The sequence below is a fragment of the Tamandua tetradactyla genome, chromosome 14, assembly GCF_023851605.1.
Source record: "Tamandua tetradactyla isolate mTamTet1 chromosome 14, mTamTet1.pri, whole genome shotgun sequence".
Lineage (NCBI taxonomy): Eukaryota > Metazoa > Chordata > Mammalia > Pilosa > Myrmecophagidae > Tamandua > Tamandua tetradactyla.
In genome coordinates this window covers 48,817,341-49,039,880 of record NC_135340.1, presented here as the reverse complement: position 1 = coordinate 49,039,880, position 222,540 = coordinate 48,817,341, and the positions used below count along the sequence as shown (strand labels likewise).

The window sequence follows — 222,540 nt, the reverse complement described above, 5'->3', positions numbered from 1 at the left end:
ATGGAAGGACAGAATTCAGGGATTAGAGCACAAATTTGGGGCATATAATTGCAGAGGTGAAGCATTTTCAGGTGTTGATAAAATTTTGGGTGTGCTCACTGGCTAAGCTGACATTAACTGCACAGGCACTGCTCCACTGGATGCTGGAGTAAAATCTTTGTGTTCCTCTACTCAGGACCAGGCTTCAAGTCTTTAGCTGCAGGATTTGGATAATCACAAGGGACTCCAAGGAAGTATAAGGATGATGAGAAACATGGGCAAATGGGGGTAGCTTCTGGGCCATTAGTATTCAGCAACCAGAACACAATATGTTTTTAACAGCAGTGTGCATTGGTTGATACCAGTTATAAACATGAACTGGATCATGAAGAGGAAAGAAAATGAGGATCATTGGACGGAAGAGGTTCAGGGAAGGTGATGGATTTGTCATCCACATAAATGTGGAAATCATCCAGGATGATGAATAGAATTGATGTGCGAAAGAAGCTAAGAGTATGACACTCGAAGGAACAAGAGCTTTCAAGTAAATGTAGAAAACTAATGATCTGGAAACAGCAAATAGAAATTAGGAAGTTGATGAAGTTTAACCTGCTTAGAAATATGGGAGTTATGAGAGTATCCAAGATGTTTTACTTCTCCCCCCTACCAACCACCACTTGAGCATGGGTCCAAATCTGAAGTTGACTTTTTGCCTTAGCCTGAAATATTGGGCTATTGTTCAGTTGTTCATGCTAACCTCCATTTCATATAAACTTCAACTCTGGACTGTGTCTATACTGGTAGACATAAATATTTTATGATACTGAAGACAAAGACGATTATGAAACCATTTATTTAATTGTCATCAGAAGACTTTCTACTTGCCTTTTATCTAAATGGAGTCATGTGAGTGGATTTTCCCCTGAGAAGGATTGTTGGAACTCTAGCACTCCCAGACACAGACAACTCTTTCTTTGTTTTCTTCCTTCTTTCGTTGCTGCCTCACTATTGCCCCAGTTGCCACTTCCTTTCATCTTTCTCTTTTATTGGTTCTTCCTTGACCCTGTCTAAATTTAGGATCATTCTTAGATATTCTGAAATCGCCTAGATGTGCCTCCCACCACCATCTCCAAACCAAGAACCTCTTAAAGTTGGTAGAAAATAAAGACTTGTATATAAAAATCAGCTTATTTGGGCACCAGGCACCCAAATCTATTTGTATCATTAATTTGCTCTTGTAAAATCACATATAGGGCGGGCCACAGTGGCTCGGCAGTGCCAGAGACCCGGTTTGGTTTCCTGGTGCCTGCCCACGTAAAAAAAAAAAGTCAAATGTAATTATTTACTCCCTAAATTTTGGAAATGGCCTCTAATGAAATATGATATCCCTTGGTTTCACTATCTGGAAAAAATCTGCCATTTAGCCTATCTTTTTCTTTAAACCTTTAGCAGGTATAACAGTTTCAGCAAGTATGTAAAAAAGAAAATATATTTTTCAAGTCAAAATAAAACTGGTATCATAAGATTGACATTATTAAAAGCATCTTATGCAAGTGTGTAAGCTGTATGCTAAACATAAGTGGTGAAAACAACTTAAAATATTTTTTATTGTAAACTATAAATAAGAATATGTAAACACATAAACCCTGTCTTTGGGTGAAAATTAAACTATTTGAATGATTTTCTAGTTCGGCAAATGTCTTATTTTCTACAACATAAAAATAAAAAGGAGTATTTGTATTTAGGCTAAAAATATGTAGATTCGATGCATATATATGTTCTCAGTAAAAAGTAAGCCTTCTTTATATTAAATAAAATAAAAACTAATAATTCTGGATGTTCCATTTAAAAATATGTAAGAAAAGTTACAGTATTTCTAAACGCTTCGTTTTAGCTGTGTGTGTGTGTGTGTGTGTGTTTTCCTTTTTGAATAACTCAGGCAGGAAACCTCAACATTTTATTTGATTATTTAAGAGTTCCCTCTGGAGTAGAAGTAGATAGAACTTGATATTACTATGTATAAATAAATAATTTGAAGGTTTCTATGTCCAGATAAAATTCTACAATCAGATAAGTGGGTTTCATTTTATCTCTTAGTATTTTAGTGGTGGGAGACCTAGTTTTTCTCTCCACTCAAGGGCTATAGGCCTCTAAGATTGCTCCTTGGGGCTCTCCCTTGGCCTGAGAGCTGTACTTAGGAACTCATCAACCCTTCTAATCTGATCTCCATTCTGCATTTTGATCTCTGTCGCTCTCGCCTTGGTCTCTCATAAACCCGGAAGTACCGCATTGCCTCCCCTTTCCTACCATCTCCCAAACCACACTTTGTCCACAACAGCTCAGGAGTTATAAATACCAGATTATAGAATTGTTCATTATGAAAATGTGTTTGGTGACACTTTCCTTCCGACAGTCAACAATGTAAGATTCAGTAAACACGCATATAATTTTTATGTCATTTAATATTGTGATGTTTGCTAGTGATGGCTGTATGGTTTATAAAAAAAAAAAGGTAAATGAAATTCATCAGTTCAGTTCTTAAATTTTTTAAACAAATATTTGCTTAACACCTAAAATATGCCAGGAATTGGACTAGGCATGAAGAATACAAAGATGAATAAACATGTTTGCTGCCTTCAAAAACTCAGTCAAGTAAAAAGACAGTCATGCAAATATGTTGTTATAAAAGAGTATGATAAAAATAATTAAAATATAGAATTCCATTTGGGAACATAGAGTGGATGAACTACCCAGACTGAGAGGAAGGGTCAGGAATGGCCAGGTTGGGTACTACACAGAAGATAATATTTATCAGCCTGTGAGAAAGCATATGAGATAACAGAAGGAAGTCACTTCAGGCAAAGGCTCATACAAGGACCCAGAAGAAAACAACATGACAAGTTACATACCTGTAAATTGTTGGGTAAATAGAGAGCATAAGATGCCAGTTGGTATAGCACTGAAATTGGACATTATAAATTCCTTTGAGGAATATAATATTTTTATATATATATATATTATATTTATATATTTTATATTTTATAATATATATAAAAAATAAATATAATTTGTTTTCAGAACCAGGATTTCCCTAACTTGGAATGTCCCTGAAGTTCCAAGGTAATGTGGAAGGATGGCTCCCAGAACCTCAGGAAATTACAATGGATTCCTGAGTCCTTCTGCAATTCAATTAGACAATTCAACCTAACTCTAAGGAGCAACTTTGATAAATAAGGAAAAGGTAAAAGCAAGTGTTCTAAGACATAATAAGGTGTGTGTTATCACTGTGCATCCCTGCCACTGGATAGAACAGAATTTGCAGGAATTTAGAGAATTATCATACCTAACAGTTCATCGACAAGAACTACTCCACAAGCAAAATCATTCATTCAAAGATTCTCCTTTCTTATCACACCTCTTATCCTTCCAGCTCACTTGCTGGAGCATTCCCACTGGGACAATGTTTTCACCTCATAAAATTACTTCTTTATGCTTCTTACTTATTTTCTGTTTACCAACCACCTCAGGAATCTACTTCCCCCTTCAATCGCTCACGTATCACGGTCCCTTTTTAGAATCACTCTTTTGCAAATATCAATTCCCTGAGTTTTTCCTCCTTCCATCATATCCACTTTTAAAATGATAAAGCCCACAGTGTTTCTTCTCTTCTCCAGCATCCATGGGACTGAGGATTGCTGGAGAAACACAGCAGACTGAGACCATGATTAATTGATGTTCACCAGCCTCAAAATGTCACTCAACACTGAGAGACTAATTTGATTTTCCAGTCACCACAAAGGACTATTTGAAACTTTCTACATGCTCCTCAAACTGCCAGACCCTTCTTTATATCTCAGCAGATAACCTGACCTCAAGATTCACTGAGAATATAGAAACCACAAAATAGGTACTACATAATCTTCTCAGTACTAAATCTACATATGCAGTTATCTCCTACTTCCCTCTTACAAAAAACACGTCTTTCAAAATTCTTTCTCTGCATTTCAGGTAACTTTTTTTTTTAATCACCTTTCCTATTTCAGTCTCTCACTGGTGGATTATTTCTATTAGAATTCAAATGCTCTCTAATATTTCTCACTATGAAACAATATGAACACTCGCTTGTCAAGCCAAAGACCCAGGTTGGATTCTCAGTGCCTGCCTATGTGAAAAAAAAAATAAATAAATAAATAAATATATATATATATATATATATATATATGAACAACAAAATAAAATCTTCCACTTGGCTCCACATTCCCATCCAACTATATCTTATTTCCCAGCTCCTCTTCAAAGCCAAGACCAGCTTCATTATCTCCCAAAGAAATCTTTCTTAAACTCCCATCATTTTGCTCTTTCTCAGGTTACCAATGACTTCACAATCATCAAATAGGTTCTTACCTTAATTAGCCTCTCAGCAGCCTTCAAAATTCTTTCCCTTTCTTCCTTCTCAAGACCAAAGCAGGGCCTAAGTTGAGGATTTGTGCACAAATAGTTGATTTGAGAAGTGATGCAATGAGTCAGATGTTGTGGACCCGGGAAGAATGAGATAGGCAAGGAGAACAAGAAAAGAGTGTGTTACCAAGGTCACTGCTATAGGCTAGGAGTGGGATAAAGAGGTTAATTATTCCTGGGCCTCCTGAGAAAGGTTCAGAATACTTTCCTATAATTGGCCCAAAGGACTTTGTTGTTTCTTTCTTTCCTATCTTAAGTTTTCTATCACTTAGGTTTTGTGTCCTCAGAACTCAGTCCTGCCTCATCTACTTTTATCACTTAAATATCCCTTTCTTGTAATCTCATGCATTCTGATGCTTTAAATGACATCTATACAATTACAAGCCCTAGATGTTTGTCTATATAAAAGATAGGTCTGACTTTTGGGAAGATGGTGGAGTAGGATAGACCGAGTTCACTCCTGCTCCAAGAAACAGCTAGAGAAGTGACAGAAAAATGACTAGGACACTGATTCCAGGGTACAAATGATCTGAGAGGGTATTCTACACTATATAGGGAGGTCCTGGATGAAAAAATTGAGGAATTGAGGCAGCAGTAAATTGGAGACCCTCTAGCTAGTGCAAGGAGCTTAATGTGCCCCATTCCAAACAGAGGCCTGGAGCCCTCAGGAGTGCACCAACAGGGAAGCAGAGACTTGGAAGTAAGCCAAGCCACATTCCTTGAATGTGCCACACCCATGCACACCGCCACCCCCCTCAATCCCTTCTGGTGCCCCAAGCACCCCTGCCACATCCCCCCACCAGACCTGAGCATCCTCACTCTGCCCGCTCCATCCCATGTGTGCACACCCACATCCTGCCTGCTCCCACATCCACACTTCCATGCCCCACCATCCTGAACCCTGTGCCCAATCTGCTCTACCCCAGGCATGTGCACACCACTGTCGAGACCTGCCCCGCCACCCCACGCATGCACACACCTTCGCCCAGCCCCCTGCACCTGCACTCATTTGCCCTACCTCCCAGCATCTTCCCCACAGTTGCTTACATGTGCATCCCTGCCACAGCATTTCTCCTGCACTGCACAATTGCACACCTGTGCCCCAAACCCCATTCCCTGCAGATGCACACCTACATCTTGCTTGACCCCACACACAAGCGCCCATATCTCTCTCTCGACCCCTGCACTGCCCCTCACTTTGTGTACAAACACACACAACCTTGCCCCACCTGGCTGCCTCCACCTGTGCATGCATACACACTCACCCCTACCTTCCCTATACCTGTGCATAAGCACAGACACACCCATGTCCTGCCCTTTGCCCCATGCACAAGTGTTCCTGTCCTGATCTCACCACTAGTGCCATGCCTCCCCCCCATGACCTATACATATGCTCTAGTCCCTGTACACCACCCCTCTGCCCCAAGAATGCACACTTGTGTATCTACATCCTGGTTGCCTCCAGCACAAGCATGCACCTGCAACCTGCTCCTTCATCACAGAACACCCTACCTTCTGCCCCCTGACCTCCGTGCTCTGAACCCAGCATGCCAACCCCCATAGCCCTCATGTTCCATGTGCACACCAGTGCCCTGCCACATACCCGTCTCCGTACACCAATGTCATACCCTCCCAGTCCCTGTGTCCCACCCTTCTGCACACCACACCCTACACACTGTGCACCTGCGCAGGCCTCCTTACCAGCCTCCCGCCATGCCCTGCCTCTGTGGCCCCCATGCCATGCCTTGATCCTGAGCTGCAAGGCCTTCTTGAGTTGTACCCCACCCCTATGTGCCTCATGCTGCTGCCCCCCAATGACATGCTCCCCTGCCCCATGCCTAGGCACCTCACCATCATGACACTACACCCACCTCAAGCCCTGCATCTTGCCCTACACTCATTCCACAAACATAAATTTTTTTTAGACTAATGAGGGAAATTGACTTCCAAAGTAACCTTATTAAGATAATTACCTGCCTTGAAGGCAAAAGAAAATCACAGAGCATATGAAGATACAAACAGTATAACCCAACCTAATGATCAAATTGAAACATCAGATGAGACACAGAGTTTGGAACAACTAATGGTAGATGTTCAGGCAACTGTTGGCTAATGACATAAAAGAATTCAGGAAGACACTAGAAATGCATAAAGAAGAATTTTAAAGAATAAATAGAAAAATAGCAAATAGCATAGAGATGAAGGACACTGTACTCCAAATTAAAAATATACTAGAGACACACAAGAATACATAAACTAGAGGACAGGACAGTTGATTTCAAATGCACAAAAGAACAAATGGCAAAAAAAAGATGGAGAAATTTGAATTGGATCTCAGGGAAATGATGGGCAACGTGACGTGCACAACAAGAATCACTGGTGTCCAAGAAGGAGAAGAGTAAAGGACTAGGAAGACTAATTGAGGAGATAATGGGGGAAAACTTCTCAATCCTTATAAAAGATATAAATATGCAAATCAAAGAAGCCAAACAAACCCCAAATAGAATAAATCTAAATAAACCTATTCCAAGACACATAATAATCAGCCTATCAAATCTTGCATAGAAACAAAAAATCCTGAAAGCAGCAAGAGAAAAGCAATCTAGTACATACAAGGGAAACCACATAAGACTGAGTTCAGACTAGTCAACAGGCACCATGGAATCGAAAAGGCAGTGGTATAATATAATTAAGATCCTGAAAGAGAAAGAATTCCAGCCAAGAATTCTATACCCAGTCAAATTGTCCTTCAAAAGTGAGGGAGAGATTAAAATTTTTCACAAACAAATGCTGAGAGAATTTGTCAACAAAAAACAGGAAAGGGAGGTCTGGGGGGGAGAAAGAACTAATGAGTACCAGTGGGAGTAGCTTAATGGGTAACAAGAGAAAGAGGGGAAAATATATAGATCTGAAAAGCAAAATGTAAGGGATAAGATGGTAGATTTTAGAAATGCCTTTACAGTAGTAACTTTGAATGTTAATGGACCAAACTCACCAATTAAAAGATACAGATTGGCAGAATAGATTAAGAAATATGATCCAACTATATGCTGCTTACAAGAGACTCATATTAGACCCAAGGATACAAATTGATTGAAAGTATAAGGATGGAAAAAGATCTTTCATGCAAGCTGTAACCAGGAGATACTAGATTAATATCAGATAAAATAAACTTTAAATGTAAGAACATCACAAGAGATAAAGAAGGACATTGCATATTAATAAAAGGGACAATTCACCAAGAAGAAATAGCAATCATAAATGTTTATGCTCCCAATCAGGGAGTGCCAAAGTACATGAGACAAGCATTCGCAAAACTGAAGAGATTGTTGGACATTTCAGCTATAATAGTGGAAGACTGCAATACATAACTCTTGTCTGTAGATAGAACACCCAGGCAAAGGATCAACAAGGAAATAGAGAACTTAATCTGATACATGAATTAGACCTAACATATAAGTAATTCAGATGTATATAGATCATTAGACCCAAAAACACCAGGATATAAATTCTTCTACAGTTCACATGGAACTTTCTCCAGGATAGATCGAATGCTAGGGCACAAAACAGGTCTTTATAAATTTAAAAAGACTGAAATTATTCAAAGCACTTTCTCTGATCACAATGGAATGAAACTGGAAATCATCAACCACCAAAAGTGTATGAAAATTAAATAACACATTCTTAAGCAACCAGTGAATCAAAAGAAATTGCTAGAGAACTCAGTGACTATCTGCAGATGAATGAAAGTGAGAATATGACACATCAGAACTTATGAGATGCTGAGAAGGCAGTGTGTTTAGGGGAAATTTATTGTCCTTAATGCTTATACTTGAAAATAAGAAAGAGCAAAAATTGAAGACTTAACTGCTCACCTGGAGGAACTAGAGAAAGAGCAGCAAACTAACCTGAAAGCTAATAGAAGAAGAGAAATAACAAAAGATTAAAACAGGATTAAGTGAATTGGAGAAGAAAAGAACAATAGAAGGACTCAATAAAATGAAAACTTGATTCTTTGAGAAAATCAATAAAATTGATGGCCCTCTAGCTAGGTTGGCAAAGAAAAAAGAAAGAGGATACAAATAAACAAAATCAGAAATGAGAGAGGAGTCGAGATCCCAGGCCATGAAGTAGTAAAAAAAATCGTATGAGGATACTATGAACAACTATGTGCCAACAAACTAGACAATTTAGATGAAATGATGAATTCCTACAAACACATGAACAACCTACACTGACTCAAAAAGAAATCAAAGATCTCAACAAACCCACCACAAGTGAAGAAATGCAATCAGTCATCAAAAATCTTCCTATAAAGAAAAGTCCAGGGCCAGATAGCTTCAAAGGGGAATTTTATCAAACATTGCAAAAAAAACTAACTCCAATTCTTCTCAAACTCTTTCAAAAAATTGAGGAAAAAGGAACACTACCTAATACATTTTATGAGGCTAACATCAATCTAATACCCAAATCAGGTGCTGTTATAAGAAAGGAAAACTACAAGCCAATCTTCCTGATGAACCCAGTTGCAAAAATTCTCAATAAATACTAACAAACCAAATCCAATTGCACACTGAAAGCATTATACACCATGACTAAGTGGGGTTTATATCAGGAATGAAAGGTTGGTTCAATGAAAGAAAATAAATCATTGTAACACAGCACATTAAGAAATCAAAAGGGAAAAATCACATGATCATCTTGATTGATGCTGTAAAAGCATTTGACAAAATTCAACATCCTTTTCTGATAAAAACACTTCAAAAGGTAAGAATCAAGAGTAACTTCCCCAATATGATAAAGGGCATATAAGAAAAACCCATAGCCAGCATCATATGCAATGGTGAGAGAATGAAAACCTTCCCCCTAAGATTGGGAATGAGACAAGGATGTGCTCTGTTGCCACTATTATTCAACATTGAACTAGAAGTTCCAGCTAGAGCAATCAAGCAGGAAAAGAAATAACAGGCATCCTTAAAACTTTCATTATTGGCAGATGACATGATACTACACTTAGAAAATCCTGAGAAATCTGTGACAAAGTTTATTAAACTAATAAACAAATTCAACAAGCTGACAGTATATAAGATTAATGTGCAAAAATCAGTAATTTTCTATACATAAGCAATGACTTAACTGAGGAGGCAATTAATGAAAAATTCCATTCAACATAACAACTAAAAGAATCAAGTTTTAAAGAATAAACCTAACAAGGGATGTAAAAGTCCTATACAAAGCAAACTACATAAAATTGACAAAAGAAATCAAAGAGGATCTAAAGAGGTATAAAGACATTCCCTGTTCATGGATAGGAAGGTCAAATGTAGTTAAGATGTCAATTCTATCCAAATTTATCTTAAGATTGAACACAATACCAATCAAAATTCCAATGGCCTTCTTCAAAGATTTGGAAAAAGTAATTATCAAATTCATTTGAAAGAGAAAGAGACTTCAAATAGATAAAAATAGCCTAAAAAAAAAAAAAAAAAAGAACAAAGTGGGAAGATTTACACCTCCTGATTTTAAAGCTTACTATAAAGCTACAGTGGTCAAAAGAGCATGCCACAGGCAGAAAGGCAGAAGTACTGACCAATGGAATAGAATCAAGAGTGCAGAAATAGACTACCAAATCTATGATCAACTGATCTTCAACAAGGCCTCCAAATCCACTGAACTGGGACAAAATAGTCTTTTCAATAAATAGGCATGGGAAAACTGAATATCAAAAGTCAAAAGAATGAAAGAGGACCCTAACTTACACCTTATGCAAAAGTTAACTCAAAATGGATAAAAAACCTAAATATAAAAACAAGTACCAAAACTGCTAGAAGAAAATATAGGGAAACACCTCTGAGACCAAGTGATAGAATGCAAGTTCCTAAACTTTACACCCAAAGCACAAGCAACAAGAGAAAAAACCCAGATAAGTGGGAACTCCTTGAGATCAAATGTTTTTGCACTTTGAAAGACTTTGGCAAAAAAAGGGGAAGAGGCAACCAACTCAGTGGAAGATGATATTTAAAAATCACGTATTGGATAAAGGTTTGGTATCCTGTATACATAAAGAAATCATACAACTCAACAACAAGAGAGCAAACAACCCAATTATAAAATGGGCTAAAGATATGAATAGACATTTTTCCAAAGAGCAAATACAGATTGCTCAAAAGCAATAAAGAGATGTTCGTTTTCATTAACAATAAGGGAAATGAAGATCAAGACTACAGTGAGATACCACCTTCGTTCCTATAAGAATGGCTGCAATCAAACAAACAAGAAACTACAAATGTAGGCAAGGACATGGAAAAATTGGGGCACTTATTCACTGCTTGTGGGAATGTAGATTGTTATAGTCACTATGGAAGTCACTTTGGCAGTTCCTTAGAAAACTAAATATTGAGTTGCCTCATGACCCAACAATACCAGTGTTTGATATATATCCAGAAGAGCTGAAAGCAGTGACACGGAAATTTACACACCAATGTTCCTAGCAGCATTATTCACAATTGCCAAAAGGTAGAAACAATCCAAGTGCTCATCAACAGATAAGTGGATAAATAATATGTACCATATACATATAATGGAATATTATGCAGCAGTAAGATAAAATGATGTCCTGAAGCATATGACAATATGGATCATCTGTGAGGACGTAATACTGATTGAAATAAGCCAGACACAGAAGGATAGATATTGTATGATTTTACTTTTATGTTGTCGGTAAAGGTAAACTCGGAGTCTTATAATACAGAATTTAGGAAACCTAGAGATACACAGAAGCTAGAGATAGGAGATATGTTAGCTAATGAGGTTGAGATTAAATTTAAGGAAATGGATAGAAGCGAAGGCAGTTCATTAGCAGGTCTATAAGTAATATTGCCATATTGAAGGTGAACATGATTGAAACGGGCAGTATAAGGCCATATATATTACCGATTAACATAAAAATATAAATAGGTTCTTGTATGAACAACTGAAAGGTATGAATCTTGTACAAAGAGTTATAATATCATGGAAAACTACTATTGCAGCTGTGGGCCATGTTTAATAGGAAGACATCACCAGTACCACTGCAATACCAGGGGTAGATAATTGGTGATAAGGTGAAGGGGCGGGGGGAGGACAAGAGTTAAGAGCAGTTTTAGATTTTCTATTTGGGGAAGGTATGTGTTTATTGGTTATTTTTCTGTGGGGGCAATGAAAATTATCTGAAATTGAGAGTGTTGATGATAATATCACTAAGAGAGGACAATGTGAGAGCATGGACTGTTGACTTTGGACATTATACATGATGCCCAATGGATGGAGGTGACCGAAGGGAGACACTGACTGAGAAGTAGAATGGCGAAGTGTGGTGTATACGTATGATTGATTATTGTGCTACTATAGAAAGGAACAAAGTCAGGAGGGATGCAAGAAGGTGAATGAACCTGTGGGATGTTATGTGATACACAATAAGCCAAGAACAAAATAGCAAATAGTGCATAGTTTCACTTAGAAAATAGTTATAAAATTGGGGCCTAGATTGTAAGCTGTTATAGCAGTCACAGTCCAGAACTGTAACTGTTATTTCTAGATTTTGAGAGGCTGTGCTGTATATGTATCACCTGGTGTTTCCCTGGAACTTTGGGTACCTGTGTGTCACCTAAGGCTCAGAGTAGAAGTTCTGAAGTTTTGAAGGTTAAAATTGCCATGTGCAATAACTCTTAAGGGAATTGAAAAAGAGATCAGGCTTTAATTAGAGGTAAGAACAAAGATGATTGGGTCGGGACTGAAGTAACTCAAATAACAGGAGTAAAGAGGACATAGTTTAGATTTTAGAATTTCACCTACTCTCTGAGACCAAAGGAAAAGAGGTTCATTTTGTCCAAATCGTAAATTTTCTGTAGCACATAATCTAACTCAACCTGTCTAGATAGGTCATTTCAACAACCCAAACACAGAGAGGCCAGGATGGAAATCAGGGTCTGTAGGTCTGTATAGCTTAATATAGTGCCCAGATAAATTCCAGAGTATGTTGAGCAGACAATTAAAAAATACTGGCAAAGTGACTTGAGGAATGGGAGAAAAATATGCAACTATTAAACTTTAGCATTGGGGAAACCCCTGATACTGTATCAAAATTAGAGACTCCCAAGTCAATAGGTCAAGCCCTTAATCTTGAGAATTGCTCTTGTGAAGCTTATTTATGAAGTGGAGAAGCTAAGCCTACCTATAGTTATGCCTAAGAGTTACTTCCAGAGGATCTTTTAGTTGCTCATATGTGGCCTCTCTCTCTAAGCCCATCTCTGCAAGTAAAATCATTACCGTACCCTCTCGTAGAACATGACATCTAGGGGTACAAGTCTCCCTGGCAACCGTGAGATATGACTCCGAGGGATGAGCCTGACCCCGGGAACATGGGATCAACAATCCCATCCTGACCAAAAGGGGGAAAACAATTGTAAGAAATAAGGTATAAGTGAATGTGAGAGCTCAAACAGAGTGGAGAGGCTAGCCTGGAAGCTACTCTTATATACAAGCTTCAGCTAGACATTGCTACTTATCACGGTTTGCCAAACTCCAACCAAAACCATTCCTGCCAACCCTAAAGAACACCTAGGGTTCTGAGATTCTGCAAAGTTCCCGTGTACTATGATTACTTTCAGAAACCTACAATATCGTGATGTGTTCCTAGGCCACATAAATCCTGAAACCCAGTGGGGCTAGCCTCTACAGAGCATCAGCTTGATCCCCTATCCCATAGTATCGACAGCCCCTTCCAAGACAAAAAACTTAGAATGGGTATAACCCAAATAACCCTAAAGATTGGGAGAAAGATCAAAGGAGAAGATGGAGTTATAACAGAGAAGATAAGATTTAATGAAAAAGTATGACTGCTAAATCATTATATTGATGTTTCTTTTAGCCTTCAGTCTCTTGGAGTGGCCAGAAGGAAAAACCTAAAATTGTGGAACTGTAACCCATACAAACTCTGAAATCTGTTCTATAACTAATTGTTGTGGTGTAATTTGAAATTTATTGCTTTTTTAAATATGTTGTTTTTCACAATAAAAAATAGAGATCTCTATTCTAGGCATAAATTTCTCATCATTTCCATTTGGAGGAACTTTAGGCATATCATATTTAGCGTTCACAAACTAATCTCTTGATCTTTCTCCACCCCCACCCCAAATCTGCTTTTTCCTTAATTTTCCATATCTTAAAAAAAAAGACACTTTCATTCACCCAGTTATATAAATAGAAACCTGGGAGTCACTACAACAACCCCTTCTCCCTACCTATGTCTAAGCCATCACCAACTTCTATCAATGTTATTTCCAAAACATACCTCAGATTTGACTAATTTTTCCCCCACCTCATTCCTCATTTATACTATCTCAAGTATATGCTTCCATTTCTGTTCTCCTCCAAGCTATTCTGCACGTGATAGCTAGAATATCTCCAAAACATTAATCAAATGCTATTAATTACTCCCCTGCCTAAAAGATTGCATCATCTTCAAATGATCTTAAGTGGGTAACAATGTGTACTGGTTTTCTTGGGACAGTCCTGGTTTATGCCTGCTGTCCCAGCTTAATTATTGTTAGTGTCCTTTCATTCTTGAAAGTGCCATATTTTGTATTAAAAAAAATCATATGATCACGCTACCCTTAAGATAATATATAATATTTCTGGATGAACTATTCCAAACTCATCTTATACCACTACATACTATCCAACTTAAAATCTCCAACTATTTTCTGCTTCAGGGTTCTGGCACATGCTCTTCTTTCTGAGTAGAATTCACCCCATCTGAACCCTTCACCTGGCCAGCTCCTACTCTTTCTTTAAGACTTTACTTGAAGCTACTTTCTAAAGCAGGCATTTCTCAGTTCCATCATATAAACCCTAGGAATTTTATTTTTGTTGCAGCCTTTCCTTTTCCTTCACAATGCAACATAATCAACTTATCTGTATTTGCATTCCTTCCTTACTAGATCATTTTCATGAAAGCAAAAATCACATCTCTTTCATTGAGGAATTCATATTCAGCTCCTAGCAGTGTACTGAACAACATTGTGGGTGTTCGCTAATATCGTTGAAAGAATGGAAAACTGAGGAGAGAAAAACATCAGTCAAAGCAGTGTACTGTACCCACCTTCTAAATCTAAATCAATGCATTTTACCTCTCATCATTTTTTCCTCTAAAAGTATGATGCAGATGTAAAAGAAAATGCCAATGTGAGAGGCATATGTAAATTTTTCTAGTACTCTGTGAAAATGAACAAAACCATCTAAACTCCATAGAAAATGAGACACAATCCACAGAGGCAATATTTTTAAATGTCTCACAAAGGAGGGGGAGCTTTATTAGCCCTCTCTCAAAAGAGTACAATAAACAAAAGGATAAAATACTTAATGAAAAAATTTATCTTAGAACAAAAAGGCATCATATGAGAATGTACATCAAATTAGTTCTCTGATTAAGGATCATTGGTTGTTAAAATTTTAGAAACGGAATACCCTGGGCATGAACTAGTTCAGTTCTGTAGAAGGAGACTGAAGCGAAGTAGTTGAGGTGAAGTTAAAATGTCTAGACTAATGAATCGTCTCCCATGTTTCTGCCTACTGAGACAGGTCTACAGCAAAAATATTTATTTCACCAGTGACTAATACAAAAACTAGTTAACATGTACTACTTTAGAAACTAAAGTACACTAGATCCAAAAGAAGTTGGCCTCTAGATAATCTTCCACACCAAGATTGTTTCCATGTCACATCAATCTCTTATCAGGAAGAGATTAAGATGTCATGGTAGAAAATACACATTCAAATTTTTAGAACCTAGTTGCAAAACTGAATTATTAAACTATGTTTCAAGACCTTCTTTATGAATGAAGCCAACTGTCAACAATTGTCATATCATTACTGAAGTACTTTATTTTCTTTAATCAAAATCGGTTCTTATCATAGGTTGCCCCCTTTGATGAATTTTATTTTTCAATTTTTGAAGAGGCTATCTCTGTGTAAGTGATTCTGATAGTGCACTCATAAATTCTTTACTAAGTTTTCAGCCTTCCAACACAGACATACATTCCACAGAGTAGTACTTGCTTTACAGAGTTAGGCTCTAGCCTCCACAAACTGGGTGTCTTTTTTGCCATGTGGGAGGCACATATATTTTTACAGAAGGCTCACACCATTCATTGCTCAAATCAACAAAAACACTCATCTATTCTTCTCCTGATCCTGGAAGGAAAGGTAATATCATGAGAAAAATGCCTTCCATGGAGGGCCCTGACTCCATTATGAAAGGTTACGATGGTGGGACCACACAATGGCAGGAAAACAAAATGGCATAGGTGGTTCTGCTCAATGCCAAGATACATACCCTATTGTAGCCCCCCAAAATGAAAGGCCATCCAGAACTTCTCTGCCCTCAGGAATTCTTCCTCAAATTTTTCTGACCAAGTCCAGATTGAGCAACTCAGAATTCTTACACATAGAATAATATGTGTCTAACTCCAAAATGTGAATATGGCCTGCTAATTTTCTGCTGAATCCTAGTTTTAATAACAGTGAAATGTCTTTATATGGTTAAATATGACTATTAAAGAATGTAGCCACTTTAGGACGTATTCCCAAAAACATAATTTCTATACAACAAGAATGTTCGTCCAAGAGCCTCAGTACTACAACGACTGAACAGAATGAAGAGATTGATAGAGTAGAAATTATTTAATCAAGACTGCCCAATATATAACATTTTTTTCAAACTGGAAAACTTACTATACAGAATTATGCCCCACTCCAGAAGTGTAAGCCAGTACTTAGCAATTATGTGAACAGTGACTTTGAAGGCTGGTAAGAGTCACACATGAGGTTTTCATTACAAAGACCAGACCTTATTTCAGATATGTCAGATCTAACTTGGAAATTGTAATTATTTTTATAAAAGTTCCGGGCGTGGCTTCTTTTCTTGGATATTTTGAGTTCTCTTGTTTGGAGGGAAAAAAGGCAACTAATGATGCCTTAGAAACTATTAACTTAAAAAGAAACAGCTACGAGTATTTGATCCTCCTTTGATGAAGACCCTTCCTTCCAAAGGGAACTGGACTAGGTCTGAAGGAAGAAAAAGAGTGTGAAGTAGTGAGAGTAGGAGGAATAAATTTGTTACTGTTCCTTTATCTTGGAGAAGCTATTTCAAGTGATCACTGGTGGAAACTGCTGATAGTCAATCTCTTATTTTCACTCAGCATTTGACATCAATGTTGTCAATACGACATAATCGTCTCTGTCAAAAGCATCATTCATTTCCAAACTGCAGAGTTATTTACGGTCCTGTCTTCACTCAATGTAACAGTACCACTCAACGCTCAGCTGTCCCTTCTCTGTTTTAAGTAAACATTCGGCAGACTTTTAAAGAAGCTCTATTTTAGGTTAGGCTAACAACCTGAAAATGAACCCAAAGAGAAAAACTTCTTCTCTTGTCCAAATACCATTTGGACAAATGGATAAAGTTTTTCACAAAAACTGACATTTCAAAATGAGTTGTATTTCGTAAGAGACATGGTGCTGAAAAGTGACACTTAGAATGACAGAAATATGCATTCCCAATAAAGAAGATTGGGTTGCATTTTGTACGAATTATAATGGGTTTAAGTTTGTATTTTACTTAACTTGGAAATCAGTTAATAATATAGGTTCCAGTTAGGTACCTCCTATAAGTCTCTGTTTATGAAAACATTGTTGACCTGGGGCTTTGATTACAGAGGCATAGAAAATAGCTTGGGAAAAAAAAAACTGTCTTATGCTTCTAAGAACTCAAATGAATCACTAACAATTTATTTCATGGCTTCTACACACTCAGCAGGATGCAAGAAACTGTAGACATATGAAAGAATGATGGTGATATGAAGGAAATAAGGGCTAACGAAAAAAAGAATGTTTTTGAAATAAAAAGTTAATTTGTCTCTTTCTTTTACTCTTTCAGAGGAAAATCTTGGAGCTCAGTATGCCCAAACTCTGAATTTTCCAGAGGCAGCTATTTATGTCTTATTATTAATAGAAGACACGATAACGGCTGGAAAAGGGTGGGTGAATTTTTGAAAATTGAAAACAGGTTTAAAGTTAATTTGAAAGCCAGAATTTTGGTGGTCTAATGACTTTCAGAAGCTATTTATCTTCAGTGCTTTTCTGAAGAATATAAATATCACTAACAATCTGTGTGGGATTCCTTCCTCTTGATATGAAATGCATCAAGTATATAAACTAAAAGGAAATCAGGCATTCCAAATAAAATACTTTTCGACTGCGCAAATCAAAACTCAGGTGATATTAAAACCTGTGCATTTTTAAGAAATCATAGCTGCTATTTATTGTGAGCCTACTGTATACCAGACATTTTACAAAAATAGTCTCATTTGGGCCTTTCTCCAGACATTGTGTCTGTTATCACTGCTCCCATTTTACAAATCAGGCAACAAAGATGGTCAGAGGTTCAGGGATTTTCTGAGAGTTCTGTAACCAGCCTAGTCATCAGCATCAATATTATGAATTTTCCTTGGATTTTCTCTTTTAATTCTCTCAACAATCTTACAGTAGTGTCAAGATTCTCATTTTACAAATGAAAAACGAATAAAATCTTAGCATTTCCACAACTTATAATGTAAAAAAATCCTACTTCTGTACACAGTTGCCCTGGAACTTTAACAAAAGTAGTTTGACTCCCAAACTACTGTCCATCCCAGCTAGTGGTCCCGATCACTCCAAGGCCAAAACCAGGATTTGATCCACCTCTTTTCTTTTCAATAAGTGTACAAATTCCATTTCGGCTGTCCATCCCAACAGAAGTCTAAGAGGGTCGAAATGATTGGCATTGTCTCCATTTCCCTGTACTGCAGTTTCCTTTCACCTCCTTCTTCCTTTCCCGGTGCCTCTCCCAGCTGAGCCAGGACTCCTGGACTCTCTGTTTCATGAGAAATCTCCATTTCACTTTTAGTATCAGATGGTTTCCATGGCCAAAGCCCAGTGCTTGTTTTTTCATTTTGTGTTCTCCTATCTCTGCCCAGCGTTTCCTCTTGTGCCTTTAGCAGCTGTAGGACAAGGGACCTAGCTCCTAGGAACGGAGGCCCTGCTGAGAAACTGCACCATAATTTCCTCCAGTTTCTTCTATAGTATCTTGGATTATTCATCAATCTTATGACTATGGCACCAACTTCTTTCCTCTCAACCTTTTGAAATTTTCCAAGCCATTTTTTTCTGCATCTCATTCTGTTTTCCATATTTACATGTGCGTTTGCCACTACTGCAGTTTGTTTCACTCAACCCGCATTCGTCCTCTTCACCATCTCCATCTCCTGCCACCCCCACTATCTTCCTACCCCCTCAACGTGAAAAAGACTTTGAGTCTCCTTTTTAGTTATATACCCACAGTCAAGACTAATAGAAACAACATCTTCAACTATGGAGTCATGAATTGAAACATAACAATGATCATTACTGTCTTCATGCTTGTGTCTATGATTATATGTTTTATGCTTTTGCTTCACCTTCTTACTTCATATTTTCTTTATTAAAATAAAAAAGCCCAGTTTATAAGCATTAGGTATTGAATTGTCACCTCTTCATTCTACTTATTGACAGTAATTTGGAAAAGGCAAAAATCCCCCTGCCCGATTTATTAGTCCATCCATTTACCAAGACCTGAGGCCACTTCTAAGTGATGAATGATGTCTGAGCTTATTGCAATATTAAAAAGATCAACCTGAGCCTTAACTATAAGCAAAAAAAACTCTCCAGAGGTTTATGACAGCCTTGATTATTTTAATTTGTAGATGTCTGCAATGAAATAGGTAAATCTCTATTATGTCTTTGTTGTGAAAAAAAATGCTTAAATTATTTATCTAAAATTCAATACCCTTAGCTATTGTGAAAATCAGTACGTCTTCTGAGATTTGTTAACAAGTGGTGAGCAGCTTGAGGTAAAAACACAGACATACAGACATACAATACACACACATGCATAGTTCCAAAGGACAAAAATGAAAGAATTCCTTTTGGGGATATTTTACCTACAGGTTTTATGATTTTATGGAATATTTCAGTATCTCAGAATCCTTAAATTATGCCTTTCTTTTAATTAGCAAAGTATTTTTTTTTAATGTATTGCATCTTACCTGTTTCCAGTAAGGTCGCTAGAGCAAGCAGTGTTCGAAATGAAATGTAAAACTGAAAAAATATTAAATGATTTTCCAAGGTCATCTACTAATCTGGGGGTTTAAATCAGGGCTTATACCTAGCTCACATGTTTTTTTTCCTGTTCTATTATGCTTGCTTAAAGATTACGTCAGATGTGTATTATTTAAAGCAAAAATTAAACTGCAGTCCTTTACACAGAAAATTTTTTAAAATTTATTCTGTATATTTGATCTGATGTTATGAGAAAAGGAAATATTTTGATTAAGTTTATTTTTTGGCTCCTAATTTTCCTGAAATTTAAACCTGGAAAAATATATACAACATCAGCAGAGAATTTAAGCTTTTATACAAAGAGCACGTCAAAATCTTATAGCTCTTTAGAGTTATTAATTTTTCCATTAACTTTTACTGTTTCATAGAGAGTTTTACCCACGATATTTCTAATTGGAACAGAAAACCGAAGCACCTTTTTTTTCCTCTATGGCATTACTCTTGACTGTGTCTATACAAAAAAAATCATATAGTGGTTTGTTTGTTTTATTCAGGGTGGAAATATTTTAAATACTTGCAAATTTCAACATAAAAGTTTTTAATTATGTGAAGGCATTTTAAGTTTTCCATGTAAGGGCTTACTTTTCATTAAAATAATGGCCACAGATATTTGAAAATACATTTTCTTATGCCTACAGATGAAATATTTATTTTAGATATACTCAGTAATCATCAGTTCCACTTTGAACATCAGGACCGTGAGCATATTTTTTTCTGAATGCCCTTAGAGAGACATTGAGTAAGGGAGGTGGAGGCTAAAATGCATCATAAGATAGGTGAATGAAGCTAACCCCCCAAAAATTGTCTTGTATGTGCATTAGTCTCTCTACTGCTGCTGTAACAAATTAGTACAAACTTAGTGCCTTAAATCACTACAAATTTATATTACAGTTCTGGAGGCCAGGAGCTTGAAACAGGTCTCAAGGGGCTACAATTAAGATGCTGGCAGGGTTATAGTCCAGGGGGATCCAGGGAAAAACATGTTCCTTGTTTCTCCCAGCTTCTAGAGTTTTCTGCATTCCTTAGCTCATGGCCACATCACAATGACCTCTGCTTCTACCACATCTCCTTCTCTGATGCTACCTCCATCTTAAAAAGCCCCGTGTGATCATGTTGGCCTCACCAGGAAAATCCACGATACTCACCTCATCACAAGATCCTTAACTTAACTATATTTCACAATGTAAGGCAATTTATCCATAGATTTCTGGAATTAGGACATGGAAATCTTTGGGGAGTGATTCTGTATATCATAGGACGCATAAAATAGCATAAGTTTCAAATCAAGATAGCGATAATGCGGATTTGAAAAAAAATATTCTTATATGGGATCAACTTTTATATGAACATTGAGAGCTGGCTAGAAAGAATTTTTAAAAATTGTCTGCCAGTTGTTTTTCAAAATATATGTCATATTTGAATAGTAAATCAAATACTTGAAAACAGTCCTTATGTGGGAGGGTGTGGACATAAAGGATAGTATATAAGAATGTAATTTGTGAAAAAGCATTTTAAGCCAAATGTTCAAAATAAGGTTTTCAATTAAAATAGGCATTTTCAAGTCTCCTGCTAAGTGGCTACTATGATCACCTGTGTCCTCACTACTTAAAAAGAGCAGCAAAAGAGGCAACAGTGCTTTTTTTGTTTTTTTTTAACATGGGCAGGCACCGGGAATCGAACCCGGGTCCTCTGGCATGGCAGGTAAACATCCTTGCCTGCTGAGCCACCGTGGCCCACCTGCAACAGTGTTTTATAACTGGCTTCCAATCTAATAGTATCCTGGTGAATGAAGGGTTAAAGAAATCTTATACCACCAAAATTATCTAAGTTAAGGCTGAGGATGGTTATTTGCCTCTTATTCAAGCGCCATCTCATCCCATGTGCCTGAAGTTACTTTCAATAACATCTAGAAATCCAGCAACTTGAAAAAGACTTTGAATCAATAGCTCTACTATTTAAAGACAAGGCAAATAAAAGAGTTTAAAAAAAAAACATTGTATCTTAATTCTTCATTATGACAGTCTAGAAATGATCATATTTATCTTCTAAGGTAATTCTGTTCTTGAACATTTAAAATTTGCCTTGGCCTGTTAACTGTACCCTAGAATCAAGAAATCATTATACATACATTTACACACTTTACCAATGGTTTCTTGGAGCCAACCTGCATTAGCTCCCGAGAGCTGATGGGGCACATTCCTTCCAGCTCTGCATTCAGGGACATCACGTGGGTTGTTTGAAATTGTCGGTGGCGGGAGTATTTGTGCCACAGAATCAGCAAGCATACAAATAAGGACGTTTTTCCTGAGACCTGACTGTTAAACCCTTGCCAGGTCCCCATTGCACACACACCTGCAGACTCACAGCTGATTGTGTCAAGGATTGAAAGCATCACCTAATTAACCATGGCTAGTTGGAAGGCGATGTGAATTCCGTTATAATGACATAATAGGGTGTATTTTGAGTTGTTTATTCTTTCTCACCTCTAAGGTCGCTGATGGTAGATTATATTTTTTATCATGTAATTGAAACATAATGATGATGTAAGGAATTAAATTTCTGCTCTATTATACATGGTATTGATAGCACGTAGCTCCTGATGTCATTGATTCACTGAGAAGTGCACATCACTCCTGGGCCAAAAAGGCGTAGCGTTAATCTAATCAAGAGAAAACATCAGACAGACAAGAACACACTGATGCACATTCTCCAATAAAAGAAACTTATCAGTACTCTGTAAAAGTATCAAGGCATTGAAAAACAATGAAAAACTGAGAATTGGTCACACTGGAGGGGAATAAGGGGACGTGATACTAAATACAAGGTGGGACTCTGCATTAGCTCTCAGACCAGTAAAAAGACATTCCTGGGAAAATGGGCAAAATTAAAAACAGGCTTACAGATAAATAGCATTGTATGAATGTTAATTTTCTGGTTTTGACCATTATTCTACAGTTATGTGAGTTATCAACAGTAGGGGAATCTGAGGGAAGGGTATATAAAACTTTTCATACTCAAAAAAAAAAAAGGGCGGGCCACCACGGTGGCTCAGCAGATAAGAATGCTTGCCTGTCATGCCCGAGGACCCGGGTTCAATTCCCGGTGCCTGCCCATGAAAAAGAAAAAAAAAAAAAAAAAAAGAAAGACTTTCCATACTCTTCTCACAGCTTTTCCTTATGCCTAAAATTATTTCAAAATAAAAAAGATGAAATATAAAAACTGTTTATTTTTTAAAGAGAATGCATACTTTGGAAACAGGTAAATTCTTGGATTTGAATCCTGGGTTTTACAAGCCAGGGGACTTCAGACAAAGTATTTAAATTTTCTTGAGTTTCATTTTTCTTACCTATGAAATAATTGAATTTACTTTGTAGAGTTGTAGCAATTAAATGAGATAATGTCTTTTAAACCTCCTAATGTCTTTTAAACACATACTATACATTGACTGTCATAATGAAGCTTTACTGATGTTGAAGAAATGATTTAAAACCTATTTTACTATTTTGGCAACTCAACCTCTGAATGCCCTTACATTCTTTACCAAGTCCTTTGACAGACATAACTGCAAAGAGTTAAAAATATGCATTATTATTTCCAAAAGATCCAATTAAAAGCTTCCTTGGAACTTTTATTGCATAAGGGTCTCAGTATTATGCTTAAAAGAAAGAGAAAGCTATGAAATTTCTAAGGCCAGATGGAACTGGCCTAATGCAGTGCAAGCCGTATTCTGAGATTTAGTAATGTAAACAGTGTTATGCTCTTGTCATTAAACTCTGCAGATTTATAGAGTTCATGGTTTCCGAATTAAATAATAACAGTTGCCTGCAAACTCTTATAAGCAATTTTCCAATGTCATGCAATCATATCTTCTTGCATAAATGCCAATTATATAGCAGCTTAATTTTAATCATATAAATTCGGAAATGAGATGAGCTTCTAGGTTTACCAGGGTTTTTCCCTCATGGCAAATAATATACAGTTCCTAATAAGTTTTGACCCTGTGGTCTAAAGGCCAAATATTCAAAGAAATGCATATATGCAAATCTCATACTAAAACATTTATATATGTATATATATGTGCATATGTGCATGCATATATATACATATATATACATATTGCTCAGTCCTGTCTAAGACATAAGCAGCCACTGACGGAAGCTAAGCAAAAGCCACATTTAAAGAGAATGCCATCATCAACGCATATGTCAGAACTTCTCTTGTAAAGAATAAAAACATCTTAAGAAAGGTCACCTCTGTTTTATGATGCTAAGTTCTGTATCCTATTCATTTTCCTTATTTGGATTGACCAACAGCTCCAAATATTATGACTACCCAGATTGAAGATGTATACTACTCCAGAAATGCTTATAAATTAAGACAAATTTTGCCTCCAGACAAAACTATCTCCTCCCATCCTCTCTAACCTCATTCTGAAAGCAAAACCTATATCTGAAAAGCAATACTTAGGTAGCAACCTAAAGACAGAACAACAACCAAATCGCCTAACCACATCAGGAATATGGAAATGTAAAATTATAATCTTTTCACAACTGCCAGAATGACACTTAGCAGCAGCACTCAGTGATTTGTTTTAATTCTGTCATCAAACTCCATGCATGTGGATAGGTCCAAAGCCGCAGGTCGCTAATTCTCAATTCAGGATATTTTTCACTAAGTTGTACCCTATGCAGATATTTAGAAAGCACTCTTTGAAAGGAATAGCTAGATGCTTCAAGAACAGCCTTCAGCTATGGATTCCAGGTATCACTATTCATCTTTGTGTGGCTTGGAAGGAAGGAAAATGCTCAGATTCCTGCAGGAGGTTTATAGGAACCCTTGCTTCAAACTTAGTACTTGTAGTTGTCATAAAACAAGAGCAATGACATATGAAGTAGTCAGTTTATTCCAAATGCTGAATTGCTTACTCTACCTTAAATTTTACAAGTTTACAATTTTGGAGTCATTTGAACTACTCGTTGGCTCGGTGGTGCAATATATTTTTAAAGTTATTTCTGACCGTAACAGACACTTTTAGACCTGCAGTGATGAGCAAGCCCCAGAGGCAAATACAATAAAGATTTAAGGGGTTATTCAGTGAAGCACTGCAGCCTGTTTGTGGAGGAGTTGAAGACAGTGGGAGGGGCTGGTCTAGCACATAGATTATTTCTCACAGTGCTGTAGTTTGTTTTATTTTCAATTTATGCCAGCTTTTGGAGACGCTAGAAAGTGTGATCCAAAGAAAGATAAACTTTCATCTAAGATGTGAAAGTTTTCTGCTTTTGTGCTGTTGTTGTGCTTTTCTGATTTGATAAGCCCTGTGTCTATTATATTTGAGGCAGATAAGATATCCAGAAATGCAGAAATGGGATTCAGATCACCTGTGTATGCCCCATATCTGCCCCTGGTGATTGGATTTCTGTCCATATGGAAAAACATGCAATACATTAAATTCTATAGTTCAATTATTTTAGTTGAATAAAGGAAACCCAGTTTTTTATTGCCCATTGTTTATTCTATATGATAAAGGAAATGTAATCTATTTCTTGTCATAAAACTCTGAATTTACTTCAATATCAACAGAGGCATGTTTGCTATCTCAGAAGACTTCTATCATAAAAGTGCTAGTGTTATCCTTGTTGGTATTTTACTTTACTTTACTAGATATATAAACTGGAAGTATAAACAATTGAATTTAGCTTTCATTTGAGAACCATAGAATTTTAGCGGATTCTAGAATCAACCAACTATTCTTTTACAGATATGTTTAACAGATCCCTTTCCTACTGAAAGCCTTTAATATAATCTTCCTCTACTCTTTCATTCAAAATAATAGTTTAAAAAAAAGAAAAGAAAGAAAAATAATATATTTTACTATTTTAAATATACTCTATAGTGCATACTCTCTATATTATATATAAATATATACATTTATATGTGCATATGCATACCTTTGGCACCATTCTTTATTGATGTGTCTACATATACACATACACATCCACTTTAGGCACACTGTCTGGTGTCCACATGGCCTGTGACTCTCTGACAATCGGCTGTGTCCATCAGTCCAGTGAAGAATTTGTTACATGACAATCCACTGGCAAATGTGAATGTGAGGTGAGGAACTAAAGGAACCCTAACATCACTCAGGAATCTTTGCCCACCACGCCCTCTCTCTTCTCTAAATCATCAACCTTTTCTTGTCCCCTAGCTTCTCCCCATTGTCAGCCCAAAGAAATGTTAACGTCTTTAATAAAGACTTTTCAAAACAGCTGTCTTCACTACAATATATTTTTCTTCTTGACATGTTAGTGTCCCATTAATCCCAAACATTTCTGGCTCCTTTTTTTGACTTTGCTCAATAGTCAAGCTTCTGGAAAGAAGTCCACGTTTGTTGGTCTTTAACAACCTGTAATCTGACTCTTGATCCCATCAATCTTTTGAAACTACCTAAGTTTTAAACTGGCATCTGTTATCATTTCTTTACCAATGACTCCCCTCAAAATTCACATTGATAAATCCAAAGGTCAATGATCATTCTCATCTCACGTGACCTATCAGTAGCATTTGACAAAGTGATCATTTCACCTTTCTTGGAATACTTTCTTTTCTTTACTTTCAGGAAGTTATACTCTCCTGGATTTCCTCCTTCCTTTAGTTATTTAGTTGTTTCTTCTCGGTCTCCTTCCCAGGATCACCTTTATCCACCAAACTTAGCAACTGTTAAATGTCCCAGGGCTCCGCCAATGGACATCATCTCTTTTCTACTTACACCACACTTGGTGATGTCATCCTGTAACAATGCTTTAAATATCTTCTAAAACACTGGTGACTCCAAGTTTTTATCTCTAGTTTGCATCACTCACCTGAACTCCAGATTCATATCTCAACTATTACACATCTCTATTTAGATCTATAATAATCATCCCTAACTTAACATTTTCAAAACAATTTATCTTTTCCACTCCTCACCCCACCTCAGATGACGGAACTCCAGATCTTCTTTTGCTCATGCTGCAAACCTCAGTCATCCTTAGCTTCTTCTCTTGCTCTCACACCCCACATTCAATCTATCAGCAAACATTGTTAGTTCTCATTAAAATACATCCAGAATCTGAAAACTTCTCTCTTTCACTTCTACCACACTGTACAACCTCCATCATCTCTCTCCAGTGTTATCACAATGGCTTTCCAACTGATTTTCAATCTTCCACCCTTGATGCATTCAGTCAATTCTCAGCTCTGTAGTGGTTTTCCTACAATGATATACCATGTCACACCTACTAGGATAACAATAATAATTTAAAACCTAAAAATAACAAGTGTTGGTGAAAATATTGAAAAACTGGAACCCTCAGATACTGCTGGTGGGGATGTAAAATGGTGTAGCCACTATGGAAAGCAGTTTTATGATTCTCCAAAAGTTAAACACAATTGCCATGTGGCCTAGCAATGCCACTCTTAGATATACACTGAAAAGAACTAAAAACTGTCTCAAATAGATACTTTTACACAAATGTTTATGGCAGCACTATTCTCAATAGCCAAAAGGTTGAAACAAAAATGTCCATCAGTGAATGAACGGTCATGCAAAATGTATATCCATACAATGGAGTATTCTTCAGCTATAAAAAGGAGTGAAGTATTGATACATGTTAAACCTTGAAAACATATTAAGTGAAAGAGGCCAGAGAAAAAAGATGACATATTTTATGATTCCATTTATAAGTATCCAGAATAGGAAAATCCATAGAGACAGAAGGCAGATCAGTGCTTGCCAGGGGCTGGGGGTAGGAGGAAATGAGAAGTGACAGTTTAAGGAGTTTGAGGCCTCTCCTACAGGTGATGAAAATGTTTTGCAACTATATAGAGGTGTTAGTTGTGCAACATGATAAATACACCGAATGCAACTGAGTTATATACTTTCAAATGTAACTTCATATGTGAATTTTAACTCTATTTCAAAAAGGGAAAAAAAATGCATTCCAAAGGTTTCCCCGAACAAAGGCCAAAGCATGTACAGTGATCTACAAGATCCTACATAATTCGGCCACTCATATTATCTCCTAATAATTTCTCACTTAATTCCTCTACTGTAGCCTCACATGCTTCTTTTTCTCAAAACAGCCAGGCATAGCACAGGTTCAGGACCTTCGTATTTGCTGTTCCCTCATCTTACAAGTCTTTCCTTAGCTTTCCATATGACTTACTCAAAGTAGCACTCAAAAACTTTTACACTCCCCCACCTTCTGTATACAAATCTTCTCTCCTTGAGGCCTTTATTGGCCAGCTGTTCAAAACTGCAATGCTACCACCCTGATTGCCCGCTTTATTCTCTTATTAACAGAGCCCACCATTCACACTCTCTATATTTTAACATATTTGTTTGTTGTCTGTCTCTCCACCTCATCCCATCCCCATTAGAATGTAAGCACCATGAGGGCAGAGATTTTAAGCTTTCTCCAATCTTCACTGTTGTTACCTCTATTACAATGCCTGTCATATAAATGAATAAACAAATATAGGAATGATATCTGTATCTCTCAGACGTATTATTTCAACCGGATACATGACCTAACAGCCTCAGACATAAATCCACAGCTAAACTCACCATCTCAGACCTGAGCTCAAGACCAGCTCTACCAATTGACATTATTGAACATCAGTGGGCATTCACTATTTTTTCTTGCAAAACAGGAATCAAAATGCACTCAGAATTTGTTGCTTTCTTGCCTCCAGTCTCTCCTCTGGCTTTCTTCCTATTTCTCATTCAGTTTCTTTCTGCTGGCTCTTCCTCTTCTGAGTGTCCACTAAATGATCGTATTTCCCATTCTTCCTTGAAAACTCTGTTCAGACTTCCCGTCTGGTACTCCTTCCCTGCTGACTCCTTTCTCACCCTGCTACCCCACTCTCAAGTACACACGCATACAGCAGTTGCACGCCCTAGGTAAGTCATACCTTGTATTTACTACAATGTATAGAGAATATCATCTTTTTACCCTTCTGTCTTTCTCATAGACTAAAAACTACTCAAGGGTAAGCACCACATCTTCATCACCTTGGAGTCCCAAGGTCCTAGCAGGGGACCAGGATCACACTGGGTCTCAAAAAATTATTGCTGAATAATGGGTGAGGAAGTGAATGAATGAGGTAAGATCATGAGGAATAGTAGAAGCAACAGCTTAATGAGTTCCTACATACCCTGAGAGCTTTGCATGTTTTCCAGAGAGAATTTAGTGACACGGCTTACAGTTGAAAGTCAAAGAATCTTGATCACATAAAACATGTCTTCACCACTTAAGCCAGCTGGAAAGTGAATATACTAACTTATGTTGATCTGAACGTATCCAGTGAAATTCTTATGTCTAATTTATGCAATTTTCTGGATAAAGTGGTGGCCTCATGGCTTTTTAGCAAATTGATAATGAATGTAGAAATGTAATACAAGCCAAGATGTAGTCTTTGGTGTTTCAGCCATTAAAGGGAATTTAAGGTAGTCTTGAATCCTGGCCAATGCCATAGAATCATTTCCTCTTTCTTACGTGCTTTTTTCTCCTTTATATTTCTCTTGAGAAAGTCCAGCATTTAATCAAATTTTCTCCATTAGCTGTATTTTCATTTAAATGACAAGGGGAAAGAAAGAGATCATAGTTCTAGAAACATGCTTCCAGTCCATAATCTGTATTGCCACCTGTGGAAATCTAACAGAAAACTATTAATAATTGAGTCTGACACTGCGGCACTAACACTCACAGTTTGTTTTTATTAGGTTTGTTATTCCTGCCGCTCCTGAGCACTACATTCCATTCTCTGTGAACATTATTATTAACTTCCATAATGCACAGTGCTCATATATGAACGGTTTTAAGGAATAATATAAAAAATACTGAACTATAAATCAAGGGCAAAAAGAAATGTTAATGGGAATTTCATTATTAAACTAGAGGACAAGAGAGAGGAAAGGTTTTCTATTATTTTATTTAAATAGCATATCAGTATGATTTAGGGAACGCTCACATTTATTGACCATAATTATCATTATATTAATTAAGTGCTGGTGTGATTAGCCATTTCCCTCTCCTTGGTGTAAGGTGCCTAGTTTTCATCTTGACTTTGTTCTTTGGATTTTGGGTTTTCTTTTTGTCTACTTGGTTTAGTAAACTTTTTTAAAGAAAAAAAAATGTAGAATAAAGAATCTTAAGGTGCTGCTATATATCATTGCTTGGAAACTCAAACTTAAGTTGCTTTAAGAATCCAAAGATGTCTTTTTTAAAAAATCTTCTCTCTGTATTGTGTGAAAAATGAGTTGGATGAAAAATAAAGAAATTCTAATGTACCATTTCTAGCAGGATGGCTTATAGCATGATGGCTTATTTCCAAAGGTATTTTTTCTAATTGTTGAGTCATCAACTGTCTTGGCAAGGCCAAGGGCATCGACTATAGAGAAGATGCTAGGGTGCAAACTTATGCACCTTTCATTGTTGCAGAACCTCATTTGGAGTTCATATAAGTGCTATCTCAAATACCATTCATCTGGCACTTGATAAATGAGTTGTCAGTAAAGGTGAAAAATATTAACAGTTCTGATGAGTTGAAATGGGTGTTCTTATGTGTTTAACCAGGAAATTCTCCCTTTGGCTAACTCCATATCTTTTCAGACACATTTTTGTTGCACTATGGTGTCTTTTATAGTGTGTCAGAGTTATGAATACTGATGGACCCTCTCCTAAAGTGCCCCTCAAGTTCACTGCCATTTGCTCATTAGGTTTGCTTTTTATTGCATGTCTGAAAGTGCCTCTTTTTAAGTACCTACTAATAAATGGGAATTGATGAGAGCCACATCTGCAGTACAAGCGCTAAATTCAAAGTTCTTAAATGAGGGAGTCTGTGAGGCATCTAAGACCAGGAGATGTGCCGGCGGATCTTGATCTGGCTTACAGGAAAAAGTTTATTTGATGTTAAGATTGCAGAGGCACATGTTCCTAAGCAGTACCTGAAGTTCAGAAACGGAAACAATTCATTTCTGCATTGATAAAAGGACATCACAAGCTATCTTTTTAAACGTATCTCCAGAATCATTTTCAAAGTGCGATTTATTTGTATCTATCATATGAATTGTGACTTTACAGGAAGTGAAAATACACTATTTCCAACTTTAACATAAATTATCTAAGGTGAAGTGGTAGGAAGTAGACAAAGATGGTGAGACAAAGAAAATGGTTGAGCAGGTGGAGTGGGTCATCTGCTGAATTAAGGATTAGGCTGAAGCAGGGAAGGCAAAGGGGAGAGAGAAGAAAGCCATACCTTTGTCTTAAGCATAGCCTTCCTGCGCTGAGCCTGGCCTGGAAATCCTGCCTTGTCCTACCCAGCTCTGGGAAACAGGCTAGGGCATCTCTGGAGAGCAGCTCTTTAGTTCAGGGAGACATTATTGAACAGGCTGATGAAATAAGTTGCAGAAAAATGTTGGTTCTGCGAGTTTCAACCATGGCAGATATTAGTTGTTGAAACAAAGAGGAGATAGGAAATTAATAATCCAGAAAGATACAACTACTCAGCAACAAATCATTGGAAAGAAAAGGAGTATCGGAAATTCTGAAGGCTTTTCAGAAATTCTGAATCAGTGCTTCCTAATTATTTACCTAACACCTTCATGGTTTAGCTGTAGCTAAAAAGTAAGATTAATCAAAAATTTTTATTTAAATCAACTCACCTTTTTTTTTTTTACTTAGCCTTGCCTTGTGAAATAACATATGTGATGCTAGTTTTGTCTTTTCTAATATACATTAAAATAAATATGAAGTTATTCAAATTAAAAATTTAGTAATACCTGGTCTGCCTTAAATCTTCTCATTTTCCACCACTGGTAAAAGCCCTGAACTTCAGGGAACACTGCTCTAAATGAGAAGAGCAAAAGGTCTCTCAGATTTTGGAGAGGGCCTGAGCACCAGGGGTGGGGGAAAGGACCTAATATTATTTCATTGTAATTTAAACCCTGCATGCTTCCTGGAGGATTTATAGGCAACTTAAAATTAAGACTTGTATACAAATAAGGTTGTTAAATTAAAAAACATAAATACCAAAACTTTGTAGAAGGTAGAAGCAAATATGCTGTTTCTCTAGGTTAAAGTAGTTAATATGGTTGACGATTAAACTTAGTTCTATGCTTTCTGGAAAGGCCAGCATTATATCCAACTCATTCATGGACTCTATGACCTCCGTTGACCCTTATTTCCAAACAGAGGTGCCTATCTGGAAAAATAAAATATTCTTCTTCTCTGTTCTTTAAGAAACTTCAAAGTTTCCTAGAATTTTTATTGAGAATTCCACAAGACCCAGACATCAGTTTCAAACCTGACATGTCTCACTAACAGGAAGAGTATGAGTGCTGGACCTGTCAAGGGGAGCAGTAGGCATGGAAGTCAGTGAGGTTTGCAGAGGTGAGAATACATCTGAAGTTTGATATCGTGGATGTGTGGGCAACCAGGACTGCAGACTTCTATGCCAGCCACTGCTTCAGTTGTCGATTTTTGCATAACAAAGAACCCCTTAAATCCAGTGGGAGTAAAACCAACATTTATGAATATTTCTTTAGCTCTGTGAATTGCCTGGGAGGCTTTCACTTGGGGTCTCCTGTGAACTTACAGGTGGCTATCAGCTGGGGCTGGAGTTATCTGAAAGTTTGACAGGCCGGATTCCCAAGATGATGCCCTCACTTGGCTTTCAGTTGATGCTTGGTCAGCTTGAAGTTGAAGTCATCTGGAGTGTCTGTAGATGGGCTCTCTATATGACTCCAGCTTCTCACAGCAGGGTTACTGGATTCTTAGAGGAAGTGTTCCAAGAGCAAGCATTCCAAAAGACAGGAAGCAAAAGCTTCCAAGCTACTCAAGGGCTATGCTTGGAACTGGCATAGTATCACTTCTGCTTTATTCCATCAAATAGAGCAATCACAGGACCCTCCTGGATTCAAAGGCATTGGAGAAATGAACTCAGAGCAATGCCAAGGTCACAATGCAGAAAAGCATGTGAAATGGGAAATACTCTTATGACTGCTTTTGGTGAATATACTCTAACACATCTTCTGAGAGTCCTCTTCACTCTGGAGTTAAGGCAGATATAAAGAAGATAAAAACACAGGGTAGTCCAGGGATAGGGGGTAGTATTTTAGGCATGGGATAAAGTCATGTAGACAATGAACTCTAAGTTGTGGTAAAGTTGGCATGGAAAGAAATTGATTATGAAATTGTATTTACAAGAAAGAGCTTCAGAGTAAAATTATCCTCTGGCCTTACACTTATATTGCTGGGTAGCCTTGGGATAGGAATTGGCCCTTATAAACTCTGCAAAAGAAGAGGCTAGGGTTGGATGAACCATCCTAAGCCTTTTTTATCCTTAACAATTAAGAAGCTGTGAACAGAATACTCATTTGTCTTCGGTGAATCAAGGGGAATGATATTTTGAATTAGTTGCTTATAAATTAAAAGAACACATTTTGAGCAGGGTTAGCATTTCTGAGGATCAATAGCTGACATTAAACATTGTGGAGAAGGCAATTGACAGCAACTGATTGTTAGATTAGTCCTTTGGCTATAAAGTCCTAGAAAGGTATCTCCTAATGGTCTTCTGTAATGTGCAAACTGTAAATTGTTTTTCTACTTTCTATTTTTTTCACTCTAATTTGAACGTTTTCATAAGTAATTTCTGACCTGCTAACAGATATGGGGGTTGATGAATTTAATTATAATCAGAATAATCATCTGTTGATACTGGTTTGTAAATCCATAGTTCCGTTCATTGGGTTTCTTCAAATAGGAACAAGATATACCCAAGTTTGTGGCTGTGGATTGCTACCTGTGAATCCCTACTTCATCTTATATCTGTCTCAACTAATATGTAATAGCTGCATCTAATTGCATGTGAAAGGGTATTAAAAGGAGTCCACATTTCTTTGCTCTCAAGGAAAACTGTAAGCAGCATATAGACATGTGTCCTGTGCCTTGGAAACTTGTGTTCTGTGCTAAATGTGATGTGCTCCTTCTACTCAGCAACCCAAGCAGGGGCTCAGAAACAAATGTATGATGGTTGGACATTTGGATAAATGTTCAGAGCAGCTTAGCATAGGCGGTAAGCTTTGCTGACTTTTTTTTTTTCTGTATTTTTTTTGCATAATAGCAAGTTTAAACAAAAGGGTCAACCTACATTTTTTTTCTTAATTTTTAAAAAATCTTTTTCAACGTACTTTTTTTTTGTTTTAGAAATAGCAACTATTTCCTGGACTACTTCGGTTTCCCTGCTAAAATCCCTAAATATCAGTCCTCCTTCCTGCAATCGAAGATAACTGCTCCATCTCTGAATATTCATCTAAAGGAAAATGCCAGACAGTTTGCAGCTTATTCCAAATTCTCTACTTAAATTGTGCCACAAGACAATTGCACACTATTGACCATTTGTTGACTATTAGATACAAGGTACTGTACTTGAAGACTAGTTGAGGGAAGGTTCATTTATTCATTCATTCATTCTTCTTGCTTGCTTATTCAACAGATACTTTTGAATACTTAGTGCCAGGCTATGTGTGCATGACACACACACACACACTTCCACAGAGGCAGGTTGTATTAGGCTTAAGAGCACCAACTCTGGGGCAGAAGTACCTGAGTCAAGTTACAATGCTGGTGTTGTCATTGACTTATTGTATGATCTAATTTGATTTATTTAATCTCTGTGTAAATCACGGATAAGACTGATAGCCACGTCCTATGCCTGTTGTGACAATTAAAGGAGTTAATGTATTGTCACTCTTGGAACAGCCTCTAGCCCATTGTGAGTGCCACATAAAAGTTAGCTACTTCTATTGCTGCTACTCCTAACACCACTAATGGACTCTGATTTCACTCAAGTATTGGGTGGCTATATCCTTCAAAGGAGGCTATGCCCCTTGTCAGCCTGAAGGCACATACTGGCATTGGTGAAATCAGTCACATGAATTCCATTCCTCTTGCCAGAGGTTCTTGATGACATTCTGTGCAGTAAAATGTGAGAGGAAGCCTAATGTGGATTTCTGGGAATGCCTTTCTCACTTTTAGGAAAGGGCATAAGGAAGAAATGGCCTCTGTGCTTGCCTCTGAATATTATTGTTTGAGGAGGTAAGCTTATAACTATTGGGAATATGATGGGAGTAGACTAAGGGACCATCTGAGGATGGAAGAATAAAAAAATGGAAAGAAGTTGGGTCCTTGAGGATTTCACTGAACCTCTGAATCAGCCAGCTGTGTAATATTTATATCAGGACTAATTGTTAGAAAATAAAGGTAGCAAACTCTTTATTATGTAAGTCATTTTTGGTTTGATTTTCTGTTACTTGTTGCTAAGAGAGAGCATCAAGTGAATTAATATGTCACTCCTGATTGCTAGTATTTAAGACATCTTTAAAATTCCTTATTTATTTAAGCAAATAGGAGAAACATGTCCAAGACTTTCTAATAACAAAGAATGAAAGACTACTGCCAGAGGGCAAAATAAGGCTATTTCTCCTAAGATTATGTGATATTTATTTTAATGTGTATAAAAATCATGGTCATATAAGTGTGAGAAGATGTGAGGTAGATTCTATTGGTCTCTTCACAAGCTAAAAATAAATGCTCAGAGTCACTTTCATTCTGCACAGAGACATAATATATAGAAACATCACCATGGCATCTTCTCTATAAGAGATGTGATAGTTGATTAAATGTAATTAATCCACTAGTATGTACTAGTAGCAAGAGGGGTTAATTTGAGACTGAGGTTCTCAGGTTACACAAGAACCACTTAGCCTCCCTGACAGCCTCTTTTAAAGATTCTGACTCGATAGAATAAATGAAAGTCTATGTGCTGCTCTCGTAGAAAACATTAGTTTAAGAAATGTCTTTCAGTGTCAGAAGAACATCAGTTCAATAATAAGTGAAAATAGGTTAGTGGTCTGCAATTTAAACAAATACCATTTGCAATAGAAGACAGAAATATCTCTAAATGAATGTTTTAATTCTTTAGCCAGATCATCTTAATACATATTCTAAATTAATCATAGTTTGTTAGAATTTGATTTTGGTTAAAAAGAGCGCAATGACTTTCACTGACTAGATTTCTATCATCTCCAACCCAATGCCCCAAGTGCTTTACTGATGAGAGTTTTGATATCCAATAGCTCCTTCTTGAGAAACCATCTAGGTTCACAGAGGAAAAATTGCACAGAGGTAATTATCATGCTTGGAGACAGAAAATACACATTGAATGGCACAATCACTCATTTAGCATCCAACAGTGTCTTTAAGAGCTCAACGTACAATAAACCGATAGAGACAGGACCATTTAAAAGTTGTACTCCATTTGAATGAAACTATCCTTCTGAATTAATCAGATTTTGCAGGCAACTGCTTCCTGGGGTCTTATCCCACCCCCCTGACCTTCATAATGGACTTATCCAAGCTGATTCATCTGCCTGTTTGCCTTTGGACACGTTCCCCACTACTCTTCCTTTCAATCCAGTTGTATCCTAGGGAATTACTTTTCCATTTTCTCTTACCAATTGCTCACAGCTAGATAGAGCTGGTAGAAGGCACTGCCAGGAATTTGGAGGATGGGCAGAAGGCTAAAGAAGGAATGTCTCTCTCTCTCTTTCCCTCCCTCCTTCACTCTTTCTCTTTCTTGTTTTCTCTCTGCTGTACAAGAATTATAAACAGGAGTTCTGCAAGTTGAAAAGAAAGGCAGGAGAGCATGGCTTGGAATAGTGTGAAGTGGTATCTTTTAAAATTATTTTTTCATGGACAGGCACCGGGAAATAAACCAGGTCTCTGGCATGGCAGGCAAAAATTCTGCCATTGAGCCACCATTGCACTGCCCAAGTGGTACCTTTTTAAATTAGTGGGTTATAAATCTTAGTTGTGTAATATAAATCCCAGGGTAACCCCAAAGAAAGTATTTTAAAAATGTGCAGACACAGAAATGAGAAAACAACCAATCATATACAAAACAAAAGATCAAATATAGAGAAGAGGATATTGATAAAAGAAAAGAGAAACAACAACAAAATCAAAGGACAAAATGACTGAAGTAAGGTTTACCTTCACAGTAATAACATGAAAGGTTGGTGGGTTAAACACCCAAATCAAAACATACAGATTGACAGAATGCACGTAAAAGCATGGTCCAACTATACGTTATTTACACAAGACTCAAAGATACAGCAAATAGGTTGAAAGTGAAAGGATAGTGTCATGGTCAGGTTGACATGTCAACTTGGCCAGGTGTTAATGCCCAGTTGCCTGGTTGGGCAAGTGCTGGCCTATCTGTTGCTATGAGGACATTTCATGGACTTAAATCATGACCACATTGGCTGCATACACAGCTGATTGCAAATCAAGGAATGTCTTCAGCAATGAGTGACACTTAATCTGATCAATGGAAGGCTTTTAAGTACGATTCAGAAGAGACAATCACTCTTCCTGCTTCAACCAGACAGTTTCTCCTGAGAGTTCATTGAGAACCTTCATTGGAGCCGCAAGTTTGTGGCCTGCCCTACAGATCCTGAGTCTTACATCCCCACAGTTTCCAAGCCAGCCTCTCCTGGAAGTACTTTGAGACCTTCATTAGAGCTGCCTGCTCATGGTCTGTCCTACAGACCTTGAACTCTACTTCCCCATGGTTATGTGAGACACTTTCATAAATTTTATATTTACAGATATCTCCTGCTTATTCTGTTTTTCTAGAGAACCCTAGCTAATACAGATGGGAAAAGATAATCCATGGAAATAGTAACCAATTAAGAGCTGGGGTAGCTATACTAATATAAGGCAAAATAGATATTAAGCCAAAAACTATTATAGGAGACAAAGAAAGACACTGTTTCAGACAAGGTTTTCTAGGGAAACAGAACTGAGAGGAGATATATGTAAATATTATGAGATTTCATGAAAACTGTCTTATGTGACTGTGAGAATGCTCAAGTCCAAATTCCACAAAGTAAGGGCAAGCTGGGAATGCTGATGAAGTTTTTCAAGGAATTCCCCAGAGAAGCTGGCTGGCTGAAGTAAAGATGAAAATTCTCTCTTCTGACTGCTGAAATCATCACTTCTCCTTAAAAGCCTTCAGCTTTTTTGATAAGCCTCTCATGATTACATGTTGGGTAGATGTAATCTGCATAGATGCGATCAATTTACTGATGATTTAAGTCCACAGATTGTCCTCGAAGTAAAAATCAGGCCAGTGTTGCTCAACCAACTGGACACCATCACTGTGATGGTTAGGTCCATGTGTCATGCCCAGGTAATGGTGTCTGGTTGTTTGAACTGACTGTTAATGTGAGACCATCTCATGGACTTAAATCATCAGTGAGTTGATTGTGGGGGACTGATGATATCTACAAACAAGTGAGGGAATCATCTTCAGTGATGGGAAAAGTTTCATCCAATCAGATGAAGTTTCTAAAAGGAAAAGTGATTATTTCAACAGTCAGAAGAGAATTTCCATCTTTACTTCAACCTGCAAGCTTCTCCAGGGAGATTCACTGAAACCCTTCAACAGAGGCACCAGCATGTGGCCTGCTGTATGGAATTTGGACTTATCCATCCCCACAGTCAAGTGAGACAATTCTTACAAAAATCTCATAACATTTATAGATCTCTCCTGTCAGTTCAGTTTCCCTAGAGAACCCTGATCAATAGAACTAGTACCAAGTAAAGGTGATTATTGCAGCTTTAATGATCTCCCTGTATGCATTTTTACATCATATATGTTGCTGCCTATCTATGCATTAGACTGGCTGTGAATAAATAGATGTGTATATCATTGAGGTTTTCTTTAGGCCTGATCTTCCTGATATATGTCTCATAGGCTAAACTTAGATAAATAAATTAATGATCAGGGCTGACTATAGATGTGTGGATGGCTGTAGCCTATTGCATCTTGGGGTACTGGGTTGCAGGTTTGTTGACTAATAAGAGAAGAATTCAACTACTAATTTAGTGTGAAAATTAATGTTTGGTTTTAAGGTTAGAATCTCTAAACTTCAGACCCAATAGTTCTTTTTTTTTTTCTTCAACTTTTTTATTGTGTAATATAACACACATAGGATGGGCAACAGCAGCTCAGTGGCAGAGTTCTTACCCGCCATGCCAGAGACCTGGGTTCGATTTCTGGTGCTTGCCCATGTTAATATATATATATATATATATATATATATATATGCATGCATATATACATATATACATAATATACAAAGCAAGGAAATAAAAAAGCAATAGTTTCCAAAGCACTCTTCAATAAATAGTCACAGAACAGATTCCAGAGTTTATCATAGACTACCATATGATACTCTTAGATTTTTCTTTCTAACTGCTCCAGAATATAGGAAGCTAGAAGACTTAAATATTTTTTTTATCATCACAATCGACTTTTTTTTCTTTTTTTGTGAAAAATAACATATACACAAAAAAGCAATAAATTTCAAAGCACAGCACCACAATTACTTGTAGAACATATTTCAGAGTTTGACAAGGGTTATAATTCTACTATTTTAGGTTTTTACTTCTAGTTGCTCTAAGATACTGGAGACTAAAACACATCAATTTAATGATTCAGCAATCATATTCATTTGTTAAATCCTATCTTCTCTGTATAACTGCACTATCACCTTTGATCTTTCTATTTACCTCTCTTTAGGAGTGTTTGGGCTCTGGCCATTATAACTTTTTCATGTTGGAAGGGGCTGTAATATTATGGGGTAGGGAGATGGAACTAGCTGATGCTCTAGAGAGGCTGGGGCCTCTAGGTTTCAGGATTGATTTGGTCCAAGGACCCATCTGGAGGTCGTAGGCTTCTGGAAAGTTACACTTTCTAGTGGAACCCTTGTGGAATCTTATATACTGCCCTAGGTGTTCCTTAGGATTGGCTGGAATGGTCCTGGTTGAGGTTTGGCAGGTTATGATAGGCAGCAATGTCTAATGGAAGTTTGCATAAGAGCAACCCCCAGAGGAGGTTCTAGACTCTGTTTGAACTCTCTATGTCTTAGATACTTCATTAGTTACACTTATTTTTCCCCTTTTGGTCAGGATGGAATTGTTGATCCTATGGTGCCAGGGTCGCATTCATCCCTGGGAGTCATCTTCCATATCACCAGGGAGACTTTCACCCCTGGATGTCATGTCCCACACAGGGGGGAGATCAATGATTTCACTTGTAGAGTTGGGCTTAGAGAGAGTGAGGCCACATCTGAGCAACAAAAGAGGTCCTCCAGAAGTAATTCTTAGGCATATCCATGTAGGCTAAGCTTCTCTCCTACCACATAAGTTTCACAAGAGTAAGCCTCAATATCAAGGGCATGGCTTATTGATTTGGATGTCCCTAATTTTTGACACAGTATCAGGGGATTCCTTGAGGTAAAATTTAATAGTTCCTTATTTTTTCTCCCATCCTTCAAGGGACTTTGCCAATACTCTTTAATTATCTGCTGAACATACTCTGAGATGTATTCAGGTATTACATTAATCTATTGAGGCTTAAAGGACCTCTTTCTTATTCTGGGTTCCCTGTGTTTTAATTGTTCACATGAACTGTATAGATAGTTTGAGTTAGATTATGAGCTACAGAAAATTTCAGTTCCAGAACAAATAAATCTTTCTTCCTTTGGTCTTAAAGAGTACGTGTGGTTCTAAAATATAGACACTGTCTTCTTTACCTCTGTGCTCTGAATTACTTTAGCCCCAACCTGATCAGCTTCATTCTTATCTCTAAATATCAGGCCAATAGTTCTTGTTATTTATAATTCAAAATGAGTGCTGTGTCTTTGTTAGTACTTGAACAAGTATGAAAATGAGGAGACAGATGAAAAGAAATGGACTTTTAGAACCATTCTGTATTTTTCAGGGCTCTCCCTAGCATGAATGGCTTTATTCCTTATCCATAGAACAGACATCCTCTTGCAGATGTTGCATCTCTCCAGTGTTCTAACCAAAAACCATGAGTCATAATTAAGGCCTTAACCATTGACTATTGCCCTTTGGTTTTGTTGTTGTTTTTGTTGACTTAAATTTCCAAGGTAGAATTGAAAAACACAACTCTAGAGCTTTCGTTCTTAGAATTCCAAGGAAATATTGGAAAATTGTACTGCTATTCCTGGGATGTAGTAAAAGTACTGATCTGGTCACCATGAAGAGAATCATTTAATGACAAATTATGGCAGGCACTAAGAGATGTTGAGCTTACCTCTATCTCATCCGAAAGGGAGAGCTTCATGATGGCAATATTATTAAAACATGAAAATATTGTTCAACGTTTTTGTTTTGCTAATATACACATGTGTGTGTGTGTGTGTTTGTTTTACTGGGGGTGGGATACAGAGAGCGGGTGATTTTGGAGAAAAGAGTCTGCTGGTTAAGGACATATACTTGATAGCAAATAAGCGGTATACTTGTCTTCTCTTTCTACTCCCCATACGCCGAGTTAACCAGTTGCCATGGTATTGCTAGACATAGAGATATCAAAGTTTTCCCATTGGTCTGCCCCTATAATGAATTCATGTTTCTCCAGATCGTATTTTACTATCCAAATTCAGACAAAAGCAATAAAGGAAATTGTACTGCGATTTAATAAAAGAAATCAAGCTGAATGAAAAGAAATGGTTAAAATAACAAAATTACCTTAACATAAACCTATAGGGCAGGGAATCTGGGTAGGACAGCTGCAAAAACTCACCAATTGCACACAAAAACCCACTAGTTTACCTGCTGTTTGCTGACTCTGCAGAAGACACCCACGTGTCATAACTGGTAGGCAGAACAGAGCTGAAGGCAGACCCCTGAAATGCAAATTTTATTAAAGAAGGGCTTTTCATGAAGCATATTTACCTCTCAGTCTTCTGTCAGATCTTTACCTTTCATTAAGCAAAATTTGAAATTTTAGACACAGGAGCAGGAGATGGTGAAGCTATTCATTACTTTTGATATGGATCAGTCTGTTCCTAGAAAAATTTCAACTTGTCATTGAGTTTAAAACTTTTTCAGCTTAAAAACCTATATTTATGTAAATTAGATGTGCCTTTTGTACTTCTGCATTCTATTCCAAATAGCCACAAAAGTCAACTTTTGACAAAAATTGTTTAAATTCAGCAAAATACCAAATAAGATTTGCTAGATCTCATTATTCATTTATTTATTGCAATTTAATCCTCTGTTCATTCTAAGGAAAAGACAAGCCACGTGTCTCTAATGCATGCATACTTAATATGGTGAAAATATTTTGTCAAGGGCCTGCTATCCAAAAATTTTTTGAGTTTCTTGAATAGTTTCTTTTCTCCTTGTCTTCCATATCTCTACTGATCTGGATTGAAGTGACCAAATCCAACTACTGCAATAGCTTCTTTTTCTGTTAGCAGCAACCAAACCATGGTCTGCCTTTTCCCATATTAAATATTGATACATATGATTTAATATGGAAGAGTTTGCTTTTCTCAATCACTTATCCCACCACAATTATAGTCATCAATCCCTATTATCCATTTCTGATTTATTTTGGAAATAATTTAATACATCTGTTGCCTTCCTGGAAAGAAAAAGATGCAAATTCTGATGAGAGGTGGACATGTTGATGACAGTCTGCAGTCCATCACGTTTGAGAATATTGTGCAACATGCAAAGAAAATTTCATGAAATGATAACCCACAAGAGACCCATATGTGAAGAGCAGCCATGGAGTTATAGAGTCTAAGAGCTGAAGCAATGTGAAAGAGACTATTTTCCAGCTCCAACCTCGATCTTTATGTCAAATGAATTGAACCCATGTTGGAAAATTTTTCACCTTAAACTAAATTTCTCATATTGTGGCCTAGATCTATTTTTTTCCTCAGGTCATCTGTGAACATTCAATGAGATGGATACTGACCTCTCTGATAGCAATATGCTGTGTTCTTGAAAACTGTTAATAGATCATAGGAGCTTAGGGAAGGCGTGTACAGATGGAACATTGAGAACTTCTTCATAATGGAATTGACTGAAGAGCATAGCACAGCTTATTGGGTGATTATGTGGACACTGGAGCTGGGAAACCTGGGTTTGAAACAGTTCACTCTGCCATTTACTAAGCATTTGCTTTGGGTAAGCTATCTAATATTTTTGTGGCTCCGATTACTCAGAAATGTAATAGAGATTATAAGTATAAGACACTGGGGATACAAAGATCAACAAGAGGTGGTCTCCAGCCTTGGGAATCTCATGTGATTTCAACTTCATGTCATTTAAATAATGACAAAGGGTAAAAGCACATATAGGTCCTAAGAAGGGAAGAAAGGCTATGGACAGGAGGTCCCTTTGAGCTGTCACTTAGGTAATAAATAGAAATTCACCAGGTAGAGGACAAGAGAGCAGAGTTCTGGAAAAGAGAAACAAGTACAAGAACGCAAGTTGTAGAACAGAATTATATACTGAGGGAGGTGCAAGGTCAGTGAAACTAGAACAAAGATGATGTGGTGGCAACTAGAGACAGAAGACCAAGGATGAGTCCAGACATAAGTGATTCCAAAGGGCACTGCACAACAAAATAAATTCAAAATTTAACTTCTAGGCAAAGGACTCCAAAGTGGTCTCTTAGGGAAAAATACTGATTTAAATTGCTTCTGGGAAGATCAAGAGTGGGCAGTAGGGAAGATTGGTGCCAGGGATAGTAGATAAGAGGCCCTCGAAAGAGCACATGCAAGAGATAACCAGGGTCATCCATTCATTTGATTATTTGGTAAAAGTAACTACTGAAATGGGCTTGGAGGCCAAAAAACCAGACTGAATCCTTGCTTTCCACTTACAAGCTGTCATTTAACCTCCCCGAGCTTTAGGATTCTATCTATAAAATGCAAACAATAATACCCAGAAAATTATGAGGATTTAGTAAAACGATGCCTATGCATGTGCTTTGTAAACTGCCACATTCTGTGCAAATATAAAGTGATATCAATATTATCATTATATTCCTATCAATCTGATAATTTATTCAAAACAGTACATTATTTTCAATGTAATTTCCCACTAACAAGGTATCTTATTTTCAGTAATAACAAAAGGCTGAATAAATCAAACCTCATTAACTAGAAGTCAATTTTTCCAGACACTTACATTTAAAATTAATGATGTAAAATAAGACGGTAGAAAGGAAAATGGTACTGAGTAGTCATTTCTGATCTACTTGGATCCATTTTGTGTCCATGTTTTCTCCAAGTTACATGACTAGCAAAGACTGTAGTGTATATATATATATATATATAAACATACCAAAAAAGTTCTTGCATAACTTGCAAGTTTTCTCAGCCACTCACACACATAGGAAAAGATGAAAAAATGGAATATTTGTCAAGATGATTTGATACTTTGCAGACGGGCATTATAAAAATACAGATACTGTAGGGATATTTAAAGTATTGTGAATGCAAAAGAGGACATTTTAGTTTTTAACTGACATATATTCTAGACACAATGATGATAATAGGAGTTAGCAAGTCCACTTTTTCCCTGCATTAGCAGCCCTGAGTTGTGCATTCCTTAGCTACACCATGAAAGGAAGATATGGCAGCTCTTGAAGTATTTTTTTAAAAAAGAGATAGAAAGAAAATAGCGATTTTTTTTTACTTTAGAATAAATTTGCTAAGAATTGGACTTGTAAAAGTAGAAGTGGGATTATGAATACTCTTTCTCTCATACCTAAAGAATAAGGAGGATAATCATTAGAATTTGGAGAGAAATTTTTACATAAGCAAAAGAATTGCATGCCAGTCAGAAAGTAATAGGTTATTTGTATTGATTGGGTTATGTGTCAATATTATTGGCACATACAATTTGAACAAGAGATTAATCCTTGATCTATAGGGTAAATGGCTTAGTATTTCAAATACCTCTTCAGTTATGGGGATTAGGTGGTGATAAAGTTCAAAGGCGGCAAGTTGTACCTGACATTCACATATGGCCGCAAGCGTGTACTTATTGGTTCACAGTTAGAATCCTGGATGAGATTCTTTGGCCAGCTCGTTCTCTGGTTTAGTAAAACTGCCACCTAGTATGTCATCTACTTCAAGTCAAAACAATCCTGCAGCCTCAGTTTCCCTTTCCAAAACTATCATTTCTTTTATTTTAAACACTGTAAGTTACTGTCAATTTTATCTTCAAATAATAATTGATATTTTAGTTATAACTTATAACCCCACCTAAGAGTTGGTGCCCACCACCTTTGACAGAAGCTGAGGTATCTAGATCGTACTCTCCATGATTCAACACAGCCAGGGAGAGGCAAATCTATAGACCCTAGAATCATCTGCAGTCATCTTATTCATATCAAGTTCCTAAGAAAACTTAGCAAATCAAATATCCTTTCCTGGAAGTTTGATTTGAAGAGATAATACAGCCATGTAGACCAGTCTGTTCTTGCTGCAGAATCTTTGCCCCTGTTCCTGGTTTGCAACCCTCCAGGGTTCCTTTTCTTGCTGGCTTTTCTGGCCTCATCCTCTATATTCCTACTGATTTAACATACACCCCACTGCTTTCCAGACTATGCAGGAATTTCCATGAGGGGTCAAGATAGAGTTTGTGCAGCCAAGAACTCTGACTGATACTAGTATAGTCAAAAGAATGGGAATCTTGCCTGAAGCAATATTTGGCCACCCCCAACTCCTTATTCTAAATATGGTGTGAACTCAACTTGGGAGGATTCTCTTGGCAGTGGGTGAGTGAACTTTTTACTCCACTGAATGATATACTATAGAATTACGTCTGAGAATCAGGAAACAAGTACTAGGAAGTCACATACATAACACCAGGGGCACACCACTAAAGAAAGTGCTAAAATAAAAGATGGATTCCACTGATAACCCAGGGGATAGAGTAACCCACTATTATCCCCTGCACTAGGGATAGGGTAGGCATGTAGAAGACGTTCAAACCTCAGGAAACATAGGAATCATTTTGGAAGTTTGCTTGTAAATGCAGAGTCCTGGTCTTCAATTCTAGGTATGTTGATGCTGGTTTTCTTCAGATCACCTTTTCAGAAATACTAATCTAAGTGATATGAGTTCCATTTGATTCAAATTATCAACCTTATTCATTTTCCAAGTTTCCAAAATTTCTGTCAAACTTTTCTTGGAAAGGTATAATAGATATTATCACTAAGAGGAATCTATTAGTAAATCTAACAAATTGACATAGAGTAGTGTTCTATCATTTGTACATTTAGCTTGATAGAATTCAATTATATAGGTTTAATGAAAGAAAATTTTTAAAAATGGAAAGGAAAACTATTCTGCTTGCCAATTATAAAAAAGGACACAAGTCCTTGCATTGTTTTGCCTTATACTAGTGGTCATTTCACCAGACTACAAATGATTCTAGGGTCTATAGATTTGCACATTTCTAATTTCATGACCCCACAGCATGCATCAACTACTTTATCAGGTATTCAACTAAACAGTAATCTGATCCACGGTTGTCCAGAAAAGTACCACATTAGATTTATTAAGGGAACTTCTTAAAAATCCTAGGTAATTTTGTTAACAATGATTTTCAGCTATGTGCCAACTTCAGAACTTGATATGAATAAGATGACTCTGTTCTGTTAGCATCCAGCATTCAGAGTGGCGGGATAAGTGAAAACGCCTGATGTGGTTCAAATTCTTGCTGTGCCGTTAATTAGCTATGTAACTTTGGGCAAATTGCTTATCTCTCCATGTCTTGGCTCCTTCATTTGTAAAATAATAGTCTCTCCTTTATAGGGAAAGACTCTGGGTTCTAGAGTGTCAAAATCCCATGCACAGACTTCCAGGAAGATGGCCAGCTAGAGCAGCTTGAGATTAGCCCTGGTCAGGGACCGGAGGGTGACTAAGGCAATGATTCAGTAGTGTGGCTAATTTGGGAGCACCTGGTTGTAGAGGCTGAGGAACTGAGAGGCAGAAAGCTGGAGTCTGGGGTGGAGGCATGGAGCCCACAGGAGGGCATGGATGGGAGCTCGAGACTAGGAAGAAACCAGGCCATGTTACTTTGGTGCACTACCCTCACCAGTGCAGCCCCATAACTGGTAACTCACCCCACACCTCACACGCCTGAACCCTGTCACCCACCCTAATTCTCCACACTCTGGGCACCCCCAACCCACCAGCCTCCACCGTATGTACCTGCCCCATGCCCCCACCCTAAGTGCAGCCCATCACTTTTCCTGCACCCTCCAGAGCACTACTTCCCCTCCCTGTTCCCTCTAGGCTGTTGCCAGAGCATGAAGGCTGAGGGCACTAACCTCCATACCTGGGCTACCCCTGCCTCTCTGCCCATAGTGTCACACAGCCTCACTCCACTTCCCATGAATACTGCACATCACTTTATGGCACTCCCAAGCCCACACATGTGCATGGGCCCCTGATCACGTCATTCAGCTCTGGGAGCCACACTTTACAGTAGTCCTAGAACTGCACAAGTGCACAGCCCTCAGGCTCACTTCCCAGCTCTAAGAAAGTGCCGACCTGTGAAGCCAGGTCACATCTGCCCCCAATTCATAAAGTTATAATGCTGACCTGCTGCCACAGCTCTACACACGTGTTCAAAGAGCCCCATGCCTTAGGCCAGCACACATCAAGGTCATGTCCCCCAGACCAGTGCAACCACACAGCTAAATCCTCCCTGGATGTTGGATGCCCACATTCACAAGCATCAATGTAATATCCCCAACCTGTGCCTATACCTGCCTTGAAACAAATCGCCACCAAGTGCCCCCCCCGTTCCATGCTCCTTGCTGTACAACCTTCCCACAAACACAAGGCCTTAGGCTACTGAAAGAAATTCACTCCCAAAATAAATCAATCAAGATACTTACATGCCATGAAGACAGCAGAAGATCACTAAGCATATTACAATGCAGACAGATATAGCCCTGCCTTATGACCAGATTAAAACACCAGAAGAGACATAGATGTTGGAACAACTAATCAAAGATGTTCATACAACTCTATTTAATAAAATAAGCAGGATAGAAAATGATATGAAGGAGATCAAGAAAACATCAGAAAAAGCATAAAGAAGAATTTAAAAGAATAGATAGAAAAATAGCAGATATCACAGAGGAAAGATTCTGTTGATCAAATAAAAAACATACCAGAAGCACACAGTGCAACATTTGAAGAGACAGAAGAAAGAATAAGTGATATAGAGAATAAGATAACTGAATTTGAAGACTCAAAATAGCAAATGACAAAAAATTATGGAAAAAATGGAATTTGAACTCAGGGAAATGATAGACAAAACAAAGCGCACAAATATAAGAATCATTGGCATCCCAGAAGAAGAGAGAAGTAAAGGGCTAGGAAGAGTAGTTGAGGATATAGTGGGGGAAAACTTCCCAACTCTCATAAAGGACATAAATAGACAAGTGAAAGAAGCACAATGAACTCCAAGCAGAATAAATTCAAATAGGGCTTCTCCAAGACACATATTAATCAGTCTGTCAAATTTTGAAGAGAAGCAGAAAATCCTGAAAGTGGCAAAAGAAAAACAATCTATTACATACAAGGGAAATCAAATAAGACTGAGTTCAAACTACTCAATTAGCACTCTGGAGGTGAGAAGGCAGTGGTATGATATATTTAAGATACTGAAAGAGAAAGATTTCCAGCCAAGAATTCTGAACCCGGCCAAATTGTCCTTCAAAATTGAAGGAGAGATTAAAATTTTCACAAAGAAGTCCTGAAATAATTTTTCAACAAGAGACTGGCCCTACATGAAATACTAAAAGGAATTCTGCCAGAAGAAAAAAAGTCAGGACAGAGAGATCTGGAGGAGGGCACAGAATTGAAGAGTACCACTAAGGGTAATTTAAAAAATACAAAGAGAAAGAGAGAAAAAATATATAGATCTGACAAATGCACTTAAAAAGGTGATGGAATCAAGAAACACCTTTTCAGTAATGTTCAGTAATGTTAATGGACTAAACTTACCAATAAAAAGATATAGATTGGCAGAATGGATTAAGAAACATAATCCAGGTATATGTTGTTTATAAAAGACTCATCTTAGACACAAGAATACAAATAGATTGAAAGTGAAAGGATGGAAAAAGATTATCCATGCAAGTTATAAGCAAAAAAAAAGCAGGAGTAGCTATACTAATATTAGACAAAATAGACTTTAAATGTAAAGACATCATATGAGACAAAGGACACTATATACTAACTAAAGGGTCAATTCACGAAGAAGATATAGCAATCATAAATGTTTATGCTCCCAATCAAGGGGCTCCAAAGTACATGAGACAGACATTGGTGAAATTGAAGGGAGCAATAGATGCTTCAACAATCATAGTAGGAGGCTTCAATACACCACTCTCCTCTATAAATAGAAGAATCAGACAGAAGATCAAGAGAGAAATAGAGAAGTTAAAGAACTTGATAAATGAATTAGACTTAACAGACATAAATAGGTTACTGCACCCCAAAGCACAAGGATATACATTCTTTTCTAATGCTCATGGAACATTCTCCAGGATAGATCATATGCTGGGGCACAAAACAGGTCTTTATAAATTGAAAAACATTGAAATTATTCAAAGCACTCTCTCTGATCAGAATGTGATAAAGCTGGATCTCAAAAACCACCAAAGAACGAGAACATTCACAAATACATGGAGATTAAATAACACACTCTTAAACAGGTGGTGGGTCAAAGAAGAAATTGCTAGAGGAATCAGTAGCTATCTGGAGATCATTGAAAATGAGAATATAACTTATTAGAACTTATGGGTTACAGCGAAGGCTATGCTGAGAGGGAAATTTATTGCCCTGAATGTCTATCTTAAAAAAACAAGAAAGAGCAAAAATCAAAGACATTACAGCACATCTGGAGGAACTTCAGAAAGAACAGCAAACTAAACCCAAAGTAAATAGAAGAACAGAAATAACAAAGATTAAGGCAGAAATAAAAGAATGGGAGAACAAAAGAACAATAGATGGAATCAATAAAACTAAAATTTGGTTCTTTCAGAAAATCAATAAAATTGATGGACCATTAGCAAGACTGACAAAGGAAGAAAGAGAGAGAATGCAAATAAACAAAATCAGAAATGAGAAGGGGTGTGTTACCACAGACTCTAAAGAAATAAAAGAAATCATAAGAGGATACTATGAACAACTATATGCCAACAAACCAGGCAACTTAGATGAAAAGGACAAATTCCTGGATACACAAACAAGTTATACTGACTCAGGAAGAAATAGAAGATCTCAACAAACCAATCACAAGTAAAGAGATTCAGTTAGCCATCAAAAATCTTCTTATAAAGAAAAGCCCAGGGCCAGATGGTGTCAGAGGGGAATTTTATCAAACATTCCAGAAAGAACTAACACCAATTCTGTTCAAACCTATCCAAAAAATTGAAGGAAAAGGAACTCTGCCTAACTCATTTTAGGAAGCCAATATCATTTTAATACCAAATCTGGCTAAAGATGCAATAAGAAAGGAAAACTACAGACCAATCTCCCTAATGGACATAGATGCAAAAATTCTCAGTAAAATATTAGCAAACCAAATCTAACAGTGCATTAAAAAGAATTATACATCATGACCAAGTGGGGTTTATACCAGGAATGCAAGGATGGTTTAACACAAGAAAATCAATTAATGTGATACAGCACATTAGCAAATCAAAAGGGAAAAATCACATGATCATCTCAATTGATGCTGAAAAATCATTCAACAAAATTCAGTATCCTTTTCAGATAAAAACACTCCAAAAGATAGGAATCAAAGGTAACTACCTCAATATGATAACGGGAATATATGAAAAACTGATACCCAGCATTGTACTTAATGAAGTGAGACTGAAAGCTCTTCCACTAAGATCAGGTACAAGACAAGAATGCCCACTGTCACTACTATTATTCAACATTGTGCTAGAAATTCTAGCTTGAGCCATCAGGTGGGACAAAGAAATAAAGGGCATCTAAATTGGAAAGGAAGAAGTAAAACTGTCATTATTTGCAGATGATATGATACTATACATGGAAGATTCTGAGAAATCTACAGTAAAGTTACTTGAGCTAATAAATAAATTCAGTGAGGTGGTGGAATATAAAATTAATGTGACCTAGCTGAGGAGTCAATTAAGGAAAAAATTCCATTCAAAATAGCAACTAAAAGAATCAAATACTTAGGAATGAACTTAAATAGGGATATAAAGGACTTGTACTCAGAAAACTACATAACGTTGCTAAAAGAAATCAAAAGAGATCTAAACAGGTGAAAAAACATTCCATGCTCATACATAGGAAAGCTAAATATAATTAAGATGTCAATTCTCCCCAAATTAATCTACGGATTCAAGACAGTATCAATCAAAGTTCCAACAATCTACACTGAAGATTTTGAAAAGCTAATTACCAAATCTATCTGGAAGGGAAAGAGACCCTGAATAGGTAAAAGCATCCTAAAAAAGAAGAACAAAGTGAGCAGACAAATATTTCCTGACTTTAAAAGCTATATTATAAAGCCACAATGGTCAAAACAGCATGGTTCTGGCACAAAGATAGAAGCATTGACCAATGGTATTGAATCAAGAGTGCAGAAATGGACCACCAAATCTATGGTCAACTGATTTTTGACAAGGCCCCCAAATCCTCTGAGCTGGGGAAACAGTCTCTTCAATAATTAGGCATGGAAGAACTGGATATCAACAGCCAAAGAATGAAAGAGGACCCCTATCTTCACCCTACACAAAAATTAACTCAAAATGGATGAAACACTTAAATATAAGAACTAGTGCCATAAAGCTTCTAGAAGAAAATGTAGGGAAACATCTTCAAGACCTAGTAATAGGAGGTAGCTTCCTAAACTTTATACCCAAAGCAGAAGCAACAAAAGAAAAAATACATAAATGGGAACTCCTCAAAATCAAATGCTCCTGCACTTCAAAAGACTCTGTCAAGTGGGTGAAGAGACAGCTAACTCAATGGGAGAAAATATTTGAAAATCACATATCGGACAAAGGTTTGATTTCCTGTATATACAAAGAAATCATACAACTCAACAACAAAAGAACAAATAACCCAATTATAAAATGGGCTAAAGATTTGAATAGGCATTTTTCTGAAGAGCAAATTCAGAAACTCAAAAGCACCTGAAAAGATGCTCATTTTCATTGACTATAAGGGAAAAGTAGATCAAATGCAGACTACAAATGAAATACCACCTCACACCCATAAGAATGGCTGCTGTTAAACAAACAGGAAACTATAAATGTTGGAGAGGATGTGGAGAAACTGGAACACTTATGCACTGCTAGTGGGGATGTATAATGGTGCAACCATTATGGAAGACTGTTTGGCAGTTCCTTAGGAAACTAAATATCGAGTTGCTGTATTACCTAGCAAGAGCACTACGTGGTATATACCCAGAAGAGCTGAAAGCAACAACACAAACAGACATTTGTACACCGATGTTCATAGCAGCATTATTAACAATTGCCAAAAGATGGAAACAAACCAAATGCCCATCAACAGATGAGTGGATTAACAAAATGTGGTATATATATATATAAGATGGAATATTATGTATCAGTAAGACAAAATGATGTCCTGAAGCACATGACAAGATCGATGAGCTCCACAAGATTGGAGGACATAATGCTGAGTGAAGTTAGCCAGACACAAAAGGTTAGATACTATATGATTCCACTTTTATGACCAGCATAATCAGAGGCTTAAAATATAGAATATAGGAGACTTAGAGATACACAGAAGCTAGAACTAGGCCAACCATTAGCTAATGAGGTTAAACTCCAAAGTAAGGGAATAGGAGTGAACTTGGTTTTCTAGTGGGTCTGTACATCGTATTACTATATTGAAGATAAACTATATTGAAAGGGGTTGTATGAGACCTATGGGTCCCACTGATTAACACTAGAAATATGAATTAGTTCTTGCAAGAATTACTTCAAAATATGATTCTTGTATAAAGAGTGTTTAAGTACAGGGTACGGGGGAAAACTGCTATTGCATGCTATGAGCTATGTTCAAACTACCACAGCAACAACAGAAGTAAATAATGGGGTGAGGGACAAGAGGTAAGAGGAGGTTTAGATTTCTTACTTGCCGAGGGTATGTTTATTGGTTTTCTTTCTCTTGGGAACAATGAAATTATCTAAAATTGAGAATGTTGATGGACTGTGGACTTCGGGCCCTCTACTTGATACCCAATGAATGTATGTAAGTGGCTGAAGGATGCACTGATGGAGAAGTAGATTCGTGAACAATGGTGTATACTTGTGAATGAAGGTTGTGCTGCCACAAAAAGGAACAAAGTCGTGAGGCATGCAACGATGTGAATGAACATGTGGAACATTTGGTGAGATAAAATAAGCCAGAGACCAAAGAACAAAAATGGTGTGGTCACCTTTAGAAGATGCTTATAAGAAAATAGGGGCCTAGATTTTAAGCTTTTAGAGCATACACATTAAGTCAGGAGTGATGATTGTTATTTCTGGATTTTGAGAGGCTGTTTTGTATATATAACCTAATATTTAGTGATATGAATGAAGCCTAACAAGTTGGGGTTAAACTAATTCAGAACATAGAGATAAGTAAGACAGTATCTATATTTTAAAACCACACATACTCTTTGAGACCAAGGGAAGAAAGGTTTATTTGGTCTGGAACTGAAATTTTCTGTAGTGCATAATCTAATTCAACTTATCTGTATAGTGCATTTGAACAATTGAAACACAGGGAACACAGAATAAGAAAGAGGTCTTTTAATCCTGTAGATTATTGTAATGCCTGGATGCATCAACGAGTATATTAAGCAGATAATTAAAAAGTATTGCAAAGTCCCTTAGGGAAGGGAGAAGAATATGGAACTATTAAAACATACCATCAGGGAATCCCCTGACACTGTGTCACTTTAGGGACACCCAAATCAATAGGCCATGCCCTCGATCAAGAAGCTTATTCTTGTGAAGCTTATGTAGGTAGGAGAGAAGCTTAGCTTACCTATAGGGATGCCTAAGAGTTACTTCTGGAGGACCTCTGTTGTTGCTCAGATGTGGCCTCATTCTCTCTAAGCCCAACTCTGCAAGTGAAATCATTGTCCTCCCCCCTTTGTGGGATATGGCATCCAGGGGTGAAAGCCTCCCTGCTGATGTGGGAGATGACTCCCAGGGATGAATCCAGACCTGGCACCATGTGATCAACAATTCCATCCTGACCAAAAGGGGGAAAAGAAGTGTAATTAATAAAGTATCAGTGGCAGAAAGAGTTCAAATAGAGCTGAGAGGCTACTCTGGAGGTTGTTCTTACGCAAGCTTCAGTTAGACATTGCTACCTATCATAACCTGCCAACCCCTGTGCCAGTTTGAATCTGTCATGGACCCCAGAAAAGCCATGTCCTTTAATCCTTATTCAATATTGTTGGGTGGGAGCATTTTGATTGTTTCCAGGGAGATATGACCCGCCCAATTGTGGGTGGTAACTTTTGATTAGATGATTTCCATGGAGGTATATCTTCACCCATTGAAGGTGGAGTTGCTTACTGGAATCCTTTAAAAGAGGAAACATTTTGGAGAGAGTTCCTTTTTGTAGAGCCACAAGAAAGCCAGCAGACACCATGTTTGCCATGTGCCCTTCCAGCTGAGAGAGAAATATTGAACGTCATCGATCTTCTTGAACCAAGGTATATTTCCCTGGGTGTCTTAAATTGGCCATTTCTATAAACTTGCTTTAATTGGGACATTTTCTCAGTCTTAGAACTGTAAACTTGTTGAAGTTAAAAGGGGAATTTAACTTATTAATTTCCCCTTTTTAAAAGCCATTCTGTTTCTGGTATATTGCATTCTGGCAGTTAGCAAACTAGAACAACCCCCAACCAGGACCATTCCAGTCAATCCTAAAGAATACCTAGGGCAATATATAAGATTCCACAAGGGTTGCAGGCACTACAGTAACTTTCCAGAAACCTATAACCTCCAGATGGGTCCCTGGTCCAGATAAGTCCTGAAACCTAGCCCAGCCTCTCCAGAATATCAGATAGTTTCATCTTCCTACCCCATATTAGTGACCGACCCTTCCAATATGAAAAATTTAGAATTGCCATAGCCCAAACACCCCTAAAGAGAGGTATGGAAAGATCAAAGGTGATGGTGGAATTACACAGAGAAGATAGGATTTAACAAATGAATATGAATGCTGATTCATTACATTGATATATCTTTTAGTCTCCAGTATTTTAAAACAGCTAGAAGTAAAAACCTAAAATTGTGAAATTGTAACCCATTTCAAGCTCTGAAATGTATTCTACAACTAATTGTGGTGCTGTGCTTTGAAACTCATAGCTTTTTTTGTATATATGCTATTTTTCACCAAAAAAAAGAAGGAAAAAAGTCAATTGTGATGATAAAAAAAATATTTAAGCCTTCCAGCCTCCTATATTGTGGAGCAGCTAGAAGGAAACACATGTGAGGATCATATGGTAGCCCATGACAAACTCTGAGATCTGTTCTGTAATTACTTGCTGAAGAGTGTTTTGAAAACTATTGTTTTTTTTTCTTTGCTTTGTACATATTTTATACTATACAATAAAAAGGTTAAAAAAATCACTTGCAACTGTTGGTATAGAAAAAGAAGAATAGAATCCCACACTGACGTTCCTCCATTTCCCAAGGATAGATTCCTGCAAATTCTAGTGTGTTTGACTAATGAAATTCAAGCAATGCTTTGCATTCCCTTTGGCAAGCACTGTGGTTGTAAGCAATGCCACCGTTGTAGGATTCCACACATGGGCTGAAAAATTCAGCAAAGCCTTTTGGTTCCCGAATTATCTGGTAGGAACCATGACTTGTTTTAAAGCTGGAATCTTTCCTAGATCACAGCACTCTGTAATTCTCTTTGGTGACACTTAAAACAATTTTCCTTAAGTTCTTTTTTTATTCAATCATCCCACTGATCCTGCCCTCACTCTGCTCTCACACCCCACGTGTCAACTCCATGATAGCAGTAATTTGGTCTTCCCCAGTTCTACTTCACCAGTGTTTAATATAGTCCCTTGAGAAAAGGAGACGTTCAGTATATATTTACTGAAAGAGTGAATGTGTGAATGAAGCCATATACATGTATAGATTTTTGTTATTTTCCCTTCCTAAACCGGTGGCACTTAGTAAGGAATGGGACCGATATCCATTGCTACGTTGTCAGTTTTAAAGTCAACCATATGCTTCACCATACCAAGTGTTCACTCAATTCGTCTGAATTCATCAAACAGTTCTTGAGCACCACCACGTGCTGCAGTGCTCAGGATACTAGATGCTCTCAACTACTTCACACTCCCCTGCATCCTCTTTTCCCATCTGAACCACAGGTGGGGGAACAACATTAGTCTTTCATTAAACAAGCATTTGCGGAGTGACTGCCGAGCGCTCTGCTAAGCATCTCTAGCTCTGTGTTTCTTCCTCACACCTTCTTTCAATGATTCAGCCAGAGACATTTGCTCTCTTTGAATGTGTTGTGTGACTTTGAAATGAAAAGTTATTCATTTGCCACATGTGTGTATATGGGTCCTTCTGGATGAGCCATCTGGGTCTAGGGGAATGATATGTTCTTGTTTGTATTAGTCAGGAGAGACCAGGCAATATTGCAGGTAATGCCCTCAAAATTTCAGTTACTTGAATTTATTTCAACTCTCCCAAGTGCTATGCAAGTACAATGGCCCTCCAAAGATAGCTCTCTTCTGAGTATCAGGGATCTAGCCATTTCCATCTTGTGGCTCTGTCATCTCAACATTTAGCTTTCTGAGTTGCCAGCAGGGGAATAGACACAATGGAGAACTCCCACTGTTTTTCTATTCTTTGGCCAAGAAGTGATATTTTTACCTTTCAGTCCATTGGTTCAAAAAAGTCACATGGCACTGCCCAATTTCAATGGAACCAGGAAAGAGAGGAGAACTGACACAGGAAAGGATTAAAAGCCTTACCACACTGGGATGATGTACTTCAGTCCTAAGTCAGTAGAGTAAACTGTGAGACAATCATAAAGGTGGAATAGATATTAGAGATCATCTCCCATTCCCCTAATTTACACTCAAGGCAAGTGAGGTTAACTGACCATCCAGTATCTCAGACCTAGTTAAAGGCAATATCAGAATTAGAAACTAGGTGTCTGTCCAGATATCCAGTGATTCCATGTGGTCTCCCCCATCAGTAGGACAGCAGGAGCAGATGAAAGCAGATCTTATATGGTTAACCAGAGCCAAGCATCTCATTTCAATTGATGATTAAATGGAACAAGAGACTTCTATCTAATTTCAGTAGAAATTCCAGTTCCCTGGACTTTCCATTTTCAATGCAATATGCTATTTTCAATGAGGAAATTCAATAGGCAGGAACTGGATATTGTTGAGCCCTGAGGCCTGGACTTTACATTTTTATTAAGTGTGTATGTTGCCTTCCTTTATCAAATACAGATAGTTAAAGTCTGGTTTAGAAAATCTGATGGCATTTATTGGACATATATGAACTGAATTGGATCCTTTAACATAGTGAACTTGATTTATAGATTGTTCTCCTCTATTTATAAGTTTCAGAGACATTAAAATAGAGTAAATATTTAGCAGTTTAATTTCCCATAATAGTAGAAAACATATTTGTAGAGGGAACTTTTTTTAAAGAATATATTTTAAATTACCTAACTTGGGGTTCAGATTATTGGAGACAAAAATCTACCCAACTGTCTGTCCCTCTTCTTCATACGCCCTTTCTTTTACACATCTAGACTAAACATGCTTCTCCATTCAGGGGCCCTTTGCACACTGACATCAGAGGTGACAAATGGAGGTGATGATGGTAAACAGCTTCTTGGCAGGAGAAAGGTTATGAGACATTTCAGACTCGAAATCAACCAAACATCAAGGTGTCTTTTGATGATATATGCACAAGACTTCATGCTTACCCAGCTCCTTTATGGGGCTGTGCCCAAAATCATCTCTTCAGGCCATTTCAAATGCCCATCACAGCCACTTCAAGGAGTTTCCTAGGAAACTTACTTCTGTTCTCAGGCACTCTCTCAGTGCATCCTCTCCCACCCTGCCTTGCAGGCTGAACAGTTCTTACACCATTCCATTTTCTCTGTCTCTCCAATAATAGCAAAAATAAAAATAAAAATTTAAAATAGAGTTAGGTTTTAGCTTCTTCTTCCTTTTCAAACTCTATTCCTTTAGCCCAGTGCCCTCCAGCTGTGCATGGAAATAAGTGACTCTTTCAGATCTGAGGCCCACATCAGTCTGCAAATTGGCTGGCAAACAGCACCAAAAGACCAGGAAATTGGCTGGTACCCTCTGTTGAATGTGTACTTCCCCCTTCTTTCTCTGTAAACCACTCAGCTTCTTGAGTTGGCATGACTCTTGACAGTCTGAGCCAAGACCCAAAGTGAACATTCTAGCAGATAACTCAATAGGCTGCTGCTTAGCAATAGGGCTGCTATTTATAGAATTTTTATCAAAATGTTATGTGAGTTAGATGGGAGTGGAACAGGTAAAGTTTGCCAGAGTAACGAGATCACATTCAAGAGAATGTCTCTTTAGCTTGAGTCCACAGAAGCACAACATTGCTGTGAGACACCGTATTTATCCCTAATGACTTTTACCCATCACCAGCTCCTAAGTTACTGGAATATTGGTCAAGTCATTGCATGTCCCTGCACCCCACTTCTCTGAGCTACACAGAGGGAATCCAAACTGACTTATTTTTCTTTCTCTTATGACTCGGTATACGAGGATAAATGTAGGACATAGTTATAAGAACGCTTGGAACACGTGAAATGATGTATGGAATTATAACCTCATTAGTTACTTGTGGGGGTATAAAATGGCACAACCAACTGAAAACTGATTTGGAATATTACTACACTAGTAAGGAATAAGTTTGTCTGTCTAAAACAGAAAATCTAAACCAACAGGGATTTATACAAGTCAGAGTTTATATCTCTCCAATAAACCTCAAAAAGTCTATTGATAGTAAGGTAACTCCAGAAGGTGCCCAGTTTGGCATCTTAGAGTGGAGACTTCATTCTTATACTCAGATGTCTCTAGATTTCTAGTTATAACATTTATAATTCTACCAGCAAAAAACAAAAGAACAAAGAATAAGAAGGGGCAAAGGGTGTATGTCAACTATCTTTTGAGATAATACCCTGAAAACTACCTACAAATCACTGGCCAGAATCTAATCATATGATCACACTCCATGATAAGGGAAGTTGAGAAATGTCTCATAGAAGAATGGATTTTGGGATTGGCAACTAGAAGTTTCTGGCCCACTTTATAAAATTGAAAATGCACATACCTTATGACTCAGAAACTCCACATTTAGGTATATGCCTTAGAGAAACACTTTCACACGGCTAGAAAGAAAAATGTACAGGCAATACATCTGCCTATCGGGGGGGAATGGGTACATAAACTGCAGTTTATTCTTAGTATAGAACACCATTCTTCGATCTACATGCGCTAAAATAGTTCGTCTTATTTACAAAAATAAACCTAGATACATCTCAAACGATTTTGTATGAAAAATAGCAACTTACAAAAATATGTAAGTATAATACTATTTATGCAAATTTTAAAAATACATAGAGCAATAAATACTATGTATTGTTTATGGATACAAATATATACAGCAATCATTTACAACATGTCTGGAAATGGTACCTACCAACTTCAGAAGATTTATCTCACCAGAGAAAGGGAAGGCAAAGAGATGGTAGCAGAAGCTTTAAGAATATTCTATAACATTTCATTTTAAAACAAAAACAAAGAAAGCTCTGAAGCAAAAATAGCAAGCTGTTAACTTTGATCAAATCTGGACTATGGGTACTTTGACATATGTTGTATTATTTTCATCACGTTTGAAACACTTCATGATTATGAATGAAACATTTAATTTTAAAATATTAAGCAAAAATTCAAGCTGACCATGTTGGTGGTAGTTGGTGTTTCTTACTGCATTACTTCGGAAACCTTGGGTTAAGTGTGAGCTGAATACATAGAAGAGAGTGAATATTCACCCAGATGAGTGGTATATGCACCCAGCTTTTCAAAAGTCATCTGAAGGAGTTTGGGGATGATTTATTCTCAATGCTTTCCTGAACAAAAGGAAGGAAGAAGCAATAGGATGTGGGGCCAGCCAGCACATTGCTCCAACCTCATCTCCTGCCACTCATTACCTCATTCTCTTTTTGAAGCCTCAATCATCCCAAATGAATTCTCATTTTAGGACTTTAAATTTGCTATTTCCCTTGCCTAGTACACTTTTCCCCATGGTGGCCTCCTTCAAATAAAGACTCAGCTTATAACACCTCACCTTTCCAGGGAGGTCCCCCCAAGTCACCCTAGCTAAAATTGAATGCCTGCAATCCCTACACCCCTCATTGCATTCCCTTATATTTTTACAAATCAATTATAACTATCAGAAATTATTCTAATGATTTGTTTAATTTGTCTGTCTTTCCCCATTAAAAATGTAAGCTCTATGGGGATAAGTACTTGTGCTAGTTTGAAAATATTATGTACCCCAGAAAAGTCATGTTTTAACCCTGATTCAGTCTTGTAGGAGCAGTCATTTCTTTTAATCCTGATTCAATACTGTAAATTGGAATCTTCAGATTAGATTATCTCCATGGAGATGTGACACACCCCCAATTGTGAGCATGACCTTTGATTAGCTGGAGATGTGAAAACACCCATTCCAGGTGGGTCTTGATTAGTTTACTGGAGTCCTTTTAAAGAGGAAATATTTTGGAGAAACCTCATAAATGACAGAAACCTCAGAGCTGTCAGAGGCATACTGATAGAAATGACAGAGCTGGCAGACAGAGAGAGAGCTGACACAGATGCTTGGAGCCTAGCAGACGATGCCATGAAATGTTAAGCAAGCCAGAAACTGGAGAGAGCCAAGGGAAGCCCTGAGATGAAAGCCAGTCCCGGAGAAGCAAATTGAGGAACCCCCACAGGAACAGAGACTGAAAGCAACGGAGTCCAGGAGCAAGGGACCAGCAGATGCCAGCCACATGAATACCCAGCCAACAGAGTTGTTCCTGACTATTGACCTTCCTTGAGTTAAGATGTCTTTCCCTGGATGTCTTAGTTTGGACATTTTATAGGTTTAGAACTGTAAACTTGTTACTTATTAAATTCCCCCTCTTTAAAAGTCATTCCAGCTCTGGAATATTGTATTCCAGCAGCTTGCAAACTAACATAATATTTGAACTAGAATGTTTACTGCTGTGCCTCCAGAATCTAGAACAATGCTTGGCATCAGTAAGTGCTGCATATATTCAAAACTGCCTCCTCTTATTTGCCTCGACATGCCCTGACGTGTCCAAACATCTCTCGATCTTGCAAGCCCTGCTAATCTAACCCTCCACCTAGCAACTGCTGACCTCACATCGCACCACTGTCTTCTCACTCTCCGATTGGCCCAACCTTCGTCCTCTCGCTCTCTGCCTAGCAACATCTTCAAGCTATTTCATTGGACCATGTACACACCCCCTTAACCAATCCACATATCCATACTAGCCGTCTGTCAAAGTTTCCCAGCCTATGTTACCGCCCCTTCACCAACCCTATATATACCCTGTGCTTCCCCCTCTCGTGAGCCTAGCCTGTAAGCCTTGCCAGCCAGCTGGGCTCTGCGAGCTACCCCTGCAATAAACTGCTGCAAGTACTTCTTTGCTCTCGGTTTATTGTGCTCCCGCGCCCTCCAGACCTTCAAGCCCCTTGGTTTCGGCTGACTCCAGCCGAACCGCATCCGAGGACGAGACCCCAGTGCGGTCGGGCAAGGCAAGCCCCACGCGGCAACAAGTAAGTTTTGAATGAATAAGAAATGTCAGAAGATGGTATGACCCCTAGAAGTCAGGGAGATGATCTTGTAGATTCTTCTGAGTGAGTTAAGGGAATTAATGGTCCTGGAGCCAACAATTTCAAGAAAGCACTAGTTTTTATGCATACAGAGGTTTTATAGAGGCAGGTGCCTCAATAACTTTATTTGGAATATTCTTATATCTTATGAAAGCCTGAGAGTGTCTTATCCTTCAGTTGTTTCCAAAACCTGATTCCTGGCACCATCCTCTATTTTGCTTCATGGGCAGACACTAAGAGTATGGATGGGAGATCAAACACTGAGATTATACACATTTCAATGTGTGCATCATATGAAAGATAATGCATTTTAAATCATCTGGTGGTTAACCAAAGGCTCTGTGCACATCTCTATTCCAGAGGAGAGGGTGGGGGCCTGCGCCTACAAAGAGATTAAGCAAACATTATGTTTATCTGTTTTATATTAAATTAAAAGCTTCTGAGTCTACTACCAGAGAGTATTTCTTCTGGCAATTCTATGCCACCCCTTTCTATCCTTCAGAAAAGTTGGGGACGGGTAGTTACAGAAGGACTATAATTTCATTTACTTTTCACTAGGAGAGCACAAACCAAATGTAGGTTTAGCTCATGGAAAAAATTCACCAATAATTATTATTAAAGAAATCGCTTATGCTCATTTCTGTTGAGGATTATTGAGTTGCATGCATCATTTATTGACATAAAGCCTCATGCATAAAGAGACAAATTGCTTTCCTTAAAAGTCCTGGCAATCAACCATCCTCTGACTGAATCCTAAATAAAAAACCTTTCCACTCATTACTAGCCTGCTTATAAATTTCAACTTCCAAATGCCGTGGGACTGTGTTTTTGGTCTCTCGTGTATTGTTTTTCCCAACAGACTCCTATATGTACAAAAGAGATCCCATTAAAGATCCAAAAAGAGGTGCTCATTCCCTTTCTTTTTTTTTTTTCTTGCTTTCATGTACAGTAAACTACAGTTCACAGGAGACATGTCATCCCTAGTCTAAAATTTGAAATGGCAGCTTCTATTTTAGCTGGTATGAGCATTAGTTATTTTAAAAGGACAAAGAAAGAAATGCTACTTTTAAAAGGGAAAAAAACTAGTAAAAAATTATAAATATCATTTAGTTTCATGATTTTTGGAGTCATACACAGAGGAAAATATGGCTTTATTTATATATCATGCAAGTGTCCAGAGTTGACCCCTCCATGGCTTATTTGGAGGAGTTTCAGAACAGCCTCATAACCAAAATTATTTGCTCCATCAACTTGCCCCCATGCCTGAAATCCCTACCACTTAGGTTGTTCTTCGGTGTTTCTGCACTCCTCATCAGAATGCTACCACTTCTTGCTCCCCACCAAGCAGCAAAGGGGATAACCTGCCATCACATTATAGTATTGGGACAAATAAGTTATCAGATTATCAATAGTCAGTCCTTTATATTGCTGAACTAATTGATGGCTGTTTGGGATATTTCCACTGCAAGCTTTTATGAACATTCATATGCAAGTCTTTGTATGGACATAAGCTTTAATTTCTCTTGTTGAAATGCCTAGAAGTAAGATTGTTGGGTGATATAGTAAGTGTATGTTTAACTTTATAAGAAACGGCTAAACTGTTTTTGCTATTGTACATTTCCACCAACAATATATGAGGGATTTCGTTGTTCTGCATCCTTAAGGCAAGTCTTTTAATGGATAGAAAAGAGTAATAGGAAGAGAGAGAGAGAGGAATTTTGTAAGCTATGAAAACTTTGTCAGAATCTTCCTGTGTTGGGAGAAGCCTCCCATCAACTGTGCGTTTCTCTAGTCTGCCTCACTCACCTCTACCTACCCATACTTAGAGCTGGGTGCCTCCCTATGAGGAAGTGCATCAATACTTCTGACTGAGACAAACAACTATCTCAATTTTCACCTCTTTTGGAGGCTGTTACCATGTTTGCTTTCCCTGGCCTTTTCTGATTCCTTCAGTTCTCCCAACTTCTGCTTGCTTTCATTTGAGGCCTTATACCTCTTTTGACCTCGGTTATGCCTTCTCTTCTTGTTTGTCATCAGCCCAGTGAAACTGTTGTTGCCTTCTGTTTTCATTAGTGCAAGGACTTAAAGCCTTTTGGCTCTTATTGCAATCAGTGCAAGCCAATTTGGTCTCACCAAATATGTACTTTCAGATAGCCACGAGTGATTCACATTCTTTACAATAAAGCAAGTCTCAGACCAAATTCTCCAAATATAAAGGCATTTATTAAACAAATTTTTACTTTCTGGCAGAGACAGTCCGGTTTTTACAACTTTTCCTATAGGCTTAATGGTGCCCTATTCACATCTTTAGAAAAGTGTGTCTACGACCTCTTACATAGGGGATTCACTAGAGGTAGAATGATCAATATCTAGATGCAAGATTTTGTCCCTCTTATAATCTGCACCTGCACCCGTGGCTAGACACAGAATGGAGTCGCAAGCTCCACTCTTGTAGGCACAGGTTACACCAGGCCTGCTAGATTCTTAATCCCTATTTATGGAAGGGTCAGGAGCATCTCTAAAATATTGTAGTCAGCCACTCACTTCACCAATGGCTGTCTACTTCTACAACCTATTAGCCTAATTAATAAAACACCAATATCTTCAGTGAAGGCTTGTTTCTAGCTTACACTCTAGCATCTGTTGCTAAACAAAGATAAATATAACCAAACACATGTGGTAGGAAATTTAGAGTGTGAATCTTCTGGTAATATTATGTGGTCAACCTTGGAATGTGAATTTCTGATTGTATAGTATGTGACTCTAACTAGTCAGTACCTACATCTGTTATATGTGATGCTTGATTTTTTTGTGAAAAAATTTTAAACTGAATTACAGATTATCATAACAACCTTGGAATCTTGCTTTGGAAATAATACTGACTGAGCACGTACTATTTAACAGATTCCTCATCTAAAAAAATATAACTCAATGAGGGTAAGTATCATTATGCATGTCTGTTTTAGAAAGAAGAATTCTAATTTTCAAAGGTCACCTGAAGAGCTACAGCTAGAGTTCAAATCTGTATCTACCTGCCTTCAAAATAATATTTCAGATATATTTCAATTTGAGTGATAGAAACACTTTTTAGCATCCACTAAAAGACATTTAAAAATTACTGTTTACTTTAATCTTTCCTGTACAGTTTTGATTAATAGATTCCTTTGAGAATCTAATAAACACACTTGCTTCTCTCCCAATCAAAGTGGACCTATATATCCAACTTTGCCAGTAACTCCAAGAGGTTTAAGAAGACTTTACTTTCCTCCTATGCCTAGCATGAATCCCAAATTAAGAATCCCTGTCATAAGGAGTGTTAAATGTTTCTCAACTTAAGGTTGGTAATGTGTGCTGTCTTCTCTGGTCCCACATTGCACTTTTCAATGCAAAAAAAAATGTTTCTGTTTTTCCTAAGATGGAGCTATTATTTCTCTCTCTAATGGTGCCTCCTATTTCCTCATTTGAAAATGCCCATGGACACAGGCAGTTGATTTGCAGAGACCAACAGGAGAATCCCCTACCTGGTGACTATACTTGGTGACTACACTTGCAGGGTGTGGGTCACACTGGTTACTTTTTATTTATACTGCACAAACTGTATTTAATATGGAAATAAGATCTCTAACTCAGGACTGCACCTATGCAGTAGTCAATTTTCTGCTGGCCCACGGATTACTCCAGATAACAGGCTATAAGTGTCCTCACTATGTTCAGCTGAACACAGCAGTACACCTACCTTTTTTCTCCGTCCTTCCTGGTTTTTCAATGCTGTTGACACCATTTGAACCTTTCTAAGCTTGGCATGCAGCCAGGCATTCATATCATGTGACCAGGGACCCTCTCTAAAGAGAATGCATGATCCACTTGTTAGCATGATTTAACCATTAATTATGAAAACAATTCCCCAAATGTCATGAAAACATATAAACCACTGAGCCACTACTGAGCAAACTACCTTACTGCTGAGGCTCAGATAAACAATAGGATTATTAGCAAAAATGCATTACTGGGTTCATTATAATTCACACAGCATTTGACAACCCATAGGTCCCACTTCTGTTTTCCCATCAATAAGATATACAATTTAATGGAAAATCTTTTATCTCAGACATCGTCGTGAATCTATGAGAACATCATTTTACCTTTTCAATCCATCTTTCAACTATTGTATACTTACAGATTTGAATGAACAGAAACATTCTGTTTAATTTTAGTTTATGAATATGTACTTTTGTGTTGCCTCTGATAATCTGAAGAATGTAGTCAAATATAGAAATATTGTCATTGCTGTGTATTTAGAATGATTCTGAAGCTTGTGAAAGACAATCAGCTCTGCAATTCTGCATTTTTGGCCCATGTTGAGTCCGGTCGAAAGTACTTCATAGTTAGGGATTAGGACCTAATCACAACCAAACTTTTCCAATGAGGTGACCCTGAAGCATGCATGGAGAGAATAGTATGAAAATCAAACTACAATGCAAACTGAGCATATAGAAGTTATATCCCAAACAGAATTTAATAAAAGTATCCTAGAGTTATTCCTAGACTCTGCCAAAAATGAACCTGCATTTTAATCTATTCAAGACTGAGTTTTAAAAGAGACTATCAGCTCAAAGATAATCAGATGTGTTTTGATAACATAGGTAACACTTGAGAATTTGCGTTGTCATAAGAAACTTTTTTCTTTCCTCTAACATTTCAAAGGATGTTGCTCTAGTTTTAATCTCATTTACAAAATTTAGGATTCAGTGGGCCAATAAAATTTTCTAAGTGTGTTTGTGACCTGGTCAGGTGGTGCCATAAGGTCCTGCCGAGTTGAGGCAAGAGTTCATGCCTTGGTCAGCCAAGAACTTGTACAAATGAAAGGCATTCATGGTAGAAATTATGGGCAAAGAGAGGAAGATGGTCTGAAGATATATACCAATAGTAACAGAGATTTGACACTGTTGGGCCACAGAGAAAAAGAAATATCAGAATCTAGGTTCTGGATTATTGAAACTGAACAGTTTCAATATTCACCCCACAAGTTTGGGCTGTGTTTTATGCAAATAGATTTCATGATATTTTATTTGAGCTATACTCTGTGGGTTTCTATTCACTTGTGGGGTGAATATTGAAACTGAACAATCAAGAGCCTAGTTTATGATTTTTTTTCTCTGTGGTCCAATAGTCTCAAATCTCTGTTACTCTTGGAATATATCTTCAAAGTGTGTCTTAATCCTTTCATTGGAGTCCTCTTTGAAGAAAATAAAATAGAAAACACAAAGAGACAGCTACAGACAGCAAAGAGATGAAACCAAGTGAAGGATGCAGAGAAAAACACCCCAGAAATGCTAAGGAAAGACCCGCAAGGCACAGAGAACTCAGAGAGGTGTCCCCAGAGAAGCAAGCAAGGACACATGGAACCTAAGAGCAATGGAACTTGGGAGCAGAAGGCCAGCAGATGCCTTCCCATGTGACAGAGGAATCTTGGATATCATCAGCCTTTCTTTAGTGAAGGTGTCCTCTTGTCAATGCCTTAATTTGGACAATTCCATAGTCTTAGAATTGTGACTTGTAACTTAATAAAACTCCATTGTTAAAAGCCAACTCATTTCTGGTTTATTGCATTTTGGCAGCTTTAGCAAACTGAAACAGCTCTGTATGTCTCAATACTCTCATCTATAAAACAAGGATTTTGATAGTAACAACATAATTGTTTTATTTAATTCTTTGTGAGAATTAAATAAAATAATGCACGTTAAGAGCCTGGATGGAAGATTATAATTTCAGTTCTGACCTGGAAAGAGTTTGGAATTCATCACTCCTGTTCTCACACTAAGAAAAAAAAATTGGACAAACTGAAGCTCAATAACTTTTCCTGGACCCATCAGAAAACTGAAGTCACAAGGCAAACCACACCCCCAAATATGGGGAGAGAAGTACATTCAGGGAGACATTGCCAAGATCTGCTTATCTGAAGCAGAAGCCATAGGAGTTATAAATTAGAAAGAGTAATAAAATGATAATTTTGACAAATTGTTGGAGGTTGAGTGGAGACTAGTGTGAGAGTGAGAGTCTTTTGAAGTCTTCGATTTTAGGAATATTCACATACTTTTATGAACTTTACCTCCAGGAACCCATAAGATTCTCATTGTGAAGATAAACAAGCAAGCAAACAACAACAACAAAAAACAAAAACAAAAAAACACCCTCCTTGTTGCTCTGGAAGGAGAAGGGAATGAATAATCATTGTGAAATAAGTTTAGTGCCTTTTCTATAACAAATGCCTACCCTCCAGAGGAAAGACTGCCAAAGTCTTATTCCAGCTGGAGGAGGAACATTTCTTCCGTAGAATCTCCCAAAGGCTTAACCTAATGTCAAAATATGAAACAAAACTAAACAAATAAACAAACAAACAAAACCCCAAAACATAGTCTACTGGGATCCAGGCTTCAAGAAAATAAATTGGGAATACTGTATCCAGAGAAGGGAATAGGGGGTAGGGAGAAAATATCTATATTCATGGAGAAATACTTGTCAATGTCGGAGTGCAGAGACACAGGGCCACTAAAAGACTGAGATTTAATCACAAGATTATAGAACATTTCCCTTCTCCACACCAGTCTACTATACCACAGGGCTCTTTCTAAGCAGGAATACTTAGGGAAGCCCAAAGTAAAGAGGAAAGACAAAAACTAAGACACTTGAGAAATTTGATGTCTCTGGCAACTATAGGTACAGCAAACATTAAACACAAACCAATACCTGAGAGATTAACATAACATTTCACACTAAAGACCTATTTACCTCAATTCCATTACCCAGTACACTATGTGCGACTTTCAATAAAAATTACAAGGCCAAAAGATGAGGCACACAGTTTGAAGACACAAATCAAGCATCAGAGTCAGATATAGATACTTCACAGATATTGGAAATCTCCTACAGGAAATCCAAAATAAATGTGATTAATATGTCAAGAACTCTAATGAGAAAAGTAAACAACATACAAGAACTGATAAGTAATGTGAACTGAGAGATGGAATCTCTAAGATAAAGAATCAAAAGGAAGTGCTAGAAATCAAAAGCACTGTTGAAGAAATAAAGAATGTCTTTTGGTGGGCTAATCAGTGGACTTGGCACAGTTGAGTTAAAAATTAGTGAGCTTGAAGATAGGTCGATAGAAACTTCTCACACTGAAATGAAAAGAAAAAGAAAGAATTAAAAATAGAGAATAGAGCATCAAAGAACCAAGGGGAAATTTCAAAAGGCATAATACACATGTAGTTGGAATGCCAGAAAGAAAAGAAAGAGAGCAGAGAAGAAGTATTTGAAGTAATAATGATTAAGAACTTTCCAAAATTAACGGAAATACCAAATCAAAAGTCCAGGAAGCTAAGAGCTCAGAGACACCAAGCAAGATAAATACCAGAAAAAAAGATACCCAGGTTTATTGTATTTAAGCAATAGAAAAATAAAGACAGAGAGAAAAACTTGAAAGAAACCAGAAGGAAAAACATTCCTTATCTATAGAGTAACATGCCACAAAAATTACAGCATTGCAGCAGACTTCTTATCAGAAATAAGCAAGAAAAGAGTGGAGCAAAATATTTAAAGTGCTGAAAGAAAAGCAAAAACATCAAACTAGAAATTTATATTTATTTAAATTATTCTTCAAAAGTGAAAAGGAAATAGACTTTCTCAAACAAACAAAAACTGAGGGAATTCATCACCAATAGATGAGCCCTGCATGATATTTAAAAAAAAAGTTCTTGAGGCACAAGGGAAAGTATATCATTCAAAAAATTGAATCTACATACTAAAAGAAAGGTCCTGTGAAATGGACTAAATGAAGGTAAAATATGATACTTTATTTTTCTTTTGTCAATTAATCTAAATGATATTTGCTTAAAGTAATAAAACAATGTATTGGCTGACTACATAATATGATATAGCATATAGAATAATTGAATGACAGCAGTATTACAAGGGACAGAAGGAAGAATTAGAAATACTTATGTAAAGTACCTGTATTACATGTGAAACAGTATAGTGTTATTTGAAGGGAGACATGGATTAGTTTAAAGTGTATATTGTAAACTCTTTGGCAACCACTAAACATTTTTTAAAAGAAAGATGATTTATACACTGATAGGGTATAAAATGGAATAATAAAATGCTCAATTAAAACCAGGAAAGGTAGACTAATGGCAGGGAGGCAGACAAAAAACAGAAAATCATTACAACCTGGTAGCTAATTTAACTATATCACTAATCACTTAATGTGAATGCTCCAAATACACCAATTAAAAGTGACATAGCCAGTGTTGACAAAAAATAATATGCAAGAATATGTTGTCTACAAGAAACCCACTTTAAATGTAAAGAACCAAAGAGGTGAAAACTAAAGGCACAGAGCAATAGAAAACTCCACTAACATCATCGGAGACATCAAAATGTCTGTGCCAGTGATGGTAGACCAGCAGGAAGAAACACCATAAGGGTAAAGATGACTTGAAGAGCGCTACCAATCAACTTGATCAAATTGGCATTTACCAAATATTCCGTCTAAAAACAATAGTGTACATATTCTTCCCAACCTCACGTAGAACACTCACTAAGACAGATCATATTCTGTGTCATAAAACACATCTTAAGAAGTTTAAAAGAATACAAAACATAAAAAGTGTGTTTCTATTACACATTGGATTAAACTAGAAATCAATAACATGAAAATACCTTGAAATGACCTGGAAAATATTTGGAAATTAAAATGCATGCTTCTTAATTACATATAAGTCAAAGAAGAAGCCTTAAGATAAATTTTTAAATTTTTTGAATTAAATGAAAAGGAAAATACAAATGTACAAAATGTGTCAGATGCAACAAAAGCAGCACTGAAACGGAAATATACAGCATTTTTTTTCAAGTGTTCATGATTCATTCTCCAGGATAGTCCCACATGGTGATTACAAAGCAAGTCTCAATAAATTAAATAAGACTGAAGTTATACAAAACACATTCTCAGATCATAATGGAATGAAGTTGGAAATCAATAACTGGCAGAGGGCAGGAAAACTCACAAATCTATGGAGGCTAAACAACACACTGTTAAACAACCAGAGGGTCAAGGAAGAAATTACAGGAGAAATCAGTAAATATCTTGAGGCAAATGAAAATGAGAACACAATATATCAAAGCTTATGGGAGGTAACAAAGGCAATGCTGAGAGAGAAATTTATTGCCCTAAATGCCTGCATTAAAAAAAAGAAAGAGCAAAAATCAAAGACTCAACCGATCACCTGGAGGAACTAGAGAAAGAACAGCAAACTAAACCCAAAGCAAACAGAATGAAAGAAATAACAAAAATTGAGCAAAAATAAATTAAATTGAGAACAGGAAAACAATAGAGAGAATCAATAAAACTAGAAGTTGGTTCTTTGAGAAAATCAATAAAATAGTTGGACACTTAGCTAGGCTGACAAAAAAAAAAGAAAGAAGATGCAAATAAATAAAACCAGAAATGAAAGAGGGGTTGACCCCACAGAAATAAAGGCGATAATGAGAGGATACTATGAGCAATTATATGTGAACAACTAGAAAACTTAGACTAAATGGACAACTTTCTAGAAAACCATTAACTACCAACATTGACTCAGGAAGAAATAGAAAACCTCAAAAAACCAATCCAAGTAGAGATTGAACCGGTTATCCAAAAACTTCCAAAAAGGAAAAGTCCAGGAGCAGATGGCTTCACATATGAATTCTACCATGCATTCAAGAAAGAAACAGTTCTGATCCTGCTCAAACTCTTCAAAAATTTTGAAGAGGAGGGAACGCTATCTAACTCATTCTGTGAAGCCAACATCACCCTAATACCAAAGCCAGACAAAGCTAGTACAAGAAAAGAAAATCTCAAGCCAATCTTTTAAGTGAATATAGATGCAAAAATACTCAACAAAATATTTCAAATCTAATTCAGCAGCACATTAAAAAAAGTATACACCATGACCAAGTGTGTTTTATTCCAGGTACACAAGGCTGGTTCAACAGAAGAAAATCAAATAATGTAATACACCACATGAATAAAGAAAAGAGGCAAAAACACATGATCGTCTCGATTGATGCAGAAGAGGCATTTGACAAAATTCATCATCCTTTCTTGATGAAAACACTTCAAAGGGTAGGAATAGAGGAAACTTCCTCAACATGATAATGGGAATATATGAAAAGCACACAACTAACATCATACTCAGTGGGGAAAGACTGAAACTTTCACTCTAAGATCAGGAATAAGTCAAAGATGCTCACTGCAACCACTGTTATTCAACATTGTGGTGGAAGTTCTAGTTAGAGCAATTAGGCAAAATAGGAAATAAAAAGGCATCCAAGTTGAAAAGGAAGAAGTAAAACTTCTACTGCTTGCCGATGACATGATCCTATATGTGGAAAATCCTGAAAAATCTATAGCAAATCTAATAGAGCTAATAAATGAGTAGCAAAATGGCAGGGTATAAGATCAACAAACAAAAATCAGTACTGTTTCTATACAATAGTAAAGAGGAATCTGAAGAAGAAATCAAGACTAAAATTTCCATTTACAATAGCAATTTAAAAATCAAATATTTAGGAATAAGTTTAACCAATGACATAAAAGACCTATAAACAGAAAATTACAACAATACTAAATGAAATCAAGGAAGTCCTAAATAAATGAAGGACATACCATGTTCATTGATTGGAAAACTAAATATAGTTAAGTTGTCAATTATACCTAAATTGATTTATAGATCCAATGCAATACCAATTAAAATCCCGAAAACATATTTTGCAGAAATAGAAAAATACTCAAATTTATTTGGAAGGGCAGGATAACCTGAATATCTAAAAATATCTTGAGAAAGAGAAATGAAGTGGGAGGTGTCACACAATGTGACTTTAAATCATATTACAAAAGTACAGTGGTCATAAAAGCATGGTACCGGTACAAAGATAAGTATCTGACCAATGAAATCAAATTGAGTGTTCAGAAATAGACCCTCTCACCTAAGAAATTTTGTTTTTTTTTAGTTACATGGGCTGGGAATTGAACCAGGTCTCCTACATGGCAGGAAGGAGCTTTACCACTTGAAACAATTTGTTTTTCGATAAGGCAGCCAAGTCCACTCAACTGGGACTGACCAGCCTCTTCAACAAATGGGGTGCTTGGAGAACTAGATATTCATATCCAAAAGAATGAAAGAGGATCCCTATTTCACATCTTACACTAAAATTAACTCAAAATTAACTCAAAATGGAACAAAAACCTAAACTTAGAGCTAAGACCATAAAACTTTTAGAAGAAATTGTAGGGAAATATATTAAAAATATTGTGGATTGTGGTAGGAGGTGTTTCCTAGACCTTACACCCAAAGCACAAGAAATAGGAAAAAGATAAATGGTATCTACTCAAAATTGAATGCTTTTGCCCATCAAAAAACTTTTTTAGGAAAGTACAAAGGCAGTTTCCTCAATAGGAGACAGTATTTGGAAGCCATTTGGTTTATAATATAAAATAATATAAATGTTATTATAATATAAAATATATTTATATTATATCCAGAATATATAAAGAAATCATACAACTCAACAGCAATAACAACAAAACAAACATCCCAATTGAAAAATGGGCACAAGACATGGATAGACACTTTCCCAAAGAGGAGAAACAAATGACTCAAAGCATATGAAAAGATATTCAACTTCACTAGCTACTGGGGAAATGCAAACCAAAACCACAATGAGATATCGTCTCACGCCTGCTAGAATAGTCATTATAAAAAAAAATTAGAAAACCACAAGTGCTGAAAAGGATATGGAGAAAGTGGAACACTTACCGTTACTGGGAATACAGACTGGTGCAGCCACTCTGAAAAGCAGTTTGGTAGTTTCTGGAAGGCAGAAATGGATGGCACAGTACTATGCCATCCATAGTACTGTGATAGTAGGACAATATTGTAAGTATAATGAGTGCAGCTGAGTATGAGTATGGGTGAAAAAAAGAAGACTGGGGGCATTTATAATCCCAGAAGGAAAGATAGGGGATAAGCCTGGGATTGTATAACTTAACAAAACCTAGAGTGGACAATGTTGGTGATTCAATGGAGAAATATAAGAAAAATTTTACTTAAGGGAGAATAAATGAATGTCATGATTGCAAGCTGTTAAAATGGGATGGTATATGGAGGAAATACAGTTAATCCAAACTAGGGTCTATAGTTAACAGTACCATTGTAATATTCTGTTATTATTTATAACAAAGACAATATACCAAAGTTAAATACCAATAAGAGGGGGGTATAAGAGAGGGGTGTGGGATTTGTGTTGTTGTTTCTCCCTTTTTTCTGTCTCTTTCTTCTTCTTTCTTTGCAGAATAAATGGAAATATTCACATAAAAAATTGTGGTAGTGAATTAATAGCTATGTGATTACACCAGGATCCATTGATTATACACGTAGGATGGATTATATGGTATGTGAATAAAACTGTTTAAAAATAAACAAAAAGATACAAGTGCTGGGGAAGTTATGGAGAAAAAGATATGCCAATTCACTGCAAGTAGAGAATTAGAATAGTGCGGCCCCTTTGGAGGGCACTGTGATGGTTCCACAGGAGGCTAAGTATAGAGTTGCCATATGATTCTGCAACCCCATTATTAGGTATATACTTGGAAGAACTGAAAGCAGGGATATGAATAGAAATTTGCACACTGGTGTTTATGGCAAAATTATTCATGATTGTCAATGGATGCAGGTAGTTTTAGAGTACATTGACTGAGGAGCAGAAGGGCGAAATGTGGTGCATATATATGATGGAATATTGCATGGTTGCAGAGGGAATGGAGTAGTGTGACAGTGTTTGGGTTGATAAGTAATAAAATAAGGACATGCATGAAAAAAATAATAGGTCAGGAATATGGAGATAAATACTTCTATGTTTCTTATAGACAATAGTTTTAGTACTACTTTAATATAATCTTTCATTAATTGTAACAAATGTATCTACTGTTAAAAAAATAGTAGAATTAATGGGTAGGCCACAGTGGCTCAGCAGGCAGAGTTCTCGCCTGCCATGCTGGAGACCCAGGTTTGATTCCTGGTGCCTGCCCATGGAAAAAAAAAAATGGAATTACCAAAAAAAAAAAAAAAATATATATATATATATATATATATATATATTACCATCAATTGTAACAAATTTCCTACACCAATGCAAGTGTTGGTGGTGGGGTGGTGTATGGGCACCCTGTATTTTATGCTTGATTGTTCTGTAAACCCACAACTTCTCTAATAAAAAAAAAAGAAATGTAACAGCCCTCTCAACACTGAGATAATCAGAAGAAACAATACATAAGGAAATCTGTACACCCATGCAGTATATTATAGCTATACTGATTCTGCAGAGATGTAAAGTAAAAGCCACTTGATTGTATTTTTTGCTGAAGAAACATATGACATGCATCAGTATAATTTTATGAAGGCTAATTTTAAGAAGCCCACGTTCTTAAAGAAACCTGTGGTAATTGCTTTTTATTTATTCTAAAGTACGAGAGGAGAATTTATTACCAATTCCTCAATTATTTCATTATACAGCACTAATAAACACATTTGACGTCTCAATTATGTTTGGTGAAGAATCATGGAATTTAATAAATAATTTTTGACTGAAGTGATTACTTACTTAAGCATAGAATATGCAGGAGGAACCTCGAATAATATTTTTTCTGGTGCCATATAATAAAATAATTGTGCAATTAGTAATAAACAGTGTGCAAGAATGACAAATGTTTTATTTAAACTTGGGGAACAAAGGTACATCACTTGTGCTTTTTCCAAGTGAACAAAACCTTATGGTATATTCATCAAAGAGGCTTTTTTATGCCTCTGGCAGCAGTGTTTTAAAGTAAACCCTTAATATCAGATCCCAATCCCCAGTTTCAATTTGCTTTCAATGGAAAGGACATTAGAGTTTATAAAATACTCCTTGATTACTTTTTTTGAAGGCCTGAAATCTTGACACGTCCGTGACTTGCTCACACGGCATCAATATACAGCGGTTGAAAGAGAAATACCCACCGTGGGCAGTGCCACGGTGACTTATGGAATCATGCCCTTGAGAAAAAGCCAGAGAGAAAAAAGGAGCACCAGACAGTGACAAAAATGAAATAGAACTGTCATCAGGTCGTTCTTCATAGTCCGTCAGGGAAACTATTAAAGATGTACAAAGAGCCAGAGAGCGCTTGGGCAAAGGTTGTTAAACCACCACTTTCAAGGGCAGGTCACCGCAGGCTGCTGGGGACTGCGCGTGGAAAGACAAGCCAGCGCTCACCGAGCATCCTGCTGCCTCTTACGTCCAGCCCACGCCGCGGACGACAGGCCGGGCTGCAGAGGCATCCGAGGTTTCCCATTCGGAGACAATATTGAAATGAAGGATTTAAAATAAACTGTAACGTAATTCTTAAGGACATCCTTTTCTAGTCGCGGATATTGTGGAGATTGTTTTTTGTCTGCTTCTGGAATTTGTTAGCAACCTGTCTGAAGTCCTTTGGGTCAGGCTCAAGCATTAGCTCTGGTTGTTGCTAGCCTGTGGTGCCTTGGTCAAATGGCTTAACTTCTCTGAGCCTCGGTCTCCTTATTTTTCACGCAGGGAAATTGTGAAGTCAGAACCTCCCCCCCCCGCTTTGTGCCTGCTATGTTTTCCTTATCCAATATTTCTGCCATCTATTCTCTATTCTCCTGATTTGAGAGTTTCTTAAATCCATTGGGTCAGATATGCTCTCCTGTTCAACACAGTGATTAGTTGGTCTGAAAGAAAGTTTCTGGTCTTTATGGGGATGTGGGTGATTTTCAGGAAGCTGCTTTCCTTGGGCCCCATCGCACACTCAGGCACACACATGCACACGCACACACGCATTCGGCACTGGGGTCATTCATAAAGCGTTTTCTAGAGGAAATGTCACTGTTCCTGGGGCTTTTGTCTACCCTTCAAATATTTTAGTAGTGAGACTATTACATGGAATGGGAAGAGTAGTTGATACCACACGTGGACATTTATAGGAGCTATTTGGGAAGGTAAGACCTTTTCCTTCTCTTCAGATCATACAACATAGATAGACCCTGTCATTCTGAAAAGACTTGGGGAAATTATCTAAAACTGAAATGAGTTCAAATATAACAGCGTATAAAACATGACCGACAAACACATTTTGTCGCTAAATCTCTTTATGATTTGAGGTTGAAAATAAAAGGAAAAGAAACGAATTGCAAAGAATTACTGTCAACTGCAAATGGGTAATAAAAAGACATCTTGGACGTAGAAGGCAATAGAGAAATATAATTCAACTTAGCACTGTCAAAAAGTTAGATTCAGTAATTAAATTTCTAAAGTTAACATGAGAATAATAGAATGAAATTCAAGTTTTATTGTGTTTTGTGTAAAAATGATGGTGATTTAAGTTCAAATTCTTTTTTGTTCATCTGCTTGTTTGAAAAAACCACTCATTACAGAGCTCTTCAAAAGATATTTTGCTACTAGATGCAGTTTAGAGGGTCTGCATAATCTGAGGAAAGAGGAAACCCTTCAAAGCTATTTGAGTGGATGGGAGACTTAGTAAGGTTTTCACACTAATGATTATAATAGTCTCCCTTTACCATCTGTCAGCTGATAACCATTTTAATTCTATCATGCTCTTATTTATCCTAGATTTTTTTTTCAAAGAGAGAGTACCACGTCTAAAATAATTTTTGTGTTCTATTCTAATGGACTTTCCAGCTTTAACTACACTATAGTTTAAGGGGGCATTTCAGAGGTATTTCTTTCATGATTCTCATATTGAAAATGTGCACTATAGACTTAAAATAATATAAGTATGCTATAGACTTACAGCAATAATGATAGTAATGATTTTTTTTTTCAGTTTCACTAATCTCTGATGCAGATGGGATATGTTACTTTATACCAGGCTTCCCCGCTATTTTTTTGGCAACCCAAAGATACGCTACTTCAAACAAAAAGATCCTATTACTCATAGCATTGGAAGACATGTTGTAAAATTCCATTTACAAACCTGGCTGCAAGCATAGCTACCACAAATAATATAATGCCAAAAACATCAATTTAAAAAGCATAATATAAAATGAGTAATTTCCTACTGAAGGGTGGTTTCAAAGCCTGCTGTAGAATCCAATTTTTCTTCGAAAGATCATCAGGGTTTCCTTCACCATGGCTGTCACTAAATACTTTTACAAGTGACTCAGAGGTTGTGTACTAAAAAAAAAAAGATATTTTATGGAGGAAACAGATTCTCACCTTTAGAAATTTCTATTCCAAAGGACATGTGAGATTAGGCATAAATAGCACTTAATTCATATGTTATAATTTCATTTGGTTTGGTTTTAGAGGAGAAGTGCTTTCAAATGTGTCCCTCTTTTTCATTTCCTAGTTAATAAAATGAATTCTTCTTTCTGCTAAAATAATTCAAGACAGATTGTTTTTCACTGCTCATTATGACCAAAAAGAGGGCCAGATACATTTAAGAAATTAGAAGAACTGTATAAGTCATTTCTCATTTCAATGATCGCTTAATATTGAAGTTTTATGTTGGTTAATAATATTGTCCAATCCTTTAGTATGCCAGAAATTGTATGGAAATGATAATAATAATGAAGAGGAAGAGAAGGAGGAGATGGCTGAGGAGTAGGAGGGGGAGTAGGGGAACTAATGTACTTTGAACAGGCATTTCTACATATATAACGTGTAAGTACTCTAGGAGGTTGCTACTATTGCTTTCCCCTTTTTTGCAAATGAAGAAATTGAGGACCAGCAAGTAACTTCTATGAGGTCCCACAATCAGTAAGCAACAGAATCAGGATTTGAACCCAGGACTTTTTGCCATTGGAACCTTTGCTCTTGATTCCTACATTTACAAATTGAAGTTACGAGGTGCTTTTTGTTTTTGAGTATATATTTATTTAACTCCAAGGTTAACTTTGTTTAGCAAGCAAGAAAGGATGGAAAGAGAAATTTAAGATTGAGTTGGGAAATGAGGGTTTGGATATAGAGAGACAATCAGTGTTCAAATATAAAACCCAAGTGAACTAAAAAGGAGAAACTGCAGCAACACATGTGGAGGGGCACTGGAAAAGAGGAAGAAGAGGAGAAACAGGAGAAGAAGGAGGGGCAGACAACCATCTACCTGGGATGGAAAGGGAGAAAAAAGAACAGAGTTGTACTGACAAAGATAGGAAAAGATGAGGACAGCAACATCAATTTGTTTTAATAATTTTAATGAAATAGGCAATGCAAAACCCTTGCACAATTTTGGTTAAGGACTACAATAAAAAAAGAAAGACATTTTAAACTGCTATGGAGCCTGAGATAGATTTTAAAAAATGGCATGAGTTGCAACAGATATTCTCCTTATAGTTCATTTTTCAAAATACCAAGATGGATTATAAATGTGCAAAACAAAAGAGTTTAACTCCAAATTCTTCTAGTTCTCTAACTGCAGTAACAGGGCTGTAACCAATTTCATAATTTTTGTTTAGTTTAAAAAAAGGGAAATAATTTTATCCAGATTAGTATTTCCATCTTTCAGCCCATGAAATATATGCTGTAGAGTCATTCTTAACTGAAAAGTCAAATTTCATTTGGGTGCACTGAAAAGCTATTTAAACAGTGATTCTGATAGATAGATTTAGGAGTTCCCCCACCAAAATGTAATAATACAGACTTTTCAGAATTCATTAGTTTAAAAAGATCAGAATTTCTTTAAATTATTTCTCTTCAAGGTTTTTTCTTATATATTTGGCACCCATCATACCTCTTCTATAGAAGAATCTAGCATAAGATGGCATCTGATTTAGCACAAAATGGTACATTACATAATTTTAGGCTTCATATGTCAATATTTTACGATGTTCAGTAAATGTCATCATGATTTCCAGATGCTTCACCACCTGAATCAAATTTAAATCATGGCAAAATCTTTGATACAGATGCTTGAGAAATAGAAAGGGGACACGTTCAAATATATCACTGCAGCCCAAACTCAGAGACTAACTTCTCTCCAGCCAGGCTGTCGAGTTGGAGGCTCACCTGAAAAATCTTCCCCAATAAGAGTATGTTCTATTCTCTTCTGTTTGTTTTGTTCAGCAACATTTATCTCTCTCTTCCCAGGGGCTCGCCATTTGGGATTTGAAATGCCCATGTCATACTCTGTACTGGGAGACAGAAGTGACAACTCGATTAAACCAAATAATTATTGGACAGCTAGTTTGTGCAAGGTAAAGTGCTCTGAAGTTTGCAAGGAAGTGATAAACACAATCAGTTTATAGCCAAGAAGACAAAATGCAATGCAGTGTAAAAATGACCAGGTTAACTTATAATATTCAATTACGTATAATGTTTAATAAGGGAATATCAGTTCAAGGGATAGTGAAAAGATATGCATATATGCATTTTGACAACAAATTGAGGCAGAAATATAGAGAGGAATAAAAGGGCTAAGTAATGAAAGAATAGTTGAAGGGAACATAGAGGGAAAAAGACAAGAGCAATGAAACAAGAAAACAAGTGCATAAGATTTGCACTTGACAAGGAAGGAAAGAACGAACACGTGACACCCCTTCCTGCCTTCCTTCCCATATGAGAATTTTCACTGCCTCATTACAAGTTTGGGTGCCTTTATTTTTTGGATTTCAAATTGAAATGCATCTCTCCATTTTCTTCTTGCTTTGGGCCAGCACTACCTAATCAGAACTAGTTTATATATTTAAAAAAGAAAAAATAAGTTATAAAGAATAGCAAGACCATATTTGTGTCATCTTTCCCTGCAAAGAGTTAGGAACCAAGTAGATCCTCAATGAACCTTGAATGAGTTAATTCGTTAACCAAATGGCTAAATATTGGGTCAGGCAAAAGGCTATGGTTTAGATATAAATATGTTAGAAAGAATTTTCCAAAGTGCATTCTGTAAAATATCAATTCTGTTATATGTACTGCTGGGTGGGACAGAAGCAGTTTCTGAGTTGAAATATATTGGAAAACATACCTACTAACTCCCTCTTAGACAGGCACTGTGCATGTTAGAGTTGCAGGTTTGCATTGTGGTTTTTCTAGTTTCAAAGAGGAAAAAGTTGTTTTGCATTAAGATGCCTCCATGTGAAAAAAACTGCGTTTTTATGACTGAAGTAGAAAAAGGAGGAATTTCATAAAACATAAATCTGATTTACAAATAATTATTTGATTAGTACATAGTTTATGGGTAAAATTATCACTCTATAACATTTAAGGAACACAGAAATCATGGAAATGAAGACTCTAGATCAGTCTTTATTTGCTTTAAAACATTCTATTTAATACCTAAAATGAATGTCTGAATTAATAAAATAATTTAAAATGATAATAAAATATATAAAGGATATGTCAAATACTATACATATAACCAGAAGATCATCCTCTTAACATGTGGAAGAGATCAAATACACAACATTCAATCCATCTTACACACCTGGCTAATTTGGACAATGACAATAAAATATCAAATTCACATCCTTTTCATCTAGCATAAGTGTATGTAGGGCACACTCAATGTTATAGAAACTTATGTGTGAATGTACTATCTGGAAACCGTCAGTTATCTTTTCGATTCTTGAAAACTGGGTGCATTTTGGTTGACAACAGAACACAGGTATTTCAACAAATTAAAAATTAACAGATGAATGTTCGATGGTAAGTAATGGGGGTCATTGGTCTCGATGCTTCAGTGGATAAGGTCAGAAGGCAATTTCTTCCAGCTTCCACTGTCTGTAGTACACTCCTAGCTGGTGAGATAACCATACTTTTTATTTTTGTAGTCCCCACTCCCTGGTTCAGTACCTGTCATAAATTCTTTTGAGAGTTTTTGTAAAGACGTAATTCTTTTGATTTTTTTTAACCAAAAACAAAAGATGTGTTTTGATTTTGTGTCTGCAGTGTATTTGGTATACACTCGGCGCTCAATAACTAATTGAATTCAACAATTACTTTCAATAGACCAAACAGAAGCTTGTTCAGACTATCCATCCCTTAATATTAGAGAGTACTGGTAAAAGTTCTTTGTGATTGTGCATTTCTGAAAATGTCATCACAGTGTCCTTCTGTGTTAATTAGGCACATCAGGAGACCCTATTTCTAGTTGCTAATTTGAGATATTTAAGAATTACAGGAAATGTTTGTGGAGCCCCCATAAAATCCAACTGCAAGTCCTTTCCTCTCCTTGATTACTTAGAAAGACTTGGAACACGATATGACATAACACCACAGTACCTTAAGACAGTGTTTACCAAACTTCAATCATTTGTGGGTCAATGTCATGATGATCAAATCCCCGAATGAACTTATAATTCATATGGCTTAGATGAATTGCCAGGTGTCAATAACTACTTTGTATTTATTCTAAGCAGCATTATCCATAAAATGCATTGAGTTCATCAAAATTTTTATGAATAAATATCTTTATATGCCAAACTTTATTCTCTAAAAGTTAATATAACAAGCAGAGCATTTCGTCTTGGTAACTTATATTCTGGAATAGATAAATTTTAAAAGTGTAATATGTCATAGGGGATATATGATATGTTTTGCTATAATAATTCTGCATAACAAAGCCCTTCAGAGCTGAGCGTGCAAAAATAATAAGCATTTATTTCTTCCATGAATCTGTGGGTCATTTATGTAGGCTGGAGTAGGCTGTTGACTGTCCTCAGATGCTATGACTGGGAGAATCAGGGTGACCTAGTCCTGCTCCAAGAGCCTCATCCTCCAACATGTACTCATGGAAATTACTAAAAGCGAGAGCCAAACAGAAATAAGCACAAGCTTTTTCATGCCTCTACTTGTATCACAACTGCTAACACCCCACTGGCCAAAGCGAGACACATGGCGAAACCCTGAGTCAGAGCGAGAGAGATTAAAGTCACATGGAAAGAGTGTGGATACAGACTGGGATAACAAATTGGGTTATTTTTCCAAATGACCTAATGTCTATGAAGAAACACAAAGTCGAGTACGTTTATAGAAAATGAAAGCACTAGTGAAGTGGCCAAATCAAGTCACATTTTGAGCAGAGACTAGAACTAAGGGACAGAGCTATGTGTTTAGTTAGGGAAAGAATATTCCAGAAGAGGGAATAAAATCAAGTCCAAAACCCTGAAGCCAATCTGTTTGGAATATTTGAGTAACAATGAGGAAGCCAACATGGCTGGAGTGGTGATAAGAGATGTAGTCACACAGGCGGTCAAAGGGAAGACCAAGCAGGGGGCTTGTGCACTGCGGCGAGGACATTGGCTTTAATTATGAGTGATGTGCGGAGCCATCCAGGGTTCTGAGCAGAGGACTGACACAGCCAAAACTTAGGTTTTCAACGCACCTCTCTGCTTCCCATGAGGAGAGTCAGTTGCAGGGAGACAATGGTAGTAGCAGAGAGGTCAGTCAGGAGACCATAGTTGAAATTTAGTAGCGACATGATGGGAGACAGATCACAAATGCAGTGTGAAGCTGCTGAGATTGGATGATATTTTGGATATATCTGAGAAGGTGATAACAGGGATTGCTGAAGCTTCAGGTTAAAATACTAATTGACTTTACACACAGTCAACATAGAAAGATGATAATAGATAATGGATAGATTTAATTTCAAATTAAGGCAGCTAGATGGAGAGATAGATTTAGGTAGATTCAATTACATGTTAAAATATATATATAATTAAAATGAAAATGATCTTTGTATCTCTTAAAATTATCTAACATACCTCAAGAATACGGCCAGCCAGATTAAAATTTTTGATGGAGCAAAAAGCTACAGACTCTTGAATTTTCTTGGTGACCCAAAATATAAACTATGATAGATTTATTTGTTTAGAACATTGGAAAATGAAAGTTCTCATCTTTTTCTTCCTTAGTGAGAAAGCGAATGTCTTCTATATCTTGATGATTTTCCTAGTATCCTAGTTTTTGCTGGCATTTATTCCTCGTATCAGGGAATTTTGTTCAGAGTGTTTAATAACCTAGATTTTGCTTCCTTGGTTTGTTATGTTCATAACTTTTGTAGCTGTCCAAGAGTTCTCCCTCGAACTGATACAAGCACACACCAGTCTCAAAATGATGAGCATCTACTACCATAATGAAAGGCATTATGTATATATGTAAAGAGAACAGAGTACCACCACCCCAGAAATGATAAGAATCTAAATATGTTTGGTTCTTACTGTCACTTTATTTTATGAAAATGAAAAGCAGTTTCACAGGTATTAAATTTTCATTTTTTGCCCCAGAAAACGTGAAATTTTCTATAAAACTTATAAATTTCCACAGGAACAACTTCATAAAAATGTATGGTCTTGCCCCTCAGGGTGCCTGCCTCCTCACTTACTTGAAATGAAAAGCCTGTGGTATTCATTGTTGGAAATACAGACAACAAGACAAATTAATCATGAAAATATTTGCAAAGTGAAAACAGTAAATGTTAGGACGTCAGCAGTGAGTGGCTGCTCAGCACCGCAGGGGGAAGTGCTGGTGGAGAGCTCCAACTGATGACTCACTTGGACTAAGCCAGAACTGATGCCCCACCTTCTGGACTAGCATAAACTATTCTCTGAAGGAATTAATTTTGACAGTCACATCGCCAAATATTTTCGGAATTAAAATAATTTTCCTTAAACATCTGCAAATGGCCTTGTGGTAGATAAGATTTTAAAAGTAGAACTGACATTTCTAGCCGGGCAGGGGGAGAGCTATTCGTTCTGGCGATGCTCTTCTCATCGGCATCCAAGGGATATTAACACCAGGCTTCGGTTTTACTTTACTGCACAGTTTTCAAATGAGACAAGGCATTTTCCTTTATTTTTTGTGAGTCATTTATAATGTCAATGGGAAGTCTAGGTATAATTTATAATGAAAGGTGATAATTGTTCCATTGAAGGATACGAAGTTAACTGGTTCTCTTGGAAAAGCATTGGGAAGGGACTTTGATGAGCCAAGCAATGGTTTCCGTGGGTGGCTTGGAGCCTGATGGCAGATTCTTCTGACCCCCGGACCTGAGAGCTGAAGTTGGAGGTACTTCAAGTCCAAACACCTCCCAACTTGTATCTCTACCATTCTTCTGCTCATTTGGGGTGGAAAGAGGAAGAAAACAATTTAGTGTGATGGCAAATCAAAGGCTCCTGATAGGACGAACAACATGTGTGGGGCCCAGTGTAAAAAGAAAACACGAGGCCCCTTTGGCAAATATGAAAAATTTTAAGATGGCAAGAGAATTAAGCCAAGCACAGGGCCCTGTGTGACGGCACAGGTTACACACCCGTGAAGCTGGACCAGGTCCTGGATATAAGAAGCGTAGTTTTCAAAGTAAGAATTTTATAACATGTTTCGGGTCAAATTGCCAACAAGATACGTCTTCTCCGGAGGGAGGGTACTGGGCAACCAATTCATTTAGATGGGTCTAGAAATGTATTTAATGGGCCTTTCTGAATTGGATGGTTTGAGAACTATAAAATGTTTATGCTGTCCTTTCATTTCCCGTTTAAAATGGCATCTATGGCATAGAATTAAAACCAAAATTAAATTCTCTAAATGTTAGAAGTCTTATTTCTCAAATGTCAAAGGTCATCAACAACACTAAGTTATACAACAGCCTCAACTGCACCTGTGATTATGACAGCAAGAAATACCCCGCCAAGAGAATCTGGCTAAATCCCCTCCCCTGCCTCATCTTCAATCATTCCCACATTTTCTGATCTTCAATAATTATTTTTAAGCATCTATTATATAACCATTTAAGATAGAAATTAACATAAACCAACAATAAAATTCAAACTCTCAAGAAGTAAATAAAATTACAAAATAGACAAAAGGAAAACAATACTTTTAGCTATGGAATTTGTTGCTTTGTTGTGAGATGGCTAAACTTCCACTGGTGTTTTTGCTTGCCCCAGGACACTGTGGCACTGAACTGATTTAAACAACAACAGGATTTATTCCATCACATTTTTGGAAGCTCAAAACCAAGGTATCTGCCTGCCATGCTTTCTCTTAAGTCTGCAGCATTGTGATGGTGGCTTACAGGCAATCAATCTCTGCCTCTGTCACATGGCCACCTGCCCCTTTGGGTCTCTCCTCCTTTAGCTTTTACTTCAGAGTCCAAATTTCCTTTGCTTATGTGAATCCAGAAATCCAACAGTACTCAATTAAGGCCTCGTTTCAATAGAATTTTTGAGGATCCTACTTACAAGTGGTTCATACTCACAACAGAACCAGGGTTTAGGACTTGAACATCCCTGCGGGACACATGATTCAACCCTCACTGACTGGATTTCTGATTTTCATTTAGTGATGACATATGATGATCTCTTGAGCATTCAAACCACTGAACACCACCAAGTAAAATATTTCAATAATTGCGGCTCTCTCACTATTTACAGTGATCAAGATCTTTTGGTGTGAAGAAAGATACTAATTTGTGAAGAGGAAGAGGAAATTTTTATTTCGCTCTTTTGTAATGAACTAGCAGTAAAAAAAAAAAAAAATGAGGCATAATTTCTCAATCAGATGCCCCTTCGCATATACAATCAGCTCAACACCATCAATATTTTCACTGGAATCCAAGATGGGCAGAACCCTTAAGTTGCTCACCTCTTCCTCCTCTTCCTTGTTATTTAGTTTTCAAGGCTGATGCTCATGACCATATTATCCTGTTTTCACCCAAATGAAAGGCTTCAGGAAGGAGGAAGAGGAGACAGTACGATATTTCCTCGTTCTCTCCTCTAACGACTCCTCTGATTAAGGCCTGCATTATGGGTTCTCGGCAGTCAGTTCTTCATTGCCTGCATTCTAAATCCTCTGGGGTAAATCTTGTTTTCAAGTTCTGCTGGAATGATTAAGCTTTACATACTGAGACAATTACCTATCTCTTGTTTACTTTTCCTCCCCATGCAGCCTGCCACCCAACAGGAGACTTTTCAAACCCCCTAGATCACATTCTCCAACCAATAGAAAATGCGAAAAGTGAAAAAAAAAAAAAACCTAATCAGTTCAGTAAATTCGAGTTTTATTTGAGCTGATTCATCATATGAACTGTCGGTGTGCTTCAGCACACAACAGGGAGCAGGAAAGGACTTTGTGTAAGGAGGTGGATGAGGAAGTTGCACAACTTTCAGCTTCTCCAGCATAAGTGCATCACTGAATGGTTTCATAATGGAGTATGTTATACTACTGCCAAAAAAAGACCTACCAATTAAAGAATGATAGAAAGCAGGAAAAAAGTCACAATATCTGGAACTATCCTAATTCACAAAGCAGCATTATCAGGAAACTCTGAGACATTGTATACAAAATTTTACTTACATTAAGCTTGTAAAAGTTCCTTTTCTGCTGAAGATTACTTATGTTAGCTTTCTCTAACTCCTCATGAGATGTTTGTCTGAGTAGAAAAATGTGTAAAAGCCAAAGGGAGAAATCAGCAGTCAGAACAAAGGAAGCAGTCTCTGTCAACAGTCTCATTTTTACAATTGCATAAGTTTAAATATCATGCAAGTAGATCAAAGACCGCAATATAAGAACCAGGACTATAAAGCTCCCAGATGAAAATGAAGGGAAGTATATTCAGGATCTTGTGTTAGGCAATGATTTCTTGAACTTTACTCCCAAAGCACAAGCAACAAAATAAAAAATACATAAATGGGACCTCAACAAGATTAAAAACTGTGCAAAATTTATCATGAAAATATAAAGACAACCAAATCAATTAGAGAAAAGATTTGGAAACCACATATCTGAAAAGGGTTTAATATCCTGAAATATAAAGAAATCCTACAACTCGACAATAAAAAGACAAACAATGGAATTGAAAAAAAAAGGGCAAAAAACTTGAATAGAGGATATAGAAATGGCTGAAAAGCACATGAAAAGATGCTCAACATCATTATTTATTAGAGAAATAATAACCACAATGAGATACCATTTCATACTCACTAGAATGGCTACTATTAAAAAATCAGAAAACTAGTAGGGTTGGAGAGGGTATCATGGGAATATAAAATGGTGCAGCTGTTGTGGAAAACAGTTTAGCATTTCTGCAGTAAGCTAAATATAGAACTACCATATGACCTGGAAATCCCCTACTAGGTATATATCCTAAATAATTGAAAGCAGGGACTCAAACAGATATCTGCACATTGATATCATAGTGGCATTATTCACAATTGTCAAAAGATGAAAGTAACCCAAGTTTCCATCAGCAAATGAAGGCTGAGCAAAGTGCGGCATATACACACAATGGAATATTGTTCAGCATTAAAAAGGAATGAAGTTCTGGTTCATGCCACCACGTGGATGAACTGTGAAGACATATTGAGTGAAAGAAGCTGGACTCAAAAGAACAACTATTATAGGATCTGATGTGAAAAAATTAGAATAAGCAAACTCGTAGAGTTAGAATCTGGAATATAAATTACCAGGGGCTGGATTGGGGGTAGGGAATGGACATTTAAATGTTTAATTTGTGCAGAATTTCTAGGTAGATTGATTGTAAAGTTTTAGAAATGGATGGTGATAATGGTAGCGCAACAGTGAGAGCATGAACAACACTGAATTATATACGTGAATGTGTCTAAAAAGGGGAAATTTTAGGTCATCTTTTTTCTGTACTAGAATAACAATTAAAAGATAAGATATAGGACTACACAATGCAGTGAACTTTATTTTGATGATGGACTGTGGTTAATACCTCAATTATAAAAATGTTCTTTCATGAATTGTAATAAATATACCAAACTAATGCAAGTTGTTAATCATAGGGTGGTATATTGGGGGAAAAAAATAATACACCGTAATGTAAAGCATGTACTATAGTTAATCACAGTTGTAATATTCTTGCATCAGTTGTAAGAAAGACACTGCACTAATGCAGTGTTATTAATGGGGGGGGCATATGGGAATGTTATATTCTTTACATGATATTTTTCTGTAAACCGACAACTTCCACAATTAAAGAAAAAATTAAGTGAGACAAGCACAAGACCCTTGTCTAATTTGTTTCCTGTCCTGAACTCCTTGAGGGGATTATACTGGAGAAGTAGAGAGAAGGAAGAGCCTTTAGAGGGGATGGCACAGGAGCGTTGCCACAGTGAGCTTGAAGGGTGAGGGACATTTCCCCACGTGAGGAAGGCAGCAGTGGTTTGGGATACATTGAGGGTGGTGCTTCCTCCCTTCACAGAACCTTAAAGAGGGGACAGAACTTCAGAGGGAAACGACTGTGTGATTGAGGCTCCGCAGAGATTTCCTGCCTGGGGAAGTAGTCGCAGCCCGCCCGTCAGGGACCACGTGCGGTTGGACCTAGACTGTGTCAGTGGTGACCAGAGACCAGAGAGGTCACCACCCATGTCTGCTCTGCATAGATATCCAGAACACTGTCAGCATCCTGGGTTGGCTAGGCAGATCCCACCATGATTAGATTTGGTAGGACAGGACTATCTTCAGACTTAATTTAGTTTAAGGACTTAAGTTTGTTAAGTAAAATGTAAATGTATTAAAGTGGGGAGTCCAGCATTGCCAATTCTGTTGTCTTTCCACAGCACTTACTGCTCACAAAGTTTGCATTTAGTTGGATCTCATTTGGGAATATTGAGTAGAGACATTGCTCTGTTCACTTGTCGCAAAAGCAAACTCCAGCCCCTGTCTCTTAGTATTTGATTCTATAGCCACGGAGTACAAAATGTTTCTAGATTACTAGATCAGCCAGCTAATAACAGAGGTCTATAATGCCCATATGGCCAGGGCTGAAAGCACAAATGGCTCTCATGAAGCAGGAAGTTGACAGCTTTCTTTGATGGGGATAATGGCTTATAAAGTACACCAGAGGAGGCTGCAGAAATTGTTTAAAAGTCCAAGTGCTTATTAGATTTTCTAACTCCTTGAACAACTTCTAATATTTTCTAGACACACATACCCTCTGCCTTTTGATGGTGAAACATAGCAATTTTATTGTGTTGCTTCAGAGCAGGAAAATTTTCATGAACTGTGTTTCAGTAAAAATCTTTGATCCCCAACTTAAATTAAGCTGAAGCTAAGAAATAGCTTACATATTTACATATGGTATTTCAACATTACATTTAAAAAAAAAAAAAAACCAAGTAGGTGTCAAACAGAAAAAATCCCTCTTGCTAATTTCTCATCTCCTTTTCATCCTCTTCTCTCTTCAGTACATAGACCTCAAAGGAACACCGTAAAACAACAAATTACTGTGGGGTGCAACTCCTACTTAATAATGACATCCTGTAAGTTAGCAAGAATCTGCCAACATCTGCAAGCTCCTCTACAGAGTTGTGAGCCAAAGTTAAAAATCATGTGTGACAGTGCTGTGGAAAATACAATTGATTCCAGTCTGACTGTGTCAGTTACAAACAGAGACAGTATTGATGATGCTGAGCAGTAATCTTATTGGGCTTGGACCCAACTGAACATTGGTCTTTGTCAACTCATTATTCCTCTATCTGAGGGAGTTCTGCAGATTGATCCTGCCAGCACCTCTTGATGTGTCTCACAAATCATGGTTCTCCTGTTGGCAGGCAGATTTGAGTATTGCACGGTAATTGCTGGGGCATTTTTCCCTTCTCTTCCCACCTTATTTCTTGCCAGAAGACAGTAACTACATATTGCAAGTTATTATCATATGAAAGATCAAAAAGGTCGTGACAAGACAAAGTAGCTGAGTCTGCAATCACCATAATGCCAAGAGCTATGGACACTGAACAGATGGTTTTGGATTGGCAAAATAGAGTACTAAATCATTTTTTCCCTAAAAATGATTAATTAGAGGAATTCCCTGAACTTTTCAGTAGTTCTGCAATGTTGCTAGTATGAGAGTTCTGTTCTGCGGTCAAAGAGTCTAGTTTGGATGATTAGTGTTGTCTCCGCATTTTTAGCAAGTTTACAAAGTATATTGTCTGTTAAATAGTTAGGCTCTGGAGAGGGTGAGGGACATGACACTGGACATAAAATTGGGGGACTAATGCCATTGTCTTCTGTAATCTGATTTGCCCTCGCAGGGCTAATTTGAGATTACCCCATAGACATGAAAAGTCTTCAGAAATCGAAACAGTTAATTCACTAAAGCAATAAGATACCAAAGCCTACATGAACTCTGTTCCTATGTGAATTGGTCAGGATAAAGTCAGGCATTTATAACTGCCATAGTTAGCTTCCTTTTGGGATCAGAGCCTATTCCAGGCAATGTGTATCCATGGGTTTATGAGATTACCTAGCTAATTGAAGGGAAACAGCGCCAAAGATGATCTAGAATCATGTGGTTTCAGATGTGTGTTTGGCATCATATAGTCCTTATGAATAGGACTACTCATAAGGATTTTTACAAAGTTCAAGGAATTCTTATTTTTACCCAAGGAATTCTTAACACTTTGAATAGATAATAAACATTTAAACTCCAAACTTCTAAATAATCAGTAAAGGAAGTTTCACAAGCCTATGCCTTCTGTAGTTTAATTATTGGTGTGATATTTACACTTGTGCAATATTTACACTCCTGTCTTTTCCTTTCAACCTGCGCAACTCCCTTTGGGAATTCTTGTAGGGTAGGTCTTTTGGTGTCAGACTTTCTCAGTTTCTGTTTAATCTGTGAATATTTTAACTCTCCAACATTTGTGAAGGACAGTTTTGCTGGATAAGGAATTTGGGGCTGACAGTTTGTCTTTTTCAGTACCTTAAATATATCATACCCCTGATTTCCCAGTTCCATGGTTTCTGATAAGAAATCTGAACTAAGTGTCACTGAGGATTCCTTGAATGTGCCAAATCACTTTTCTCTTTCTGTTTTCAGAATTCTCTCTTTGTCTTTGGCATTTGACGTTCTGCTTAGTATGTGTCCTACAGTGGATCTATTAGGGTGTATTCTATTTGGAGTACGTTGAGCTTCTCGGAAATGTATATTTATGTCTTTCATAAGAACTGGTAAATCTTCTGCCATTATTTCCTCAAATATTTTTTCTGTCTTTTTTCCTTTTTCTTCCCCTTCTGGAATATCTATGACACATATCTTTGTACACTTCATGCTGTCACTTAAATCCCTGAGGCACTTCTCACTTTTGTTCTATTCTTTTCTCTATTTGTTCTTCTGACTGTATGATTTTAATAACCCTCTCTTCTAGTTCACTGATTTTCCCCTCCCTGTTCAAATCTGTTATTGTATGCTTCTAGTGTACTTTTAATGTCCATTATTTTCCTTTCATACTCATAATTTCTGTTATGTTTCTTTTTAAACTTTCAAACTCTTCTTCATGGACTCACATATTATCTTTTTAATATCCTTTAGTTCTACATACATATTTTCCTTCACCTCCTGAATTGCCTTAGGAGATTTGTTTGAACTTCTTTGATTAGCTCTTCTAAATTCTGTATCCCCTTTGAAGTTTTAATTTGTTCCCTTAACTGACATATCTTCAAGCTTCTTAGTATGGCTTGTAATTTTTTGCTGATGTCTGGGCTGGACATCTGACTGTATGTGCTAACTCTGAAGGTCAGTTTTTCCCTTTCATCTAGGATTTTACTGTTGACTGGTTTTGTGTTAAAGTTCTTCTTTGATATTAGGTCCAACTTATTCTAGCCTGTACTCAATTGTTTAGATTATCTCAGCTCTTCTTTATCTGTTTTTTTCCCCTGGATCTGTGGTACTGTTTTTATGATTGCACTTTTAGTGAAATCGTTTCACCTCCAGGAGAAACTTCCTTTGCTCTGTCCCTTCTCTGGGAATCTTGATGTGTTGTGTTTGTTTTTGGGTTAAATTTTCTCCCCAGCTCCTATGATTTCTTTAAATACCCCCTCTCACCAATATCCCCTTTTTCTTACACTTTTCCATTCTGGGACCTATCCTGTCTTACAGCTACTTGGTTCCCCATCACATATTTTTTTCTCTGTGAGGCTTTCCTGCCTCTAGTTTCTTCCACATTAGAGCACCCCACCCAGATGGGGTCAATCTAGAAATGTGGATCAAGGTTTGTTTTGCAGTTAGGTAGTCTAGCTAGCAGAGAGTAGATTGAATATGTGAACCTCTTGCCAATAATTCTGTAGCAGTCTCTCATTTTCTCTCTCTCTCTCTCTCTCTCTCACCATTTTGTATGTAGCATGCCTCAGTGGCCCTGGATCTCTGCAGACTTGAGTCTCTGTGCCTGGATATGCATGAGGTTCTAACACTGCTGAGTGGCTCTGCATCCATGGCAGGAGAACCCCAGGCCATGGTGCCTCTGTGACTCCCAAACTGTGTGGGTCTAGTGAGGGGGAGAGGTCCAGGCTAGGTGGTATGGGAAGAAAAGTTCCTATCTGATTCTTCTTCTTTTTCTTCAATTCAGCATTTTTGGCATTCTTCTTCAGTTTATAGTGTCCTTCAGAGTCCTAAGCAAGTAGGATTTTCCTTTCATTAGTTGATTTTGAGGGGGAATTTTTCCAGGGAATGTTTTATTTTGCCACGTTGATGACATCACTTGGCTTGCTTTTATTTTGACTTCATCACAAAGGGCTCAAAAACAAAATGTCACACTACTGTCTCAAAATGGGGTTCAAAAAATAGAACAAAGCACAAATTAAAATATTAATAAACTAGTCCATTCCAGCTGCAGCTAGGTGGGCTTGGAAGAGTCATGGTCCCTTTGAGCCTCAGTGTAATCCAAAATCTAAAATAGAAAAGATATTTCTAAACGGTAGAAAAATAATACCTGTGAGGATCAATGTAGGGCTGGTATATGAACTAGTTTGTTGCTGCTAAAATATTAGTGGTTATCATATCAATTACAGTGATTGTTTAATTTTCATTATTAATTGCTTAATGTTCCTTGCAAAGCAGATAGGAATTTGTAATTTGGGCAGCAAAAATAGTAAAGAGTTTCTTTTTATTCATACACTTTATGTCTCACAGATTTAAATATAGTCTGGACAGTTTTCTACATTGGAAGATAATGGGGTTGTGGGTCCCATGCTAACTAAAATCCCTGGAGACATTCCCAAGTCCTTATTTTCAGCACTCCCTTGGTAGCCTATGAAATACTAGTGGCTTCATTAGGCAAACTCCAGAGGAGCAGCCCCATTCCTAGGGGTCTCCCTACATCATCCTAGCCTTAAATATTAAAGCACCCAGGGAAATGTAGGGGTTGACAGGAATCTGTGCTCATGTGTTTAAATCTCTGTAGATTCAGTGTTGAAGACTTAAATGACCCTGGATGGTGTGTGAATAAATGCCAATATTTGGGGTTAGCTTTATATATATTCATTTAGTTTTAAACATACTAACGCATCCCTCAGTGAAAATGAAGCACCTGTCAGGTACAGCACCAACCGTGGAAGTGCTTCCATAAGGAAACACTTACTTTAAATTCGTTAATATATAGTTTGATACCAATTTGGTCATGTTTATGTGTCAACTTGGCCAGGTAGTGGTACCCGTTTGTCGGGTTGGGTAAGTAGTGGCCTGTCTGTTGCTATGAGGACAGTTCATGAACTTAAATTATGATCACGTGGGCTGCATCCACAGCTGAATGCATTTGTAATGAGCCAAGGGGAGTGTTTTCTGCAATAAGTGATGATCAGTCTAATCACTGGAAGGCTTTTAAGGAGGATTCAGAAGAGACAGACTCTCTTCCTGCTTCAGCCAGTGAGCATTCCCTGTGGAGTCTGTTCAGACCCTTCATCGGAGTCATCAGTATCACAGCCTGCCCTATGGATTTTGGATTCTATGTTTCCATGGTTACATGTGACATTATCTATGGATATTTCCTGCTGATTCTGTTTCTCTAGAGAACCCTAGCTAAGACAGATGCCTGATTGGATAGATAGCACCAAGTCTTGGTTTGTTTGACTATCACACAGCAGGATTTTATGGTTTAAGAGTACCAAACAGAGGAGGAATATATCATCATATGAAGGGGAAAGGAAGTCACAGTATAGATGGGGTCCAGAGGGTTGGGGTAGCATTGCTGACTGGAACAGGTAGACACCAAAGCAGAAGGTTTTGCATATGTAGGAGACAGAGGCTGGTCCCAGGCACCAGGTAGAATTGCAACTAAAGAGAGGAAATGATAGAAAAGGAAAAACAAAAATTTTGCCACAAAATTCTTGCCAGAGACTTTCTCCAATTCTCACTCAATTCAACAAAAATTAATGAAGCATAGGCTTTGCAGACATATTTTCTACCCATAAAAGGGGGACTACCTTGTCTGGACTAAGTATTCAAACACTAGGAATTATCTACCTAGTCTGTAGCCAAAATCCACCATTTATTGGCTATAAACTCACATTATTTACATCCTCTAAGCCTTAGTTTCTTCATCTGCAAATGAATAATAGTATCTATTGTGTAGATAGAATAGTTTTAAGTACATACCTTATGTTATCAGGTCCACTGATAACATAAAGGAAAGAAGCAACAATCTTCCTTCCACTATTCTTGTGATGATAGGATATAGGAAGATGGGTTAGCAAAGGGCACCATGCAGGAGATACCAGACCCAGGCTCACTGCCAAGTCTGTCTCTTGATGGAAGAGCCCAAAGTGGAAATCGTATTTTAAGAGCTCCGCTTGCCTGTGAGGTTGTTTCCATGATCCTTAAATGTTTTTCCCTATAAAATTCCACTAATGGGCCACTGTAATAAGGAGTACAAAGAGGATACAACTCTTACTCATGAACTGACATTTACAAATGTTCCCTTCCTTTCCACTTTTTCCTGCTTTTCCAGATCATGAGAGCATGGATTAGAAACAAGATTATTCCGTGACTCACTCAGTCTCTTGTTAGGCTGAGAGAATGACCTGCTGCAGCAGTAGTTCTTAAACTATAAAGAGTCACAAGACACATCTGGAATTTTTTTTTTTAATGCAGATTCTAATGCCTCTCAACTCTAATCTTTCAGGTCTTATTTTCCCCTGTGAAGTTTCCAGAAACTACTCCAGATCCTAGGATTAAGAATTATTGCCTCTTCATCCTTGTCTTGCTGCTACTTAAACTTCATCATTTCCTACATGATTTGCCAAATATCATGACCTGGTTAGGTAGAGTTTTCCTGAGGATAAATAACATTCCAGAACCTCAGGTTTACCAGACACTATGAATATTATAATAGAACAGAGATCTGCACATTATAAAAACTTAATGTTATTGAAAAGTAAAATAATGAATACCATATTGTTTATATGCACTTTTGTATTTTTCTGAATAACAAAAAAGGAATCAAATTTTGTAACATTTTGTCTTTTGTTACATGTTTTACTTAAGTAAATTTACTACTCCTTCTCCAATTTCCTATATCTGCTCTATACCCTACCTGTTTGATATTGTCACAACTGGGAAAAAGCTAGAAAGGGAAGAGAGAGTAAAGTAGTCTATTTATTTCTTATTTTCTGTGTAGTTCAATAGTCTCTATCCAGCCAGTCTGCCCTTCCTCCAACTCCCCCTGGGTCTGAGAGGGAAACTTTCGGCCTGTATGTCCCTCAGTTCTCTTCTGCATTGCATGAACTGCCAATATTAACAATTAGAGAATGTGAACTTTCCTGTAGATAGTAGCTCTGTGTTTCATTTTAGGATGGGAGAGTTTAAGAGCATGGCTCTGGAGCCAGTGTGTCCAGATTCAAATCATCACCTTGCTATTTATTAGCTGCTGGAGACCCTTCTTTATCTGATTCCTCATTTTATAAACTGGAGAAGATAATAATAGTGCAGGTCTCACAGGAATCTGTAGCATTAAGTGAATGCAGAGCACCCGGAACAATATCGGGACGTGGACAGCCACAATTAATGTTAGTCATTTTATGAGAAAATATAAGTGCTGGGTTAAGAAATTAAATATTTTATATATGGTGAAGCCTCATTATGGATATTAAATGTTATTATTTATTAAAATGCTAAATTATGCTTTAAAATTAAAACCACTAACAAATTACATTTAAATAATTTAGAGCTCAATAATATGGAAAAAGGATTTCAAGGAGGAATGTATTTAAAATATATTTTTTAATTCAACAGGAAAAATACTGAGTTATTTCAGTTAATTGGGACAGACTAAAAGCAATTGGGAGGAGAATGAAGCAGACTCAGAACCACAGACAAGAAAGAATTCCAAGCTGTGAGATAAAATATACCATTTAAAGAAGTTGATAAATGGGTATGAGGATGGGCATCTTTGGATCTAATACCTCACAATGGGGAATGTAGGGTGGAGCTTCAAGACCCATGATCAGTGAGATGGGAAAATCGAGGTAATGGCAGTAGAGTTATTATCTTAGACAGATGGGCATTGAAGAGATCTGTGAACAGGCAATGGAGAGCCTACAACAGGGATATAAGATCAAACTCTTGTCATTGGAAGGGAAAGCTCACAAGAAGGAAGGGTCCAAATCTGTTTTATGATACTGAGGCAGGAACTTGAGTCTAAGGGAGAGTAGAGATGCAGCCATGAGAACTGGAGCATAATTTTGTGTCTAGTCTAAATAGCAGTGATTTAATAACTGGCTCCCTGGGGAAAGCCTTAATTTGTAGAGTTTGCTCATTTCTGTAGCTCAAGTACTCCCAATGTGGCTGATTCCAAGCTATCTATGTGATATCAACAGCTTGCAAAATTCCTAAAAATTCAATCTTCAGCTCTCATGGCCAGTACAAATCATCTACCAGCACTCCACTGGAGGCTGATTTTCAGAAGGCACTGGAAGCAAGAGGTCAAAGAGAGATAAGGAGTCAGCATAGAGGCTGAAACCCCAAATGGTGAGCTGGCCTATTATCCGTTATCCTGAAGGTCAAGTTTGATCCAGGGACATTGGGCAAGGCTGAGATGACCTGAAGGACAAAAGTCTAGGCCCCGTGAAGAGAAGAGAAACGTGCAAACTTGACACAGCTAGGCTGACTACACTACGGTCTCTGCCATACTACTTTATCAGCGCAGCCTGAATTGGAAAACATGAAACTATGCAATCTTCTGCCACCAACAGTGGATGGCCCACCAGTTCAGAATCAACACAGGGAGTGAGTCCCAGCAACCCAGACTCCCCAGTGGAGACTTCCGTGACAGAGATTATGAACTGATAAATGCTCTTCCAAGAAAGGAAAAGTTACCTCATTTTCTCTTCTAGTAAATTAATGCACTCTCTTCCACAGTGAAATCTAAAAACAATAGCAACATAAATGGTTAACGACATTTGAGTAAATGGTACATGACTATGTGACTGGCACTGCTCCAGATGCATTACTTTTGTGTTCTTTATTAATCCTTACCTGTGAGGGTTGCAAGCATTATTCACTGGGCTGCAGTGCTCCATGGAGATGCCTGAGAAAGAATCACCTGGGAAGGGAAGATCAGATCTAGTGGTTGGGGCTCTGCATCCTCTTCTCTACTTCCAGAGATCAGTCCATGCACATCCATTTATACATTGAAGTTCCATTTTCGATTCCTCGTCAAAAAGGGGTTCGTTCCATTGATCAAAAAGAAATGTCAAGAACAACCAAATCTTAAAATAATTCTCTTTGTTATAATTTTTAAAACAGCTTCTAGGTTTTTGCTCCCATTATTTAAAATTCATAAAATCTATCTCAAGCAAAATAAAAATCACCCATAAACGTACTTCCCCAAGATAACTACTGTTAGACTTTTGTTGTATACCCTTCCATATGTTTTTTCCTATATGTGCATATTAACTAGGTTTTATTTTGTACGTTAAATAGCAGAGAAAATTTATATTCACCCAGCGTCGTGCAGCTGAGCAGGGATTCTAACCCAGATCTGTCTCCAATGTTCCTGTCAGGAAAATAGACAGTAACTTCATTCCCGGGTACAATGTCCATATAAGTTGGTGCCTTTGTCTTCCTGTGAAATCCAGTGGTACAACTGGCTGTGGCATTCAAGTCTGCCTAGCTCATCACTTATATCCAGACAATTGTCCCTTAGAAGAAGAGGCCCCTCACTAAATTCCAAAAATATATAGTACAAATTCATGGGGAGGGAGTAGACCAGGTAAATAGCTTACACCCAGCCCATGGGTTCTGATGGTTCTTAAATGTTAGCTCTTCTTTAGGCCAGGCTTTTATCATTAAAAAGGGATAAGAACTTGCCATAAACTGAAAGATTTCACGAGCAAATAAGTGCTAGCTTACAATTTCAGAGTCAAAGAATATTACAATTAAATTAAAATAGACAATTAACCTAATACATTTCGAATTTGGTTAATTGTTTGAAATTCAAAAGGACCCCAGGATATTTTTCACTTGAAACACAGAAATTAAAAATTCATACTAAACAGGCAGAGTTTGCCCTCAAGGTTGAAAGCATTAATCATCATGCATCTAACTGTTAGCTGTAAAAAATCGTTTTTTCTTCTTATTTAAAGGGAATTATTTAGTGAAAGAATTTTTAACTTCTCGGCTTTCTGGAGCAGAGGCGGGGCAGAGGTAACATGTGGTGGCAGATGCCTGGTTCCTCTGTCCCCACTGCTGCCTTATCTGCAAGCAGCTGCCTTCGATATACAGGGGAGCTCCCGGCCCAAAAGAAGAAGCACAAAGCTCAGAGTCTCCTAGGAATGTAATTGAAGTTAGTTACTAATTCATGAAGTGCTTGGACTTTAACAGTCTTCCTAAAAAGAAGGCTCATGTAACCCAAGTAAACAGAAGCTCAGGTGAATCAGCAAAGATGAGTCTTCATAGAACTCTAAAACTTCTGTGACTCCATAGTATCCAAAAGACCATTAAGCTGGAAGTAAAAGCTTTAGGAAAAAAAATGTATCTTTTCATGGGAGGGACTGGATTATTTAATAACAGAAAGGAAATGAAATAAACCAAGTATATTTTATAGCCTATTTATGTTGCTTTCTGATGTTAGGTGACCAGCCTATTACACTGTTACATCTGGGCTCTTAAGTTCTGAAATTTTCTTAGGTGGGCTCAAAAAGTGTTCATCGTCTCAGAATTTGGGGTTAAAATTTGGCTTACACCAGACAAGGGACAGTCCAGATTCTCTTTAAAACTTTCTGGCTCTGGACAACATCGTTTTCCTACAGTGTTGTGAATGATAGTCTCTCCCTAGAGAAGTATTTGGAAAAATGCCCACTGTTAGTTGGATTTTATGTTTTTATGTTTGCCTTAGAAGCTGTAACCCAAGAAGTGACTGAAAGTGCTTGATTATACATCAAAGCAAATGTTTAAGGTGAGTCTTCTTTCATTCATTACCTAAATATTTGGAACCATGGAGTTTTCTATTAAATCTAGGGAATTTTAAAGAGGCTTAAAGCCACTGTCATCCATCCATCTGTAGTGAAAATGGAGAATGGGGTTATAAGCGAATAATGCAGAAATTTTTGTGTATAATTATTATAAAGATTATATTTCATGCTAGTGATGAAGTCTTTATATAACATTATCCAAAATTCTGGATAGATGTTCCTTACTGGATTTAATGCTGATCGTATCCTTGAGTAATGAAATATCTGGTACATAATATATGAAAAAAGAATAGTAGAAGATGGAATCAGAGAAATAATCAGAGAGCAGATAATTTAAGGCATGTAGTTCCTTATCTTTTCTGTGTCATGGGCCCTTAGAGAGTCTAGTGAAGCCTGTGAACCACTTCCCAGAAACGTGTCTCAATATATAAGATGATATAGATAGGATTTAAAAAGAAACCAATTATACTGTGGAATATTTATATATAGGTACTTTATTTATCATTTTATATAATAAAATCTACAGCATGCTTTGATAGCCGCCATAATTTTAGGTAAAAATAAACCAAACTGATATTCCAAGATATATGCAGCAATTTAGTTTTAATGTGTTATGAATAGATCTGTAATTTTTATTAATGGCAAATCTAAAGGCATTGGGAAAGACAGAGCCTCAGGGAGATGAGCACATTTTGGCCACTGTTTTTCTCCTGTGAGCGCTTGTTAATTCAGGAAGGGAAAGCCTCTTAATCTCCGGGACAAGTATCAGAGTTCAAGGGCCTCCAAGGAAAAGATCTCACTGAACTCTCTCTGCTTTGAGTTATGATCTTAAATACCTCTTAAGAGCAAGGGTAAACCAGAAGTAGATAAGGGGGCTGCAGGCCAGCTTTAACTTATCCCAATGCCAGACACTGGATTAACTTTCATAAATGCAAATGCATCCATAATATATTCCAGGCACCTGAAAGAGATAAATAAAAAGCTTATCAAAAAGAAGATGACATCATCCTAAACTTCATATTCTTCCTATAAACAATTTTTTTCCTATATCACATTCAGCACACAATAAAAAATAATCAGAGATAACAAACAGAACAAAAAAAAGACAATCAAAACAGAAAACAGAAACAGACTTACAAGAGCTCACTATAGACTCTGCCGATATATTTGAAAATATTGCATTATCAGACATTAACTTTAAAATAACTATACTTATTCTATTCAATTAAATAAGAGATCAGATTTAAGACTTTTAGTATGAAATTAAAACTATTATAAGGAACCAGATGGAAATTTGAAAACTGAAAAAAACCCACCAAAACTAAGAACTCTCAGTGGGTGTATTTAACTGTAGATTAGACAAAGCTGAAAAAAGACTTAATAAATTGGAAAATAGGTTCAAAAAATTACTCAAAACAAGACACAAAGAGATGAAAGAAAGGAAAATACAAACATGGAAGGAAAGATACATAGATAATACAGTTAAAAGTCTAAAATACATATTCAAAGGTCTCAAAAAGAGAAAAAAGGAGAATTGAGGCAGGGGCAACATTTGGAGATACAACAGCTCAGAATGTTCTAGAACTGATGGAAGTCATATATTCAAGAAGTCTATGAATCCCATGTAAATTTTAAACAAGGAAAACAGTTCTGAGATATAGAATAGTAAGGCCACTAAAAAGAAGCAGATAATATCTTTGAAATGGCCTCAAGTAGAAGACAAATTATATGTAGTAACAACAATTGAAAGGCAGCTGATTTCTCAGCAGAAACCATGGACTCCAGGAGATGCTGCAATGATGTCCTTAGGTGTATATATAAGTAGGAACGGTTAACCTAGAACTTAGATTTGTAGAATTATTCTTCTAGCATAAAATCTAAATAAAAATATTTTCAGACAAACAGAGAATTTGTCACCAGCAGACATAAACTAAAGAAATACTATAGAATTTTCTAATATGGGATGAAATAATCTCAGATGGAAGGCTGGAAATATTGGAAAGATTGAAAAGCAGCAATATAGGCAAATATCATAGGAAATATTAATGAATATTGACTGCATAAAACAATAACACAACAACAATAAAACAATTATACGTATATTTTCGCACAAAAAGAGGGAGGGGATAAATGAAGCTAAAATATTCTAAGATTTTTGTATTATTTAGGAAGAGGACGAAAGTGCTAATTAATATTGGACATTTGTAAATTGAAGATGCATTCTGTAATTTCTAGTATAACCATTGTAAGGACAATAAATGAGCATAGAACTTCCAAACAAGGAGAAAAATAAAATTATGAAAAATAATGTCTGCAAAAGAAAACAAGAGGAAAAAAGGAACCCAGAGTTGGTGGCATAGCTAGAGATCAGACTGTGTTCTGATCACAATTCAAATAAGCTAGAAGTCAGTAAAAAAGATAATTAGAAAATAGGCCCCTCACTTTTTTCACCTCTGTCTTTGCAAGAGTGCCTGCATATTCTCAAATGCGTTCTCAATAAATTTTCTACCTGCTTACACTAAAAAAAAGAGATAACTAAAAATCCCCATATGTTTGAAAATTCAGTAACATCCTTCTAAATCACTCATGGGTCAAAAAAAAAGTAGAAATTGGAAAATATTTTGAACTAATTGATAATGAAAATATGACCTATGAAATTGGTGAAATGCTGCTGAAATAATCTGTAAAGGGAATGCATAGCTTTAAATGTATATTTTAGAAAAGAAAGAAAACTAGAAGTCAATGAAGTAAGCGTCCATTTTAAACATTAGAAAACATATAGAACCTAAAACCCAAAGAGAATAGACGGGAGATGTGAAGAAAAGAGCAAACGTTGATCAAATAAAGCAAACATACAATAGAGAAAATCAACAAAATCACATTTGTTTTTTAACTGATAACCATCCAAGACTGACTAAAACAGAATGAATAGAAGGCATAAATAACTAATATCAGTATTAAAGAGGAACAACACTATAATCCTGCAGATATTAGCAATAGTTATGCCAATAAATTTGAAAATTAGATGAAATATGCAAAAATGTCTAGAAAAATTCAGCTTAAAATTGACTCAAAAGTAATAAAAAGATTGAAAAAATTACCTGTTAAGCACAATATGCCATTAAGATGGGAAAAAGCAAACCACACCATGGAAGAAACTCTGGAGCACATATCACTAATGAAGGAATGCATACCACTAAAATTAAAGGTTCTGCTACATAATGCAGAAAAAATTAAAACTCCTACAAATCAATAAGAAAAGAGAGGAACTCACAAAAGACAGACAAATAAACACAGGAAAAAAGTGCTAAAAACAATTAGTAATAAGGGAAATGGAAATTAAAACCACAATGAGACACCACCAGAATGACTATAATTTTAAAGATTAAAAATAACTAATATGGTGAGGAAATGGAGAAACAAGGAGTCTCTAATACTCCTAATTTAAATATAAATTGATACGACTATTTTGGAAAACAGGTGTCATTATCTCCTGAAGTTGAACATACATATACCCTATCTCTCAGCAATTCTTCTCTTAGATACACAGCCCCCACCCCCAAAATACATGCATATGTGTACCAAGAGACATGTAAGATATTTTTCATGGCAACGTGCTTTAAAAGAGTTCCAAACTGAAAACAACCCAAATATCCATCTGTGCCAGTTTGAAGCTATTATGTACCCCAGAAAAGCCGTGTCCTTTAATCCTCATTCAGTATTGCTGGGTGAAATACTTTTTATTGTTTCCATGGAGATATTACCCACCCAACTGTGGGTAGCAACTTTTTTTATTGTGACTATAACATATATACAAAAAAGCAATACATTTCCAAGTACATGTTAACAACGTAGTTATAGAACAGAATTTCAAATTTGGAATGGACTACAGTACCACAATTTTTTGTTTTTTCTTCTCGCTGATCCAAGACACTGGAGGGGTGGTAACTTTTGATTAGATGGTTTCATGGAGATGTCTCCTTCATCCACTCAAGATTGGGTTGCTTCCCGGAGCCCTTTCAGTGCGAACCATTTTTAAAAAGCTTTAGAGCCCATGCAGCCTGGGACCTTTGGAGATGAAGAAGAAAAACACCCCTGGGGAGCTTCATGAAACAAGAAGCCAGGAAAGAAAGCTGGCAGATGTCACCAGGTGCCCTCCCAGCTGAGAGAAACCCCAAACTTCATTGGCCTTTCTTGAGTGAAGGTAACCTCCTGTTGTTGCCTTAATCTGGACATTTTAATGGCCTTAGAACTGTAAACTTGCAACTTAATAAATTCCCCTTTTTAAAAACTGTTTCATTTCTAGTATATCGCATTCTGGCAGCTTTTACAAATTAGAACACCATGCATTCAGAGAAATACTGTACAGTTTCTTCAACAACATGGTCGAATCTCATAAAGAAGTCAGGCGCAAAAGAATGCATACTGTATGATTTAATCTATACAAAGTTTAAAAAGCAGATAAAACTAAACTTCAAGTTTAGGGGATGTATGCTCAGGTGGTAACACTATAGAGATATCAGAAAGTTAGGGAAGTGGTTTCCTGGAATGGGAGCGATGCTTCCTGACCTGAGGCCACCTGGGCATTTCTTCTGTAGTAAATCATTGAACTGTATATTTTTGCTTCATGTTTTTTTTTCATATATACATCATATTTTAATGAGGTTAAAACAAAATTTTTAAAAATTTTTAAAAAGAAAAAATAAGTTAATTTTGACCAAATTGGAAACATGAGTTTTACTGTCTTTGTTTTTATTGTTGCCTTTTGAATGCCCACATTCCATTTTATAAATTCAGAACATTTGAATATTGATCAACTAACACAAAACTTGTAATTTATATTTCTAAATACAAATAAATAGAAGTTTAACAAAACTTTTAATAAATGCAGCTCCATTTATGTATGGCCTGAATCCTTTGCCAAACACAGAGCAGGGTGTTTCTGTTTAATCAAATATTCTGAATAGTAGAGTTACTGTCTATTTCGTACATAGATGGTACATTTTAAACATATTAGTATCCATTTAAAAATCATTTTATATAAACAATACTGAGCATAACCGTGATTCAAAAAGCAAAAATTGCCTTGAGTACCTTTTGGATTATCATAATGAACATCAATTATCATTGTATTGTTGATGAGCAGAAGGGCCAGTAAACAGAAGTTTTGGGTGATACAATTTCAGGTAAGAACATTTCTAGTTAGGGTCCCCAAGCACAATTGTAGTATCTCCTTACCTGGAAATTTGGGGTTTAAATTAGAAAATATTCAAAACACATTTTGCATTGAGTTTAGTAAAAAAAATTATTGTCTTTCTTCTAGGGTTATTCAGATTATTTGCCTCTGTTCTCTGCCACTACAGTAATCTGCTCCGAACTATGTTTTGAAACCTTCTGACTGTGAGTGTGTACACATCTATGGATGGTTTTGGTTTATATTTATATAGATCTTTAGAGTCTATAACTGTTTTCTGTCTTTCTCAAAGATTTTACAAGGTTTCCTTTTAGAGACCATATGAGCCATATGCAGAAAAATAATGAATAGCATGGTATATAGTCTACAAAATAAATATCATGGTTCTCTGAATGCAAAACTAGGGCTATTGTGTGTCCAAGACATCACAGTCCTAATATTAAAGAGATAAAGGTAATCCAAATTACTCTAGGGATGAACCTATCTATTATAACCTCTGGCTGCAAGTTTTATACAAACTCTGAAGGCTGTCTAGGATTTCTAAATTCTGTGCACAATTTGAAATGCAAAAAGCTTTTTATGTTGCTCTTTACACTTGATTTCAAAAGCAAGGGACTTAAAAAATTAATACAGTTTAATCTTTAAAATTGTGGAGCTATTCCCTCCCCAACATCAGCACATAAACCTCCACCCCCCACCCCCACCAGCCCATCCGTGCACATACACACACACACACACACACAGTCTATCATGAAGAAAAATCTATACCTAACCGAACTTACCATATTTTTATTACACAACTAAAGTTTACCCAGGATTTTCAGCCATCTTGTAAAATTGCAATGACAGTAAAAATAAGTAACGTAGTTCAAATGCAAAGTGAATTGACTCTTCAAGAGCCCTGTCTCAGAGAACAATAGTAAATGGTGTCCATCCCAGTTCAGAGACTAAAGAAAGTTGGAGCTAAATCCAGATGATTCAGATTTCTCTCGTGGCGAGAAAAGTGAATTTCCTCTACCTGTAGTGTTCTATTCCTGTAAATTCGACATGGTTCTAGTTTAAATACAACAGAAACAAAGAGAGGAAGTTATGCTTGGTGTCCTTTACATTATGTCCTCAAGGTTGTTTGGAAATCTTTAGGCAGTTTTCCTTTCCCCAAATATTCCCTTCCGCCGTTTCCTTAACTGGAAGTGGTTATTCATTTTATATATTGTACATCTCCAGAGTATATAGGGTTCTTGGTATGCTTTCCTTAGAGATATGAATCGCTTTTGTTCATTTACCTTCTTTGAAATTCATTTCTAGTAGCTGCAGAGCTGCTGCTATGGAGTGTTAATAGGCTTCTAACATAGCTGTCATTTCAAGTAATAGGTGCCAAGCTTTCAGCAGCTTATTAACACATTATAACAGCAACCCCTATACCAAACAAACAAATTGCACAGAGGAGGACACAAGCAAAATAAGTGTGTATAAATATATATATTTATATGTGTACATACATACAGTATATACTTAGGACTCATCAACATATTTGGTTCCATACATGATTAGCTCAGAATTGGCACTTTGTTTTTTTATGAATATTCACAGGGAGGAGAAGTGGATCGGATTTGTATTTGGTCCCAAATGTGAGACGAATACAAACTGGTATAATTACCGAAAGATTTCCATCCTCTTAGCCCAGCGACACTCTCAGGACCGAAAAATTGCCGACTTGTGGCATTTCACGTGATGGAACTGTGCTAACGTGATCTTTCAGCGCCACATCATGGGGGATGCTGCAGAGGAAGAAAAAGTGGAAATAAGCAAAGAAATACACCAACTGGTAAAACCACTGAAAAAGGAAGAGATGCAAATATGAAAATGTGCTTCTAAGAGTCAAAATTTGCATTTGGATAGGAACACTGGACCAGCTCTCTACAAACACAAATATATTCTCCCAGTTGCAGGGGCAGACATATATACAGATAAATATGAGAATGCATATTTACACATGCTTTATATAAATAGGTATAAATACACACATACACACACAAGCACACACACATGCATATGTATGTATATAGAGACATTGTCGTTGGTAAGTTTTTATATATTTTACAAATTTATAAAATTTATATATTGTATAAATTGCATATTTAATAGTTGCATAAAAATTCCTAGCAGCTTTCTTGAAGACATATTTCAATAAAGGTTCTGAATTTTACATTGTAGTAAAAGTTGACCTTTTATGAGTATTAAAAAAATCCCAAAGCAATTTATAATCATGTTGTAATATATTTGAAGGTTGTAAATATGTTAAACTCAACTTTCAAATGGCCTGGATAATTTTATAAAATTTACTAAAATGTGTGGAATTAGGGAAGATCACTTTCTGGTCTCTAGCTACCTCACCAGGTTTAGTATGTGCTACTTTTATAGTTACTAATAATGACAGGTGGCATTATTAATTATTTAGTAAGTACCAGTGCTAAGCAAGAAACTTTATAAATTGCTCATATATCTGTATTTCTTTATAAATTGCAAATAAGCCTACTATCTACAGACTATGTTAAAGTCTGGGGAAATAAAAGAAATGCAAAATAAAAGGCCACATTTAGTGATAGAATTAAAGTTAATTGAATGATGATAGAGGTTTCCAATGCAATCACTTCTTTCCCAGTTCTCCTCTGGCTGGACTAGATGCAATTCCACATCATAGTTGGAAAGATAATTATTTTGAATCCTGTGATTAAAGGACAAAATTTGATTTCCAGAAACTCTGTAACATAAATTGCTCAAACCCAGGAACAACTCATAGAACTTCTTGGCTCTCACTTGCCATAATGGCACAATTCAGAGGAATAATCAATGCCCCTCAGTCAAAGAATAGTTTTCTCATCAGGATGGAGACACTAGCATGTAGATAGCAAATTCCCAAATTTTGAGCTCTAGTCCAAGGCTCTCCCTACCTCATTCTTTACATTAGCGCCTACTAGATCCTTGTCTAGCAAGGAATTTGTACCTCCACCTTCAATGTACTCTTCTTGTTTTAAATACTTCAAGTTGTTTTTTTTTTTTATGCCTCAAAAGACTTTGCAAACTAAGGCATCCCTTTTATTTGATACTCTGGAAGCTGCTTACTGAATTATACTCCTCACCACTTCACTCGTTTCTAGATGCCTCTTGCACTATCCATGCATGCTACCTACAGCATTACACAGTAAGCTATTTGAGGCCCACACCTCCTAGACTGCAAGCTCCTTGAGAGAGGTCTTTGTCTTATTTATCTGGGTTTCCCCAATGCCATGTACAGTATCTGGTGCCTGAGCGCTGCTCCACAAATGTTAAATTAATGAACAAATTACCGATTGAAGACCAGGCCTTTTACATATTTCCTAATCTGTTTTAGCTCTCACTGCTTAGTCAATCCCCATTTCTTTTTTTCCGTAAATGTCTGCTGCTAATCCTGACAATGACCTTAAGTTAGAGCTAGAAAAAGTAATGTGAGTCAGGACTCCATCCTTCCCTACGAGCGCCTCCTGTTTCTTTGCCTGAGTAAATTGATGCGTACAAAAAATAAATAGGCAGTGGGGTTGGGCCCGAGAGTCCTTTTGTAGGATTTTAGTAAAAACATATTTTTATAGGAAAGAATCTGCAATAGCCTCCCAAGAGTTTAGTCAAATCACTCCAGAATTTGGTTTTCAATGACAGTTATATGATATACGTGTGAAAATAATGGGCAGTGGTTTCAGATTATGAATGTTATTTTGGTTGACATTCCCAATAACTACCATGATTTTACAATGGGAAGGCAGAGAGTAAAGTAAATAAACAAATAAATAAACAAATAAATAAACAAAGGCGGGGGAACAAAAACAGTAAAAACTTCTAGCTGTATATATTTTTTTACAGAAACTACGCTAACCTGTTTGGTAAGGCTGAATGCCACATGACCGATATGACCCATAAAATATGAACTTCCAGTTTCCAATCAAATTATAAGAGAAAGTTCTGCGTTTCTACCAGAATATTTTTAATAATGAATAACATCCCTTATAAATATATGTACATAGAGAGAGATACACACACATATGCACACACCCGCACAGACACACACACGTACCGAAGGCCTCTGTGATTACAACACCATAAGAAAGGTTTGTAGCAAACCTGTTTTCCACCTCAACATTGTTTATGCTATTTTAATAAGTTGAATAAACTCAGGAGACTAAGAAAATGTCACTTCCCCAACTCTGCTAGGAAAGAATCTGACAACTGCTACATAATCCCTGAAATGCTACAATTTGTTCAAATGTTCCTAATCATTTTTTTCCTGACGTTTATTCAAAGGCCCATAAGAAATAGAGAATTAGGCTAGTGATGATTACCATATTGCTGGGGGAAGGTTATCGTGATGTTTAATTTCCAGGTCAAAGTGCTGGGAGGTGGCACCCTCACAGAATCTATGATCATGGGAGAGAGCAGGAGTTTGAAAGGAGTGCAGAATAACACAGGCTTTAAAATAATAAACAGCTCCCCAAGTCCCATACAAACACCCATACACTGCACATGCATACAATTCCCAGGGGCTCATAAATTAATTTAGTGATAAACGATTGTACCCCAAGTGATAAAGGTCCCATATTACGATTATCTTTATGGATAATTGGGGCCGTGAAATGGCTCCAAAGCACCTTTTATTTGTCATTTGTTGACAATTCAACCAATTCTCCTGTCTGCCATCCTCCATATTTAATGGGTCCCTATCGAAGTATGCAACACACTCATTTGTATGGGGAGGATGTCTTCATATTGTTATGCCATTGCATATCCTTTACTTCCTTATGTTGTTCATCAGTCTACCTCCTGCTCTTTTTCTCCATGACACCTCTGAGATGGTACCCATAGCAACACCCCTGAGAAGGAGGTGAAAGTAAAGATGCTGCAGTCATCCCCTGCAAACGGTGCTGACAATGCCAGTCATTAATGCAGCAGCTTCTGCCTACTCAGATGTCCCTCGCTCCTCTCTGGTCTTGTTTCCTTCCAGCAGCAGCCACTGAGCTCACTCACGGAGATCCAGAGACTTGCTGTTAATGATTTGTCACTTGTTTAGAAAACCTCAGGATGGCAGCGCTGTATAATCTGCCCTCAATGGCACTGCCAGTTTGTATTAGGAAACAATTACCTAGTTTACAACTAGCAAAGTAGGCACCAGAATTTCCAATTAAACTCGCATGTTTCCAAAGGAGCCTGGATGCCCCCATATTTGAGGAAAAGAAGACACACCACTATTAAGAATAGTTGTAGTCTCTCTTGCTTCAGAGCAAGCCATGTGAGAATCAGTGCCTTCCAGATTAATAAACTAAGAGCAAAATAATATGGAGAATGATTTTATGTGAACTCAGTCCTTGCTATTTATTAGGGTCGTACCATTTGTGAGGATCTGGATAAAATGAAACATTGGACGCACTTGTCTAAAAGCTTTCATAGTAGGAAACAAAAAAAGAGGCTGATGCGTGGTTTTATTATTTCAATGACTGCCCTCATTCCCTGTGTTTGTGTGTGCACATATGTACACATGCATGCTAAGCAAAAAAGAAAGCAATGATTGTGAAAACAAACCAAAAAAAAACCAGTGATTGTGGATTCTTTCCTCTTCCTTTATGTTCTGAATAGATGCTAGAGTCTGTAAATTTTCCTCAAACTTAAAAGTAAATCTTATTCTAAAATGTATTTACTATTGAATGTGTAAGGTTAAATAGAAATATAAGCTTGTATAAAATCACTAATTTAAAATGTTATTACACTGAACAGATCCTGCCTTAAATACACCCTACGGATTTGAAATCATTATATTTGAGACAGAATACTTTTTGTTTTCATAGCTAGGGAAGGTCAAATGTTATTGAACTTCAACTCCAAAAAGTTACAGCCTGGAGTTTTCATGCAATGGCTCTCATAATATCATATAATAATAACAATAATAACCTTTAAAACTTCTCGTTAAAAATTCCCAGAAAAAGAGGCTATAGGTATTTAATCAAAAGTCCTCATGCACAAATATCTCATACTCCCATATTCCTATTCTTCCCCCTTTCAAATAGAGGAAGAAAACTAACCATTTATCAGTAGCAGTGTGAAAGGAGAAGATTTATCATTTTAAATTTTTCATTGCAGATGGTTTTCATTTTAAAAGGCAGGGAAGCGATTTTTTTTTTGAAATCATTTTTTTTCCTAATGCAATTGAGCCAGACGTCTCTCGTAAATCTTGTTGCTTTAGTAGACAATACTCAATTCTCTAAACTTTATATGCAATACCCAGCTTTTTAAAAAAGATGACCGACTTCCAGGCATGAAAATGAAAGCCAGGTGAAAATTGGCATAATATTCAAAGTGAGCCACCCTGTCCATTCCCCTGTGCCTTGGTTTACAGCTCATCTAAGATATTCCTTGATGTGCACAAACAGAATGATGGGTTTCAATGAGCTGTTTTTTTTTTTTTTATGCTGTAGGGCGGGGGTCACATTTCGTTATTTTTCCATGTAAGTATCCCATTATTGCAGCACGATTTGTTGAATTTTTTGTTTGTTTGCTTGTTTGTTTGTTTGTTTACCTGTTTGTTTGTTTGGGAAGGGAATCGAACCCGAGTCTCCCACATGACAGGCGAGAATTCCACCACTGAACTACCCTTGCATTCCCTTCAATGAGTTTTTAAAAGATTACTTTCTCCCCTCTTCTTTCTCTCTTTTTTAATTAATAGAAGGGGGAAGTGAGTCTGCAAGTCAATATATTTTTTAAATCACATAGCGACTTCATTTAGTGATGCACTGGGTTCATCCAGTCAGAGAGCCAAGACAATAAGTGAGTTATTGCGGACAGAGCAGGTGGAAATGCTGCCTTTTTAATTTAAAAAAAAATCATTTAAAACTTGATTCAAATTTCCTGTGTGATGTCACTCCCTTTAAGGAAGTTTGGCATTGGATATCCCCACTGAGCAAATGATACACTGGTTTTGCTGACCAGTTTCATTGTTATTCATCAAGTATATATAGGTTTTTCTACTGTCAGTTTCGTGGCTATCACTTTTTGAGGCCACAGGATGCCTAAAATCAAAATGCTCATTAAAATACGATCAATTGTCTTTATATGAAAAGTTTAATCTATGGTGCCTTAATATACAGACCTCTATAACATAACTTCTAATAGGATATTTTCCCCATCTGTCCAGAGTCTGAAGTTGGGTCTTGTGAACACTTATGTTCCTTCCTTTAAGAATAAAAGGTATTGAAAAAAATACAACCACTAGTGAGCATGTATTTTATAAGTTTTAATTGAGCAGTTCTAAGAGTGAATTCTACTTATGGCTTTAATAAGCCAATATTCATATTTTCAAATATGTAAAAGAAAAGCAACCAAAAATTAATAAATATCTGCAGAATATCCTTCCTTTGAAAGAAAACAGAGAAGGCCAGGGCAATGAATGGTGGCTCAACTCTCCCAAGTGGGAAGTGGCAGAAGAGATTCTGGACATGCAGATTCCTAATATTTCATTCAGTGCCCTTCATATATTACAACACACAGTTTCATAAAGAAGTGAGTAAATACTGAACATATTAGCAATACTAAGATGATTTTCAATCAGACAGGAGTTCTTAGAAGAAGTTCGTTTGAAAGAGCATCTCTTTTGCCATTGGTTTGCTGCAGCATTGGCTACTTTTCCACAGCCATCTCCTACCCTCTTCCCATAACTAGCTTTCTAAGTCAAGCATCATATTTTCAAAATGTGAAAATTACTGGGAGAAAATTAATTACATTTTTCAAGACTTCTATTTCCCTACAGCTCAATTTTATAATGTTTATTTGAAAGAAGTTTCTCTTCAACCCCGGTTGATGTGCTAATGTGATAAACCTAGATACAAAAATACTTTTCTCCAAGAACACATTCTTAGATATAATGCCAACAAGTGTAAACAGGAAAATGGAAATCATATCTAATCCTATCACTAAGATATTATACATCCTGTGTGGTATTTATATTTCTAAATTAAACCACATTGGTCTAAGGCCCCACCCATTAAGGTTTGATAGAAATCCAAAATTAAGTCATTTTTTATTTCCCCTACTTTACAATCTTACACAGACCCCTAGCGCTTGTGCAATCCAGAAAATTTGGAGGGGACAGGGAGAGACCTGTGACCTTGAGTCCACTGTATTCACCATTGCAGTATTCCTGTTCAACTCAAAGGCCTGTGCCTGGTGCTCTCTCTGCTATACCAGCCTCAGCCACACGGACCCATGATTGTAGCTCCAAGGCCAGTCGAAATGTTCTTTAACAGCATAATTTTCATATTTTCATAATATTCCATCCTGAGACTGTGCCATGATTTCTTTAACTATCACCATATTGCTTGGCATTTACATTCTTTCAATAGTTTTTGTTTATTATCGATAATAGTACAAAATGCCATTGTCCACAGCTCTTTTTCGTAAGGATAGATTCTTCGCAACAAGATTCCTCCTGTATGATGGAGTATGGACAGTTTTAAGATTCTTTACTTGAACTTTGAAATTACTTTCCAAAAATGATGTTAAATATATTATTGTTTTAGTCATTTTAAAGTATTGGTTGCAAATTTCCTCAACTGTCTATCTTTCAAGTTATTATTATAAACAGGTGGAAATTTTAAGTCTTTATGTAGTAAAACTACCCATATTTTCCTTTGTCATTTTTTCCTTTGTTTTATGCTTAGGAATTATTTCCCTATCCTGAGATCTATGTAATCTATTCTATTTTCACTTTATTTATTTAACTTTTCAAATGAAATGTATGCGCTACAAGAGGATGAATTTAGGATTTCTTTTTTCAACATAGCTAATAACTTGCCCGGTCACCATTTTCTCTCCTCAGTTATTTTTAATACTATCTTTCTCATATGGGTGCACTCCAATAACTCTACACCAGGAAGGGCTTTGACTAGGTGCAAAATGTAAGGAGGCACCAAAAAAGTGAGAAAAAAAAAAAAGCCGTCCATGTTTTAGTTTCCTGGGCTGCTCAAACAAACACCATGAAAAGGATTCCAGTTTTGAGGATAAAAGAAAGTCCAAATCAAGACGTCCTCAAATCGATACTTCCTTCCTGAAGGCTGGAGTTCTGGAAGTGATCCCTGATCCTTGGCTCTTCTGTCTCCTGGCAAGGCACATGGTGGCCTTGCCTGGCCATTCCATTCTCTTCTGAGTTCTGTTGAATTTCATGCTTATATTGCTTCCATGGCTTTCTCTTTTTCTGTCTGAACTTCATTCTGCTTATAAAGGACTCCAGTATTAGGTTTAAGGCCCATCCCCAATGGGGCTGAGCCACACCCCATTAAAAGTTCCTATTTACAGTGAGTTCATACCAATTCAGGGATGGATTAGATTTTAGAATATGTTTTTTTTTTTTCTGCAACACATACAGTTTCAAACCACCACACTCAGTAATCAAGATAAATGATATTTTAAAGCAATATTTTAAAAATCAAAAGTAATGCAAAAATTTCATGATGAGTAATATATTGAAAACATAAGTAGAGACAGGCCAAGTCTTAGAACCTCCTGAGATTATTCTTTAAAATGAAATCCAAATAAAGTTACATTATTACTAGCAGTCTTCCCAATATATCTAGGGATTCCTGTGGGGATTGACATTTCGTAGGTACTCACTTCTCATTCCAAACTCTTGCTCAATTGTCAAACATTTCTGTCACATCAACCCTCTGTGCAGCTTCATTCTTAGCATGGACACAATCCCTTCATGTTTATTTTCCAAGGCACTGCTAACAAAAAGCTATTGTGCATAACATATTTTTATTGAAAGTTTGGGGATAATTAAGGGAGAATATAAAGCCAAAAGAAAAACATCTCAAAATTCATTAGGAAACATCACTGGGTCTAAAATTCCACAGTAGCACCCCATTTGCCATGCTGTTATGACAAATACCACACAATGGGTTTTTTAAACAATGGGAATTTATTGACTCAGTTTTTTGTTTATTTGTTTAACATGAGCAGGCATCAGGAATCAAACACAGGTCTCTTGTGTGGCGGGCGAGAATTCTGCCACTGAGCCACCGTGGCACTGCCCTTTGACTCAGTTTTGAATCTAGGAGAAGTCCAAACTCAAGGAATCAGCTTATGCTTTCTCATCAAAGTCTGTAACATTCTGGTGTTAACTGCCATCCTTGGGTTCCTTGGCTTTCCTCTCACATGGTGACGTCCTTTCCATTCTCTTTTGGCGATTCTAATCTCCAAAATTAAAAGATTCTAATTAACACAATCCTAATTAAAACCCACCCTCATTCATATGGGCCATACCTTAGCTAAAATAACATCTTCAAGAGATCCAGTTTACAATGGGTTCACAGCCACAGGAATACGGATTGAGATTAAGAACATGCCTAAACCAAGGAACATAATTTGGTGCACTAGACACCCCATATCATACTCATGATGCCTGCTCCTTAGATGGCCAGATACCAAGTTGCTTTCCCCCTACTACATTCACGATCCATTAAATGCCTTTCCTGAGCTCAGTAACTATTACCCTTCCCCACCTTTTTTCAGCTCAGTTTATCCCAGAATACTGAAAAGTCTTATTTCTTTACTTCACAAAGTAAGCATTTGAGTATTAGCGGTCATATCAGATACTTCCAGTTCTTCATCTCTATCCCCTCATTCTCAGCACTTCACAGCAGGCTGGTTTGATTTCCTACTGCCAACACTGCATTTATGGCTTGAGTCTTTATCTGGTCAAAGTTTGCTTTATCCACTGGAGCGGTAGATTGGAAATGCCAGAGATTAACATTCGCTTCCACCACTTCACTCCACACCCCAACAACCCTCAACCAGTACTAAAAAGAAGGTGTGGTGAAAATACTCAAGTTTGCTCTTTCCTGGTGGGTGCAGGGGGTGGGGTAGACTGGATGACGTATGGTGCATGTTTTAGGTTGGCTCCTGGGTTTCCCCAGAAGGACCAGGTTCCATTTGCCCACATTAGTAAACTGCTTAAAAACCTAAACTTTCTTGGCTGCCTTTCCTCCCTATCTCGCTTCTCTACTCCTCTGCCAATGTTTCCTGGGATCCCCTCCTAAATCAACTACTTGCCCACAAATCCTTATCTCAGGGTCTGCTTCCTAAGACAGTACTCATAGCCAAAGGTTTTTTCCCTTTATTTTCCAAAAATAACAGCAGCCTAAGCAAGCCTTCAAATTTAGTTTTAGAAAGAACAGGCAGAGCTTTGGAATCGGAGTTTGTCTTAAATGGCTCCAAAGTTTGCAGATTAAATCCTTTGGTTGAATTCATTCCCAACAGCATCCGTAAGCAAAAGAGGAAAAGATGTCAGGTCGGGTCTGAAAAGAGATATTTATTCTTCTCCTATTCAAGGAAAACTCCAGAAGTTATAGTTCTTTTTATCATTACATTTCATTTAAATTCTAGAGCATATTTACAAGAGTCTTTTTTTTCTTTCTGTTCATGTTCATTAACCCACCTGTCCTTTTTCATGCCAGTACCAAACTTTTTTTAAATGTGGCTTTTTCAATTTGTAAAATTGTATATGTGGTTCCTGGTGCCTGCCCATGAAAAAAAATGGAATATATAAAATTGTATATGAATTTATCTATAATTTCCACTCCTCCTTTTAAATTATTTATCTAGAGCTATGCTTTGTCTTGGATTAACTTAAAAATAATTGCCAAACTTAAGAAAAAATTCCCTGCTAAGACTTGGGATAAAACTGAATTAAATCTAGAAATTACGAACAAGTTAAGTCTTTATACAAATCTCTTTCTATATAGAAACATAGTGTATCTTCATTAACTTCAGTCTTCTTTTATGTGTCTCAGTAAAACATGGGTTATTGTTTCAAATAATGAAGCACATCTTTCTTATTGTTGCAAATATGAAGCTAATTTGGCTGCAAATATGAAGTATGTATCTCTTAAAATGAAATTAGACCACCTAGAGCTTAAAATAAATAAAGGTTAAAAAAGACTGCTTCTTTTTATAAGGAATTCAATTGCAATATGGTGCAATGAAATAGATACTTGCTCCAAGTGCCATGATCTCTTTTAATTTACAGATACAAGTTCAAATAGTTTTTATTCAAAAACAACCTCTAGCATAAAAGCAGTTTTTACCAACCGTCAACTCAAACTTAATAACATTTATATTACAGAACCTTTGTCTTTGAATACAGAGAGAATCAACAGGGTAGAAAATGTAACATCAGGGTTATAAACATCAGACCAGTATTTTTGATGTTTGCAATTTCATATATGCTTCATATTCTCTTCCAGCATGATTTGAAATAGCTTGAAACAAATGGTATAAGCGATAAACTTAATTAAAGAAGAATAAAGAAAGATGAAATGAAAAATTTATTTAGGCCCATCCCTAATTCAGTTAAGTATTTTTAGGTACTTAGGGACCAGTATCAAGTGATCTTTTTAAATCATTATACTATATTATGTCTAAGAAATCACTAACTTTGGAAAAAATATTGACCCAGAAATACAGAGGGCAATGCAATGAACTCATGAAAATTTCAGGTGGCAAATTTAGCTCTTCTGTGCTCAGGAGAATGGATTTTTAAACCTGATTTTGCCTTCAACCCATTGTTGGGTAGGTTTGGACAAATCACTTAGTTTCTCTGGACCGCTAATTTTTGCAACTAGAAGAGTTATAAAGCCTCTTTCAGCTTTTTGGACTTTTGATCTAAAATGACCCATACTCTGAATAGTTAAATCTGCAAAACTTTTCAAACCGTTTATGTAGACTCACTTAGGTCGCTGTAGCCCTCTCGCGAATGTACTGAAAAAAAAAAAGTACCAATGATCCTTTTAATCAATATCTTAATCATATCCATAATTCAGGTAAAGTAGGAGGGCTTGTTTAGACTATAAATTCCTCTTACTATGTGGTTGGCAAATTGAGTTCAGAAAACTTGTTGGTAGAATGAGAAAGTCACCGAAGTCAGATTTTCTCAATGTGTTTTCATTACATTATTTGAACCATTTCAAATCCCCATGATGTCAGACATGATATTCAAGATAAGTCTAAAACACTTTATAGGTGAATGAAAAATTGGAGGACATATTCAGGGTCCTGCTTCAAACATTCAAATAATATAGACTCCCAAGTTTGTATGGTTCAACCATCGAATGGTGGAAAAAAAAAATGAGTACCCGACACTACCCTATCTCCATCCAGCTGTGTGATCCTTGGCAATCTCTATGCTTTTGCTCTCTAATCTGTGATAAAATGTGATCAGTTACAATACAATCTCTCTCTACTATTTGGAAGATGATAGACATGTGTATTAATTTCATGTCAACATGAAACTAAAATGAACTAATCTTCAAAGTTCAGCATGATTCCTAACATAGAGTTTTTGTGTTTGATAGGACACAGCGGCTATGGTTGGAATTTTATGTTATTGTGATTATACAAAAGGGATAGAAAAAATGTGCCTGGTCAAATTACAAAGTAAAAGATTTATGTTCTTAATTTTAGAATAATCTAGAAATGAACACACATTTTCTTCTTTTAATATTTTTATTGAGAAATTTTCACACACATACAGTCCATACGTGGCGTACAATCAGTGACTCACAATATCATCACAGAGTTGTGTGTTCATCACCATGATCATTTTTTAGAACATTTGCATCACTCCAGAAAAAGAAAAAAGAAAAAACTCATACATCCCATACCCCCTACCCCTCCCTCTCATTGACCACCAGTATTTCAATCTACCCATTTTTTTACACTTTACCCCCCCCAATTATTTATTTACTTTTTATCTATATTTTTTTACTCATCTGTCCATACCCTGGATAAACAGAGCATCAAACACAAGGCTTTCACAATCAAACAGTCACATTGTAAAAGCTATGTAGTTATAGAATTATCTTTAAGAATCAAAGCTACTGGAACATGCTCAACAGTTTCACATATTTCCCTCCAGCCACTTCAATATACCATAAACTAAAAAGTGATATCTATATAATGCATAAGCATAACCTCCAGGATAACCTCTAGAATATGTTTGAAATCTCTCAACCACTGAGACTTTATTTTGTCTCATTTCTCTCTTTACCCTATTGGTCAAGAAGGCCTTCTCAATCCTTGGGTGCTGGGTTCCGGTGAATCTTGTGAGTTCTGTCCCACATTGCCACCTCTGGGAGTCATGTCCCACATAGAGGGGAGGGCAGTGAGTTCACCTGCCTTGTTGGCTTAGAGAGAGAGAGAGAGGCCACATATGAGCAACAAAGGAGGTTCTCTGGGGGGTGACTCTTAGACCTGACTTTAAGTAGGCTTAGCTTCTCCTTTGAAGGGATAAGTTTCATAGGGGCGAAACCCAAGGTTGAGGGCTAGGACTATTGAATTGGTTGTCCCCACTGCTTACAAAAATATCAAGAATTCCCCAAATGGAGAAGTTGAATATTTCCTCCTTTCTCCCCAGTCCCCCAAGGGGATTTTGCGAATACTTTTTTATTCACTGTCCAAATTACTCTGGGATATATCAGGGCATCACACTAACCTGTACAAACCAATAGAAAACACTCATTTTTGTGTTGAATAACTCTTTATTTAATTTATTTGAACCTTCCTAGTTCCCTATCAAGAAGATTCTGATATGACCCACCATATTGAGAAAGTTTCACTCTCTGAAACAGCTCATATTTAATTTCATTGTTGATCTGAATCGTCTGCTAAATTCCATGTTCAATTGCTTTCCACTTATGGTGCAAAATATTAATTTAACATGACTTTTGGCCAGTGTGAATCCTGCTTTCCAAACCAGAATCCTTGGTCTGAATCTAGACTGATAGAGATATCAGTGGAAAAGGGTGGCGGTGGCCATATGGACCGTAGGCTGGTGGTTATTTCAATATGGTTGCCCATTTGATCACCGCACTCTGAATACCACACTGAATGAAGAAATTCTAATGTGTACACTCTAAATAAATACGTTCCAAAAACCATGTGGTCTAACTAAAATAAACAGCTGCTCACAATAAAGGACCATTAATGATTATTAAAATATATGTTGGTTAGGCACTAGTATAGGAAAAACCCTGTTCTAAGTGCTGTGACAAATGCTAAGATGAATAACTGACTTACAGGAGGGTGGCACACAAGCATAAAGGGCCCTAATACAAGGCGGCCCATGAGGGGTGCTGCAATAAGCAGGAGGGCAAAGAGACTGAGGGTTTTGGGAAGCATCTTGAAAGAGTAAAGATTCGAGCCAGGCCTTAAAGGTAGAGCTTAATCACCTACTTTAATCCAAATTAAGTCACCGTGACCAAACAAATTTTAATTAAAGGCATTAATTATCAGCAAAAGATTTGCCAAATCCTCTATGGTGAGACAGCAGAATATTAAACCACATGATGTATATACTGTATTTGTGGAATACCCTGTAATATGAATGTTAGAAAAATTAAAGTATAATGGTGAATGTAGACTCAAGAGTAACCCACTCACACATGCATAAAATATAATCCCCAAGTTTAACTATCCAGGTACAAAATACCATCCTCTGGTTTCCAGCAGATAGGCTCTAGGAATGGGAGGCTTACTAAAAACAAACAAACAAACAATAGTTTCTCAAATAATAAATTACTCCATGTGAAAATTGCAAAGGCATACTCAAGAGCAGGAAGCTTTAACTTGGACTTTAATGCACTGGAAATCGTTGTGACTGTGATTGGCTGTGGGCTTCTCTCCTAGCCACTCGGGCCTTCGTGGCACCGTCCCTGGCCCTGGGTCAGTAGGCAAACCGCCCTCCAGGCCACCTCTCCACCGCCTCCAGCTCAGGATGCCACTGATGGATGATGCAAAATCATCATGTCATGAAGAACCAAGTACTCAGGCTTTTCTAATTTTCACAGAAAATGAACTTTAATTCAAAACTATGCCTGGCTAATTAAACTTTCCTGTGATCTAATTTGCTCTAATTATTTCCATAAATTGAGATATAACAGGGGTTATATAAAATTATCCTAACAGAAAATTGGGTTTTGATCCGAGTTTTAAGCTAAAGATGGGGTTTATGAATCGTCGTTGCCATTGCTGGATACCTGCTATACAAAATTCAGACCCTACAAAATAAAATGGAATAACCCCTTCTCTTCCTCTCCAGCACCTTAAAGTTTCATTCTCTGAAAATACTGAAGAATGAGGTCATACCACGTAACTGAAGCTGAACACTGAGGTAGATCTGATCAGAATCTAAATTCAACACACTGGCCATCAAATGCTAACTATAAGCCAAGCCACCTCCTACGTCCTAAAGGGTGTAAAATCATATTACATTTTGTTACCGGAAAGGATTAATAGCATTCTCGATCAAATTTTAGTTTCACATCTCAGTGACACAAGGATGGCAACTTTTGCAAAAGTCCCCACACTCCTTTTTTTGTTGGAGGGAAAGAAAGGAAAGGGCAAGGGCCTATGGGAGCACCGAACAGGCTATCACAGATGCAAACATATTAACGTGAACCAAAGAAACTTTCCCAAAATAACAGCAAACACTCAGAAGATGACCTGAATGGAATGGGCTCACAGCCCAAGCTATTGAAATAAGCAATTCTTCAGATCTTAGGGTATCCTTCGTTTAAGCCACCAGAAGAGTTTCTACTAAGACTGGTATAAACTGTAATAACAGAGCCTGGGTGCCACAATGGGAAAAATTGCCATCCTTAGAAATCTTATGAAACTGCCTTATAAAAGTTTTTTAAAAATCAATTAAAAATATATAAAATTAAACTCATCTATATTTTTAATGCACCTCATTGTAGTTCATTATGTAAGCCCCCCATATGTTCTGTATCATTAGTGAAACATTCTCAGTGGTGTAATGATGTAGTACATACACACGGGGTAAAGTAATGCGTTTTTCATTTCTTCGGCACATTTCATTACAGGGAGGAGATGCTGCAATTTTTCACTTATGATTCCATTTTGGTGCGGGAAAAGGGAAATAGACCTGGAGCCCAGGCTACGTCCAGTTTCTCTAATTACATAATTCAGCAACCGATAATTTGCTGAGGATAACCTTTCCTATCAGTCCTCTTCCAGGAAAAGCAGGGCAGAGGCTGCAGTTCCCAGCATTTTTTTTCAAACCCACCAGGATGTTCGTTTTTGAGGAAAATGAATCCATCTTAACTGTCATCAGCCATTTTTGCCAATGATAATTGTACCTTGTGCTCTGATTTCTTAGAGGGAAATTCCAGTGTATGAAAGATAGGAAATGGAGGATCCCACACTTTCTAAATACAGCTTCCTTAACATTTGCTTTACGGTTGACTCTTAGAGTTTACATTTTCTTTTGCTTGATTGTCTAACTAGAGCTTTCTGGTAACCTCATTCTAGGCCACTTCGATGTAATTACCCAATCTTGTGAACATTTTGGGCTCTGACACCCCAGAGTGGTCTATAATTCTCTTCTGATGATATGAAAGGCTGTTGTATCACAGCTTATAAATAGCTGCAAACTGATCCCATACAATTATTAATTTTTTTAATGAAAGGTTACAAGCCACAAAGAGATACAAATTAAATATTTTCATGGCATATTCCAGGGTCCCTGGTATTTATAGCTGCTTCTTCGCCATCGTGCTGTACTTTCTTGCCCTCTCCTTTTTCATGTAACTAAGCAATGAAAGGGCATCTGGCTTCTCGTACTTTGAGGACTAACCTGTCTGTGATGTGTCCATCCCCTTGTCTTCTAGCCCCTCCTCACCTTGGCCTAGGTATGACATGCAGTAGCAACATGAGCTCCCAACTCTGCCCTCCCTATGACCCTAACAAACTCTGACCTGCACAGAGTTTCCTTCAAGAAGGAAGGGATGTTATCACACATTATTTCATTACAAGAATCCTGCTGAGCAGAGGAGACCAAGTGAGCTCAGTTACATGTTTCTTGGGATATATGTGGCTGTCTATCATGGGTTGCTTGCAGATGACAAGCTTCATTTTCACTGGAGTCGACCCAGTGACATGCCGCATACACTCCCACCATTTGCAATGTTTGATCTGGAACATATTTTCTGTTCCTTCATTTCATGTGGATTTTCATACCAGCTACATTCACCTCCTTTGAAGTGTCTCTGTGAGGATCGGGGGCCTGGGTTGGGGAGAGAGGAAGAAAGAAGGAAAGGGAAGGGACAGAAGAGACCCCCATGAGTTGGTGGGAAGAAAAGAAACGAAGATAGCCAACAAGCCGCCAAGTCCCAGTTGTCTACCAAGTGCCTCTTTAATAATAAGGCAGGGAGACAATTGATGTTAAACAGGTGCTGTTTTCTGCTCAGCATCACCTCCTTATTTGACATTAACCTTGATGTCAACCAAGGCCACGGCAGACCCAGTTCCGGCTGCAAAGCTCAAGCTGGAATACTTGCAGGGAAGCCAGAGCTCAGATGACGCAATGGCTGCAGCTTTTCGTTTTAACAAGAGTGATGAAGAGCAAACAAGCTGGCAAGTGAATGACCCAGCTTCCCCAATGCCCACACTCCTGCTCTGTTTTCTAAATTTGTAATCTGTGGTGAGGAATGGGCACTCAAAGATAATGATAAAGGCCAAGCAGAAATGCAAGGCTGTGTTTGGTGCCTCCTCGGTGTAGATTTCCTTTCCATTCTTCCTGAGTGCACAGCATCCAGGGTACGATATTCTGTTCCTAGACAAACAACACCCCTCCTACAGATGTGTACAGTATCTTGCAGACAGATGTGGGCTTGAGGCGGCAGTTGTTACAGTTCATGTGCAGAAAGAAAGAGAAGAGTCCATTAGTGCTAATTCTCCTCTTACTTAACAAATTCACTCTTTGAACCCTCCACTCGGTTTCTCTGTTAAACTCTGTAGATTCAGCCTCTTCCCTTACTATCTTCTTGCTTCAGAGAGGAGCTAATCGGGTTAAAGGTTTTGGCCTTTTGCCGAAACCTCTGATTCCAGTCCTTAAAACGGACTGCTCTCACTTTCCCCCGTCTCCATAACAACATTCTCGGGGGACTGAAGAGTTTAAACTGAAATTGGATGGCTCCAAGCGCTAACACCTGCTGCAAGTTCATCCGTTTTTGCTGACTTTACAGCAGCATCTGGTATTTTAACCATTTCTTCAGGAAAAGATGGAGAAGGGAGCAGTGGCCCTGTCGTGGGTGGCCATTTTTTTCTCTGTGGCTTTTCTCATTTCGGCTGAGCTAACAGCCACTCTGCTTCTCTGCCGTGACCACACCTAGCTGTCCTCCTCTAGCTTCCATCTCCTCATGAACACCTGCAGGGGTAGGGCGAGTGCCTTACTCACCTGAGGGGGCTGGAAGCAGATGAAGGTGACTTCAAGTTATTTCTAGATTTTTCCTTTACATCAGCACATACAGACTGGAGGAGTGAGGGAGCTCGCCCATACCCCATCTCGCGGAGAAAGAACTCTCCACATGTGGAAAATGGGAAACAGATGAAGATGTCTTAAGAGCCACTCTCCAAACAGAGCACAAACGAATGGGAATGCATCTCAGCCGGGAATTGCTTGCCGTAAGGGACTAGGGGAGGTGGAAGGAGGAGAGGGAGACTGTGGGAAGGAAAGAGTTTTCCTATCTGACAGATCATCCTCTCCCTTCTCCCCTCCTTTCCTTCACCGTGACTAAGACGCTCCTGGTAGGGAGGTGAGCATTCTAAAATGTCAGCCCGACAGGGGGAGACCATATTGGACAAATGTTAGGAACCTGCACCCCGTGCCTTGTTCTGTGTCCGTCCAGTTGTGCAACTTCCCAAAGATTTCCAACATTAAATAGACTCTTCCATGGGTTCTAAGCTGCTTCCCTTTCATTCTTACTCTTACTTGCCAATTCTTCCTTCTTATTTATTCTACCACTTAAAGACAAGTTATGCCCTTCTGTTTTCTAGAAAAACAAAGGCTTTTTTTTTTAGTACCCACAGGAGTGCTCTCCTGTTTAGTACCCTGCTTTAAATTGCTGTTTATAAAGTCATCTCTAGCCCCAACTCTGCTGGCATTCCTGGGATACTCCCCCATAAATCTGTTTTTCTCTTGTCTATTTCATTTCTAGCAACTAGTTTCCTCATCCCAGCAAGGTTTGGCTCCACCTCTTTCTCCTTTCTGTATTTGAAATGCACCTAGGAACAACTGTAAGTGATCCTCACAGGTCCACTTGAGGCTGGCTGGGGGGGTCCCTAATACAGAGATACCTAATACACGTTTGCATTCTCTGTCCTTTCCCTAAAAGTCCCACTGACTCAGAATCCTGTGTTCAAACAACCAGCAGTCTTAAAAAGATAGTAATTACCTTCAACTTCTTCATTCTGCTAGGATAGAAACAAGCCCAGGAAGAGTAAATACTCTGCCTAACTTAGTGTTTCTCCCTTAAAATGTTTTAAAAAACTTCACATTTGCATTATACACATTAAAACAAATCTCTGGGCCCTTCATTTAAGGGAAACGCAAACAGCCGGAGGGTATGAGATGGATCTTTCTTCCTTTTAGCTCCATCTTAAATTGCCAGACTATCCTCACCTGGGGGCTGAAGCTTTGATGGGCAAACCCATCGGTGCCAGAGGTCGGCTGAGAGCACACGTTTAATTTGCACCCGCTGCAATTTTGGGAGTCCTGCGTGGTGGTAACAGACTGCAGGGCTTTGTACATAGATTATGCCCTTTGAAATGCTGCTGCAGATGGAAGCACAGCAAGGGCTTGTGGGCAGGCAGTGCATGTTCATCTCCAGTGACTGGTTAGCACCACAGGGTGGACGATCACTTCCAAGTGGATACCCTATTAGGGTAGCCTAGGAAACACAATGGGTTATTCACCTTTCATCTCTGGGTTCTGAGCCTGACTGAGTTCACCGCTGTACAGGCTTTGGGTGGCAGCACATGGCTCGGCCTCTTCTTCGGAGTCCCCAGGTGTCTGGTTTGAGTGGCGGGCTGTGATCCACACCAACTGAGAGTGTGAACAGGGGGCGTGTGGCGGGCGAGGACAGAAGTATGAGGAAGGTGGCTGACACCGCCAGGCCTGTCTGTTCAACTATGTCCGTTAGCCTCTCCCCACTCAGATAACATTCGCCCAAATTATTAAAGAGCAGAGACATAAAAAATTCCCATCACAATCACATAGATGTTCTGTCAACAGCAGTAACAGTAGCAGTTACAGAATAACTACAGATAATTACAATCATTTAATTCAAAGTACCGAGTCACTTCATGCAGAACGTGATTCATTTATCATTATTGACCTCAGAAGAAGCAAATTTACCCAAATCAATAAAGGTTCCAAATATCCATTAGAGCAGACAGAGATTGGTTACAAGTCTTAGGAGCTTCTATATACCTGGATTAATAGGGGGAAGTAGACCTGGATGCTTTTGATTAATGAAGAGATTTTTTTTTTCCTTTTGATTCAGTCATTTGAAACAAAATTGACCTTAATTTCTCCTTTAATTCATGTTATGGAAAGTCAGTTGTTTTTGTTAAGAAGTTTCATTCCCATTAGTTGCCGAAACACAGTGTAATTACAAAGAGAAGTAATCTATACCAGGTGAAGTTCAACTTTGTTTTTAATGGACTCTTTGGAGCTTCCCTGAATATTCATGTGGTAGAGCTCAGTCTGGTCGGACGGGACCAGAGGGCATAGTGGGAGTAGACCAGACCCCTTAGTGTTCACCTTTTAAACTCTGCCATGAGCTTCTTCACACTCAGAAAATAGTCACCCAAATTACTAAAAAGGAGCAAAAATAATGTCATTACAATTACACAGATGTTCTGTCAATAACAGTAACATCATTGTTTCAGAATAGCTCCAGATAATTGCAATTTCCTTGTTGATGAAATGAAAAGGTTTAGGCTATTTTTGAGAGTGCTGTGTCAAAAAATAAAATTGAGTGAAGATGGAAATTATTATAATAAAAGGTCACTTCAGTCACTTAATGTCAAATAGTTCAAATTAATTCCCAAGTATTTACAAACATTATCTCATTTCATCCTAAAGCTCAGGGACTGGGAGCGTAGGATCATTGGAATCGGAGGGAACAACCTCCTACCTTCCTTAAATACACAGATGCCCCCGCCAGCACACCAATCCAAGGACAAGGACCAAGGGTGAAGAATTTGGACAGCTCACTGTCAAAAACATGATAGATCATAAAATTCATTAGCAAGAAATCAATTATTGTCTGAAAACAAGTTACAGGTCTCATTGTTCTGAAATTGTCAAAATTGTAAGATTTCCTTCAAGACAGAAACAAAAAATTAAGACTATGAATGTCAACCCATGGGAAGACCTATCATTACTATCGCCAGACCATTCTTCCCTCCCTCCCTCCAAACTCTTAGTCATGCCTCTGGATCCCCATTGACAGGGAGGGGAACTGAGGCTGTACTCTTCAAAGGTCACCCAGTCAGTAAGAGATGGAGCTGGCATCTGAGCCCACATCTGTCTGGCTGCCAAGCATCCTGTTCTTGCCATGCAATGCTGTCTCCAGTGGGGAACGGTGATGAGCATCAGGCCACAAATTCCAGAAAGAAATCATCTGGAAGGACTAAATGAGCATTCTTAAATGGGCTTGAGATGCTCCATGCCCCCAAGAAGAATAAACGATCTTTCCTACTCTTGTGGTAGTTTCTCAAGATCAGGTGTAGCAGAGCCCATGCTTCACATTGATTAGTTCTTGTAAAGATGCCAAATCCCACAGCCTTCTTGTTGAATATGGAGTTTAAATCCTTACTTGAGGAACTGAGAAAATTCTCCCCAGCTCAAAAATCCAGCATAACAGGAAATCCAGGTACTGGCAGGGAAGGAATCAGCTGGAATCACTAAAGAATCAATTGCTTCCTTAACACCATCTGGGGAAGAGAAGCTAAGAGTGGCGACTGAGAACATGGAAGGAAGCTCTGAAGGAAGGGGGGGAAATGCACAAGAAGCATAAGTCCCTGGGTCTGAAAATTTGTTCCATTTGTGTTTCTCTGCAGGAAGAAATAAAGAAATGCTGACAAGGCATGCCAGTCTGAATCCCCTGAGCAGTTGGCCTGTTTGACTTTGTGTGATGGTGGGCCAACCTGTGTGCCTGCCGGCTCGCACCACTGTAGCTCTTCAAACACATTCTATAGATCTCGCTAATAAATTCCATTTGGCTGCAACCCTTTCCCAGTTCCAGGCAGTTGCCTCTGAAGTGTAAGTGCAGCCTGTCTTTAAGCCAGGCTACTGCCACTTACTGGTGATCTGTACCTCTTTGGAAAACTAATCTATGCTGCATTTAAAGGCAGGAGGCAGAGTTTGAATGAAAATGCGGTACCATGGCTAGAGGACACAGCTCTCACACCTTCTGCAGCTCCAGAATAAGTGCTATGTTTTAAAAATATATATGTATGTGTTGGCAACATTGAAAAGGGGGCTAAAAAAACATCCCCCAAAGAAGTGAGAGCAGCAGCAAAAGAAACGTTAGCGCCCTGCTGACGGGAACAATAGAGCATATGGACATCACACTGCGCTTGCCAAGCAGACGAGGGCAGGATGATCAAAATGGAGTCAATCTGCTTCTCTAATAGCAGAAGAATCGCCCGGGTGAACACTGTCTCCAAGTGTACAACAAGGCTCTTTAATTGCCTGAGAAAGGAAAGAGGGTTTGGTTCACATATTAGCCACGCGTATTCCTTCCACTGGGTTTCTCTGCTGCAGAGAACTTCCTGGGATGAGTTTAAGGTGGCCACCGATTGTGGGTCCCCACACCTAGGATCTGGCACTAAAAGCAGAACATCATCCGGCAAGGGGTCTCATCTGAGACAACATTCCTGATTGCCCATGGGGATGGAACTGGTTCAACCACAACACAGAACCTGGCCTCCAAAGCTCAGCTCAGGCAGAGGGTTATCACTGCCTCCCAAGCAGCTTCCTGGTTCCCACCTATTTCCTTTAGCATCCAATCCCCTTCTGCTCTTTGTTAAAGCTATTCTTAGAGAAAAAAGAAGAGGGACATTTAAGTATGAGGGAGGGTAATCCAGCCACTTTAAAGTTGCCTTTGTGTGTACATTATTTGAAAACAGTTTTGGATAATAGCATTGTTGAGTATTGAGCTGACTTGCAGAAGTAGGGCATCGATGTGTCTAAGGTTGTGGGTTTAGCATTGAAGTGAGTCCAACACCTTCTCATAGAGAGAAGTTCTACAAATATCAGAATCAGATGGCAGGATGGGCCAGACCAGAGAAGTTCTGGACCAAATGTCTAGTGTGCACGTAGGTATAAGACTGGCCTCGGGTACTATGAATGGAGGTAGAGAAGTGGGTGTGAGTATAATGTGCTGGAATCATACTTAACCAAGAAAGACAAACTGAGGGGTCATAAGCACTTACCAAAATGTGGCCCCTGAATCTGGGCCAGTAGATTCTGTCTCTCCAATAGATTCAGGGTAAGAGGTGGTTAAAGGCCAGGCAATGGAACGAGAACACCCACACTCATCCATTCATTCCACAGATCTTGGAAGACTTGCTAAGTTTCAGAAACTGTGCAGATAAGATCTTAAAGGTCTGAATGTGGGTTTTAAACACTCAACTAGGAGAATATGGACTAGGCTTGAGGAGATAGAAAATACTGCCACTGGGGACCTAGGAGGCCACTAGAGAAATTAGCCTTGGAAATACCAGGGATGACAATCAGGGATCTGATGACAACTAGCATGGGGTACCGTAAGAGTAGAGTTCTTTTCCTTCTTTTGCTTTGATGTATTCCGGTGCTTAGAAAAGGTCTGGAAAATAATAATATTCAATAACTAAAAGAAAAAAAAACAATACTGGAAAATTAGTATATAGATAAGGGAATTCAGATGCAATGTTAAAATTCAGTCACTTCAGTCTATATACAAAGTTACATTTGGTAGTGTTTATTTGAGTGAAAATTCCTCAAACTGCATACTGGTGATTTGTGGACTTTCCCATATAGATATGTGTACTTTCAATACAAAGTTCAAAAAAGTAAAAATAAGAAACTGAAAAAGTTCAACCGTTGAGAATCAAGTGAAGATACATCAGAATGATTGTCATGGAGCAATGCTTAGTCTGTATCGATTTGTACAAGAGTTAGAGTGTGAAAAATGAAATTATCAGAATTACTGAAATAACCTGGAGACTGAAAGACTCAAGGTTCCATGGGTGCAGCGAAGGAAACCAGGTAGCCTACTAGCCTGAAAGGCTACAAACCCAAGACGAACTTTCTTTATTGTGTGTTGGGGACAGGAGTATCATAAATGTTGTATCTTTCATTATATCAGTGATTGAAAAGGATATGTAAATAGCTTGATGCAGCTCCACACCATTTCTGGAGATCAAATTGAAATATATTTCCCGTTGTTGTGGGTTGATTAGTAAATTGCCCTCCTTACAGTCATGTTTGATTGGTATCTTAGTGTCCTGTTGCTGTGCATAAGGACCTTTCAATCCAGAAAGTACTCTGTGAGCCAAAGTAGAACACATTGGGTCTTTTACTCTTTGTGGATTAAAATATTGTACCTTAATATTACACCTGAATTTATGTTTGCAGGTATGTATCTCACCACTTGTTCAACCTCTCAACTTGGATATCACATAGGCATTTAAAATTGTGCCACAAATATATCCACACACCTTAAGCCTCATGACCTCCCCTTCAATCCAAGCCATCCTCATGTTTCACCTTGACTTCCTCATCCTTCCAACCTGGTTTCCTTACCATCTACTTTCCACGCAAAAGGTAGAGCAGTTTCAAAACATTAATTGGATAACTTTACTTTGCAGCTTAAAACATGTCAATAACTTCTCATTGCACTTCCATTAGAAGCTAAACTCCTTCCCCTGACATTTTCTGCCCTGGATAACTCCATCTACCTGTCTTTTCTGTGAGGTTCCCCTCATCATCCATGGAGCTGCAGTCACAGTGACCTCCTTCCAATTTCTGAAGGCTGCCAAACACTCTCCCACCTCAATGCTGTTGTACAAGCTAAAATGCCCCCCCACACACACACACGCACACTCCTTCCATGGTTCACTTTCCCTCTTTCTTTGGCTCACACCCTAAACACTACCTTCTCAGAGAGGTTAATCCTCTCTAACTTAGAGAGGCTAATCCTCTCTAAGTACCGGCGCCTGAGCCCCTCCCTCCTTATTATCTACCCCTGGACCCGATTCATTTCCTTCATAGTGCTCTTCATGATGTATTATATAAACATATCTGTGCATTTACTTGTTTGTTATCTATTTTTCATATCCTACCAATAACTTCATGAAGTCAGAGACAAGTTTGTTTCATTTACTACTGTCTACTCAGCACCTGGAAAGTAACTGGCACATAAGAGCAGACAATAAATACTAGTTGAAGGAGTGAACATGCCAAATGAGGTGAAGGAGCAAAAACTGTTGAGAAAAGAAAAGTAAAAGCAAAGGAGGAAAGTGTAAAATGGATAAGGCAAATAGGCATCAGTATGAGCTTAGAAAATGTTGGTATATTATGTGACAGGTCTGAAAGAAGGAAAAGACCCCCAAACCAATGTAATTTAACACGCCAAAAAGAGTGCTATCCCTACTGAAAATCATTCAATATAAATAATGGCATTCAAGACAATTAATATGATCCCAATTGTATTGGTTAAGGCAACGCTAACCACACTAACAGATAAACCCCCAAATCTCAGTGGCTTAACACATTTAAAAGTTTATGTCTTATTCTCAAAGCAGTTCAGCGTAGGCATTCCTATGTGGGTAGCTCTCCTGGAAGAGATGAATCAGAGACCTAGGCTCTGCCACCTTCAACATGTGGCTTCCACGTTCACACTGGGGGTTGGCTCCATTCCAGCTAACTGGAAGGGGAAAAAAAAGAACATAAACTGTCCTAAGAGGAGATGCTTTTACAGGCCAGGTCTACAAGTGAGGTATGGTATTTCTGATCTCATTCTATTGGCTAGATCTGTTGCAGCCCTCCCTTAAAGAATGCAAAGGATGCTGGGGAAACAGAGTTTAACTTTCTGTCCAGGATGTAGTAGAAATGGGTTGGTGATTGGCTAGTAGTCTGCATCACACAATTCTTCATCTTTGGAGTGCCTTCCTAGTACTTTATTCAAGTTGTCAGTTATGAGGGAAAAAAGGATGTTTATACCATGTGACTGGCAACCCTAAAAATGGACTGAGCCCATTTAGCAAACAAGATGTGATAAAAATTTCCTCAGGTGCCATAAGGCACCAGCCTTGAAGTCCTAATCAGTCTCCTTCCTTCACCAGTGAGCTGTGGGAGACAGTGAAATGTGCTCTCTGCTGAGGTCCCTAAAGCGTTAATGTGCAAGGTCTGTGTGCAGAAGGCAAGTTGCCATAGATCTCACTGCCTTTGGCAGCAAATCAAGGGTTATATTTTTCTCAGGGATGAAATATTCTTGGATAATTGTTCCAACATGTGAGACTCAAGAAATGTTTTTTTGTAGAAGAGATCTCAGGAAATAGAGACAGACAAAAAACCCTACTGAGTTATCTGGTCCATCTCTTGGGAATCCAAACAGATTTATATACTTCAAGGTATTTCATAGGATAATCCAGTTGTATGTGGAGCAGCTAGCCACAGATCAGACCTCCCTGTCAGCCCGCCTTTATGGTGCATGACACAGAAGCCCATGCACATGCCCAATCACAATCTCTCTCAAACACAGGCTGCATTGGTTTTATGGGAGTGCATAGATTAAACAGATGCCTAGGTAACACAGCATGAGAAACACTGGAAAAAGACTCCTGTCCGAAAATAGCTCCCTACCTCGCATGTAATACTTTCCTAAAACTTAATGAATATATAACATGAACCTCTCAACTTTGTGTGAATTAGGTTACAAGATTCTTCTCCTTCAGGACACCTTGCCAAGATCAGGACACTTATATTTTCAGGATAAAAGATGGAAAAAGATAATTATAGAATATCTACCCCTGCCCAGGGACTGGAAGCCAAGAAGGCAGGTCTGGGCACCTGCAAATGGAAGCTAATTGTGCAGTAAAGACATTTGTGATATTACCAGATGCTCATGTGGATATTCAACTTTTCACTTATGTTTAATTTAATGATGGCAAATCAGTTCTACAAGATCAGTGATAAACTATATATTATTCCATTTTAAACACTGACTAGATTCCCATAATTTATTCCTGTAATCTACTTTAACCACATCTATGGGTCATGGCCCTGATGGCTCCCTCCTTGATTGTACCCTCTTCCAGTCTCCTCTATTGTACAGATAAGAACTGAGGTCTGAAGGTGTTTCAATCTCACAGTGGCTGAACTAAGACTATAACTCAAGTCTTCAGACCTCTCTTTCATTATTCTTTATATTGCATGATGGTATTTAGTATTAATTAAGTCTTTACTCAGTGCTGGACTCTTTGGGTTACATATAAGAAAAGTAAAGTTAAGTCCCTACTCTCAAACATCCTCTTAACTTTGGGAGAAATCAGACCCACACAGGTAAAATAATTAGGGAGAATAAAACACTGAGATTAATGGGAAACATTATTTCCCATTCCTGATGTTTCATTTCTTTGAAGGGCATTCAAAAGCGTAACTCTAAGCTTTCACCTTGACTTTGGGAAGAAGAGCTCCATGTGCATATTTCTTCTCTGTCCTTCTTACCCTTATGAGCCACCTAACTGAAGAGAGCTCAAGATCTCCTCTTTACCTCCATGCCCTAAGACTCACTGCCTAAGACAAAGTGGATAAGTCTTCTCAGTTTGGAGCTTCAGTTAAAATGCCCAACTAATTCTCATCCTAAACTAGGTCCTCCAATGTAGTATCTCTTCTTTGTTTTATTCCTCAAATTGTTTAGTTACCTATTGGTGAAAGGAAATATGCTATTTATTGATGGGCCCTTGGACAATTATCAAGTTCCAGAAGACGTGGAACTTAAATTAAGGATGAGTTCCTATAGAATGTGGATCTTATGGTATCACTTTAAAAATAGATGGGGAGGGAAGGGAAATGTCACAGGTGAGAAAAACTACTATGGATCAGTGAAGACACTGGGCCGTACATTCAGAGAAGAGAATTTATGTTGAGAAAGAGAAGCCTAACATCTCACAACTGGAAGCGATCTTCTTAATAAGATATTGCAAACTCAAAGGTCTTCAAGAATTAGGCAGGTGAAAACAGAAGTGTGTGCAGTGAGCAATGATAGGACAATAAAATACAGCGGCTCTGTGGCACCTAACAAGGTGGCGCTCCATCTAAATATGTATATAATGCTTTTCTTTTCCTTAATTCTTGAAAGTATTCGATGCATCAGCCAAATAAAAATTACATCTATGAGAATATCTCATTGATCCTCTCTGTAATATCCCTGCCAAGCAAATTTTCACCTATGTTTGAATACCTCCAAATGACAGGGCATTCACCACCTCCTGAAGTGAACATGTACCCAGATACTGCTCTAATGATCAGAAACTATTCATCCACATAATCCAAATTTACCTCCTTGAAGCTTATACCTTTCCTCAATAGTTTCATCACTGAGCCTCACAGTATTAGCCTAATTCCATCTATACATTTAAAATTCATGGGGCCATTAGCAATCGGTATTGTCTCCTTCTGAGAGAGCCCTTTCTCCTCTTAGAATTTTTATTCCCTTCACCTTTCTTGTAGTTCATTGTTGAAAAAATATTCCGTTCTTGGGTGGGCAATGGTGACTCAGTGGCAGAGTTTTCACTTGCCATGCTGGAGACCCAAGTTCACATCCTGGTGCCTGCCCATGTCAAAAAAAAAAAAAAAAAAATCCATTCTCTCTGAATTCCTTTTAAACTATGGTGCACAACAATATTACAGGCATTTTCACACCAAAGCAGGAGAATATGGATCTATCACCTCTCTTGTTCTACATGGAGGTATAGATCATTTGTTCCTATTGATGCCACCTAAAATTATATAGCTTCAAAATAAGGTTACTTTCCACTAAAATGTCCAGGTCACCGTTATTTATATTGCTGCTAAGCCACCTAGCCCAACCTTAACTAAAACAGTACAAAGCAGGCTATTTTTCCATGTAAAATTTCACCTGGTTGGGGCTGGCCATATATTCAAATTAACAATGTGCAACAAATATTTATTGAATATTCAATGGGCATTGCTCATTCCATTGGGTGATAATTTAGAGATAAATAAGATAAAATTCCCTGTCATCAAAAAGCTCATGGCTGCAGGGACAAAAATTAAACAAACCATACTATGATAAACACTACGATGGAAGGCTTACGGAAAATGACTTGAGAACAAAGAAGATGGAGAATTTAACCCTATTAGAAGGAATGAGGACTGTGAAGCAAGCTTTGGAGAGAGGGTAGCATTCGAATTAGTCCTTGAAAGATAAGTAGGAGTTTCTTAGGAGCAGAAAGACACGTCATAGAAAGTTCTTTCCAGATGATTGAATACCTTGAGGAAAGCTATAAGAGCTGAAAAGGTCAAACACATGAAGGAATTGTTGGACAGGCTAGAACATAAGGCACATGGAACGTATTGGCCAGAAATAAAGGCTGGTCTGCCAGGCTGAGAAATATGGACTACATTTCCAAGGCAATGGAGAACCATCAGGAAGTTATAAAGCCATGATTTGTGGATTCTTACTGTATCAAGCAACTTATTCACAATTCCTTTCAAACCCCTACCATCTGCCTATTTGATAGTGATTTGTGCATTCTAACCAAGTCATCGATTAAAATTTTGAAAAGGACAGCCAGTCAGGAGAAAGCTGACTTTCTCACATTTGGTTAGCCCATTCATTTGATTATAATGGATGTAATGAAAGTAAAACGAAAGGTGTTTAAGGAAACATGTGCCCTGCTCTGTACATGAAAAAAAAAAGTGTTACGATTTGATGGTGATCTGGTTAGGGAAGACGATGAGAAGCAGAATCAAGTATAATGACAAGACCTTTAGCCTAATTCAATGGGAGAAGCATAGTTCCAGAAACAGAGTGAATTTTGGAAAGAGGAGAGAGATTAGGAGAAATGTGCTGAGTCTGTTTTGGAAGCTATTGAATATCAGGAGTTGGCAGGACCACAAAATGTAAAGATCACGAAGTCTACAATAAATTCAAGACTGAAATTTGGGTGAAATATCAGTGTTGAAAATGAAAATTTGGAAGTTATCCATGTGAGTAGATGTCTGCAACCCTGAGGGTGGAGAAGGTTTTGGAAGGAATGAAAATTGAAAAAGTTTAAAGTAATTAACATAATTTATTTTGCTCACATCTATTACACTACTGGATGAGTGAGTGGGTGATACAGACATTATTTATGAATTTCTTTGATCCATCTTAATGATCTAGAAAGATGTGAAGACGAATACTAGATAAGTTGAAGACCATTTCAAACATCTACGGATTACCATTCGTAGATTGATTTTTCTCTTGCGTACTGGGGAGTCAAAGAAATGCATCTGAATTCATGTTTTACTGGATGCCCTGAATTTTAAAAAGACCCATCTGAAAAAAATGGGTCTTTTTCCTTGAAATGTTTACCATTACAGCTCAAGAAAAAAATGGTGCTGATAAAAAACACAGCCTAGAAACAAAGTGATGCTATTTACATTTAATAAGATGTGCTTTTATTATTTACCACTCAGTCATAGAAAAACTAAAGTTTTATTTATTATTCTGTCATTGAGTTTTTGTTAGTCTGCCTTGAACCTAGCTTTAATCCTTGCTTCTGACTGAGTGGGAGATGTGCGTGTGTACGTGCGTATTTTCATGCGCACACACTATGTACTTTATTTTGTTATGAAAGCAGTTCCTCTGTTCAAAATCATTTTTCAAGTCAATGTTTCTTTATTCCTAGCATCTTCCAACAGCCACACACATGTGTGGAATCTCTTTCTTTAATTAATTTGCTGGGGCAAGGTTCCTACTAACGCTATTATTCTTTAACAGAGGTCAGTTCTCCTGAGATCACCTTCAAAATAGCTTGACCATAGACTAAATTTACGAATTTCTAAAATATTTTCAGTCAGCATTGAATGCATTTATCCATTTAAAATGAGTTTTGTTTCAACACACGTTGCCTGCCATCTGTGGTAATTGGAAAGTCAGTTTGAGGTATCTTCAAATGTGCTTTTTAAAATTGACCATGCCTGCAGAAGCAGCTTCTTAAACCAAATATAATTAATATCTGTCTGTCCAACCTGATCACTGCAGGCTGACAGTCCCTCGGTATTCTCTATTTTAATGTGTATTTTTCCCAAAAATAGGCACTTAATCCTTTCATCTCTTTCTTTTCCTCCTGCACATTGGCACTTTCTGTCTTCTAGGAGTCTCATTAAGTATCCAGTGATTGCTTTCCATTTCATAATAAAAATGCTAAACTGGGGCACGTACCAGAAAACACACCCACCTACCTTTATATCACATTTTCTTTCTTTTACCCCAGTCTTTCTCTTGTGGTATTTATGGTTTCAATAGCTTTCAAGAATCAAGAGATGCCTGAGACTTTTCAACTGTTCGCTGTCCATCTCATTGGCTCTACCTCCCCTACCAGCAGCATCTTCAACAGAATGGGGTATTGAACTCCTGATTGGCTCATGAACAGAGCATTCATTCTCTAGGAATGCCCTGTAGATACCAATTGAAACTGCGTCATCCATAAAAGTAATCCATAGACCCATTTGCTTTTCATTTTTGGCTTATGATAGCAATAATGACTATAACACAGAGCCCAGGAATTGATGACCAGCTGGGGTTAATGGCCCTTGGCTGCACTGTGGGCTATCAACTCCCCCAGCTGGTCATTAATCCCCAGGAAATGCCCCATACCTTGATCGTTATTACTTAATTAATGCCTCTTTCACTTTCAGCCTAAGTGGTCAGAGCACTGTAACCCTAACAGCAGCTTGCAGTTGGAATTGCGTGTTTCCACTCAAATAGTGGAATTCCCTATGACTGCATACATATTTTCAATTTTTCCTAGAAGAGTTGATTATATCTGCCTTGAGCTTATTCTTTTTTTCCCTTGCAAGAGAGTGGGGAAGAGATTCACGAGGCTTTCGTTTGCAAGTGAAAACTTGCTACTTGCGTATGAGAAGTACAAGGTCAAAAAGAAACTTGAATGTGTCCATCTTGCCTTTTGTTTTCAGATAATCTGGATTGTTTGATTTTTGTTTTTCTTCCAAAGATCTAAATGTAGAAATAAAAGACAAAGAAGGAAGGAAGCTTCTCTTCTCACAGTTGCTTAGAACAGACTTCTCAGTCCTTGAAATAACAGAATTTATTTGGCTGTTGTAAAACTCCAAGTGCTTTCATAACTAGTTAAATAACACCTGAAATAAATATTCTCAAAGAATTAATATTACTGTGTATCATATTCTCAGAGACTGCCATAAACTATCACCAAAGAATAAGTTACCAGGCTGACAAAGAAGGTAGATTCTGTTCTGTTTAGTTGTGGCTGGCACATGTGACTAAGGGAACAAAATAAGAAGAATTTTGTCAACACACAAAATCAACACAAGAAAGTAGACAGATGCAGCTTTGGATCTGCTGGGATTGTATACAGAGAAATTCTTGCTTATGAATCAGATATTGACCCAAGCGATTTTAACTTCTTCTGTCTCAAGCAAATGTCTACATTTATTCTCAGCAGGAGTATGGAAGAAACGCAGCCCTTTCCTCTCTGTATTCTGAGAGAAACTGATGTTATCTGGAGAAATATGTTTCTAAGAGATTAGCGGTGATTCATGACCATCAGAGGCTCAAGCGTGTAGAACAACTTAGAGGAGGTCATTTGGGAAGATCCAAAGTGTAATACTTTATCTTAAAGTTTACTTTGAGAATCACACAACCCTAGGATGAATGTTGTAAGTAGAAATGTACTCTCACCGCTGAAATCATTGAATCTTAGGGCTGAGCAGACCTTTTTGCAGCCATTTAGCTCCCTGATTCAACTTCATACAGGATTAAGCATAAACTAAGTCTGGTAGATAAAAAATCTATGCTAACTATAGGTGTATGACCACTACCATAAATTTATCTTAATGATAAGCAGTTGTAACTCATGGATAATTTTTCCTTATATTCAAGTTTGAGCTCATTTTCTCATCTTCCATCTTCTGTGCGCACTGAAGATCCTTGCATATAGCCTTGCAGCTGTTGATTACATTACCTTTCCTGCTAGACGCCTCAAAAAACCAAGGGCCAATTTCTTTATCCTTTCTGCTAAGGCCTTATTTCCCTACAATTTCTCTTTTTGAGTCACTAATTCCTTTCACTTCCCTAAGAACTTGCTTTCAGCTGTGTGGCTGCAGTATGTGTGTAGGCCAAGAGCTAGGATCTGAACAAAGCAAGGTGTTAATGGAACATTGCGCCTCATGGTGTTTACACTGAGTCGCATACAGTAGAGTCCAGGTACTTCTCTGTTGACAACTAGCCAGATAGTTGAGTGGCGTCAAGATCGGCACCCTTCCTCATTTTTGCCAGCCCTTCCATTCTGCAAACACAGAACTGTGGTTACACGCTGCGCTGGGCAAACAACACGCAGATATTCAAACAACAAAAAAATAGAGCCCATGCCATGAAGAATTTACAAACTAGCTCAGGAGGCACACCAAATAACAGGCACAGATAAGGTCAACAGATCTATCTCTCTAACTGATAGGAAGTTCAGGGAGCCATGCAGGCATGCAGGAGGAGGGTTGGGTACAGTTTAAGTTTCCTAGCTGCTAAAACAAATATCATACAGTGGGTTAGCTTAACCAAAGGAATTTTTGGCTTATGATTTCAAAAGCTAGAAGGCTTGTTTCCTCCCAGAGTCAGTATCTCCTGGCTGGAGGGCAAATTTTTGAGGTTCTTTCGCTCTTCCATCACATGGCAATGCACTTGGGGGCATCTCCTTTCTTTTCTGGGCTCCATTGACTTCCAGCTTCTTGCTTCTCCCATGGATTCTCTCTCCCTCTCACTTTCACTCCGTTTATAAAGGACTCCTGCAATCAGACGTAAGGCCAAACCCGATTCAGTGGGGCTGCAACTTAACTGAAGTAACATCTTGAAGAGATTTTATTTACAATGGGTCCACACCCGCCAGAATGAAACCCAAGACCACGCACATGTCCAAACTGGGAAACGCAATTCAATCCACTGCAGAAACCTTGACCCCAACATGCAAAACTGAAACTAAATTATAAAGAAAGACAGAGAGTAAATGGAAAAGGGAAAGTAAGGTGTTCTGGTTGAGGGAGCAGCATGTGTAAAGGCACAGAGATGTGAAAAAATAGATATCGACATCCCAGTTGGGCCTATATCCTCTTCTACCCACTTACTGAGCTATCAAGCTAATTCTTGTTGAACCTCCCCAAACCTGATTCTTTTCCTCTCTCTGGATACCATTTTCCACCTAATCACTATACATCCTCACCCTTCTGCAGCTAGCTCCTGAGACAATTCTGATATCTAGGGCTGGCTCTGTCCTTGTCTGACCATCCAGCCTGATCAGCTCCATTATCCTCTTCAGAACCATCCTCGCCCCACCCTGGTTATCTGATGCTAGTCCAACAGTTACACATCCCAGACTTACAGCTTGTACTATACTATGTATCATGGTTGATTGGGGATCAAATTATATCCAGTAATGCATATCTAATCCTATAGCTAAGCTTAAATCCAGTCAACTTTTTCAAATACATATTATATACGTCTCTTTGTATTATATATAAACCTTTTGTGACTTTAACCTGTTATACAGGCTTAAGATCCAGAATAAAGTATAGGAGAACTGCATATAAGGCATTTCATCATTGATAAAAATATTAAGCACAGGGTAGTCTGAATTCAGAGTAGTCTGGGCTGTGGAAATTATTCATATTTTATTTTCTAATAAATGATACAGTATTGCTCATACTTCTTTAGTTATTAGGATATAGAATTGAAGATAGTTAAGAGAACAGCTGAGTCTAGAGAGTCTTCCTGAATATCCCATACATTCCATTCAAATTATAATTTATTTCCAAAAGTAAAATAATTAGCTAAAATGTATAAATTCTTATAGCTAGTTAGTTGTCATGGTAAACAACTATATAAATGCAACCCTAAACAATGCGTCCTTTAAAAAAATTTGGTGAACTTCTTATTTTAGAATAAGTTTAGAATTACAGGAAATGTGCAAGACTATTATAGAGCATTCCCAGATACCCCACACCAAAACTTGTCACAATGAATACCAGTAGGATGCATTATTGATAACTGAGGTCCAGTCTTTATTTACATGATGCCCTTCTTCTGTCCCAGGGTCCCAACCGAGAACACACCTTACATTTAGTCATATTGTCCCCTTAGGAGTTTCTAGACTGTGACAGTTTTCAGACTTCCCTTGTTTATGATGGCCTTGACAGCTCTGAGGAGTACTGGTCAGATATTTTGTGCAATGTCCTTCAATTTAGATTTGTCTGCTGTTTTTCTCATCATTAGCAGGGGTTTGGGGATTTGGGGAGGAACATTGTGATGGTAAATTGTCATTTTTAACCACATGATAACAAGAGTGCATGCTATCAACATGACATCACCTGTGCCCTATCAACACGCTTTATCACTTAACCTTGATTACTTGGCTGAAATAGTGTTTGTCAGGTTTCTCCACTGCAAAATCCTTCCCCCCTTTCCATACTGTACTACTTAGAACAAATTCCTTATAAGTAGCTTACACTTATGGAGTGGGGAGTTAGGCTCCACCTTTTTTGAAGGAATTCGTCAATGGATACTTTTTAATGTACAAAATTCATTTAGCAAAAATATATATAATCTGTCACTTGTAAATGATTATATATGTAATATGGAAGAACATATAAGAAATCAAGAACGACTGTTTGTCTTTTGGAGGAGAAACTAATATGAGGTGGGAAGACATCTCATTTACAATTGAATGCAATTTCAATTTTGTCTTTCTTGAATCATTTACTGTGTACATCTATTTTTTAAATCCTTAAAATGTAAAAAAATTCATGTATGGGTCTAGTTAAAGACAATGGAAAAGAGATAAATACTCACACTGGTTTATGGATACTGTTTTGAGACCAATCAGTGATCTCAATGATCATTTTCAGCAACTTAAGATCCCAGAGTGTTTCAATGGGTAAAGTGAAAAGTCAATTTGATAATGAATAGTATATGCCAGAAAGGTCTGCTTGTGACTGGTAGCAGCAGCAATTGGGCAAAGAATCAATAGTCTGAATAAAAAAAGAAAGCCCAAGAGTCTTCTGAACCTAAAAAGCTGATTTGCTATTTTAGTACACGCCATCAAAAGTACAAACTACACTGGTCACTTGATTTTCTAGATTACCCTCCCTGTAGGTTTCAGTGAAAATTAATATTGGCATTGATAAGGAGAAACGCCTGTGTTAGGTTATTCCTTTGAAACGTCCTTTCCTTTATGTGGTACAACCAGTGATTCTCAAAGGATAATTAATTTAAATTGTGTCTCATAGCTGCATTACAGAATGAATATCTGTTTGTGTGTTTTGCTTTTGTCCTGGAACAAGCTTTCATTATTCCACAGAAGCTATGACTTTACCACTTTATTTATGAGACAGGGATTACATGTTTAAACTGATCATTAAAATAAAGCATAAAGTAAATGATTTAAAATAAAAAGGAACTCTCCTAAAATTGGGAGCAAAATATTAATGAGGTAAGAATTAATAAAGATATGTTAAGAAATATCATCAAAAAGAATCCTAAATGAAAGTGCCTAAATGAAATATAAACAAGAAAAGAGGGGTCGTTCAAACCAAAAAAAAAGATCAAAATGGACCATTTCTTACTGGGTAGAGGAAGAAATAGACATCGAGAAAAAAACAAAAGTGTTAGATCCTTGCGAGCAGGACTTTCCTTGGATTTTATATAGCCTTCCACAGAGGGCCTTGCATAGATTTTAGGCACTGATTTGATATTGATTGCTTGGTTTTATATAGACAGTGATAATGTCTAAAGATGCTGATTTTTACATGATACATAAATAAAGAAAAAGGAAAAATTGTAATCTGACCAAGGAAAGTAGGCCAGAGAAGCAAGCATAGAGTAACATGTTTTCAGAAAATTGGTCTGTGGAGTGCATATTTTAGACTTTTCAGTTGTTTCGGGAAGGCAAAGCTTCTTTTTTCAGTTTTATGTGTAGAATCCTCAACATCTTTTTAAAATTATATCCAGGATCATTAGTTGAACAAAGCTCCCATTACATAAAAGTGTATGCCAAATTTCAACCAATATTAAATGAGCCACCTCTCCTTTCCCTACCATAACACAGTAAAATAAACTGGCAGTTCTTTAATTAAGAGGGAACTATAACTTAATCCTTATACCGCCCCACTATAAAATTTTATCAGTGCTGCTCCAGCAAGGATGGATGCAGAAGTAATGTTGCTTCCTCCCATTTTACTTCAGATCAGTGTTAGATTCACAAATGAAACTAAGAGTCTTTTAAGTTGAGGCCCTTACTTTATAAATTTACCAATAATCGCAACAAAGTCAGCATTTATAAAATGGTAAAGTCTACCAAATTATCCCTAAAATCTAAATTGGATAACATGTACAGAGGATGAATGGCTTGTCTGATTGAAAAGAGCAATGCCATTTTAAGTTCTAGTCAAAGTGTTGATTACTAGGATGTACAGTGAATGACATACAAAAGTTTCTGTCATATTATCTTTTGAGATTCGCAATAAATATTTTATTGCAATTGTGCCTTCAGAGAGTATTTCATCATAAAGATCTTGGACTAAAAACATAATGTATTCCATCCAGTGTTTCAGTATTTTTAATAGATAAGATTATGTCGTTAGCAAGTACATATTGATTTTAATTAGAATGGGTACTCCACCATTAATATGAATTGTGATGCCACTAAGGCAGCTGTCAAGGGGGATTAATTAATTAATTGTAAATTAATTAATTGAGAGTGAATCAAATCAGGCTAGGAAGATGAATGTAGAACTTGGGCAGGGGAGATTAAACTCACAAAACAGACTGAAAACCCAAGGCAATCTAAATTGTTAATCAAGACTGGAGAAAATTAAGCAACTCATTAAAAGAAAGTACCTGTTGTTATTGAGAGAGCAAATTACTAATAACAAAAGCAACAAATTAAATTCAAACAGTTCCTTTTAGACATAGGATATGAAATTCAAGAAAATACTAAGATTTTGCCACTCTATGCTCTAGAGACATAGATTTGTAGTATGGGGGATTTAATGACACTCATCTCAAATTTAATCATTTTATTTTTCATTCATGCTTAAAGAAGAAGCTTAGATGCTCAAAAGGAAATGAATGCACTAAATTGGAAGAAAAGTCTATTATAAGAAGAGTGTGTCTTTTTTATGGACTTCCCTCTGGTGACTGGATTTCAGTGTTTCACAAACCGAGCAACGTAGATGGTTGGTTAACAAGTAAAGGTAATACGTGGGGGAAAAAACATTAAAATTAAACAAACTTTATGGGGTGCCCAAGTGGTTCAGTGGTAGGATGCTCGCCTTCCATGCAGGAGACCTGGGTTCGATTCCTGGACCATGCACCTTAAAAAAAAAATTAAACAAGCTCTACAAATTAAGCAATGAAGAATATGCCTATAAGTAGATAAAAGTTTATAATAATCTATGAAGGTGAAATATTTATAGTGAGGGTGATGTTTTTCTAAAAAATGCGTTTAATATTTCTGGGCCTGCACAAAAAAAAGAGGATTATCAGCAGGTTTCTTAATGGCCAATGAAGGATCATGTGTCAGTTATAACTTATGGGGTAGGATGGAGATAAAACCTCCCAAAGTGAACATTAAAGTCAGATGTAGGTGACACTCCGATTCCTAAGAAATGCATGTCTGGGTCGTCCTCACTTTTAGACAATGCCACACCAGAGGCAAAGCATTGGAAATGAATGTCTGGAAAAGGAATGTGTTTGCTCTGGGTCCATTCTGCCTGCAGACAGGCATCGCCTCTGCTAAAGCATAAGCAAAACCATCTGTAATAAGCAGTGCTACATTTCATTAGGTCTTTTTAGATCATTTCCAATTAATAGACTGACAAAATCTCAAGTGGCTCAAAGAGGGCATGCCTGTATGCGGATTTGACAGGTTTAGGGAACTATTTAGTCAATTATAGTACAGACTTCTTCTCTGAGGCAAGCTTAAATTCATAGGATATGAAATGGGCCTGCCCATAATAACTTCTATATTACAAAAAGTCAGTTGCAATTTGTCCCAGAATAGTTGACAATGAATCTGTAGTAACTGCAAAGAGATATTATATCTTATATAGAAATTAATCTCGTTAATTTAACAACGATTTATTGTGTGCCTACTGTGTCTTATTTAGTATTCTAGGAGCTTGAATTATATAAACAAATAAAACTGAGAACTATCTTGGCTTTTATGGAGTTTATATTCTAAAAGGTCGACACACACAAAATGAACAAAATACATAAGTATAGTATGTATTGTGTTAGAAAAGTACTTACTTCTTTGTAAGCAAAGAAGTAGGTCAGGGTACGGAGTATTAGGAGAAATGGGGCAGTCAGGTTAGGCCTGATTAAGAAGGTCATATTTGGAATGTTCTCATTCCAGGCAGAAGAGACAGCCAGCATATTTGAAGAGACACCATATTCAGAGAACAGTAAGGAGGGTGCAAGTAGTGAAAAGAGAAAAAGAGAAAAAATGGAGGGCTAGTTCACACACAATCTTACAGTCCATTGTCCCCAATGGACAATGAAAAAGACTGGCTTTTTCCCAGAGTGAAATAAGGGAAAGGTTTGGGGCAGAGAATTAATGTGATGCTACTTATGTTTCAAAAGGATCACTATCTGCTTATATGTTGACTGTAAGTATTAAGGGAAGAAGCAGGGGACCAGTTAGGAGGCCACTGTGATGATACAGAAGAGAAATAATGGAGGCTCAAACCAGGGTGGTAGTAAAATAGACAATAAGAATTGATCCAATTCTAGATATATTAGAAGGTTGTACGAATAGGATTGGTTAATGTAGTGGATGTGGGATATGAAAAAGGCAGAAGTCAAGGATGACTCCAAATTTTTCAACCTGAGCCCTAAGAGGGAACAAGGTTTTTGGCCTAAGCACTGAGATAGATCAAGTTTAGGAGGAAAGATAGGATGTTCACATTTGGACATGTTGAGTTTGAGATGCCTAGAAGGTCTCTGTTCTAGTTTGCTGGATGCCAGAATGTAATTTACCAGAAACAGAATGGCTTTTAAGAAGGAGAATTTAATAAGTTGCTAGTTTACAGTTCTAAGCCCATGAAAATGCCCCAATTAAAGCAAGTCTATAGAAATGTCCAATCTAAGGCATCCATGGAAAGATACCTTGGTTCAAGAAGGCCGATGAAGTCCAGGGCTTCTCTCTCAAGTGACAAGGCACATGCTGAACATGATCAGGGTTTCTTTCCATCTGGAAAGGCACGTGGCGAATGTGGAGTCATCTACCAGCTTTCTCTCCTGGCTTCCTGTTCATGAAGCCCTGAGAGACATTTTCCTTCTTCATCTCCAAAGGTCACCAGCTGGTAGAGTCTGCTTCTCATGGCTATGTCATTCTTCTTTGCTCTCTCTGAATCTCTTACTTTCTCCAAAATGTTTCCTCTTTTATAGGATTGCAGTATAGTAATAAAGATCCACCTAGAATGGGTCTAGACACGTCTCCACTTAATCCAGTTTATTACTATCACTCGGTGAGTCACATCTCCGTGGAGATAATCTAATTAAAGTTTCCAACATGGAGTATAACTAGGGATTAGAAGAAATGGCTGCCTTTACAAAATGGGATTAGGATTAAAACATGACTTTTCTAGGGTACATGCATCCTGGCACAGCAACCAAGGGCAAATGTAAACTAGGCAGTTGAATCTATGGTAGAGGAGGTTAGGAAAGGATGCTAGGTTGGGTATATAAATAAATACCATAAAAATGGTTTTTGATGCCTTGCTACTATGGTAAGTGAATGTAGACAGTAATTAAGAAGACTAAAGACTAATCCTGGGGCACACTGACATTCTGCTCCATGAAGAAAAGAGTTGGAATCAACAAAGGAAACAGAGAAAGAAGGGCCAGCGAGGTACAAAGAAACCTGAAAGTGTGTAGGGTCCTGAGAGCCAAGTGAAAAAACTGTCTCAGGAAGGAAAGAGTCAATTGAAGTTGATATGAAGCTGCGAGCTAGTGGAGTAAACGACAAAATGTGGAACCCACTCATTAGAATCTTGGAAAGCAATAAAATAAAGATCATTATCTGTAGAGTTTTGGGTGATCATGAGCTCTAGAGTTAGGCATGGATTCAAATCCTATTGCCACCACTCATCATCTTCAGCTAGTTATTTCCTGATATTTCTGAGTCCAGTATCCCAAATATGTAACTCTAGATCTTCTGTGATAATCCAGTGAAATTATTTATAGAGAGTCACCTAAGAAATGCTTATGAAATAGGAGCCACTTATCACTTTGAATATACTGTATAATACAAATAACACAATATAAATACAAACCCAAATAACATCATTATATAATTATTATATTATTTTATATAATAGTCATTGTAAAGTTATATTGTCCATTATATTACATAACATGCTATTCATTTCATTACTCATAATACAACTAAACGTTTGTTCTTTCAGTTATTTATCAAATACTCTTAGTATTTACTATTTACCAGGCACTGGCATCCAAAAAACAAAGATAGCAAAACATGGAACTGAACATTGCCATAATTTAAAATGCACCACATTCTATAACCAACACTTCATGGAATTTATTTCTCCACTTCATGAGAGAAATCTGACCTGTGGCTCCATTGCCTATCAGGTAGGTGACTTTGGAAAAGTTGCTCAAATTCTCTGATCCTCAGAAAAATGGGGACACATTGTCTCTATTTACAAGATGGTTTTGAAGATGAGCAAAGATAAAATAAAGCATCTAGCATCTATTACTAAGTGGGATTAGCAGAAGTATAAGTAGAATGTGACCTTTCCAGGATTTTCATCTGGATGGCCATCCAGGTAAGCACTCCTATCGCTACATGGCAATAATTTCCTTGGTAACTTGCAGATAATACCAGATGTTTTCTCTAGAAATTTTCATTGACTGTCACATGAACAAATGCTCCTATGAAGTCCTAATGAAAACTCTGTTGAAACTGTGCTTTCCAAGAATATAACATGAATTTTCTTTATTTAAATTCAGAAGCTCACAAGTGATCTCCATGGCCTTGATCACACGTGAAGGAGAGCATCTAGGTCTTGCTTCTTTAGATTTTCATGGAAATTTCTGACATTCTAGCTTGCAAAGATGTTTCTTTCTTTTGTTGTTGTGTTCTTTTTCCTTTGCTTATTGCTGTTGTTATTGGTTCCCCTCCTTTTAAGGAAGACTTACTGGCCAATCATGATTTTCCTTTAAAGATGTTCTTGATGCTATTGGGGAAATGTCGGAAAATAATGAAGAAAAATCCTAACATGCTACCCAACTGAAGTCCATCTCTTGAAATGAAAAACACTCATGATGAAAATGAGTTGACAGCTTATTTGCTGATATTTACAGCTGGATATGACGTCAATCGGAAGGATAGTACAGATCAATTTTAATGGCAAGTAGCTAAGCATGCTTATTGATCTGGCAGCTTGCTACTCTACAAATGGCCAAGACCATTAATATTCTCACACCAGGGCCATAGGAGAAGCATAAAACAAGGGACTTTGAGCCTTTAAAGAAGGTAATTTAAGAGTGCTGATTTGATGATCACAAGGGAAAGTGTGAATTCATGATTTAACCCCCATTTGCTACCTCTCAACGAAAAATTGATTGCCATCCTAGAAGTCATATTTCATTTGAGAGAAATTTAATATATTTCATAATTTCCTTCTTAAGCCCTTTGCTTTAAGTGATGCCACTTTGCTGTCCAGCTAATCCTAAAGTGGATTTTTTTTTTCTGGAAGAACAGAATCATTTCTGCTATAGCAGAGTGATCATGTGGGTGAAACACGGATCGAACATGGATCAAAAGAATATGCTGTTACCCCTTACCTGCTTCTATATTTCCCTTGTACCTTACAAGGACAATAACATTAATCCCTCTCTGGAAGAGATAAGATCATGTCTATTGAGTGCTGCTAGAAGAAATTTATTTTAGGTACCAGTAAAAGCCATCAGTAGCATCCACAGAGTACTCAATATTACAAATATATATCACTGAATGTGGCCACTGCTATCAAAACTAAACTTTCCCTCATCTGGAGGTAATATGAATACCCCAATGATCACCAAATAAACTTTTGATTCAGACATCTTGCATCATATTTTAATATACCTAATGGAGTCTCACCAAATGAATGTTAGGTGGGCTGTCTGTAAGAATGAACTTCCTAACCTCTAGAGATGCAGTACATCTGCTCAGATCAAAATGTGTTGTTTATGAAGCTCCCACACTCTGGAGACATATGTGTAGCACCAATGTGAAAATAACAAGTTTCCAGCTCTTCAAATGCTTCTTAGTCAGCCACTAAGGAAGCATTAACACTCTCAATGTGGAATGACTCCTACTTGAAATCTACAGAAGGTTCAAATCTTTAGTAATGGTACCTAATGTACAGAGACTCTTAACTGAGCATTGTTAGAAAGGAAAAAATGATCAATCCCAACTTGGAGAGACTTGCCCTTTCCTGCATAAATCCAAGGGGCCCATTAAAGTGAGAGTGGAGAACAACTAAGGCACAAATAAGTTGGTGGTGACTTGTGACCTCTTATGATCAAGATTGGTCTTGATTAATAAAATATTTTTTTTTATTATAGAAGTTGTATGTTTAGAGAACAATCATGCATAGAATACAGGATTCCCATACACTACCCCATCATCACCACTTGCATTGTTATAGAAAATTTTTATAATTGATGGTAAGATTTTTTATAATTCTATTTTTTAAAACAGTAGTTACATTTGTTACAATTGGTGAAAGATCATTAAAGTACTAACTATAACTATTGTCCATAGATTACGCTGAGGTATTTTCTCTCCATATTCCCGACCTATTTTCTGTTTTCATGCAGGTCTTCATTTCATTACTCATCTACTCATACACTGGATAAAGGGATGTTAGTTACAAGGTTTTCACAATCACATGGTCACACAATAAATGGTATATAGTTATATGATCATTATCAAAGAGCAAGGCTACTACATTGTAATTTGAGGTATTTCCTTCTGGCTATTCTAATGTACTAGAAAATAAAAAGAAATATCTATATGATGAGGCAGTAGTCATAATCATTTGTTAAAATCTAATTTCTCAGTTATACATCTTCCCTCTCATTTGATCATTCTCTCAATCTTCAGGAATATCTGGACAAAGACCACGTTTAATTTTTTGTGCTGGAAAGGGATGTTGGCATTATAGGATAGAGGAATAAAACAGGTTCATGTTCTCGGAGAGCTTGGTACCTCTAAGTTTCAGGGTTTATCTGGTATAGGCACAATCTGGAGGCCTTAAGTTTCTGAAAAAATTAAAAAGTACCAAGTAGAAGATTTACAGAGTCTTAGATAAAGCTTAAGGTATTCTTTAGGGTTTTTAGGAATACTGCTGAGTAGGGCTTGGCATACTGAGGCAATTTGCAATACCTGGCTGAAGTTTGCATAAGAGCAACCTCCAAAATGACATCTCAACACTATTTGAAATTTCTAAGCCACTGGAACTTTATTTTGTTTCATTTCTTTTCCCCCTTTTGATCAAGAAGGCATTTTCAATCCCACTATGCCAGGTTCATCCCCGGGACTTATGCCCCCTTTTGCCAGGAACACCTTTGTGATGCATGTCCCCTGTAGGGGGGAAGGTAGTGGGTTTATTTGCAGAGTTGACTTAGAGAGAGGCCACATCCGAGCAACAAAAAAGGTTCTCTGAAGGTGAAAATTAGGCATAATTACAAAGACACTTAGCTTCACCATTGCAGAAATAAATTTATAAGGACCTCAAGATTGAGTGTCCCTCCTTTCTTAATACTGACTGATAGATAGAAATCCATTTTTTTGCTTGTTCTTATAAGAAATAAAAAACAACTGTTCATTTCAGCAGCATGCATGTTCTCAACACCTATTGTTTAGAACTCAGTGATGACCTTCCTAAGAAATTTGGAACTACCAAGCTATTTATAAATCTTGGTACTTCTCCCCAAATGTGAAAAGGCTATTTCAGATATTATACTTACAATACCACTCTTGTTACTTTTCCTTTCCCCCACTTATATTCCTCCCATCACCTTGTTTATTATGATTATTACTTCCCTCTCTAGCAAAGGTCCAATGAAATAAAATTAACTTTCTCTCAGTAACACAGATTTTGTAATATTTTTGGCAGAGGAATGAGGAAGGAAGTCTTAAAACATGGACATTTAAATTATTTCTAGTATTCCTTGTTATAACTAACAATATATAAGATATTAATATTTATATTGATTAAGAATACACCTAAAAGCCAACCCTTATCAAAAATTGAGCAGCTAAAAGCAGTAACTCTAAATTGCATTTAGAATATGAAATGCAAGATGTTAAAAGTATAAAATCCTGAATAAAGTGAAGGCAGTTGGTGTCCTGTCCAGATTCTGATAGCCATGTCATCTGGGAAATCTCACACACACACACACACACACACACACACACACACACCAGCAGGGGGAAGGGCGGTTAACAGCCGACAGCTATAACCAGCTCACTCAGGTACCAAGGGTCAACGGGTAGCCCTATGGTGCTACCAAAGCTGTGATGCAACATGTGCTCCAGAGCTCCCTGTAGAAACAATCTGAGCCCCATAGCCCTGCTTAGCTCTTTCCCTATCTCATTCTGCTTCCCTCCATCCCTTTTCCCTGAGAGCGTTCTCACCAAATAAACAACAATCTCATAACCCTGATCTCAGGCCTTGCTCCTAAGGAACCTGAGCAAGATAGCAAATCAGTGCTGGAATTCCCAAACATAAGAATAAACATACATCTAAGGCCTTTCCGTAATAAAGCAAATCTTAGCTGCAGCCTTGTTTCGGTTGTTGATGTTAACGGGCAATGCTGGATACGTGTTGGTTTAATGAAATGAAACCACAACACGTGATTAGATTATTTCATGCATCGAACTTCAAAATTCCAGCTTTGGAAAGTGTAATTTTCTATGAGATCTTGCCTGGATACCTGGACTCTTGCCATCCCCTAATACCAAAGACCCAGCAGTGGCTTTGCTGAGGCTTACTTCTAAACCCCACCCTTACAGATCTCTCATCTTCCCCCTTTGCCCAGCCTCTCTCCCTCTCCATTTACTGTTTTCTATTACTTCTAGATTATAATATTTTCTCAGGGCAAAGCCTCAAGCAGTACTTTACACAGTGGGAGTTATTAAACATTTGTTACATCCATTCTTTTGACTATATGAATTAATAGCTTAAGCCCAAGAGAAAAAGCAGGAAGAAGGAAATCCGTTCAGTAACTGTATGCAGGAGAGAAAAGAATGGGAAATCAGACATTCCCCTATCAGTTCGAAGGCAAGAGATGGAGATTCTTCCTAATCAATGTCACTGACTCCAGAAAGGACATAGAGGAGGGAGGGATACCAGCGTTAAATGACTCATGACTTCTCTTGACCCCAAGGAAAAAATATTTATTTCTCCCCAATTCACATATGCAGCCCAGAACTGAGCTTCCTAGAATTTCTATTAAGACTCCAGATCACATAGCAATAATTTTCAGGTGTCAGTCTCTGCTAATGGTGAAGTCCAAAAGTAGATGATACCCTGGGGATAGCAGAAAGGGTAAAAGCCATAGGCCAATCTAGGACTGCAGAGGCCTCAGGACAATTGAATGGATGCAAATAAGAACGGAATGTATGGCAGGTACAAATCACAGTCCAGAAATTCAGGGTGCAAGAAATATGCATTGCTTAATTTTTCTGTAAGTCAATCTCAGTTCTCTTTCAAGAGAAAGATTCTTCTGAGTTAGCAGAAAAACTTTATGCACACAAATTGGGGGTGGAAGAGGGGGGTTCTCACTCCCTTACCTCGAGGATGATTAAACATCCCAGGGTAGTTACATAGGATCAAGGAATTTTGAAAAGACATTGCGAGTAAGGAGGCAGGGAACCGGGCAACGGCTGGTAGTCACACAGTTGGTGGTTGACCTTTCCCTTATTCCTGTCCCCGAGGCTCCCTGGCCGGTGAGTGCCCCTGTGTGAGGCTGCCTCCATGCATCCTGTAGCCACTTCTTCTTTAGGATTATACCAATTGTCCAGGCTGCAGACCCTTTGCTCAGGAGCTTACTGACTGCTCTGCTCTCATCACTACCCACTACCTCTTTAACTACTGTGGAGGAGAATCCTTCCTAGTTTCAGGGAAAATTTCTTCCTTTCTTTTAATATTTGCCTCAAAAGCACTTCATCTATCTTACAATTTCGGGTATCAATAGGGCCTTGAGCTGGTTGGATGCTTCAGATTTTTTCTGCCATTCAGTGACAGTTTTGTCCCTGGGAACAAGTGTATATTTTGGCCTTGGACTCTATGCTCTTTCTTTTCTTACTATCTCCAATTAGAAACGATCACACATCATTCAGTTACTCATAGATGGTGAGCTGGATTCCTAATCAAGAAACGGCTGATGGCCCAAACTTGAAATTCAAAGAGGTATCTTCACATAGCTGTTCTTGTTCATAAGGTGACCCTTTTTTTCCAGAGAGGCCTGGGATCTTACATATTAAAAAGTCTGTTAATGGTTGTGTACTTATATGTCAACCTTTCTTCCTTGCCCATTTTAGAGCGTATCTGCCAAGGAAATTCTCAATGTTCCCAAAATATACAGGTGAAAATGGGAGGGGATGCTTGTAGCAAAGATTAGGAGGCAAGGAGAACAGACAGCATTTTCAAGCAGTAATGGGATCGCCTGTCACACAGAACTAACACAGGCAAGGTTGGAGTCAGCGATAAGTCAAATATCCTTTCATAACAGTGTTCACATTTACCCATATCAGAAAGCCAAACCAGTTCTCAAAGAGTCTATATACATATATATATATATATATATATATATATATATTGTTTTAACTCCCAACTAGTAAAGTTTTTGAGAAATTCTTAGAGATGGAATGGAACCAAGTCAAAAGTCAATCCCTTGTCTGTCTTTTTTCTCTCAATCCCTTTTCACAGAGACAACCACGGAGACAAGCGTTTTTGTTCTTGATGTGTGCCTTGTTTTATTTTGTTTTCTGTGTCAACTCGCTGAAGAATGGTTGCAGTCATCGGAAAGATGCAGTAATTGATTTCAATAATTAATTCCTGCTTGCTGAAGCAATGTGGCTTATGCACTCCTCCTTGGGCCCTGGCAAAAAGGAACTCAGAAGGCAGGAGTGCATAAACAGCTACATTACTTTGGGGAGCAAAAGTCCCCTAACATACTATTGGTTTGGGAAGAGCTTTTAGGCCCGGGGCTATTTGAAGTGAAGTCCTTTAGGGTCCCCTGTTACCTCATGTCATCCTTGATGTTACAACCAACTCAAAGGAGTAGAAAGCCAAGTGGAGAACGCGGCATCTTTGCAGCAACTGATCTTAGCTCGATCAGAAATATCCATCTTCACACTATATCAGAAGTTCTCTCAAAAAGAAAAAGAGAGAGAGAGCAAGAGTTTGCTCTGGAAGGTAGCGTGTCATGGAGGAGAGCTAGGAGTGAGTGGAAAAATAATCAGAGATGAATGACAAGAAGAAAACAAAACAGAAAAGTTTGTTTGGGAAACCAAATGACCCCAGGTCCCTTTACATTTATGAGTTCTAAAACCCATATAGCTTCTAACTGTAATCATAATATTGAAATGGAGTCACTTCATGGTCCTTTTGCAAGCATTAAATAGTCTGTGCTATCCTGTATGCCTTATATGAACAGAAACCAAACTGACTCCACATGTCATTATTTTATCGCTTTCCTCTAAGATGTTTCCAGACCAGTGGTACATTTTTAAAATAATAGTTCCTATGCCTTTATGCGACCATATAAAGATAAAACTCAGCTCAAATGCAATGTTTAAGAATATTTATCATTAGCAGAAGGGCTATTAAACACCCAGGATCTTTACAAATTTATCACTAAACAATAACTTTAAACCTCCCTCCCTCCCCCACATTCTGTGCCCAGCTCCCTTGATCCAGGAATGTGTCACAACACAAGATTTTCACTAATCGGGGAATTTACAACCCCAAGCTGATCACGGTGTCAATGCTTCATTGTTAATGAAGGCCTAGAAAGGGCTGGAAAGCTTAAATGGAAAGCAGCCCCTTATTAGACCACGCATAGTCATATGCAGGTACAAGAACCGACCTCTTGTTACTACCTGGTCCCAGGGCGATAAGTTTCCTGATGTAAAGAACAGATTAAAAGTAAAACGAGACCAGATGTTTTTCCTATTAGATGGATTAAGTCAGACCAAAGCCAAAATTAGGAAAACACGCAGGGGTGATTTACAATTGCACTGTGATGGGTGGCTGCACTGGGAGCCGTGGCCAGTGGCTGCAGAGCCAGATCTCCGTTTATTAATGGGGCTGCGGGAGCCTGGAGGCCTCACCCCCGACTGCTCTAAAAATGCTGAACGAGGCCTCCGGGCTAGTGATGAAAGCTGCCCTCTGAAGGTGGAACCTCAGTAAAAAACAACAAAATCTACTTCAAACACAGCTGATGGTACAAGAAGCGGAGGAAAAGGCTAAGCTTTTCTATCTTTCTTAATAAAAATACTACAGGATTAAATGTACCAAATTAGCCCAGCTCAAAGGATTTTATTTTCATAAAGTATAATCTTGTTATGACTAGGAAAATCAACTTCTTAAGTCTCATGTGGGCCAAAAACAGACAATTTAACTCTCAAGTGTTGCTTTGCAAGCTGAGGGCCGAGAATGTCCAATGGAATGTTGTTGCACCGTAAGAGTTGGCCAAGTTAACCTCTGAGTAGGAGTGAGACCAGATTTGACTAAATAAAGAGTAAGGACGTTGAGAAACCCTATTGCAATGGCTAGTTCTTGACGGGAACTCAGTGGCTGAGAGGAGCTCCTTGCCAGGAACTTGGGACCCAAGAAAGAATTATTTGAAAAACAGCCTGTTAGTTTGAAATACAGGAAAACGTAAAATGTGCTTTCTCAGACGGTGGATTAAATGTAGCGTTAAAATAGTTCATTTGACAGGTGCATCGTTCTAATAGTCTTCCTCAAAAAATAACTTTCCTCTTAATTTTGCCGAGTTGTTCGTAACCTCGGAACTTGTCAGTATTTTAAAATTAGTTTTGTTGTTTTGTTTTCTGGGGTTATGTTTTTGTTTTTGCATTCTCAGAGCAAGCTTTAATGGAAAGATATGTGAATCAAAATCCAGACTTGTGTTAGAACTCCTGAGCTGTTTCTTAATAACTCTAGGACTGTAGGTATGTCACATCAACTCTACGGTTTCCTAATTTGCAAAACTGAGGTCAAAGGGGCATCTCAGGTTGGTTATGAGATTAGATAATGCCTGTAAGAGCACAGGGCCCCATAGTAGAAACTCAGTCAGTTTATAACAACCACATGCCTGCCTGCCTCATTTCTATTTACATTATGACCCCAGCTGTCATGATGTAAGACTCTGAGTCTCTAAATTGTTTGTAAAAGTTTGAAAAAAACAAGCCACAAAACTGGCAGGAAAGGAAACCTCAAGTCTCTTCCCAAGACCATTTGCTCAAGTATAGAGATTCTTGGGGAGACTAATGCTTTCCTGCTTTTGCAGAGTGGATTATGAATTTTCAAAATTTAAATTTTGTTCAGTCCTCAAAAATCTATATAGGGTTAATTAAGTGTACCATTTCCTGAGTCAGGACTGAAGTTTGGCAGACCCTGAATGGCTTAGCCTAGAGACAGAACTGGGTGACTGAGAGCAAAAAGGTCCATATTGGTAAAAAGAAGGGGATAAAAAAGAAGGGACAAAGATGAAGCCCCACCATAAAACCAAAAGCAATCAGAGCATGTGTACATGGCTAGAAGCTTGAGGCCTAAATTGGACCGAAAAGATGGGAATGCAAGTGGGGAGCCCGGTTATGGCTTCCAGGGAGTCAAGAGAGCAAAATTAGAGAGAAACTGCAAAGAGGAAAAAATCACATGAACACACACACACACACACACAGACACAATGTGTTGGTGGGTGGGTAGTTCCAGTTGGTCTTTTTTCTTTTCTTTTTTTTTTTTTTTTTGCTATAAAGTCATCAGGCAGCTTCAGACAGCAATCCCTATAGATGAAGTAAAAACACACAACAAACACTGTATTGAAACTTTGAGGCAGACATTTGAAAAATCTGCTGTTTGTATTCATAAGCTGTTCACCAGCAGATGGAAAAATACTACTTTTGTAGGAACAAATTGTCACCACCTAATTTATGGCAAATAATTGTCTTAAAAATATCACTCTTCTATTTCTTGCGGCTGAAGGGACACATCAGAGATTACAGTGCAGCAGCGAAGAGCGTTCGTTGTACTTCAGTATGTCAGTGTGGACCCCATCCATGCTGCACCAATGGTCAGGAACAAAATTCTGTAGTGTTTTGACTTTATAAATTTATTTCATATGTAGAATGCCAGAAATGTTTTCTATTCTAATATATAGACTATATTCCAAAAAAAAAAAAAAAAGACTTAGTACGTGGTTCAAGTGTTGCAGCACCTTAATATATTAAGGTGCTGGTGGTACTGTCATTTAATGAAACTAGAATTTTTGGCCTTTTCAGCTGTGGTCTTGACATTTTAGGATGATCGCACATGCTTTGGAGAAGGATAACTAATTCTCCATTCTTCAAAAAGAAGGAATATGTCATTAGAAAGTCCAAGTTAGAGTCAACATACACTAAAAGTCTCAATAATGTGTGCTCTTACTTGTACTTCATCTTTCCATTTTAAGCCCAGGAGATGCACCGGAATTCATGTGGCCTTTACTAGCCAATTGAGTTAAGTGCAAATTTAACTCTGCTGTCAAAACCGTTAATCCAGTTTTGCTCTATGTTATATACAAATGGATTTGTTTCAAATGTGAGGTGGGGCAGTGTGGGTGGGAGAGAGATAGGTCATATATTTATGTGTCATCACCCAAAAACTACAGTCCCCGTGAGGGTAAGAATGATCCCATTCTGAAGAATAGTGCTCTGGTTCAATCACAACTGGATGTTTCCATGGAAAGCAGCCCTAAATGTCACATTAACCACACAAAGAACAATATCACAAACTACATTCTCAGTGAACACATCCACAATGAAAAATGTTATTTTTTTCATGGCTTAGTATAACACGAACCCTTAATGATACAGACATGTCTCTAATTTGTTAAAATATCATTGTTTATTCTAGATTTTAAGGAACTCTCATGGAAAGGCAGCAATTAATGGATCATGTTCTGAAGATAGATTCTTTTTGCTAGCATTGAGTGCAGTTCTATATTTACTTTTTAAAAATGTTTCAAGTAATTTTACATGTTAAAAATATGCTTATTTAAAACCATGAGTTTGAAAGTTTCACTGAACAGTAATGAAATGAATTGCAAGGTGATTCTTCCCCCCCCCTTTCTCCCTCCTAATTATATATTTATTTTTGTCCTTCTATTTTTACTCATCTATCCATACACTGGTTACAGGGACAGTGTCAACCACAAGGTTTTCACAATCACACCTTAAGACCTATAATCCACTAAAAACTGAAAAGGGATATCTATATAAAGCATAAGGATAACCTCCAGGATGACTTCTCAACTCCACTTCAAATCCTTCAGCCACTGAAACTTTGTTTTGTTTCAATTCTCTTCCCCCTATTGGTCAAAAAGTCTTTCCCAATCCCAGGATGTCAGGATGAGGTTCATCTCCAGGAGTCAGGTCCCCCATGGCCAGGGAGAATTACACCCCACAGGGAAATGGATTTACTTTAACAAACAAAACATTGCAATAGACAAATAGATTGGTATCCCTCTTTATAAAAACTCCAAATCATGTACCAATTTTTATAGAATATTTAACATTCTTATTCTTTCTACTATTGCAACACTAATCACAAGGCAGAATGGAATCTTGAGAACTGTCCAACCATCCTCTGCCTCTAAGCATGGCTATACCTAAAACTCACATTATTTTTAAACCTCAGAGAAGGCATTTAGTAGTCTTTAGAGCATCATGGGGACTATGCAATATCTGTGAGTAATATATACTCACAGATATTATATACAACTGCCTTTTTATGGCTATTGCATTCATTCCATTTTAAATTCTATTCAAATGTAAGTGTGAATTCACTATTAAACAGATATATAATCTATGTAACTCAAAGAAGACTAAAATGTCAAAGAATGAAAATTGTTCTAGATGGAAATCTTGTTATATTACTTTGGCAGTATTAAACTGCTAAATTAATACAATGTTCAGGTATAATTCTTTTCATACAATAATTCTCCTGAAAATGTCTGTAAAGTGAATCATTTTGAAAGCTTCTTTTTAAAAATACTGTGGTGAATTCTTTAATAAAATAAATCATCTTTTTTGTGTGATTTCAAGCATTTCTCCCAACTGACACTCACCTGTATCCATTATAATATTCAAGTTTACTATCACACCAAATTGTCTTGACCCCTCTTATACTGGACTGACAAAAAGTCAAAGTTTCAGCTTGATATCTGTTATTATAGAGTTGATTTTTAAATTATTTTATTTTGCACATGGTGTAATATCATATGAAATAAAATCCAAAAAACATAAATGGGAATATAGGTAAAAGAAAGTGGGTGTCCCACCTCTGTTCCTCAGCCACCCTAGTTCCCCTCCCTGAAGGTAACAACGTGCTATTAAATGTATAGATTATTTGATAAATAATTTATGCCTACAATATATTGAGCCTTTCTAGAAAATACTGAAAAATTCCTTTCTAATTATGGCATTTTAGTGCTTCGATTTAGTGGCAAATTAATTTTTCCTTTATGGACATCTTGTTTTGCATGTTTCTTTTGTTTAGTGTGAGTTAGCTCACCATTTCATTGGGTTTGTAAATGGAATTATCTCTTTACTATATGTTTAACCAGTTGTTGTTTACAGTCACTTCGCAATTATTATGCATGTCCCAGACACTCTTTTAAACCTTGGGATTGAGGAGTGACAAAGAAACTGAAAGTCCCACCCTCATGGAACTTACATTTTCACAGAAGAGACAAAAAATAAGCAAAGTAAAAATATATTTAAATAATGTAATCTCTACTAGGAATACATACTCTGGATGCTAAAAGCAGGATAAAGGTTAGAAAACAAAGGAATGCTTTTTCAGTGAGGGGGACTGTGGTAATGAGATTCAGGTGTCAACTTGGCCAGGTGAAGGTGCCTGGTTTTATTGCTGTGGACATGAGCCAATGGCTCATGGTTACATCTGCAGTTGGCTAGGAGGCGTGCCTGCTGCAATGAATGATGTTTGATTTAATTGGCTGGTGCTTAAATGAGAGAGCGCAATGTAGCACCGCCCAAGCAGCACAGCATACCTCATCTCAGAACTTGCAGCTCAGCCCAGGCCTTTGGAGATGCAGAAAGGAATCACCCCAGGGAAAGTTGTTGGAACCCAGAGGCCTGGAGGGAAGGCCAGCAGAGATCACCCTGTGCCTTCCCACGTAAGAAAGAACCTCAGTTGAAAGTCAGCTGCCTTTTCTCTGAAGAACTATACATTAGCCAAGTAAATCCCCTTTTACTGAAAGCTAATCCGTCGCTGGTATGTTGCATTCTGGCAGCTAGCAAACTAGAACAGGGACCAATGACGAACTCTCTCTGGAGGTGATATTTGAACAGTGACCCAAATAAAGATGGGGGAAGTGCAGGAAGGCGTGAGATTAAAAAAAAAAAAAGAAACAGAAATGATGTAAGGTCTTTTCAGTATCCAGTGAATAGAAGTAGGAAATGTGTGCATGTAAATAGATAGACAGATGTCAGAGAGACAGATCACACAGATGGAGATAAATACATGTCACGTGCTCATTCCAGTACTTTCAATTGAATTCAAAAGCAGAAATACATGGTTTTAACTTAACTTTATTGATCTTATTAATAACTATTAATTCTCTGTCTCCCACATCAAAATCCTAATCCCAGATAACACTGACATAATTACTCATGTTCTTTATCCCACAAAACTAGAAGCTTTTCAGAATTATGATAGCACTACTATCATCAACTGTTAAGATTACTGAAGCTAGGAATTTTTTTGTTTTTGTTTTTAGGGAATATTCCACTAGGGACATTTAGTAAATTACCATATTTTCAAGTCATTTGAAATAATTCCTTTTTGTGTGATTATACACTCAACTCAGTACACAACTAGGTCTATTTATTTCATTTTGAATTTGCTTTAGAATGATATAAAGGAGATGGACATACCACTGAAATATTTTGTACCACAGAATGTTTCTTCTCATCTCCTAGCAGAGTACTCAAAAAAGTGAAAACACTAAAGATGTATTTGGCATTTTTGTTTTAGAAAAGGTAAGCTGTGTACTTTCTTACCTAGTCTGCAATTAAAAGTAACTCTCAGCGGTGGGATAACAAGCAGATAATTTAGGGAGAAACCGAATTTATTTAATCTAATCCTTCAAACTTCAGGGGCTATTTAACAATGAGTGAGAATGTAACTACTTTCAAAAGAAACTTTTGCAATGAAGGGAGTTTTATTTTTTTTTCTTTTCCTCTTTTTAAATTTTTTTTTCTTTTTAGTTTCATTTTTTTAAATGGACATTTGGCATTCTTGATTTCCCTGGACATCATGACGAGTAAACGTTGCCATGACATAACGGTGTAGGGTTACCAGACCTCCAGCTATCTGCCTTGTCGGTACTGAGACAGGAGAAGGGTCACAGACAGGGTGCCTACATCATGAGGGTGTCCCTCAGCCACAACAGGACACGGGAAATCTTGAAGGCATCCCGAGAAATGCAAAGGGACCCAAAATTGTCAATGTCTTTTGCTCTGGCCATAGTGGAGTCCGACAACACAATAGTCTATTATAAACTTACTGATGTTTTTATGCTGCCAGATCCTCAGATATTTCACTTAGAAGCTGCCAGCTATACTTCCTGTTGCTTATTTTATTCATACAAAATTGAATTTGATCAGCTGGCTTCATCTTCCATCTCAGAGATAGTTGGAGTTGACTTGCTGGTCCATTCCATAAGTTTTCTTTCTGAAGAAGAAGATAGAAAATGTTTTATTGTTAAAATATATAGGGTAATTGCTCTAGAACTTTCTGAACTAGAGATAGTGTAGTTACAGTTCTACACAGGTTCATGTCAGGGTTATGTTCAGAGGGTTGGAATGCGTGTTTCTCCTGTCATCCCACACTCACACCTGCCTCTTTGTTCACTGTGGCCACAGCTGGCTCACCATTGAGACTGCCAACTCTTTCCCTTACCCAGCTCCCCATATGCCTTTTGGCCAGTAGAGCTAGCCTGGAATAATATATCATATACACCTTGACACTTCAAGAGTTTACTTTTGTGTTTTTTCATCCCCTACTTTAAATCAAGATTAATGAAAACTTACTTGTCTAGATTAACCGTAACCAGAGATATGCTACCTACAAGAGCACTGGACCTTCCTTTCCATTCTTATTGCTACCATATCATACCTGAAATAATACAAGAGGGATAGTATGATATAATATCAGCCTTAAAAATTTCTTTCTTAACTAAACCCAGTTATTCCCTTTGTTAGTCTCTCCCAGTGAAGTTATCAAAACTATGCAAAATTTATAAGTATGAAGACATTTCAAGTAGCATTACTAGTAATAGACCAAATTATAAACCTCTTAAAGGTTTAGGGCAGAAGTCAGCAAAATTTTTCTGTAAATCAGACAATAAAAATTCTAAGATTTCAGGCAATCCAGTCTGTCACAACTATTCAACTGTGCCATTTGTAGCACAAAAGAAAGCACCCATAGAAAATATTTAAACAAACGGGCATGGCTCACTATGATTACTTTCTAGACACCTACAATCTCCAGATGGGTTCCTAAGCCAGATAACACAGAGGGGCCAGCCTCTCCAGAACATCAACTAGTCCCATCCCCCTCCCATATTATCAACAGCCCTTTACAACGTGAAAATGTTAGAATGAGCATAGCCAAAATATCCTTACAGATTGGGAGAAAGATCACAGAAGAAGACTGAGTTATAAAAGAAATTACAGGATTGAGCCAATGGGTATGACTGCTGAATCATGATACTGACATTTCTTTTAGTCTCTAGGGTCTTGGAGCATCTAGAAGGAAAAATCTAAAGTTGTGGAACTGTAACCCATACCAAACTTTGAAATCTGTTCTATAACTAATTGTTGTGGTGTGCTTTGAAATTTGTTGCTTTTTGTATATGTGTTATTTTTCACAATAAAATTTTGTAATGGGCATGGTTATGTTCCAATAAATTTTATTTACAAATATGGGGCTCCGGGGCAAGGGCGACCTGTTCTTTATAGACCAGATAGTAAATGTTTTAGGCTTTCTGAGCCAGATACCATCGCCATCACATAGTCCTTTTTTTTTTCTTTACAACCTTTTAAAAATGTGAAAACTATTTTTTGCTTGTGAACTATGCAAAAACAGACCCTGGGCCAAATTTAATCCATGGGCCATAGTTTGCCAACCCCTAGTCTAAGGAGATAGTCAATAAACAAATTTATATAAACTCAAAATTAGTAATGAATATTATTAAATTCATGAGGAAATGTTATATTAAGTAAAACATGCATGATAAAGTGTATGAATGGGTATGACTATAGCTGCAAGAACATAGCATATAATTTTTTAAAATGACAAGATATAACAGTTAACTATGGTAATAGTGGGATAGGAGGGCGGTAAAAGGATGACTTTGTCTTTTTGCAATATTTCAGGGGTCTTTTGGTCTGTTTAGTTTTATAATAAAAAAATGTTTTAAAATAAAAAAGTACCTTGAAATCTGAAAAAACTTAATCATTAATCATTTAAGATTAGATATTAGATGCAAGATTTAGATTAGGCTTAGACATTAGATTCAGACATTAATCATTTGCAACATTTGAAGCTACAAAATGGTGGAATGGCATCTCCAAATTATTGATGAAAGGAGATTTGTCCTATATCAAGAAAATAATTTTAGACATTCAATAAATCAGTATGCCATGTCTAAATAAATGAACAAGTGAATAAATGAATAAACAGTGAAATAAATACTGAGAAAATAACAAATGAACCAGACAACAGAAAAGAGAAAGGGAGCATATGGAAAGCTACCGGCTTCTTAAAATCTTTGACTCAAAAATGGCATAAATCACTTCTACTTACTTTTCATTCTTCAGAATATAATAAAATGGATTCACCTAATAAGGTAGGATGAAAAAAATATTCTTATTGATGACAGGGAAAAAAGACAAACACAAATTTTGGTAAGTAATGAGCAGTCCCTGCCACAGAAGGCAAGCAGTTTTCAATCAAGCAAGGCATCCAGGCTCTATCTGAGAGTCTGCAAAACCTAATGGAAATAACACAAAATAGTGCCTGGAGGATGATCTACTTGGGATGCAAAAAGAAGTGGCAAGTATACTTTCAGTAAAACCAGTAAGAGTGATTCTACCTGAAGCGCTGAGTAGACCGTCCAGAGTCAGCAGCACAAATGAGTGTATTCAACCAAAACCCATCCAAGGGAACCATCAGACAGCCCCGGAAGCTACTTAAGTCCTAATAAAAACTGCCTCTGTTGTGCATTAAGGTCCAAGTTCTACAGTATAACAAAGGGCTCTGGTTACTGTTGTCTACAAGATTAGCTAAGACAAGAACCAAGGAAAAAGATGTGTAGAGATGTTTAATGCATTTATCATAGTGCCCACATCACATGTGCTGCATCAACTTGATATCTATTTCTTTAGCAGAAGCTTATGCATAAGAAATCAAGGACCATTGAAACATTCATCTTTTGAACATCTGAGGAATTTCTACCCTTCCATAAAGTTTCTGGTGAAACTTCGGAAGTTTCGAGAGAGTTTGGACCCAAGTATCTGACCCAAGTTCCAGGACGAAAGTATCTAGGAACTGTATTTACTTGGCATCATTGTGGCTAGCAGGTTAGTTTATTAACAAGGTGTCTTCCGGATAGAGAAGGAACACACCAAGGAGCTTCAGAACTAGATCGGCATGACCATCCACCCCAGAGCTGTTCATGTTAGCCAGGATATGGCAGAGGCCTCCAGGAAGTCCCAGAACTTGAGTAGAAACATGAGGCTTTGCTGACATTTCTAGTTGAAGAAAGCCTAAAAATCTTTAGGCATACTAAAGAGGAATGGACAAAAATACATGGGTTTATACTCACATCGAAACTAGATATTACCTGCTTCTTTCACTAGCTCTCATATCTACAATCTCTTTCTAACAAGCTGATTAGTCTTCTTTAATGTTGGGTGGCTCACTGTCCCTACCAAATAAGCTGGGCCAGAAGACTGGATGGTCCTTGACCTCTTTACCAGTCTGCCCCATACCACTTTCCTTTAAAATCTATGGTGGACCAGCCTGACTCTGCCCAAACACTCATGGCATTCTTTCGCTCTATTTTTCAGCTTCAGCATTGCAGATAATAAAATGAAACTGAGAGAAGGAAAGAGAGAAAGATAAGAGAGAGAAAGAAGTGGATTTTGCTCTCTTTAAAGCACGGAAGTAAAATTAAAAGAGGCAGGCTGTAAAAGAGCTCACATAACCCCTAATTCCTTGACTCTAGAGGCAAAAGGCTCAATCTGCATTGAGCTTGTAGCTCAATCCCACACTCCAGTTGACTACATGCAATATTGTTTGATTAATTGGACATGAACTATCAAATCAATCAAGGAAACAGTCCATCCATCAAGCAACAAGCCTGACTTCTTGGGATTGATTTGATCATTCAAAAGCACTTCATGCATGTGGATAAGGCTTCAAAAACAAAGAAAGTTTCTAGTTTCAAATCAGGGATGTAGATAACTGCTAAAGAGAGTGTTTCTACTCTTACAACAGGTTGCAGAGCCACTAACCCCAAACCTATAGAAACATAGGCACCTGCAGAGAGAAACAGAACCAAAGCCTTTATTCACCTAAAAAAAAAAAAAAAGGTACTCCCAAAACACCATATAAGTTGGTATAAAGATTAAACTAGAAAAATTATAATAAATTGCTAAAGGCCTAGTGCAGGCTAGTAAGTTAGTAAAAAATCTCAGGGGAGGGTAGAGAGGGGTTTTCCCTTCTTGTAGGCTATACTCTAGGAAGTCCACCGGGAGTTCGCAAACAAAGTCAAGAAGCTCCCTGCAAAGCTTTTCCTATGGTGCTGGCTTGAGATGGAGATAGGCATATCCTAGGGAAGATATTTGAATATGTGCTAGTTCCATCCAGCATTATATCTGGGTCTCCCTGAGACTGAATAGATTAATCTTCCCTGATAGTAACCTTCCCTCAGTTTAACCAAACATAAGAGAAGTTTTGTCCATCCACTACCACCATACTAACAGAGTTGAGGAAAAATAATAGTGGAATATGGCTGGAAGAGTTATAATAAACAGACTGTTTCTGAGGAGGAAAATGAACAGAAGACTCAAAATACAAGTATCACTAACAGGAATTCATCACACAGAGGGTAATGATAGCAATAAAGTCTCCATGCCCAGAGCCAAATCATAACTATATAAACACAAATGCTCACTTAAGATCTAGCAGAAAGGAAGGTATGCTCATACTTAAACATAAAAAATATTTAATTCAGTAGCTACTTATCAGGTATAAAATAGGTAGAAAAAACAAAAAGGCAAAACAATCACCAGAACGATCAGATGTTGGGCAGGGAATATAAAAGAGCTTTGAATAAGAGGCCAAAGGTTCTAACGGAAAAGGTGGACAACATGCAAGATTGGATAAATAGTTTCAACAGAGAGAGAGAAACTATAAAAAAGAATCAAGTAGAAATTCTAGAAAATCTAAAACACAGTAATAAGGACAAATAATTTCTTTGATGGGCTCAAAAGTAGACTCAACACATCCAAGAAAGAATTTGAAAATGTGTTAATATAAAATTGCCCAAATGGAAATGCAAAGAGAAAAAGGTGTCAAAAAGAAAACAGCTAAGAATCCAAGGTCTATGAGACAATTCCAAATTGTCTAGCTTATACATAATTGGAATCCCAGAAAGAGAAGCAACAGAGAGAAGAGGGAAGGGGGCAAAAGATACATAAGATAAAAATGGCCGACAGCTTTCCCAAATTAGTGACAGAAATCAAATCACAAGTATAAGACTCTCAGAGAACACCAAACAGATTTTAAAAAATGTAAATAGAAGCATACTTAGATATCTCATATTCAAACAGGTAAAAACCAAAGACGAAGAGAAAATCTTGAAGGCAATCAGAGCAAGATGCAAGGTATAAAGTAATTACGGTAAGGATTAAAGAACAAATACAGGAAGGCAATTCAGTATTACTTTTAAAGTGCTTGGAAAAAAAAAACTGCCAGCCCAGAATTCGATAAAGTGAAAATATTGTTCAGAATCAAATGAAACTTACAGATTTTATCGGATTAAACAATAATGAGGAAATCCATTGCATCAGACTTTCTCCAGAAGTGTCAAAGGAAGTTGTGCAGGCAGAAGGAAGATGATATAGGTCAGAAACTTGGATTTCTAACAAAAAAAAAAAAAGAGAGAGAATATCAGAAATCGAATAAATGAAAGTAAAATATAATTTTTCTTATTTTTAATTGCTATAAAAAGTAAATTTTATAAAGCCCAAAATTAATAATGGTAGTAATGTTCTGTGTGTTCACAGCATATATAACATTAAATTGTACAACAACGATAGCACAAGGGATGGAAGGAGAAATTGATAATGTACTATTATAAAGTTCTAACAATAAATATGTAGCACCATAATATTATTTCATATGGACTTATATAATTTAAATTTTATGTTGTGAACTCTAGGAAAAACATGGAAAATGTTTTTAAAAGAGGTATAAATAGTAAGCCAATAGAGAAGATAAAATGAACTCATAAAAATGCTCAATTAAGCCCATGAAAATACAGAAAAAGAAAGAAAAAGAAACAAAGAAGCAATAAAATTAAAAAGTAAAAGGGTAACAAGATGAGAGATTTTAATTAAACCATATCAAAAATCACTTTAACTGAATAATCTAAATTAAATTACATACACTGTCAGGTTGATTAAAAAGGCAAGTTTCAACTATATACTATCTAAGTGAAACCCACTTTACTGTAAAGACACAGATTGATTAAAGTTAAAGGGCTGGGAAAGATGTAGCATGCAATCACTAACCTAAAGAAAGCTGGCATAACTATATTAATTTCAGATAAAACAGTTATCAGAATAGCAGATAGAAAAGGAACTTTGTGATATGATCATGAGGTCAATTTCCAAAAAGACATAAAAATCCTAAGTGTGTATTGATAATAGCACTTCAAAACACAAGAGACAAAAACTTATAGATATAAAAGGAGAAAAAGATAAGCCCACAAACAGAGTTAGATTTTTTAGCGTTTCTTTCAGTGGCTGATAAATAAGTAGAAAGAAAACATGTAAGTGATGACTTAACCAATACTGACAACCATCTTGATCTAATTGATACATCTATGGAGAAAGAACACTCCACTCAGTAAGAGTCCAATATGCAGCCTTCTCAAGTGCACATAGAACATTCACTGAGATAGACATTTTCTGGGTCATAAAACAATAAATTTAAAAGAATATAAAATATACAAGTATGGTCTTAGATTAAAACAAAGTTAAGCTAAATAATTGAAAAATATGCAGAAAATACACAAATATTTGGAAATTAAACAACTCATTTCTAAAAAAATCTATGAGATGAAGAAAGTTCAGGGAAATAAAAAGCATGTGTAACTAAAAATCATGAAAATACCACTTGTCAAAGTCTGTGGAATACAGTTAGCCCAGAAATTTATAACATTAAATGCTCATATTAGAAAAGAATGAAGATCCAAAATAAATTTTAATCTTCCAACTTAAGAAACAAAGAAACCTAAAAAAAGCAGAAGTGAGTGGAAAAGTTAGGGCAAAAATAAATGAGATTGAAAACAGGAAAACAATGAAAAAATAAATGAAATCAAAAGTTGTTTTTATAAAGTCAATAAAATTGATAAACTTATAGCCATGCTGACCATGACAAAGAGAAGGAAAATATTAACAATATCAGGAATGAAAAAAGAGACATCAATGGTATTCACACTGACATTAAGAGAATAATAAGATAATACTATGCTCATAAGTTTTATTACTTAGTTGAAAATGGACAAATCCTTGAAAAATACAAACCATAAAACACATTCAAGAAAAGAAATAAAATAGCCTGAATAGTCATATACCTATTGAAAAAATGAATTTTCTGTTTAAGCCTTCCATATGAGAAAACTCCACACCCAAATGATTTTTCTGGCAAGTTCCAAAAATATTTAAGGAAGAAATAATGTCGATCCTATACAATCTCTACAAGAAAATGCAAAAACAAAGAATCCTTGCCACTTCATTCCACAAAGCTAAAATTATAGTAATACTAAGACCAAAGAAGAAAATCTGCAGACTGAGAGGACACATACATACAGGTCCAAAAGTCCTCAATAGAGCATTAGCAAATCAAACCAACAATATATGAAATAGATAGATAGATAGATAGATAGATAGATAGATAGATAGATAGATAGATAGAGATAAATAGAGATATAATGTATCACAACCAAATGGATTCATCTCAGGAATTCAAGGCTGGTTCAACATTAAAACATCAATCAATCTACTTCACCACAATAACAAACTAAATGAGAAAAAACTATGATTTTCTTAATAGATGCAGAAAAAATATTCAACAAAATTCTACATCCATTTATAATAAGACTCTAAGCAAACTAGAAATAAAGGAGAACTTCCTCAAGCTTATATCAGCAAAAATCTATCCTAAACATACTTAACGGCAAGAGGTTGTATTATTTCACCATATGATCAAGAACAAGGAAAGGTACATTCTCTCAGAAATTTTATTCAACAGTATAATAATCATCCTAACTACTGCAATAATGCAAAAAAAAAATTTGCAAATGGCCTGATTATCTATGCAGACAAACCCAAAGAATCTATAAAAAGAAATTGCCATACCTAATAAGTGAGTTTGGCAAAGCAACCAATATAAGGTCAATGTACAAAAGTCAATCCTACTACTATACACCCACAGTGAATAATTGGAATTTAAAATATAATTTTTTGGTTTTGGTGCTATTGTAAATGATACATATATATAAATCACCAAAAATAAATAAATAGGTAAACAGAAAGAAAGAAAGAGAGAAAGTAAGAACAACTAAACTCAGGTATAAATCTAGCAAAATATGTGCAGTATTTGTTTGGTTAAATCTCAAAAATTCTGGTCAGATGAAAGTAAAAAAAAATCTACATAAATCCAAGATATGTCATGTTCATGGGTTTAAAGCATTAACATTAAGATGTCAAGTCTCTCCATTTATTCTATAGAGTAAATGCAATCCTAGTCTACATACTAGCAAGCTCTTTTACAGATATTGCCTAGTTAATTATAAAATTTATATTGAAAAGCAAAGGATGACTCTTACTACTCTATTTAAGACTGACTTTAAAACTGCAATACTCAAGACTGAGTGGCGTTGGTGAAAAGACAAACATATAGGTCATAGAACATAATAGACTCTAGAAATAGACTCACACAAATTTAGCCAACTATTTTTTGATAAAGGTGCAAAAGCAATCCAATGGAGAAAAGATAGTCTTGTCAACTCATAGTGCTGAAACAACTGAATTTCCATATGCAAAAAAAACAGAACCTCCACATATATAGCATACTTAAGCCAAAATTTCATTCAAAAGGGGTCAGACCTAAATGTACAGGATAAACTATAAAATTTCTAGATAAAAATAAATAGGAGAAAATCTGTGATGATAAATTTATAGATGCAACATCAAAATGTTGATATATAAAACAAGCAAATATATATATTGGGCTTTATCACAATTTAAATTCTTTGTTCCCAAAAAACACAAGTAAGTCAATAAAAAGACAAGCCGCAGATTAGGAGAAAATATTTTCAAATCACATATGAGATAAAGCATTTATGTCCAGAATATATAAGGAACACTTGAAATGCAATAATAAGTTAAAAACTACCCAAATTTTTTAAAGGGCCAACATACCTCAACAGATAATTTATCAAAGGAAATAAATGGATGTCAAACATTCCCATGAAAAGATGGCCAAAATTATGTCATTAGCAAAATTCAAATTAAAACCTGAATTATATACCTCTTTTTTTGTAAAGACTTTCATTCAAACACCATACAATCCATCCAAGGTGTACAAAATGGCTCACAATATAATCACAGATTTGTACATTCATCACCACAATCAATTTTAGAAAATTTTCTGGAAACTTTCTAAATTTTCTAAATTTAACCAAGCATGCCAAAGGCTTATATACAGAAAACTACAAAACATTGTTGAAACAAAGACATTCCATGCAAATGGATTTGGAGATGAAATATCATTAAGATGTCAATCCTACCCAAAATGATTTACAGATTCAATGCAATCCCAACCAAAATTCAAGTGCCATCTGGAAAAGCCGGTCATCAAACTTATTTGGAAGGGTAAGGGTCTCCAAATAGCCAAAAACATCTTGAAAAGGGAGAATGAAGTTTGAGGATTCACACATCTTGACTTTACAGCTTATTACAAAGCTATAGCGGTCAAAACAGGATGGTACTGGCACAAGGACAGATATATATACCAATGGAATTGAATTGAGAGTTCACAAATAGATTCTCATATCAATGGCCAATTTATTTTTGACAAGACTGCCAAATCCACTCAATTGGGAAAGGATAGTCATTTCCAAATAAGCAAAGGATGGGGAGAGATTAGAATGAATCCTGTTGTGCTGAATTAGAGTCATAGATATCAGTATGAATTCATGTTTATTTTAATATATTTGGGTTAGTATGCATGAAATATATTCTAGCATTGTCCACTGAGAGGTCCAAGATACAAGGATACCCCAGTAGCAATGAGCATACTTGGCTCCCAGATCTAGTTGTCAAGTATCACTCTCCAATAAGAGGAACCAGGGTTCCGTGGACGAATTACTGATTCTAAGGCTAAGACAGACAAAATGCAAGATGAGCCTGGAGCATCCTGGAATGCCAAAAAGTAAGAAATGCTCAAAAATAAAAAAGGATGGAGTCATGTCAAAAGGACACGACAGCCCACCAAGGAATCCCCAATGGTCAAAACTGTTGTTGTTTGAATAAGAAAATTAATGATTATAGTATTGGTTTATAACTAAAAGAATAAAATAAATATCCATGAGTTGATACTGATATAAACAAAAGATGGAATAAGCAAATAAATAGATAAATGGGGGACAAATTTTTACATAAGAACTCCAAATAACACATGTAGCTACTCCTCCCTCGAAGACATGCAGCCTAATTTCCCTCCTTGGATTGTGCATTGTATTTAGAGACTCACTGCCAGTGACTAAAGTAAAGAAAGGGAAAAATAGTACCTGTACAGTGGAGAAACCCAGCAGGCACCTCCTTAAAGAAGTAATCAAGGTTAACATCACCACTGATGAGTCACGTTGATATGGACTCCTTCATGTGATGAGATAAGAAAAGCAGTTTACCTCTATGGTATTCTTCCAAAAGATCGAAAACCCCAGTTCAAGCAGGAGAAAACACCAGACAAATCCAATTTGAGGAACACTTTCCAAATTCTTTGAGATCATGAAAAATCAGGCAAGACTGAGAAATTGCCCTGGGATTCAATGAGGAGATGTGAGGAGCAAATGCAGCTTGGGACCCTGCATTTGGACTTGGAACAGAGAAAGGACTTGGTGGATTCTGAATATAGTTTATTAATTACCTTGCACCAAGGCTAATTTCTTCATTTTGACAAATGAACCATGTTATGTGATGAACACAGGGAAACTGGTTCGAGGGTATATGGGAAGTCTGTACTATTTTTGAAACTTTTCTATGAACCTAAAATTATTCCAAAATTAAAGAAAAAGTTTAAAAGAAACATCTAGCAAGCGTGCCTATATAATCTCTGAGTAAGATTTTATATAATAAAAAATGCTAGTACTGTATACACACACACAGGAAATAGTACAAAAATAAGCATTATCCTTTGGATTAGAATGCCCATATTTAAAGTTTTTACTCCTTCACCTATAGACTTGTTCTATGTTGCGTGCTTTTTAATGTAAAACTTTAATTTTTCTTAACACATAGTTAAGTTATAGGGATAAACCCCTCAAAGTCGACATAATGAGGGAATATTTCTGTTCTCTCTTTAAACCTTCCTTGGATTGCATGCAGTGATAGAAATGCCTATAAGAATGCTTCAAATCATTCATTTCTCATAAATATACGGGTTCTAGTCTACCATCACTGTGGATAATTCCTATTGACACTAATGGAACTATGCATGCATATCACTATATTTGTCCTCAAACAAACAGAAAATCAACACTGTTGAGACAAGAAAAATTTCTATATTTAGAAAGAAAAGCAAAGGCACCAAACAAAGAGAATCAACTCCCTAAAACTCAGAATCTAAAATTTCTTGACAAAGCAAATTTCAGTCATGGAGCATTAAACTGTTGTGGTTTTAACACAATAAGCTATGATAAGTCAAAATACAATACTTTCAGATAGTATATTTGCAAGGCATAACAGCTACCTAGTGATAATAAATTATCTTTTTTTCAAGCATAATGTTCAAATAACTAAACTTATTTTTAGTACAACTAAGCAAAAATCTTAGCGCTACATGAATATTAGCTATTAGGTGGCCACGCTATCTGTTATATAATTAAACAGTTTTATTCAGATCTCTATAAATTAGATTATTTCTCCATTTTCAAACCTCAAATTAAACATAGAATTTTTTTCTTTTATTTAAACTCTAAGGTCATACCATGTATCCGCCAAGAAGTGGAGAGTCTCAAATTAAGAAGATTTGCTCACTGTTCCATTATCCCATTTCTGCATCCGAAAATATAGCAAAATTCCTGGTTGTACATTTCAGCAGTGTCATTTTGGCCGGGTTCCAAGACGTAGGGGATTGCTTTGGGTCTCAGTGGGAAGCAGCTGGTCTGTGGTTGGGGAAGCCATTTGAAGCTGGCAGGTGAGCCAATTCTATCACTGAGGAGAAAGTACCACTAGTAAAGTCACCTTGTGACAAGTGTCTCCCTGCTGTGGGTTAACTTCCAGAAAGAAGGTTTGGAGAGCACATAACAGCTCACAACAAGGAAATGAAACAAAATAAATTGGGCATAATTTGACACTGTTAAAATAAGAAGTGTCACCAGTGCTGCTGTGAAGTAGGAATTATGAAGAGCTTCTACCTAGATTGAACATTTAGTTAAACAACAAAATAGCTGGCTGGTCAAGCCAAAGACATTATTCTTAATGCTTAAACTGATGGGTGCTAGTGAATAAGTCTTTTGACAAGCAGGGCCGCTTAAGAGTGGTAACTAAACCCTCAGAAACAGGCAGGTGTTCACACAATCAGCAAGCCCCCAAAAGAGAGGCAGCAATATCATTTAAAATTTTTAAATAGGAAATGATTGTCTTTTTTTTTTTTTAATTTGCCAATAAATTGCAGAGAATTGACCAGAAAAAAGTATTGTGCAGAAACATAGTTTTCTCTTCCAAATCCATTTGGCTCTTGGTAGATTGAACAGAAATATTTCCACAGTATAGTTTTCTCATACCAAAATACTGTCATTCAATTTTCAAACAAATGTTTCTTCAGCAATTTCCCAAATGGTTTAAACTATATGTAAGGAATGCCCAGTGGTGAAAGACAGAAATCATCTGAAATAGTCCAAACAGAAATATTGGCAGAAATTAGCAAACTATCTAGCTGGAGTAAACAAAGCATCTTCAGTGCTTTCTTTCACCTTTGTGCATCCCTTTCCCACTTGCTAACAAAAATATCCCCATATGTGCTTCTGTTTGCTGCTGCCCAGTGCCCTCATTTGGGCTTACACTCTACATTTAATTTGAGGTTTGAAAATGGAGAAATAATCTTGTAATTTATAGAGATCTGAATAAAACTGTTTAATTATATAACAGATCGTGTGGCCACCTAATAGCTAATATTCGTGTAGCGCTAGGATTTTTGCTTAGTTGTACTAAAAATGAAAGGGCATTTCAGGCAGGGAACAGCAAGTGCAGAGGCTGTTAGTGCACATGCACTTAGGACAAAGCCCCCACCCCATACCCTTTATTCTTATTTTTTAAATCCTAGTTGATCTTAAACTGCTTTTAGAAAGAAAGCTGTCTAATTAAATGCATTCACAGTAAAGTATGGATTACTAGCCTTACAAATGGTTTGCCCTCTAAGGTGGTGTTTCTCAAAGGGTGGTCCCTGATCCAAGCACTGGGCTAAACACTCACATTTCTGGTTCCACTTACTGACTCAGAAATGCTGCATGTTAAACAAGTTCCCTGAGTGATTGTTATGGCACAGAAGTTGGAAAACCAATGACCTAAAGAGTCAGTGTCAAAGAAAACACCGATAACTCCAAAGACTGAATTTTGGGCAATGAGAAGAGATAATTCTTGAAAGGGAGCTATTTTGAACTTTGCAAATCGAACCAGAAGCCACTCTTTTGGCCACGGCCTTGGGTCTTGATGTGATTGGCGATGTTACTAATAAACTACAGCTGTTCTAATTCCTTCAGCGAAGAATGTGAATGGCCCTTGAAATTCAGTGAAGAACAGAAAACACAAGATTTATACTTGTCTCGGCTTTCTAACTTGTGGGTTTGCATCACTGATGTTCAAACACATACAACCCTCCTTATTTGGACATGAACTGCTTAGGAAGAGGAAGCATGCCATGCTAGAAGACTAAGGTATCCTGAAATGAAACAGATCTCAAAATATACTTAAGGAAGTAGCCCAGCTACTCAGAGAGGCAAGAAAAAGGAATTTTAAAACTGTGCTAGTGCAACAATTGCTTTTAGGCAGGCCAGCTGTGCAATGAAGAAAGTGGGCTTCCATTGTCTTCCTCTCTTCTCACATTTTAGGAATTTGCCTCTGCTCCTTGTATTCACCCTCAATCTGAGGTCAATCACTTACTCTATACTGGATATTTCTTACTCCAGAGCAAGTATTTCGCAAATTCCACAGTCACATATGCAACTGATTATTTCTACATGATTCTTCCAAGAGAATGGGAATTCTCAAGACTCATTCATTAAATATTTACTGCATGTCTACTATGCACTAGGCCCTCTTCTGGAAGGTAAGGCTTCAGCAGCAAATAAAACAGACTAAGTCATATATGCAGATATATGATAAAACTCACATAGAGATAAGTGTAATGAAGAAGAATGAATTAGGGCAAGAGAATAGAGACTACGGAGAAGGGAAGAAGTACTAACTGGGTTAATCAAGGAAGAGTTACCAAGGAGGTAACTTCAATGCTGGCACATGACCCCTGGAAACAAGCCATGTGGGTGATGGGGGGGAGGGCATTTCAGGCAGGGAACAGCAAGTACAGAGGTTTTACGATACGGCATGCATATTCCAGAAACAGCCAAAAGGCCAGTGTAGTTGGACCAGGTAAGTGAGGAGAAGAGTAGTAAGAGAGCTGTTCCCTAGATATCTAGGGAGGCCATGTAGAGGGGTAAAAGCCAGGCTTGGGTGTTTGGATTTTATTCTGAGCTAGGAAACCAATGGAGGCTTTGAGCAAGGGTGTAATGTGATATGGTTTATGTTTCAAAAGAAGCACTCTGTTTGCTGCAGAGGAGGGGCAAAGGAGAAGGAGAAAGATCATTTTGGAGTCTTTTGCAGAGATCCAGTGGAGAGATGATGGTGACTTGGTCACAGCAATGACAGCAAGTGGTCAGATTCAGTATATAATTTGAAGGTAAAACAAATTATATTTGTTTTAAATGAAATTGCTAACAGATTGGATGTAGTACACAGGAGGGAGAAATCAAGGATAGGAATGAAGAGTGGTGCATTCCATGAGACAGGGAACACCAAAGGAGGAATGAATTGTAGAGGGTGGGAGACTGAGGGTTAAACTACAATTCTCTATTAAGCATGTACATTTTTATATTAAATATCCACACGCAATATCTGATGAAAAGTTAGATATGAATCTAGAACTCAGGGGAGAGGTAAGTGCTAAAGATACAAATGTAGTAGTTACATGGAATTGAAAGCCATGGGACTAGAGGAGATGACCTAGGAGGTGAGAATACTTAGAGAGAATGGGGTCAAAAGATGAGCTAGAGAGTAATTTTCATCACTCACACACACGAGCAATCCTATTTCTGTACTTTTCATTTATCCTTCAACACCTAACTTAAATAGTAGCTTTAAGCCTTGCTTACTCTCTCTGCCTCCACTTTGCAACCTGCATCCTGTGCATACCTCTGCAATAGCAAAAAAAATGGTGCATAATGGGTTCTTAACCAGTAGACTGGAAACTTCTTGAGGTTAGGGCTGCCTTAATTATCATTATATCTTCAAGACCTTATATAATCACTGAAATATAGACCATAACGTAATCCTGTTGACCAGAATGAATGAATTTACATTTATTATCCCGTTTAAGAGAAATCACTTTAAGATTCACCAGTATAAGGTAGAATCTGTTAACTGTTTTGGTTTAGCTTTATTCAAGAATCAGCCAAGACTTTTTCACATTATGAACCTGGGGATTAGTAACATTCTGGACAGTTACATATAATTTGAAAAAAAAAAAAATCAGAACATAAAGCCCCTAGAGGAAGAATTAAATATAATTTTGCTGCAAAGATGCCCTATCAAACATCTAAAACAAATTTTGTCAAATTTCTTGGCAAGAGCCTTAAGCACATTGAGTAGTTGAAATTGTAGGCAGGGGGAGTAAAAGTCTTCTTGAAACACTTTAAAACACTGAAAATAATATGACATATTTTCTCTTATTTTGTGTCTGGCTCTTGTTCCTCTGATGTCCAATAATTTATTCTATGTTGAACTATTTTGAAAAAATAAAAGATACAGATGTTCATTATTTAGTACAAATTATGTTATAATCCACCAAAGCCTTCCCTAAAAGTAATATATTTATCTTATGATTATTTTAAACCTAAAACAGATATTTTGGGGGGCTGATTCATCTAATAGTTGAAATCTGCCGTTAACAAACACCTTGTAATGTTAATGGAGAACTTACTTTTAAAAAGGGGACAAAAATGCTTGAGTTTATACTTGATATACTAAAAACGGTTTACACTTATATAATATTCCTACAAAGAAATTCTCTTTTTACATTAGCACATTCATTAAGATTTGTACCTATATTCTATAATCCCCTCAGGTAGTTTTTGGGGTAAGAAATATTAGGTCATTTTTGTTTTAATCTGGTTTTTAAGATCTGAGAAAATGGAAGACCATGACTATAGTCCATTTATCCTGGTAAACTTTCTCACCCCTTCCTGCCCCTTCACCCCAATCAACTTACCCACTTCACATTCCTCATTCTCTACATTTCTAGACCTTGGGCAAAAGAGAAGCAAGATAAGAAAATGGGAAAATAAAGAGCTGAAATGGAAGGCTGCTAAAGTACAAAAGAAGATTGAGGGAAATTCTTTCTCTTGCTTTCCTCTTCAAGGGTATGGGTGTGTATCCATTCTTGAAATCTTGGGAAAATTACTAATAATATGAAGAAAATAAATGGAAGGTCTTTGAACAATGCAAGAGAACGTGATGACATGTTTAAGAGGTAGGTAGACATAAACAGACAGCGGTAAACTTGACAAATAAAACTTCAATCCATTCGAAAAACTGTGGCCGAGTATTACAAAACAAATATGTTAAAAGTTGAGTGCTTCATCAGACCCCTTCCTCCACTTGCCTTCTTCCAGTTATCCTTCTGACACCCAACAGCAACTGCCCAATTCATCCCCAACCCCATCCTTCACATCCTAAGGGAATAACTCCAGAGGCAAGGAAAAGCGAGTTGTAGGCATCTCCCATGGATTGTGGGGTCCTCTTACAATCCATTTAACCAAAATGATATCCTAGCATATTTTCAGGTCTTTGTAGGTGTTCTTTAAAAATAGTCCCCTTAAATCAAAGAGTAGAAAATACGGAAGTAACCAAAATTAAGTAGGTTTACAATACAATACAATGAGCATTTCCAATTCAGCTGGAACTGCACATCAATATATGAAATGTCTTATTTGATTTTCACAACCACCCGGGGAGGTAGACACTAGTATCATCCCTGTTTTATATTTAGGAAATTGAAAGTGGGGCTGTCTTTATCATTATTTTGATCAGTTAGATAACTTGCCTACTTTTCAGCAGGGCTGAGTTTCAAACTAAGAATGTTTTAACTCCAAAGCCAAGCTATACATTTAGCAGGTTTGATATATAGCCTCCCTGCAGGGTTTTATCAAGCGTTTAATAGGTTAATGTGATTGTGAATCTCCAAGAGGGAAATGCAATAAACAGCATTTCCCACTTATTTGATTATAACCTTTCTTTCTTTCTTTTTTACAGAAACCTGAGCCACGTGCAGGACACTGTTTCCTGGTCTACCCCTTAGGTAAGGATAGGATTTTCCATTTGTTGTCTCCTCCATTTTTCTTTGTTCTCCTCCTTTCAGGATGGGTCCTACAACTGTATATTTTGTGCTCCTTTAGGACCTAATCCCCTACCGGTTCAAGGAAGCGCTCTCCTCCCCAAAGCCAAAATATTCACATTCCTCAACATTTTAGTCCAGGACTACTATGTTTTGTACTCAGAATCCTTCTTGGAACAATGGAAGTTTTTCACAAAGTTTTCATTATTTTTCCAAGGTATGAGAGTCTAGGAGAAGCCAGGGATTTCACCTTTTAACATTAGTTAACTTTTCCTATTGTCTATGTCTAGTCTTCCACAGGGACAGATTCTGTCTTTTAGTACATTTTGTGATGTTCACTAGGGCATTGCACATGCAAGGCATCAAGGGTTATGAAGGCCATGACCTCTTGGGTCCTTTCCAGCTCGAGGAATCCATATTCATATTTTAAGCATATTTTGTGTGCAAGCGTTCTAGTATCCCAAATACACTGCATATTTTTTCCAAATACATTTCATTTTGAATGCATACCAAATACATCAGTATTTAGTTATGTTTTAATTGGCCAGCTCTCCAAATACCAAAAGAAATCAAGTGAAAGCTTTCCAGCTGCTAATTATAATTATGTTAAAATCTGGAAGATGTTCTACTGAGGACTTTTCTACAATGTCCTTTTCCATTGATTCCTATATTTCACATGAAATCCGATGTACGAGAGTATTCATGTAATTCTTACATAAAGTTGAGCAAAGGGTATAGACTGCATTTTCTACTTTTGTCAACCTTTTAAAGCCAATCCTTCAAATACCCATGTAAAGAAAACTGTCTGGATGGGAACTTAATAAGGCTCCTTTTCTTCTCATCCCACTACCCACATGCCTCTTAAAACAGATCTTTACTTAGACTTAATTGGTTAAGCACGTGCGGATGCATAGTTAGTTGCCCAATTGCCCAAGTAACTGGGTCGCAATGGCGTAGATGTATTTTTCTTAGGAGCTCTCCTGGCAAATAGTTTCAGTGATTTAGCCCATGGAAAATGAGCCCTGTTTTGCTTAATGTTTTAGGTTAGGGAGTGGCTGGCAGCTTTCTGTGAAAAAGTGACACTTTCAACACTGTAAGTGATTTGCTGACTTTATTTAACAATATCTAAACCATTTAAACCAACAGTATCATATAGCTTGGCACACTATACCACCACAGATCTTCCGGAAAGGATGAAATGGCCAAATATTTACATGTATTCCGTTTTCTTTACATATTTGTATTTCTACCATTTTGAAAATTAGAATATAAACATTCTGTTTAAAAATCTGTTCTCCCCCACTTACTACATATTCAAAGAGCAAACACACTTTTTTTTCCCTTGGTATATGTATGTGAGTGTAGGTGTATCTGGATTTCCATACTTTGTAATATCTATGTCCACCTAATAGCCGAAACCTTTGTTTCGTGATGTGGAGCAAAATTATAAAATCTGCTGTCCCTGTAATTACATTGCCCTTTGCCATCTCTTAAAAAAAAAAAAAAAAAAAAGGTTGTGTTCAAATTTTCCCCTTGTTTTATTTGCACCCTATTAACAACTGTTACTGGAGCTTTAATTATGCCCCAGTGATTGTGGAGTTGTGGCTGACTTGTGTCATTTTCCTCCCAGGGGATGCTTTATAATTACCAGCATCCATCGTGGCTGCCTGTAAGCTGATGCTTTTTTATTACCAGTTCAATAATCACTGCATCCTTGCGAACATCTGCTCTGCAAGCCATGCATCGGGGGTCCCAGTGCCTGTCACTTGATGTTCCCTCACCACGATGACCTTGGTGCCCTCGCCTTCGGTTTATATCTAATTTGTTTACCAGAGGCTCTGTCCAGAGAGTCTCCCAGGAATGCAATTAATACACTACATTTGCAAACAAAAGAAAAATTTGCCCTTTCTCTCTTTTCCCTTTTTCCGGATTATTGTCCTTGTCCTAAGATTCCATAATTTCTATTCCTAGGAGATTTAATCTAGTTTAAGACTTGCAGGAACAGAGAGAATGAGAGATGAGTTGATTTGGGAACTCTCCTGCTTGTACTGAAAACTAGGTACGTGTTTCAATAGTATGTTTTCTCTGGAATATCTATGACAGTGACCAGCAAGTTACAGGAGGCTATTGTGTGTAAAATACTTTGGTCATAAGAAGGAAAGAACAATCCATTTACCCCCCTTTCTGATTTTATGTTCTTTCTGACCTCCTGTTTTGTTTTTCTTCTGATTCTAAATAAAAGACTCTGCTCTTTGTTTTGTGGAATGAGTCCTCCCTCTGCAACCATTCTCCTTCTTTTTGTTTCTTGCTCTATTTCATCTGTATTTTCCTTCTTTACTTTATTAAAGCAATATAGAAAAAAACAGGCGAAAACAGCACATCTTGGACCCAGCTGCTGGTTCTCCTGATGGTGCTTCTTCCTTCTGACTCACTATTTATTACCCATAAAGCTAATCTGGGCCTTACTTACTCATTCTGGTCAAGTTTTATCTCTTTAAATAAAAACAAAAGTTTTTTTTTTTCTTATTTTCATAAGTGTATCAAAAGCTGTGCTGATATATTTGAAGCAGATAAGAAAACACTGAAGCCTTTCAGCTGTGCTGACCAAATCCATGCAATCCCTTGGCATGCAAACGTGGACTTACCCTTTCATTTCACAAGGACTGAAGAGAAAAGGAAGTGATATCGGACCTGATGAGAACATTTCATGAATGTCCAATGTAATGTGTGCAGTTGCCTAAAAGAGTGTAGTTTCATGTTGAACTACCCAAATCATATTGATCCCTAATATCGCAAAATGAAGCTGAAATAGAATAGATCAGATTTGCTGCAAAGTTCAGGAGCTAAAGGCGTTTTCTTTTTTGCCTCTTCCACTGGCATAAGAGAGTTTTGAGGAGAGAACTTGACTTTATTCTTCTCTGTATTCACAGGGCTTAGTTTTCTATCACTTCATAATATGCACTGACTAAATGTTCCATGAAAGATTGGATTACTCTGCTTGTAGATAAAACCAAATCCTGTTTCAGAAGCATGAACATAACAACCAATTAGTCTGAACCTTGGATGAAAAATAAGCGTATGCACACATACACACACACACGCTGGAAGAATATTATATAAAACCAATGAAAGTTACTGGTCGAGACCATCTTGTAAATTTATGTTTGAGGCACTCCCCAAAGTTGAACTTCTACAGATAAACAGGAACTAAAATTGCATGCACACACACACTGGGAGGCAGGAGGCCAAAACAAGTATCCCTGCTTAAGAACAAGTGCTTTGTAGTTCTCCACACTCTCGTAATCTCCCCATATTACCAAAGTGCCACCCAAGAAGAGTCTGTTATTGACTGCAGCCAGGGGCTACATCTTAGAGGGAGTAAGAGAAATCAAGTAGAACCTTGCAGCCATAATCTGGTCCAAACTACCAACTGATTTGGTGGCTGAAACTAAGAATAATCTAGTGTAACTGTTGGATAGCAACCCTGAACTACCAGTGTAAAACCTGAATTTGAACAGGAGGCCTTAGAAGATAAAGTAGAGACGACTATAAGACAAATGAATCAGAGGAAGAGTGCATAGAGAAAAAAGGAAGAAAGGGAGGGAGAGAGTAAAGATGGGAGGGAGGGAATGAGGAGGGAAGGAAGGCAGGAAGACCCCAAACAACAAAGTCCATAGTTGAAAGATTAATTCACTGAAGATACATTGAAAATACTAACACAATCTGGAAGCAACTTTAAAAATAAACAAGTAAGTTTAGGGAAATTCAATTTAAAAAGAAAAGAAATCATGAAAGAAAATAAAAATGATCAAGTTTAAGTAATGTGAAAAAAAAAAAAACCAACTAGTAACCCAGAAAATGAAAAACTATATAGAATAATTGAATTTTTAAATCTCAATAAGTTGAACTCTAAACTGAACAGAGTTGAAGAAAGAATTGGTAAATGGGAAGTACTGAAAAATTGTTCTAGAATGTAGCACTGAAAGATAATTGGATTAAACAATATGAAGGAGTCATTAAGACACAAGTAAACTAACTTGTGAGACTCCAATATATATATATATAATAGAAGTCTCAGGAGAAGACATTATTGAAATGGTTGCGAAGTAAACTTTCTTTTTTTGAGAAGCAAACTTTAAAAAGGTAATGCTTAAGAATATTCAAAGATTAAAGAAAAACAGGTTCGATACAATTAATATTATCAAGGATAGAATTGGACAATGAATTGTCTAAATACAATATTTATTAAATTTAACATTATTTTGAACTTTCAAAAAGTTCCAACAATAAAAAGAATTATGGGCAATAAATGTGAAATTGCTTATGCAACCCTTCTGAGCCATTACTGAATATGTTTTAAGTGTGCTTAATTTCATTTTTTCCTGTATTTTTATTTTTGCTCATCATGTAATTTGGTTGTCAAATTGTCTCTGTATTCCTACCACTTTTGAAGAAAACATGAAAATTAATATGTAAGTTGAGATCCACTTTAGATATTTATCCCAATTTGAAATGGTATTTAGCATAAAACTCTGTTCACGTTGCTGGAGACTGTAACATATTCTGCCATTTAAGTCACCAAAATACAAGAAAAAGAAGATTTTATCCACAGACTGTGATGGAGATAGGATTAGAAGACCAGTCATTCTGCACTGCTGAATAATAAAGGTGCATTCTCTGCTGAACTCCTAAGAAGTTTCCAGTGCATGTTAAACTGTTTCTCATCACGTTTTTTATAGAAGGTAAACTAGCTAAAAGGGACTGAGATTTGTCCCTATTTTGAAAAACTAGAGTCAGAAAATTCAGCTAGTACAACAATAAATAAGAAGTTAACACACTTGAAGCAAAGTAATAGAAAATCGTAGAAGGTGATTCATTTCTCAGTGTTCGGCATTTTATTTCAGCTTATTTGAAGGCTTTTTAGGTTTTTTTTTCCCCTGATATTGTTGCTTATCCATGTAGGCAGAATAAGCAGCATGGCATTGTGCCCTTCCCCAAGGGATGGAGATGGACAAAAGAGCCAGAGTCAAGGACAGAACAAGCCAGAGGAAGCTATTCTTGTGTTAGGATGTGAATAGATGGCTGAGGCAGACAATGGGCCTATTCTGTCCTTTAAAGAAAAATTTCAAAGCCACATTAGTGGCTGACTTCACCAAAAGTGGCATCCAACATACTCTCACTTCAGCTTTGAATGACTTCCTCAGCCTTTTCCTACTGTCAATTCCTGACTGCTCCTGATACCCCTACTCTTCTCTCTGCTTCCCTTCTTCTTTCTTCCATTTGCTGTTCTGTTCCACACTTCCAGAACTTCTTGATGTCCATTGCAGTCTTCAGTATCCCTTGCCTTGGAGTAATGGCCATGAAGAGTGCTACCACCAGTTTGTCAAGCCCAAGGTCAAGAGAGGGCTGAATAGCCCCAGGAGAAATGAAGGTCATGGCAGAATGGGGCCACAAAAAGCATCAAAGCTAGTTGTGCAAGAAAAGTTATTCATGGGGAGGGGTCCCTATGAAACTGCCCATGGGGGGACTGGGGAAGCTGATGGATACTGAGTGCTGCTGACCATCATGCCCTGCAGGAACCAGAGGCAAGAGAAACTGCCCATGCTACAGGCACCTGGCACTGGGAAAGCCACCCTGAGATGCATGGACTAAGTAATTTGCCAGGCCCACTTCCAAATGAAAATATGGGGCCCCTTGTTTAAAAAATATTAAGAATTTCAAGATGGCAGCAGCAGAAGATTAATCAAGCATATCCCCTGTGTGACTGTAAAGGTTGTATCCCATGAAGATAGCTCTGGAAGCAGAAGTTGGGTGCTGGCGAAACCACTTTGCTATGGGAGCCAGATGCTAGAGAAGACACCCTTGCTATAGAAGCCTCCTGAGAAGACTCTATGGACATCCTTAGACATGGTGCAAGCTGGAAAAGGAAAAATCTTTAAAGGGCCCCTCTCCATTTTTCACATCAGTCAGTGATGGGTGAATTTAAGGCCAAGAAGCAATAAATTGATAACTGACGCAGAGTTGCAAGGGTCAACAGTACTGGAATAGAATGAAATCATCAAGCCATATAGAAGTAAAATCCACAAATTTGATCTCATTTATATTCATTTCTTTATTTACTTTTTGCTGAGAAAAAAGCCATGCTAGTTAGAAAACATTAGTTGCTTCATTTTGGCTACCATCCAGCTATAGTCAGCGTACTGTTGAGACTCTAGCATAATTTTCATGACCAGAACATATATAGCCTTAGGCCCAAATGTCTAATCTTTCAATTAATCAAATAAGTATACCTAGACTATGAAGTACTGTCAATCTAATGTGCTGTCCTTGATTCCATCAGAGTGTATTTCTATCTCTAACAGTTTCAATTATTTTTTCAAAAAGAGAAAAAGTTGAGTCATTCATTCTGTGATTATTAGGTGACTCAAAACATTACACTAAAAAACAGAGGATTAAGATGCATTTGGCAGATAAATCCATTAGGTCTTTTCTTGCCCTGGGCGTATTCTTGGCCCCTGGCTCTGTTACCTGATTGGCAAATGATTGAAACTGTTTGGCAGACGTGGCAGCGGAAACCCCAGTGCTTTATAAACAGAACACCTGGCTTCACAAATTGTATTGCTTAGACTAAGAGAACAGGTCCCAACAGACTGAATGAGGTCAGTCAACTATGATGATGCCCTAACTGCTGGCATGGTGGCACCTGCCGTGGAAATCCTGCAGGGTATGAGCGACAATGGAGGCCAAGGTGCTCTGCTCAGGCTACAGCCTGGCACATGCCCAGGGAAGGTGCCTAGGCAAGGCAACTTTGGGCCAGGGGATGTGCCTCATGCCAACCACTTAAAATGGTTATGGGGGCATGGGAATGACTGGGAGAGGGATCAACTTCTAGAACCTCCTTCCACTTCATTTTCATCCCTTAAGTACTGTACACAGCAAACATGCTTTGGACCTGTTCCTTCTCCTCACCCTCTCAGTGGACTCTAAACTCCTTGAAGATAGAGAGGCTTTGCCTGTTTTGTTTCCTTGATGGGCTCCCAGTGGCTCAAACACTACCAAGCATTGTTAATGGCACCATAATATACACTCCTGGTCTAAAATGGAACCTCCATGAATATGGGGATTTAATTTGTTTTGCTTGCTGGTGTATTCCCAACACCGAGTAGAGTTGGTACTCCAATGAGGTTTAGGGCAATGGATTGTCAGTATTCACCGTTCTCTCTTGGTAGTGACAATATTGTGGTGTCCCTCCCTTCTAGTTCCCCTGGGGACTGCACCCAAGCTCCATCCCCTGCATCCCTCACCAAAAGCCCATTCTCTGAACACAGTTGTTTAGTTCAGGAGCAGCCATTTAGAGTTCTCTTCCAAGAAATTTCAATGTATTACTGAGAGATAGATTTAATCCATTCTGGTTGTAGAAATCATGAAGTTATAAACCTTAGGAAGTGTCTCTGGCCATGTTGACTCGAGAATAAACTGTCTGAATTGAGGAAAAATAAAGTTTATACGACAGAAGAATGATAAAAGGTATGATAGAGGGAGAGAGTCCTGGTAGCATTCAAGGCTGATTTTCAGTCATTCTCAGAACTATCTGCATCTTGGGCCTTCCCACTGGATGGTTATTCAAACTTACCTGGATTTCCATTAATTAGTTTATGCCCTCATGCCAAGCCAGCTCAAGCCTTAACCAAAAGATTCTGACACTCTTTTATTCCACTATCTATTTTCCACATGGCACCTGGGCAATATTTTTAAATATCTCTATGCCTATTAGAATTCTGCACTGGTTTTCCACTGCATTTAGAAAAAAAAAAACCAAACCTCCTAAAGATGGTTTATAGCACTCAACCTTCATCTTTCACCCTACCCTTGGCCACTCTCCCCTTTGTCACGCCACTCTCTAAACTCTTTAAACAGTCTCCTCTTCTTCATGACCTTTGCACAAGCTGGTCCCTTTGCCCTCTGTGTTCAGCAGCCTGGCTATTTCCTGTCATTCAGAGCTCAACATTCAGGTCTTCCTCAGAAAGGCCCTCCCTGACCTCCTAAGGTAAATGTCCACTCAATATCTCTTGTATCTCAGAACCTTCTTTCATTCTTTACAGCGGAGAATTATCATTGCATGATATTTTTCTTATTCATTAATTTTAAAATATTATATCTGCCTCTTCCCACTCCCAGCCACCATGAGAACAGAGACTTCGTGTGTCTTATTTACCTGGATATCTCCAAAGCCCTAGAACCATGTTTAGGACATAGTAACAAATACTTGCTGACTTAATAAATGCATAATACATCTTTCCAGCCCGATAGCACAGCCACACACAAAGTTACAATTGAGAAATAGAGCAATTCTCATAATTAATAAAAAGTTTGGGGGCCTATTTGTGCTGCTAAGAACTGCACCTTTGGTAAAAACATCTCAACTGAAAGATACAGTTTTCAGGACTCTAAACTTGGCTTTTGAGCAAGTAGAAGAACCCAGGATAGTTATATAGATAATTGCAGACCTTAATTGGTTGGGCATAAGGTATTAGGCATATCAATATGAACAAGACATCATCTTACTTATTCCACAGGACCTGGCAATGAAGCATGATTGCCATTATGAAAAAGGGATGCAACATACAACCAAGAAATATCTATTAAGTCCTTAACACATGCCCAGCACAGGTGTTTACATGTATTGAGTTGTTTAAATCTAATGAAACCCTCTGAGGTAGGTATGATTCTTTCTGGTTGAGGAAACTGCCCAAGAACTCAGGATTCATAAGTAGAAACTTCAGGACACAATGCAGGCAATCTCATTCCATGCTCTTAAATACCATGCTGCACCATCCATATATGCCATGGGGGCACAAGACAATCATCAACTACATTTAGGCACCACCAAAAGAGTCTTCATCTATTTGCTAGATTTAATGATTCCACATGGCCCAAATCCTCATATGTAAGTACTAGCTGACATTTCTTATATGTCAAATTAATCCTAAAATCCACTGGAATAAAGATTATTTTCTTTTTAAAAAAATGTATGAATAGTAAGATAGATGCCACACAGACAGGCATAGGACAGGGGAACTTCGTGATTCTCATCTCATTATTAAACTTCAGCTCATGAATAACCTGGAGGAAGTTTGTGGTCCTCTTTCCAAATCAATGAAATGATTTTCAAGTTGGAAGGGCAATTTAAATTTACTGCCATATATCCATGTCATTCTACCCCTCCTCTAAATCTGACATACATGATTATTTAGAAATACTTCAAGTTCAAAGCTAATGTCCACATGATGAATATGCAGGGCTTCATATCAAGCACCCCGATTAATGATATTGAATCATTTGTCAGCGTTAAGTGATCAACATTCTCAGAAACTGAAGCATGATGCTCCCCACCCATTGCTCCAATCACATCTGACTGGGTCTCCACCCACAAGAAAAACATCAGCCCTTCCACACGGCATGTCACCTCACCTAGGGGTTGCTGACAGAGTCAAAAATAAAGAAATAAGAACAAGTGTTAGTATATGTGTTTGTACTTAAGTGCTGCCTTATTAAAAACTACCTCCTTTGTTTCTAGATATTAAGGGGCACATTCATTTATGGAGAGCAATTTTTATTAATGGGGAAGAGCCAATTTTTTAATCCTATAATTGTTTGTTTCTCCTTCTCCTTGGGATTGATGTCCTGGTGCAGTAATGTATTTTTTAGTGATGTAACTAACAGTAGGTAGAGTCTCTCCTTTTCCAAACTAGAGCTAGAATCTAGAAAGAATATGAAAAAGAGAACATCGTTATGGGTGCGCAGTAATTGGACCATTATGAAGATGAAGTCGGTCATATATAATTTGTTGGGGGCAAATGCTGTTCCACCAAATCATCTCTGTTGACTCTCAATAATTTTTGAGAACATTTATATTTCATTTTATTTTATCTTATCACAATAGATCCTGCTTTGAAATTTAAAACTATATATCTCTATAATGATTTCATTATAATACTCCGAAAAATCTGACAAGAAATTCAATAGTGTTTCCCAAGTACAAAGGACAATGCGAACGATATACATTTGGCGTATACAGCTAGGGACAAATTAGTTCCTCTCACTGAGCCTCAGTTTCCTCATCTGTAAAATGATTTGAATAGTATCTAGCACATGAGGTTATTGCAAGTTGTAAATGAACATTTATATGAATCACCCAGCTTAAGGTATTTAAAATTGAACTTCAAAGTTATTTTTGATAACCAAGCAGTTTCAGTTGCAGTCTCATATACTCTTATCCTTGAATATACTAAGTATTCAAATTGCAATAGCTAATTGTGAAAAGTCTTACTATTAAGATAATATAAGTAGAGGTAAGCTCTAATTCATTCTAGAGAAGAGAACTGCTAAGCATATTTTGTTTCTGCAAACTTACATAAATTTTATTTTTCCATTGCCTTCCATGATCTTTCTAGAGGAAAAGCAATAATCTCTCAAATAATTAAATTGAAAAATTGAGTTGGAGAGCAGTGTTGTCTTACTTCTCAGTATCGTTCTGGCTATGGCACCCCTCTTTATCATTTTCTTTCCTTTCCTTCTTATTTCTTCATCTTCATCTTTTCCAGACAACAAGAATATCTCAAACTAATAGCGATCTCCTAACACGTTTTTCAAAAGTCTAGAAGTTAGTTCTCCTAGTCCTCTTTTAGTTTAGATTTCTTCAAATCAGTACAGTTGGGAGGCATTACTACCTCATTTCAGTTCTACAGATAATTGTATAGAGGTTAGTGGCTAAGAAATTGGCCTTTAGGTCCACACTACCTGGGTTCGAATCCCAGCTTTGCCACTTATACAGCCGTGTATCCATGGGGAAGAGACGTCACACTCTGTGCTGAGGACTTCTTATCTGAAAGTAAGAATTATAACAATTTCTTTCCCAAAGGGCTGTTTTGAGGATTAAAGGAGTTAATGTGTGTGCATAGTGCCCACCCAATAAAAATCACCCACTGAATGTCTGCCATTTTTATAAAAACTTCTACTCTTTTTGGTTTAGGGTACTTTTAAACAACCAAATGGACCCTAAGTAGTGCCATTCCCCCACCCCCACCCCGGCTTTTCCAATCTAATACCTATGAAGTTCTGGAAAACATGTTTACTTATAGTCTTATGATATTTGCTATTACTATTTTTCAATTAGTGAATATCCAACAACATCAGTTTCTGAGCAGACTAATTCTTCATTGACACTTTTTCCGCCATGTTTTATTTAACTAATTAATACTGTTTCTTAAAGTTTATTAACCCATCAAGTATATGATTCTTGAGCTTGATCAGGAGAAAAATGATATGTTCACAACCTACTCTTTGTCTTACATAATCAACTGGTTGTGGCAGAAACACCTTTAGCTATCCTAATCGGGGAAAAGTAAGCCACAAATGGAAAAGAAATATTTACAATCTAGAATGGTGCCCTTGTCGTTTCTTCAATTGCTTCTGCCTTTAGGAATGCATCATGGAAATAGAAATTTTAAGTTACCTATGAGAGCTCTCAAAACAAGTCCTGTTAGTTTATCGAGTTTTAAAAAGTCTTTGTAAAAATAAAAAAAGATTTGAAGCATCTTTACGAGGTCTGAGATGCAATGTGTAAAGCTAACAAACTAGACACTTGGGTAAAGTCTAAGCATCCAAAACTTCTGTGAGACTTATGAAATCTGCATAACATAGGAGTACCATCTGCATTCCTGTCATGAAAGCTCCCGCTGAGTGTCGTTGAAACACTAGTGAGAGTTTCTTATGACCCTCAAACGGTTTGTAAGGTATCATCAAACACAGCTTCTTTGGTAGCAGGAGACAAACTTGGCCTGCCTTATCTTTCATCCCAGCCCCAAGCCAGATCCCTTAGAATCTTCACACCAGATAGTCATTTATTAGCCTCAAGGTCTTTCTTACAACTTGAGCATCCACTGTGCTTGGGGTCTGTGCCCTACACTGGTACGGTTATTTACAGACAGATTTCAAACACAGAAAGATATTTCGATTATATTAACTCTCATAGTCCACTAACAACTTTTTTTTGTTGTTGTTTGAATACTTAATTTCCATTATTTGGATCATCACAATAAATGACATGACCTGCTTCTCCCTACAGGCCTGCTGGGTTTCCTGAAATAGAAGATGACTCTCTAAGGGAGATAGATCTCTCCCCATTAATGGCAGTCTTTTACACAAGTGCAAAATTCTTAGAGAATAGAGAACATGAGGTCCCTAAAACAAAACACATATTCTCATTAATAAGGAATATTTTACCTCAGTTGAAAAGAAGAGCAGGAATTGTATAAGGTGAGTGACTCCTAACAGAAACCACAATGACACAAACACAAAAGTGATAGTATCATTTTCATTTCAATGATGTCTTATCCAAGGGGGAAAAAAGAAGTAACTGAAGACGCAGCTTCTATTGATTTACAGTGCAGTGAGTAATGAAAATATTCACCAAAAATTGGTCATTTTATTTATTTTCATGGGGAGGCAGATTCTTCACCAATAAATATGTTTCATTAATAGATTAAAGGATGTATTCCATGAAATTGTAGTATCATTCATTCATTACAAAGAGGGGTCAATTTTTAAAATATTTTTTAGCTTTTTTTTTTTTTGCTTTGCTTGTTTGTTTACTGTTTGTTTTGCATGAGCAGGCACTGGGAATCGAACCTGGGTCTCCGGCATGGCAGGTGAGAATTCTGCCACTGAGCCACCATCACACCGCCCTAAGTATTTTTTATCATAAGGACAAAATCATAGCTGATATTCCTTTCGCTCTCACATGCTCTTCACTTGTTCTTTCTTCATCCAAATTTCCAATATCACTCAAAATGGATTTTTTGCTTCAAACTCATATAAGTCATGTCATGTTGTCCTTGTTTGTTGAAGTTGAATAAGCAAACTCTTCCTGAGTCATAAGACTTGTGTTTTGCCAAATTTAACTAAAGCAGTTTATGTTCTAATTTGTAAGAGATAGTCAGTGCTTGTTACTTTTACAAGAATTTCCTTTTCCCAGAGACCAGGCTAATCTTTCCAGAAAACATTTTCATCAAGCTATGTCTCTAGCCTGCATTCTCAATGGCAGGTTGGTCTAGTGAAGACCCCAAAGTCAGTTCTGAGATTGCAGATTAAAACTCAGACTAGGTCCACTACTGAAAAGAATACAGAAATAAGGAGACAAAAAATGCCTCCCTGGCTCCTCACAGAGGTGCCCCTAAAGTTCCGTGACCAAATGTGGCCTACACAGAATGAGAACTCTAAGAGAAAAGAGGAGCCCCTGGCCAAGGTTCAATGCCCTTCCTGAAAGTGGCCATGTCTGAGCACATGAAGTGTCCATAGTCCACTCTACTACCAGGCAAGGATTTCTTGCCATAATTGCATCCTTCTGATTCTATCATGTACTGTGTTGGTGGGTCTGTGGCGGGTTGACCATGCCTTATCACTTTGTTTCTTTCCAGTTAAGTCTCGTACAAGTTTCTGTCATTCAAGCACTTCATAATTTGGACCCACCTTAATACACAAACATCTGTCACCTCTCTGACCAACCCTCAATACAACTGGCACCAACTCTGTTTATTACTCACATATTTCTTACTGCATAGAATGGCCCCAGCTGCCAGAGAGAACCTCCTCACTCGCCCTCTGGTTCAATCCTACCACATCTCTACTTACCGTAGAGATCTTCCTAATACAAACCCACCCCAATTTCTCATCTTGACTCATCCCTACCCCCCACTCCCATGGCATTTATTGCTTTTAGCAAATTTACACACAATATTTAGAAGGTTTACATAAAATATTTAAAAGGTTTAAAAATGTATAAGCCCTTATAGGTAAAGAATGTATTTTATGTCTCATAATTCCATGATAGATGCTCCTGTGGCTGTTAATGCTAATGATTATTTTGGATTTTCTGTTTGCCCCTCCTCCAGACTCACCTCCTATCCTTCTCAACCCATGTTCTATGGCCTGACCCCTTTAGACCGCACCCACCAGGCTCCTGGTTGTGCTCAGCCAGTGGGAAGTACCATAGATGATCAGAGAGTGGAAAGAGAGAGATTGAGCTATTTATCTTTGTTTTTAAAATACTCCATCTTAAAAAACAAAACAAAACACTTTCATCTTTTTGACCGTTCAGGCCTAACAGCAGTAACGGTGCCTTACCCTTACTAGCCCCAGATGCTGCACTGTATCTTACCAGTTTCCTTTAACTTTATTCATATCTATTAAAATAGTCCTTTAATTAAACTGTCTCATGTCACTCACTAGGGTGTTTTCTATTTCCTAAGGGTCCTTGAGTGATACGATGAGAGAGGATGTGTTTTATAGCACCTAGCAAAAATTTTATCAATTTGCTTCTATTATAGCAACCGTTCTTAGCCATTTTGGTCTCAGCATCCCACTACACTCCCAAGAATTACTGAGGACACCAAAAAACTTTGTTTATATAGGTTATATCTACCAATATTCACCATATTAGAAATCTACACTTACTAATTCTTTTTTGTTTTTTCACATGGGCGAACCCCAGTCTCCGGCATGGCGGGCGAGAACTCAGCCTGTCTGCCGAGCCACTGTGGCACACCCTAAAACACTGTCGTTGGTGGTGGTGATGGTGGTACAGGCAGGTTCCGGGAATAGAACCCAGGTCTCTGGCATGGCAGGCGAGAACTCTGCCTGCTGAGCCACCGTGGCCCGCCCCCTAATTCATTTTCAAATAACAAAAATAAACCTACCATACATTAAAATAATAGCTCATTATTTAACTTAACAAAAGCTATGTTTTTCAAAAAATACTGTAAGAAAAATTACATTTTGTGATGCTTTTTAAATATCTGGCTTAATAGAAAATAGCTAGATCCTCATATATGCTGCTACATTAAATGCTCTTCTTGTAAAGAAAATTCAGCCTCGCACAGATATGTAAATGGGAAAGGAAGGAAAACTATAACAACCTTTTTAGGCTATTATGGATATTCTTTGATAATACATCAAAACTAGATAACTGGTAGTTTCTTGAAGGTTAGTGGCAATATGAAATCTCATATCACATCAATAAGCTTTTCATATCCTTTTATCTTAAAATCTTCTGGTGTATCTTGCATTTTGAATGGGTCTTTTACCCATGCATGATTTCGTAAAATCACAAACTGTTCATTTAGAAAATAACGTTTCACTGAATTATATAGATTTTCCAAATGTTGACATTGTTTATTGTACAATATCAAAAGGGCACATTTGATTACGTCACCACCATTCTTATGAGAAAATATAAGTGTTGGGAAGCTATCAAGCTCCTTGATAAGTTTTCCAAAATTCTAAGATTTGCTTAAAAGCCCAAATTGTATCTTAGGCAACAAAAACAAGTTATTTGCTTGAAGTAACACTCTTATTTATTTCATTTTCAAGGATATATCCAGGTCTGAATAACCGTAGTTTGTCTGCCAATTGTTCGTTCAAGTAAAAATGTTGTGGCAATGAAAAGTAACGAGTTCAGCTAGCTGCTCAAGCTAAGTTCTTTTCCTCAAGACAAATATTAGTCCTCTATTTCCCATTTTGTCATACAGATTATTAAAAAAACATGCACTCAAGGACTGAGATAAAATCAAATTAATAATTGCTATGGCTTCATCAAGTGCATTCTTAAATTAAACAGGTATTTATTTTACTGTGAGTGAATGGTGTTAAAGAATAGTGACCACTAGTCCAGTCTGGTGTCACTGCCCTGAGTTTTGCTAAGTAATTGCAGTTATAACCACCATTGTTTTGTACCATTAGTGCAGATGTTAAAAAAAAAAACAAAAAAAAAACAAGGTGTCTATTTCAGCACCACTTGTGTTTATTGCCAAACATTCAACAAAAAAAGCTATTCTTGGAATAGTTAGTGCTGAGACCAAGAGAGCATAAGCAAAGCAGCATGTACAAGACATATTTCATGATTCATCCCTTTGCAAGGCAAAAATACATTCTGTCCACCAGATATTATCTCAGTCTTTAGGTTTACAGCTACATTTTTAATTCAGGGAGTTGCTCTATTGTAGGAAAGTTGACCACTCTGTGATTTTTTAAACTGATTTTTCATGTAGCAGGCATTCAGCATGTCAACTGTACAAGGTTGTACCTCAGCTATTATGGTCACTTCTCCAGCCAAAGCAGTAAAATAATTTACCTTGTCAGATGATTGAGTGTCTTTTCCAGTTCTAGTTTGAAAACTGTAATAAACGATTTTTGCCTTTTAAAGAACTAGTCATGTCTAATTTTAAAATCTCAAAATTATGCTGCAAAATAACTGGTACTATAATACATCAAAAATGTTCTAACACATAAGATTCAATAAGGTAAATTTCTAGCACCTATAATTCAAAGAAAAGATAGCTTTCATCATATTTTCATTTTCTTTTTATGTTTTGCCAATTCCTTTGCTGTAAATCCATGCTTCATGAAGTTTTATTGTTTTTCAGCAAACTTAGATATAGCGTATTTCTACTTTAAAAAGGATGTTTTATCTCCTTTTTAAAGCCAGTGATCCAATTTTAAGTGAAATAAATATGATTTTTATTTTAAAGTAAAGTACTATTAAATTCTAACTTAAAATTGTGTAAATAGAGACTAGTCAAAAAATCTTTTAAAAATAATCCTGCAAAACAAGATGCAAAGTGTGTTTACTTCTTGTGTTTCTGTGTAGGGTGCCAACAAAAAAAGCTTCAGCATTTCTAAGTAGCAGTTTATTAAATAATGAGTTACAGAGATTACAGAAGTTATAACCAAAAATAACTGGTGGAAGGGAAGCTAAGTAGAAGTAATTCAGAACAACTGAATAAATCTCTAAACCACACATATATTTATATCACCAAATAACTATGAATATTCCAAGAAACACAAGAATTCTACTAGTTGTCAGGCCAATAATGCCAACATAAGCTATTTCATATCTAGAACATTCTACTGTAGATTCATAAAAGAATAAGAGTGAAAAGTTAAATTATTTCTTAGTATTATTATGAAAATAGTTTTGACCTCCCTACTGAAAGAGTCTGAAGGACCACCAGGGGTCCCTAGGCCACACCTTGAAAACCGCTGCAAATATGTTGTTACCGGCAGAATTATTTTAACATTTGCTTATGAATTATAAATTTTGAATAGTGAAGTAGCTTGGGCTCATTGACTCAGCACACTAAGTTCTAGCACCAGTAAAACCAAGGTTAGGTTTTAAAAGCCTAATGAATCTCATCTGCAGGGATTGAGGGCATCTTTTACAAATGCATTACACCGCCGATTGTCTAGTCAACTCATGTGATGTGAGCCTGAATAAGATTATGGCTTCTCAAACTTTTTTGAGTCTGAGGACATATTTTTTAACTATTTATTTTGAAATACTTTCAAACTTACAAGAGAGTTACAAAAATAATACAAAGCCTATACAGAGAACTCCAAGATACCCCTACACGCCCAATACCGAGATCTATGAATTTCAACATTTTGCCACATTTGCTGTATCATTCTGTTTATCTATTCATCTATCTATCTATCTATCTATCTATCTATCTATCTATCTATCTATCTATCTATCTATCTATCTATCCATCCATCCATTTTCTGAGTAGTTGAGTACAGGTTGTATGCACCATGCTCCTTGAACACTTAATACTGCCATTTGCACTTTCTAAGAACAAGGATATTCGATATGTAACTACCTGAAGTGCAGTTATCAAGTTCAATAATATATAAAGCTTACAGTCTATATTCCAGTTATAGCATATATTCCAATAATATCCATTTGAGCCTTTTCTCCTCCTTTGCTAGCTTCTATCCAGCATCATATATTGCATTTGATTGTTTTTGTCTCTTTAGTTATTCTTACTTTTTTTTCTATTGTGGGATCATAGTACATAAATTTTCCCATCTCAACCACTAAGGATATACTTTTTAAAATAAAAATATTCTCAAATCCCCTACATGAGAGCTAATATGCTTTCAATTTCCATTCATTTGAAATGAAAACAGCTATTATGAGTAGTGCATGGGGTAATATTTGTAAACCACCTAGCACATAGTGGTTACTAAATAAAAGTTTGTTCTTCCCACCCCTCAGAATGTCTCTTTTCCGACCTAATAAATAACACAAAATTTATCAAATATTCCAGACAAGAATGCAAACACTGAATCAATGCCACAAAAGCCTGGAGTACAAAAATACAAGAAATATATATTTATTAGCAAAGATTTGCAAATAGTTCAGAAAAAAATTCAAAACTGATCCTAAATAAGGCAGAGGTGACCTTGGATTGGCACCAAACCTCAGGATTCTATGTATTGGTTGAATGATGAATCTTAGAAGTTCCAATTTAAAAAGTCCTTTGAGTTATTGGGACTTCGGTATTTCCAGTGTTGTAGAATCTTCATGTTTATCAGTAAGCTTCATCAGTTAAAATCCCAGGGTACAGGATATTTACTTCTATAGATCCACGTCACTTTGAACATGTAAGTGATATAATTGAAGAAAGACATTCTTTCAGTTATTTTCCAAAAGGGCAGTAGTAAACCAAAGATGCTCTGAATTTATTATTTTTCAATTTCTATCATTCAATGAACCCATCCCCATTGCCCTTAGGCAGACTTTGAAAAAAAAAGAAATTCTTCACACAATTACATCAAAACATGCCACACAAGTGATCAGCAAGGCAAAACAAATATCATCCCATTTTCAAAATTAGCATCACCTTTTAAAACAAACTTCTCTGTCTCAGCATCGAGTTTCCTAAAACATATGCTCGGGCAAATTGATGGGTCTTGGCTATGAAATTAAAATGCCCAGAATCTGTTAAAACAATATGGGAAACTGGTTCCATAAAGGAGGAAGTTCTATTTCAAAGGAGATATGCATCCTACATGCTAGAGTTAAATCTAGTGCGATTGTTAAGTTCATGTGTCAACTTGGCCAGGTTTTGGTGTCCAGTTGTTTGGTCATGCCAGCACTGCCTGATTGTTACTGTAAGGATATTTTGTGGACTTAAATTGTCAGTAAGTTGATTGTGTCTATGTTTGCTTACTTCTAAAATCAACTGAGGAGGCTGCCTTCAACAATGAGAGAAGCCTAATCCAGTAAGTTGAAGCCTTTAAAAGGAGAAGTGATGATTTCAGCAGACTGAAAAGAGAATTTCCATCTCTTGCTTCAGCCAACCAGCTTCTCTGAAAACATTCACTAGAGTTTCCAGCTTGCAGCCTGCCCTACTGAATTTGAACTTGGGCATCCCGCAGTCATGTGATTCAATTCTTAGAATAACCTCATAATATTCAGAGCTGTCTCCTGTCAATACACATGGCAAACAGCAGTTATGATCTAGCGGATGAATTCAGAGTCAGAAAACTCGAGTTTATGATTTGGCCTGATCGCTTGTTGGTTATAGGTAAATATTCATTAAGTGAATAAAAAATTATTGTGATTTGCCCATTAGAGCCCTCAAGTTGTTAAATGTCAAGGAGACAGTTTTAACTGAAATAACTGCACAGGAGAGAAAGAGGTACCCTTATACTCTGGTGAACATGAGATAACAGGCTTTTAATTAAAAAGTCCCTCCCAGAGAGTACCTAGACCCAACACCTTCTGCTTTGTGAAGAAGGCAGGGGATATATAAATTCACATTACACCAGAGTAGCACAGAGAGAGAGTAAAGCATGTAAGGGCCATGACAATAGACTATTTTCAGAAATTAGAGGTTTTTAGCAACTTTTAGTTCCATCATTTGCAAAAATTTGTGCAAAAGCAAATAATGGAAAGAACCAACCTATAGTAATAAATGCAAACAATGAAGTGATGGTGCTATAAGCTATGCACTTTGAACAACTGCTAAGATGGAGAATTCTGCACACTTGATACATCATTTAAAATACAAAAAAGCACGGGTGGGACATGGAATGACAAAGGTGATTATGGAAAAAGACACAACAGTTGAGAGTCAACGAGTGACCCAGAGCTAGGAGATCACAGAGGAGCAGAACTCAGGTCAGAGAGAACTCATGGTCACCTCTTGCTAGAGTTCCTAGTTAAGATTTTTACTCTGTCTTTTTAGAAGATCAGTCTATTGTATATAAATAGCATACATTTCTCATTTAATAAACCTTAAATAGAACTGGTGATCCAACTATTCTGAGATTCAAAGCACATCAATCAGTATTTCTTCATACAGCATGTTCAATTATTTTGTCTGAGTCTCTTTAATTTATACTACTTTACATGACATTTTTCCCTTTGTAAACTTCATCCTCCCTAGATAATAAGACATAATTAATAGCGATAACTCATACTACGTATGTTATAGCCAAGTTTTTATGCAGTTGGGTGTTTTTTCTGTTTTTGTTTGGTTGTTGTTATTTTTAGTCTTGCTTTGCTTTGATTTATTTTTGTCTTAAGCATTGCTTTCAAGCCCTTTTTTTTTGGTAAATAATCTTTATGGATTTTTCAATTTCTCACTGCTTCCTCCTTGCTTGCTTTCTGGCAATTCTGCACTTCTTTAACTTTCCACCAAGAGTTAAGGTAGCCAAAAAGAGGATAAATCCCAAAGTGCTTGATTTGGCAGTTTGGTAAGCATGCTGAAAAACTCATGATCATTAATTATCCTGGCTTTGGGGATTTTGTGCATTTTCATTATTAATGTTGTATTTATTTTCATTCTCTCCTATAACTCAAATTTGACTACATAAATAATTATTTGTCCCTTGCTGTAAATCTGTGATTAGCCATGGGTGTTTGTGTGTGCTTTGTTAACGTCTTCTACAAATGTTTTAACTCTCCTCAGCAGTGAAAACTGAAATTGAAACGATCTAAGTGGTGCTTTGGTCTTCACCTCTCCAGTGAATTTTCATCCTTACTTTGAACTTATTTAAGAACCAAATCCAAGCCAGTCATGGCTTACAACAATTAAAGGGAGTCACGACAACCTAGAAAATAGCCATTCGAGCCTCTTCTTCAGGCTTCATTTCCTTTGAGGAATTTGTCCTGTCTCCTGCCACCATTTTCGCGCAAGAAATCTTCATTTCTCTAAAGTTTCTACTTGTGAATTTGAACCTAAGAAATACATTAAACTGGTCTTTCTAAACTGGAGCCCAGTCTATCAGACATTAGTCTACTTCTGCAAGAAGCGGAACAAGTCGGGGGAAATGAGGTAGTGGGCAGGTAAGATGAGAGAGCAGAGAATTTTCTAGGCTCTGCTGAGTAGTAACATCAAGGAGAGAAATGATAAAGGCAGCTTCCGTTCTCATACTCAAATGTAAATGGATGTAAAAATGTTTCTCCAGAGACAAATATAAATTCTTTGGGTATTATCTCCTGCTATTAGTGTCGAGTCTCAGAGCTGACAGTCTCTTGAAGGTGGCCTATCTGCTCTGCAGTTCTTAACCTTTCAGTAAATACTTACATCACAATTACCAGGGACTGCCCCACAGGCCACTAAGGATGTCATGTGGCCAACAAAAGCCATTCCATTCCCTAAATAACACCGTCATGATTAGATTTCCAAGTTTAAACAACTAGATGTACATTTAAAGATACTACGGATTTCTAATCTATGGTATCTGCTCTTAGCAGATTGAACTTTGTTCTGGAAGCTTTTTTTTTTTCTATCTAAACACATATCTTGAAGTAACTCATAAAAATGAAATGTGTTCACTTTTAGAAGAGAGTTAGTCATGGGATTTTATAGAATAATGCCCCAATCTTCAGCTTCCTTTTGTTCATTTAAAACTATCTTCGGTGGAATCAGTGGCTAATTTTAATTGGGCTCAGAAACACATCCCAATTAATTGGAAAAGGAAAATATTACAGCTGGGCCAGATTACATGGTGTTCATTTCAGGCATTATACGTATTTACGTGTTTGTGTGTTTGTTCATTTAGAGTTAATGAGCACCTGTGGAGAGACATCATAAGTAATTCAGTATTTATTCTCCCACATACTTCTAAGAACATTTGGCAGACTATTTGTTAATGGGTCGGAGCAAAGAAGTTGAATGAGTATGCGCAAACCTTTTTTGCACGCCCTGCCATTTTTGTAGATAAAATGTTGAACAGATGGCTTGTGGCTTCACAAAACTCAAGTTCCAAAGTTGATCGTTCTTAAAGGAAGTTAGATAACCCTTGCAAACTCAGGTTACTTTAAAAGAAACTTGCATTCTCTACCAGAGTAAATCCTGCTCCCAGTATGCTTTTGTCATTAACAAAAACTCTCAGGGTGGTTTCACAGGGATTTTTATGCATTGTTCTATGGTCTTTGTTTGATTTATAAACTGCTGAGGGGAAATGGGGTTGTAAACCTAATCCAGGTTTATGATATAAAAGGGCAGCACATTTTAGAAACACCTTGTGGTCTTACAAATGGAGTTAACTTTAAGCAATTTATTTAGTTAAATAACTGACTCAACTATGTATTAAATTGCTGCCAGTTGGAAATAATGGAGCTTGGCAGTTTTACTGTCAAATATAGTGGGTATAGGAAAATATGTGGAGACTGGAGACTTACAAAAGATCAAGCTGCTGTAGCATTTAGTGATGGAAAAATCAAGTAATTCACCTTGACTCCACTCAAAGGGAAAAATTTGAAAAGCAAGCTTCTACTATTAAACAGTTAATTATAGTTGTGTTTATGTGTATAAGGCTTGATTGTTAATTGCTTAAACTAAGCTGCTCTATAAAGACAAGTGCTTGCCTAGGCTCCTCTGTGCTTAAAGATTGATTGCAGTGGCAAGCTGGTCTGTTTTCCAGGGTGTAAATTGACTGACATCAATTTGTAGCCTGGATTTTAGAAAGGGGGTTTTATAGAATGCTTGAGAAAATGATCAACTATGAGGAAAGCCCACAACTTGAGTGGTAAAATTAAGTATGTTGCATGCTCTGCCTTACCACAATTATCAAGGAGCATTTCTCAGCTCCTTTATCTTATAAGCAAGAAAAGGAAAGAAAAAGAAACAAACCTATTGGATTCTGGATTATAAGGCTTTGTGGGTTCAGAGGCTTTCTGACCAGTAAAGGAGAATAAGAACTCTGGGGAAAGATCAAAGAATCAGGAGTTATTGAGGCTAACGTAGGGAAGGTTCAGGACTAATATTAATAACACAGTCCTCAAGTCTCTGAAAGTCACTATAGGAAATAGTTGTAAATGAACATGGAATTTAATGGGCAAAGTTTGTAAAAGAAACCATTTGAGATGGCGATAAGGAAGAATGTAAGTTTCCTTTCTTGAATTTTTTTTAATTGAGTAAGACTCTAGTATTCCATAAATGATATAGTAGCAATTCCTCCGGAAGGCAGGCCCATATTTCAACTTTTGTATTAAAATTTCTCGTAAACTTTGGTCAGCCATCCTTTGAATTTGGTCAGAAGTGTAGACTGCAGGAAAATTATCACTATGATTTGTAATTGCTTAAATCATATTAATTAACTCCAGCAGGTTTCCGAAGCTGTAGTCTCATAAATAACCAGAAAAGAAATAAGCAATGGTAAAAAGTGTTACGCAGTGTCAAGTGAGGTCATTCTGTCCTTTAACATTTAGTTAAAATTGGCTCAAGGTCCTTACCCTGGGTCGCTTGGAAAGTCCTTGCTGTCCAAGATTTCTGCAAGTTTCCCAAGGCTGAGCACCCCAATAGTAGGAGTTCCTACCATCACAGAACTCGAAGTCTCATTTAGGCCTCATATTCCAATAAAAATCATCATAATTTTTTTTTCAAACACTGTTACATGGCATTGCGCACACAGCAAACTTCTACATCATTCCAAATTTCCCTTCTTAACAGATTAGTTGTGTAGGGGCACTAGTTTTGTCAGACATCAAATTCTGTTAAGTCCATGAGCCTCAACTTGATTGAACCAGGATGGTCTACAGAAAATTGTAGCCAGTTTCTGTAATAAATCCTGGAGAAACTTCATAAAGTAAATCACCAAGAGCAAGTTTCTACCATTGCAGTCTGTAGCTGGCTGAAAAGGGGACATCTGATAGAACTCAGGAGAGTAATTAACTGAAGGACAGCAGGCAGTTTTGAAGTTGTGTCTGGTTCAAATCAGGAATAGAGAACAGGGCTTTTTGTTCTTTCTTTCTGTGTACTTCAAGCTCAATGGTGTAAAAGCTGTTCGAAGGGGGAGGTAGTTCAGTTTGATGAATTAAGCAAAGAGATAAGTATGATCTTAAAATGATATACTATATCAAGAAAGTCATTTTTCCTTTTCCATTAGTAATGAAAGTAAACAAAGGGCTTTCCAACATTTCTTGTTTGTAATAGCCCATTTATTTTGTTTTATCAAACTTTGGGCTTTTCCCATTATTCTTACTAGCTTTCCTTGAATTAAAACTATGGCTCTATAGAAAGGAATGAAAGAATCTGTTCATTAACTTTCAACTCTGTAAACTTTGTTTATAATTTTCTTCTACTGCAACTCATAATTTTTCTAGCTCATTCTTCTCATCTATTTTCACATTCCTTCATTTGCATGTCAGTGCAAAATGCCTCAACCCGTGAGTTAAATTAGTGCTGTTTTACAACAGCTCACAAAAGGGTTTACAGCTGAAAATCTTCCTCCAGTGGAGCTCTTCTATGGCTGCATGTCCTGTTTCTTTATTGACCTCAGGTTTGGCGATCTTTAAAAATAATACATATTGACAAGGATTGCATTCTTTCTAATCATATGTTTTCTCCTGCTAATCATTCAGGTACCTGATTAGAAACAGATGCTACCTATTTGAAACATGAACTTAAGAGTGAACTGCTAGTAATGGTTGCATACTTTTTAGATATTCTATTGTGAAATGCTCCAGCAGGTTTTCAATAGTAAGCATTTAGATTATAGTTTATGACTACATTTTTCCCTACGTAATGGCTCATTCCAACCAAAATAAACTCACAAACAAAAAAGCAAACAGCAATTCAACCAACACTGAAAGCTACATTTCTAAGTGCTGTGTGAACCAGAGTACTAGAACTTCAATAATACAAATATTTAAAAAGACAAAGTCTCTGCTCTCAAAAAGCCTATGATATGTTGGAGGAAGTAAACACACAAAAGCTATTTATAACCCAAAACAGAATATGATAATTACTCTAATTAAGGCATGCACAAAGTGGTATATAGAAGGAGGAAAGAAAAAATACTTCTGTCTAAGGAGAAGCAGAGAGGGCTTGATGAAAACTGTAGTGTTTATTGGATATTCACACATGAGGATTTCAATAGGCAGAAACAGAGAGGAATTCCAGGATCAAGCCACACCCTCAGTAGCAAGCTCCCCAAAATCCTTGCAAGCCATGCCAGTACGATCACCCCAAATTTTACAGGTAAGAGGTTAAATTACTGATTTGAAATGATTTTATATTATATTAAAGTGATCCATATCAATAACACTATGTCAACCAAAGGGGTTTGAATTAAGTCAATTAGCAAGCTATATTTGTAGAACTCCAAATATAAACCTACTCAAATACTTGTTTAATCAGACTGGTAACTGAACTAAAAATTTTATAAATATAACAAAATCAGAGCTATCAACATGTTTTCCAAATCAAGTCTGAAGTAAAGCAATATTTATTACATCTGGTTCATATTCATGGTCATCAATAAAACACCAGTTATGTCCCCAAAGTCTGGACTCCAAATGGTAAGTTTTATTAAGATAAAATCTACCTGACTATTTGGAGAATTTTTTTTTAAACTTTTTTATTGTAATATAGAATGTATATACAAAGCAAAGAAAGAAAAAAACAATTTTTAAAGCTCACCTCAACAAATAATTACAGAACAGAATCCAGAGTTTGTCATGGGCTACCATTCCACCATCTCAGATTTTTCCTTCTAGATGCTCCAAAACACTGGAGGCTAGAAGGAATTTTAATATAGTGATAGAAACAGCAGTCCTACTCATTTGTTAAATTCCTTTTTCTCTGTTATACCTCCTTCTTCCCTTTAATCCTTCTCCCAAATTATAGGGATCGTTGGGCAATGCCTGTTCTGACTTTTTCATGTTGAGAAAAGGTGTCAACACTAAAGGATAAGAGGATGTAATTATTGATAATCTTGGAGAGGCTGGTGCTTCTGAGTTTCAGGATTTATCCTCATCAAGGACAAAACAAGTGCGGATGGTCCATAAGCTTAAATTCCTGGTTCAGTAATAAAAGTATATTCTTTCTGTCTGGACAACTGGTTAATTCAGTCAATTCACTGGAGCTATGGAAGTAGCTGGAACGATTTTTATTTATTTATTTTCGCTTGTACAGGAACCTGGAGTCGAACCCAGGTCTTTGGCATGGCAGGTGAGCACTCTACCTGCTAAGCCACCATGGCCCGCCCTGGTATGATATTTTTGCTGAGGACTTATTAGTAATAATAATAACCAGACACATCAATAAATGCTGCTTCTTGATGAATAAATGCTTATTAAATTACAGCTGAGTTCATCCAAACACATGCACTTTGTACACACAGTCCTTTCAGTAACCAGGAGAAGGAGACAGGCAGGGATCTTATGACTAACTGGTCCTTTTTTCCATTGCTTTGATCCATCACCAATTCTATTTAGTCATCTCTGCCTTGAAAACTGTGTTCCTCTATAATTTTGAGGGCACACGATGGCTTGTTTTGGCACTAACTCCGTAGAGTTAAAACTCTGGGCTACAGAAGCAGAAAGATTTAAGGCCCTCTCACCTCACAAACTTGAATTTCAGGTCACGGGCAGTGACAACCTGTCAGAATCTTGTTTGTGGCACCCAAGCAAACCAAGCACATGGTCAGCGGAAATGGCTAGAAAAATTCTCAGCCCATGGTTCTCTTGGTCATTAATTCCATTGATTATTTTGGTGTTTAAATAGTGTGACAGGCCCTGTTGCCAGCCCAAAATTCAACTAGTCAACTTGCATTTCCCTTGGCCTTTTAGAAAATGCAGATGTGCCCAAATCCTAAAACACAGCTGGCTTTAAAAAAAAAAAAAAAAAAAGAGAAAGAAAGAAAAGAAAGGAGTAGGGAGAAAAAGTGTTCCAAACAAACGAAATGTTGATCTGCCTTTTATTAATTTCATTTTTTATCTTCTTGTGTACAGACGTTTGACAGCTGTGACATTCATGGGCAATGCATTTGAAAAAGAAGACATAAATATTCAGAGACATATTAGAATGCTGTTCAATGTAAGCACCTGTCTACTTAGTGTTGACAGAAAATCATTTACTTTGCTTTATGCATGCTCTCTCCAGAGACCACAGAGGTCCTATTTTATTTAAAGAGCTGGCCCCAACATCAGTGCTTGCTCTTGAAACTGCAGTATATACAGCTAATTATATTTATTGAGGAAACAATTTTGTTTTATATTTTCAATAATACTTAAACAATTTTGTCAATCTTGACCTCAGAAACAATTTCCCCAAGGAGCCAGTTAACGAAAGACTTCATATAAGGCTGATACCAACGTCCTTACATGGCACTCTTTCCATTACCACCTATGGAAACTGTTCAAGTATAACTTTCAGAGAGGAGACGTATATATTATTTCTTTCATTGTATTTATATAATCCTAAACAGTATTCTTATTGCACAAAGCTAAACACTGCTAAAAGGCACACGCATCATGACTTTTAAATCCGAAATATATCAATATTGGTAAGTCTTTGCTTCTTCTCTATGCTGACCAAATCAGAAAAGTAACCACCTAACTGATCTATGCTAAAACAGGTGGCTTGGCACAGAGGGAAAAAAGGGGAAACTTTTGTGATGTCGAGGTTGCTATGGAGAGCACGTGGGTGGTTGGGTAAGGACACTTGCAAAGTGATTAAAATAGGTACACTGAAGTTAAATGAATTATTTACCCAAAGTGTAATTCCCCTTCCTGTACTTGGTAAAACGCCTATTTTGTAGGTTCTCAACGGGTTAACAGGATACTCTGAAAATCCTCCTTTAGCAGAAACCCCGGTCAGCATTACAAATATGCCATAATATCAGAAATAAAATGAAACACAGACCAAAGTGAACCAAGTCCAATTTTTGGCTATGACATTTCTCTGGATTTTAGTTTTACCTGATGTGAGTGTGTAATGCTGTTAACTCAGCTTGATGAGGTAGGGAGATGAGGCTTGAGGGAAAGGCAACTAGGACAGGCAAAAGACTTCGGTGCTCAAGAGTTCCAGGACTGAGCAAGCCTCCGTGGCTCAGCAGGCAGAGTTCACCCCTGCCATGCTGGAGACCCGGGTTCGTTTCCCGGTTCCTGCCCTTGCAGGAAAAAAAAAAAAAAAAGTAAAGTAAGAGAGTTTCAAAACCGTGCAATGCTGCCACCTACAGGCCCAAACTTTCAAGGCGGATCCCATCACTATTGTGTTTTCCTGCCCTTAACAATGGAAAACATACAAGATTGTGGTAGGCCAGAACCCAAAACTCGGAGTCCTGCAAAGAGTTAAATCACCAGGTACTATGAAAGAACAAGCCCTTTAGCTTAGCTAGTTCAGTGCCGGTACCTAATTTAATTAGGATCATCACACAGCAACCGAAGCTGTCTAGAGGAATTATGAGCCACAAGTTCAGATCACATGTGAATCCTTTTGCTCAATTAAAGCTGAGCAATTTTTAAGGTTTTTTTTTTCCCCTCTTTGCAGTATATGCAAAGAGCAGTGAAGCGTGCCCTGCATATTTTTCACATTAAAATTATTACATAAAGCCTGTAGTGTTTGAAATACTTATGGAAATCAAAATGTTACACTCTGACCTTGGGCATTTAAACTTCATCATTTTTAAAGCTATTGTTGCCGTGCTCTCCTTTGTTCTAGGAAAATTACTGTGGTTTGTAATAAGAGCTGAATGAATAATTACTGGGGGAAGAAAAGGAATATGTAATGGTGCCGAAATGATTCTTGAGTCTGGATACTACTAAACAGAGTTTGTAATTCCAATTTCGTATCTCAGCATTGTGACTAAAGGCATTATCCTATTTCTCCTTTTCCTGCTGTAACTGCCAAAAAAAGTGGCCATTTTCTTTCTCAGCAGACTATCCAATCTATTTACCTTTATGTCAAGAAAAACTCTGCTGAGAACTTGATGGGGGGAGGGGGGTTACTTTTAGGGGAGTCTGATTTTAGATTAATCTATTCTTTATGATATAAGCACATTATAGCATCAAGCATATTAGACTAATTTTATCAAGTTTTTTTCTGAAGTTTCTTTAGACTGTTAGTTTTCCTTATTATCACTATGTCAGAAGACAGGTAAATGGCAGTAATTACTATATTTATCTATGTTTTAAACTTATATAATTAGAACCAAAATTATAGTTTAATAATTTAAAATTCCAGTTTGGACTCATATTTATTTATGCTTTCTAAAAGTAATATTTTCAAGTCATATTACCTTAAATTTTTCAAGTAGTGGAAGTAAATTTTAAAGTGTTCAAGATCAACCTAATAAAAATTGCAAAATAAGACATGAAGAGGTTAAAAAAAAAAGCCAGTTCTAGGAAGGATCTTGCATTCAGTGGATGATCTCTGCAACTTGAAATACTTATTTTATATCTATCTCTCTATCTGCCTATCTATCTATCTATCTATTTTTAATCCTCAGCATTTCCAGATATATTGCTTAAGACAATTGAAGCTACAGTGGACAACAAAACTTCCAGTGAGTACTGTAGGAAATTCTTCACTAAATTTTAGGTCAAAGAGAATAGACAAAACTTTTCTTTTTCAGTATTACATTACAGAAAGCCTATACAATATTTAAAATAATACGATTTTGGATTTTAAGTGTATGCATAAACATTATATCTAAGTCACATACTGTATATTAGTTTCTTAGATAAGAGGGACATGAAACACAAAAATGATGCACTCTTCATGTTTGAAAAAACAGAAAAGGTTAATTCTTCCTACGTTAGCAATCAGATATTTGCAAGATTAACAACTCCTTTAAACACTAGTTGGATTTAGCCATAATAAGAATATAAATACAATAAGACATTCCTAAGGGGAATACAATTTTTTAAAAATTTCCATATTTGCTACAATAAATGTTATGCCTGGAAATTTTATAGCTAACAGAAACACAGAAAATACTATACCCAGAGCTAGAAAACTGTTCCAGTACAAAGCAAGTCTGATATATTACCTCCCAAATACACAGCATATCCCTGGTAAAGTAGTAAATTATGGTTGCAAATGAGGCCACAAACAAAATTTTGCTCAAGGCATGAATCATAAATTCAAACAATAATCATCTCCTATGTGAGGCACAACTACTTTGTTTGCTTCTTAGACACTGCTTCCTAAACATGAAGATGAAAGTAGGTCAAGGAAATTGAGCATCTTTTTTCTCAGGAAGTATGCTATGATACTGGGTGGCACTGCCTTACTTAAAATTGCACAAACCTGCTCTGCGGAATTCTGTTGGGTTTTTATATTGAAACTAAAAGTGTACCTAGTTATTGTTAAATGGTACTTTTAATCTGTTTAGTAGATATGATTGTTCAGTATTGCTTGAACATATCTGGGAGCACGTTATTTTTTCTTTATGTTTTTAGATTTCCTTAAAGCCTAATCCTACTAAAACCGTTTTCAACACAACCTTAAGAAAGCTGACTCTTATTTAAATCTGCTCAAATCACTGTAAGACTCATTAAATTAAATCACTTAAATGCTAGTTGTAGGAATTACCTTTGAAGAACACACAATTTAAAAATATTGTTTGGAATGCAGATTTTTAAATATCAACCTAAAGATTTTTATTTATGGACAATGAGAATTTATAGCAGCATCCTAGCCTGTAAGGTTTTTAGCTGTTACAGCCTTCCTATTACTTCAGCAATGAATATCAATAGTAATAACAATAACAATTCTCACATTGATTGAGTGCTTACAGTATATTAGGAACTATAATATGTGCTTTTTATATATTATCCCATTTAATTTTCACAATGAATATTTAAAGCAGGGATCATTTTTACATGTTTTGCAGAATAAGAAATTAAAGTTTAGAGAGAGATATAAAGTGCCTTCTCCAGAGTCACCCCAAGTGAGGCACTGGGCAATCAAAGAAGGATTGAGGGACACTCTATTTCCTGGGGGTGGGGGAACAACTATAATGTATATATGAAAACTTTCTATCAGTTATAAAGCCAGGAGGACATATAAAATTTTATTTGTTTTAAGCTTATTCAATTGCAATCAATTTATGGCTACTGTTAGGGAACTAGTAAGTTGGCTCAATGATCTACATCAATGTAATCTTTCCATAAGCATTTATTGATTGCCTAGTGTATACCAATCTTTACCAGATGGTACAAATTCAATGGTGGCGAAATAGAGGTGATCTCAGCCCTCAGGGAGATTTTATACTGGTGGGAGAATCAGGTCAAATAAAATTTGTCTGCAAATAAAATAGTTTAAAATTAGGCTGAATAGAAAATATTAGAGTCTGGGCAGGTGATCAGAAGATATCTCTGAAAAGATGACATTTAAGCTGGTGCCTGAAGGATGAGAAACTACAATGCCAAGCTATGAGAAGGGTGTTCTAGGCAAAGTAAAATATATAAAGGGCCAGAGACTGGAAACACCTAACTCTGTGTGTACCAAAAATGGGCGTGAGGTGAAAACGGTGCGGAGTCTGTGTTGTCACACCTACCCTCTGATTTTCTCCGTCTCAGTGACCCGTATCACCTCCACCTAGCTGTTCAAGATGGAAAGATGGGAGTTGTATTCAATTTCTCTAGATTCCTCACAACCCATATCCCCTCAGTCGGCAAGTCCTGGTTGCCTTAGGTATGTTATCCTGAATCTGCCCGATCCTTTCTATTCGCCATCTCCATTCGCGGCCCTAACCCTACTTAAAATCATCTCTTACCTGAACCACTGTTATAGTTTCCTAATTGGGTTCCCTGCCGGCATTCTGCCCCCTTCAACTCCGTTCTCCTTGTGGAAGCCAGAGCCATTATTTAAAAATGTAAAACATGTCACGTAATTCCCCTACATAAAACCTTCCCAAAACTTCCCTTTATATTTCCTTCTGATCCTCACATAGCAGATTCCCATTTTGTCTCCTATTTTCACTTAAATGCTACCTTCTAAATGAAGCATTCCCTTACCGCTCAATCCAAAATGGAACCCATTCACTGATATCTAGTCTTTTTAACTCTCTGTTTATGGGAGATGAAGGGGGAACCTTATCTCTCTTAACCACTATGTCTCTGTCCCTTAAAATAGTGCTCAGTGCATCGCAGAGATGGAATTTATATTGTAAGGGCTGGAAAGGTAGGCAGAGGTCAAGTCATCCATGGGACCTCTTGGCTGCAATAAGGTATTGGGATTTTATCCCAAATTCTACAGGAAGTTTTGGGGGAAATTTTGAGCAGGGCCAACTGGCTATTGAAAGGTAGAGAATGGACTGAAGAAGAACTAGAATAGAAGGAAGAAGATGGTGTTCTAGTTTGCTAGCTGCCGGAATGCAACACACCAGAGACGGATTGGCTTTTAAATAAAAGGGGATTTATTTTGTTGGTTCTTCAGAGGAAAGGCAGCTAACTTTCCACTGAGGTTCTTTCTTATGTGGAAGGCACAAGATGGTCTCTTCTGGTCTTCTCTCCAGGCCCCTGGGTTCCAACAACTTTCCCTGGGGTGACTTCTTTCTGCATCTCCAAAGGCCTGGGCTGAGCTGCAAGTGCTGAGATGAGGAATGCCGAGCTGCTAGGCTGTGCTACATTGCGTTCCCTCATTTAAGCACCAGCCAATTAAGTCAAACGTCACTCATTGCAGCAGACACGCCTCCTAGCCGACTGCAGATGTAATTAGCAACAGATGAGATTCACGTACCACTGGTTTGTGTCCGCAGCAACAGAACTAGGTGCCTTTACCTGGCCAAGTTGACAACTGAATCTAACTACCACATGTCCACCCCTTGTCAACTTGGCAACTACTCACATCACCTTAAACAGGTGCAAAATATTCTCTTGCTGTGGACCTGTGAATCTCAAAACAAGTCCGGTGCCAATAAGCAAAGGAGGATATTCACAGGATACAGATTTTCATTTCCATTGGGAGAAACTGGAAGAAACACAGATGTAAAACCTGCAGGGCAAGCGCCGTGGGATTTCAAAGTCTGAAAGTCATTCATCCTTCGGCTATAGGAAGTGGCAGTCCCACCCCTTCCAAGGGCCTATGCAGTGGCCGGCCTCTTTCCAAATCAACCTCGGGGAACATCGAGGAGACCACCTCTGGGCTCCACTCTCTCCAGGCATCAGGGCCACCCCTGGGCTCGCTGCCATTTCTGGGGCACACGCTCAACCCCTCCACATGGTGGCAGCCAGGCTCTCCCAGTCCCCCAAGGAGCGTGCTCTGCCTTCTCCAAGGCCTGAGGCTGCACAACTCTTCCACTGCAATGAGAGGGGAGACTCAACCTCGCCCTTCAGGGTAAACTCACCCTCTCCATGTATATGGGTGGGTCCACTCTCCTGGCTGAGGTTTCTTGGCTTCAGACCGGAGCTTCCATGGTTCTTACTCTGCAAACTCCAATTTTTCCCTTTTGTGTCCTCCTTTGCCAAGATTGGCAGTGGTTCCATTTACACCAACAGTCTCTTCAAGCCCTCCAAGACTTCTCCATCAATCTCTTCACAGTTCCTCCAGGAATACGGCATTGCTTTTGATTTACTATTTTGCTTGGTAGGGGCAGTTCTAGTGGCTTCCACTTGGCCTTTCCCACCATAATAGCCCTCACTGCACAAGTTAGAGAACCAACGTGGGGATTCTGCCAGTTGCTCAGTATGTCTATGCCAATTATACATTCCGGAACTGGGGAAATAACTACAGGATGCGTCCGGGGGCCCACTGGACCCACTGTGAGATGGACCTGAGCTAAAACTCCATTGATCACCTGGCCTCCATAAGCCCCCACTCCTGGTACCAAGATGTATTAGTTAGGGTTCTCTAGAGAAACAGAATCAACAGGGAACACTTGCAAATATAAAATTTATGAAAGTGTCTCACGTGACCGTAGGAACGCAGAGTCCAAAATCCACAGGGTAGGCTGCAAAGCCGATGACTCCGATGGATGGCCTGGATGAACTCCACAGGAGAGGCTCACCAGCCAAAGCAGGAATGCAACCTGTCTCCTCTGAGTCCTCCTTAAAAGGCTTCCCAAAGGATTGGATTTAGCATCACTAATTGCAGAAGACACTCCCCCTTGGCTGATTACAAATGGAATCAGCTGTGGATGTAGCTGACGTGATCATGACCTAATCCTATGAAATGTCCTCATTGCAACAGACAGGCCAGCGCTTGCCCAATCAGATGAACAGGTACCACAACTTGGCCAAGTTGACACCTGTCCCTAACCATGACAGATGGATAAGAAGATCACCTCAGATTTTGTCTTGGATTTGGATGGCAGCGTTGGAGATAGAGAGAAATGAATGACTTTGTGACATATTTTCAACTTGCTGATGAATTGAATTTGGAGAGTAAGGTAAGAGAAAAATCAAGAATAGTACCTAGATTTTTTTTTTTCCTGATAGAGTGGGGAGAGAAGAGTTAAAGGAGTATGGACTTGGAGGTAAAACAATGAAATTCGAATTTGTTGCATTAATCACCAGATTGAATTTTCTGGCAACACATTTGAGTTTGTTTCAGTTCTGGTATTTTTCCTCAGAGGAGCAATTCAAGGAAAGGTCAATATAGTAACGGAAGCAAATACCTCTTTAGCAGATATCTTGCCTTGATTAGATGGCAGCTCTAAAAAAATGCAAGTAACAGGCTATGAAGAATGAGGAACATTTAGCTCTTCATATTTTATGCCATCTTTTCAAAGAAACTAAAAGCAATTTTGAAAGGAATTTCCAGTCCTAAATATAAAAAGTTCTCATGAATTGATAAGGCTTTTCATTGCATTAATCGGAAGATAATGATGTTACAGTTTTCTACTCTTCCATTACTACTGTAGAATTTTTCCAAGCAACCTGTATCACAAAAGGTCTGTGGGACAGAGAAGTGGAGGTTACCTGACACTATTAGCAGCAGGGTATCAGTCACAGTTACTTAGAGAAGCCTGAGGGTATGAACCCTGTTGTTGGAGCTGAGATTGAAGCCTCAGTAGAAGTAGAATGACAGTGTTTTGTGGGGTTCTTTTGTGGGGTGCATGGTCCGGGAATCAAACCCTAGTCTCCCACATGGAAAGTGAGCATTCTACCACTGAATCACACATACATCCAGAATGACAGTGTTCTTTAAAGGATAGTGAAAAAATGGTTAAAGGAGCATAGCAAGAGAATGGAAAGTACCTTGGGTAGTTTTCTGGCTCTAAGATAAAATGAAATGTTACTTTTCAGGTTTCATAGTCAACTTGAAGATTAATATTCTAGTACATGTCAAATTATTAAAAAATTAAAAATGACTTTTCAGTCATATTTTATCTTGATGACAAAGGAAGCCATTATGTTCATTTTTATTCTCTTAACATTGTCTAGGAAACAAGAATTTATTAGACTCTGATATAATTCTAAATTCATTAAAGTCTGATCAACACAGGTTTAGAATACGAGGCAAATATTAAGAATGCAATCAAAAGTAGGTAAATGACAACAAAAACATTATCTTGGATATAAGTTGTACTTAAAATCCTCACAGAGAAAAATAAAATAACTATTAGTTAAGAGGTAAATTAGTTAAGGTAAATAAAGAACCATAGTGAGTGTTCTATTTGATAAAGAGGTTATGAGAATTGAATAATTAATATTTTCAGCTATCATTTTAATATTATAAAAAAGAAGGGGGGAGAATATCAAAATTTTTATGATTATTGTTGAAATAACATATAAATAACTTAATAAATAAGACATAGACAAAGGAAAAGCATGCATTAATATAAAATCAGCAAAATAAGCTGAAAATTTTATTTACAACATTCCTAGCCTGTTAATTTAGAAAGAGATGTCAGAAATATCCATTCCCTGCTGTCACCAGCTGTGGACAGTTTGAAGTATCTCAGTCCAGCAATAAAGTACAAGAATAGGAGCTTCTCTCCTTTCACTCTACTAGGTCCCATTTTCCCATTAGGGATTCTAAAGTCTCCTGGAGGCATAAAGAAGAATACTCATCAAAGGTTCGAAGAGAGTTTCCATAAAGATCCAGCCCCAAATTGGTAATGATTCCCTTTCTGTGATAACTGCTCATATGCTGGTAGGATGAATCCTCCTTTGGCCTCTGTTTTGAGGATAAGATCTGGTTCTCTGATCCACACAATTCCTAGGCATGTGACAGTCTTTCCAGACAACTTGCCAAAGAATCTTTAACCACAGACTGCTTACTGGACCGAGGACTGAGGTCCAAACCCCAAGATGTCTACTGCTGTTCTCAGTTCTTTTCCTTAGCATCCTCTTTTTATTTCTACCTCCCCCCATCCTTTATCCTTCACCCAGAAAAGCCTTCGTCCTACTTCTTTTCTCCCCAAAGGACTTTATATACCATCAGAAAGGAACAATCAGCAAGAATCCCAACATTCAACAACACATCATTTGCTTACCTTCTTTCCCAAGAGAGCGAAGAAATGTTTTTATCACTTCTGCTGTCTCAGTTTTTCTTGCAATGGACAAGAAGTCTCAAAAAATGTAAACATTAAATAGGTAAGCATACACATAGAGGGGAATGGGTTTTCTGACCTGTATTCTGAACACTGGAATTTAAACAGCTCCTCTCTGTCAAGTGATTACCTAAACCCTTAGATCCTACCTCTTCAGTTTCCTATAAAATGCACTACCAAAGAGCACCTGCATTGATGCTTTGAAGCATTAGGAGATTGCCCCCAAAAAAGTATCTTGTTGGGCTACAGCAAAGAGCAATTTTAATTCTAAGCCAAGGAAAATAAAAATAATAATTTCTGCTAATACTAACCTGATTCTATTTTCATAATACAGAAGTAGTAAATAGAACATCCTAGGAAAAATTACTGGGATCCTTAAACTCCACTAAGAAAGAAGATAACAATTTCTAAAAATTTATTTCCAAAGAACAAAAATAAAATGAAGTGGTTCTTGTTTACCGCTCTAGGTAAATATATTTTTACCAAGGCCATTTGGGCAGAGATAAAGCTGACAATGGGGATAAACCTGCATAATTGAATAAAAGCCATCACAGTTGAAAAGCTCACCAAACCCTCTTAATAGAAATGTTGCCATCTATGCATTAGAATGCATTTGTAGAGAATTATTGCCATGACTTGTCAGGCTCTTTCTAACTAGATTTACTATAATTTAGACACTGTTTCTATTAACCTCAGCTCTCTATAGGTTTTGAAAATTGTACTAAATTCACACTTCAAGGCTGAGACCTCATCTGTTGAGCTTCAGCCTGGAGCAGATATTTTTTTATAGGCGAGTTGTAAGCTCCTAAACATGAAATGTAGTGATAAAAAGTACAAGCAAAAAATAATGATAATATATTCAACAAATATTTTTTCTAGTTTCACTACACTACATGTGAAAAATGGAACTATATAAATTCATACCATGTGCTAATATAATAGGGGAGTAAAGACAAGTAGGAAATGAGCATCAGAACTGTGATCAGAAAGACAGGGGTATGGTTCGTGTATCAAGTGTTATTTTTCTACTTCCCATCATTTCAACAAGGCATGCCTTCCAGCATTGCTAATTTTTGATACTGTATTTTTGGTGGGCTGTGAAACAAATCCTGTGAACTGAGGTAGTACTATTCCTATTTCACAAATGAGGCAATCAGGGAAAGAATGGCCATATAGCTAAGTCAAAGGAGAGAAGGAGAAATTCCATCTTCTCTGTGTTTTACTACTCTGAGTATATTAGGAGTCAGCAAACCATGCAATCCACAGTCACAAAGCAGCCAAAAGCCATCAAGCTGCCTCAAAGTTTCTGGACTCAGGAGAAAATGCTGACAGACAAAATATGACCCTGGCAACCGCATGTTTTTTTTTTAAAAAAAACCCATCAGGAAAAACAAATTCATGTGGTTTCCCTTCCCTTCCCTTTGACATGGTTTTCTTGTACTGTCTGTTGAAGGCTCATGCCTGCATGCGTGTACCAGTTGGGAGGGTTAGATATACTTGTTTAAAGTGTGTGTAATTGACATATGCCTATAAAGACAGCCCTTTGTGTCCTTAGACCACTTCCAGGATAACAGTCTCATACACCAGAGTCAAAGGATTCGTGATAAGAGGAATGTGGCAGTCACTCAATAAATGAGTAATAATCGATTAAGAAGAGGGAAGTAGAGGGGTGCATGGGTGGCTCAGTGGTAGAATACTCACTTGCCCTGTGGGAGACCCGGGTTTGATTCCTGGTTATGCACTTCCCCTCTCCCCCACAAAAAAATTGACAAATGGTGCTGCAATAATGGGATAGTCACATGGAAAAAGAATGAAATGTGACCCCCACCATATATCATACAAAAAAAAAAAGAAAAGGTAAGTAGAGAAATGGCTTAAGAAAGAACTAGAAGAGGTGGCATAGCCCACTAAAAAGCCTTGCTAAACTCTTAGAGGTGAGATATTTGCTTTAAGAGACTTCCAGAGGTATAAAGCGTTCCTCTTGTTCTGAGAAGAATAAAACCCATGGGGAGCTGGAGACAATAAACATGGCTCATGCCCCCCCCCCCCCCAAAATACTCACGGGGAGAAAAAAATAGACACTGGTAGTGACAAGATAGACCCAGCATGTTCCACAGCAATAAAATCAAAAAATGAAGAAGAGAGTAATTAGTCAATCCTCATAATGTTACAGCAAAATTGAAAGAGAAAGGATTTGGAATCACAGGAAAACGGCTTTAACCCTCAGTAGCCAATTGACCTCAGACAAGCTCTTAAATTCACCAGCCCTCAGTTTCCTAATGGGTAAATGGGGCTCATCCTAGCAATCTTTACCTCATATGTTGATTTTCTGATTAAGCTATTGATTTTAATGCAAAATGAGGTCAAGTGGAAACTTCACCAGGAAAGTCTTGTGACCAAAGGGTCAAGTCTAAATTCTAATAATTTATCCTTATGACTTTCCCTTATCTATATCCTGTCAGCAAGGACCAGGACATTCAAAGATGGTGTTAGGGTAGAGAAATCTCAAAAATGGAATTGAATAACTGAAAGATTCATAAAATCAAGGAAATCAAAGCATAAAGTAATTAGTTACTTACCTAAACCTCTAAAATACCAATCAGTATTTCAAACTGAAGCCCATTCTAATTCTTGAAAACCCATGGTAACAGCAGGTACTTTGCATAGAGGCAGTTCTAAGGCAAGGCTTGAAGTCTCTTTTATATTGCAACAATCAGCAACGTTTTTTGAACATCTATATGCCTTCTTAGAGCTGTGATAGTACCGAGTGTTCTAAAGATTTCCTCCTTAGCCCAGATCACATGTTTTTTTTGCTTTTTTTTTTCCTCCTCCAATTTAGCTGATCTCAATGCCTCATAGCCTGAGGTCTGGAGAGCTGAATGGTGTAAGGACTCACATCTGCTAGTTCTGTAGAATCTCCCGGGTTTCTGCAGTAGCAACATTTACATCTTCATTACTGAAACTTCCCAACCAGATAATCTCACTCCATAGACTGCAGACCCTCTGAATCTTCCAGATGCTTGGCATCCAATGAACAGAAACCTTTTCTCATCTACTGTCTCACTTCACTTGCATTGAGCAGTTTGTGAGGCCAAAGATTCACCTTGCCTAACCTTGTGACCCATTTCCTTGAGATCTTCCTTTGACAGCAAGATTTCGGCAGGGAAGGGGGGAATCTAAGTATAAGAGCCTGGGTGCTTTCACAGTTGCACCAGTTTTATTTGTTATGGAACCATTAGAATTTGGCTGAGAGGACTGAACAGCAGGTAAGCTATAAGTTTCTATGAGCAGCTCAGCATGATATTTTTTCCTGAAGTGCAACAGAGTGCATCCTTTAGCAGAAAACTTAGCCACCACCAACCACCTTTTTAGTTGTATTATTTGGTGGTCTTACACTATCTGTTCCTAGAATTTCTCCCTTTAGTCTTGATGCTTCAGGCAAACTCTGAATGGCCAATGGGAGGAGCTGAGGAAGGGAAACTGAGGAGAAAGTGTCAAGAACCCTAAACCAGAAAATGAAAATAAAAAGGCTCTGTGCATCCTGTATTGGATACAGATGTACATAAGGCAGTAACTCTGTCCTGTAAAGTTGCCAAGAACCCACCAGCTACATATGGCCTCATCGTAGGATGGAGAACAGTGGTGAGATAATCTAATAAGTGTTCTTTTACTATTGGAAACAGAGCTATAAAGTGAGCAATTGTCCTAGCTCTCCCTGATACCCCAGCAGCTCATGAATACCTACCATGGAAAGGGGACTGGTCTAGGGGCTGAGACCAGGTTTCTCTGTCTGTCTCACTTTTTCTACCACAACCATGGTTTATGTTCTCATTAACTCTTCGCTGGATTCTTAAAATCGTTTTCTAATAGATCTCTCCCCTTCCAAACCACCTTTCACACCGCGATGGGACTGATATTTTTCAAAATACAACTTTGATCACCTCATTCACCTGATCAAAAGCCTTTACTGGCTCTATAATATGTGGTCAATTAAGTCCAAAGTTCCTGACCTAGATTTTAAGAACCTTTACAAAGTGGCCCTTTATTTTATTTTATTTTTTTACCTTTTCTGTCTTCACTTTCTTCTCCTCTGGAGAATTATATCACTGTTTTGTAGTCAGGCCTGTCACTGCGTGGCTTGGCTCTGGCATGAATTTCGTTTTCCCTGGTAAGTCAAATTACGATATTCTCCTAACAGCATTGTTCAAATTTCAGTTACAACAATATATTAACTGTGAGAAGTTACATAAACGACAAGCGTCACAGCTGGTTCATCAGTCCACAAATCACTATTTAAGTAACAGATATGCTTGGTAACCAGGAACCAATCACATCATATCTTCCAAAGTCCATCAGCGATTGGTCACTACACGTCCGTTTTTCAGTTCACGCAGACAGCAAAGCATGTAGTTGTGTTGCCTCCTTGTCTCCCAGCAATAAGCCCACATGACGTTGTACAGTAATAAATGACTGAAAGAAAGAATTGGCCGAGAAAGATGAAAAATCCAGCAAAGAAATAAAAGTGACAATGCTAGATGTGAAATTCTAATCCAGTGTAGAGTTACAAAAGAATCGCTGATCAGACGGTTGTTGGCATTGACCATGTTTGAGAGATGGAGGATATGCTGCCACAGAGACCTGGTGAAGGTGAACTCACAAATTTGAGGAAAGTGGTTTTGATGAAAAGGATGAAGATGCCCCAGAAAAAGTGATGCTCCCCACCAAAAAATCTTCACTTGAAAGAAACTCTCAGAGATACCGCATGACGTTGAAAGGACAAAGGATAAAATGCCAGAAGCTGATCCAAATTTAGAAAGGAATATGGCAATAGTATAACACACACAGACGAATACTTGTTGTGTCTCATAAACTATATGGCAAGAACAAGGCAAGCAATTTTCAAACTACTCTTAAGTTTTTTACAGAGAAATACAACACTTCAATGGTCCTTCTTTAAATGTTTTTCATACAGCGTTCTAAATAATTAAACATTAGTTTTCTTTTTTCTTTTCCCTACATATTTATAACAATAAGACAGTTTTTAATGTTTTGTCAAGGTTTGAAAAGTCATGTAACAATCATAATTTTTCTTATTGAGTATTAAGTTTGCTTTGCATGGTTTCAGCTTGCATAGCCATTTTATGGTCTCTCCTTACTGGGAGAAGCTAGAACTGCCCAGACTCTAAGCTCTATACTCTATACTCTAATCAAATACTCACCATTATCCCCAATATAAAATATGTGTAAATCTTCTAGCAATATCTTTGTCACATAATATTTGCTTCATAAATATTCATTTCTACCACTCTCTCTATTCAATGACTTTGAGTGTATTTCCCCAGTCCTATAATTACTTCCCCTTATAAAAAGAATGCAACTTCCTTAAGACAGTTTCTGATATTCTACTTCGCAAATTACAGTGATCCCTCCATCCTTTGACACTTCGTCTACTATAATTTTTCTAGAAATTCATTTCAACTGTAAGTCACCTCTTACCACACCTTTTCTGTAAAGTGATACTTTTTTTGTTGTTTTGCAAAATAGGAAATTGTATGTTTCAATAGGATACAGATTAATATAGGCCAAAAAAAATAAGGGCAAAATGGGTAAAGAGAGGTCAAACTAGAAATTCTGTTTTATTTTAATAAATATAAAAATCTTAAAGCATAACTTTGCTGGGAAACAGCTAACATACTATATCTTTTAATTTTAGTGTTTATAGAATACTGAATACCTCTAAAATGTCTATGTTAAGAACAAAGTACACGTGAGTTTTATTCCCCATGGATGCAGGGAAAGGACCACTCTGTGTACTATGTATTTTAGCAATCACTGCTCCCAACAACCTCCCAAATGCTTTGCTCAATTGCACTTTTATACATTGCCCTTGAATAAATAGTTGCTTTGCTCTGAAATCCCTTGAACCAACAGCTCTTTCTTGAAGACCTCACAAGACTTTTGATAAAGACACAAAAAGCAATTGATTTCCCCCTTGTGAGAAAATGCATTCAAAAGATTGGTAAACAATATCTATCATGCTATCCCTTAAGAATGCATCCTTTGATTTGTACTTTGAAAAAATACACACAAGTCAATATTGGGTTTTGTTTGTGTAAAAACCACATACAAGATTTTCTGGGACATTGGTCCAATATATTTACGGTCGTTTGGGAGTGGGA

The 222,540-nt window shown here is 37.3% G+C and overlaps 4 long non-coding RNA genes across 8 annotated transcripts in view; 2 read left to right on the top strand and 2 right to left on the bottom strand.

Moving 5' to 3' along the window:
- Positions 1–4,512, bottom strand: part of LOC143655100 (uncharacterized) — a 34,452-nt gene extending 29,940 nt beyond the window's left edge. For both annotated transcript variants that reach the window (XR_013162044.1, XR_013162045.1), the window contains exon 1: positions 4,384–4,512. This is a non-coding gene — a long non-coding RNA (uncharacterized LOC143655100). The remainder of the gene's footprint in view (positions 1–4,383) is intronic.
- Positions 4,513–79,654: 75,142 nt separating this feature from the next.
- LOC143655883 (uncharacterized) lies at positions 79,655–178,778 on the top strand. The gene is made up of 5 exons (XR_013162332.1): positions 79,655–79,903; positions 99,776–99,835; positions 105,175–105,251; positions 144,322–144,475; positions 178,688–178,778. It is a non-coding gene; the product is annotated as an uncharacterized LOC143655883 (long non-coding RNA).
- LOC143655882 (uncharacterized) lies at positions 106,543–220,639 on the bottom strand. Of its 3 annotated transcripts, XR_013162330.1 has the most exons (5): positions 220,426–220,639; positions 190,580–190,664; positions 167,629–167,744; positions 162,099–162,265; positions 106,543–106,823 (listed from the first exon to the last, which is right to left on the bottom strand). It is a non-coding gene; the product is annotated as an uncharacterized LOC143655882 (long non-coding RNA). The 3 variants fall into 3 exon arrangements; XR_013162329.1 differs by lacking the exon at positions 106,543–106,823 and having other exon boundaries at positions 161,114–162,265; XR_013162331.1 differs by lacking the exons at positions 106,543–106,823; positions 162,099–162,265; positions 167,629–167,744 and adding an exon at positions 189,383–189,540.
- LOC143655884 (uncharacterized) lies at positions 178,773–183,360 on the top strand. Of its 2 annotated transcripts, XR_013162334.1 has the most exons (4): positions 178,773–178,811; positions 179,698–179,743; positions 181,410–181,838; positions 182,316–183,360. It is a non-coding gene; the product is annotated as an uncharacterized LOC143655884 (long non-coding RNA). The 2 variants fall into 2 exon arrangements; XR_013162333.1 differs by lacking the exon at positions 182,316–183,360 and having other exon boundaries at positions 181,410–182,022.
- Positions 220,640–222,540: the final 1,901 nt, after the last annotated feature.